Below are 288,358 nucleotides of genomic sequence, written 5' to 3'. Positions count from 1 at the left end.
GCGCGGAACAGTTCAGTAGTAGTCGGGTTATACCACTTTCGTAAATTTTGAAGCCAGGAAATGCGTCTTCTTCCCGGTCCTCTTTTACCATTTACCTTTCCTTGGAGAATAAGTTGGAGAAGGCTGTAACGTTCTTGATTTCTCATTACATGTCCTAAATATTCTAATTTTTTTTGTTTTGATGGTTATGAGAATTTCATACTCTTTCCCCATTCTACGCAGAACTTCCACATTAGTAATTCGGTCAACCCAGGATATACTTAAGATGCGCCTATAACACGACATTTCGAAAGCTTCGAGCCGATTCATAGATGCAACAGTTAGTGTCCACGCTTCCATTCCGTAGAGCAGAACTGTGAATATGTAGCATTTCAACAGACGGTATTTTGTTTTTAATGATATGTCTCGACTGTTGAAAATGAGTCTCATTTTAACGTATGCTGCTTTCGCTTTTATTATTCGCTGTTTAATTTCTGTTGAGTGGTCCCATTGGCTATTTAAATTCGTGCCCAGATATGTATATTGCTCAACTCTTTCGATATTCTGTTGGTTGATTGTAAGTTGAGCGTTTAGTATTGGTCATAATGTGTTTCAAAATTTTTCTTTGTTTGTTTCTATTACTTGTCTGATCATCATCATTCTCTTTGCCTTATCCCTATGCGGGGTCGGCTTCCCTAATTGCATTTCTCCACACAATTCTATCTTGGGTCATATCAATGTTAATCCCCTTTACCAACATGTCCTGCCTTATCGCCTCCCCCCAGGTCTTCTTTGGTCTTCCTCTCCTACTCCTTCCAGGAATCTGCACTTCAGCTATTCTTCGTATTGGGTGATTAACGTCTCGACGTTGAACATGACCAAACCATCTTAACCCAGGGCCGCCGCTAAAGTGTTGGCCGCCCGTGTGCAACATAAAATTTGCCGCCCCCCTTCCAACACTTTAGTCGTTTTAACATAGGTATTACTAGTATTTAAAGAAATGTGCAGGAGACCGTAACGCGTATACGAATAATAATTGCTCTGATCTCGACGTTACTTTTAGACCTGGATCCCGTGTATATAAAAAAAAGTTATTATTGTCAATAATATGTCAATAATAATTATACAGAAATGCGATCTTGCACTATTTAATACCTACATGTGTAAGTTTTGTTTACAAGACTACTTACAAGTAGGCCTGGATCCCGCGTACCAAAAAAAGTGATTAATAGCAAGCTGAAAATTTGTTAATAGCTTAAGGGTGTCTAGTCGGTCAAATTTTGATGTATGGGAACACTGTAACAGGGGAAGCTTTAATTGTGGAACCGGTTAAAAATTTGGAACGTCAGACTACGAAAACGTTCCATGTATTTTGTAGGACATAACTTTCAATTGATTTGTTACCAATTCATTAAACTCTCATGCAAAAATCAGACTGGTGTTTATCACCAACTGGGAATTGGGCATATTAATGAGTGGAACACGAAGAATATTTCAAATGACAGAAATCATGTTGGTTAGTAATAGCAGTCTGATTTTTGAATGAGAGTTTAATGAAAGGGTAACAAATCAATTGGAAGTTCTGACCGACAAAATACATGAGACGTTTTCGTAGTCTGACGTTCCAAATTTTTAACCTGTCCCACAATTAAAACTTCCCCTGTCTCAGTGTTCCCATACATCAAAGTTTGCTCGACTAGACACCGTTAAGCTATTAACAAATTTTCAGCTTGCTATTAATCAACTTTTTTTTTAGTACGCAGGATCCAGGCCTATTTGAAATACAGTAGTGTGCAAAATAAACGGGCACACTACTATAATTCATATTACGGTATATTACAAACAAAATCGTTTATCAAAAGCGTGTCTAAAATCATCAAATTCTCAACTTAGGCTGAACTATAACCCATCTATAAACATAGACCGATAAGCATAAAGGAACAATATTATAACAGAGCAACCATAGAGTAATAAAAAACATTGTTTTAAACCAGCGACTAATAAAAAATACTTTTTTATTACTCAATGAGAGCAACTAAACAAGCACTTATCTAAATTCTCGGAAAGTATACTATTGTCGTATCGTACTCTCTTAACAAATCATAAATGTTCAGAATTTGAAAAAAATCGCATATTATGGACCACGTAGATAAAAATATCTTAAGTCCGAAAGCCGCCAGCCACTTTGAATTAAAAAGCTTTCCCGGAACTACTTTATGACTGCAGCTGCAAAAGGGCAGTTCATATAATACATAACATTTTCTGGCATTTTTGTTTAGATTGTTTGGAATATTAGAGTTTATAGAAATATCTGACTCATTACTATTTAATTTTTTGAATTTATTTTCGTTTAAAAAAAAAAGAATTATTATCAGTAGCCTGCTTTTGGCCGCCCCTATAATCGGCCGCCCGTGTGCGATGCACACTTTGCACACATGGTAGCTGCGGCCCTGTCTTAACCTATGCTCTCTCAATTTGGCATCAATTGGTGCCACACCTAGACTTCCCCTAATATACTCATTTCTAATTTTATCCTTCTTTGTCACTCCACTCATCCATCTAAGCATTCTCATTTCCGTCACATGCATTCGTTGTTCCTCTTTCTTTTTCACTGCCCAACATTCAGTTCCGTACATCATAGCCGGTCTTATGGCTGTTTTATAGAATTTTCCCTTCAGCTTCATTGGAATTTTTCTGTCACACAACACACCACTCGCTTCTTTCCACTTCATCCATCCAGCCCTAATTCTACTGCATGCATCTCCATCTATTTCTCCATTACTCTGTAATACCGATCCTAGGTACTTAAAACTATTGCTTTTCACAATCATTTCACCATCCAAAGATACCATTTTATTTGTAGTAGCTCCATCTTTAAATGAACATTCCAGATACTCTGTTTTTGTCCTACTAAGTTTTAAACCTTTTTCCTCCAGAGCTTGTCTCCACTGTTCCAGTTTTTGTTCTAAGTCTCTTTCACTATTTCCTACTAACACGACATCATCAGCATACATTAAGTACCATGGAATGTTACCCTGTAGTTTCGCTGTTATCTGGTCCAAAACTAATGAGAATAAATACGGACTAAGCACAGAGCCTTGGTGCAATCCTACTTTCACATGAAATTTATCAGTCTCTCCCACACCTGTCCTAACACTAGTCGTTACTCCCTCATACATATCCCTCACAATATTTACATATTCACCAGGGACTCCTTTTTTATTGAGTGCCCACCACAGAATCTCTCGAGGAACTCTATCATGCTTTTATTACTTGTCTGATGATGAATGTATTATCTAGATGTTATCTAGCTCTCCGAAATCCTGCTTGTTCTTCGCCATAATGTCCCATGTTCTATTTTTTCTTTTATAACTATGGAAAATATTCTTGCTACTGAACGAATTAGATACACCGTTCCCTCTATGGTATGGAAAAAGGAGGACAAGCTATCATAGATTCCTCATCTGGAATCGTCCCTCCTGATTTGATTTTATTGAATAGCACTCGTATAAAGGATACTATCCTTGCGCCTCCATATTCCAGCAATCCCATTTTTATGTTCTCTGGTCCTGGTGCTTTGTTGTTTTTGGCTTTCTTTAGTGCTTTAGTTATACCCTCCTCTGCGATTTCGACTTCTCGTTATTATTGTCGCTTGCTCTATTGTGAGATAAACTCCGGTCTATTCTCCTGCAATAATTTTATGTAATGCTTTGTCTCCTTCTTTTATGTAAGTATCTATATTTTTACTTTGTTTATTACTTCTGACGTTTCTTATTTTTCCATGCTTCCGTCGATCTGTTATATTCTATCGTGTTTCTATGTCTCTTCACATTCTCTCCCAATATTTCTTCTTCTCAAGCCTTATTCTTTGTTTCACTTGTTGTCTGAGGGTAACATATTTTTCTCGTGTACCTGGGGTTCTGTCGTTTATCCATTTATGAAACGTACTTTTTTCCTTTCAATCTCCTCTTCTAGATCGTAATTTTATTTCTCCAAATATTTATTCTTGTGTTGTTCGGACATGCGCCAACTCGCAACTTTTAATGACAAGCATTTTCAAATCAAAATGTACACCGGCCAATTCGTAACTTTTCTGCTACCTGACCCTGTCAACTCGAAACTTTCTACAGGTGAGTTTGAAACCATTGATTAAATCTAATACCTCAGGTAGTTAGGTTAAAAGGTAAAAAATAAACTTGAACATTAACGGATTAAGATAACACGGGGCCTATAGCAAATGTGAGCGAATTGTTCTTGGTTTGCTTAAAACATGTAATATGTATATAAAAAATAACAAAAATTAAAATCTCAATAAAATAATTGAAACAATATTATAGTGTTCCATTAATATTTGTTATAAATATTATTTCCATCAAGTATAGTTCTACTAGGTTTATAACCAATGTGTTTTACCTGTACAAACTTATAGTGCAGAGACTTTAATACTGACGCAAAAATCCACAAATGAACTCACATAACGTTACACAACGAGCCATGGAACGTGCAGTGCTGAACGTGAGCCTTCGAGACCACCTTACCAAACCAACAAATCAGGCAAAGATCAGGAGTTCAAAGGACGCTTAAGTGGAACTGGGCAGGGCACTTAGCTAGAACACAAGATGGACAGTGGACACGACGAATCATGGAATGGAGGCCCAGAAGCTATAAAAAAACCCGAGGGCGACCACCGACTAGATGGACCGACGACATAAAAAGAGTAGCGGGAAACTGGCTAAAAGCGGCCCAGTGTAGAGAACACTGGAAAAAACCGAGGGAGGCCTATGTCCAGCAGTGGACGCGATTGGCTGATTGATGATGATGATAGCTCTACAAGAGCTAGGTTTTTATCAAGCAATTATAAGTTCAATATTTAGATATTTAGCAATGATAAATTTTATCTGATAAATTATCTGATAACTTACACCCACGTTCACTCATTACGAAATCTGTTCAAGAATTTCAGCCATTTTAACAAAATTTATCTGAATTTTCTCTAATAGTAACTCGTCCAGCCAAGAGACAATACATAAATGATGAATACCTTTTACACCACCTTTAGACAGAGTAATTTATACAGGTACATATCTGGAATACCGGTATTAGATTATCTACATTGTTAAGAATTACTTAAAAAATAAAAGTTAGGTACATATTCACCGGTAGTTCATGGGTTATCGTAAAATTACCTGAGGGCTAGAGTTGCCAATTGGACTGTAATTGGGATGGGGGATTAAAATAGTTACGAATTCACCGGGACCCTGTTGTTCAACACCCAGCATTTCGTTTGCCAGTTTGTTTATTTTTTCCTTTAGGTGTTGATTTGATGCGGTCCAGCATTCGTTCATCAGTAATATATTCTGATAGAGTGTTCGAATACTAAATTGTTGTATAAGTTCTATTTTATGCCTCGTATTTGCGATTTTTTGTGCAATCTTTTTTTATTTATTTTTTTTTATTTTTTATCTTTCTATATTTTGTTTAATATGTTTTAAGATGTATCTAATTAATATCATTTTTTGTTTATTTTAGTGCTAACGTCAAAGGGAGAGAGATTGTCAGTAAAGTACAAATTTCTAGCCGCGAATGGGGAATGGGTGTGGCTTCGTAGCAGCGCCTTCGCGTTCGTGAATCCATACACCGAGGATGTGGAATTTATAGTGTGTCTAAACAGCTCAACCGAGGCTCCAGACTCCTGAGAGTAAGTTAACTACCAACAACCTGGACTAGATTATAGTTTGCAAAAGCGCGATCCTATTTACTCCCACATGCTTCCCACTACATCATGATCATCATCATCATCATCATTTGGCTCTACAACTCTATGTGAAACTTGGCCGCGTCTACTATTTCCCTCCATTGTTGTCGGTCCTGAGCAGCTATTTCCCATTGCTGTACTCACATTTTGCTTAGATCACTGGCTACTGCGTCCTTCCATATCTTTCTTGGGCGACCAACTGACCTTTCACCATCGGGCCTTTCCCAGAATGTGGCGTTGAGAAGACTTTCGTCACTCGATCTTAGCTCGTGGTCCGCCCATCTTATTCGATTTGCTTTAATGTAGCGCACTATGTTTTCATCTTCATATACTGTCTGGAGTTCATCATTGTGTCTTCTTCTCCATGCTCCTGTTGTCTCTTCTCTGCAAGGCCCATAGATAGTCCGCAGTATCTTTCTTTCAAGTACCAGTAATTTTGTCGATTCCCGCTGGTTTAGAGTCCATGTCTCGCTTCCATACGTTATTGTGGAACGAATTATTGTCTTATATACTCTTATTTTTGCTGGTCTTGAGAGTATTTTTGATTTAAGTACGATCATTAATGAGTAATATACCCTGTTTCCTACAATGATCTTGGCTTCCACGTCCTTTTCATATTTATTTTCAGATGTTATGATCGCTCTCAGGTACTTGAATTCTTTGACGACTTCAAAGTTGTATTCATTAATTGTTATGTTTTGTCTAACCCTTGGTCTTGGGTTCTTCGTAACCACCATGTACTTGATCTTGTCCTCGTTGACCTTAAGACCAACTTCCTTGACTCCGTTCTCGAATAGGGTGAAAACTTCACATGCTTCCCACGACCCATATCCAAAATGAGTACCTGCCCACGTCAACCACAACGAGTCCAGATGATTCCAGATACCCAAGACTGCTTGCTGACCCCCAACAGGCTACTAGACCCAGTAGTGTGCAAAATGTTTACTCAACTTACGAACCTACTCCATCTCCCATAGCATACGGAATTTTTTTTTGTTGTACCCATTAAACATTGTAAAATTACCTATTCATGTACTCTACAACTTATGTCCAACTTATAAGCCTTTGCAGTCGAACGGCATGCCAAATTCATGTTTTTATACTACAATTTATTATTAAATTTTATAAGCATAAATATATTTTAAACGGAAACTTAAATTAAATTTAGGTTGAAATTTATTACAGACTAGTGTATATCGTGTTTGTAAAGGTAAAACTAACTAACTGCAATTTGAATGAAAACTTCATTATCAATAATGTTAACCGATCGTAAGTTAGCCAGAAGTAAATATCATTAAACATACTTTAGGTTTCCTCTAAACATTGTAGTAGAGGATCCGATATAAGGTCGATCTGCACCGATCAGTTTAATGGGTAGTAAAAGAATGTGTGTGTAATTTGTACGCACGTAAGAAGTTATACTTCTATTATATAATTTCAACGAAATCAATATACTTTAAACAGTTTATTTTATATTTTATTTAAATATTAAACTAATTTTAATACTTACTACTTTAAAAAAAATTATTAAAACAATACCAAAAATTAAAAAAATAAAAGAATAAAACACACGGAAACACATTGAAAAATGAAACAAAGAAATGATTTCTAAACAATAATAGGGATGTTCACTAATTTTTAAATATAGTTAAATTCAATAGATTACAAGGTATATAAAAACGTAACAATCATAAAACTGTTTAAAAATGTATATTTTTTAAGATAAATGAGTTCATAATGTTGATTTTCTTGGAGGCTAGAAAAACGGTACCCTGCAGCGAGGCTACGGTCTGTGACGTCAGCAGTCGTAACGACTTTGATCGACGACTAGTTTTGTATACTTATTTACGAAGTGTATTTGAATGTGAGCAGTTTTTTACGTATTTACTTATTAAAAATAAAGCCAAATAAGTGGTGTTTTGTTCCTGGGTGTGTAAATACATCAAAAAACAGTTCTGACAAGATTTTTATTACCGTTCCAGCCAATTTAAAACAGAAAAAGAAATGGTTTGTTGCAGCTAGAACTTAAAATAACTAACTTAAAGAACTAACTTAATAAAATAAACATTATAGAAGTTTTCCAGAGACTTTCGGCCCTTGGTAATAATGTAATTGTTCTTTCTGCATTTACATTTTTCAAAAATACTTATTAATTTTCTCAGGATTCGAAAAAATGAATGAATTTAAATAGCATTGGACCAAGATTTTGCACCTACCCCCTTAAAGAGTAAATGAAAAAGTTTCGGGACCTCAAATTTGTATTCCTTAAACTGGGATATTCCTAAAAACGGGATTCTAATAATACATACAGTAAAAGTAAACCTTGAAATAACTACATGTGGATGTAGGTATGACTTTATATTATATTAAAATCATTAATAATTTAGTGAAAAGATTGGTTGAAATGAAAATGTATAATACCCAAGTTCAAAAATATTTTTTACCTTGGAACAGTTGTCAACTCGAAATACGAAACAACCGAAATAAGATCTAGAGTTGAAAAGGACATAGCAACATTTAACAACATGCATGAGAAATATTTTCACCCATTGCGACATAATATCTCTCCCACTAAAAATGCGGCTGCTAAAATGTTATTATTTCCGGTCTTGCTATATGACGCAGAGGCCTGGACAATAATGGAAACATTAATGAAAAAGCTAGAGGCATTCGAGATGTGGGTGTACCCACGTATCCTCAAAATATCCTGGGCGACCCACACCAACGTACAGGTATTGTGTCGAATGGGAAAACAAAAAGAAACCTCTTTTACAATTAAGAAACAAAATCTTAAATATTTCGGTCATATCATGAGGCATGATAAATATCGTATACTCCAACTGATAACGCAAGGTAAAATAGAGAGCAAACGCGGACCCGGAAGAAAAGACACTTAAAAACTTACGCCAATGATTTGGACAAAAATCGATCGAGTTATTCAGAAACGCCTCAAATGAAATTAAAATTGCCATGATGATAGCCAACGTCCACAACGGACAAGGCACATGAAGAAGAATAAAAATATTTTTAATACACCTAACCAAGGTAAAGTAATAACCAGCCAATGTATGTATACAATATGCATGCGTACAATGCATGCATACAACTTTCTCTATTTTTTTGTGGAGTATTAAGCATTTATTTTTTTAGCTTAAAGAAGACATGGAAAATTATATGGAATATACACGCAGTAAAGCTGTGGTAGATTTATTTTTTTACAAGATGCCAATAAATCATACACCATTGTTACATCTACACTACAGTCGGTAGTTTATACGAATCGGCTTTCTGAAAACCTTCTTCCCTTTTATTTGTTTATTTTTGTAAAACCCAAAATATGTCCTTACAAACAGTCTATCCACTTTAAACTAAACAAATTCACTATAAAACTCCACTTTAACCCTGATAAAACAAGAAGAGAACAAAATAAAATTACCTGAAACGTCAAACAGGTAAACAGTAACACTATGAGAATGGCGCGCGCTTGGGGTATGCAACTAGTGACGTCAGGCCAATAGAGAAGCGTTCTTGAAATTTAAAATAATGCTAGATTTCTAATAAAGATTTTTTATAGAAAGGCTTTTTCAATTTTGTTGAAATTTTGGACAATTATTCCTAGGGTGTTTCTTTCGTTTTACATGTTTGAAATGACTTTTTAATTTTTAGTGAACATCCCTATTGTTGACAAAAATTTTAACTAAATACGTATTTTCTGAAAAAAATATAATAAATATACTTACAATCATAAAATGTATAGAAAAAATAAAAATAAATAAAAATTTGTATTGGGGATTGAACCTGCGTCTATCAGGTTGTTAGATTTTGAACTCACCGCACGCAGAATTTAGCTACCGAGACATATGAATGATGTGGGAAGATATAGCAACTAAACGTTTTAAACTTTTTTGACAGTTGCTTATTCTCTTAGTTTAATCAAATAAGTTTGATTCCTGTGGAATTAAAATATTAAAGTACAACAAAATATAGACTAAAAAAGCAATATATTAGATGAAGATTGGTAGAAATTTTGTTGGTAATCAAATTATGTAAATCAAAGCATTACCTACTAGCTAGTTAGGTACATTTTCCAAATAGATACGTAATTTTTTATTGCAATACTGAAACATTTACAATAATTTTACAATAATTTTACAATAATTTCTGGAAGAAAAAGCCAGAACAAAATTTGCTGAGCTAGAAGACCACCCAAACCGAATCTTGCAAGAGATATTAAGGTATGATGTGTACCATAGATGGAAACATAGGAGACCCAAACAACAAATATTAATAAATATATAATAAAGGCTAGATAATCGTAGCTCTATCAAAAGAAGACAACTTGCTCACCTTTGGCATCTCATTATATTTATTAATGTTGATTTTTATAATTTTCAGACATCCCTCAAAAAAAATATACAAAAAACTTCAAAACGGCATCTAAACAAATCAATAAAATATTAACAATAGGCGAAAGCCACAAAAAAATATTAGTAACAAAACCCAAAAAACGGGCATGAGGGGCCCACATCCTCGAGCGCCGAGTCGCCGAACTGGACATAGCCCAGAGCGGGGACTCGGCGCCCGAGTAAGTAAACAGATCGAAGATAAGTCACTAGAGATAGCGGGAATAGAGCGCCTCACGCTGGCCTGCATTGATCGGGGTAGGATTTCATATGGGAGTCCGTGTACCCAAGACTCCCATATGATAAGCACTTTGCTGATTGAGAGCCCCTATAGCGCATCAGAGTGCTATCGGGGGGTAAGTGGATGGTCTGGAGCATTGAAGCGGGGTGGAGTGATTCCTGCTTACGGGAGTTAATCCTCCTCGCCCCAATGAATTGTATCACCCGAATGTCATTCTCTAGGGGTGAGCAAGTCTCTCAGACTGGGTTAAATCACTATGCTTGCTTGCTTGCAATAATTACGTACCTGTTGCTTTTAAAAAATATTTAAAAAGTCACTACAATAATTATAAACTTGTTTTTTGTCTCTGTCCTCACAACAATAAAAACTAATATACACAAAATCTGTTTACCCATAACCATTGACGTATTAATAAAATAACCGACATATTGAACAATTGTTGACAGGTCATTGTAATTATTACCCAATCAGAGGACGTATACGTTTATGCTGCGCCCAGGACCAAGACTTTTGATGAATTCGCGCGCATATCAATTTACTCCCAAGGCGCCTAAAGAAGTATAACTTCAAAAATTTTTGGATATTATGTAATTTAGTATGTTAACAGTTATAAATAACACGGGTTGCCTGATTTAATTTTGTTCTGGCTATAATTAATTAATAACTAAAAAACGACTTTTTTTATAAATAAAACAAAAATTTCGACCCGGGCAGATATTATTTCAGATTTTTTTGATCATTGTAAACAAAAAAGCTATTTTGTAATTTTTCTCTTAAGCTGATCGTTTTTTACTTATAAACAATTTAAAATTAAAAAAGAACGAAAGATGACGATTTTCAAGGCTCAAAAACACAAGTAAAAATATTATTTTTTTTAATCACAAAGTACCTACATTTAAGTTCAAACCTCCCTCAATCATGTCCCGATAAAAATGTCTGCCACGTTTTATTCTAAAATATATTTTTTAATTGTTAATGATGAAGGTTCCTTATGGGAAGACGGGCATTAACAACTAAAAAACAATGTTTTAAAATCAAATAAATAAGTCCAAATAGTCCAGGGCGGATCTGTTTTGAGATGGACGTTGAGAGATGACTCATATTTTTTTGCAGAAATTGCTTGGAATTAACTCATATAATAATAATTGAGTTATCCTCCCACTCAAAAAGTTCCGGAACATTGTTTAAATAATCAAAATGCCAAAAAATCAGGGAAAAATTCGATTTTTTTCTTCGTTTTTTGATTATAACTTTAAAAGTATTCACTTCTGAAAAGTTGCGTAATTAAATTTCCTATAATATAGGTCAAAAATTTTAAAAGTTGTGACGCTTATTGCAAAATAGCAATAATTGCGAAAAAACCATAAAAAAACAAGTATTCGCATTTTACGGTTTTCAACCATGTATGCTACACTTAGGACCTTCATATTTTACTCAAAAAAACTTTATGACATAGTTAAATAATACTGTAAATTTCATTAAGATAGATTTCAATAGATTTTGCAAAATAAATTTTAAAATCCAGGTTTTGCAAAAAAAATTCATTTTTTCAAAATGTTGCAGGACTGAAAATAAAGCAGATAGCAACTTGAAATATTTTTTACATATAGAAGAATACAGTACCTTTCATTTGCAATTTGCAAAATTTAAATCGGTTAACTACCAGCGTCAGGATTTTTTTTAAATAAACATTAATTTTTGGTGCTACGCGCAGGAAAGCGGTGTTAGATTTCCACCAAAATTTCTTTAAATCTGTATCTAAAATATTATTTTCTTACTGTATATTTTGTTATATTTTAATATTTAAATTCGACAAAAATCAAACTAATTTGATTATTGTTTGTGAAATATTGTTTAAACAGTTGCAATGTTTAAAAATAATAAAGTTTTATTCTCTAAGTTAAAATATATGAACAAGGAAAGTTTTTGCTAAAAAAAGTGTAATTTCAAAGGATCGAGTATGTGTTTTTATTTTGCAATAAACAAATTTATTTATTTATATCGAAATGTACTAAAAATTAAAATTTATCAATTATTATCAAACGTCATTGGAATGCCCAATCAGAGCAAACGTATCCGCTGTTCTGCGCGTAGCACCAAAAATTATTGTTTATTTAAAAAAACTCCTGGACGATGTAGTAGTTAACCGATTTTTATTTTGCAAATTTCAAATGAAAGGCACCGTATTATTCTATATGTAAAAAAAATTCAACTTGCTGTCTGCTTTATTTTCAGTAATGCAACATTTTAAAAAAATTAATTCTTTTTGCGAAAGATGGATTGCAAAATTTATTTTGCAAAATTTGTTAAACCCAGGTTTTTGTGGGTAAAATATAAAGGTCCTAAGTGTAGCATAAATGGTCGAAAAAGGTAAAATGCAAATACTCTTTTTTTATGTTTTTTTCGCAATTATTACTATTTTGCAACAAGGGTGACAATTTTAAAAATTTTTAACTAATCCTATATTGTAGGAAATTTAATTACGCAACTTTTATGTCAATGCAACTTTTCTCGGAAATGAATACTTTTAAAGTTATAATCAAAACCCAAGAAAAAAATCGAATTTTTTTGTCATTTTTTGTTATTTTGATTATTTAAACAATGTTCCGGACCTTTTTGAGTGGGAGGATAACTCAAATATTATTATATGAGTTATTTTCAAGCAATTTCTGCAAAAAAATATGAGTCACCTCTCAACATCCAAATGTACTAATATTTTTACAGATGCGCCCTGGTCTAAAAATACTTATCAAGAACTGATAGAATTTAGATTTGAATGAAGGTTTGAACTTGAATTTAGATACTTCGTAATTTCAACAATGATATTTTTTACTTGTTTTTGAGCCTTGAAAATCGTCATCTTTCGTTCTTTTTTCAATTTTAAATTGTTTTTAACTCGAAGACGATCAACTTAAGAGAAAAATTACATAAGACCTTTTTTGTTTAAAATGATCTAAAAAATCTGAAATAATATCTGCCCGGGTCAAAAAATGTTTTTTAAATTTATAAAAAGAAGTAATTTTTTAATTATTAATTAATTATAGTCGGAACAAAGTTAGATCGGACACCCCTTGTTTTTTTTATTGTTACATTGTTTTAACATACTAAATTACATATCCAATAATTTTTATTCATTAAACAGATCGGTGCAGATTGACATTATATTGTATCTTAGACTATTGGTAAAACTCACTAAATGAAATAATGAATACGTTGTTCCCTTAACAGTTTCAACCCATAATAAACTCATTAAATGATATAATGAATCAGTTCTACTTATGTAGATAATCTTAGATTTAGCGTAATTTTACATTTATATTTATTAATTTTCTTTTCTGTACTGACTAATTCTATACAAATTCTGTTTGTTAAAAATAAATTACTAAATATACTAAACTTATTATTATTAGTTATCTCGTTACGAATTCCTTTTGCTGCAATTACTGGTATCAATAATGATAAATCAAAGACAAAATAACATTAAATTTCTGTGTGGTATAATATGTGTGTAATCTTGTTTTTTTATCGCAACTTAATGAGTTGTTGTCATGATCATGGTGACATCAAGAAAATTCGTCTATTTTTAATAGCGTTCTATTTTACTATTTCAAATTACTTAAAATGAGTCCAAATAAATTTAAATGCTCAATAATCTCAAAACTACAAAATATCACATAGTCACCTTTAGAACGACGATATATTCTTAATAAAATCAACAGAACTCCCGATAAACACTTTTTAATAATTGAACTAGAAGCCTCTGTAGCACGCGCAAGGTCAAACATAATTGCATTTAAAATTATTACCTGGATTTGCCGAAAACCCAAAATATGCGATTCTCAACCAAAATCTATCGAACGAACAATTCAAATATCTCGTTAAAATTTTTATATATTGAATAGTTAACAAGTTATATATAATATACAGCGTGTCTACTTAAGTTGGAAACATATGGGAAACTTTTCAACGAAAACTTTTCTTTTATAAATTTGCAAAAGTCTGTGTGTTATTGCGTTGCCGCTCCTGCAATACTTAGAGCAGATGTATCGATGGATTCTCATGTAGTTTTGTCTTCTGAATCCAAATCTGAAAACGGCATTTCGATATCTCTAACCGTCTTCGAGATAATCGACCTCAAAATCTAAAATGTGACGTCACAATCCGGTTATTTCCTACCACGCACTAAACGTCAGCTGAAATCTTTGATTAGGAAGTAGGCTACTTTTTTAATCTGAATTTGTTAAGCAAAGCAAATGTTATTATTTACATTTGAGTTTGACACTTCGTGAATGTCAAACTAAATTTTAAATTATTTAGCTATTAATAAAATATAAATGACATTTTATAGTGAATTTAATTATTATATAAAATAATATATGTAATAAATGTATAAAAATACAATTTGAGTATATTTTGAAAGCAATAATACATATTATACTATATTAATAATGAATCAGTAGAAACGATTATATTTAAATTTGGTAAATTATAACTCCACTGGACCAGCGCACGACCACTCGACCACACAACTCGAAACACAAGTACGCAAATACGGTTGCGTAAAGCGTGGCGCAAAGCCGTGGAATTTACGAGACTAGCTCGGTCTGTAGATCCAAGTAAAGTTCATCAGTAAAAAGTATCTTTATCATGTATGTATTATTTATTTATTATTTATTATATATTTATTTTACAATATTGGAAAATTGTTATTTAAAATGTGGTTTGGAATAAAAAAGTATGTTCTGATATATGAAATTACATCCTTCTAATGGAAAAAAATATTTGACGAATTTTCTCAAATTATGGATACCAACATCATTTTCATTTATAACTCTTGTATTTTTAATTTGACGAAGAAAAGTTATTCTTCATAAAAATCTCTTCTTGGTCTAAGATTTATGATGCAACCATCATGAATCAAATTTTATTAATTTTATACGAGGTATGTAAAAAAATATGAATTTCGAGTAAAGTATCTTTATAGTTCACAACATTTAAATTAGAATGATATACTTGCACATCAAAACATAATTTTTAATTCTAAACACCTTTTCGTAATAGCAATTTTCTATATTATGAATTTAAATACGTATATAAACAAAGTTTTCGTTATGATAATGCTCACATTTTCAGCTTGTTTATTATTAATTTTACGAAAAAAAGTTATTCTTTATAAAAAGTTCTGCATGTCCCAAAACCTAAGATTCAATCATCAGATATCAAATTTTCTCAATATTATACGAGGTATGTAAAAAAATATGAATTTCGGTCAAGGGTAAAGTACCTTTATTTCTCTCAATATCGAAAATTCTTATGATAAAAAGTTGTTTGGAATTAAAAACTAAGATCAATTATGCAATTACATGCTCCTAATTGAAAAAAAAAGTTCTCAAATTTATGGATACCCAACATCGTTTTTAATTATTACAAATATGATAACTCTTTTATTATTCATTTTACGAAAAAAAAATTCTTCATAAAAAGCTCTGCATGGTCTAAAATCTAAGACACAACCATGATATATCAACTTTTATTAATTTTGTACGAGGTGTGTCAAAAAATATGAAATTCGCTCAAGATTATAGTACCTTTATATTTCACAATATTACAATTAGAAGGATGTAATTGCATATTGAAACATAGTTTTTAATTCTAAACAACTTTTTTAATAACCATTTTCAATATTGTGAAAAATAAAGGTACTTTACTCGTGAGTGAAATTCCTATTTTTTGACATACCTCGTATAAAATTAATAAAATGTGATATCTGATGGTTGCATCTTCGGTCTTACGACATACAGAGCTTTTTAGAAAAAATACCTTTTTTTTCGTAAAAGTAATAATAAAAGAGTTATCGTATGTGTAATAAATAAAAACGAAGTTAAGTACCAATAAATTTGAGAAAAATTTGAAAAAATATTTTTTTCCAATTAGAAGCCTGTAATTGCATATTTGATTTTAGTTTTTATTTCCAAACAACTTTTCATAATAAGAATTTTCGATATTGAGAGAAATAAAGGTATTTTACTCTTGAACGAAGTTCATATTTTTTGACATACCTCGTATAATATTGACAAAATTTGATATATCATGATTGAAGTTTAGGTTTTAGAGCATGCAGAACTTTTTATAAAGAATAACTTTTTTTCGTAAAATGAATAACAAAAAAGTTTCCCATATGTTTCCAACTTAAGTAGACACGCTGTATATACTAAGAATTACCACAGTTTTCACTGAAGGCAGTTTCCTTCCTCCAGATTTCTTCTTTCCATTGATTCATCCACTTTATCTCTGAAAGATCTTCGGGGTCTGCCTCATTCTCATTCTTTTGTTATTCTCTATATTTTATTCTATCTCTTCTTGTTATTCTGCAGCTTCTCCTTAGGAATTCCATCTCTGTTGCTCTTATTTTATTTTTTTCTTATTTATTGTCCAATGTCAAATGATTTTTTAAAATTAACGGAACAAACATGCACATCCACATTTTGATGGTCTGTAATGCCAAGATGTTTTATTTTTAGAAAGTTAATTTTTTTATTAATAATAGATTAAGAATGTACTTTTTACTCCCAATTTATTTTTGTATTTAAAACTCCTCTGCAATCAGTATAAGCCCATAGAGTAAAATGTCACATTTCATTGTCATCCCCCCCCCCCCTACATGAGCGTCCTAGATGAAAAACTGTTCTTATGAGGTTCGCAACTGTTAAAATATTAAAATATTTTTTTAATCTCATAGAATCATTAAAATATAAGTTTATTTATTAATCATATTTATTTACTCTACGCCGCTGGATGCACGTGGTAAGTGCAGATACTTATGCTCTCTGGTGCAGAATTCAAATTGAACCAGCCAGTATTAACCTACCCCTGTAAGTTAGAAAGAGAAATCTTAAAATCGGTGAAAAAGCATTTTGCCTATCTAAAACAGTGAGGATTTGTGCAGTGCACCCAGAGACCAGTGGAGCGTTTCGGTTGACAGTTTGGAATTTTCTGTTGTGAGTTCTAGTTAAATGCGGTTAAATCTTAAATACAATATTAATAGTTTTATGATGGAGCCTGATTCAGTGGATTTTATAAAAGAAAATGCAAATAGTTTTGACTTCTTATAAAAAAGAATGGTCCACCTCGGCCGGAGATAAACTTGGTACAAGAATGTGCTATAAAAAAATAATGTGTGTGTACTTTGTACGCACGTAAGAAGATATTCTTCTATTATATAATAGGTAATTTAAACGAAGTAAATATACTTAACAGGTTATTTGTATTTTATTTAAAAATCAAACTAACTTTCTTATCTACCACTTTCAAAAAATTTTTATTAAAACAGCCAAAAAAAAAATGAATCGCCCAGGATTTGAACCCGCGTCATTCCAATCTCAGAGCTAACGCATTACCAACTACTCCAGCGAGGTCCTTGTAATTGACATGTAAGTTTCGGATATAATTAAACAACACGGCGACATATAGTGTAAAAATGTTATGCTTACATAATATTTTATTATTTTACTGCAGAGAAACACAAATCCAAAAACACAAGAATTATAATAAATAATACATTTCCTAAAAACACTAATATATTCTTTTAATGACTTATTTGCACGGTTACAGATACATACATACCTATCTTGAAAGATTAGCAATGAACTACATACTGTCTGTGTACATACTGTCTGCGCAGGCGCGCAGATTTATGTACAATTTTACCCTCAATCGAATCGCGCCTAAAGAAGAATATCTTCAAAAACAAAAAGTTTAAACGTTGCTTTAAAGTTGAACAATATAAAAAAACTTCGTCGTTGTGCGGGTGTGATAAACTACATTCTTTGTTTTGTGTTCCATGTATAGTATTTTCGAAAAATGAAACTATTTCTTCAGAGTGACAAAAACGGGCGTTCGGGATTTATCTCATTTATCAACAAAAATTAAAAAACACGGATCTTCCCAAATTCATTTAAAAAATGAATTGCAACTCTCAGATATTGGCAATATTGATGTTCTCCAATTATTAGATTCTGGGTATAGGAAATCAATAAAAAACTTTAATTTTTCGCCTGTGTCGCAATTGCCCGCGGCTTTTATTCACCATTTATATAATTACATTCCTTAATTGAACACCCATTTTAAATTAGCACGAGCCGCCACTGGGTGTATCCCTATAATGATTGGAGTATGCTTAACAATGTTCTTCCATTCTGCCCTGTCGGATACTTTCCTTCGCCACCAGAGCCGTGCGGTACATCTTTTCAATATGATGCAAGTCTTCGAAATGCCGCCCCCTAAATATTATTGAAACTTAATACTAGTATTTATTTTTATTAAACGAAATTACACAAAATGAACGAAAAAAATTTTTATTTTAAAAACAAAACATACTTTAAATTAAAAGAAAATTGGAATTAACATTAATACATATTTATGAAAATTACAATTTTATCCTTTTGATTTTAATTTTGGCAAACTCGTCAATCAGATTGGTGTAGTCTAAAGTAGCAGCTAGTGGGAACTCTATCCAAATAAGTGCTATTTTTTTAGTTTTGTTTGTCTTATGCAGCTTCGTAAATAGTTTTTAATCATTTTTAATTTTGAAAAACTTCTTTCCCCGAGCTACCGAGACAGAGAGTGTTAATACAATTCTTAGGGCCGCTACTTTCTGCACCTCGCATGATAAAATTCCTCTAACCGGGGTTTAATCGGGACAGATAATACCGGCTTTTAGTGATACGACTATATTTGGGTATAAAGAAATTAGGTTATTTTGGCACAAATTGTTCAAAACCTCTAAAGGTTTCATGGAGTATGGTATCATTTGGGATAAATCATGCAATATTTCTTCTAGAAAATCATTTGCCTCTATATCCGATTCTTTTTCTATGAAAAGTATTAAATGAAGATTTTCTAGTATTTTTGTAGTATTTTGTCATCCTTCCCTTTTCTTATATTTCCCTCAATTTAAAAATATCATATAAAAATTTAAAATTTTTATTATGAGTTTCTAAAAGCGAATATCGAACAATCAAAGAATTAAAGACAATGTTGATTATATAATGATAATGTAGATGAAAAAATTTACTTTAAATTTATCTTCCTCTTTTGAGAGCTGATACACAGATCAAATTGACGCGTTTTTCTCTTGCCTCAATATTCATTTTCAGCAGGAAATTCGGAACTTATTTACAAATTTTATGCAATTTCATTATCAGTAATTTTCATTTGGTCATAGCCAAATTTTCAGTAAATTTTGATTTTTTCCATAGTTTCTGACAAAATTTTTACACAATCTGACAAATTTATAGTTACATGTTGCAACATCTTCTAGACTGAATTTATATGAAATAAAATATCATGCCAAAGAACAACACGGCATATAAATTTATAATTGTTAATATTTTTTACTAAGCCTCATGCTTTAACTTTAGTTTCTGAATCATTGATGACGTCTTCTATTATTTCGAATAAGGCATTATATATTTCACAAAATTGAAATCTTAGAGGTTTCAATGCATCTATTCGACTTAACCATCTAGTAGTACTAAACGGTTTTAATGTTAGTTGTGAAACATGTTTTCTTCAGAACTTCCCAACGCTTTTTAAAACCAGAAAAACAGTGTATAGTTCTTGTATAATACAAAAAAAGGTTGTTGTTTCTGTAGAAGAAGACGCTGTGTAATTTATGACTAAGGTGGCATGCACAGGGCACGAAAAACGCCCTCGGATATTTTTCAAATATTCTGTTTTGCACACCCTTTCTTATTCCTTTCATTTTAACCCCGTTATCATAGCCTTGTCCTCTGAGCCGTTTTAAATCAAGAACAAATTTTTCCAAATTTGTCAAAATAAGTTCTGTTAAACCTTCACCAGTTAAATATTTTCGGTTGACACTTAGTCCCAGGCGCGGATACAGAGGGGGTCAACGGGTCCATGGACCCCCCTATTGTATTTTGTCTATAAGTATTTCTTTTATTATCAATTATTTTTTTGTCAACCAGAGCTCAATTCTTTTGATACCGTAGGTATCTGAGACGACTGAATTTTATCCTTAGAGTAAGTGTGAGTCGTATGGCTAAATCTGGACAATAAAATATTTGCGGTACGTCTGACCCCCTATTATTAATTTCTAGATCCGGGCCTGCTTGGTCCTATATATATTTTTAAATTCAAAAATGAATAACCATTTTCATTTTCGTTGCAAAATGAAAATACAGCCGCGCCATACACCAATATTTTTAATTATTGAATGGCTCAATTTATATTTTTATTTTACTGATTATGCCGCCCCCCTTGTGATGCCGCCTGATGCGGCTGCCTCACCGCATCATAGCACCGCACGGCCCTGTTCGCCACTGCCTGATGTTCATGGTTTTAAGATCCTCCTCTACGTCGTCTATCCATCTTTTATTACGGGGCCTTCCTCTTTTTCTATTTCCTTGATGCTTCCATCTCTGGATTACGTTTACAGCTCGACTATTTGGCATTCTTTCTAAATGACCAAGCCAGTTTAGTATTTGTGACTTTAAAAATCTAACAATATCTGCGCTCTGCATTAGTTCATTCAGCTCATTTTAATTCTCTACGAACCATCTCTGGAATGGGTTGGTCCAAATATCTTTCTTAGTATTTTTCGCTCAAATTTTCTCAGCTGATTTTCATCAGTGGTTGAGAGGGTCCACGTTTCACATCCATATGTGACCACTGGTCTAATTACTGTTTTGTAGATTCTAAGCTTAGATTCACGATTCAGTAACTTACTTTTCATTAAATCTTTGTATGCGTAAAAGCACTTATTACTGCTAAGAATCCGTGCTTGTATTTCTTGACTGCTGTTGTTGTTGTCCTTTATTATTGAGCCTAGGTAGGGAAAAGTGGAGGCATATTCGTAGGTATGTCTACCTTCAGATTCTCATGTTGATTTCACTTTGTACACTCCATATATTTTGTCTTACTTTCACATTTGTTAAATATTTGGTTTCTTTATGTGTAAAGAAACTACTGCATAATCTTAATGAATACTGGTCACATAGGTTAATCAGTCTCGTTCCATTCTCATTCAAGACATTTTCTTCATGTGGGCCTATTATTTTGTTACTATTCCTTCTTCCAGTTCTTGTATTAAGCTCCCCATCAATGTCCTCATCTTTCCGACTGTTTACATTTTCTAGTGTTTCTTTTCTTTTCTTCTCCTTTACTATCATCTGCAGGGGCATATGTATATCTTTTCCTTTTATTTTCATGTCTACACTGATAATTCTTTCATTTATGGCTGTTCAATCTGACATATTTATCAGATTTGTTTTATTGCTACAGACACTCCTTTTTGCTCTAATATTTATTTACTCCGCTGTAGTAATGAACATATTATTTTATTAGTTCATTTGATTCTTGATCCTTTTTTAATTTCAGTAAATACCGCTATGTCGAATTTTTTTTGTAGTTATGTAATAAAAGTTTCTTGGTAGTTATTGTTTATACTCTCTACATTCTAACATCTTATATTCATCGTCAATTTTCTGCAAACTGATGAGCTTGCTTCCGTCCAATAATCTTGTTTTTCTTCTTTTAAAAGGACTATGTCATGTTTCTTTTGTTACAGTCTCTGCTGTGATCCGGAGCTCCAGCTCTCGTACCATTAGTCCAGGGCGGATCTGTTTTGAGATGGACGTTGGGAGGTGACTCTAATTTTTTTGCAGAAATTGCTTGGAATTAATCCATATAATAATAATTGAGTTATCCTCTCACTCAAAAAGGTCCGGAACATTGTTTGAATAATTAAAAATGTCAAAAAATGAAGGAAAAATTCGATATTTTTCTTCGTTTTTTGATTATAACTTTAAAAGTATTCATTTCCGAGAAAAGTTGCATTGACATAAAAGTTGCGTAATTAAATTTCCTACAATATAGGATTAGTTAAAAATTTTAAAAATTGTCACCCTTGTTGAAAAATAGCAATAATTGCAAAAAAAAAACATAAAAACAAGTATTCGCATTTTACTTTTTCCAACCATTTCTGCTACACTTTGGACCTTCATATTTCACCCAGAAAAACTATATGATATGATAAAACAATACTGTAAATTTAGTTAAGATCTGTTCAATAGATTTTGAAAAATAAATTTTGCAATCCAGCTCTCGCAAAAAAAATTCATTTTTTCAAAATGTTGCAGGATTGAAAATAAAGCAGTTAGCAAGTTAAATTTTTTTTACAAATAGAAGAATACTTTACCTTTCATTTGCATTTTGCAAAATTAAAATCGGTTAACTACCACGGCGTCGGGAATTTTTTTAAATAAACATTAATTTTTGGTGCTACGCGCAGGACAGCGGTGTTCGATTCACACAAGTTGATTTCCACCAAAATTTCTTCCAATCTTTATCTAATATATTATTTTCTTACTCTATATTTTGTTGTATTTTAATATTTTAATTCCACAAACATCAAACTAATTTGACTATTGTTTGTGATATATTGTTTAAACAATTGCATATGTTTAAAAATAATAAACTTTTATTCTGTAAGTTAAAATATATGAACAAAGAAAGTTTTTGCTAAAAAAAGTGTTATTTCAAAGGACAGGATATGTGTTTTTCTTTTGCAACAAACAAATTTATTTATTTATATCGAAATGTACTAAAAACTAAAATTTATCAATCATTATCAAAGGTCATTGGAATGCCCAGTCAGAGCGAACGTATCCGCTGTCCTGCGCGTTGCACCAAAAATTAATGTTTATTTAAAAAAATTCCTGACGCCGTGGTAGTTAACCGATTTTAATTTTGCAAATTGCAAATGAAAGGTGCAGTATTTTTTTATATGCAAAAAAATTCAACTTGCTGTCTGCTTTATTTTCAGTGCTGCAACATTTTGAAAAAATGATTTTTTTTGCGAAAGCTTGATTGCAAAATCTATTAAACCGATCTTAATGAAATTTATAGAATGGTTTTATCATATCATAAAGTTTTTCTGGGTGAAATATGAAGGTCCTAAGTGTAGCATAAATGGTTGAAAAACGTAAAATGCGAATACTTGTTTTTTTTTATGGTTTTCTCGAAATTATTGCTATTTTGCAACAAGGACGACAATTTTTAAAATTTTCAGTTAACCATTTGTTGTAGGAAATTTAATTACGCAACTTTTATGTTAATTCAACTTTTCTCGAAAATGAATACTTTTAAAGTTATAATCAAAAAACCAAGAAAGAAATTGAATTTTTCCTTCATTTTTTGACATTTTGATTATTTAAACAATGTTCCGGACCTTTTTGAGTGTTAGGATAACTTAAATATTATTATATGAGTTTTTTTCAAGCAATTTCTGCAAAAAAATTGAGTTACCTCTCAACATCCAAATGTACTAATATTTTTACAGATGCGCCCTGGTCTACATCGTTTTTTGGGTCTTCCTATGGGTCGCTTGGTGTTGGGCTTCTGTGTCTTCGCCCATTTCGCCATACGTTCAGGGTCCATCCCATCTACGTGGTCTCTCCACATGCGTCGTCGTGCTCTTGTCTATCTCACTACGTCTTGAACGCCTAGCTCTCTCAATGTGACTTCGTTTCGTATTCTATCTCTAAGTGTGTTACCTCTTATGGATCTTAGGGTTTTCATCTCTGTTGTTCTCATTATTTGTTTGGTCTTTGTTGTCTCGGCCCTTGTCTCAGCTGCGTATGTATCAAACTGCGTATGTATACAGGGTGTCCCGAAAAGATTGGTCATAAATTATACCACACATTCTGGGGTCAAAAATAGTTCGATTAAACCTAACTTACCTTAGTATAAATGTGCTCATAAAAAAAGTTACAGCCCTTTGAAGTTACAAAATAAAAATCAATTTTTTTCAATATATCAAAAGCTATTAGAGATTTTTTATTGAAAATGGACATGTATCATTCTTATGGCAGGAACATCTTAAAACAGAATTATAGTGAAATTTGTCCACCACATAAAAATGTTATGGGGGTTTTGTTCCCTTAAACCCCCCCAAACTTTTGTGTACGTTCCAATTAATTCATTATTGTGGTACCATTAAGTTAAACAAAACGTTTTTAAACCTTTTTTGGCTCTTAGTATTTTTTCGATAAGCCAGTTTTTATCGAGATGCGGCTTCTTTTTTAATTTATTTACATAAAAATTTTATGGGGATTTTGTTCCTTTAAACCCCCCAAATGTTTGTGTACGTTCCAATTAAACTATTATTGTGCTACCATTAGTTAAACACAGTGCTTTTAAAACTTTTTTGCCTCTTAGTCTTTTTTGATAAGTCACCTTTTATCGAGATGCGGCTTCTTTTTCAAAATATACCTAAAAATGTAAATTATAAATAAATTTTCAGATTATTAACAGGTCTATAATAGTATTTAACCATATACAAAAATATGTGGGGATTCGACAAATAATCAAAATATCTCGATAAACACTGGCTTATCGAAAAAGTACTAGGTGACAAAAAAGTTTTAAAAACATTGTGTTTAACTAATGGTGCCACAATAACAATTTAATTGGAACGTACACAGAAGTTTGGGGGTGTTGAATAGAACAAAAACCCCATAAAATTTTTATGGGGTGCACAAATTTCACTTTAATTTTTTTTTAAGATGTTGCTGCCATAAGAATTCCACATGTCCATTTTCAATAAAAAATCTCTAAGAGTTTTCGATATATGAAAAAAATCGATTTTCATTTTGTAACTTCAAAGGGCTGTAACTTTTTTTGTGTGCACTTTTGTATATAGGTAAGTGAGGTTCAATCAATCTATTTTTGACCCCAGAATCTGTGGTATAATTTATGACCAATCTTTTCGGGACACCCTGTATATCCTTCAGAAAACCATATATTCTCGCTGCTTTCGTTGCCTGCTGTTTTGTTTCTTGTCACAGACAGATGCCTGTCGCTAGATGTTTCCACACCCAAGTATCTACAATCCATTACCTGTTTGATTATAATATGGTCGTCCACTACTAATTTACATCTAATTGGGTTCTTGGATATTATCATCGATTGGGTTTTCTCTGTTGATAGTGTCAGGTTATACTTTTCCGCGGTTATTTTAAATTTTTGTAGTAGGCGTTGTAAGTCATCTTCGTTTTTGGCTATTAAGATTGCATCATCTGCGTAGCAAAGTATTCTCATGGTTCGGTTACCCATTTTCTATCCCTGATTAATTTTGTTAACACCAGCTATAATTTCATCCATTATTAAATTAAATAGGTATGGAATGCGGCTGTCCCCTTGTCTGATGCCGACATTGCTTTGATTTCTTCCGTGAGCCCGTGTGTGGTTCTTATTCTTGTTTTGTTGGATCTATTGAGCTCTTTGGTTATGTTTCTATATTTCTGACTTATGTTTTTCTTTCCAAGGATAGTGAGCACGTCCTTCAATCGTACTCTGTCGAATGCCTGTTTCAGATCTACAAAGCATGTGAACATGGGCTTGTCGGATTCTATTGATTTCGCAACTAATTGTCGCATGATGAAGATAGCGTCTATTGTAGATCTGTTTGAGCGGAAAGCCTGTTGTTCTTCCGATACACCGACTTCTTGTATATTTTTTGGGATAAAAGTTTTGTCAATAGTTTTGATGTAGAATTGAGTAGTATAATTCCTCGGTAGTTCGTAGGATCTGTCTTTACGCCTTTCTTGTAGACGGGTATTGTTATACTCTCTCTCCATTCCTCTGGTACTGTCATGTTGTTTACAATTTTTTGGAATAATATTGTTATCTCTTCTATTATTTTTGTACCCCCGTAATTAATTAATTCATTTAGTATATTATCCGGACCTGTTGATTTTCTATTTTTTGATCTTTTGATTGCTTCGTGTACTTATTCTTGGGTGATGTTGCCATTCTCTGTTTCTTCTTGGTGAATGTTTTGTAAGCCATTTCTTTGTACTTCATTACTATCGTTTTCGTCTTTGTATAGATTCTCGAAATGAGTTACCCATTCTTCTGGTTTTATTGCGTTAATTTGTAATTCTTCGGTAACCGGCTTCTTCCTGTTCCTCAACATGTTTCATACCTTCCTTTGACCTCCTCGTAAATCATGTTCCATGTCATTTGATCATTTTTCCCAATATATTTGTTTTCGATATTTGATTCTGTTAGTTGTTCTATTTCTTTCTGATTTATATCTTTGATACTTTTCTGGGGTCCTATTGTTAATATATTTTAAGTATGCATCTTTCTTCTCTTTTGCTAAATCTTTAAGCCTTCTTGTGTGAACTATGGTTTTAACCAGCTTGACCCGGTTTTGAACCGGTTTGAACCGTCCAATATCCATTCTTTTTATTGGGATTGTTACCTTATATTTTGGTTTTCCAGGTGTCGGGTAGCTAACTTGACGACCTAACCCTCCCCCTTACTAACCGGGTTTGAGACAGGCTACGGCAGGTGGGGAATGTTAGATAGTCGAATATGTTCTAGTACTTAATTACTTATTCCTCTTCACTCCATGCGGAACATAGGGCATCAACTATCTGCCTCCATTCTGTCCTATCCGCTGCTATATTTGGGACCTCTCATTACATGTCCGAAATACTCCAACTTTCTCTGCTTGATGCTTTTTATGATCTCAGTAGTCTTGCTGAGACGTTCTAGTATTGTGGAGTTTCGAATCTTCTCCACCCAGGAAACTTTTAAAATTCTTCTATAGAACCACATTTCGAAAGCCTCAAGGCGATTTAGATCGATTTTATTCACAGTCCAGGACTCGACACCATAAAGTAAAACCGAGAACACGTAGCAGCGAAGTAGGCGGATCCTCAATGCCAATTTTAGGTCTCTGTTACATAACACCTTGGACATCCTTCTAAAAGCGGCTCTAGCCTGCTCTATCCTAGATCTAATTTCGCCGTAACTTTCTGTGTTACAATTTAGCTGCTGTCCAAGGTAAACGATTTTATCAACTTGCTCAAGTTTGGTATTATTTACATATATAGACGGGTTTATATGCTGCTGTTTACTTATTACGAGTATTTTGGTTTTCCGTATGTTCAGATCCAGACCTGCCTCCCTACAACTCTCAACGACACTATTAAGTAGTGTTTGCAGATCTTCTTGACTAGAAGCTAGGAGTACTGTATCGTCCGCATATCGCAAATTATTGATGACTTCACCGTTCACAAGTATTCCTTCTTGTTTTTCAGAAAGAGCTTTTCTGAAAATTCTTTCGGAGTAAACGTTGAAAAGCAGTGGTGACAAGAGGCATCCCTGCCGTACTCCTCTTTTAATATTAAGAGACTGTGATTCTACACCATCTACTAAAACTGATGTTGTTTGATTCCAATATAAATTTGCAATTATTCGAACATCTCTGCCGTCAAAGCCTATGTCTTTTAGAGTTTCGATCAATATAGAGTGCTTAACACGATCAAATGCCTTTTGGAAGTCAACAAAACAACAGTATATGTCTACAGATATATCTCGACATCTTTGAGCAAGTACGTTCATTCCAAACAATGCCTCTCTCGTTCCAGACCCGTTACGGAAACCAAACTGTGTGTCATCCAGGTATTTCTTGCATTTATTGTAGATACGACCATGTATTACCTTCAGAAAAATTTTCAATAAATGGTTTAACAAACTGATGGTTCTATAATCAGCACAGGTTTTTGCTGTTGTCTTCTTGGGTAGAGCTATAAACAGTGAATTAGACCAGCCATTAGGAAGTTGTCCGTTGGTATAAACGGTATTGAAAAACGAAGTTATAGCCTCTAAAACATTGCTATCATTTATTAGCTTGTATATTTCAATTGGAATTTCATCAGGACCAGTCGCTCTGTCATCTTTTGATGATTGTATGGCTTTTATTACCTCAGAGAGTGTTATTAGGGGTCCGTCGCAGTTAATAATATTGGGTGGTGAACTACTCCTATCGTCTTCGAATAGGTTCGTAACGTAATTTTCCCATTCTTTAAGTTTATCCTCTACCTCAAATATTACTTTACCATGTTCATCTTGTAGCAATGCAGTTTGTTTCTTATTGAAGATACCAGCCGCTTCTTTCACTTTTTTATACATGTTAAACGTGTCATATTTGTTTTCAAGTTTTTCAATGTCTTGGCACTGTTTGGCTAGATGTTGACTCTTTGCTTCTCGTATTTTACGTCGAATTTCTTTTTGTATGCTGTTATAAAATGTTTCGTTGTTTTTCGTTAATCGCCGTTGTTCCATCAAATCCAATATGTCTTGTGTCATCCAAGCCTGCTTTTTTAGCTTTGACCCGCCTTGTAAATTTCTCACACAGATTTCTTTTACTGTTGTTACGATTTTATTTAAGCCCTCATCGACATTCTCACCGATATTTTCCCAAATCAAATTTTCGTTCAGTTGTCTTTGAACTGATTCCTTAACTTTCTCGTCTTGTAATTGGGCTGTATCAATATTTTTGCTAGACTTCTTTTTGATCACCTTTTTTAATTTTAATTGGGTTACAGCTACTATGGGATTATGATCAGACCCAATGTCAGCACCTGGATAACTTTTAACTGATTTGATGCAGTTTCTAAATCGATTTTTTATTAGAATGAAGTCGATTTGGTTTCTAATAATTTTGTCCTCTGATTCTGCATTTGACTTCCAGGTGTAGAGTCTTCTGGGTGGTAGCTTAAAGTGAGTATTCGATATAATGAAATCGTGTTCTTGACAGAACTGAACAAGTCTATCTCCACGTTCGTTTCTGTTTCCCAAGCCATAATCCCCCGCAATGTTCAAACAGCGTCCTTTGCCGACTTAAGCGTTAAAATCTCCGAGGACTATGGTATTTTCTGCTGCTTTGACAAGATCTAGAGCATCAGTAAGATCTTTGTAAAATGCTTCTAATTTGTCTTCATCACTGGATGATGTTGGGGCATAGACCTGAATTACATTGGTAATGAACGGCTTTGAACTAAATTTTACTAGCATTACTCTGTCAGATATGGGGATATAAGTTAATACTGATTGAGCTAAGTGTTTTGCTACTACGATTGCAACTCCATTATAGTGATTGGCATCGATATTTCCGGCATGGTACACTTGGTATCCAACTCAACTCATGGTACCATCTACGTCACATATTCCTGATCCCGGCCACCGCATTTCACTTATTCCGAGGATGCTGATTTGCATTTTTTTCATTTCTTTTATGGCATTATATATTTTACCTGACTCAAACACGCTTCTGACGTTCCATGTGGATATTTTGCAAGGATTTCGCATATTAACGGCCTGAGAGGCCCTGCAGTCTTGAGATTGTCCTCTCTTGCCGGATCTTGGGTTCCGAGATCCATGATCATTAATGGTTTGACTTAAATTATTTACAGCCATGATAGTTAAAACTAGGAGTGCCAAAAGGCCTTTAATGCAGTATTTCTCCTTTGCTTTCTGCATCCTTATGCCGTTGACTAATTTATAGTTCTTCCGCCTTCGGAATCAATTTCTCAATTCCAGGACAAAAGAGTGCCCTACCACTTACCAACTCGTTCGCCCGAAGCCGTTGGTCAGTAAGTGGGGGGATTGCTTATACCGGCAATCACTCGGACGCCAGAGCCTCGTTTGTTGTCAAGCAGGATGCACCGGATAATCAGAATCAAGATCATCACACGGGCAGGTGAGGTTGACATTTTGATTGGAGAGGCTATATATTGCGCATCACAATCCCTTACATCCCGTTTCATATCCGTAGAGTAGAACAGACATGACATTTGACTGGAATATTCGGATATTTGTCTTTATAGTATACTGGCCAGACCTCCAAACAGGATTTAGCATACTAAATGCTTGTTGAGTTTGTCGTATCCTCATTCGAATATAATCTTCTGTACCTCCGCTTTCTACTATGACACTTCCAAGACACGTAAAATTTTCCACATTTTCAATCTACATGTTGTTAATAGTAAATACATATACAGGGTGGGGCATTAGTATGACAAAGTCCAATTACTCGTTTGCCGTAAGAGATACGAAAAAAAGTTATTTTCATAAAAGTTGGGGCACGGATAGGACCATAATTTAAAACTATTTTCAGATATACAGGGTCACCCATATTGACAGGATGACACAAACTTATGTTTTTTTTAAAAGGAACACCCTGTATATTTTTATATTTTTTAATTCTCCTCGACGTCTTCTTTCTCAAAATGTAGGGTTTTGTAATATTATAAAAATATTATTGTGGCACTGTAAAATTGTGCTGATTTGACATCAAAGTTTCTATTTATGGTCAAACGATTTTTAATATAGTCTACTGTTATTAAACATTAATAATATAGCGAAAAGATTAAGATTAATATACAGGATTGGTCAAAATTCGGAATGAGTATGTTCTGAGTTTTCTTAAATGGAACACCCTGTATTTTAGTATTCTAATGAAATAATATTTTATGTTACTTTTTTATTTCTTAAGCATTCCCTATACCTAAGTGCTTTCCAAGTGCTAAGTGCTTTAATTTTTGAGTTGTTCGTGATTCTTTAATTCAAACATTAATTGCAACAAAAATTACGTGAAATTTTATTAGGTGGCTGTGCAAATATTTAATCAAAAATAATTTTTCGAAAAAAACAGTAGATATTAATCTAGACCTAGACTGATCCTTAATTTATCAATTTTGGATGATATATCCAAATACCTACGTAGTTAAGATTGTTGGTGCGTACAAGATTCTACCTAGTTGGCTATGACAATAAATTTGCTAAAACTTTTGACATTATACTATCTTTATAGTTCCAGTTGCTTTGTTACCATTACTAATATGAATTTTTCTAATGAGTTACTGATGAGTAACTGATCAAAATGGTTTTTGTGCTAGGAGAGTATAACAAAAATGTGCTACTAGCAATAAGAATTTTTCATCAGCAATTCTCTGATAGACGAAAACCAAGAAGAGAAACTTTTGAAAGTACACTAAAACGATTTCAACAGTCTAGGTCTAGTTAGTTAGATTATAAGAACGTTCTTCCTAATATGCAGATCTTCAGTTACACTAAGGATTACATTTAATTCATTTTATTCATTTACAATAGTTTTTATTCGATCAGGTTTCTGGTAATTTAAATATCCAGTCCGTTGAAACCGTTTTAGTATACTTTCAAAAGTTTCTCTTCTTGGTTTTAGTTTATCAGGGAATTGTTAAAAAAATTCTTATTGCTAGTAGCACATTTTTGGTATACTCTCCTAGCACAAAAACCATTTTAATCAATTACTCATCAGTTACTTATTAAAAAAATTAATATTAGTAATGGTAACAAAGCAACCGGAACTATAAAAATAGTATAATGTCAAATGTTTTAGCAAATTTATTGTCATAGCCAACTAGGTAGAATCTTGTATGTTTTTATTCATATTTTACGCACCAACAATCTTAACTACGTAGGTATTTGGATATATCATCCAATATTAATAAATTAAGGATCAATCTAGATTGATATATACTTTTTTTTTAGAAATTATTTTTGATTGAATCTTTGATATTTGTATCTCTTATGACAAACGAGTAATTGGACTTTGTGACACTAATGCCCCACCCTGTATAGTATGTTGTTTCCTGCATTTATTCTCATGGATTTGGTTTTATCAATATTGATTTTTAAGCTATTTTATTGGCTTCAGTGGAAAGTGATTTGAAACTGGTGAAGCATACACACCTGTTTTATTCAGAATCGACAATGTTTTAACAACGGAGGTGAATTATGTTCAGTAGTGGGCAGTGCCGTTTTATCCATTGGGCGCTTGGGGCGGGCGCCCAGGGGCCCGGGCTGCGGAGGGGCCAGTAGGGACCTTTCCTTTTATTAATAACAAATTAAAGTCGGTAAATAATCGAGGACAATATTTTTTAAATAGAGAAAAAACTACGAAATACATGTGATTTCGATATGGTCTGATTTTAAAACTGATAAATAGACTGACAACTTTTAAACCAAAGAGGGATTCCTTAGAAAATTGTAAAAAAATGTATGAATATGGAGACAAAGCTTATTATAGAAGATTAAATGAAAGCAACTCTTATAGAGTAAAACCCAATGGAGGCAAAGAGAAGTGTTAAAGCTGTTTATTGTTACCCGTGCAAATTATTTTCAATTAAAAAAAATAATTTAACTGATTTTGGATATATTTTACCCACTGAAAATAATTGAATAATTTACTCAAATCTCACGAAGAAAGTAAATTTCATCTGAACTCTATGGTTACATTAATAACAAGATCATCAGTTGGAGTTAGATGGATCATCAGTTAAATTGCAGTTATAGACGCTGGCTTGAAAGAGCAAGTAGAACGCGAAGCTGACTATTGAGTAAAGGTCCTAAGAAGAGTTGTTGTCACCATTAAATTACTTGCTTCTCAAGGACTAGCTTTTCGTTGATCCCATGAGAATTTAACGAGTCGTCATAAAGGAAATTCTTTAAGTTGTCATGTATACTTTGCTTTTGACAACTTCTTAGCTCAGCATTTACAGCGGAATGCGAATAAAGAAAAAGGTTCAGCTAGCTATCTGTCTGACCAAGCTTGCAATGAATTCCTGGAAGCGATGAAAACAAGACATGTAGAAACTTTTGACGCTGTAAATGCTTTACTTAAAAACTACGTATCCATCAAACATATCGCTAACATATGAGGTCGCTAATATATGAGGTCGCTAACATTCTCGCAGATACATTTTCTAAAGTTTTTGCTATTGAACCGTCTCAAAATCAGTTTCCTATAATCAGTAATCCACGAGTTATTCCCAAAATTGATTATATCGATTTTTCACCTGAAATCATTCAGCGCCATATTAACAAGTTAAAAAACAAACTCATCTCCAGGGCCCGATAAAATCTACATTATTTTTGAAAAAATGTTCAGATGTCCTCTCTGTTCCACTATCACTAATGATGCGTTTATCTTTTAATGCACACTCTTTGCTTTCAATTTGGAAAAGTGCTTCGGTGACACCTATATTTAAAAAAGGAAATAAGTTAGATCCCAATAATTACAGACCAATAAGCCTTACACCTGTTATTTGTAAAGTTATGGAATCAATAATCACAGAGTGTCTTTCAGAATTTTTACTTCGAGAAAATATTATTCCTCTACAACAACATGGCTTTGTGAAAAGTAGATCAACCATGACTAATTTACTGTGGTGTGTTAATGAATGGACAGCAGCATTAGATAAAAAACGACCTGTGGATGTAATATATTTAGACTTTGCAAAAGCATTTGATCGAGTACCAAGAAGAAAATTGATGTATAAACTAGAACATTTTGGCATTCGCGGACAACTTCTTGAGTGGATTAATGATTTTTTAACAAGTAAAATTTAATAAAAAATTTTGGTCTTGGTAAAAGGTATATTATTTTAAAAAGCCCTATAGGGCTACAAACATCGAACAGAACGTTTTCGCTCTAAAAAGAGCATCATCAGTGTTGCAAGAACATGGTGAGCCAACCAAAAAAATACGAAGGTCAAAGCCTTTCAAAAATGGACTAAAAGTCACATCAAAATGCTAACATAGCAAATTCCAAAGGATGGATATAATCCCTAAGGATATGGCCCTAGGATAACATATGACTCCCACACGTTATAAGTGGGTCAAAGGTAACAAATTAGGTCATTATGTTACAAGAGCTGACAGGCAACTAAAAAGCTGTCTGTCAGCTCTTGTAACATAATGACCTAATTTGTTACCTTTGACCCACTTACAACGTGTGGGAGTCATATGTTATCCTAGGGCCATATCCTTAGGGATTATATCCATCCTTTGTAATTTGCTATGTTAGCATTTTGATGTGACTTTTAGTCCATTTTTGAAAGGCTTTGACCTTCGTATTTTTTTGGTTGGCTCACCATGTTCTTGCAACACTGATGATGCTCTTTTTAGAGCGAAAACGTTCTGTTCGATGTTTGTAGCCCTATAGGGCTTTTTAAAATAATATACCTTTTACCAAGACCAAAATTTTTTATTAAATTTTACTTGTAATTAATGGTATACAGCCAGCTACAGGAAATTCTTCCTAGTGGATTTTTTAACAAATCGGGAGTTTTGTGTTCGAGTTGGCAAGTCGCTGTCATCTAAAAAACCGGTTTTAAGTGGTGTTCCACAAGGATCTGTTTTGGGTCCACTACTATTTGTGTTGTATGCTAGTGATCTTGAATCTCATATCAAATCTAAGAAAGCTTTCTACGCAGACGATACAAAAATATTTGCTGACCCACTTTTCAATGGGCAAGACTTACCTACAAAGTGACTTAGATTCGATCTTCAAGTGGTGTTCGGATTGGATGTTACCTCTAAGTAGAGATAAGTGTGTGGTTTTACATTTGGGAAAAAATAACCCTCGTTTGTCTTACTCGATAGACGGGCATTTACTGGATACCGAGGAATCATATAGTGACCTTGGTGTAACAATTACTGAAAATTTGAGTTGGTCGGAGCATATTTCAAACGTTACTAAAAAAGCGAATAGTAAGTTATACCTACTTAGTAAGACTTTTACAAAAATATCATTTTCGGGTTCTATTCGTTTGTATAAAACTTATGTCCGACCCCTACTGGAGTACTGTGGAACGGTTTGGTGCCCAGAATTAGTGCGCGATAGAACTCGTCTCGAAAATATCCAAAAGAAGGCCACCAGACTATCTTTCAAACGAAGAAGGCCAGATTACCAACAAAGACTTTCTTTAGCAGGGTTACCAACTTTTGAAGCTCGTCGACTCCGTGGTGACTTAATTATCACCTTCCGAATTTTAAAGTATGGATATGGAGATTTGCAACACTTGTTTATTTTAGATGATCACAGCAGACTACGTGGACATAGTTTGAAAGTGAAGAAGGAACCCTTTTCATCGATAAGGCGCCAACATTTTCTGTGTAATCGTATTTTTAGTATATGGAACAGTCTCCCAACGGAAATTATAAATTCTCCATCTATAAATGTTTTCAAAAACCAACTAGGCAGTTATCTGTTTGTAAACTGATCAGTATTGTGCACAATCTATTAGTCTATAGTTTTTTAATTTTTGTAATGTAGGTACTATTTCATTTATCTTGTAAATGGGCTTATGGGTCTCCATGACCCCAGCCCTTATTTCTATGTAATAATAATAATAATAATATTTGGCCAGTTAAGCAATAATAGAGACAAAAAATCAGCAGTTAGAAGTGAAGCCAAGGCACTGCATAATAAAATGGATACCTTTGAGACAGGTTAACTTGGATCCTCTATTGTCACTGATTTGGGCAAGGATTTTAAAACTAGTGAATGCCACAAGCAAAACGTTAGAAACCATAGGCGTAACCAGGGGGGGTTTGGGGGGTTGTAACCCCCCATTGGGATGTACTTTGAGCTCTATACGCTTAACACCATAGCCCTTAGAGACCTTCCAGTAGTTGTAACCCCCCCCTTTCAGGTAGTTGTAACCCCCCCTTAGGATCATCCTGGTTACGCTTATGTTAGAAACTGTGGACTTAAACGTGTCAATTGGAGTAAAATTAATGATATTTGATCTTTGTTGTACAAATAAGAAATAAATTAAGCGAAATTGAACTAGAAGCCAAAAATATTTTTTGTGGAGGCAATAATCTCAAACATATTCTATAGAATTGGCCTTCAAAAAACAAAGAGAAAAACATTTTTCGATAAAGCAGTTGAAAGTGAAACAATTTTAAAGGGGCAAGATATATTCAGAATTGAAGTAGGTACCTACTTAATGTTATATGCCACAATATTTCTCAAGATGTTTTAAAGAGGATATAATAATGCTACAAAGATGTTACATCAGCTATTAGATTTTTTTTTTGCAATAAATAAAGAAGAAGTCAAAACGTGAATTAATATTTTATGCGAGGAATATAAAAAAGATGTTGATGAAACCAAAAGAGAACTTGAATAATGAAATTATTCATTTTATAACGTTATGCCAAAATTTGAATAACCATTTGAAAATTTGGTGTCCTCCAGGATGTAGGGCAGACCGGGGTTGGTTGTTACAGGGCAGGTTGTTACAGACGCTTTTATTATTTACGAATAGTCGTTGACTCCATAACAAGTCTGAAGAATTTCGCGCATGTCTGTTACCTATAATATATCTAAACGAAACAGCGCCAGTCCATCGTATAATCCCGTAGAGTGTGGTTATGTGTTTTCATGCCTCCGAATAAAATTTAATGTGCCGAAGTAAGTATTAATATCTTTGGTAATACATAATGATATTAAATATTCTTGTGACGTGTAAATGCATCAGTATATTATGTTTCTTTTTTATTATATAGTTGCTCAATAAATATATTTTTGTTAAAGTTATTCAGCATTTTTTACAAACCATGCTTTTGGGGTTGGTTGTAACAACAGCCCCATAACGGGGTTGGTTGTTACGTTTGTCGTCAGCATATATTTTACACTTTTTGTCTAACTCAATGGTGTTTAAGTTTTATTTCAGTTCTTTAATAAGTGAAAGAAGTGTTAAACTTTTGTTTGATTTATTTAAAATACATTTCTTAAAAATAGTTTTTGTTATATTATTCTTTTAGCCAAATCTGTAACAACCAACCCCGGTCTCCCCTAAAGGCAACTTTTGCCAATTTTTAACTTTACTGTAAGTTTATTTGACGATACCAATTTCTAATGTGTCAGGCGAGCGGTCTTTTTTGGGTTTAAAAAGAATATACTGTAGCGGAAGAGAAATCTTGGCCGATCCCCGTATAACAGTAAACACCTCGAGAATGACGTAATCGGATGTGCTAGGCCTCGCCGGAGAATTCTGGAAGGTACGTCACGTAGGCGGAACAAGCCGATAGCTCGAGATGGGAGTCGATTGTTCCAGAATAACAACTGGGTATAAATACGGGCATATTTTGTGAATAAGTTTAGTGTATAAGATAAATTCGTTTGTAACTTATATAAATAAAGTCGTATATAAATTACGAACCGCTAGTTTTATTGTAATTAGAAGTAATTACACTAATCACGCTACAGTTGGTGTCGGTGTTCGGTAAACTTAGTGCGATATAAATAAGTGAATTACAGAGAGACTTTAAAAGACTTTTGAACTTTATTCGTCGGGAATAACCGGAGTGCGTTAATTGTTCGGTATTCGGAAAGACTTTAAAAGACTTTTGGACTTTATTCGTCGGGAATAGTTAAAGTGCGTTGATTGTTCGGTATTCGGAAAGACTTTTAAAAGACATTTTGGAAAGTACGTGTGTGCCGACCAAAGATGTTGCTACGAGAACTTACAGTAAAACAGCTCCGTGAACAGCTAGAGGAACGGGATCTGGACAGCAGTGGGCTCAAGATAGTCCTACAAGCACGACTCGAGGAAGTCCTAACGAAGAACGGAGATGATCCAGAGACGTTCCACTTCCAGTCAGCAGAACAAGCAATCTTATCGAAATTAAAAACTGTTTCTGAAACGATCGATGAAACTTCTAGAAAAAGCGACGAGAAACTTGAAGAAGTTTGTAAACAGAACAACGAAAAACTTGAAGAAGTTAGTAAAAAAAACAATGAGAAATTCGAAACCATTTCTCAAAAGATCGATGAAACTTCTAGACAGAACAACGAGAAATTTGAAAGTGTTTCTCAAAAGATCGATGAAACTTCTAGACAGAACAACGAGAAATTTGAAAGTGTTTCTCAAAAGATCGATGAAACTTCTAGAAAAAGCGATGAGAAATTTGAAAGTGTTTCTCAAGTAATAAAAGACGTTTGTAGACAGACCGACGAGAAATTTGAAGAAGTTTCCAGAACATTCGATAAGATACAGAAAAGTGTAGACGACAATAAAGAAATGCTAGAAGAGAAGATCAAACAACTAGAGAGCATGATAACTGATACAAAAGTACAACCATCAGTTAATGCAGTAGCTTTAGATCTTGTAGTGAAGGATGAAACACCGAGAGACGAAACATCGCATCATATGAGATTTAAATTACCACCATTCGATGGGAAGTCCTCTTGGTCCATATACCTTAGACAATTCGAAGCTATTGCGACCGCCAACCATTGGACCGAACAAGAAAAGGCTGTTTCCTTGACTGCTGCTTTGCGAGGTGATGCTGCAGATATATTAAGATCAATTCCTAAGGGTCAAGAAAAATGTTACCAGACCTTGTTCACTCGTCTAGAAAAACGCTATGGAGATGCCCATCTACAACAAGTATACAAAGCACAACTGAGAAATAGAAGTCAACGAGCAAGTGAGAATCTGCAAGAATTTGAAGCAGATGTGGCTCGTGTGGTGCGGTTGGCTTATCCGGAGGTGCCAGACAGCGTTTTAGAAGAAATTGCGGTAGATACCTTTGTCAATGGGCTGAAAGATAGTGAACTACAGAAAGCTTTACGACTAGCAAGACCGAAAGTTTTAGATGAAGCACTTGCTATTGCATTGGAACACGAAACGGCTAGTCAAACTTCACGAAGCCATAGAGTAAGAACCATTGAAGAAAGTGACGAACACAACGATGAACGTCTGGAGGAAATGATACGGAGAGTATTGAGTAATCAGATGCCAAAGAGACGCGAGCCTAGATGTTGGAATTGCGGAGACGTAGGCCACATTCGACGTAATTGTAAGAAGATCGTACAGCCGTCGGAGAACTAGAGCGGGTCGACACCAAGGGGCAACTGCCGACCTCGAGAACTAGAGCCCCCATATTAACTGTCAACCTTACGTCCTCCGGTGGAATCCACAACTTATACATCGAAGGTCGTATCAATAATAGATGTAGATCATTTTTGGTGGATACAGGTGCAACGAGAACTATCGCACGTCCAGATGTAGTACGAGACCATAATAAATTATCACCTGCAACAGTAAAGCTTAGAACAGCAACTGGTGAGCTAATTAATACATATGGCGAGGCTAATATGTCAGTATCCATTGGCCAGACCACAGTTGAACATCAAGTATTAATTGCCGAGATCTCCGACGAGTTCATATTGGGGATGGACGTACTACGAAAAGTGGGGGCAATATTGGATGTTCAAAATGGAGTTCTCAGGATCAACGGTGAAGAGTTGCCCTTTCACGACGACAAAGAAGATGTCATCCGCTTACTAACTACATGCGACGTAACCATACCCGGTAATAGTGAGAAAATTCTGATAACCATGCTTGATGGACACTGCCGAGAGGGAAGTTTAAGGATGGTCGAAGATGTAGAAAATGTCGAGTTCCTAACGGCGAAAACTTTGGTAAAAGTTCGAGATGTCATCCCTGTAAGAGTTATGAATTTAAGGGAAACTGCTATTAAGTTAAGTAGAGGAGCTTTGATCGGACAGTGTGTTCCCGTGGCTTCAATTTGCTCTATGAATACCAATGAGAAGTCATCAAAGTCAAAGTATCCAAAAGACCTTGTCGAGATGATCATTGAAAGATGCCAAGACCTTGACTATGAACGAACGGAAAAAGTAAGGTCTATGCTGATAGAGTATCAAGATGTTTTTGCTATTGATAAGAAGGATAAGGGCAAAACAAGCATAGTAACGCATAAAATAAATACCGGAGACGCTCAGCCAATCAGACAACGGCCTAGACGACTTCCATTTGCGAAAAGAGATGAGGCCGAAGAGATTATCAAGGATATGGACAAACAATGAGTAATTGAACCATCTAACAGTCCATGGACATCACCAGTAGTTCTGGTAAAGAAGAAAGATGGTTCAACGCGTTTTTGTATCGACTACCGCCAGCTCAATGCGGTAACAAAAAAAGATAGTTATCCTTTGCCCAGAATAGACGATACATTGGATACTCTCTCCGGTTCTCGTTGGTTTTCCACACTCGATTTAAAAAGTGGATATTGGCAAGTAGACATGGAGCCAGCCGATCGGGAGAAAACCGCATTTTCGATAGGATCAGGGCTTTGGCAGTTCACGGCTATGCCGTTTGGTTTATGTAATGCCCCTGCCACATTTGAAAGATTAATGGAGGCCGTTTTAAGAGGTCTAACATGGAAAACATGCCTGGTTTACTTGGATGATGTAATTGTGGTTGGAAGGTCCTTTGATGAACATGCCAAGAATCTAATAGACGTCTTTCAACGATTGAGGGCAGCGAACTTGAAGTTAAGTCCGAAGAAATGTCACATGTTTCGACGAGAAGTTAAGTACTTAGGACATATTGTATCGAGTAATGGTGTAACAGCTGATCCTGAAAAGATTGATGCAATTAAAGATTGGCCAGTACCAAAAGATAAACATGAAATTAGAAGTTTCCTTGGCCTATGTACATATTACCGACGATTTGTCAAAGGATTTGCCAATATCTCCAAGCCCCTAACAAAGTTGACGGAGGAGGGCAAAGAATATACATGGAGTGAAGAGTGCCAAAAAGCTTTCGAACAACTACAAATGGCTCTGATCAGTGCACCGATATTAAGCTACCCGGGACAGGCAGGAAAATTTGTTTTGGATACCGATGCTAGCAACAGTGCTCTAGGAGCTGTTCTCTCCCAAATCCAGGACGGACAGGAAAAAGTCATCGCTTATTTCAGCAAAGTCCTGTCGAAACCGGAAAGAAACTATTGCGTTACCAGAAGAGAACTGCTGGGTGTAGTGAAGGCTTGCGAACATTTCCATAAATACTTGTATGGCAGAAAGTTCCTTCTTCGCACCGATCACGCTGCTCTAAAATGGCTCATACAATTCCGTAATCCAGAGGGCCAGATGGCAAGATGGTTAGAACGATTACAAGAATATGATTACGAGATAGAACACAGGGCCGGAAGAGTTCACTCAAATGCTGATGCCCTTTCGAGACGACCATGCAGTGCGAATTGTAATCACTGTGCCAAATTAGAGGAACGATTTTGCCCCGTGAGACGAACCACCGTAATTAATTAGCAATGGCAGCCCCAACAGTTACAAGACGCCCAAGAAGATGATCCATGTATAAAAAGAGTATTGGATTGGATGCGGCAAGGTGAGAGACCTAGTTGGCAGAACATTAGTGCATGTAGTCCAGAAGTCAAGGCCTACTGGAGCCAATGGAATTGCCTGGTACTAAAAGATGATCTTCTGTACAGAACCTTTGAGAACGATGATGGTACAGAATCTAAGCTTCAGTTAATTGTACCTAAAAGTAAAGTGTCAGAAGTATTGCGTCAGTTGCATGACGGTACATCAGGTGGACACTTTGGTATTACGAAGACTCTGCAAAAGGTTCGAGAACGGTTCTATTGGGTGAACTGTAAAGATGATGTAAGAAGATGGTGCCGAAAATGTGAACTGTGTGCATCCGGTAATGGTCCGGTTGGTAAAAAGAGAGCACCCATGAGACAGTACAATGTTGGAAGTCCTATGGAAAGAGTAGCTATCGACATTGCAGGTCCATTTCCAGAAACCGATGCTGGAAATAAATACATCCTGGTAGCCATGGATTATTTTACAAAATGGACTGAGGCCTATGCATTACCAAATCAAGAAGCTGCTACCGTTGCAGAGGTACTTGTTAAAGAATTCTTTAGCCGATTTGGTGTTCCCTTGGAGATCCACTCCGACCAAGGGCGAAACTTTGAGTCAGCTCTTTTCCAAAACGTTTGTAAATTGATTGGTGCCAATAAGACCAGAACAACACCCCTGCATCCTCAATCAGATGGGATGGTCGAGAGGATGAACCGAACGATGGGTAAACACTTGTCCAAAGTTGTATCTGAACATCAGCGAGATTGGGACCAACACATTCATTTATTCCTGATGGCCTACCGCTCGGCCGTAAATGAAACTACAGGTCAAACACCAACCTGCCTGATGTTGGGTCGTGAAGTTCGGTTGCCCTGCGACCTAGAGTTTGGCTGCGGACCTTCCGAGGAACATGTTGCAGGCGAAGACTACGTTGACCGCCTGAAATTACGAATGAACAACATTCATGAACTTGCCCAACAACACATCCAGATAGCCAGTGACAGAATGAAAGATCAATATGATTCTCGATGCAAGAATGAAAGCTTCGAAGTAGGTGATCTTGTCTGGCTTTATAATCCGCAACGTCGTCGAGGCTTATGTCCTAAACTGCAAAGACAATGGGAAGGTCCATATGAAGTTAAGAAGAAAATAAATGACGTAATATATAGAATTAAGAAGTTGCCAAACGGTAAACCAAAAGTTATTCACATAAATCGTCTTGCACCATATGCTGGCTCAAATGAAACAGAAGAAGCACGAGTCCTCCAACAGGAGATGAAAGATGTCGCACAGCCAAGTTTTAATCAATTTATGTCAAATTACGCAGCGAGAAAGAGTGCTAGATTCGGCGTGACCACAGAAGTTCAGCAAGATCTGTTTGGTGTTCCAGAAAACGTTTCTCTGGCCCACTGTGTTGCCCAAGACCTCGAGATGACTAAAGGAATATCGTCCGTATTCAATAGAAAGTTCGGCCGCCTGGACGAGTTAAGAAATCAGCAGCCTAAAATTGGAAGAGTACTGCGATTGGAAGATGGTCCTCGATCTTTGCTGTATATGGTGACCAGAAAGTCTTATACGGACACGCCAAGCTACGAGAACATATGGCGTGCTCTAACTAATTTGAAGAAAATCGTGTGTAATTATGACATCAAAAATTTGGCTTTACCAAAAATAGGCCATGCAGTAGAAAATCTGGATTGGAAGATTGTGAGAAGCATGCTTGAAGTGGTCTTCAGAGGAACTGGTGTACAAATCACTGTGTGTTGCATGAACCCGAAGATGTCGTACCCTTCAAAGACAGTAGACTGTTATTTCTTCTTGAAGGGTGTATGCAGAGCTGGAGAGTCGTGTAGATTCCGCCATCCTGGGCCTTCATTTAGAGTTGCTGATCGAGACGCTCAGATCTTAAGAGGGGAGCAGTGTAGCGGAAGAGAAATCTTGGCCGATCCCCGTATAACAGTAAACACCTCGAGAATGACGTAATCGGATGTGCTAGGCCTCGCCGGAGAATTCTGGAAGGTACGTCACGTAGGCGGAACAAGCCGATAGCTCGAGATGGGAGTCGATTGTTCCAGAATAACAACTGGGTATAAATACGGGCATATTTTGTGAATAAGTTTAGTGTATAAGATAAATTCGTTTGTAACTTATATAAATAAAGTCGTATATAAATTACGAACCGCTAGTTTTATTGTAATTAGAAGTAATTACACTAATCACGCTACAATACATATTATATTGAAGGTCAAAGGGTCAAGAAAACCTAGACGCATTATCACTATCGTATTATAAAAAATGAAGAAGTGGAGCAACTGAATTTTGATAGTATTAATACTTATGGCAGTTTGCTAATGCCTAGTCAAGGAAAAAAGTGAGCTAATTTTTGTCTTATATATTTTTTAGAATATGTTTTTTTTTGTTTGTCATATGTTGTTCTGTAGAACTTTCTGTTTTTTTTTCTATTTTTTAATGTATTTTTTGGAATATTTTTACGTTTAATATTTTTTTCGTTTGTTTTAAAGATCTTGTTTTTTATTTTTAAAGATGTATGGGTTTTACAATAAACGTTTAAGTAGGGGAGAGTTGGCAAAACCGGGTACCACTCCAAAAACCGTCTGTATCTTTTGCTATGTGAGAGTAGCAAATGTTTGCTACAGATTGAAATATTCTCAAATGACTTAAGTTTGATATGCCAATGTCAATTTTTAAAAATATTCTTAGATTTTTTATTTTTATGAAAATATTGCAAAATACCCAGTTTTGTCCAACCGGTATGATAAAACCGGGTAGTAACTTAATTACCATGTAAAAAGACTAATGGGCAGAAAATAAAATATTTATTAAAAGTATGTGAACAAAAATCGAAAATGTATGAACAGAAGTCACAAATAAAAACTTCATCTACATCATCATCGGTACTACAGGCGTCATAAGCCCATTTGGTGCCAAGACACACATTTTATCCAGCCTTCCTTCGCATTATAATTTGAAAATAGTTAATTGTAATATAGACACGCATCGTCATTATTATCTTCTTCCTCCAAACTCTCCAAAATTTTGTTTTTGGTGCAGCCCTTTTTACCACTTTTTTTTCTTTTTTTTTGTCCAGTTCATTTAGTTTTAATTTTTTTACGACTGGAGATTTTTTAATTTTTTCTTCTAGCTTTCTTACTAGCTTCTTAAACAGAAGAAGCCACATATATATGTTGTAGTTAACTAAAAGCAAAAAAACCACTGCAGCAACTGGAAGTAACATCTGGAAACTGGAAGTCTGATAAAATCGGGTACCCGGTTTCGTCGATTTTCGGACTACCCGGTTTTGTCAAACTCGCAAACAAGACATTAAATGTTATTTAAATTTTTAAGTTATGAAATAATATTCAAAATTTTTGGCCAAATTAAAGGTAATATACTAGGTTACATGTATTAAATTTTGAAATGGCCATTACTTATTCATTAGAGGAGAAAACAGCTATAAACTTACCTTAAAAATCGAGTCTCATGCATCAAAAAACAGGTGAGGTCGTACTGCTCCGGCACAGATTACTCATATCAGGTAGAAATTAATACACACGACTGTTGATGGTAAAGGGACACTAATTTTAACATTGTCTAATAGATAGCAGCAGACAGTTAGAAGAATTAAGGGGTACCCGGTTTTATCAACCTACCCGGTTTTGTCCAACTCTCCCCTATAGTTAATGCAGGTTAATGCATGTGTTTTTTTTGTTAAAAAAATTGACAACGAATAGCAATGAAGGGGCCCCTAATCTCTAGTGGCTAGGGCCCGAAGTTAGGTTAAACCGGCACATATTAGGTACTAGTATTGTGAGAATAATGTAAGGCTCTCAAACTTTTTGAGTCATGTACCACCTACTGTTCTTTTTATTATTTTTGGTACCACATATACATTGGTAAAAAAATACAGGTCATAAATTAAATCACATAATCTGGAACCAAAAATAGTTCGATTAAATCTACTTACTCTAGTACAAATATGCACACAAAAAAAGTTACAGCCCTTTGAAGTTACAAAATGAAAATCGATTTTTTCCGATATATCGAAAACTATTGGAGATTTTTTAATGAAAATGGACATGTGGCATTACTATGACAGGAACATCTTAAAAAGAAATTACAGTAGAGCGTCGATTATCCGAACGTCGATCAACCGAACGACCGGTTATACGAACTCCCGACTCCTGCGCCCCGCACTCGAGTACTGAGCAAGCGTTAGTAATTAACGCTTAAAATATCTTCAATTTTCTTCAATTTTGTATCCAAAAATATGTTGTTGCAAAGACTGCACTTTTTTGTTTAATTGTTATTTGTCATTATCAAGGTATAAACAAATATAGTTATATTATGGTTTTCATTCACTTGTCGATAAATATGTATGACAATCTCAATATAGTTCGATTATCCGAACAAATCGGTTTTCCGAAAGCCCATGTCCCCCAATTAGTTCGGATAATCGACGCTCTACTGTATAGTGAAATTTGTGCACTCTATAAAAATTTTATAGGGGTTTTGTTCCCTTAACCCCCAAACTTTTATGTACGTTCCAATTAAATTATTATTGCGGTACCGTTAGTTAAACACGATGCTTTTGAAACTTTTTTGCCTCTTAGTATTTTTTCGATAAACCAGTTTTAATCGAGATGCGGCTTCTTTTTTAATATGTTTACATAACAATTTTATGGAGGATTTGTGCTTTGACACCCACCAAAGTTTGTGTACGTTCCAATTAAACTATTATTGCAGTACCATTAGTTGAACAAAGTGTTTTTAAAACTTTTTTGCCTCTTACTATTTTTCCGATAAGGCACCTTTTATCGAGATGTGGCTTCTTTTTTAATATGGTTCAAAATATACTTATAAAATCTGTAATTTATAAATAAATTTTCATATTATTATGGGGTCTCTACAATCGTACTTAACAGTATACAAATATGTGGTGGATTTGACAAATATTCAAAATATCTCGATAAAAACTAGCTTTTCGAAAAATTGCTGAGGCAAAAAAGTTTTAAAAACATTGTGTTTAACCAATGGTGCCACAATGATAATTTAATTGGAGCGAGCGTACACAAAAGTTTGCGGGGTTTAAAAGAACAAAACCCCCACAAAATTTTTATGAGGTACACAAATTTCACTATATATTTTTTAAGATTTTCCTGTCATAATAATGCCACATGTCCGTTTTCAATAAGAAAACTCAAATAGTTTTCGATATATTGGAAAAAATCGATTTTTATTTTGTAACTTCAAAGGGCTGTAACTTTTTTTATGTGCCCATTTGTACTAAGGTAAGTTAGGTTCAATCGAACTATTTTTGGTCCCAGAATATGTGATTTAATTTATGAACTGTATTTTTGTTACACCCTGTATTTTTAGAGTGTATTATAAAGACTTACTAAGTACTACTATTTTAATTTTTTTTGTGTTTTGTGTACCACCGCAAGTAATTATATGTACCACCAGTGGTACATGTACCACAGATTGAGAATCGCTGATGTAGGGGAGATCTAAAACTATCTGTATACGCAAGGAAAAGTTATGCTAGAAAAATAACATTTTATTGTACAAAATATATTTCTAATTAATATGTCTTCTTTTTTGCAGATCAGGCGAATAATAAGACTGACAGCAGAAACTGTTTGTAGCAGCTGAAGAAATTATATACCTAATTAATTTTTAGAATGTATTAAATATAATTTTAAATAAATAAAAGTAAAAACTTGTTTATTTATTTATTCAACATTCCAAATGACGAATTAACATTATAATAAAATAAATAATGCTTTTAAAATATGGTAAAAATCCATCAGAAAAATTCGACAGCCCATGAAAAGATTTTCTTATTAAATTAATTTAATATTTAGTCTGACCGAGCGCCATTTATGTTATCCTAATATTAAATGTCGCAGACAGCCATTGGATTTTATAACAAGCGATTAGGTGATACTGGTTAGGTATAGTAAGTAGGTATTGGAACTGAACTACAATAATGAAGCAAGCTTTATATAAAATAGGGTTTTATTTAATAGAAAATAAACAATAATTATATACAATCCATTACAAAACGCCGTATTAACAGTATTTATCGAGAATTTACCATTTTTAATACTTCTTTTTAAAAATTCGCTCAAAATAAATTTTTAATATACTTACATATAGTCCAAATATATAGCCGAAATATAGCCCATGAAAATATTTTGGAATGAATAAATTTTTGTGTTGAAAAATCTCTGTTTTTTTGAGTTTATACCTACTTACGATTCGTCAAAGGAAAAGCAACTACGGAAACATGACAGTTCATAAAAAGTGACGTATTACCAGAATTTATCGAGAATTTACCATTTCTATTTAAATAACAGTTTATTTCTATTGTATTTAAACATTCAATTCATTACCCGTGTTGAGCTGCCCCCCCCCCCACTTAAAAAATTAAAAAACAAATAGCCCTCATTTATGAGCTATTTATGAGCTCTCATATTCCGCAAATTAAAAATTTTGCGCTCGTTCCTCTGAGCAGGAATTTAATATTTTGTAAACTTAAAAATAGGAATATTGAATCGATCCCCTTCACCCCCAAACAACCCTTTAATTGATTTAACTTAAGGGAAAAATGATGAGAAAACTTAAAATATATCGTATTGCGGATATAATTCCTATAGCTTATATATTCTAAGAATAAACTATTAAATCACGTGCATTTCGATTATTGAGCTAAAACCCCTTCGCAAGAAAACTACCCCATCTTCCCGGCTTAAGAGAGAGTTGTACTACATATCTCTTACCGACTACATATCATTTAATAATAATTTATGAGCTCCCAAATTACGCGCATTTAGATCAGTAAATTGCAATTTATTTTGTATAGTGCAGTCACTGAAGGTAAAAATCAACGATTACCTTCAATATCGGTGAACCTTCATCGATTTTCACGAAAATTGGTCAGTGGTTAGAGGATACCTCAAGAAACAAAGGTGACATGGTGCCACCTTGCGCCTTTACCCTGAGGGTGGATACCGCCCCTTCACGGGGGTGAAAATTATTTTATAAAAAATAACTGCACAAATCAAAAAAGGGCAAATAAATTATAAGCAACATTTGTTATATAAAGTTATTAAAATAAGTCAATACTTTTTAAGTTTTACATCTTCTAAGTCTACAACTACAGCTCTTGCAAATTTCGTCAGCTTAGTATTGGATGTTTTGGACAGACGAGAGAAGGCATGTGGTTTGTTTCTCGATTTGTCCAAGGCTTTTGATACTTTGGATCATAATTTGTTGCTAATAAAACTTGAGGGGATTGGTATTCGTGGTGTAGTTCTAAAATGGTTTACTTCGTACCTAGAAAATAGAAGACAAAAAGTAAAGATAACATTTAATGGACATGTAAACGAATCAAACACATTGGATACCCATTATGGTGTCCCTCAGGGTAGTGTATTGGGTCCTCTACTTTTTATAGTATATATTAATGATATAGCTTTGGTAAATAATTCACTGAGTGGAGTTAACATCATCAGTTATGCGGATGATACCAACATTCTAGTCACAGCAACATCCGATCAAAATTTGCAAAATAAAACTACACAGATACTATCCTCCATCAACAGTTATTTCTTATCCAACAAACTAGTTTTGAATGAAGAGAAATCAAAGTATGTATATGATTTTCACGTCAAATAATTTATTAAACCATCAAGCCACTATGCAAGCAGCAATAGATAAAACAGACTGAACGAAGTTGCTGGGGGTTCTGTTAGACAGTAATTTTAAATGGTCAAACCATATTTCTAATTTGAAATCCAGATTAAGTAGCGCATGTTATGCACTGAGAATTCTTTCACGTCTCTTTAATACATCAATATTAAAAACAGTATACTTTGCCCATTTTTACTCAATAGCCAAATATGGCATTGAAGTCTGGGGTTGTACCTCTGAATTAGAGCAGATATTTGTACTTCAGAAAAGAGCTCTTAGGATAATGTATAAAATGAAATTTAGAGATTCTTGTAGAGGCATCTTTAGACAAAACAATATTCTTACAATTCCTGGTATGTATATATTTTCGTGTATAATGTATTTACATTGCAATATTAATGAATTCAATAAATTTCAATTTAACCATGTTTATTCAACAAGATTCAGAGACAATCACTTTATGCTTCCACAACATCGTTCTGTTTTGTTGGAAGGTAGCACACATTATGCAGCCATAAGTTTCTTTAACAAATTGCCAATAGATATACGCATGAATTTACATCAGCCAAACTTTCGGAGGTGTGTACATCAATACATTTGTGAGCTAGAGCCATACTCTAAAAATAACTTTTAAGTATGTTGTATAAACTTTGACTTGTCTCATACATGTACTTTGTACAATGTCGCATGTGATGAATAAATTTGACTTGACTTGACTTGACTTAAGTTATTAAAGATCAAAGATTTTAATTATTCGTGAAAAAAATGCATGTTTTGAAGCGGTTCTTCGTAAATCACTGAAAAACTGTAAGTTTTTACAAAAAAGTTAATAGTATGTAGTTTAATTCGTATACATTATATTCCAAGAGAGAGTTGTACTTAATAGTTATTTATGATATAAGTGTTAAAAGTATAATTTTAAGTCACACATGTGAAAGCTTGCAGAATTCACATGAGTGCCTTAAAAATGTACTTTTTAACACGTATATCCAGGGCCGCCGAGAGGAACGAGCGGGCCCCGGTAAGAAGTGAAGACCGGGCCCTGACAAAAAGTGAAGAGCGAAAAAAAATTGTTTAATTTTTACAGAAACAAAATTATCAATAATAAAAAATAATACGAAACATTTCAAATATATATTTTATTAAATTTTAATTAGGTACATTTATAATAGTGAAAATATCTATAACGTAGGTGCTTTTCGAGTTTTCTGTTTGGCAAATATGTCTATAATTTTGGAAAAATCACATGATTTTAAACCATTCTCGATGGTTTTACCAAACTATCAACCATTTTAAACCATCGAGAATGGTTTTACCAAACCATTCTCGATGCACAAAGTCGCCAGGCCAGTTAACCGATCTTGTTTCATTGTCGATCTCATAGCATTTTTTATTCGAGAAAGACAACTTAAGGGCAGTGGTGTCATCGTGTGGGAACGCGTGGGAACGCCGTTCCCGCACTGGTTAAGAAAAGAAAAAAAATAATAAAGAATTTAGGTTTTGTAAACAAAAATTAGCAGTGCGTTCCGGCACTGCGTTCCCGCACTGCTAATTTTGCCATGACACCACTGCTTAAGGGCCAATTTCTCATATCGAGTTCAACTCCAGTTTAACCTGAACTTCTAGTAAACGTCAGTTTAAAGTCAAAATCGTCTTTCTCAATTCGCACGTTCAACCGATGGCAGTTTAAACTTGAAAGATGCTTGAACGGTGGAATTCGGCCGTTCAAAGATTTCAGAACTCAGTTCAGATGATTTCATGGACTACGCATGCGTTGTACTAACACGAAACGCTGTCATAATATAAATATATCCTATTTTATTATATTAAGCCTAACGATAAACGATAACATTATTTTTGTTTTTATAATATTTATTTATAATTATTAAAATTACTATTTGACTATAAATACTTAAATTTACCTTTATTCAAAAACAGTATAAAAAAGGTAGTTCAAAATGGCGACAGTTTTTTACCTTTTGCCATCTATTGGCATTTCTCGAAAGCTGCAGAACGAGCGCTGACATGAACGTGCAATGAGAAATGCATTCCGAACAAAACCGAAGATCAGCGGTGAACCTGGTTCAACTGAACCATAGATTACCGCAGGTATGAGAAATCGACCCTAAAAGATCGTTCCGCTTCCGCGACTGTCACCGGTAATGTGCAAAATATTCTTAATGCGATAATCACGTTAGGAAATAATGATTCCAATTTTAGATATTTAATTTTATTAAGCAAATCTATTGGAGAAAGTTGAGATTCACCAATATTATCTTTGTATATTGCTCTCAAATGAAAGATTTCATCCATTAATTCTTCACTGATGTCTTCTTTATAAAACTCGAGCAATATATAATTTTTTTTCTTAATATTGTCGTCATCTTCATCTCGGAATGTCCATAAAATGTTAAATAGCGAATGGATTTCATTCGCAGCATCAAACCTTCTGGTTAAATTACTTATTATACAATCTATGATGACAATATTAAATATTTCACAGCGAAATATTGCGTCGGGCTCAAAATTATCAGTCGCGTTACTACTAGGGCCAGGCAAATCATCAAAAAATCTCACAGGCTTCTTGCGCCGTTTTTCTTTATTTGATGCAAATTCTGGATTTATTCCATAATTGCTGGCAACTAATTTAGATTCTTGAACGATGGAAGACCATGAATTTCTGATTTTTTGTAAATCTTCTAGAAGCCCTGATATATTTTTAATCTCTATATCCATAGTTATCTAACTGCACTGTAGTATTTGACTCCTGTGATTTATTGCTGTTAAAATCTTAAACCAAATCGATGACATTAGTACACATTCAAATTTGTTAATGTATTTTTTTATTTGGTTTAAATTTGTTTTTACCTCTGCTGTTATATTTAAATTATACTTTCTATATGTAAAAAAAATTCAACTTGCTATCTGCTTTATTGTCAGTTGCAACATTTTGAAAAAAAAAAAAGAATGTGTGTGTACTTTGTACGCACGTAAGAAGTTATACTTCTATTATTAAACTAATTATTAAACTCATTTTAATAGGTAGGTAGAGGTACTTACTACTTTCCAAAAATTTTTATCAAAACAATACGAAAAATTAAAAAAATAAAAGAATAAAACACACGCAAACAAATTGAAAAATGAAACCAAAGAAATTATTTCTGAACAATTGTTGAGAAGATTTTAACTAAATACGTATTTTCTGAAAAAAAATATAATAAATATACTTACAATCATATAGATAGATAGATAGATACGTTTATTGACAATTTTTACATAGTAAACACTACATGTCATGTCACAATATACATAAGTCACTTTTGTATACATAGGAAATAACTAAGAAATAATACAAGAACACATAATATAACATATACAGTGAAAAATAGAAATATAAAAATACAAAAAAACAACAACAATTCAGTTAGGTGTACTTAATATAGTTTTCATAAAAACGACCACACTAGGAGCTCAAACAAACAAATTCCTCATCTATACTATAGAAACAGTGTTCCAGCAGAAAGTGTTTTGCTAATTTATAAAATTGTTTAGAAATCATTGCCTTAATATCAATATTTTTGTTTAGGTTTAAAGAACAATTATACAGATTATAATCTATTGTATTAAGTTGTGTAACAGACAATCTGGAAAATGGTATAATGATATGACTTTTGTTTCTTGTATTATACTGATGTTGATCAGCATGTGTTTTTACATCTTGTATATTATTATGAACAGTTATCAATGTTTCAAATATATATATTGAAGGTAAAGGAAGAATGCCATACTTTTTAAACAAGGGTTTACAGCTGGCGCGATATTCCGCTGAGTCAATAATTCGGATTGCTGCTTTTTGAAAAGTGAAAACTTTATATGCATAGGACGAGTTTCCCCAAAGAAGTATGAAGTATGTCAGGATACTATGAACCATTCCAAAATAAACTGACCTAAGAACATCTCGACTCACAGAAGTAGCCAACCTGCGCATAGCAAAAATCTGTGAGGCAAGCTTCTTACACAATGCTTCAATATGGTGCGACCAGTTCAACCTTGTATCCATAGTAACACCTAGTAACTTGACTGGTTCAGATGGTTTAACCCATCTATCAGAACTAAATACTATTGTCTGTGTTTTCTGCTCATTTAGCTTAAGTTTGTTACAGTTAAACCAGGATTTAGATTTTTCTAATATTTCCTGACTGTAATCAGTTTTACCTCTACATAATAAGGTTGTGTCATCTGCAAAAAGAATACAGTTGGTGTTATCCAACGCACTTGGTAAATCATTTATATATAACAAAAACAGCAGAGGTCCCAAGACTGATCCCTGTGGTACTCCAGTTGAAACTGGTAAAGGATTAGATTCTTGATTATTAAATGCAACAATCTGTGTTCTTCCTGTAAGATATGATTTTAAAAGTTCGTGTATGGTACCCCTTATTCCATAGTACTCCAATTTTATCAATAGTGTTTGAATGTCCACACAATCAAAAGCTTTTGTAAGGTCACACATTAAACCATTAGTAGGTTCACCTGCATCAAGACCGTGAACAATAGGTTCTATTACTTCTAATAAAGCTTTAGTTGTTGAGTATTTTTTTCTAAAACCAAATTGAGAGCCAGATATAATTGATTTGTTATCCAAATAATTTGCTATACGATCTTTAATTAAGATTTCAAAAATTTTACTTATTGTTGGTACTATGGTAATAGGTCTGTAATTGTCTGGAGCATTTTTATTTCCTTTTTTATGAAGTGGAATTACTTTTGATATTTTGAATACATCAGGCCAGTAACCCTCGTTAATACATTTGTTAAATATTATTGTGAGTGGTTCAATAATTGTATCTAGCGATTCCTTAATAATTTTACTGTTAAAACCATAGTAGTCAACACATGAGGAATTTTTTAATTTGTGTATGCATTCTTTCACATCAGATGCTACTATTGGAGACATAAAGAACGAACTCGATCTTCTAGGTAGCCTGCTAAGATAGTGGTTTATGTTATGCTCAGAGTTTCCTATTGATTTCGATATAATATCTGCTATATTTGTAAAGTATTGGTTAATCTCTTCTGGTGTTAAGTTCAGATTAGACGTAGTATTTTCCTTATAGGTTTCTTTTTTAACAATACTCCATATTGTCTTACTTTTGTTAGTGGATTTGTTAATTATGTTAGCATAAGCAGTACGTTTTTCAGCTTTTATTGCTTGCTTGTATTTCTTTCGCATTTGACAATATTTAATCCAATTGTCAATAGTAGGTACGTGTTTTTCTATAAGTTGCTTTACAATCGTAGAGTTGTTTTCTTAAATTTCGAAGTTCGCGATTAAACCAATGAATAACGCGTTTTCTGTTATTCACGTTTTTTAAAGGAAAACAAATGTTGTATTCTTCACACATATATTTCATAAACAACTCTGTCATGGTGGTTGAATTACAGTGAATATCGTCAAACACAGTCCAATCTTTGGATTTAATTTTTTCCACAAACTTCTTAATATTTTTTTCATTAATTAATCTTTTTTTAGTCTTTTCGATAATTGTAGACACATTTTTTAAACCACTTATAACAGCAAATATACCCAAATGATCAGATATTACAGGATCGTAGACACCTGTATTTAAATTTTGTTCATTAATATTGTAAATATATTATCAAGACAAGAGCTTGTAGTAAGTGAAACTCTTGTGGGCGCTTTTATGAAATGTTTTAAGCCGTACATGGTTAAGAAATTTCGTATTTCACAAACATGCCCTGTGTTTACTTCCATATTTATGTTAATGTCCCCAAGTATCACTATATTTTCATATTTTTTGTAGGCGAAATCAATTAAAGCATATAATTTAGCTTTGAAAACAGTAATATCTCCATTACAAGATCGATAAAGTGCAATTATCAGAAAACGATTATTTTTAATTTCAACACCACAGAATTCAGCATTCAATGGATCACAAAATGTATTTAAATCAACAGGCTCAAGTTGAATATGGTTAGAACCATAGATAGCTACACCTCCATGTAGTCTGCTTTCTCTACAATATGAAGTGACAAGTTGAAAATTGTCCAAGTTTATTCTTTGTAAATTATCAGAATTTAACCAGTGTTCCGAAACACAAAAAATGTCATACTTATTATCTTTAAAAAATGCATTTAATTCATCTACCTTATTAGTGATACTTTGTACATTTAAGTGAAACACAGAGCACGTTTCTGTAGTAATACTATAGTTATTATAGTTATTGTTTATGCATGAAGGAACGAAAAAATTCATTAATATATGAATAGAATATATGAACATAAAATGAAAAAAAAAAAAAAATTCCATTGGGAATTGAACCTGCGTCTATCACGTTTAAATTATTTTGAACTCACCTCACGCAGAATTTAACTACCGAGACATTGTGAATGATGTGGGAAGATATACCTACCTAGCAACTAAACGTTTTAAAATCTTTTTGACAGCTTGTTGATTATACTGTTAGCTTAATCAAATAAGTATGATTCTTGTGGAATTAAAATACGACAAAATATAGACTAAAAAAGCAATATATTAAATGGAGATCTTTGTTGGTAATCAAATTACTTATGTAAATCAAAGCATTACTTACTAGCTAAGTAGGTACATTTTCCAAATAGGTATTTACCTAATTTATAATTTTTTATTATAATACTGAAACATTTAAAATAAGGTACGTACCTACCTGTTGCTTTTAAAAACTATTTAAAAAGTCACTACAATAATAATTATAAACTTGCTTTTTGTCTCTGTCCTCACAACAATAAAAACTAGGTAATAAGTATACACAACATTTTGTTTATCCAGAATCTCCATTTGAACAATTATTGACATATGATTTTAACACCCAATCAGATCCCGTATAACGTTTCATACCATACTGTCAGTGTGCGCATGCGCCCAGTAAAAACAAAAAGTTACCCTCGTGCCTAAAGAAGTATAACTTCAAAAATTAATTTTTTTTGCAAAAGCTGGATTGCAAAATTTATTTTGCAAAATCTATTGAATCGATCTTAATGAAATTTACAGTATTGTTTTATTATATCATAAAGGTTTTCTGGTTAAAATATGAAGGACGTAAGTGTAGCATAAATGGTTGAAAAACGTAAAATACTAATACTTGTTTTTATGTTTTTTTCGCAATTACTGCTGTTCGAATAATTATTCGAACATGGAAAATATTTTGAAATATTTTCAATTCTAGCTCCATTTTTGATTGCAACACTGTCAACAGTGCCAATATGTACAAAGGACAAGTTTAGTGAATGTGTGCGCCTAAAAGACATGTGCCTTAAAATAACTTTCTATCCCGGTAGCGTATTTACGTTTCCGTGTTCATTTCAAGACCGGGTAGTTTTGAAATCGGCACGTAAACGGCGGAGCATATCTGCTTTCAAATACGTGTCCATTTCAAGACGTTTAATTTTGAAATGCGCACTGGTTTGTAAAAGAACTTCGCGCGTAAAATTATCACAAATACGTGTTAAGTTGTAACATTATTTTATTTTATTTGAACTGTTTATCACAAATAGCGCCTATCTGCCGAATAACAAATTATCATTCATTGGATTTGTGGAAATAAAACAATTTTGTTTTTTGTTACCAAAGTTACCTTCTTTTTTTCTTTATAAATGTTCAAAAAACTCAAAGTAGTGCCAAAATATCCTGTCAAAATAAACTATTACGATACGTATACATTTTGTAGTAGTGCACAACAATATAGGTAGGTACTAAAAGTGTTATATTAAAAACATATTTTAGTTTCAGCTAAACAATTATTGTTCGGCAAACATATATTTAGCTATTTTTAAAGCTATTTTTAATGAAGCAATATCAGAGAAAGAACAGGGTATATCAATAAACGGAAAAATCTTGAAAAACATAAGATTCGCAGACGACACCGCTATTTTTGCAGACAGTTTAAAAGCACTGCAACGATTAGTACCTAAATATATTACATCAAATCAGTATAAAATATGAACTACGAATGAACGTTAGAAAACCAAGTTCATGATTAATTCTAAGCAACATACAATAGGAAGGCTAGATATCGAGGGAAAAATCATAATTTTTTTATGTAAATATATCATTTTGCATAAAATTGGTATATAGGAGGTACCTATTGGTAGTAAGGAGTCGGTTTGTTATACCTAATGGTGTAAAAATGTTTGAAGTATGTAGTATGAAACACAAATATGTAGGTACATTTATTTGAAAGTAATTTTTTTTACAAACGTAGAATATAACAATAGTATTAAGAGGATCGGTACGTATTTTCGGCTGCAATGCTATTCAAATGGGGATTCATTTTTTTCGAATCCTGAGAAAACTAATAAGTATTTTTGAAAAATTTAAACGCAGAATAAAAGGTCACGTTATTGGCGAGGGTCGAAAGTCCCTGAGAACTTCTATAATGTTTATTTTAATAAGTTACAGGGGTGAAAAACTAAGAGACAATTTAGTGTGATTTTTAATTTCCAATATATCATTCAAAATAAACTTTTTATTTATTCTAAGGGACTTTCGGCCCTCGGTAATAATTTAGTCTTTCATTCTGCGTTTAAATTTTTCAAAAATATTTATTGGTTTTTTCAGGATTCGAAAAAAATAAACACAATGCCGTGGTAATATTTTCCAAATCTATCTTTGTCTTACAACGCACTCAGCCGAATATAATATTGTCAGCATATATTGTCAGTCAGACACTGACAATCAGTGACAATTTTAAATATTTGACATTGCATCGGGAATATGTTGAGTTATTGATTAAATATTATTGAAATATAGTGTATTTGATAAATAATTGATTTAAGACGTAAACTTAATAAAAAGTTATTTATTGTGTATTATTTGTGGAAGATCCAAGCAGAGAATATATCAGGATAATATATTCTGTGATCCAAGTATTTTGTTGTTAAAGATGTTCAAAATTGTAAGCGTTCCATAACAATATGTTATTAAAAAATCACTTTAACACTTTTCCTCTTTTCTCGATTGAGTATTAGTCTTTGTTGTACAAATAAATTATTACAATCACTGAATACATAGTTAGTGAAAAATTATCACATTTATTAACTGAATTAATAATTTCCAATTATAAAAATAACAGTTATCCAAGAACATTCAAAACCCATCTCTTTAAATTAATGATGACATTTTCAAGTAGAATGACATTCTAGTAATGTTTATATATCCATACTAGTGTGAATTTTACTAAGGTACCTGACCCAAATAAGGCCCGTCTTATTTAATTATTTTTAAATAAATATTAAATATTCGATTTAATTTCTCAAAGCAATGGAAAACGAATGGAAGGTTTATACTCTTTCATTTTACTATGGTACAGTTTATCAAATTTTAATACTTTTAAAGTTATAACGGTTTTTTCAAAATCAGTGTTGTGGGCCTCATTGGGTACAGTAGTTCCAAAAAAGGCCCACCAGTTAATCCAAATAAGGCCCACCTTTTTTTTAATTGTTATTTTATTTTGTTCATTAATTTGATACATGATTTTAGATGTTAATAAAATTAGATACTGTTAACTATTTTTTGGGGTGTTTTATTGCAAGATATCCATTAAATAAAGGCATTTATTAAATCAGAAACATACGTTTATTCACATTTACGAAATTTTATACAGTTTTGTAATAATCCGCAGTCTAGAAATCACACTTTGGACAAACAAATATAGGTGTTTTGTCTCTGCTTGTTAATCCTAAACATTCTTCGTGTACGTATTTAAGGCATTTGGTGCACAGCCTCATATCTGCTATTCTGTCCTCTTGACACAAGTAGCAAGACCAGTTCTCTTCTTTTTCTCATGAGTTTGAAACCTTAGACTGCAATCCACTTGGACCTGCTTCAAGAATATCTTTTAAGGAAGGTTGAATTTTTTCTTTATCTTTCTTTTTATTGAGGGATTTTAGTTTTATATTATGTTCTCCTTTTTTTGGTTTCGTCTGTTTCCCTTTATCACTAATAGGTTTTTGTCTTGATTTTGATACTTTTCAGTAAATAAAGCTTTACTTACTGTAACCGCTCTATAATTAAGTGACTTTGCTGGGGGCTGGACAATTTTCTTTTTTATTTCAGGTGTAGGAAGAATTTGCTGAAAGGAAGTCTCCAAAATACTTTCGTCATTACTGGAATCATCGTGAAAAGATAAGATGTCGGAAACTGAAGTTGTACTTGAATCTGGCGAAGAATAAATCTTTCTTTTCTGACACTTTTTCTTAGAGGGGTCTCGTTCTTGTATCATTGGTGCCTAGCTGTCATCGATCCTCGATTGTGTAAGCGATGGAGTATCTTCTTCATTTACGTTATCTTGCCTCGACAGTTCAGATGGAGCAAATGGAGAAACCATATGTACCCCTTTTGATCCTTTTTAAGCATAGACTGATTGTTATTTATGTAGAGAAAGTCGACAACCTTTCTCATCTATATTAAAGATCAAATGCGGTTTATCAAAAATGTTAAATTTAGACAGCACCTCTTTTAACTTGTTATAATAGTCGTTTAGTATAAACTAAGTTTGGCTGCTCTTCCAGGGTTCATGCTTTGTGTTTTTCTTTTTGCGACCTCTGGGTGACGTTTTAAAAACAGGCTTTAAATAAATAAACATTGCTGAAAATATACAGGCACCAAATAAGGCCCGCGGGCCTTGTTTAGAACTCTACCGGTGGGCCTTAATAGGGACAGCTTCTTTACCCGTGTCTTGTCCTGTATTTTTATGAAAAACTATAAACACTCAAACGTTACAGTAAGTTATTTTACATGTTGTCTATTATATACACAAATTATAAGCTATCAGATCATATACAGCGTGTCTACTTAAGTTGGAAACATATGGGAAACTTTTTTATTATTAATTTTACGAAAAAAAGTTATTCTTTATAAAAAGTTCTGCATGCCCCAAAACCTAAGATTCAATCATCAGATATAAAATTTTCTCAATATTATACTAGGTATGTCAAAAAATATGAATTTCGGTCAAGGGTAAAGTACCTTTATTTCTCTCAATATCGAAAATTCTTATGACAAAAAGTTGTTTTAAATTAAAAACTAAGATCAAATATGCAATTACATGCTTCTAATTGAAAAAAAAAATTTTTTTTCTCAAATTTATGGATACCCAACATCGTTTTTAATTATTACAAATATGATAACTCGTTTATTATTCATTTTACGAAAAAAAGTTATTCTTCATAAAAAGCTTTGCATGGTCTAAAATCTAAGACACAACCATGATATATCAACTTTTATTAATTTTATACGAGGTGTGTCAAAAAATATGAAATTCGCTCAAGATTATAGTAGTACCTTTATATTTCATAATATTTCAATTAGAAGGATTTTATTGCATATTAAAACATAGTTTTTAATTCTAAACAACTTTTTTAATATCCGTTTTCAATATTGTGAAAAATAAAGGTACTTTACTCTTGAGTGAAATTCATATTTTTTGACATACCTCATATAAAATTAATAAAATGTGATATCTGATAGTTGCATCTTCGGTCTTAGGACATACAGAGCTTTTTATAAAGAATACCTTCTTTTCGTAAAAGTAATAATAAAAGAGTTATCGTATGTGAAATAAATAAAAACGAAGTTAGTATCAATAAATTTGAGAAAAATTTGGAAAATATTTTTTTCCAATTATAGAAGCATGTAATTGCATATTTGATCTTAGTTTATATTTCCAAACACCTTTACATAATAAGAATTTTCAATATTGAGAGAAATAAAGGTACTTTACTCTTGAACGAAGTTCATATTTTTGACACACCTCGTATAATATTTAAAAAATTTGATATCTGATGATTAAATCTTAGGTTTTAGAGCATGCAGAACTTTTTATAAAGAATAACTTTTTTTCGTAAAATGCATAACAAAAAAGTTTCCCATATGTTTCCAACTTAAGTAGAGACGCTGTATAACACAATTATTTATCACTTTTATTTCAAAACTTATCAATAAATTCATAAATACCTGAAAATAGTAATTTGATGTGCGCCTAGCGTGTCTGGACCTTAGACAAGGAAAGAGAGAGGACGAGTAATCCTTGACCAAAAGTGAAGCCAAACTGACACCAGAGATTTTGATCATCGACGTATCTTTGGGGTATTGTTATGCATCGAGTATTTAAAATAAAAACATGAAATGTATTTAAAACGAAGAATTTGTGTACGGTAAATGTTTTATTAAGTTGCTCATATTACGTACATATGTTTCAATACATACATATGTTTTTATTACGAATTTTAGATGATGATTTACTTTATTTTTTATGAAATTTTAACCTTCAACGAACACCCACCACTGGCAACCCATTGTTATTTTTGACGTGACCGCCATGTTTCTGGTGACAAACAAACCAAAAACTGGCTTCACTTTTGGAACGTGTGTTTTAAATGAGTGTTACCCGTCCTCTCTTTTTTCCTTGTCTAAGGTCTGGACAAGCAACTGACATCAACATGGCGTAGTCACTCTTAACCTCGATTTAAGTTCAGATTTAGCCAATAGATGCCAGTAGCGTCCAGAGACAAACGTCACCTTGAGAAATATTCGATTTTTTTTAGTAAAAACAATCGACGGGCTTTATTTGGAACCGGGCCTTATTTGGGTCAGGTACCTTACGCGTAATTTGCCGTGTAAAGACAGAAAAAGTAGGGATACACGTAAAATATTTGCGAATTATGTACTCATAGCCTTAATGTTTCTTGCAACAGATTCATTGTTTTTAATATTTAATGAAATATTATGTTTTCTTTTTCGGAATTCTGCTTTTGTAGATCTGCCTGATTGAATTCTTCCACTACAAGATAAGCCTCTATCTTTGCGTCGAGCGATCGATGTAGGCTGTACATACACGCATTTTTTGATATCTTCTTATAATATTATTTTCACAAATAAATGATATAATATTCGATGGAGTTTTTAGTTGCGACAAATTAGACGGCATATGATAATAGACCTATTAGTTCTATGCACTTATTTGTAGAATTCCAACGCCACATTTCGGGGTTGGCGCTTTCAAATCAACACCTTTTTGGAACTAGATATGAATCACCGTTTCGGTGTCCGTTTCAAAACCGCAATGTCTTGAAATGGACACGTAAACGGAAATACGCATCCCGGTATTACCTCCCTCCCCTCCAAGTACCAAGAGGGTAACTCGACCGTTGAAGAAAAGGGCAGTGTGGTCTCAATCTAGATCAAGGCAACATCTCGTTGCCCCACTCAAGTGTATTAGTACGAGATCTGGGCAACACACCGTTGCCAGACTCGACGCTCAAAAGTGAATCCGTCAAGGATAAAGTCGGTTCTCAGTTCTCAACCAAGATTTGAGCAACAACCTGTTGCCACACTCTCTAAAAGGTGAAAAAGTGCGATTTGAGTGGAGATTCCAGCAACACTCCCGTTGCTGATAGCACTCAGAAGTATAAGACACGGACGATCAACCTCCCTGTTGCGTCCTCGCTGTTAGCCGGCGTCACCTCTAAAAGTCTACGATTAAAAGTGCAATCAATAAAAAGTATAGTGCCTTTTGTGTAACAAGGTGTTAGAAGCTCACTTCCTTGCTGGTATAACCCCATCTGTAAAATCCACCGTCGCCACATCGCATCGTCTCCAGACTGAATCGTGGAACAAGTGACTTTGGACAGTATAGTGCGTGTGCGTACACAGACTGAAAGAATCATTGGTAGCTCGTAAGTATTTTTTTTGTAGTTTTGTAGTAGGTATTTTGTTTTCTCTGGATCAACGCTAGTGTTGCATCCACGCATATATGTTTTATGTATGTTTGTTCTCTTTCTCTCCTAGGTTTTCTTACTCTATTTTGTATATATTTCCTCTTAATAAAATGTTAGTACTCATGGTAAAAGCTCCTTTAAACCTTAGTGTTTAAATATCCCTCTCCCACCCCCTTTATTACAGATACAGGTAGATAACCTCATACATTATATTTAGAACCAGCACCCCTTTCGTAGTACAAGTACAGTCTCTCTCTCTTTGTTAGGACGATCTTTATGACGCCCTATAGTCATGTTGTGATAGGTATTATCTCAACAACTGCTGTATTGCAACAAGTATGACACTTTTTAAAATTTTTAACCAATCCTATATTGTAGGAAATTTAATTACGCAACTTTGAAAGTGAATACTTTGAAAATCAAAAAACGAAAAAAAAAATCGAATTTTTTCTTCATTTTTTGACATTTTGATTATTTAAACAATGTTCCGGACCTTTTTGAGTGGAAGGAAAACTCAGTTAGGTATTATTTCCAAAGAATTTTCAAAATATCTATTAGACAAGTTCATTAAAAATTATCCATCATTCTTTAATCAAATAAAATAAGAAAATGGATTAACAGTTTTATATGCTGATCTAAATATTTTCGGAAGGTGGGACGAACTGTTCCCGAAATTAATAAATTATTGTGCTCAAATGTGGGCAAATTCTGCCTCAAATGAACGGGATTTCTCTTGTCTCAAAAGAGTCAAAACGTATTGTCGAAACACCATGAAACAAGAGAGAATGTCAAACTTGTCTCAAATGTCAATAGAAAAAAACTTTTAAAATCTCTCAAAAACAATAATAAATTTTACAATGACGTTATAACCCATTTTGCTACTTCGAAACAACATAGACTAGAGTTAATTTATTAACAGGTTTAGGTTCTAAATTTGTAGGAAAAAACAAAAAAAAACAAAAATCTTCTATGAAATTAAAGCTTTTTAATTAGATGACATACCTATCTGAGGAGACAAAACCTTGCCGACCCTGTCCCTAAAGCCACGAGCCGCCACTGATTTAGATACTAAACGCAACAGCAAGTCACTTATTACTGTCACTTGCTGTTGCGTTTAGTAAATTTCAATTTCCGACTTATCATCGACTTATTTCGTATGCTTTAAATGATGACGCACGGGTCAATTTTGAAGTCGTCAAAGAATTTCAGTACTTGGGAGCGATCATAACATCTGAAAATAACTATGAAAAGGACGTGGCAGCCAGGATTATTGCAGGAAACAGGGCATATTACTCGTTAAGGACCCTACTTAAATCAAAAATACTCTCAAGACCAGCAAAAATAAGAGTATATAAGACAATAATTCGTCCCACAATAACGTATGGAAGCGAAACCTGGACTCTGAATCAGCGGGAAACAACAAAATTACTGGTACTTGAAAGAAAGATACTGCGGACTATCTATGGGCCTTTCAGAGAAGAGACAACAGGAGAATGGAGAAGAAGACACAATGATGAACTCCAGACAATATACGGAGATGAAAACATAGTACGCTACATTAAATCAAACAGAATACGATGGGCGGGTCACGTACTAAGATCAAGTGACGAAAGACTTCTAAACGCCACATTCTGGGAAAGGCCCGATGGCAGAAGGTCAGTTGGTCGCCCAAGAAAGAAATGGCAGGACGCAGTAGCCAGTGATCTACCCAAAATGGGAGTACAGCAATGGAAAATAGCTGCTCAGGACCGACAACAATGGAGGGAAATAGTAAACGCGGCCAAGACTCACATAGAGTTGTAGAGCCAAATCATGATGATGATGATGATGCACGGGTAAAGATTCTGAAGGACTCAACTGCCTACCTACCTAGGTTCGCTTTCAAGATACAGTAGAAATAAACAAACCAAGACACGTTAAATGCCACTAGGAGCACAACCGAATAATTTACAATGTATAAGTATAAGTACATTGTAAATCCCAAATCATGATTTCCAAAGTTTATACATTGTAAATTAAGTATGATTCGGAAGTGCTCCTAGTATCTAGCATTTAACGTGTCTTGGTTTGTTTATTTCTACTGCATCTTGAAAGCGAACCTAGTGTAATATTTTGTGTACCTAAAAACATTGATTTTTAGGTACACAAACAAATTACTAACGTTAACCATTATCTAGCATTTTAGCGAAATATTTGTAACTGTACCTGTACAATTCTAATTAACAATATTTAAGTAAACTAATCATAACTAGATATTCTCGTATGCGAGATATAACAAGAACTTTCTCATGTCACTTGTCACTCACTCATTTCTTCCTAATTCAGTTAAAAACCAAATTTTCTTCTAAGAAATTTCTAAAACAAAATTTCAAATACAAATCAAATATTTTTTCGGAATTAGGCCGATGCCACATTATGCGTTTTGAACGGATGCGGTGAAAACGCATCCGTTTCCAACGCAACCGGACCGACCTGTCACACTATGCGTTTAGTCTGGTGCAGGTAGTAAGCGCGTACCGATGACTCAAAACGCATCCGCTTCCAACGCAACCGGACCGATCTGTCACACTATGCGTTTTCACCGGATGCGTCGGAAACGCATCCGGTCAAAACGCATAATGTGGCATCGGCCTTATACCTACCTATCTACATAATAGTAGATACATAATAGATTATATTTTTATTATCTACTTTTTACACTGTAAATCCACAAATATTTTTAAATTTTGACTCATTCATTTTTGTTTTATGAAATTTCTTAGAACTGAATTAGGAAGAAATGAGTGAGTGACATGAGAAAGTTCTTGTTATATCTTGCATACGAAAATATCTATGATTAGTTTACTTAAATATTGTTAATTAGAATTTTACAGTCTAAATATTTCGCTAAAATGCTAGATAATGGCTAACGTTAATTTACCTAGATACCTTAGTCCAGAGAAATAAAGGTTTTTATCGGGACACTTGAGCAGCCAGGTTGCAAATGGATTTTTGGGTACTATATACTATATACCTAATACAAATCGGACTGTCACAGTTCGGACGATAAACTTAGTTATTAACAAATAAGGGTCAAAAATGGCAGTTTTTTCGTTTAAATCGCTACAGGTAAAAATTGGGTAATTAAATATCTTATTTATAATATTCTTCTTTTTGTAGATGAGCCAAGGTTTAAAATGGCACTTTTTGAATTTTCGTCTGATCCTTTTTTGTTTGTCGCAAATTTTCAATTTTTTTTTTCAATTTGTTTATCGCAAAGAGCTTTTTTTTTCGCAATGTTATTGTTCAGAAAATAATAATGTCATAGCAATTCTGTGGAAACCACATGCAAGAATAATAGTTATATTTTTAAAGTATTTAAAAAAATCATTAAAAAGTAGTTTTTATCTCTCCGAAAAAAGTTTAGTAAAATAGAGTCATTTTTGGCTTCTAAACAATTTGAATAACTTTATTAATATTGACTATAGAGTAAATCTACTTTAGGATTTCAAAAGTTGGTATTTTTATCCGAATTCTCAGAAAAAAACTTTTTGCCTAGGTTAATTAGGTTCAAAGTTAGCCACTTTTATTATTTAATTCGCAGTTACTTCTATATACATCAAATTCTCCTGTAACAGTGTTAGTTACCATACTACTCCGAAACGGCTTAGCTGATTTTTATAAAATTTTACACGTTTATCCTGTAGGACGTTGAAGAGATTTTAATCTATTTTTTATACCCATAAGTTATAAGTGGGGTTGCCCCCCTGACATTTTTTTTATTTTTTTTTGACAAAATTATCTACCTTAATTTTATATGATGTAGAATTAAAAAATACATACAACCCTTAATTTTCACTCTTCTATCACCAACCCCTATTTGTTAATAGCCATCTATATATTTACATCTATAAAATTCTCCTGTCACAGTGTTAGTTTCCATTCTCCTCCGAGACCGCTTGACCGATTTTTATGAAATTATATATGTAGGACATATTCGGTAGGTCTTAGAATCGGTCGTAATCTATTTTTCATATCCCTGAGTGATAAGGGGAGTTCCCCCTAACATTTTGTAATGTTAGGTGGGGTTGTGTGTACATAACGTACTCTATAAGACTACGAGTACATACAAATTAAAAAAATATGATCAAAATCCATCAACAACTTCCAGCGATATTAATCGCAGCATATGTTTGCAGAATCAGTTTCATTTTTTGAGTGCACGTATTTTAGTAATTCCCCTCCACCGACCACGAATTAATTCCATTCGGACGCCATTTTTAAAGCTTTATTAACTACTCTGTTGAGGTTCAAAGTTTACTCAAACTTTTACACATAACCTATATATCTTCAACTTCAAAATGGCTCTAGTTAGGTTGCTTAATTGTTATAAACAAAGTAGCCGTCAATTAAATAAAAAAAGTGGCTAATTTTGACCGTAATTAACCTAGGCAAAAAGTTTTTCTTTGAAAATTCGTATAAAAATACCACTTTTTCAAATTCCATTGTAGTTTTAGCCTACAGTCAATATTAACAAAGTTATTCAAATTGTTTATAAGCCAAAAATGACTCTATTTTAGTAAAATGCCTTCTGAGTGATAAAAATTACTTTTTAATGATTTTTTTAAATGGGTTGAAAACATGACTATTCTTCTTTCATGTTGTTTTCACAGAATGGCTGTATCATTATTATTTTCTGAACATTGCGAAAAAAAGCTCTTTGGGATAAACAAATTGAATAAAATATAAACTAATTGACGCATCGTCTTAAATTTTTTTGTGCATTGTATGGACTGTTTGACTCAACTTTTCGTGCAATATGAAAGTCCTAAATTCATTTTCGCAAAAGTTATAGCAAATTTTTTATTTTCGAAATTTTAGTTTGATTTTGCAATATCCGAAGCAACAAATAGTCGGACCAAAATTTAAAAAACGCTATTTTAAACCTTAGCTTATCTACTAAAAGAAAAATATTATAAATAAAGACATTTAATTACCCTATTTTTACCTGTAGCGATTTAAACGAAAAACTCTCATTTTTGGCCCTTATTTGTTAATAACTAAATTTCTCGTCCAAACTGTGACGGGCATTTTTGTATTTATAATGTATTAGGTATACAGGGTGAGGCAAATAAAGGGCCTATTAGAAATATCTCGAGAACTAAAGGCAACAGAATCATGAAAATTGGAATAAAGGGGTTTTGAAGGATGATCTATTAAATGAAAATATTTTCATCTCTTTGTAACTTCCGGTTATACCGGAAGTTGCTTATAACTTCGTTTTTTTAAATGGGACACCCTGTATATTTTTACATTTTTGTATTCTCTTCGATGTCTTCTTTCTTAAAATATGAGGTTTTGTAATATTATACAGGGTATTTTAAAAGATAATTACGTTTTTTTATTAATTTCGTAGCAAAATTAACACCCTGTAGAATTGTAGTAGTTTGACATCTAAAACTCTACTTACGTTCAAATGATTTTTAATATACTCTACTATTGTTAAGAATCATTAGTATAGCTAAATTTTTAATTTTAGTATACAGGGTTGGTCGAAACTCGGAATGAGTATTTTCTGAGTTTTCTTAAATGGAACACCCTGTATTTTAGTATTGTAATGAAATGATATTTTATGGTACTTTTTTATTTCTTAAGCATTCCCTATACCTAACTGCTTTAATTTGTGCTTAATTGTTAATCGCACCAACAATCTTAACTAAGTAGGTATTTCGATAGCTAAACCATTATTGGTAATTTTAAGGACCAGTCTGGATTAATATGTATTTATTTCTAAAAAATTATCTGGGATTGAGTATTTTCACGGCCAACCTAATAATATTTTACGTATTTTTTGTTGCAATTAATGTTTAGCTTGAATCACCAATAACTCACAAATTAAAGCAGTTAGGTATAGGGAATGCTTAAGAAATAAAAAAGTACTATAAAATATCATTTCACTACAATACAAAAATACAGGGTGTTCCATTTAAGAAAACTCAGAAAATACTCATTCCCAGTTTCGACCAACCCTGTATACTAAAATTAAAAATTTAGTTATACTAATGATTCTTAACAATAGTAGAGTATATTAAAAATCATTTGAACGTAAGTAAAGTTTTAGATGTCAAACTACTACAATTTTACAGGGTGTGAATGTTGCTATGGAAATTAATAAAAAAACGTAATTATCTGTTAAAATACCCTGTATAATATTATAAAACTTTATATTTTAAGAAAGATGGCATCGAAGAGAATCCAAAAATGTATAAATATACAGGGTGTCCCATTTAAAAAAACGAAGTTATAAGCAACTTCCGGTATAACCGGAAGTTGCAAAGAGATGAAAATATTTTCATTTAATAGATCGTCCTTCAAAACCCCTTTATTTCAATTTTCATGATTCTGTTGCCTTTAGTTCTCGAGATATTTCTAATAGGCCAGTTATCTGCCTCACCCTATATAGTACCCCAAAAAAACCCATTTGCAACCTGGCTGCTCAAGTGTCCCGAACATGTATATTTTTGCCTTATTTCCCTGGTGTACCTTAAACAACAGCTAACAAAAGCACACAAGAACAGTTCGTGCAAAATTTAGTATCAGGATAGCAGAAACGCGAGGAGATCGTCCGATTCTCGCTCGGTTCTCGTCGTCAATCTGTATACAGCACTTTAGACACGCCCACAAAATGGTGGCCCGACAACATGGTAGGTATTAAAATTTAAAGACAATTTACAACTAGAAAAATTGTATAAACAAAAATATTATTATTTTATGAACATTAATATATTATGATTCTAACGTAATAAACAGCTAATTCATATTTTATTTAATTAAAAAAATAAATTATAGTATTAACTACCAGCACAATCTATCACTGAATGCTAAAAGTTTGACGGAAGTAACAAACTAAAAAGAAGGAAACTGTAGTACGGCGTAGAGCGGCCAGTAATGTACGAAAGTCTTCACAGTGTTGCCGATCTCACAACATTTTGTGGGCGTGTCCAAAGTTTATTGAATATCGACTGACGCTTAATACCAGGAGTAAATTCAACGACCTCCTCGCATTTCTGCTATCCTAATACTAAATCGTAGACCGTCGTTGGAAAGAATAAACTGCCGAGGATAGACGACGGCTAGACGTTTGTGTACTAAATAAGGTTTTATAGAGATAAAATAAACAATAATTTCAATACTTCCTGTTATTAGTGTTATTTATGTTATAGAAACGATACTTCTTGTTCTTCTGGTTGATATCCGTTTCAGATGTTGGAAATCATTATTGGCAATCATAACTTAACTAGCTGCGACTCGAAACAGTTCCGTTGAGGTTTTCTTAAACCATGTTCTCAAATTCCGCAGCCATGATATTCTCCTTATACCGGGTCCTCGCTTACCTTTGACTTTACCTTGCAATATGGATTGCAGCAGGGAGTAACGGTGTTGATTTCTCATAACGTGTCCCAGATACTGCAATTTTATGCGTTTGATGGTAAAACACAATCTCCGGTTCCTTCTTCATTCTTTGTAAAATTTCCTTGTTTGTGATCCTTTTGCTGTCCATGATATGATATAGCATTCTTCTATATAAAGCCACATCTCAAATGCTTCAAGTTTTTTAATAGCGGTGTCTGTAAGGGTCCAATCCTCCGCTCGTCCGCTCCGTACAATAACACAGAGAAAACATAACATCTCAAATGTCTCATTTTTGTATATAGGGATATGTTGTGGCTTTTGAAGATGGCGCTCATTTTGTTAAAGACCATTCTTGCTTTTCCTATGCTCCACTTTATTTCCTGTACATTGCTCCTTTGCTCATTTATCTAGGTATAATAGTTCCCAGGTAGCAATACTGTTTTACGCGCTCTATCTGCGTTCCATTAATGTATAGATGAGTCCCGTTTATATTCTCCTTGCTAATAATCATTTGTTTGATTTTTTGGGTTAAACATTAATATGTTTAGTCCGTACCTACTGTTGACTGTATACTCGTTGATTCTATCCATTAGCCTCTGAAGTCCCTCTAAGGCTCTAAACCAGTGATACTCAACCTTTTTCTTTCCTGGGCCACATAGTAGCTATTGCCACAGCTTGCGGGCCGTAATCAAGATGAAGTAAGTGTTTAGTAATACAGGGTGTTTCATTGGGAAACCGAAATACTTGAATAGAGGTTAATGAGGCGGTTCTAGACATAGGTACTAAATTTATTGCTCCACCGACTTTATAACCGAGATACAGGGTGTTTTATCGATTTTCCCAATTCTTTCTAGACTTATAACTTTAGAACCACCTTGCATATTTTTTTTGATATTTGGTACACATATATCACATTTAGAACCCAAACCACCCAACTACTAATCACAAGAAAAATCCAGGTCCAGATTAAACAAAATTATAAATCCATTGTGAACTTAAAACAACATCCTGTATATTGAAATTTTCAAAACCCGTTTGCACATTTGAAAAGAGCTTTAATGGAGCTTTCATTTTTTGCGCAGACAATTCAATAACTTTTTTTTTGAAATTATGCCGAAATTTTTAAGAACTCATACTTACTTTCAAAACAAAAATTTCGATATAATTATTTCAAAATTAATGTCATTAAATTATCTGCGCAAAAAATTGAAGCGAGAAATTAAATTTAGTTTTTATGCTCTTTTTAAATGTGCAGACGAATTTTGAAAATTTTAAGATACAGGGTGGTGTTTCAAGGTCACAATTATTTTAAAAAATTTTTTGTTAATCCGGATCTGAATTTTTCTTGTGATTACTGAATGGGTCGTTGCCATGTAGTTAATAAGTATTGATTATTTTTAAAATTAGTAGGTATGTGTTCATCAACTTTAATAATTTATTATTAAAAGTTAATAATACCTTGCTTTTTAATCCGAGTTCTTAAAAATTTCAATATAATTTAAAATTAAAGTCATTAAATTGTCTGCCTCACTCCCAAACACGCCTCAAATACATCGGCACACTATCAAATAACTAGATAAAACACGTAACATTTGACAAATAATTTGATCATAAGGCCCTTTAGTTAGCCTTCGGGCCGCATAAAAAACGCTAGAGGGCCGCAGGTTGAGTATCACTGCTCTAAACTATCTGCTATCACCATGGTGTCGTCGGTATATCTAATATTGTTTACTCTTTCTCCATTTAGAAGGATGCCTTCGTCTACTCCGTATAGAGTCTCTTTAAAAATTCTCTCTGAGTATATATTAAATATCAACGGCGATAGCATGCATCCCTGTCTAACTCCACGTAGCATTTTTATGTGATGTGTTTCTTCTCCGTTAATATTTATCTATATATCGCTCTTTTTTGATATACACGTACCACTGACTTTCATTGCCGTGGATATGCCGTGGCTCCCGAGCAGGGCCCCCGTAAGAACTACTGGCGCCTGTGTGCAAAAAATGATTTTGGCGCCCCTTAAGGAATTTTGATAATTTTTTTTATTTATTTTTTTTTTGAAGGTAGGTACACATAACACCATAGCAAATCTTAATTAAATAAAGTTTAAGGGGCTTTATTGAATCAATTCTGCTGGACCATCTTGTCACATATAGAGGGTTTAGACTTAACCCGAGAACATTTTTGCTCACCTCACAACATCCCACCTTTTTGTGGATGGCGAACCCAGAGTAACGCGATTTTCAAATTTTGTCCATTAAGGTACGTTTTTACTGCAGCGGCTGGCTCGTTAATCGCTGAAAGATCGTCGCTGAATCTGAGCATTGATTGCGGTATACTGCTTGTGTGATTTGTTGGCGGTGAGTGTTTCGGAGTTTTGTATGTATTTGAGAAATTTTTGAGAAGTGAAGCTTGTTTTTATAAGTATGTATCATTTCATAATTTCCTAATAAATGGTTGTTTATCACAATTTTGAAGTATCCTTCTTCTTGTCTTCTTTTAAATATTGCATGTTTTTCTAATCTTGTAGCATTGGACAATTCTTTCTTCATCCTCTATTTCCTCTGCTCGCATGTATTTTAACAAAACAATGTTTTCTTTGAATAATAATATTAATATTGTCCGTCTGTCGTCTGTCCGTCCGTCCGTAAACATAGCTCCTCATTATACCAGGTAGAATGAAAATGAGGTGTCCAATGAAAGCTTAGATCCAAGGATACTACTACAGGTGAGAAAATTTGACCTAAGACTTCCGCTTTTAGAAATGCAACCGCAAGTACTATTTTAAAGTCAATAGTACAAGCGATGTAATATTCGACGCGCTATAGCAAGATGAGAACAAATATATACCTACTTCTGGTTTCATGACTGTCTGCCCGTCTGTTTGTCGTCCATGAAAATAACTCCTCCGTCATTCCACTAGGTAGAATGACAGATGAGATGTCGAACGAAAGGTTATGATTCAAGGATGGTACTAAAGGTGAGAAACTTGAGTACTGTTTTAAATGTATACTTCCGGTTTTCTGACTATCTGTCCGTCTGTGAAAATAACTCCTTCGCCATGGCACTAGGTATAGTGGCAAATGAGATGTCGAATGAAAGCTTATAACCCAACGATGGTAATAAAAGTGAGAAATTTCACCTAGGACTTCCGGTTTTAGCAATTCGATCGAAAGTACTGTTTTAAAGTCGTCGGAATAGTACAAGTGATATATTATTCGACGCGGCTCAGCAATACGAGAACAAATATATATTTCCGGTTTCATGACTGTCTGTTTGTCTGGCCGTCAACGAAATACGCCACTATAACCGCCCAGTGTCTACGATTTTGTCTGCTCTCATACTCTCAGAGCAGTCACCAAAAATCGACACTTGCTGCCCCTGGGTACAAAGGTTATAGACGCTTCAGTCAAAACGGCTCCTACAATCCACACAACCACACGCACAATCAGATACACCGCATTCACTGTTCAGCTACAGAGTTGCCAGATGTGATTTTATAAATCTCCCACTTAGAAACTGAAATTCCCTCAAATTGAAGCTCAAATCTCCCAAATTTAAATTTTTGGCACATTTTAATGAAGTAGTAGTCATATGTAAAGAAGAGTAAACCAAAATTATACTACTTATTAACAGAGGTCCTGGAAATAATTCATAGGTCCTATCGTCTTCGATTATATGAGAGTATAATATACAGTTCTATGTACATTCGCAAATTTAATTCCCCTAGACGGTTTCAAATTACCAAAAAATTGTGGGAAAATACCCCAATCTGGCAACCCTGTTCAGCGACGATCTTTTAGCGATTAAACGAGCCAGCCGCGCCAGTAAAAACGTACCTTTAGACGGGACTTACCATAATACTTATAACAAATCCACAGGGTACCAGGCGGTGCCGTGGTCGAAAAATTGTTTAAACAATTTTTTTAAACAAATTCAGAAAAGAAAATTTTTCATTTTGAACAAATTTTTTTAGATAACTATGGTCATTCTGAGTAAAAATGGTTCCTTGTCATTTTTCTCTAAGATTGATACGAGACCTTTTTTGCTCAGAATAACCCAAATTATCTAAAAAAAATTGTTCGAAGTGAAAAAATTCTTTTTGTGAATTTGTTTAAAAATGTTGTTTAGACAATTTTTCGACCAAGGTACCGCCTGGAACCCTGTGGATTTGTTATAAAGACCTCTTTTTGAGTAAGTTTTTGCAAAAAAAAAACACCTTCGAAATAATTTCGCTAACGGGGGCAACGATAAAGCTTGGGCTATAGCGCTAATTGTTAATAATTAAAAACAACAGCTTTGTAATAAAATAATGACAAAAATTTCTTCAGGATCTTGAAGGAGGGGTTTTGAACTTTGACTTCGTCACTTTTTGACTCTCATATTAATAATTTATAATCGAGTTATTAAGCCTTAAAAATGGCCATTTTCGCATTTTTAAAGTTTAAATCACGTATAACTCGACAACAATCAATTTTAGTGAAAAATGACAAGAGACATTTTTTACTCAGAATGACCAAAGCGATCCAAAAAAATTTGTTCGAATGAAAAAAATTATTTTTGTGAATTTGTTTTAATAAGTTTTTGACCAAGGCACCGCCTGGCTCTCTGGATTTGTTATAAGGACCTCATTTTGAGTAATGTGCAAAAAAATCGAATCGAAATAATTTCGCTAACGGGGACGACGATACAGGCCGGTCTAATTAGTTATTTGATGCGTATGCGATTATCAAATATTGTCGATTCATCATTTGAGTGTGACACAATCGTTGGGTTATCCATGAGATAGAATTACCGCCCACACACTACTACTTACATGTTTAGAATTTTTCCACGAAATCAGGGCTTAGTTAGGTATTTCTTATCTACAGTTTTGTCTACGGAATGGGTGTTTGTTATTTTTATAGCAGGATTTTTTATTTTATATCTATAGAAAGACTAATAATGTCATCCAAACAAAGTAAAACTGATCTATTTAATTTCTCAACTTTTATTTTAAAATTAATTTTTCCTTTTTGATTTTTTTTGTAAATATTTTTGCAATTTTTGATCTTCAATTTTTGCGCCCCTAAAGGATGGCGCCCGTGTGCATTTCACACTTTGCACTTATGGTAGCGGGGGCCCTGCTCCCGAGAGTATGATCCCGATTAAGGCGTGGCACGCAATGTGTTAAGTAGGTATTGTTTAGACCCAATTTCGAAAAACTGTGAAAACGTTATAAATTTTCCACGTCCATCTAGCATCTGTCTGTCTGTCCGTAAACTAAACTCCTCCGTCACTATACCAGGTAGAATGACAAATGAGGTGTCCAATGAAAGCTTATTATCCAAGGACGGTACTAAAGGTGAGAAATTTGACCTAGTGTAACTGTGTAAATACTAAAAAAAAATTTAAAACAATAAAAAAATAGCGGAATCCGTTAATCTGTTCACGAAAAAAATCATCTATGAAAATGAGCATAATTTTCTATATTCTTAACTCCTAACATTTGACGAGCAGTTATTTTGCTTGTTCTAAAACCCATAAAAAGAAATCTTTATTTTTCTTTTTTAAAAAAGTTTCTAACTTGAAAAGTAAGTAAGTTACGATCAAAATAATGTTGGTCCCTTTTTTTGTTAGTAAAAAAAATCGTGAAAATCACCCTCTAATTAGGATGCGAAATGAAATTAATCGTTACCGCTTCACAGATTACTTTACTTATGTATTTTTATAAGATCTGTAAGATTCATTGGTCCATAGTGTTTATTTTTGAAAAGGCTGTACTTAAATGGGCTAAACGAGTGACTAATCACGAGTGTAGACAGATTTTGAATAGTCATACCTTAACCAATTTTTGTCTTCAGGAAAACAAAAAGTCCAAAATACAATAGCAAAACCTATATTTTTTTACTACTTGAGATTTTTGGTATCACCAATAATTTTTAAGTTATTTAAAAATTTTTTTTTCATAATTAAAACAACAATTTTTACTCGGTAACGAGTAACTTCAACTTGTGCAGCGGTAACGATTAGTTTCATTTGAGATGCTAATTAGGCAGAGGCGGCTCTAGCCCATGTAGCGCCCGTGTGCAGTCGATGCTTTGGCGCCCTTTGGTGGGCGCATAGTCAAAATGGAATAATCGAATAGGTACATACCTATCTAGTACTAGTACATGGGGTATTAGAGGCATTAGGTACGCTTATAATGTAAACAAAAATCCAGATGCAAATATTGCAATTTAGAGGTTGCAGAGCAGCCTACCCAAATCTGTTAAAAATATTTAATTAAAAATTAAATTTTTATCTCTGAGGTAAGGTTAAAAATTAGTTGATGAAATTTGATAGGTCTGAGTCCACGAGTAAATAGTACTTTTAGGAAGGAATTGGTTAAATGAATAAAAAAGAACAACGTTGTGATTATTAAAAAAATAATAATTTTTTCTACGGCCGTGTTAAAAGAGCCACTTTCACGCGCGCATTTCGTTTCCGAAAGTTGCACTTTCCCGCACGCATTCCGTTTCCGAAAGTTGCACTTTCCCGCACGCTGTGCGGGATATTAAAATACCTTGTAATATGACATTATAATATATTATAATACAAACAATAAACTAATATTTAGATATTATTTACCAAATTATTTCAAATTTATCTTATTGTGTTCAGGTTTTAATGAATTTAGCGCGATAATTCCATGAAATAAAATTACTTTGGCATAATATTTAAAAGTCATAATGGTTTTGAATCGTCGTCATGGAAACCAATATCGTCGTCGTGGTAACCCACTATATTGAAAGTTTGGTTTAGCAACCTTGTCAAAGAATTAATTTGTGTATTTTCACTTCTAAATAAAAATTGATATAGCTCTATTTTTTGTGGCTTTTTTCAAAACGTACGGCCCTAGAAAAAATATTGTTCCTAACTCATGCGGAAAGTGTCTTCCCCACACTCGACTGCTTGCCCGAACTCCGCGATCGCGTCGTTCGGGTGAACGGCAGTCGCGTGTGTGAAAGTATCACTTTCCGCACTAGTTAGGAAAATAACTATCTTAACGAATTATTACAGGACGCACATACTACATGTACTAACATATAATTATAAAAAATATACTTTTTGTGCTTTTGCATTAGCAAAATCTTGAATAATATCATTTACTTCAATTTTTATTTCATGTTCAATACTTACTACAGTTTATTTTTTAACCAGGAGGAGTAAACTAAAAAGACAGATTCACACCCAAGAAAGTCACTAGAATAATAACCAAATACATCTTCTTTTCTGGTTGATCTAGTCGGCCCGCAACGGTAATCCATAAATATTATATTAAATTAATACGTCGCTAAAGAGTTCCAAAAACAACTGCTTTTTATATAAAAGCGGACTAACATTCTAAAAATTAAAGGAATATCACAAAAAACACAAAAATCGTCGATATAACTTAATTAACCTATGACATGTCACTAGTGTCAAAATTTGATAAATGCCATTAGTGTCAAAATTTTATAACAGTGGAGTAAACTTGCCTGCGGTTGGACCAATTACAAACAAGCAATACATCGCGGTAAATTTGAATCACTCCTCTTGGTTAAAAAAACAAACCATAGTGATAAATTATTCAATCAACTTTGCGACAATATTGGCCTTAGATAATTTTTAATATGATCTTTCACTGTGCGCTACTGTCACTGGCAATGTGAGGTAAATTCTAAGAGCAGTGAACAAATTTGGGAACAGTGAACGTAATTTATTTGTATACAAGTAATTTAAAATATCCAAAGGTGTAGTAGAATCCAATGTAATATTTCATTAATCGTTTTAAAGCATAATTTATGTTGAAAAATAAAACAAAGGACCTGCTCTTTGGCGCTCGGCGCCCCCAACATCCCGGCGCCCGTGTGCACCGCACACCCTGCACAATAGGTAAAGCCGCCCCTGTAATTAGGTGGTGATTTTTACGATTTTTTTTACCAAGAAAAGAGACCAACTTTGTTTTGAGCTTACCTTGTTTACTTTTGATGCTAGAAACTTAAAATAAACAGAAATTCAGCTTTTTTAAACACTTTAAAAAAGGTGTGATGAGTTAAAATATTCGATTTGGAATTTCACGAATAAGAACCTACTTTTCATTACCTACAATTCTGCTCCTACTGGGTCTACACAGGACTTTTTGAGTTATTTCCGAAAAACCGTCTAAAAACGTAGTTATTTTGTTGAAAAATGAACATATTCACTCGCAAATAACTCAAAAATTATTGACTTATTGAAAACAATCTATGGAACTAAAGTTGCTTAGAATTAGTTAGCTTATCCAATTCCGGACGTTCTTGAACGTGTGTTTTTTCACCCCCGAGAAGGGGTGAAAGTCACCCCCGGATAAAATCACACATCGGCACAATATCACTTTTATCTTTGACATGTTAGCTATGTTTACGCCAAATTTCCTGTCAATCCAAACGGTTCTTTAAAATTTGGAGCAAAAACCGTGCTTGAGTCTTTATATAAAATGTATGATACATGATGATTTATATATTACGGTGACCATATTTACTTATTTAAGTAGGACAGTACTTATTTTTAAATATCGTCCTAATGTACTTTAAAACCTTTCTAAGGACACGCAAATGTACTTATTTTTTCTAAAAAATTAATATTTTTATCTTTTACTACTTTTAAAAAAATTTCTTTGTATACTATTCCAGGTATGTAGCTTTTGGTGTCTTTATGGTTTCCAATATTTCCGTTTTTTTTTGACTTTTCTCATGACTTCGTTGTTTGTTACAGGCTCGGTCCATGTTATCTTCAGGTACCTTCACCCACAGTTCAAATGTTTCCAACTTTTTAGTAGTCGACGCGTTAATTGAGTCGAGAAAATATAACACCTTGCCAGCCTAACTCTCAAGTCTTATTATTTCAGTTGTCTTGCACAAACTACCTTTCTCATTTTATTGAAGTTTGTTCTTGCATTCTCTATTCGAACTTTGATTTCTTTGGAGTAATCGTTTGTGTGATTAATTATTGTGCCAAATAGTTGTAGTTTTCAACTTGTTCTAAAGTTTTACCTTTAATTGTCAGGCTTTTATCATTATTTTGGGTTTTTGATATCCTCATAAATTTAGTTTTCTTGATGTTTACTGATAATCCATATTCTTCTCCATACTCAACTATCTTGTTCATTAGCTTTTGGAGGTCTTGGAGGTTGTCCGCTATTATGATAGTATCGTCCGCATATCTAATGTTGTTAATTGGCGTTCCATTTACCTTTATTCCTGCTGTTCCTACCTCAAGAGCTTTATTCATAGAGTTTACGGAATCCAAAGTGGGTTTCTGCAGTATCCATATCAAGTGTTTGGTAAATGCGTTTATAATTGATCTTTAAAAACATTTGCACAAGTGTGCATAAAACTTCACTGCACAAGTGAAACATTTTTACACAAAATGTGTAACCTACCTAGAAAACTGGAGTACAAATTTTCATGAGTTTAAACTATTCAAAAGGATAGATCTAAGAAGTGAAATAACATGGAACGATGTTTGTTATTCTCTCGAAGCTTTTAAATTGTATATCAAGGCAACCATGCTAAATGAAGATCAACTCTTTGACGAACTGGGAATTTTGAAAGACGTGGCTACAAGTGAAAAATTGCTGAGGAAGAAAAAACAGTCAGGATCGATAGCGTTTTTAAGTATGTAGATCAATTCAAACTTAAAAACTTACACATATTATTCGAATTTATTTTTTGTCTTCCGGGTACTGGTGCTGCTATCGAGCGTTTATTTTCCGTAATAAATAAGTATTGGACGTCGGAAAAGTCACAAATGTCCATATCCACTCTCAAAGCAGCGATGCTGGTGTACGCAAATTTTGATGAAACTTGTATGAAATTTACTTCGGTCGAAGCCGGATCATTTAAATTAATTTCAAGTTCAGAAAAATATGAATAATGCAGAAAACCTGAAGAAGATGAGACTATTCCAGTCCCTCATCTAAAAACTCTTAATTACAGGCTTGTAACTTTTTTTAAGTTAATATAATGTGTTATGTTTAGTTTAATTGATATAATTTTTTATGTTTATCCACATAGTTTATTTATTTTTAATGCCAAAAAGTCATATTTGTCCAATAACAAAATACATTTTGCGTTTTTAATACATTTTTGATTTTTGTACTTTTTTTTCTTTAAAAATATATGGTCACCGTTCAAAGTTTACTAAAATTTTGATACACAATGTGTGGTTTTATTGGGCAGGCGGACACGCATCCCAACTGGAACCAGAGCCCGCTGATCTATCAGTACACCACTGACAAGCAATGTGTTCTTCCAGTCATTACGTAGGTAGGGCCCCCGCTACCATATGTGCAAAGTGTGCAATGCACACGGGCGCAATCCCTTAGGGGCGCGAAAACCCAAGATAAAAAAATTGCAAAAGAAAACAAAAACCAGAAATTAATTTTAAAACAAAAGTTGAGAAATTAAATACATAGTTCAGTTTTACTTTTGTTTGGATGGCATTTTTAGTTTTTCAATTCTTGTTGCCACTGTCCAGAAAGCCACTGCGCATCCGCTAGGAAAATTATTCTAATTCAAATTTTTTGCACAATCTTACTCAAAAAGGACCCCTTTTAACAAATTTGCATGTTGCCAGGACCAAAAGTTGGTCAAAGATTATTTAAACGTTTTTTTTTTGTTTTTTTCCTAAAATTATTTTTTTGCATGGAACAAAGTTTTTTTTAGGGTCTTTGGGTCATTCCAAACAGAAAAGGTCTTTAGTGACTTTTCTCTAAAGTTGATAGTTTTTGACATATAAGCGATTAAAAATTGAAAAATTGCGAAATCGGTCATTTTTAACCCTCAAAAACTATATGAAAAACTAAAAATTTGAATGTTGCCAAGGCAGGTAGATATTCTTTAAACATTGATTGATGAAATCCCGAAGAGTTTTTTGCAATACAATATTCAAAACTCCTTTGTTTTTTAATTGCTAATCAAGCCTGCGCGACACTATTTTCCACCGTTGCATGTGTATAAAGTATGGTGTAAATGCAAGAAATAAATTCGTTATTTCGTAAACCGTCGACTTTAGGGAAAAATCCCGAAACAGGTCGATTTTTATTTTTAAGTTATGATATTGTGGCATATATGGCATACTAGTGACGTCATCCATCTGGGCGTGATGACGTAATCGATGATTTTTTTAAATGAGAATAGGGGTCGTTTGCTAGCTCATTTGAAAGGTTCTTCAATTCTCTATTCAATAATATAAACATTTACATAATTATTTTTACATTCTTCTTTTTTTGTCAAATAATTTAATTTAATAAAAATTTTTTGGACACCCTGTATAAATAATTATGTAAATGTTTATATTACTGGATAGAGAATTGAAGAACCTTTCAAATGAGCTAGCACACGACCCCTATTCTCATTTAAAAAAATCATCGATTGCGTCATCGAGGTCACGAGTATACCACATACGCCACAATATCATAACTATCATAAAAATAAAAATCGACCTGTTTTGGGATTTTTTCTTAAAGTCGACGGTTTACGAAATAACGAATTTATTCCTTGCATTTACACCATACTGTATACACATGCAACGGTGGAAAATAGTGTCGCGCAGGCTTGATTAGCAATTAAAAAACAAAGGAGTTTTGAATATTGTATTGCAAAAAACTCTTCGGAATTTCATCAATCGATGTTTAAAGTATATCCACCTACCTTGGCAACATTCAAATGTTCAGTTTTTCATATAGTTTTTGAGGGTTAAAAATGGCCGATTTCGCAATTTTTCAATTTTTAATCGCTTATATGTCAAAAACTGTCAACTTTAGAGAAAAGTCACTAAAGATCTTTTCTGTTTGGAATGATCCAAAAAACCTAAAAAAACTTTGCTCCATGCAAAAAAAAATAATTTTAGGAAAAAAACAAAAAAAAAAACGTTTAAAAAATTTTTGACCAACTTTTGGTCCTGGCAACATGGAAATTTGTTAAAAGGGGTCCTTTTTGAGTAAGATTGTGCAAAAAATCCGAATTAGAATAATTTTCCTAGCGGATGCGCAGTGGCTTTCTGGACTAGTTAGATATGTATAAAATGAAAAATCTCACTATAAAAATAACAAACACCCACTTCCTTGATTGTAGACAAAACTGTAGTTATACGTTATACCTAATACAAAGTAAATTGTAGCTATGTGCTGATATCCTGATTTCGTGCAAAAAGTCCAAACATACATTGGATGAGAAAGGGTGTGGGCGGTAATTCTATTGCATCGGATTGTGTTGGGCTAAAATGAGAAGTCAACAAGATTTTTGTAAATCGCCTATCAAATAACGAGTCGACAATATTTGAAAAATATCTGCAGGTTTCACTTAACTCAGGGTGGCCTAACGAGGTATTATTACTGTAATCCTATTAATTTCTACGTTTTAAGTTATTTGTATTTTGTCAAGTGTTGTGTCGTATATTTTGTTTACTACGTTTTTTCTAAAAAATTAAGTGCTGAATACCAAGTCCTGTTGACTGAAATTTCATGGGTTTGATTTTTTATAAAATGGTAAGTGTTTCATACCTACTTTATACTGTCAACATCGACCCTTTATTTATAGGATAGTGTTTATAATTAATGCAGCTCTTATATTTTAAAAATTAATTACTCAGTCATTTGACAACCGATTTTAAAAAGTTCTATATCGCTGGATAGGTGAATTAATGTTCTTTCAATTGACAAAAAAGTATACTGGGTGTTCCTTTAAAAAAATAGTCAACAACGATTTTTTCAAAAATTCTCAATTTTTTTTCGTAATTGAAAGCGATATAAAAAATTCAATCTATTCAAACAAAACTTTTACTAAAATAAAACATTTCAGCGAAAACCATAAATATATTATTTCTTTCTTGGGCCATTGAGAAGTTATAGGCAGTTAAAATGGGGGAAAATATAAGTGGACATCTGGTATATATGCTAACGTAAAAAGTTTTCCTCACATAGGTATTTGGAAGTTAATTGTTTATCAATTGTTTATAAGTTGTTTAAAAATTGTTTAAAACAATTGTTTTGTATACATAATTTTGAAAATATCAATGAAATCATCATTTTACTTTGATCAAAAATGTTTCTATTTCCTTTTTGATTATGCTGATGCCAAATCTGACATTTCAATTTGAAAATTCAAAAAAAATTGAGCTCTTATATAGTATATCTGCGTAACTATAAATCATATGGAAAAGTTTTTTATTAAAAATTTTACGAAAAAAAGTTATTCTTCATAAAATACTCTGCGTGGTCTAACATCTAAAACTCAACCATCAGATATCAAATTCTATCAATTTTATACGAGGTATGTCAAAAATATGAATTTCGTTCAAGAGCAAAGCACCTTTATATTTCAGAATATCAAAAATTTTTATTAAAAAAACTGTGATCTAACATGCAATTACATTCTTCTAATTAAAAAAAAAATCTGCAAAGTTTTCTCGAATTACGGATGCCCAACATCATTTTATAACAAGTATAATAAATATTGGCTAGAAAACTGGAGTATATGGCTAGAAAACTAATGGAAGAGTACAAAAAATGGGGCCTCGAAGTAAATGTCCAAAAAACACAATATCTTTGCGTAGGAGGAGAAAATAATCCAGATGACCTCGACTTAGAAGATGAAACTATTAAGAAATGTGACCAATGTACATATTTGGGGGTAAAACTGACAAAGACAGGACGAAGTGATGAAGCCATAAAAGACAGAATAACCAAAGGAAAACAAGTTATAGGTGCGTTGAATTCAGTATTATGGCAAAAAAATATAAGACCGGAAACGAAAAAACGAATATATAATACCATATTAAAACCAGTAATCGTCTATGGCTCAGAAGTGTGGCAGTTATCACAAAAACTTAAAGGTAACCTATTGGCAGTTGAAATGGATTTTTGGAGGAGAGCAGCGGGAAAGTCTAGATTAGAACATGTGAAAAATGAGGACATCAGGAGACAAATGAAAGTACAAAGATCAATTATAGAAGACATCGAAAAACAACAACTAATATGGTACGGACATGTTAGACGTATGGGGGAAGAAAGACTACCCAAAAAGATATTAGAATGGGTACCACCAGAGAAAAGAAAACGAGGACGACCACCAACAACATGGATCCAAGGAATCTCAAAAGCAATGTCAGCAAGAAATCTATCTGAAGAAGACTGGCAGAATAGACAGGCTTGGCGAACGGGAACCCAAAGGCGTATTACGCTGTGAACGGGATATATATATATATATATATATATATATATATATATATATATATAAAGTAATTAGGTAATATTGACTGATACTATGTAGATTATAGTTTTGTTTTGGGGTTGCAGTCATTTATTTTTTAGGGGCAGGATAAGTAAAACTCTGAAGAAGCAAATATATTTTGCGAAAGCTAGGTAATAACACAGAGTTTTACTTATCCTGCCCCTAAAAAATAAATGACTGCAACCCCAAAACAAAACTATAATCTAAATATATATATATATATATATATATATATATATATATATATATATATATATATATATATATATATATATAATAAATATTTTATTATCAATTTTACGAAAAAAAAAAGATATTCGTCATAAAATGCTCTTAGTCTAAAATCTGCGATACCATCAGATATAAATTTTTTTTTAAATTTATTACGAGGTATATAAAAAAATATGAATTTTGCTTAAGAGTTAAGTACATACGTTTATCATCATCATTCTCTTTGCCTTATCCCTATGCGGGGTCGGCTTCCCTAATTGCATTTCTCCACACACTTCTATCCTGAGTCATATCAATATTAATCCCCTTTACCAACATGTCCTGCCTAATCGTCTCCCCCCACGTGTTCTTTGGTCTTCCTCTCCTACTCCTTCCAGGAATCTGCACTTCAGCTACTCTTCGTATTGGATGATTAACGTCTCGACGTTGAACATGACCAAACCATCTCAACCTATGCTCTCTCATTTTGGCATCAATTGGTGCCACACCTAGACTTCCCCTAATATACTCATTTTTAATTTTATCCTTTCTTGTCACTCCACTCATCCATCTAAGCATTCTCATCTCCGCCACATGCATTCGTTGTTCCTCTTTTTTTTTCACTGCCCAACATTCAGTTCCGTACATCATAGCCGGTCTTATGGCTGTTTTATAGAATTTTACTTTCAGCTTCATTGGAACTTTTCTGTCACACAACACACCACTCGCTTCCTTCCACTTCATCCATCCAGCCCTAATTCTACTGCATGCATCTCCATCTATTTCTCCATTACTCTGTAATACCGATCCCAGCTACTTAAAACTATTGCTTTTTACTATCAGTTCACCATCCAAAGATACCATTTTATTTGTAGTAACTCCATCTTTAAATGAACATTCCAAATACTCTGTCTTTGTCCTACTAAGTTTTAAACCTTTTTCCTCCAGAGCTCGTGTCCACTGTTCCAGTTTTTGTTCTAAGTCTCTTTCACTATTTCCTACTAACACGACATCATCAGCATACATTAAGCACCATGGAATGTTACCCTGTAGTTTCGCTGTTATCTTGTCCAAAACCAATGAGAATAAATACGGACTAAGCACCGAGCCTTGGTGCAATCCTACTTTCACATGAAATTTATCAGTCTCTCCCACACCTGTCCTAACACTAGTCGTTACTCCCTCATACATATCCCTCACAATCTTTACATATACACCAGGGACTCCTTTCTTATTGAGTGCCCACCACAGAATCTCTCGAGGAACTCTATCATATGCTTTCTCAAGATCAATGAATACCATATGAGCGTTTGTTTCTTTATTCCTGTATTTTTCCATCAACTGCCTTATAATGAAAATTGCGTCTGTTGTTGATCTGCCCTGTATAAAGCCAAATTGATTCTCGGATATGTTGGTCTCTTCACGTATCCGTCTATCAATTACTCTCTCCCATATTTTCATGGTGTGGCTAAGCAGTTTTATAGCCCTGTAGTTTGTACACTGCTGTATATCTCCCTTGTTTTTGTAGACAGGTACTAGTATACAGTATACTGCTTCTCCATTCGTCTGGCATTTGTCCAACTTCCATAATTCTATTAAATAAACCTGCTAGCCACCTTATTCCTGTCTCTCCCAATGCTTTCCATACTTCCCCAGGAATATTAAGTACATACGTTTATAGTTCACAATATTTCAATTAGAAGGATGTAATTGAATATTGTTACATATTTTTTAATTACAAACAACTTTTCTTAATAACAATTTTTGATATTCTAAAATAAAAAGGTACTTTATTCTTTAGCGAAATTTATATTTTTTGACATATTACCTACCTCGTATATAATTTATAACATTTGATATCTGATGGTTGCCTCTTAATACGATGCAGAGCATTTTATGAAGAATAACTTTTTTTTTGTGTAAAATTAATAATAAGGATAGGTATAGACTCCAACGATTTCTTTAATGAAATTAAAGCAATCAGTTGTTTTCATTACCCGATAATACTGACCCCTTAAGTATTTTACAATATATATTTGAAACCAAAATTCAACCTCCACCCTTCCAAACATAAGCATTTCACTAAGAATTCTTTTGGCATTGCCTGGATCTGTAGCTTCTGGCGAGCGATCTTTTTCAAAGTTAAAATTATTTAATATCGACAATGCTTCAAGAAAGAATGTCTGAGCTAGCAATATTAGCAATTATTGAACAAGAAATTTTTGATGGTATAAATTTTAGCGATGTAATTAATGACTTTGCAACAGCAAAATCTCGGAAAATATCGCTACTACAATAAACAGCTATTTTTTATTTTTCTATTGTACGTGGCTATCACTGTTGATTTTATAACGAAGTTACCTATATAGGTATTTTTTATCAGAAGTATATATCTGCATATTTTTTTAAATATTTAAGTATCAGTAGCATGTAGTATGTACTTATATTTATGTATGTAGACATTTTCAGTTTTGGGTTATTTTCTAGTATTTTATAAAGAACGTGTCTCTACCCCATTAGCTAAGTAAATGCTTCAAAATTATTGTGTGAAACCTCATTTATTTGAATTTACTTTGTTATGATTTTATTATGTTTGTTTCATTTTGATATTTTACTTCTAAAGTTCAGTTTTTTGCTTTATTTCAAGCACCTACCTAACTTCAATAAAATAAATGTAAAAAACATGATCCAAAATGGCTTGGGACGTCAAAATCATTTTTGCACACAGGCGTCAGTAGCCCTTACGGGGACCCTGACCGCTCGCCTGACGCATTAGAAATTGGTATCGTCAAATAAACTTACAGTAAAGTTAAAAATTGGCAAAATTTGCCTTTAGGGGAGACCGGGGTTGGTTGTTACAGATTTGGCTAAAAGAATAATATACCTAACAAAAACTATTTTTAAGAAATGTATTTTAAATAAATCAAAAAGTTTAACACTTCTTTTACTTACCTATTAAAGAACTGAAATAAAACTTAAACACTATTGAGTTAGACAAAAAGTGTAAAATATATGCTGACGACAAACGTAACAACCAACCCCGTTATGGGGCTAGTTGTTACAACCAACCCCAAAAGCATGGTTTGTAAAAAATGCTGCGAATAACTTTAACAAAAATATATTTATTGAGCAACTATACAATAAAAAAGAAACATAATATACTGATGCATTTACACGTCTCAAGAATATTTAATATCATTATGTATTATCAAAGATATTAATACTTACTTCGGCACATTAAATTTTATTCGGAGGCATGAAAACACATAACCACACTCTACGGGATTATACGATGGACTGGCGCTGTCAGTGGCGCTGTGTCGTTTGGATTGGATATATTATAGGTAACAGACATGCGCGAAATTCTTCAGACTTGTTATGGAGTCAACAACTATTCGTAAGTAATAAAAGCGTCTGTAACAACCTGCCCCTGTAACACCATCCTGGGTGACACCAAATTTTCAAATGGCTATACAAATTTTGGCATAACGTTATAAAATGAATAATTTCATTATTCAAGTTGTCTTTGGTTTCATCAACATCTTTTTTATATTCCTCGCATAAAATATTAATTCACGTTTTGACTTCTTCTTTATTTATCGTAAAAAAACATCTAATAGCTGATGTAACATCTTTGCAGCATTATTATATCCTCTTTAAAACATCTTGAGAAATATTGTGGCATATAACATTAAATAGGTACCTACTTCAATTCTGAATATCTCTTGCCCCTTTAAAATTGTTTCACTGTCAACTGCTTCATCGAAAAATGTTTTTCTCTTTGTTGTTTGAAGGCCAATTCTATAGAATATGTTTGAGATTATTGCCTCCACAAAAAAATATTTTTGGCTTCTAGTTCAATTTCGCTTAATTTATTTCTTACTTGTACAATAAAGATCAATATCATTAATTTTACTCCAATTGACACGTTTCTAACGTTTTGCTTGTTGCATTTACTCGTTTTAAAATCCTTGCCCAAATCAGTGTCAATAGAGGATCCAAGTTAACCTGTCTCAAAGGTATCCATTTTATTCAGCTCCGTAGGTACGGAGCTAAAACACTAACATTAACCAAAGCAAGGGTGTCAAAGCTTAGAATAGCACAGCGGAAAATGAAAAGATTCATACAAGGAATAAGATTTGCGGATCGAGTGAGAAATTTAGAAATAAGGCAAAAAACGGATGTGCAAGAGATCATAGAAAGAATTATCAGATTAAAATGGAGTTTCGCCGGACATATAGCGAGACTGCAGGATGACAGGTGGACAAAAAGACTGTTAGAATGGATACCTCGCATGGACAAGAGAAGCAGAGGTCGACACGCTGGACAGACGACATAAAAAAGAATGTGTATGTACTTTGTACGCACGTAAGAAGTTATACTTCTATTATATGATTTCAACGAAATCAATATAACAGTTTATTTATATTTTATTTAAATATTAAACTAATTTTAATACTTACTGCTTTCCAAAAATTTTTATTAAAACAATACGAAAAAAAATATGAAAAAAAATTTTTAAGAAACGCTTTTCTTTAGTTACGAGTGACTAAAATTAAAAATATTATAAAAAAATCAACCAAAAAGCAAAAAATAAAAAAAAATTTAAAAAATCTAACACATCCGTCAAAGAAAAGCGTGGCGCGTGTTCATCTAATAAACGGTTTTCGCTCCACGCTTTTCTTTAACGAATGTGTTAGATTTTTTAAATTTTTTTTTATTTTTTGCTTTTTGGTTGATTTTTATATAATATTTTTAATTTTAGTCACTTTTAACTAAAGAAAAGCGTTTCTTAAAATTTTTTTTTCGTATTTTTTTATTTTTTACTTTTTAGTCTTACACTTTTCAAACATTAAAATATATCGTCATGTTTATTAAAATATGTATAAAACATAAATATGATGTATTTACTAACATGAAAAGTAGTCGGAATCGGCAAAAAATTTGAAACTTTATTGTTTATTAATGAACAATAACGTAAACAATTAACGTAAAAAGTGAAATTATATATTGTTCATATCATTAGCTATACAATCCGTAAAAGTTTCAAGTTTTTACATTGTAAAAAACAAGAGAATTTAAGCGTTTTCCATTAAAATCGTTTTTTTTATTTAAACAATTAATAAACATGAAAAAAAAATTTTATTGACTATTCGTGTATTGTTCCCGCGAATGCATATGTCTGCAAATTTTCATTCATTTGCATTGAAGAAAAGGCAGTCAAATTAACGTCTAAAGATTTGACGCAAACTATTGAACTAAATAAAAGCGTTTAATTAAATAAATAAAAGAATAAAACACACGCAAGCACATTGAAAAATGAAACCAAAGAAATTATTTCTGAACAATTGTTGAGAAAATTTTAACTAAATACGTATTTTCTGAAAAAAAAATATAATAAATATATGTACTTACAATCATAAAATGTATAAAAAAATAAAAATTTGCATTGGGAATTGAACCTGCGTCTATCAGGTTTAGATTATTTTGAACTCACCCCACGCAGAATTTAACTACCGAGACATGTGAATGAAGTGGAAAGATATATACCTAGCAACTAAACGTTTTAAAATTTTTTTGACAGTTGCTTATTCTGTTAGTTTAATCAAATAAGTTTGATTCTTGTGGAATTAAAATACGACAAAATATAGACTAAAAAAGCAATATATTTGATGGAGATTTTTGTTGGTAATCAAATTATGTACCTAAATCAAAGCAATACCTACTAGCTAGGTAGGTACATTTTCCAAATAGGTATTTACCTAATTTGTAATTTTTTATTACAATACTGAAACATTTACAATAAGGTACGTACCTGTTGCTTTTAAAAACTATTTAAAAAGTCACTACAATTATGAACTTGCTTTTTGTCACTGTTCTCACAACAATAAAAACTAATATACACAACATTTTATTTATCCAGAATCTCCATTTGAACAATTATTGACGGATGATTTTAACACCCAATCAGATCCCTCATAACGTTTCATACCATACTGTCGGTGTGCGCATGCGCCCAGCAAAATAAAAATTTACCTTCTTGCCTAAAGAAGTATAACTTCAAAAAGAATAGATGGATGCAATTAGCACATGATCGAGCTTCCTGAAGACGTGCTGAGGAGGCTTATGTCATGCAATGGACAAGAGAGGAAGCTGGATGATTATGATGATGAATTTATTATACAGGGTGTTTCACTAGGAAACAGAAATACTTTAATTGTGAATAGAGGTCACCGAGGCTGTTCTAGATATACTACATTTTTTGCCCTACCGACTTTTATAACCGAGTTACAGGGTGTTTTATCGATTTTCTTTCCTAAGCCATAACTTTGGAACCACCCTGTATATTTTTTTAATATTTGGTAAACATGTGTCTCATCCAAAACCCAAACGACCGACATACTAATCACTGTGACTAATTGTGACCCCAAAACAACACCCTGTATATTGAAATTCTGAAAATCTGTTTGCATATTTGAAAAGAGCACAAAAAACTAAGTCTAACCGTTTGCTTCAATTTTTCGGCCAGCGTGCAGTCCCGGATTGCAACGAACGAAATGGCATAGATGCCCTAGCGGCAACTGCTAACAACAAGACTAAATTTTCACTCTAATGGCATATAAAACAACATAATGCTATTCTACACCCCACCAGAATGAAAACAATGGGAACCTTCTCTGGTTACACCTCCGAGGCTTCTACAATTTGCAAGCCATACGGATGCTGAGACTAGGGAAGATGAGGGAATTCTACAATTTACAATTCACGTCCCATCTGCTCAGCGCGGTAAAGTTCCAACGAGAATGGTTCCCTTCATACTCCACACAGAGTAAATGTAAATCAAAAATGAATAACCATTTTCAATTTCGTTGCAAAACGAAAACACAGCCGAACCATATTCTAGTCCAATCAGAGAGTGCTGCAAGCACCCCTACCGGTTTCGAAACTTATTAGTCTCTCATCAGGAGGCACATATGCTGCTCTCCCTGATCCAACCAAAACAAACCCCAGCGTGCAGTCCCGGATTGCAACGAACGAAATGGCATAGATGCCCTAGCGGCAACTGCTAGCAACAAGACTAAGTTTTCACTCTAATGGCATATAAAACAACATAATGCTATTCTACACCCCACCAGAATGAAAACAATGGGAACCTTCTCTGGTTACACCTCCGAGGCTTCTACAATTTGCAAGCCATACGGATGCTGAGACTAAGGGAGATGAGGGAATTCTACAATTTACAATTCACGTCCCATCTGCTCAGCGCGGTAAAGTTCCAACGAGAATGGTTCCCTTCTTGGAATTATGTTGTTTTATATGCCATTAGAGTGAAAACTTAGTCTTAATGACTTTAATTTTGAAATTAAATATATTGATACTTTTAAGAACACTGAAATTAAAAAGCAGATTTTTAAAGCACTTTTAACAATAAATTATTAAAATTATTAAATAAATACCCATTTTAAAAATAATCGATACTTATTTACGACATTCGAACGACCCACTTACAAATCACAACAAAAATCCAGGTCCGGATTAACAAAACAATATAAAGTAATTGTAACCTTGAAACAACACCCTGTATATTGAAATTTTCAAAATTCGTTTGCACATAGGTATGAAAAGAGCACAAAAAACTAAGTTTAATCATTCGCTTCAATTTTTTGCCAGAAAATTTAATGAATTTAATTTTGAAATTACGTCGAAATTTTTAAGAACTCTGGGAACTCATAATAAAAATTTCGATATAATTTCAAAAGTAATGTCATTAAATTGTCTTCACACAAAATTAAAGCGGGACATCAAAACTTAGTTTTCGTGCTCTCTTCGGTGTTCAAACGTATTTTAAAAATTTCAATATACAGGGTGTTTTTCAAGGTCACAATTACTTTGTATTTCGTTGTTAATAGGACCTGGATTTTTCTTGTGATTAGTAAGTGAGTCCTTCTAACGCAGTAAATAATAACTGATTATTTTTAAAATTAGTATTTATTCATTAACTTGAATGAGTTATTATTAAAAGTGCTTTAAAAACCTTCTTATTAATTTCAGGGTTCTTAAAAATTTGAATATATTTAATTTCAAAATTAAAGTTAATACATTTTTGCACAAAAAATCAAAGTGAACCGATAACTCTGATTTTTGTGGTCTTTTCAAATGTGCAAAGAAATTTTGAAAATGTCAATACACAGGGTGTTGTTTCAAGGTCACAATTACTTTAGATTTTTTTGTTAATCCGGACCTGGATTTTTCTTGTGATTAATAATTGGGTCTTTCCAATGTGATAAATAAGTATTGATTCATTTTAAAATGAGTATTTATTCAATAACTTTAATAATTTATAATTAAAAGTTAATAATACCTGCCTTTTAATGGTGAGTTCTTAAAAAATTCAATATAATTTCCAAAATTAAAGTCAAGAAATTGGCTGGCCGAAAAATCGTAACCAACCATCAGACTTAGTTTTTTGTACTCTTTTCAAGTATGCAAACAGATTTTCAAAATTTCAATATACAGGGTGTTGTTTTAAGGTCACAATTACTTTATAATTTTTTGTTAATCCGGACCTGGATTTTTCTTGTGATTAGTATGTCGGTCGTTTGGGTTTGGAATGAGACATATGTGTACCAAATATTAAAAAAAAAAACAGAATGGTTCTAAAGTTACCTATGGCTTAGGAAAGAAATGAGCAAAATCGATAAAACACCCTGTAACTCGGATATAAAAGTCGGTAGGGCAAAAAATATAGTACACCTAGAACGGCCTCGGTGACCTCTATTCACCATTAAAGTACATATTTCCGTTTCCCAATGAAACACCCTGTATCATATAAATACTTATATGAGTATATTATATAAAATGAGTTTATAATATTCTAACATTTAGTGTGACTATCCACGCCATCTATGCAGTAATAACTAGGCGAATAAACCGCCGAAAAAGAAAACTGTGCTCATCGAGGTTCGGAGAATTTCGCTCTGAAGATACAGTGTTGCCGGTCTCACAAAATACTTTTAGTTTATAACCAAAATTAATTATCAACTTCATCAGCATTGATAAAACGTAGTGTAAAATAGATACTGCTAGTTTATTTTTGCTTCTTAACATAATTTTCTAATAAATAAATATCAACTGAAATTAATTTATTAACAAAGCTTAGGGCATATTTGCTTGAAAATATTAAAAAATATTATATACTTGGCAATAATGCGAAAGAAACTACAGCAAAACTAACAGGTGGCGCTAGTATTGACTGTAATAATTTTTTTTATTGAATTATAACAGATATAAACTGTTTCACATAATATGTTACCTAGTTATGTAATAATTATACAATAAAAATATTAGAATTGGTAGGTTTTTATGTTTTTCTCTAAAACACTTCTAATTTGAAATTTTCTTAATTATATTTACTATCATTATCCAACATTTTTTGTGCGGGTACAACGTAGAGACTAGTGTATTCGGAATACCTACCCTAATCCTCTTAAGTTTCTGTTATCTTGATACTAAGTCTTGAAAACCAAAGTTAAGTTGAAGGTTTGAAGTTGGTGGGTGAATGAAGAAAATTCAAAAATGCCAAATATAGATAGAAATTAAATGAATGTTCAATATTTGGTTGTTTCAGCAAATCTTTAGAACCTGAAAGACTTTTTTACAATGTAGAGAAAGAAATCAAAAATCAGCTACAATTTCCTGTTGTGTACTTATCGTAAGGAGATGATGTGGCCATTGGCTTCTTCTATTTTGTCTATCAGTGACGAATGTAAGCGATCATCATGACAATCTTTATCTTATCTATTATAAAAGGGGTTTGACACAGGGGTAATGAGGGTTCTGCGATCTAGTCACAATACCTTGTAGAGCACTCAGATATGGTTAAGCCAGGCATTTCGAATTGAATTTAATTTTTTCGATGACAAATATATTAGTACACAGATTGTGTAACTACATAAGTACACAGACTGTGTAACTACACAAACCAGCTTGTGTAATTACATAGACTCTGGGCTCTATCTTCAGCTGCTGAAGAGTTTCGCAGAATCAGTGGTCCGCTGAATACTGAAAAAAAAACAGATGGTGAAACAATGTTGACAAATCTAAAAAAATAAAAAGAAACAGGACAAATATTGGAAAAGATATTCAGTGAAAATTTTTATTCATTGTTCACCGTAAAAGGCACTCAGTCATACGTTTTCTTAAAATCATCATCATCATCATCATCAATGATGTTACAACTCTTCGTGAGTCTTTGCCGCGTTTACAGCGCCTTCCATGTTTGTCGGTCCTGTGCCACTATTTCCTATTGTCTCACTCCCATTTTCTCCAGATCTTCTCTTACTGGATCTTTCCACCTATAATGTTCCGTTGGTGTATGTTGACGGAAATAATTATTTGAAATAATAAAAATAAGTGTAACAAACGAACAGTAAAATATTTATTTATTTTGCTAACAAAAAAAGGTGTTTGCCTATATCTCGGAAGAGGGTCGGTTGTTAGCGAGAGTAAGGGCGTGTCTGCGTTGTTCGCAGGGTGTGAAGAGACTAACTAAAACTAAAACCACAACACTATTATATCGATGTTATGCGTTATGCCTTTCTACAATATGGCCCGAAGAGGGCAATAAATTATTTAGATCTGGCGTTTAAAAACAGAACACATCTGCAGTTTTAAGAAACGTCTCGAATGCATGTCCTTTGAGAGTTGTTGACACATATGGTCTGATATGGTAATTCATTTATGGGGAATTCATTTTGTTAAGCTGAACACACCAAAAACCATATGGTTAGGGATGCATTTCGTTTCGTAAAACTGTGTCTTTCTTAGCATCTGGTTTGTATATTAACTGTGACTTTTATATGACCCATATTATTTCGTTTTGAGAAAAATTATTAAAATTAAAATTAGCAAAAATAGTAATTAAAGCGTATCGCTATACACCTTTTTTTAGGTCTCGTAATATATGAAAAGGAATATTCACACTTTTGTCTATCCCGCCATTTCGAGACCGGTTTCACTGTTTATGGCTCGTCAGTCGAAATTTGCCGGACAGACGAAAGCAGAGAATATTCCTTCCATATATCGGTGGCCGGTGGCCGGTATACAGCCATGCAGTCATTCAAAGACTGGTGCAGCCTAGATTGTTTAGAAGCAACCTACCTGCTTGTTTTGGTATGAAACCTATATGTACTTCTATTTTGAGGGCACAAGATGGCGCCTGGTATTTATTACAAAATACCTAGGGCGTCAAACAAGAGGAAATAATTGCAACTTTCTATTTTAAACAAAGTATGAAAATAATGTGTAAATAATATACGAAAAGGAATATTCACACTTTCACACATATTCACACACTCTATATATGTATATATACATATTATATGTATATGTATATATACTGTTGTGATCTTATTTTTGAAATCTGATGCTGTTCTCAGATGTAATTTATTTTAATTAATTAATTAATGATTATCTCATTAATCAAACAGATCAAATACCAATATAGTGTCAATCTCAGGGCTAAATTATAATATCAATTACTTACTTTCGTGGCTTCAAAATATTTCTCAGTGGATTCCTAATCGGGATAGATAAAAGAGAGTAAAATAATACACACATATGAATTTCAATTAGAAATTATAAAATCGTTTATTTTATCTAAAAGGCATTCAATGCTTAATATTTCTTATATCTTATCTTTCTATCTTTATTTAATATAACATTTACAAACATGGGAATCTTATTTCTTTTTGTCTCCAAAGTTATTTTATTTAAATTGAACTATTATGATTTATCAGTAATAAATTGATTTAGGTTTGATGAAAAATTTTTAATAATGATTGTGTGCCTCAATTTTCAATGTGGTATTTAATACATAAACCATACATTCATGTCATAACAAAATAGACTGACCTTTACTGATGATTTGACAATGTCTTCACACAAAACACGTTTCCTCCTATCTTGGGTTGCGATCAAACGACTCGTACCAGCTTCCCAGTAAAGCATCTGCTCCTTTCTGAAAACTACGCCTCGTACCGCCCTCGTTCCTGCCTTCTCCTGATGCCGTGTTCTACCTTTTTCAAACACTTCAACAAAAACCGGGGTACTCTAGACTCAAGGAGTTATATCTTATCTTGACTCGACCTAACACTCGTTCCACGATATCTTACTTTTTAAATTTCAACAACAAACTAACTATACCGGCGTTTCACTTTTTTGTACACTCTTCTCGAACACTGGACTTCGCCTTTCGATCGCTCAAAACATTCTACCTTCACATTTGTCATCCATTCTCCTACTTCCAAATTACCCCTTCCAGCATTCAAAAATCAACCAATCCCAAGCAACTTTCAATTATCCGTATTCATCAATACAAAACTTTCCTTTTTCTAAATATCTTAATGGATTTCAAGAAAAAATAATATTCCCCATTTCAATTTTACTTTCTACATTAATACAACATTTACAAATTTAATGACCTATTATCTTATTCACTAGAGTATTAGTTAGCGGTGGTTAATGACAAATCCTTCCGCGAACACTTTCTTTATACACATCACTCTAATTGTTTACTTGGGTCGTATTGTTTCCGAGGTTCGTAAATCTCTTAAAAGGTCCGAATCACTCTCTTAAAATCTACCTATACATAATTTGTTTTATACAGGGTGTTCCAAATTTACATGCCCGTGGTCGAGAAAAATGAAAACCTTAATTTTAATTTGACTTTAATTTATAATTATAAACTTTTATTTCTTATATCAATTAGGAATATAACAATACATATTGTAACAAAAGAGAAAACTTGGCCGACCGCCGTATAACAGTAAACACCTCGAGAATGACGTCATCGAATGATCTAGGCCTCGGCGGAAAGGAGGAGGAACTTCTCGAACATACGACCTGTAGGCGGAACACGCTGATAGCTAGAGATGGGCGTCGATTGTTCCAGAATAACAACTGGGTATAAATACGGGCATATTTGTAAATACAGTTTAGTCTTAAGCCAAAGTTTGTAAAGTAAACTTGTATAAATAAATAATAAAGTCGTAAATAAATACGAACCGCTAGTTTTATTGTAATTATAAGTAATTACACTAATCACGCTACAGTTGGTGTCGGTGTTCGGTAAACTTAGTGCGATATAAATAAGTGAATTACAGAGAGACTTTAAAAGACTTTTGAACTTTATTCGTCGGGAATAACCGGAGTGCGTTAATTGTTCGGTATTCGGAAAGACTTTTAAAAGACATTTTGAAAAGTACGTGTGTGCCGACTAAAGATGTTGCTAGAAGAACTTTCGCTAAAACAGCTCCGTGAACAATTAGAAGAGTACGAGCAAGATGCCAGTGGGTCCAAGAAAGTCCTGAAAGCACGACTCGAGGAGGTCCTCAAGAAGAATGGAGATGACCCAAAGACGTTCCACTTCCAGTCAGCAGAACAAGCGATCTTATCGAAATTCGAAAGTGTTTCTCAAAAGATCGATGAAACTTCTAAGATAAGTCTAAGTCTTTCTCAAAAGATCGATGAAACTTCTAGAAAGAACAACGAAAAACTCGAAGAAGTTAGTAGACAGAACAACGAGAAACTTGAAGAAGTTAGTAGACAGAACAACGAGAAATTTGAAAGTGTTTCTCAAAAGATCGATGAAACTTCTAGAAAAAGCGACGAGAAATTTGAAAGTGTTTCTCAAGTAATTAAAGACGTTTGTAGACAGAATGACGAGAAATTTGAAGAAGTTTCTAGAACATTCGATAAGATGCAGAAAAGTGTAGAGACCGTAGAAGAAAAGATCAAACAACTAGAGAGCATGATAACCGATACAAAAGTACAACCATCAGTTAATGCAGCAGCGTTAGATCCTGTAGTGAAAGATGAACTACCGAGAGACGAAACGTCGCATAATATGAGATTCAAATTACCACCATTCGATGGAAAGTCCTCTTGGTCCATATATCTTAGACAATTTGAAGCTATTGCGACCGCCAATCATTGGACCGAACAGGAAAAGGCTGTTTCCTTGACTGCTGCTTTGCGAGGTGATGCTGCAGATATATTAAGATCAATTCCTAAGGGTCAAGAAAATTGTTACCAGACCTTGTTCACTCGTCTAGAAAAACGCTATGGAGATGCCCATCTACAACAAGTATACAAAGCACAACTGCGAAGTAGAAGTCAACGAGCAAGTGAGAATCTGCAAGAATTTGAAGCAGATGTGGCTCGTGTGGTGCGGTTGGCTTATCCAGAGGTGCCAGACAGCGTTTTAGAAGAAATTGCAGTAGATACCTTCGTCAATGGGCTGAAAGATAATGAACTACAGAAAGCTTTACGACTAGCAAGACCGAAAGTTTTAGATGAAGCACTTGCTATTGCCTTGGAACACGAAGCAGCTAGCCAAGCTTCACGAAACAATCGAGTAATAACCGTGGAAAAAGGCGATAAGAGAAAAGATGAACGTTTGGTGGAAATGGTACGGAGGGTGATTCGTGACACGATGCCGAAGAGACGCATGAAGAGGGCTGGAAGAGTTGGTTCAAATACAGATGCTTCCTCGATACGGCCATGCAGTGAAAGTTGTAATCACCGGCTTAAAATAGATGAACAGCTTTGCCCTGTGAGACGAACTACCGTCGTTAATGAGCAATGGCAGCCACAACAGTTACAAGAAGCCCAAGAAGACGATCCATGTATAAAAAGAGTATTGGATTGGATGCGGCAAGGTGAAAGACCTAGTTGGCAGAACATTAGTGCATGTAGTCCAGAAGTCAAGGCCTACTGGAGCCAATGGAATTGCCTGGTACTAAAAGATGATCTTCTGTACAGAACCTTTGAGAACGATGATGGTACAGAATCTAAGCTGCAGTTGATTGTACCTAAAAGTAAAGTGTCAGAAGTATTGTGTCAGTTGCATGACGGTACATCAGGTGGACACTTTGGTATTACGAAGACTCTGCAAAAGGTTCGAGAACGGTTCTATTGGGTGAACTGTAAAGATGATGTAAGAAGATGGTGCCGGAAATGTGAACTGTGTGCATCCGGTAATGGTCCAGTTGGTAAAAAGAGAGCACCCATGAGACAGTACAATGTTGGAAGTCCCATGGAAAGAGTAGCAATCGACATTGCAGGTCCATTTCCAGAAACCGATGCTGGAAATAAATACATTCTGGTAGCCATGGACTATTTTACGAAATGGACCGAGGCCTATGCATTACCGAATCAAGAAGCTGCTACCGTTGCAGAGGTACTTGTTAAAGAATTCTTCAGCCGATTTGGTGTTCCCTTGGAGATCCACTCCGACCAAGGGCGAAACTTTGAGTCAGCTCTTTTCCAAAACGTTTGTAAATTGATTGGTGCCAATAAGACCAGAACAACACCCCTGCATCCTCAATCAGATGGAATGGTCGAGAGGATGAACCGAACGATGGGTAAACACTTGTCCAAAGTTGTATCTGAACATCAGCGAGATTGGGATCAACACATTCATTTATTCCTGATGGCCTACCGCTCGGCCGTGAATGAAACTACAGGTCAAACACCAACCTGCCTGATGTTGGGTCGTGAAGTTCGTTTGCCCTGCGACCTAGAGTTTGGCTGCAGACCTTCCGAGGAATATGTTGCAGGCGAAGAATACGTAGACCGCCTGAAGTTACGAATGAACAACATTCATGAACTTGCCCAACAACACATCCAGATAGCCAGTGACAGAATGAAAGATCAATATGATTCTCGCTGCAAGAATGAAAGCTTCGAAGTAGGTGATCTTGTCTGGCTTTATAATCCACAACGTCGTCGAGGCCTGTGTCCTAAACTGCAAAGACAATGGGAAGGTCCGTATGAAGTTAAGAAGAAAATAAATGACGTAATATACAAAATTAAGAAGTTGCCAAACGGTAAACCAAAAGTTATTCACATAAATCGTCTTGCACCATATGCTGGCTCCAATGAAACAGAAGAAGCCCGAGTCCTCCAACAGGAAATGAAAGATGCCGCACAGCCAAGTTTTAAGGAATTTATGTCAAATTACGCAGAAAGAAAGAGTGCTAGATTCGGCGTGACCACAGAAGTTCAGCAAGATCTGTTTGGTGTTCCAGAAAACGTCTCTCTAGCCCACTGTGTTGCCCAAGACCTCGAGATGACTAAAGGAATCTCGTCCGTATTCAATAGAAAGTTCGGCCGCCTGAACGAGTTAAGGAATCAACAACCTAAAATTGGAAGAGTATTGCGATTGGAAGATGGTCCTCGATCTTTGCTATATATAGTGACCAGGAAGTCTTATACGGACACGCCAAGCTACGAGAACATATGGCGTGCTCTAACTAATTTGAAGAAAATCGTGTGTAATTATGACATCGAAGATTTGGCTATACCAAAAATAGGCCATGCAGTAGAAAATCTGGATTGGAAGATTGTGAGAAGCATGCTTGAAGTGATCTTCAGAGAAACTGGCGTACGAATTACTGTGTGTTGCATGAACCCGAAGATGTCATACCCTTCAAAGACAGTAGACTGCTATTTCTTCTTGAAGGGTGTATTCAGAGCTGGAGAGTCGTGTAGATTCCGCCATCCTGGGCCTTCATCTAGAGTTGCTGATCGGGACGCTCAGATCTTAAGAGGGGAGCAGTGTAACAAAAGAGAAAACTTGGCCGACTGCCGTATAACACTAAACACCTCGAGAATGACGTCATCGAATGATCTAGGCCTCGGCGGAAAGGAGGAGGAACTTCTCGAACATACGACCCGTAGGCGGAACACGCTGATAGCTAGAGGTGGGCGTCGATTGTTCCAGAATAACAACTGGGTATAAATACGGGCATATTTGTAAATACAGTTTAGTCTTAAGCCAAAGTTTGTAAAGTAAACTTGTATAAATAAATAATAAAGTCGTAAATAAATACGAACCGCTAGTTTTATTGTAATTATAAGTAATTACAATAGTCACGTTACAATATTATATGTATATATACATAATATCATCGGTAGGCAAAACGAGAAGCTTAATCGATAGCTCTATTAAGCCCTGATGTTCCTTTGAGATGTACTTAAAGATTACATCTTTTATAAGTCAGATATTAATTACAGTTGTCAAAAACAAACGTTTATGGAGGGTTTGGTTAAACGAAATTATCTTGATTGTGACTTTGTAGAGAACGTACAAAGAGCAAATAACATGGCTTTTTATATGCAGGCTAAATTACTGTGTCTGCTTGTGAGATAGGTTTTCACAAAAAAGAAATCAATCTTTATAAATAAGGAATTATAAGTATACCTTCTTGTTATGTTGATTTTGTAGTTTTTATTGTTAAAAGGCAAATATGACGAGAATATTATTATATAGATATATATTTTATATTATATATTGTTTTAATAGCCTCTTCTTCTGGACTAAATTGAAATCTACAACCTCTGTAACATGATCTAGCTTTTTGGAAGTAAGACAAAAAAGCTTAAGAGCAAGTAAAGCGGCGGGATCTCTTAATGACATAATCTGGAAGAACAAACACCTAAGACAAGACACAAAAGCAAGAATCTATAAAGCAACAATTAGATCTATATTGATATACACGGCGGAGACAAAACCTGACATATCTAAAACGAGACGACTACTAGAAACAACAGAGATGAAAATACTTCGACGAATATCAGGGAAAAGTCTGTTGATAGGGAGATAAGCGAAAACATAAGAAGAGCATGCAATGTAGAAGACATAAATGGATGGGTGACAAAACGGAAACAGGAGTGGAACCAACACATTAGTAGAATGGCAGAGGATAGGATAGTCCGAATATCACGAGATAAGTCACCAAATGGACGAAGAAGTGTTGGCAGACCAAGAAAAATATGGTGCGATAATTTAACAATTTAGGAGGGTATATATTGAAGAAGAAACAGACTTTAAAGCCTACATACAAGAAGGAAGAAGAAAAAAAGATTCTTGCTATTGAAGGCATTACACTGATCCCTTTATAGTTATTGGATGATCTTTTGCCACCTTTTTTAAAAATGGAAGATATGGACATCTGGAATCTCCCCTCTTTCTTCTTTTTTATTGGAATGGCATTGCAAATTGTCGACAATTAAAATTGATAGGATATTAATCAATAAGAAAAAATAGAGGTGTGAGACAGGGTGATACAATATCACCCAAACTTTTCAATCAGGCTCTGGAAGGATTAGAATGGCAAGAAAAAGGTATAAAAATCTGTGGACTACGTTTGAACCATTTAAGGTACGCTGATGACATCGTATTGATAATTGATAAAAAAGAAGAATTGTTTAAAATAATGAAAGAACTGAATGGAACAACGAGAAAGATGTAACGTTCAGTGGCTCAAAGACGGAAATGAAAGTACGGAAGAATATAAGACCAAGTTAAGAGAATTATATAGGTAATAAAACTTACAACACGGAAAATGCCGATAGAAGAGCTGTGGGATAAATGCAAGTATGTATATACACAAGCAGCAAAAGAAACGATAGGAATACAAAAAGAAGTAATAAACCATGGGTGTTGAGAAACACATGGGAAAAAATAAAAGAAAGGAAATTACTAAAATGTAAATTGCTAAAAAACGATCTAAGAGATAGGCAACAAATGAAGAGAGAATATAGAGAGAAAGATAAAGAAGTTAAAAAAGTACGAAAATCTACAAAAGGCAATATAACGAAGAAATGATAATAGAAGCAGAAACAGCAGCAAAAACAACGATATGCGAACTCTATATAAAACGACGAAAAATCTAAGCTCGCGCGGAAAAATGAATGTTGAGCATGTCAAAGACAAAAACGGGAAAATATTGAAGAATGAAAAAGAAATAGTTGAGAGATGGATCGAACATTTCAGAAAAGTATATGCCAACAGAATAATAGAACACGAAATGGAAAATGAAGAAATAAAGGAAGAACTAAGCTTCACCGAATCGGAATTCACAAAAAAGAAGTAAGTAAAGCAACACAACAGCTGAAAAGAGGGAAAGCAGCGGGAATAGATAACATTACTACAGAACTACTGATAAAGCAGATAGAGAGACATGGGAAGAAATTCTGTATGTACTAATAAACAAAATATGGCAGGAGGAGAGAATACCTAATGATTTGAAAAAAGGTATAATTGTAAATATACTCAAGAAGGGAGATCAAACGAATTGCAACAATTGGCGAGCAATAACACTACTCTCTACAGTGAGTGAAGTCATGATGAATGATAATACTTGAAAGGATGAAAGAAACTATAGACCATAGACCAGTTGTTAAGACCAAACCAAGCGGGTTTCAGAAGTAATAAAGCATGCACAGATCATATTAACACATTAAGAAACATTGTAGAACAAACAATAGAATGGCAGAGCTAAATCTATATAAATTTCATTGACTTTAGACCAGCCTTTGACCGGATTAACAGAGAAAAATGTGGGAAATATTAAGGAGATATGGAATTCCATTAAAATCATAAGAATTATCAAAATGTTCTATGAAAATTAAACCCCACAAATCATGCACAATGGGAAACTCACAGAACCAATCAACATAGACAGTGGAGTCAGACAAGGGTGTATTTTATCTCCAACCATATTTTTGATCTTAATCGACTGGGTCATGAAGAAAGCAACGAAAAATAAAACAGGAATTAGATGGACTACTTTTGGTCAGCCTGAAGATCTAGACTTTGCGGATGATATATGTCTGGTGTCCGAAAAAAGACAAAATATGCAGAAAAAAAAACACAAAAGGTGACAAAGAAGCAAGGAAAATAGGATTAGAAATTACCACAAGAAAACCAAACTTATGAAGATAAATACGGAAAGAGAAATGGGGATATTCATTAAAGGAGAAGAAGTAGAAAATGTACAGAAGTTTTGCTATCTGGAAAGAATAATTGACGCTAGCGGTGGAATAGAAGAAGAAATTAATGGAAGGATAACTAAAGCCCAGAACGCGTTCTATATGCCTAAGAAAACATAAATTAACAACCAAAACCAAAATCAGGATATTTAATACAAAAATGTAAAGAGCATTTTGCTATATGCAGCAGAAACTTTGAAATTAGAGAAAAAGATTATACAAAAGGTTCAAACATTTGTAAATAGATGCCTTAGACGAATATTGCAAATATATTGGCCAAATCGGATAAGTAATAAGGAACTTTGGAGAAAAACTAATCAAGAGCCGATATAGCTAAAACGATAAATAGACGCAAATGGAAGTTTATTGGACACACATTAAGGAAAAATGAAGATGATATAACCAAACAAGCCCTGGATTTGGATTACCAACCAACTGGAAAAAGAAAACAAGGCAGACCAATGACATCCTGGAAAAGAAATATTACCAGAAAGTTTAGAACGTGCTACCTGCTAGAAGAAAGCGGGTTAACATGGAAAGAGGTGAAAGCCCCGGCCAGAAACAGAGATCAATGGAGGGGGACTGTAGAAGCCCTATATTCCAAATGGAATCAAGAGGAGTAAAGTAAAGTAAGTATGTCCAAAGATCAACCGAAGAAGGCTAATTAGAGAGATAGATAGAGGATATTAATAATGATTTAACGAAAGAACTCATATCTTAAATATTAATGAACATTTCTTTTGAATTTGATGAACAAAAAATAGCTTTCGACAGTAGAATTTTATAAATATTTTTTCCAGTATCTTGGATATAAAAACTCAGACGTCTTTCCCATAGCGAGTAGTCGTCTGATGAGTAAAATTTCCTACCTGAACGATTTTAATTACAGTCTGATTAAACCGAAAAATTAATTGACGTTTTAGGGTTTGAAGATTAAAACCCTGAGGGGTTAGACTGTTGCCATTATTTGCGTCTAAATTTTGGGATAAATACAATTATCTTACTCATACTTACAAGCACAGTGTTATTTGTACAGACAGAAAATGGAAAAAGATATGACAGAACTATTTTCCTTACAACTTAAAAGAAAATTATAAGTTTAATAGCATTTATCGACTTCGAGAAACTTTAAAGTGAAACTAAAAAACATCAGAAGTAATAAACTATTTTTAATGGGAAATAAGATACAATTTTACCAAAAAAATGATTTTATTAACGTATGAACTATCTTTTAGTAAAGTCGTCCCAGGAACGCAACTCATAAATATTGGCGATATCATTTTAAAGTCTTCTACTTTAAAATGTATAATATACGTCAGAATTGCCAATATAAATGAGTCAGATCAAATAAATTATTAGAAGAATTTTTTACTTAGCAACAACATTTTTATTTATTTTAGTAGTATTTTGTATTTTGCCAACGAAACCCGATTTGGGCTTCGAAACGTTAATAAAATCATTTTTTTGGTAAAATTGTGGCTTATTTCCCATTAAAAATAGTTTATTATAAAAATGCCACAAGGAAATAGCTTCAGAACAACATCAGAAGTAATAAAAGAAGTAAAAATATGATACAGGTCTATTCAATAAAATCGAAGCAGAAGTATCTAGAGCTTCACTATATTCGATAAAAATATCGATATTGTATTGATATCGTATCGAAAATCAATACGATACCCATACCTTAGCAATATTAATGTCGATACGATACTCACTATCTGAAATCAATACAATATTATTGTTTTGTCGATATGCTTGTCTCGATATTATTGAAAATATCGATATCGAGAAAAAAAATAAAACGCTACAGTTGTTTGATTATATTTTGTGGAATAGGTATTAGATCATAAACTTACGATCTAAATACCTATGCTAATACATGTTCCTAATAAATATGATCTAAATTATTTACATAAAAGTGTAAGTGATCTGCAACCCAAGCATCAGCTATTATAATATTTTACACTCGAGAGCCTGAACTTGAAACTCTTGAGAGTGAGTAAATGACTGTAATAATTACACCACTGTTTATATCATGTGGCATTTGTGGCAATATTATGAAAGTGAGTGATGATGACGCAAAAATAATGTTTCAACAAATACTGAATTGCGATTTATTCCGAATATCCGGAGATTTCCCTATCTTTTCAAAAGTAGTTTTTAAACAATACAGAATTATAGTAAGTATTAGTCGACTGTCAAAGAAGCATTCAGCCATATTCAATTTTTATAAGAATCTATAAGTTATAAGAAATATTCGTAATATTTTTAGAATGTCCATTTTCCAAGCAAGCAAAAGTGGGCATGCTTGGCAAAATATTATATTTAACAATCCTTTTTATGTCGATATTTTATCGAGTATTGTATCGATATCGTATCGAAATCAATATCAATACGATATTTTTATAAGAAAGTATTGCCGATATCAATACTCGATACGATACTTCATTGGCATAACCAATACAATACTCAATACTTAAAAAGTATCGATATTGTATCGTATTGTGAAACTCTAAGCAGAAGAGGAGATTCCAGATGAGTTGAATCTATCATACATATGTTCTCCAATTTCAAAAAAGGTGACAAAATGTAAAATGTCACCAAATAACTATAGACGGATCAGTGTTATGTTAGTGACGGATCAGTGTTAGTGTCAGTGGCGGCTTTTGGGGGTAGGCAGGATAGGCCGGGCCTACCCAATAATTTTAACTGCTTTAAAATTGAAAAACATATATTCAAAAATTATGTTAATGCATGGAAATAACTTTTAAATGTACTAAATCACTCAATACATTAGCTTCCGTTAAAACAACTATGTTATATATTATCACAGAAAGCATTGAATCGTATCCAGGCATTTTAAATATTATCATTAATAGGCCCGTTCGGAGCCGGCCGACCCCGCTCACATAAGATCTCCGTACAAAAAGCGTTTGAAGTCGCTTGCCGGACAACGATTTATATGGTCGTATTATGCTTGCTGTTTAGGCACCAGACGATCGGGCCTTAGCCGACCATCGTTGCCACTTGTAACGTAATTATCGAATTGTAATATAAATTTTCTTTTCAATTATGATAAAAAAATATGTAACTGTAACATATATCTATAATTGTAACATACAGTACAACCTGCCATATCCGGACCTGTCATATCCGGACCTCCCCATATCCGGACGGTTCTGCGCCGTCCGGATCTACCGAAATCTACCGAGAAAGGCAGTCCTGCTGTTGAACAACGCACTAAAAGAAGAACTAATAGATGGCGAAATAATGTACATATTAAGTATAGAATATATAAAACGTGTCTATCGACGAATAGGCCATTAAAAGGTTACATTTTTTTAGGCCATACCTTGCATTTGTTAGAGGAGTCAATTTTATTTCTTTAATCTGTAGGAGGGATCAGTAGAAGTTTAAGTTTAAGTTTTTGGGGTCGCCACCCTTGTCCCCCGGCCGCCATCTTGGAAATGGGGTGCAAAAGGGTTTCGCGGTATATCTCGTAAACTATAAAACCTAAGGAAAATCTAATTAAACATAAAATGTAGCAAATTAAATTTTATACAATATTGTTTCTATTACTTTCTATCGTGAAGTGACCAACAAAAAAGATATAAGCAAAAATAAGTACAAATTTTTTAACAAGTTTCTTTTGGAGGTTATAACTTTTTTTCAGTTCATTTTAAAATAAAATAACAGTATATCAATTTTGTAGAGGGTTTTTCAGTGAACAATTTCCACTATAAGGTTGTTTAATTCTATTTATTTATATAGGTTTTACAGCGCTCCAAACTTGACCAGATGCTCGAATGCTCATAGGAATACAATAAAAACAAAACGTTAGGCTTACTTTTCTATCTATATATATATATATATGTAATAATGAAAACCTGGTATGTAAAAGTCTAAAAGGCTATTTATAAAGAAATAGAAGAATAATAAATATTCTGACACAAAATTGACATAAATCTTGTTCCGTCAATTTTAAAATCTAATTTAATATTTTCTTACATATTTGTTAATTTTTTTCGTTTAAACTTGTTAATGTATTATTTGTTATTGTTAATTTAAGGATTAGAATGTTAAAGACTTATAAAACCGATTTTCTTTAAGGTATGTAAATATTTTGTCATAATTGTATTCAAAATTAATAAATTTTGTTCTTTAAGGAGAAAAAACGGTGTTTAGTCTATATCCCGAGTTTCCAGAGTTTCTACATTATATATATTTCTTATTCATTCAATTTTTTATGATTTAACATTTCTATGCTATTATTAATCTATTTTTGACCCTTCTCCCCACTATAAAACTTATAACCCTAAGCATATATAGAAAAGGCCCAAGAAGTTGTTTGAGGACAAATTCGCCCGTCCAGAAGAAGAATGACGCAACCGCAAAATGCAAAATTCTTAAGAAGAGCGAGAAAACGATTTTTGATATCAAAGTCATAAAGTATGATCAAAATTAGCCATCCACCCACCGTGACCAGGATCTCGAGATATAAGCGTTTTTTGGGGTGTGCCGCTTGTCTATGAAGTAACATAACTTTTTTCCTATTATATATTTTGACTTAAAATTTTCCAAAAAACTTCTTCATGAATCATATTTTATTGTTGTTGGTTAAAATTATAAATTAAAAAGTTTGTCACTCAACTTTTTTAAGTAAACATGAAACTAACGGAATACGATGACAAAATGTTTAAAAATTAACAACTCCTTTTATAATGTGTTTAAACATTTTGGAGAAATTTCATTGTTATCTACATACTTCAACGATAACACAGTAAAATGTTCAAAATGAAATATTTCCAGCGACCAAAGATACAGCGAGGTAAATTTGAAAAATCATCAAAATTGATTTTTGTCATTTTTGTATAAAATTTGATTTTTGATCATGTTCCACCAACTTTAGATAAAAATAAACTTCATATTCGGATTCAGCGACCTCAAAAACATAAAAAATGGCAAAAATTAGTGATTTATCTTAAATTTGATTTTCGTGGTCGGCATAACGTAATTTTAATTAAAGTATTGTTTTTATTGTATTCCTATGAGAATTACAGAATCTGATGAAATTTGGAGCGCTGTAAAACCTAGATAATAAATGAAATTAAACAACTTTATAGTGAAAATTGTTCATTTAAAAATCCTCTACAGAATCGCTATGATGTTATTTTATTGTGAAATGAACGGAAAAAAAGTTATAACCTCCAAAAGGAAACTTCTTACAAAATTGTCTCTTATTTTTGTTTATAACTTTTTGTTGGTCACTTGACGATAAAAAGTAATAAACGTAAAATTGTAGAAAATTTAATTTGCTACATTTTATGTGCAATTAAATTTTCTGTAGGGTTGCTAGTTTAGGAGATACAGTGCGAAAGCCCTGTGCACCCCTTTTTCCAATATGGCGGCCGGGGGACAAGGGTGGCGACCCCAAAAACTTGAACTTAAGCTTCTACTGAACCCCCTACACATTAAAAAAAATAAAATTGACTCCTCTAAGAAATGCAAGGTAAATGTAACATTTCAATGGACTAGAAAGTTATTGACGGCGTTGATTACTGGAATGTATGAAGGAGACAACGTTTCAGAGACTGTAAAAGAAGTAGTGGTCTTGATATCCGGATTTTTTCATATCCGGATCGGTCTGTCGCCACATTGATCCGGATATGGCAGGTTTGACTGTATTTTTAAACAAACGGAATTTATTTCTGGAATTGGGCGATAATAAAAGATTGACACAGAATATGGCGCTAAATTCCCACAAAACGCTTTGGACTCATTGATGGATACATATGAACTACTTTTTAATAAATCCTTATTAAAAACTGAAATGGAAATGATCTTTTCTGCTATTCATCGTGAAAATTTTCACGATAAGAGTTTGTTAGAACTAATTAAAAGTATGTTTGACAACGAAACCAATGAAATTCTTCCTGAAAGCTACAAGTTATTTTGTTTACTTGCTACAATAGCTGCAACAAGCGCTTCAGTTGAAAGAACTTTCTCCACTTTAAAGCGAATAAAGCCATCTCTTCTCGGTGTCTCTTCGAAATACAATGACGCAAAGTCGGCTTTCATCACTGTCTACTGATTATAGAAAGAGAGATGATAGAAAGAAAGAGACAACAGGGGTAAACAAGAGCAATATAAGAGAGATAAAAAGAAAAGAACAGAAAAAGAGCGGCTGTGCGCGCAAGAGAACGGTCTGGAAAGACGTGCCACGCGCGTAAACCGAGAATGGGTTTAGTTGGTAGGCATTGTAACACGGATTCATCCGGGGGCAAGGCCCCCAGTGGGGGAACGGGAACTGCGTTCGGATGTACTCCGTTTACTCTGAATCCAACACACGCCAGGTACGATTCATCTGGTACGGTCTTTAGAAGATTCCCACTCTCACACAAAAAAAATATATATTACACACACTAGCAGCTATTTTTTGGGGGGGTCATGGATCTTGAGGGTGATTACTTCTCTCTGATGCAAGGTCACTTTTAGTCTTACCATCAATAGGATAAGTGGGTTTTCAAATATTTGGGTGGAGGTCATGACCCCGTGACCCCTCCCTCTGGATCCGCCACTGATTACAGATAGCTATATGTAATTTGCTGGCTTGGCCTGCCCAAAATTTTACCCCACCAGCCGCCACTGGTTAGTGTAATGCGTAAAGGGAGAATATGCAGATTTGAACTGAAGTTTAAAAGAAGAAACTATTAAGGGTTATAAGACTTGTAAGTATTTACGTTCAATGATAAGTCAAGAAGGTGCATGTATGAAAGATATAGAAATGAAAATAGCACGGGGAAACAAGTCATGAAAGCACTCCATGGAGTGACATGGAACAGCACTCTAACAAAAAAAAAAGGACCTTTCAGAGCATAGTGATGAATATTATCCTATATGGACCGGAAGTAAAGCCAGTCCCGGATTAAGAATCTTAAGGCCCCTAGGCAACCCAAGCTAGAAGGCCCCTTAAGAAACTTTTGTCTTTTCCCTCCAAAACCTCGGATAACTCCTCCATCTCCGAGGGGTTTTCCTTTGATATATTAGTGGATATTTTATAGATTTAATCTTAAATTTTTGGTTTCATTTTGTAAAACGTATTGGTTGAAGAAATAAAATTCGTCAAGAAACTGTTTATTTATATAATTTTGCTTAATTTTTGCAATAATTTTTTTTTGTTATAAGTAGTTATGAATAAACGAACGATTCCTTTTAAAGTATAATAATTTTTCTAATAATGAAAAAAAAAGGTCGTAGAAAAAGTAAGAGTATTCTACTCACATGTAATGGCTATTACTCACGCAGATGAGTAACGACACTCGCCTTCGGCTCGTGTCGCAAACTTCATCATCTTGAGTAATACCCATCATTACATGCTCATTGAATATTACTTATTACATAATAATGTAATAATAAATAATTATGAATTAACTTTAGTTAGACTTTTCAAAGCCTTATAATTATGATAAAGCAACTTTTCTGAGTTTTATAGAAACAAAACTACTTAAATATCTTTAACTTCCAAATTTTCGAGTACAATATTTTCAATAGCCATAATCGACGGAAATGCTAGTTCATTTTGTGCCACTGTCGAACGGTGACAGTTTTTAATAATTTTCATTTTTGAAAATGACCGTTCGCCCATAGGCGTAACCAGGGGTTTTGGGGTTATAACCACCCCCCCCCCCCATTGGGATGTACTTTGAGCTTTATACGTTTAACACCATACCCCTCAGAGACCTTCCAGTAGTTGTAACCCCCCCCCTTAGGATCATCTTGGTTATGCCTATGCGTTCGCCTGTTGCATTTGTAATCACTAGCGTAAGATAAATCTTACAAGCTACTGACAAGTTTCACAAGTTTCGAAACTTCGATTCGAATTTGTTCTTATAAATAACCCAAAAAGACTATGAAGCAGGAATAAATTGTTTTCGCTACAAGTCTTGAAGATGGACTATAAAATATTTGAACTGCAGTAGTTCATCTTAAATTAGTATAGTTTTTATTTAGTTTTGCACCACACTCCTTTATTTGGGTATCACTCAGTTTTGGAAAAAAAAACACAAAACGCCAGATATTAAGTTACTGACGGGTACGCTGTCAACTGACGACTCAGCTCAATAATTAGCTTATCCAAAATTGGTAGATTCGTTTCAACCTTTAACGTTTCTCTACCCTGTAGAAAACTTCATTGGAATTAGCATCGTTAAAATGTAGTTTTCTTGCACGCGTTTGTTTACTCTCGTCGATATATTCAGAGTATTGTAGATCGCAGACCTTCTGCTCTTAGTAAGCAAAATTATCTCCTTGGGATTTTAAGAGCTCAAAAAATCATTTTAGAAGCCGAACTGCAGTTTCAAATTCAATCTCTTCTCTCTGCAATGATTTACTGACAGCGTTGATGAGTTTCTAAAATTGTTGCCCAAAACTCATTAATTATGAATGTTTCTGTTTTAACATTTCCTTTAATAAATACTTAGCTCATCAACTGTTTCAGCTTTCTGACCAGGGTCTTCAACGAGAGTATGAAGAGCAGAGTTAAAAGCGTTGTAACCTTTAGACAAAGCTCTTGTTGCATCAGCTCTTGTAGTCCATCTAGTGCTGCTTGTTATTTTAATAACAAGGTTTAGATCATGGCGAATGGGATCGCTTGTTGAGTTGAGTTTCATTTAAGTATGTGGTCTTAGCTCCCCAACGGTGAGTTGAGGCTGAAAAAAGTTGTACACGGACTGAACAAATGCAAAATACGATATTGTTCCAACGGGTCCAAAGCAACTTTTAGCAGTAGGTACTTATGTATTTGCCTGACATGTAGCGAAAGGCATGGGTTGTGAAGGAGAGGGTAGCGAGGGGGCGCTGACTCATTTGTTGCTCTTGCTCTTACTATTTTTCTAATAAACCGTGCAGACTGATAGGCAATGCAGTACTGTTCCTTCTACCAAAGGCATTCATTGGCGACTTATTCTCACAACATAGGCTTTCTATGTGAACAAAAGTATGCATTGTAATTTTATACGTCCACCATCACTTTTATGGTATTGTGCGATATTTGAATTTTTCGACATAATATGATTTATAATTTTTATTTAAATCTAATTACTATTTTCTCATTTTGGGCCTGAGGCCCCTAGGCAACTGCCTATTTTGCCTATTGGTTAATCCGGCACTGAGTATAGCCAATGACAACAAGCAGGGCCCCTGTAAGAGGTACTGGCGCCTGTGTGCAAAAAAGGATTATGGCGCCCCTTAAGGCATTTTGGATCATGTTTTTTATTTATTTTTTGAAGGTAGGTAGGTGCTTGAAATAAACCAGAAAACTGAACTTTAGAATGTGAGTTTCACCCCTTCTCGGGGGTGAAAAAACATACGTTCAAAAAATACTTTTTAATACTCTGTCAATACTTTTCAAGTTATTTGCGAATAAATTTATGTTCATTTTTCAAAAAAAAAAACAAGTTTTTAGACGGATTTTCGCAAATAACTCAAAAAGTAAGTATTATATCAAAAAAAATATAGCTAATAAAAAAGTGAAAAAAAATGGTGTAAGTACCTACCTATGTATGAAGTCCTCAAACTCAGTAGAAACAGAGTTGTGGTTGATGAAAAGGAGGTTCTTATTTGTAAAATAACCAAAAAATCAAGCACTTGTCAGGGAAAACTAGTTACAAATTTTTTAAAGCGTTTAAAAGAAGCTATATTTTTTAACATCAAGTAAGTAGGTAAGTTAAAAATAATGTTGGTCCCTTTTTTTGTTAAAAAAATCAAGAAAACCACCCCCTAATTAGCATCCCAAATGAAATTAATCGTTACCGCTTCACCACAAGTTTCATCGGTTCAAAGTGCTTATTTTTGAAAAGGCTGTAGTTAAAAGGGCGAAAGGGCTGAACGAGTCACTAATCATGAGTGTATGCAAAATTTGAACAGCCATATTTTCCAATTTTTGTCTTACAGGAAAACAAAACATCCAAAATATTCAGAAAAGCAAAATCTACATTTTTTTACTGCTTGAGATTTTTGGCATCACTAATTAATTTTAAAGTTATTTGAAAAAGAAATTTTTTCAAGATTGAAAAAAATTACTTTAGAACCAAATTTTTTCAAAAATGAGCACTTTAAACCGATGAAACTTACAGATCCTATAAATAAAGCTTTTCTTAAACATTTTAAAGAAGTTGTAATGAGTTTTTCCCGAAAAGTGCTTAATTTTTTGGTTATTTCACGTTGAAATAGTCGATTTGGAATTTGACGAATAAGAACCTACTCTTCGTTAGCTACAACTCTGCTTTCTACTGGGTTTTACAGACTTCATATTATTATATAATTTATTTTTTTTTACTTTCTTGTAAGCTATATTTTTGCTAAGAGTATTTTTTCGATAAAATAGTTAGTTTTTAATTGCGAAAAACCGTCTAAAAACGGGTTTTTTTGTTGAAAAATGAAAATACTCACTCGCAAATAACTCGAAAAGAATTGACTTAGTGAAAATCTCTATACAACAAAAGTTGCTTAGAATTAGTCAGTTTATCCAATTCCGGACTTATTTTGGACGAATGTTTCTCACCCCCGAGAATACCCCAGGTATTCTCGGGCGTATTCCCCTGAGAATACCCCTTTTACCCCCAGAGTAAAAGCACACATCGGTAAAGTAGGTATCACTTTTTGTCTTGTTAGCTATGTGTATGACAAGTTTTATGTCAATATAAGCGGTTCTTTAAAATGTACAACAAAAACCGTGAGTAAATGGACTATTATTAGTAGGCTAAAATATCAAAATGAAACAAACAGAGCAAAAGCATAACAAAATAAATTAAAATGCCTGACTACCTGAATATACTAATAAAATTTCGTGTGTGTTTAAACTGAATCCTATTTAATTTCTGAACTTTTATTTTAAAATTAATTTTTGTTTTTTTGGTTTCTTTGCTTTTTTTGCAATTTTTGACCCCGGGATTTGGCGCCCCTAAAGGATGGCGCCCGTGTGCATTGCACACTTTGCACATATGGTAGCGGGGACCCTGACAACAAGAATACGAAATAAAATACGAACAGTTGAATTGGACTTTATGAAAAAATGTCTACAAATCACCAGAGAGAATAGAATAAGAACAGAGGAAATATGGAACAGAATGAAAGTAGAATCCTCAATTACAAAAAAATTGGGAAACAGAGCCCTGAAGTGGTACGGGCATGTCCAAAAGATGCCAGAGCACAGGTGTCCGAAAAGAATATTGGACTGGGACCCGCCGGGAAGAAGACGGAGTGGAAGACCCGTTACAAGATGGAAAACACATAAGAATTGCTATGATAGATAGAGACCTCAGAGAACGTGACTGGCAGAATAGAGTGCTGTGAAGGACGAAAACGACGAACTCATAAGGGGAAAAACCGAAGAAGAAGACTCCCTTTCTACCACTTCAACGAAAACCTCATTAAACTGAAGATATGTATTTAAGTGCAAAGTCCTATGGCCAAAAAAAGTATACAAAATGGGAGATACTTATTTAGAAATATTTTGAACAAGTACTTAACTTAAATACACACAACGCAAAAGTCTAGGGATATTTTTATAAATAGACGTATTTTGTTTATCTGTAATCAACTTAAAAAAAAGTAATACAAAATTTGTAGTTTAAATTATTGTTTAATATGTCAAAAACCATAAATTGCAAAAAATAAACAGAAAATTGGAGCAAAAAAAATATATTGCAAATCACCCATGATTCACATACCACTATAAAATGTCAAAAATACGAAATATAAACTTAAAATAAAGTTGGCCACCACGTTGGTTTATCACAGCTCTACATCTACTGTTCATGCTCCGAATCACATTGTTAATGTCTACTTGAGGTAGTTGTGTCCATTGTTCTCTCAGAAGCTCTTTTAATTGAAACTCATTGTAGATATTGCCCATATGTGGAGTAATTCTTCGTTGGAGCATGTCCCATACATGCTCAATGGGATTCAAGCAGCAAACGGGCGCACAACAGGTTCAAGAATAGTGTCCAAATATTGCTGACTTCTGAGAAAGCCACGTGGGAAAATGAGCTCAGTTCTTCCGTCAATCATGATTCCGCCCCATACCATGAATGTACCACCTCTGTATGCATACACTTCTTGAAGATGTCGTAATCGTTCTCCATTTCCGGGTCGTCTCCAAACTCTTGTCCGACGAGAATCTGGATGAAATCCATATCTAGACTCGTCACTAAACAAAACTATGGCCCAGTCATTGTCAGTCCAATTCTGAAACTCTTGACACCAGGTTAATCTTGCAGCGCGATTGCCTCTAAATGGAGGTGGACATCTCAGTGGTCGCCGACTACTAAGATTGGCTTCATGGAGACGATTCCTCACAGTACTGCGGCTAATTGTTACATTATCTGCAAGCTGTAATTCATTAATCAGCTCGGGTGCTGTGATTGTTGGCTACCTTCTGGCATTTAAAATTAAATATCGGTCTTGAGCGACGGTTGTAGAGCGGCCACGTCCTGGATGTTGCTCGGCTGGACTCCCAGTCTCTCTAAACCAATGCCACAAACGACTTACGACGCTTTGGGAGACAACCAGCTGGTCAGCAACTTGAGTTTGTCCCATACCAGCTTCAAGGAGGCCCACGGCTCTATTAATCTCGTCCAACGTTAAATATTGTCGTTGCATGGTAAAAAGACAATATCTTTAACTCACCTATTAAGCAAGCATGGTATAAAGTGACTAAAATTAAAAATAAACGAAACATAAAAATGTCGATTTTTTTGTCCCTTATAAAAAACATTCTAAAACACGTATTGCTATCAGTTTTACAATTTTTTTTTGATAAGAAGTGAGTGTCTGTATCAACAATTATAGTACAAGCAAATTTATATGGTCATTGGTATTGTCAAATTATTAAAATATCCTTAGACTTTTGCGTTGTGTGTAGATCTAATATAAAAATGTAAGTTTTTTGCATACATAAATTTAGAACTCTTTCTCTGTCTCTCAATACCAAATAAAGTGTAATAGATTTTTTTACTATTGAAAACATAAAAAAAATGGAAGAATACCTATATGGACAACTTACAGAACCTATAGACATAGGCAGCGGAGTAAGACTCATTGAGTCCTATGTTCTTCAATTTAATCTTGGATAACATCATCAAAAGCGTCAACAAAGGAAGAGGATACAGAATGGGAAACAAAGAATTGAAAACAATCTATTATGTTGACGACGCAAAATTGATAGCCCAAGATGAAGATAGTGTGCAAAGATTAGTCCACAGATTAATCATAAGAACCAAAGAATGCAATATGAAAATTTACTCTCAGAAAACTAAAACAATATTATTCATTGAAGAACCAATCAGAGGTAAAATAGAAATTGGTGGCATCAGTATCTATTGAACAAGTAATGGAAATAAAATACCTTGGAATTACACTGTCCAGCTACGGAAACCTGGACAAAGAAGTGAGAAATCAAGTAAAAAAAAGCAAATAGACTGGCAGCATGCCTTGCCTTAATAACACTCATGGCGAAACCGACATATTAACACTGAGATAAAGTCAAGAATTTATAAAGCCAGTATAAGATCAATTATGACATATGCGTCAGAAACAAGACCCGATACAGCCACAACACAAAGACTGCTGGAAACGGCGGAGATGAGACTACTGAGAATTACAGTAAATCTTCTTCATTCGTGCCCTATCAAGTCCCCTTGACGTTGGCGATTAACATGGCGAGACTGTCTCTGTCTCGAGCTATTCTAAATAGTTGTTCTGCTTTCTTTATTCCTGTCCACTCCCGGATATTCTTCAATCAAGAGGCCTGCTTTCTACAAATTCCTCTGCGTCCTTCGATTTTACCCATTATAATAAGTTGAAGAATATTATACCGGTCTCCCCTTACTACGTGTCCAAAATAGGCCATCTTTCTATATTTGATGTTATCAAGCAGCTCGCGGGCAGCATTTGCTCTCTTAAGGACTGCCACATTTGTCAGAATAGTCGTCCATTGTCTTTTCAGTGTACGTCTATGCAGCCACATTTCAAAGGCCTCCAAACGATTAATGGTGGATATTTTTAATGTCCATGCTTCGACACCATACAAGAGGACTGACCAAATGTAACATTCAAGTAATCATGCGCTTTCGAAGTTGAAGTTGCAAGTTATTATTACACAAGAATGACCTCATTTTTAAAAATGTCGTGCGGGCTATCTCGATTCTACATTTTATCTCTTTATCTGGATATAGTTGTTCAGTAATATGGCAATCAAGATATTTAAAACTGGTTACTCTTTGAATTATATGACCATCAACATATAACCGTGAATCTTGATGGGCCAAACGAATAAATACCATGTATTTTGTTTTTGAACAGTTTATGTTTAGGTCAAACTCTCTTCCCACTGTGTCAATGGCATATAAAAGGTGTTGTAATCCATTTATATCATCACTTAAAATAACTATATCGTCTGCATATCTGATTATTTTTATCAGAATTCCATTAACTTTCACACCCCATTCCAAATAATGCAGCGCTTCCTTAAATATTCTATCTGAATATAAATTGAATAACAGTGAGGACAGTATACAATCCTGTCTGACACCTCTTTGTATTTTGCACATTTCTGTTGATTTTCCATTTATGCAAGCTGTCGCTGTTTGACGCCAGTATAATTTTTCTATGATTCGTACATCTTGACTATCAACTCCTTTATCCTTTAATATTTTAATTAATTTGTGATGTTGTACTCGATCAAAGGCCTTCTCATAGTCAATTACAGCAAAGAAGTCTTTCCTTTGATCTCGGCATTTCTGCAATAATACATTTAGTGCAAAGAGTGCGTCCCGGGTTCCCAGTCCATTTCTGAAGCCAAATTGTGTTTCATCCTGGTCTTCTTCACATTTATCTCTGAATCTACTGTGGATGATACTTAGAAAGATTTTCAAAGTGTGGCTCATAAGGCTTGTCATTCTATAATCGCTACAGTTTTTCGGACGTTGGTCCGAATTGGGTTATGAATTCGGACTTTAACCAATCTTCAGGGATATCACCAGTCGAATAAACATCATTGAAAAGTTTGACTAGTATTCCAATGTTTTCCTCATTTATGAGCTTTAACATTTCTGTAGGTATGTTGTCAGGACCAACGGCTTTCTTGTTTTTTGCCAATTTTATAGCATGTAGTATTTCTGATTTTAGTATTTCTGGTCCTTCACCTTCATCCCAAGTCTCCAGTTCTTCGGGTCTATCATCATTATACAGTTCATTTATCTAATTATACAAGGTAGTTCGAATTTAGTGTTCGTCTATTATCATTTTTCCCGACGAATCGGTTATAGTATGTGGAGTTTCCTTATGATAAAGACCAGCTACTTCTCTAACTTTTTAAGTTAGTAAATACTCTGTGATATTCAAAAGAGGAGGGTGGAGTGTGAAAGAGGAGACCCGTGTGGTCAAAATAGCAAGAGATAAATCACCAATAGGCAGAAGAAGTATCTGATGACTGCGCAAGAGATGGAGTGATGACAACCTTCCATAGAGATATCAATCCGCCAATGAACAAGCAGAATTACTTATAAAGGAAAAGAAGAAACTTCACGCAAATAGATCTAGTATCTAAATAATATAAATGTTAAGCTTCTTGCATACATAAGGTATAGTATAACTCTCTCTCTCTCTCTCGCTAACAAATAAAGTGTAATAGACTGTGTTCTATTTCAATTAAATTTTTTAGCTGCTCCTCGTATAATAGTAATACGATTTTAATAAAGGCCACAGACGAAATAGTGAAAGTGGTATTAGATCAGCATGACCAAACTGCCTGTAAGAAGTACTGCTATTATCAAACCATATTCGATACTTTCTACAATCTTTATATTCATAATTCGGTTAGATTACGAGAATGGTTTATCTTCGATAAACACCGCTTATCCGCTAATATTGAAACATTCACAATTATTAAGGTAGTGATTATTCACCACTCTGCTCCGGCAGAAAAGTCGATTTCTACAGTTTTAGTTTCATTGAACAAAAATAAAACTTATCTTACAGTTGTCTGCCTCTTATCAGCTATGAGTAGTGAAGGTACAGATTCTCCAAAGATTTAAATAAATTACTTCTTTATGATAAGTGTTATGGGTAACTTGAAGTCCCAGTGAGTTTGTGTTTTACGTGTACCTAATGTTTGTCACGCTAGAGGTGGAGCTATTATTGTGAAATGGTAAGTGTTATTTTTCTCCAAAAACGTTTGTTTATAGAGTAAAGCTTAACAGGCATGGACGCCCATACCCATGGGCAGGGGGTCCGAGGCCCCCTAGCTTTTCGGGTAGTTTAAACTATATATTGTTAACCAAAGCATACAAAATGTAATGTGCAACTGTGCAACATATTCACTTCTGCCCCCCCCCCCATACATTTTTATATCCAGGCCCTAAAAGTTTTGGTGCTATTTATATTTAACTTTTGATTAATACCTATAATTTCATTTTATACTTATCCATGCAATTCTTCACTACTTCTTTCTATTTTGCTCTGTCCAATGTCTTTTTTAAATTATTATTTATCTTAATTCTATGCATATCCTAGTATATATTATACTCTAACCATTATTTTGCGGTCTGTCTTTACGTCTCTTCTGTATTGGTTTACGGAAGGGTATTCTTATTTCCTTTTTAACCTATCTACACTTCTCCAAGAAAACGCGCTACTTTAAAAAATTGGTCATTTTTAATGTCTCGAATATCCTAAATCTGTTGTCCGATTTAAGTGATTTTTTTAATATGTCATAGCCTTATTCTTTAACAATATCGCTGTAATAATATTGTTCCTAGACATGTAAATTGTAATTGTATACCGGGTGTACCAATCAAACTGTGATTTTTTCTCAAAATTCGCGTCACCCTGTGGAATATTCTAGTAGGCATTTATAAAATACTGAAATTAAAACCCAACTATAGCCTGATGTTTTCTTAACATTATGTTTTTTTATTTATTCGCTCATGTTGGATAATAAAACAGTTAGGTACTTTAACAACTAACCTTGTTTTTCGTCAATACAGGGTATTTTTAAATAAGTATGGCAAACTTTAAGGGGTAATTCTGCATGAACAAATAATGACAGTTTGCTTTATAAACGTGTGTCCGCAAATGCTTCGTTTCCGAGATAGGGGGTGTTGAAATTTTTCTTCAAACTGACGATTTGTTTATTACTGGTCGAGACATGCAAATGAAATTTGGTGGGTTTTAAGAGGTAGTTATTGTGCATTTTTGACATACAATTAAGAATTTTATGTTCAGCATTGGCGCACACAAGGGTCATATTGCCCGCATGCGCACCAATGGTGAATATTAAATTCCTACTTGTATATAAAAAAATGCGCAATAACTATCTCTTAAAACCAAATGTCATTTGTATATCTTAACCGGTTTTAGAGCAATAAATAAAACCTCAGTTTGTACGAAAAATTTTAACATCCTCTATCTCGGAAACGAAGCATTTGCAGAAATACGTTTATAAAGCAAATTGTCATTATTTTTTCATGCAGAATTATCCTCCATCTGGATTCTACCTCCATCTTTAATATGTAAAAGTACCCCAGTACCGGCAATCAATTTTTATCTGTTTGTCCTTTGTCTAGTGCAGAGGTTTTCAATGTTTTTGAGTCATGTACCACAAAATTTTTTAAAATTATTCTTGGTACCACCTAACTGAAATACCTATCGATCTAGGTAATCTAATTAACTACGAATATGCTGGATTTTGGCTGTGTTTTTGTATTTTGTGTACCACCCCAAATAATGAAATGTACCACCATTGGTACATATACCTACCACAGATTGAGAACCCCTGGTCTAGTGTATGTTAAGTATATGTTATATGTTAAGTATATGTTATATGTTAAGTTAATTTGCCACCCTCATTCAAACAAATGTTAATGACATTCGATGATACCTTCCATTTTTGACGAAATGCCCCTGAAGATGCTCTAGGAGCGAAAGTATACTTTGACAAGATTTAATAAAACTCGATATCTGCCTTTTATTTCCGTAAATTTTATCATAAATACCCACCTGCAATCATAGCAATCATTTCAGTATGTTTTGCTCGATCAAAGGCCTTCTAAAATGCAATAAAACATATATAAACCGGATGTCCGACATCTCTGCATCTCTGCATAAGTATATGTACAAATATCAATTTTTAAATGACTTTTTTTTGCGAAATTGGTATCTAAACTATTTCAAGTAGGACTCACTTAAATGATATCATCAGTGATAATTGATAACACAAAGTATGGAATATTTATTCAGCGGTTTTGTTAATACTCAGTCAATGTATTTAATCAATCAACTCCAACTCGTGCATTTTCACACGCGCAAATTTGTGTTTTGATTATGTTTTAAACGCAGCATATATCGCATTATTTGTATATTTAACATAGGATAGTCATATTTGGTCTTGCGTGGTCTGACTTGCTAGTGCCATTAATGAACCAAATGTTCATTAAGTTAATGAACCAAAGTATTAGTAATACACAGATGTGGTTTAGAAAAGGACTAGGTATGTACTCTTCGGTTTGAATGTTCTTATACAAAGATGCCTAGACGTTAATCAAGAAGTACATGCATGTTTTATCGATTTTGAAAAAGCGTTTGACAGAGTGCGCCACAATAAGCTAAGAGACATTCTTGAAAGAAAAAACATAGATAATAAAGATCTGAGAATAATTCTCAATTTATATTGGAATCAGAAAGCTAACATCAAAATAGAAAATGAGACATCACAAGCGATAGAAATACGTAGAGGAGTACGACAGGGATGCATTTTGTCACCATGCTATTTAATGTAGGCATATAGTGAGAAGTGATTAGAAAAGTTGAATGAAAAACATGATACGTTTAATATGTTTAAAAAAGTTAGAGAAGTAGCTGGTCTTTATTATAAGAAAACTCCACATACTATAACCGATTCGTCGGGAAAAATGATAATAGACGAACACGAAATCCGAACTACCTGGTATAATTATATAAATGAACTGTATAATGATGATAGACCCGAAGAACTGGACACTTTAGATGAAGGTGAAGGACCAGAAATACTAAAATCAGAAATACAACATGCTATAAAATTGGCAAAAAACAAGAAAGCCGTTGGTCCCGACAACATACCTACAGAAATGTTGAAGCTCATAAATGAGGAAAACATTGGAATACTAGTTAAACTTTTCAATGATGTTTATTCGACTGGTGATATCCCTGAAGATTGGTTAAAGTCCGAATTCATAACCCTACCAAAAAAACAACGTCCGAAAAACTGTAGCGACTATAGAATGATAAGCCTTATGAGCCACACCTTGAAAATCTTTCTACGTATCATCCACAGTAGAATCAGAGATAAATGTGAAGAAGACCAGGATGAAACACAATTTGGCTTCAGAAATGGACTGGGAACCCGGGACGCACTCTTTGCACTAAATGTGTTATTGCAGAAATGCCGAGATCAAAGGAAAGACGTCTTTGCTGTATTTATTGACTATGAGAAGGCCTTTGATCGAGTACAACATCACAAATTAATTAAAATACTAAAGGATAAAGGAGTTGATAGTCAAGATGTACGAATCATAGAAAAATTATACTGGCGTCAAACAGCGACAGCTTGCATAAATGGAAAATCAACAGAAATATGCAAAATACAAAGAGGCGTCAGACAGGGTTGTATACTGTCCCCACTGTTGTTCAATTTGTATTCAGATAGAATATTTAAGGAAGCGCTGCATAATTTGGAATGGGGTGAGAAGGTTAATGGAATTCTGATAAATACAATCAGATATGCAGACGATACAGTTATTTTAAGTGATGATATGAATGGATTACAACACCTTTTAAATGCCATTGACAGAGTGGGAAGAGAGTTTGGCCTAAATATAAACTGTTCAAAAACAAAGTACATGGTATTTAGCCGTTTGGCCCATCAAGATTCACGGTTATATGTTGATGGTCATATGATTCAAAGAGTACCCAGTTTTAAATATCTTGGTTGCCATATTACTGAACAACTAGATCCAGATAAAGAGATAAAATGTAGAATCGAGATAGCCCGCACGACATTTTTAAAAATGAGGTCATTCTTCTGTAATGATACCTTGCAACTTCAACTTCGAAAGCGCATGATTAAATGCTACATTTGGTCAGTCCTCTTGTATGGTGTCGAAGCATGGACATTAAAAATATCCACCATTAACCGTTTGGAGGCCTTTGAAATGTGACTGCACAGACGTATTCTAAAAATACCATGGACGGCTATGCTGACAAATGTGGCAGTCCTTAAGAGAGCAAATGCTACCCGCGAGCTGGTTGATAACATCAAATATAGAAAGATGGCCTATTTTGGACACGTAGTAAGGGGAGACCGGTATAATATTCTTCAACTTATTATGATGGGTAAAATCGAAGGACGCAGAGGAATTGGTAGAAAGCAGGCCTCTTGGTTGAAGAATATCCGGGAGTGGACAGGAATAAAGAAAGCAGAACACCTATTTAGAATAGCTCGAGACAGAGACAGTTTCGCCATGTTAATCGCCAACGTCAAGGGGACTTGATAGGGCACGTTAAAAAGGAGATATAGTGAGAGCATCTGTCAGGAAGCCCTTTTGCAAGCAAACGAAGGAATCGTAATCAATGGAGAGGTTGTAAATAATATTCGATACGCGGATGCCACTGTACTAGTTGCAAGAACAGTAGAAGAATTACGACGATTACTTACAAAGATAAATATTGCTTGCAACAATTATGGCATAAACATCAATATCAAAAAACCAAGTATATGGTCTTCAGTAAAAACATGACACAACCAGCACATATTAGTATAAACGGCATTCAAATTGAAAACGTATCAAGTTACAAATACTTGGGAACTTTAATAAACGCAACTGGAGACCAAAACAATAAAATAAAAAGACGTATCGAAATTTCCAGGGCCACCTTCATAAAGATGAAAAAATTCTTCTGCAACAGAGATATAAGCATCCCTCTACGATTAAGAATGCGAAGAGGCAACGTATTTAACACACTATTATACGGTGTAGAGGCCTGAACTCTCAAAAAGAACAACATAAAAAATATTGAAAGTTTCGAGATGTGGTGCTACCGTCGAATGCTGAAGATAAGTTGGGTTGAAAGAGTCACAAACCTTGAAGTATTACGAAGGATAGGAAAAGACCCAGAAATTTTGTTAACGATAAAATGAAGAAAACTCGAATATCTGGGTCACCTGATGACAGGACATAAGTAGAATTACTTCAAAATATAATGCAAGGAAAAATATAAGGAAAACGCAATCCAGGCCATAGAAGAATGTCATGGTTGCGGAATTTGAGAGAGTGGTTTGGCGGCACCACTAATGAACTTTTTAGGCCAGCTGTAAACAAGGTCAGGATAGCCGTGATGATTTCCAATTTCCGATGGGAGTGACACATATTTACTCTTTAATCTTTTGATTTATTTCTAATCCATAGTTGCTGGCTTAGACCAAGAAAAAAGGACAAGGAATAGTAAAAATGAAAAATAATCATGCCTTAATATATTTGTAGTGGAGTATTCGAAGAAAGAGCCATGACCTTACCCTAGAAACAAAATTAAGGCTCCTTAAATGTCACGTGTACTCAGTGCTTCTGGAGTAGAAACGTGAACATTGAAGGTGGAATCTCTATCAAAACTTCAGGCTTTTGAGCTATGGTTGTACAGAAGGATCCTGAAGATACCATGGACAGACAAGGTCACCAATAAAGACGTGCTACGGAGGATAAACACAACCTCAGATTTGGTCAACATCGTAAAGGGCCGTAAGCTGCAGTACTTGGGACATATAATGACAAATCAAGGCAGATACGAGCAACTCCAAATCATTTTGTAAGATAAAATTGAAGGAAAATGGGCCCCAGTACATAGAAGAATACCCTGGCTTGCTAAACTGAGAGCATGGTATAGAAAGACCTCAACACAACTATTCCGTATAGCAACCAACAAAATCATCATAGCCAGAATGATCGCCAACGTTCGGAACGGACAGGCACCCTAAGAAGAAGATCAGCAAAAAGCTTTCGACAAAATACAACACAGAAGGCTTGCAGACATTACGGAACACAGAAATAGATGATCAGGATGGGAGAATCATTACAAATTTATACCGATATCAGAAAGTGATAATTCGAGTAGACCAACAAAAATCCAACTACAAGTACAAGCCAACCCCGTCAATATAAATATTATCCAAGTTTATGCTCCCACTGCAGACAAAGAAGAGGAAGAAGCTATTGAGTTTTATGAGAATATTAACAGAATTATACAGAAAATTCCACGACAGGAAGTTCTTATCATTGTGGGAGACTTTAATGCCAAGATTGGAGCTGGAGATAAGACGCAGTACATCGGCGCACATGGACTTGGAGTCAGAAACGACAGAGGAGACCTCCTAGAAAAATTCGCAGAAGACTCAGAACTCGTTGTCACTAACATATTTTTCCAATTACCATCTCTAAAGCTGTACACATGGAAATCCCCTTAAGACAAACCCGGGAGAATTATTAGAAATCAAATAGATTACATTTTAGTAAACAAAAGATTCCGAAACAGCTTTATATCTGTCAAGACTTATCCTGGAGCAGACTTAGAGACGGACCACGTTCCACTGGTACTGACACGAAAATGAGGGTCCAAGCCACGTTAAACGAGCAAGTGACTGCAATTAGAGACGCATCGAACGAAGAACAAATGATCAAACATATGACCGAACTAGTTCAAAATATAAAGGATAGACACTTAAAGGCAGATAAATTAACCAAGAAGAAATCATGTATGACAGATGAGATCCTGAAACTAATGGACGAAAGAAGAAATGCCAAAAATGACCCCGACACATACAAAACAATCAATATATCAATAAGAAGGAAAATTAGAGAAGCGAAAGAAAAAGAAGCAATGGAGAGATGCCAAGAAATTGAGATTCTACAATCAAAGTACGATAGTCACAATGTACATAGGAAAGTTAAAGAACTCACAGGTGGACTAAGACGGAGACAGGGAGGAAATCTAACTGATTCTGACGGAAACATCATCTTAGATAAACAGAGTAAAATTAGAACGTGGAAAGAATATCTAGAAAAACTGTTTGAAGACCAAAGAGATAACACCTTTGAGTTAGAAGAAGAGGTAAATGATGGACCAAGAATATTACAGCAGGAAGTTTATTCTGCCATAACACAGCTAAAGGATGGCAAAGCAGCAGGTCCCGATAATATACAAGCAGGACTACTCAAACTGATGGGCAACGAATCAATAGCAATAATCACAAAGATATTCAACAACATATACAACTCTGGACAAATACCAACAGAATGGCTGAAGTCTGAGTTTATTGCACTTCCAAAAAAACCAGGAGCCAAAAAGTGCGAAGAATACCGTACGATAAGCCTGATGAGTCATCTCCTAAAATTGTTCCTAAAGGTAATCCATACGAGAATTTACAAGCTATGTGAAAGTCAAATTTCGCCCAACCAGTTCGGGTTCATAAATGATGTTGGTACGAGAGAGGCTTTGTTTTCAATACAAGTCTTATTCCAGAGATGCAGAGACGTAAACTGCGACGTATACGCATGTCTGGTTGATTACGAGAAGGCGTTGGATCGAGTACAACACGCCAAGATGATGCAATTACTAAAAGAAGCAGGAATTAACAACCAAGATCTGAAAATAATTAGAAACCTTTACTGGAATCAGACTGCAAACCTCAGAGTTGACGGTGAACTCACCGAATATGTCAAAATCATGCGTGAAGTGAGGCAAGGCTGCATTTTGTCCCCCCTAATTTTCAATCTTTACTCTGAAAGAATATTTATCGAAGCTTTGCACGAAACTGAAAAAGGTATTCTGCTAAACGGGTACCGGCTAAATAATATCAGGTATGCAGATGACACCATAGTATTTGCGGACAACCTAGAAGACCTACAAGTCCTCATGGACAAAATCACGTATTACAGTCAGCAATATGGACTCAATATAAACGTAAAGAAAACAAAGCTTATGATCGTCAGCAAGAAAAAGATAACAGAAGGTCAACTCTATATCAACCAAACCCCTGTAGAAAGAGTGAGGCACTACAACTACCTCGGCACCATAATAAATGAAGAGTGGACCAATAACCAAGAAATAAGAGCGCGCATCGGAAAAGCTAGATCAATCTTCAACCGTATAGGGGCGTTTTTCAAGAGCCACAACCTTTCTCTTGGTATAAAAGTAAGAATGCTGAGATGTTACGTCTTCTCTGTCCTTTTTTATGGTGTTGAATCATGGACCTTGAACGAGGATATGTGCCGAAAATTGGAAGCATTTGAGATGTGGCTATATCGGAGAATTCTTAAAATCCCATGGACTGATCGGGTCACAAATGAGGAGGTTCTTAGAAGAATGGGGAAGAACTGAGAAGTACTAACCACCATCAAACACATCGAGAAGAAGAACAAAAATCTAAAGAGATTCCAATAAGAAGAGGAGTACGACAAAGATGTGTACTATCCCCTCTACTTTTTAATATGTGCTCAGCAGAAATGTGTAAAGAGGTACTAGAAGACATCAATGAAGGCATATCAATTAACGGAACACTAGTGAATAATCTAGAGTCTCTATTCGGAAAAGAAAACCTAGTCAGATATATAAAGGCTAATAGACTCAGATGGGCAGGGCATGTGATACGCAGTAACGACAATCGCCTTATAAACAATGCGTTATGGGAAAGGCCAGATGGAAGAAGGTCTGTAGGGCGGCCTAGAAAAAGGTGGAAAGATGCAGTCAAAGAAGATCTAGAGAAACTGGGAGTGCGACAATGGGAATTAGTGGCACAGGACCGACGGACATGGAAGGCAATAGTAAACGCGGCAAAGACTCACGAAGAGTTGTAGCGCCATTGATGATGATGATAGTGAATAATCTCAAATATGCAGACGATACAATACTCCTTGCGGACAGCAGAGAAGCAAATAGAAATCTCGGAATGAGTATTTGCTAACCATTTGGTGCTAATTGCAAAAACCGAAAAATAACTTCGGAATAATTTGGAAATATGGAATGAAGTACTCACTGAAACGGAATGAAGATAAATATTAATAAAATAAAAGTTATGCAGATACGGACAAATCACTAAGTGGTCAAAGAAGTATTGGTATTTTTCTTATTTATCTGAGTTCTTTAATCATCGTTTTTAACAATCATCATCATTAAAATACAACTTTGCAAAAAAAAACTATTTGGAATATATAATGAACACTACAAGTATTCCTTTTTAATTTGTAACTGATATTCCTCACAAATATTATTCAAAAAACATTTTTAACATTTTAACATATTAACTAACTTTTTCCTATCTCTCATACTCCCATAGGTTATCGCTACCAAGAAGTTCATCGAGAAGGTGTAGCCTATTAGAAAATTTCATCTCATTCGAGAACATTTTTTTATCTTTTAACACCCAGGCACGTTTTATTTACTCATTAAACTAAATTTATAATTAAAAATGACTGCGTGGATAAAAATAATTGATATATCGACATTAGAATATTTTTTGATTGATGTATACGATGTAGAGTGGAAAATGTATTATCCAATGGGGGCTGTATAGCTAGTAAGCTTTTATTTTCTTCTTAGTCCAAGTTAAGCTCCTCTCAATGAGCCTTGGGTTCCCTTAAAAGAGACCTCCAGCCTCCAGCTTACCCTATTTAAGTAGAGTCTTGTCCATGCTCATATTTCCAGTAGGTACCTGTACCTGTAGATCTGCTTCGACATCATCCATTTTTTTGGACTTTCAACATTGTATCTTCAATATTATTCTTAAGAAATGCCTTACGGCCTTACCCATCCCAATAATCTTCTTCTTCTTGTTGGACATGGTCCTGTATATTCTATAATTCCAGCTCTTGTAATTAGTGTTGCCCAAATGCAAGACCAAGACGAGACTTAGACAGTCTTGGTCTTGGTCTTGCAACAGTACACCTGATCTTGGTCTTGGTATTGCGCTCCAGGTCTTGGTCTTGGTCTTGGTCGTGCAGCAAGAGTCTTGCAAGTCTCGAAGTTACCCATTAGCCGATTACATATCTTAGAACAACGTAACAGAGTAGATAAATTTTAAGCTTGAAATATTTATTCGTTAACAATATCGCTGTCATAATATTGTTTCTAAAAGGTAAATTGTCGTTGTATAGGTACCGGATACCGTACCGGTACCAATAAGTGTACCAATCAAACTGTATATTTTTCTCAAAGTTCTCATCATCCTGTGGAATATTCTAGCATTTAAAAAATACTGAAATTTAAACCCTACTACAATCTGTTATTTTCTTAACATACTGTTTTTTTATTCATTCGCTTATGTTAGATAACAACAAAGTTAGGTATTTTAACAACTAGCCATGTTTTTCATCAATATAGACTGTTTTGAAATAAGTATGGCAAATTTTAAGGGGTAATTCTAAACAAACGAGTTACCCGTATGCGCGACATTGGTGAAAATTAAAATCTTAATTTTTATGTCAAAAATGCGTAATAATTACCTACCTCTTAACACCTACCAAATTTTACCAGTTTGTAAGAACAATTTTAAAATCCCCTATTTCGGAAACGAAGCATTTGCGAACATTTTCGTGCAGAGTAATTACCTCTCAAAGTTTGCCATATTTATTTAAAAACACCCTGTATTGATGAAAAACATGGCTAGCTCAAAAAGTACCTAGCTCTTTATTATCCAACAAAAGCGAATGAATAAAAAACAAAATGTTAAAAAATATGATGCTATAGTTGGGTTTTAATTTAAATATTTTATAAGCTAGAATATTCCAAGAATATTCCATAGGGTGATGCGAACTTTGAGAGAAAAAAACACAGTTTGATTGGTACACCCGGTATAATAAGTAACCCGGTAATAAGGCTATAACATATTAAAAAAATCACTATCGGACAACAGGTTTAGGAAATTGAAGACATCAAAAATGACCCGGTTTTAAAGTGGTGTGTTAATTTTTTGGAGTAGTGTATATCACCAAACACAAAGAGTAACAAAAGAACAGTCGATTGATAAAACAAATGACTACTTTAATTTAACTACAGAAAATACTGCTATAAATAATGTGCTTTTGTTTTCCATAATATATTTTACTGTAAATACCTATTTCTTTGTTTAGTGCCTCGGTAGACAGTATATGGTTATTAAATATTTCGTTATTTTGTTTACACGGTATGTATTGCCGGCATTATCTGCATTATGTGTCTCGTTATTAATACTTTTAAAGTATGTATTAGCCGCATTCTTTCAGCAAATTTTGTCTACAGAATGAGGTCATTGCACAGTCAACAGAAAAAATATACATAATAGTCTTAGTATTCTATATGTATACCGATAAGATTTTTGATTTTTATATTCCTAGAAATTAATAAGGAAAAAAATTTATTACTTATTAGGTATATTTTTTATCAGTAGGTGACAGATTTTTATCGACATTACTGTCGGCATCGCAAGGTCGCAATGCAAGAATATTAATTTATGATTAAAGGGCGGCTATTCTCAAAACCTGGACAATTAATTTCAGAGCGAAGAAGTCGTATTCTGGGAAAGAATGTACAAAATATTTTATTTTTGCATTGTAATAATGATCTCTGAGTACGTGTCAAGTGTTCTTAGATATTTTGATTAGCTATGTGTTTATGGTATTGTTCGTAATGCGCATAGTCCAATTTTCCACATTTTTGTTAAAACATTTTTTGTTTCTAATAGAGAGTATCTAAGAATATACCCGAATTAATATACTCCCTAAAACGACCCTCAGTTCTAACTGCAAGACGCAAGAGTCTTGCAGGCTTAGTCTTGTTCTTGCTCAAGTCTTGCACGGTAAGTCTTGGTCTTGGTCTTGCTAAAGTTAGGCGGTTTTGCTCTAGGCCTTGGTCTTGCAAAAACGCAAGAACAAGACCAAGACTGCAAGACCAAGACTGCAAGACCAAGACTGATTTTGGGCAACACTACTTGTAATATTGATGTTTAGCTGTCATAACGATGTCCTAAAAGTTTTGAAACAAAATTCATTAACTTTAATTTTAACAAAAACAAAATAATGACAAGTTGCCTTTGGAAACAAAAACTTGTTTACATTGTCTACTGTGAGTTAAGATTTATTTATTTTGAAGCTGTCGCTTTAAGATATAGTAGGGGAGACCGGAGTTTGTTGTCATACGGGGTACGTTGACATTGTGCATTTAAATTACGCGTCGTTCATAGTAAAACATAGCGTGTCGACCTGTGCATACACAAACCGTCGGCGCTTGTGTTACAATACATTCAATCGAAGTTGTAACGTTATCCAGTGAATATAGTGCTGATTTGTGATTTTACATTTGGTGAGTAATTTTTCGTTGTCGTCCACTTTTTTTAATATAATCTAGTACAAACATTTAAGTTATTTTCTACGATGATGGTGTGAAAGTATATTGACAGCTCTTTAATCTGACGTAAACAAATTTATAGTTTATGAATTCGTAAACACGTGTTAGCCATTTTAGTTGAAAAACCGTCATCGGGGTTGGTTGGCATTTTATGAATGGGGCAGGTTATCACGTTGTGCTAACCTGCCCCATATATCACTATGAAATCGATTGATTTTAACAAAAGTAGGTATTATCTAATTATATTATCTAATTATTTGCAGACGTAACCATGCGAACCTATAAAAGAAAATCAGAGCGAGGAAAAACACCTGCTGACGTTATGAAACGAGCTGTAGGTACGTGCTCATATTTCCAGCAAAAATTTATTGATAAGCTTAAGACGATTTCCTAAAGCTGGCGACAGAAAAACAAATAATAAAGGAGGAAGAAAAAGACGTTCCACTGCAATTCTCACAGACACACCAATCAAAAAAGCGTTAGAAGAGGAAAAAACAGCACAGGAGAAGAAGGCAGCAGTTATTGCTAGAAAAGAGAAAAGAATAAAAAAAACTCTGCTTCCACTTCAAACAAAACGACGGTTGATAATGCCAAAAAAGATTTATTCAAGAGAAAAATAAAGAAGAAGCGTCCATTAACAGTATCTTCAGATGAAGACTCAGACCAGAATAATGCTTTATGTCTAGTTTGCATGGAACCACATTCCAATAGTCACCCTGGAGAACAGTGGATCGAATGCATTGAATGCAACTTTTCAGCACATTTCAAATGAACTGATGGCAATATTGTGCCATATAGGTGTCAAAACTGCCATTGAGATGAATACTAACAGTATTTTTAAATACAGATTTCTAATTATTTTATTATTATTAAAAAAAATTAAGTTGTTTGAATTCATACGTTCTTATTAAATACATTTACCTATATTTTCAAATCAAGATGTTTTGATGAAGATGGGGAAGGAATGCCAAATCATAAAAACCATAAAAACGAGTAAACTGGAATATCTAGGCCAGATAATGAGAGGCGAAAAGTACTCCCTGCTAAGGCTTATAATCCAAGGAAAAATCTCGAAAAAAAGAAATGTGGGACGTAGAAGGATTTCCTGGTTGCGAAATTTAAGGGAGTGGTACGGGTGCAGTTCAATACAGTTGTTCAGAGCTGCAGTCAACAAAGTTAAAATTACTGTGATGGTAGCCAACCTCCGATAGGAGACGGTACTGCAAGAAGAAGAAGCAATATTTTTTCGGCTTCTATTATTTTGTATACCTACTTATTATTGATAACCCTTCCTTTGTATCTTTTTCAAGTGTAGTTATGTTTTATACCTATATGCCAACCTACCCCAAGGGCTATGACAATTTGCCCCAATCACGGGGTAGATTGACATAGGTTGTAGATTGTAGAGCTACTCTTATTATTTTATATGAGTATGTTGGAATACATCTAGAGATCTAGAAAAAAGGGACTATTAAAGTAATGTTCACTTTATGTTACGGTAATCCGCACTTTTCAAAACAAGTAATACTAATCTCAAAAAAAATGTAATAGGCGAATCTATGACAACCAACACCGGTCTCCCCTATCAATAAAAAATAATATCTACAAGTTGGTTGGGCGGGTACTCAAAGCTGAAATCTGTCGAATTAGACCAGGGCATTTAGCACTAAAAACACCCGAATAAATAAATTTTTAAATACAGCACCTAGAGACTTGCAGTTTCTTGCATTATGTTCAAAATGAAGTCAGGAAAAAAGTCTACTATTCAAAAATGGGTGGAATTGCATAACTGCACTGTAAAGTGCATAAAATGCATCCAAAATTGCATAAATATAAAAATAAAGTCAAAATCAGTATACTAAGGAACAAAATTTATTATTTGGGGGGTTTTTGGGGTCACTGAATACGATTACGCCACCAGAACTGATCCCCGGATCACCTGGTGCCCAAGGTCACGGCAACAGACGTCATCTTCTGGAGTTTCGAGGGTTTCGGTATCAAATTGAAGCAAACGGATTACTTACGGGTTTTTGAGGTCGCTAAACACGAATATGCCTTCAACACCGACACCCTGTGCACCTGAAGCCCAAGCTCACTGCAAGGGGCGTCCTCTTCTGGAGTTTGAGAGATTTCGGCATTAAATTGAAAATAATGGATTACTCGGGGGTTTTTGAGTCGTTAAACACGAATATGCCATCAAAACAGACCTCTCGATCACCTGGTGCCAAAGGTCACTGCAAGGGACATCATCTTCTGGAGTTTCGAGGGCTTTCGGTATTACATTGATGCAAACGGATTACTTACGTATTTTTGGGATTGCTAAACACGAATATGATATCAGAATTGAACTCCGGAGTATCTGGTGACCAGGATCGCTACGAGGGCACGTCATCTTCTGGAGTTTCGAGGGTTTCGGTATCAAATTGAAGCAAACGGATTACTTACGGGTTTTTGAGGTCGCTAAACACGAATATGCCTTCAACACCGACACCCTGTGCACCTGAAGCACAAGCTCACTGCAAGGGGCGTCCTCTTCTGGAGTTTGAGAGATTTCGGCATTAAATTGAAAAAAATGGATTACTCGGAGAGTTTTTGAGGTCGCTAAACACGAATATGCCATTAGAACAGACCCATGGAGCACCTGGTGCCCAGGGTCACTGCAAGGGACTTCATCTTCTGGAGTTTTGAGAAATTTCGGCATTAAATTGATGCAAATGGATTACTGAGGGGTTCTTGCGGTCGCTAAATACGAATACGTCATTAGAACCGAATCCCGGAGAACCTGGTGCCCAAGGTTATTGCTAGGGCTGTCATCTTCTGGAGCTTTGAGAGTCTTCGGTACTAAATTGATGCAAACGGATTACTCATAGGTTTTTGGGCTTACTGAATGCGAATACGCCATCAGATCTCACCCTCCGAGCACCTGGTGCCTAATGCAGGTCATCTTCTGTAGTTCCGAGGGTTTCCGGCATTCAATTGATGCAAACGGATTACTTACTAATCCGATTTTGGGGTTGTTGAACACGATTGCGTCATCATAATAGACACCAGAGCACCTGGTAGCTAGGGCACGTCATCTTCTGGAGTTTCGAGGGTTTTCGGTACTTAGTTGATGCAAATGGATTACTAATGCGTTTTTGGGGTTTCTGAACATAAATACGCCACCACAACAGACACCGGAGCACCCGGTGCCTAAGGCACGTTATCTTCTGTAGTTTCGATAATTTTCGGTACTAAATTAGTGCAAACGGATTACTCTTGAGTTTTTGGGGTTGTTGAATATGAATATGCCATCATACCCAACCCACGCAGCATCTGGTGCTTAAGGAAGGTCATCTTCTGGAGTTTTGTGTGTTTTCGGTACTAAATTGATACGGATTACTCATGGGTTTCTCAGGTACCTGAATATGAAATCGCCATCAGAACAGACATCGAAGCACCTGGTGCCTAAAGCACATTATCTTTTGGAGTTTCGAGAGTTTTCGGTACTAAATTGATAAAAAATGGATTACTTTTTGGTTTTGGGGTTGTTGAACACGAATATGGCTTACATGAGGAATTCTGGAGTATCTAGTGATTACGGTAATCACTAATAATGTCAACGCATAATAAAACTCATGTAAGAAAATTAAATTGATCAACATAGTAGAGTTTGTATTCCGTAAACCCAAAAACCCATGAGCAATTCATTTACATCAATTTAGTACCAAAATTTTTCTAAACTCCATAAGATGACATACCATAGGCACCAGGTGCTCCGGTGTTTGTTCTGACGGCGTATTTGTCTTCAGCAACCCCAAAAACCCATGAGTAATCCGTTTGAATCTATTCAATGCCGAAAATTCCTTAAAACTTCAGAAGATGACGTACCTTGTAGTCACCTTGGGCACCAGGTGCACAGGGGTTGTTTGTGATGGCATATTCGTGTTTAGCGACCTCAAAAACTCTCCAGTAATCCATTTGCATCAATTAAATGCCGAAAGCCCTCGAAACCCCAGAAGGTGACATGCCCTAGTAGCGACCCTGCGGGCACCAGATATTCCGAAATTCAATTATGATGGCATATTCGTGTTTAGCGACCCCAAAAACCCGTAAGTAATCCGTTTGCATCAATTTAATACCGAAAACACTCAAAACTCCAGAAGATGACGTCCCTTGCTGTGACCTTGGGCACCAGGTAATCCGGTGGTCTATTCTGATGGCATATTCGTGTTTGGCGACCTCAAAACCCCCCCGAGTAATCCGTTTGCACCAATTTAATACCGAAAGTCCAGAAGATGACGTCCCTTGCAGTGACCTTGGGCACCAGGTGATTCTGAGGTCTGTTCTGATAGCATATTCGTATTTAACCATCTCAAAAACCCCCGAATAGTCCAGTTGCATCAATTTAGTGCCGTAATCCCTCGAAACTCCAGAAGATGATGTGCCTTAGTAGCGACCCTGGGCACCAGGTACTCCGTAGGTCAATTCTGATGGCATACACGCTAGCATATTAGTACTTAGTGACCCCTAAAACCCGTAAGTAATCCGTTTGCATCGATTTAATGCCGAAAACCATCGAAACTCCAGAAGATGACGTCTCTTGCACTGACCTTGAGCACCAGGTGATCCGGGGTCAGTTCTGATTGCGTAATCGTATTCAGTGATCCCAAAAACTCCCAAATAATAAATTTTGTTCCTTAGTATACTGATTTTGACTTTATTTTTATATGTATGCAATTTTGGAAGCATTTTATGCACTTTACAGTGCAATTATGCATTTCCACCCATTTTTGAATAGTAGACTTTTTTCCTGACGTCATCCTGAACAAAATGCAAAAAACTGCAAGTCTCTATGTGCTGCATTTAAAAATTTATTTATTTTGTGCTAAATGCCCTCGTCTAAATATTTTAGAATGAAAACAATTCACACAGAACCATTTATAGAACAATAACGGAGTGGGAGGAGGGAATACCATGGCTGAATCTACCAAAATGTGGACGATCACGTGCATTTACTGCACAGAAGTCAGAGAGATTGGTGAGAAGAGCAAAAAACTAGCTTGGAATGGAAACTAGAAGATTGGTTCGTCAATACAGAACTTCTAAGAGTAGATATCGATATACGCCAAATACTCTTAAGCTTAACTCCTTCACACCTACCTACTATTAGTCAAGAGATACCCAAAACTGGGTTTTACAACACCAAATACCAAAAAACGATAATCCCCCAAACTTGCTGCAGGCTCGCCCAGTTGAGAATTTTTGGGTTTTACTGTCTAGGAAAGTTTATCATGGAGGCTGGGAAGCCCAAGATGAAGAACAATAATTAAGACGGCGAATTAACGAACACCTAGAGAAATTTATCTGAATTCCGGCCAGGACCTCATGAAAGATATTCTAAGAAACTTGTGAGAAGAACGGACAACTCGACATAATTTGACAGTATAGTTTCATCAAGCATTGAGTTGTAATTTATGATAACTAGTTAGTGTTTAAATAAATTTCTTCATTAACAAAAAAAAAATCGATCAATAATTTGTGCCAAAACTTTTTGGACATACCACCACTTCGAGAGTCTTCGAGAGAGATTTTTGTATTTGATTTATTGTTTGACCATTTCTCGATTCTCTTTGGATCTTCCTAGTTCTTGATATAATTGATTAGCTTTATTTACCCTTTTGTATATGTCTACTTCTTGTCTGTCAGTGTCTTCAATTGTCACTCCTAAGTATTTAAATCTTTCACCTGTTTAATTTCTGTTCCTTTAATCTGAACTGAACAGTTTGTTATCAACGAATAGAATAGTGGTAGAAGGAGACCAACTAAGAAACATTGAAAGAGAATACGACTCTTGACAGAAGGGTACCGAATAGAACATGAATTGATCGACTCAACATCGCTTTCACCATGTTTAGTTCTTTGTGAATAATTCCTGTTTCTAAACTTAAATAAAGGAAAAATGAATAACCATTTTCAATTTCGTTGCAACACGAAACCACAGCCGGGCCATATCCCAGTCCAATCAGAGAGTGCCACAAGCACCTCTACCGGTTTCGAAAACTTAGTCTCTCATCAGGAGGCACATATGCTGCTCTCTCTGACCCAACAAGGACAAACCCCCCGACGTGCAGTCATGAATTGCAACGAACGAAATGGTAGGGATGCCCCAGTGGCAACTGCTAGCAAAAGACTAAGTTTTCAATCTAACAGCATACAAAACAACACCAAAAATGTTGCTCTACATCCTACCACATTGAAAACAATGGGAACCTTCTCTGGTTACACCTCCGAGGCTTCTAAAATTTGCAAGCCATAACGGATGCTGAGACTAAGGAAGATGTGGGAATTTTACAATTTATAATTCACGTTCCATCTGTTCAGCGCGGTAAATTTCCAACGAGAATGGTTCCCTTCGCACTCCAATCAGAGTAAACATGTAAATCAAAAATGAATAGCCAATTTCAATTTCGTTGCAACACGAAACCACAGCCGCGCCATATCCCAGTCCAATCAGAGAGTGCCGCAAGCACCTCAACCGGTTTCGAAACTTCTTAGTCTCTCATTAGTCTTTTTAAATAAAGGACTTTTAGGGCAGCGTTCTGCAATTGAGGATAAACGAAATGTCACATTAAAATTAAAGAGGAATGAGAAGTCCCAGATCAAAACAATAAATCTGAAACTAATGGAACCACTTTCTGGTAACATCCTTAATCTCTGCCTTTTACCATTTATAAGGCAACGAGACGACGAATAAAGAAGACGAAAGGGACTCTACAATATGCAGTCACATTCCATTTATTCGTCTAAGAAAAATTCCAACGAAAGTTGATTCCTTGTATTCAAAATATGAGTAAAAATGGAAAATTAAGAAACAGCTTATGTTTCAATTCGGTTCAAAGGTGATGCACTATCCCCATACGTACGTCTCTGTCTCTCCAGACGTTTTCTGTGGGGCTACATGAACAGTGTTCATGTAGCCCCACAGAAAACGTCCAATATAGTCTAGTCGCAACGTAGGGAGTCCCGTGGACACTTTTAGTTCGCCGCGATTTGATGGTGGTGTTATAGGTTTTTTGGGTCGCTGAATCCAATAGAAGTGGTCTGGAAGCCCAAACGTGGTGCGTTTAATTGTTATTAACAAATTATGGTAAAATTAGGTGTTTTTCAGGAATTATTAGAAGCCCTGTAGGGGAAGGGGGTATGATGGGGTATCTAAGGAAAATAACAAAAATACAACATAATTACTACGTTTATTACTATTACTAATTGATGGCGCGTTACGTCATTAATCTAACTATGATTTGGTACAATCTTTGGAAAATCAACCTATCACATTTTTCAACAATTAGCCATTAATAAGAACCTTATGAAAAACCATCTTGCCCCATACTATGGGGTATGATGGGGTAATGGAATTGGGGTATGATGGTGATGCTAATTAATTCTCACAAAACAAACAAAAATTTGTATTTGCTCCAGATCTTCATTGTCCACCCCAGCACAGGCATTGTGAGCTCAACATCCATAGATCTGGCAGCCTACCCAGGGTTCTGACGATGTCACTTTATCTATGGCTGTTTTCATAGCATCTCTCAACCACTCTCCTCTTTTTGTTTTTTTCTTGTAAGTACGTACCATGGTATTATCTAAAACAATAATCCAATGTTATTTATTAAGAAATTTAAATTAACCCAGACTTACCACCAATTTCCCATTATACCCCGCACCCAATACCCCATCTTGCCTCAAAAGGTAACTTTGAACAAAAAAAAAACTTCACTAATTCAATGTTTAACGTATTTACACAAACAATATGCCATTATCAAAATAAGAATACTAGTAAACAACGATAAAAAAGACATTAATGAGGTGATCATAATTACCTTAAAATAACGATGGTTGTCCTTGCACAAAATTAGATCAACGGAGCGCTAAAACAGTTTTCCATTTGTAAACAAAAAACGCGTGCACTCTTATTCACGGTTTCTCTTGCAGTGATCGTTAGTCGAATGACTCTTCCTATTGAGTTATTGCATGCTATTCACCAACGTGTAGTTTCTTGTTTGTGTGCGGTACCCCGTCTTACCTCGCGACCCCGTCATGGCCCCATTCCCCTAAATGTACATAAAGTTAGCGAATCACTTCTCGCAAATATTATGGCAAGCACAATGGGAATTTGCCGCTTATTTGCCTTTAATTAGTTGTGAAAAAATTAATTTTGCCGCTCTTTTATTTTTCTTAATATTCGATGTTTCGCTAACTTCATATAAAGTTAGCGAATCACAACAGCAAAAAATGTTTCAAATTCAAATCGAGTTGGTGCTGAATTTGCCGCTTTTTTGCCGTTAATTAGTTGTGAAAAAAGTTAATTTTGCCGCTCTTTTATTTTTCTTAATATTCGATGTTTCGCTAATTTCATAAAGGGTGAGGAATTAGTGTGAAGAAATCCAATTACTCGTTTATCGTAGGAAATACGAAAAAAAGTTATTTAGTTAAAAGTTGGTGCCTAGACAGGAGCATAATCTGAAAATATTTTCAAATATACAGGGCTATCCGTATTGACAGGGTGACACAAACTTATGTTTTTTTAAATAGAACACCCTATATATTTTTACATTTTTGGATTCTCCTGTACGTCTACTTTCCTAAAATATAGGCTTTTGTAGTAATATACGAAGTAGTTTAAAAGATAATTACGTTTTTTTTAATTTCGTAGCAATATTCACACCCGGTAGAATTGTAGTAACTTGACAAAAAAATTTCTATTTATATTGAAAATATTTTTCATATAGTCTACTACTGTTAAACATTATTAATGTAGAGAAACGTTTAGTTTTAGTATACAAGGTTGGTCAAAACTTGGAATGAGTATTTTTTGAGCTTTCTTAAATGGATTTTAGATTTTAGTATAGTATTTTGGTACTGTGAACCAACAAATTTGTGATAATTATAGAGGAATAACACTACTAAGCACAACATATAAAATATTGACTTCAATAATAAGAAAAATATTGTCGAAGATCACGAAGAAGAGAGTGGGACAGTACCAATGTGGAGTCACAGAAGGAAGATATATGGAGGAAGGAAGAATAATGGAAAAAGCAAATGAATACAAACTGGAATTAGAAATGCTATTCATCGACTTCAAACAGGCATTTGATTCGATTAAGAGAAAACAACTAACGATTGCCCTGGAAAAATTAAAAATCCCACATAAACTCAGAAAATTAATAAATATGACAATGAGAACTACCAAAATTAGCATAAAAACGCAAAGAGGCGAGACAGATCAAATCATTATAAATAAAGGAGTGAAACAAGGGGATGCCTTATCCACAGTTTAATCTAACTTTAGAATATGTACTACGAAATATAAACAAAGGAAACCTAAGAACAAGAGGTGGACAAATAATCGCCTACGCAGACGACATTGTTATTATTGCAAAGAATAGAAACATAATGAAAGAAATGCTAAAAGAAATAAAAGAGAAAGGGGAGACAATGGGACTCAGATTAAATGAAGAAAAGACAAAAATATTAAGACTAGGGAAAACAGCAATAAAAGGAAAAACCAAAATAGGAAATTCAGAGTTTGAAGATGTAGAACACTTCAAATACCTAGGAGTGACAATAAGCAAAACGGGTGAAAGAATACAGAAATAAAAGAAAAAATATTGGCAGCGAATAAAGCTTATTTTGCAAATAAAACACTACTTAAAAGCAAAATACTGTCTATTAAAACCAAGATAAGAATGTATAACACCATAATTAGACCAATATTATTATACGCAGCGAAAAGAATGACGATGACTAAAAAAGATGAAGAAAACTTAAGAGTAGTGGAGAGAAAGATCATGAGGACCATACTGGGAGAAATCAGAACAGAGCAAAATGAATATAGAAGCCGAACAAATGCAGAGATTAAGAAAGTACTAAAAGAAGATATCGTGACCAAAATAAAGCAATGCAGAGTTAGATAGTTAGGTCACATCTGGCGGGCAGGAGATGAAGCGGTGACATATACTATGATAGAATGGGATCCAGTAGGAAGAAAGAAGAGAGGAAGACCACGATCAAAATGTATGCAAGAAGTTGAAGAAGACTTTTGCCGCTCTTTTGTTTTTTTTTTAATATTCGATGTTTCGCTAACTTCATATGAAGTTAGCGAATCACAACAGCGAATAATGTTTCAGATTCCAATCGAGTTGGTGCTGAATTTGCCGCTTTTGCCGCTCATTAGTTGCGAAAAAAATAAATTTTGCCGCTTTTTTAATTTTTTAATATTCGACGTTTCAATAACTTCATAAATAAGAACTTGGTGAATTACAACAGCGAATAATCTCTCAAATTGAAATCGAGCTTGTGCTGAATGCTGAATGGTACCACTTTTTTACGATATTGTAACATATTTTTCTTCTTTTATAATTCTGATAACGCTGCACGATAATTTCGTAGGATACGTCTGGTAGACTTGCATCTCCGCACAACTCTTTTGGGTCCTGATTGACGCTTCTAGTGGTACGCGGTACGAATAGATTATTATTAATTTATGGATATCCTACTTAAAACATAATATAATTTCACCTAACATAGTATCCTCAATGTATAAAATACTCGAAATAAAATATAAAAGGAGGGGATAAATATATGAATTTATATTTTATAATATTATTAATAGTATATTGAATTTATTCCAACTCAAACGTCCTTACTGTATAAAATAATTGAAATAAAATATAAAAGGAGGGGGTAAATATATGAATTTATATTTTATAATATTATTATAAGGTTTCCAGAATTTGTAGAATAATCTTTTTTGAGAACGATTTCCGGAGTGTAAATCGAAACGACAAACATACACCAATAATTATTGTCGCTCTCTCCCATTAACCGTTAAAATGTCAACATCTGTACTTCTTTGTTTCCCTGTGTATATTTAAATTATACAAAAACATAGATGCAATAAAATTATTGTGACTAACTACTAAACAATAGTTCTACTGTTTTAGTAGAACAGTAGGAAACACAATGAATAAAAAGGTTCTTTATTTGAAAATTCAATTCAGCCGGTATTTATAATACAACACATAAAGAATGTCTCGCGTTGTTATCTTTAATGCTAATCTATTAGACAATTTTTTTAATAAAGTATGTCCTTCATTTGCTCAAAATTCACCTACACGACCTACACAATGTCATCATTCAAATAATCACTTCTTGTTAAAACCATTGTCTGAAATTGAATTAGATTTTGCCCTTAAAAACCGCATAAATACTTCTCCTGGTATCGATCACATAAAATACCCTATGTTAACCAACCTACCAGATATTGCTAAAAAACTTCTTTTAAATATCTTCAATGATATTATCCAAAAAAATATAGTTATCGATTCTTTCAAAAACATCTTAGTTGTTCCTATCCTTTAACCCGGAAAAGACCCAAACATCGTAAGTTCATATAGGCCAATATCCTTACTGTCTTGTATATTTAACACTTTAGAAAGGCTTATAAAATTTAGATTTGATTGGTGATTACAAAAAGAGAATTTACTTCCAGTAAACCAGTTTGGTTACAAAAGAGGTTTTGGAACTCTAGAAAAGTCTTCTTCAACTTCTTGCAACCATTTTGATCTTGGTCTTCCTCTTTTCTTTCTTCCTACTGGATTCCATTCTATCATAGTATACCTATATCACTGCTTCATCTCCTGCCCGCCAGACATAGGCGTAACCAGGATGATCCTAAGGGGGGGGTTACAACTACCTGAAAGGGGGGGGTTACAACTACTGGAAGGTCTCTGAGGGCTATGGTGTTAAGCGTATAGAGCTCAAAGTACATCCCAATGGGGGGGTTACAACCCCCAAAACCCCCCCTTGGTTACGCCTATGCCGCCAGATGTGACCTAACTATCTAACTCTACATTGCTTTATTTTGGTCACGATATCTTCTTTTAGTACTTTCTAATCTTTGCATTTGTTCGGCTTCTATATTCATTTTGCTCTGTTCTGATTGGTCCCAGTATGGTTCTCATGATCTTTCTCTCCACTATTCTTAAGTTTTCTTCATCTTTTTTAGTCATCGTCATTGTTTCCGCTGCGTATAATAATATTGGTCTAATTATGGTGTTATACATTCTTATCTTGGTTTTAATAGACAGTATTTTGCTTTTAAGTAGTGTTTTATTTGCAAAATAAGCTTTATTCGCTGCCAATATTTTTTCTTTTATTTCTGTATTCTTTCACCCGTTTTGCTTATTGTCACTCCTAGGTATTTGAAATGTTTTACATCTTCAAACTCTGAATTTCCTATTTTGGTTTTTCCTTTTACTGCTGTTTTCCCTAGTCTTAATATTTTTGTCTCTTCTTCATTTAATCTGAGTCCCATTGTCTCCCCTTTCTCTTTTATTTCTTTTAGCATTTCTTTCATTATGTTTTTATTCTTTGCAATAATAACAATGTCGTCTTCGTAGGCGATTATTTATCCACCTCTTGTTCTTTGGTTTCCTTTGTTTATATTTCGTAGTACATATTCTAAAGTTAGATTAAATAGTGGATAAGGCATCCCCTTGTTTCACTCCTTTATTTATAATGAATTCATCTGTCTCGCCTCTTTGCGTTTTTATGCTAATTTTGGTAGTTCTCATTGTTATATTTAATAATTTTCTGAGCTTATGTGGGATTTTTAATTTTTCCAGAGCAATCGTTAATTGTTTTCTCTTAATCGAATCAAATGCCTATTTGAAGTCGATGAATAGCATTTCTAATTCCAGTTTGTATTCATTTGCTTTTTCCATTATTCTTCCTTCCTCCATAAATCTTCCTTCTGTGACTCCACATTGGTACTGTCCCACTCTCTTCTTCGTGATCTTTGACAATCTTTTTCCTATTATTGAAGTTAATATTTTATATGTTGTGCTTAGTGGTGTTATTCCTCTATAATTATCACAAATTTGTTGGTTCACAATACCAAAATACTATACTAAAATCCATTTAAGAAAGCTCAAAAAATACTCTATCCAAGTTTTGACCAACCTTGTATACTAAAACTAAACGTTTCTCTATATTAATAATGTTTAACAATAGTAGACTATATTAAAAATATTTTCAATATAAATAGAAATTTTTATGTGAAGTTACTACAATTCTACAGGGTGTGAAAATTGCTACGAAATTAAAAAAAACGTAATTATCTTTTAAACTACTTTGTATATTACTACAAAAGCCTATATTTTAGGAAAGTAGACGTACAGGAGAATCCAAAAATGTAAAAATATATAGGGTGTTCTATTTAAAAAAACATAAGTTTGTGTCACCCTGTCAATACGGATAGCCTTGTATATTTGAAATAATTTTCAGATTATGGTCCTGTCTAGGCACCAACTTTTAACTAAATAACTTTTTTTCGTATCTCCTACGATAAACAAGTAATTGGACTTCTTCACACTAATTTCCCATCTTTTATAAAATTAGCGAAACATCGAATATTAAGAAAAATAAAAGAGCGGCAAAATGAATTTTTTCACAACTAATTAACGACAAAAAAGCGGCAAATTCAGCACCAACTCGATTTGAATTTGAAACATTTTTTGCTGTTGTGATTCGCTAACTTCATATGAAGTTAGCGAAACATCGAATATTAAGAAAAATAAAAGAGCGGCAAAATTAATTTTTTCACAACTAATTAACGGCAAAAAAACGGCAAATTCAGCACCAAGTCAATTTGAATTTGAAACATTTTTTGCTGTTGTGATTCGCTAACTTCATATGAAGTTAGCGAAACATCGAATAATAAGAAAAATAAAAGAGCGGCAAAATTAATTTTTTTCACAACTAATTAACGACAAAAAGCGGCAAATTCAGCACCAACTCGATGTGAATTTGAAACATTTTTTGCTGTTGTGATTCGCTAACTTCATATGAAGTTAGCGAAACATCGAATATAAAGAAAAATAAAAGAGCGGCAAAATTAATTTTTTCACAACTAATTAACGGCAAAAAAGCGGCAAATTCAGCATTAACTCGATTTGAATTTGAAACATTTTTTGCTGTTGTGATTCGCTAACTTCATATGAAGTTAGTGAAACATCGAATATTAAGAAAAATAAAAGAGCAGCAAAATTAATTTTTTCACAACTAATTAACGGCAAAAAAGCGGCAAATTCAGCACCAACTCGATTTGAATTTGAAACATTTTTTGCTGTTGTGATTCGCTAACTTCATATGAAGTTAGCGAAACATCGAATATTGAGAAAAATAAAAGAGCGGCAAAATTAATTTTTTCACAACTAATTAACGGCAAAAAAGCGGCAAATTCAGCACCAACTCGATTTGAATTTGAAACATTTTTTGCTGTTGTGATTCGCTAACTTCATATGAAGTTAGCGAAACATCGAATATTAAGAAAAATAAAAGAGCGGCAAAATTAATTTTTTCACAACTAATTAACGGCAAAAAAGCGGCAAATTCCCATTGTGCTTGCCATAATATTTGCGAGAAGTGATTCGCTAACTTTATGTACATGCCCTGTAAATAAATTGCTAGTATTAAGGTCTTCTCTGGTGTATTTTTGGTCCCTGAATCGAGTGCGACTAGTCGCGATTACTCAAAATATGTTCTTATTTTGTTCATAACAAAATAATAGTTTATTCGCCGAAAAGCTCGAAATGCGCTATCTACAGCAAGTTTGTAGTCTTTTTCATAGTATTTTTATACGCTAAATCGATCGTCGCTAGTCGTGATAACTTAAACCACGTTCCGACTTTGTTATTAATAAATTATTGCAAAAATAACGGTTTATAGTACGTTCACTCACGGTTTTTGCTCTAAATAAAAAAAAAAACCACATGGATTGACATGAAATTTGGCATACACGTAGCTAACATGTCAAACAAAACAAGTGATATTGTGCCGATGTCTGCTTTTATCCTGGGGGTGAGTTTCACCCCTTTTCTAAGGTGAAAAAAGAAACCTTTAAAATAAGTCCGGAAGTGGATAAACTGATTAATTCTAAGCAATTTTTGTTCTATACAGTTTTTTCACTAAGTTAATACTTTTCGAGCTATTTGGTTCTTTTGTTAAAAATGAACATATTCACTCACAAATAACTCGAAAAGTATTGACTTAGTGAGAAAACTGTCTAGAACAAAAGTTGCTTAGAATTAATCAGTTTATCCACTTCCTGACTTATTTTAAAGGTTTCTTTTTTCACCCCCGAACGGGGTGAAAGTCACCCCCAGGGTAAAAGCACACATCGGCACAATATCGCTAGTTTTGTTTGACATGTTAGCTACGTGCATGCCAAATTTCATGTGATTCCAAGTGATTTTTTAAAATTTAGAGCAAAAACCGTGAGTAAACGTACTATAAACCGTTATTTTTGCAATAATTTATTAACAACAAAGCGGAACGTGGTTTAAGCTATCACGACTAGTGACAATCGATTTAGCGTATAAAAATACTATGAAAAAGACTATAAACAAACTTACTGTAGATAAAGCATTTCGAGCTTTTCGGCGAATAAACAATTATTTTGTTATTAACAAAATAAGAACACATTTTGAGTAATAGCGACTAGTCGCATTCGATTTATCGACCAAAAATACACCAGAGAACATCTTAACACTATCAATTTATTTACAGGGCTTCTAATAATTCCTGAAAAACCCCTAATTTTACCATAATTTGTTAATAACAATTAAACGCACCACATTTGGACTTCCAGACCACTTCCATTGGATTCAGTGACCCAAAAAACCTATAATACCACCATCAACCCCCTATGTTTCGACTGGGTCGCGGACGTTTCCCCAACTGTCATCAATACGACTAAGTTTACGCGTAACTTTGATACGAGAATTATAAAAAAAATATGCATTGAAATCCAGATCCCGTAATTCGTTAAGCGTGATAAAGTGAGTACAAAGATATCCATATTTGGATCCATACTGGACTGCGCTCCGTATTCTAATTGAAAAATAAGATTGTTTTGCCTTCGCATTGCAACTGAATAAAAATGGAATTTTTATTTTATTTTTATATTGGTCGTTAGGGAGATAACTCACTTCATATCATTAGAAATCAGATATAGTATTTTTACTACAAAAACGTTATTACGTAAGTCAAAATTTTTGACGTAAGAGAACTGTCAAAACATTAGAATGTGACTTTTCATTATTGCCATGTTTATTATAAACATGGCAATAATGAAAAGTCACATTCTAATGTTTTGACAGTTCTCTTACGTCAAAAATTTTGACCTACGTAATAACGTTTTTGTAGTAAAAATACTATAGATTATATTCTAGTAAACAAGAGATTTAAGAATGGTGTCAAGAGATCAACGACATATCCTGGTGCAGATATCGGTTCAGACCATAACCCTCTAATTGCTGACATCCAAGTGAAGCTCAAAAAAGTCGAAGAAAGCCCCAAAACACCAAAATTACATATATGAGCATCCAACAAAACGCTAATAGAAAATGACCTGAATAATCAGCTAAAGAATTCAACAAATGAAAACAATACAGAATTATGGAACACGTTTAAAGATCTTACCTGGAAAGTAATGGAAAAATATACAACAACGATGCAGAGGCACAAAAACAACAATGGATGACTGATGAAATCCTGGAATTGATGGAGCAGAGAAGAAAACTGAAAGATAACAAAACAGAATACAAAGAAAAACAGAAACTAATTAAACAAGAAATAAAGGTAGCTAAAGAAAAATGGATGGAGGATAAATGCAAGGAATTAGAAAAGTTGAATGAAAAACATGATACGTTTAATATGTTTAAAAAAGTTAGAGAAGTAGCTGGTCTTTATTATAAGAAAACTCCACATACTATAACCGATTCGTCGGGAAAAATGATAATAGACGAACACGAAATTCGAACTACCTGGTATAATTATATAAATGAACTGTATAATGATGATAGACCCGAAGAACTGGACACTTTAGATGAAGGTGAAGGACCAGAAATACTAAAATCAGAAATACAACATGCTATAAAATTGGCAAAAAACAATAAAGCCGTTGGTCCCGACAACATACCTACAGAAATGTTAAAGCTCATAAATGAGGAAAACATTGGAATACTAGTCAAACTTTTCAATGATGTTTATTCGACTGGTGATATCCCTGAAGATTGGTTAAAGTCCGAATTCATAACCCTACCAAAAAAACAACGTCCGAAAAACTGTAGCGACTATAGAATGATAAGCCTTATGAGCCACACCTTGAAAATCTTTCTACGTATCATCCACAGTAGAATCAGAGATAAATGTGAAGAAGACCAGGATGAAACACAATTTGGCTTCAGAAATGGACTGGGAACCCGGGACGCACTCTTTGCACTAAATGTGTTATTGCAGAAATGCCGAGATCAAAGGAAAGACGTCTTTGCTGTATTTATTGACTATGAGAAGGCCTTTGATCGAGTACAACATTACAAATTAATTAAAATATTAAAGGATAAAGGAGTTGATAGTCAAGATGTGCCAATCATAGAAAAATTATACTGGCGTCAAACAGCGACAGCTTGCATAAATGGAAAATCAACAGAAATATGCAAAATACAAAGAGGTGTCAGACAGGGTTGTATACTGTCCCCACTGTTGTTCAATTTGTATTCAGATAGAATATTTAAGGAAGCGCTGCATAATTTGGAATGGGGTGTGAAGGTTAATGGAATTCTGATAAATACAATCAGATATGCAGACGATACAGTTATTTTAAGTGATGATATGAATGGATTACAACACCTTTTAAATGCCATTGACACAGTGGGAAGAGAGTTTGGCCTAAATATAAACTGTTCAAAAACAAAATACATGGTATTTAGCCGTTTGGCCCATCAAGATTCACGTTTATATGTTGATGATCATATAATTCAAAGAGTACCCAGTTTTAAATATCTTGGTTGCCATATTATTGAACAACTAGATCCAGATAAAGAGATAAAATGTAGAATCGAGATAGCCCGCACGACATTTTTAAAAAGGAGGTCATTCTTCTGTAATGATACCTTGCAACTTCAACTTCGAAAGCGCATGATTAAATGCTACATTTGGTCAGTCCTCTTGTATGGTGTCGAAGCATGGACATTAAAAATATCCACCATTAACCGTTTGGAGGCCTTTGAAATGTGGCTGCACAGACGTATTCTGAAAATACCATGGACGGCTATGCTGACAAATGTGGCAGTCCTTAAGAGAGCAAATGCTACCCGCGAGCTGCTTGATAACATCAAATATAGAAAGATGGCCTATTTTGGACACGTAGTAAGGGGAGACCGGTATAATATTCTTCAACTTATTATGATGGGTAAAATCGAAGGACGCAGAGGAATTGGTAGAAAGCAGGCCTCTTGTTTGAAGAATATCCGGGAGTGGACAGGAATAAAGAAAGCAGAACACCTATTTAGAATAGCTCGAGACAGAGACAGTTTCGCCATGTTAATCGCCAACGTCAAGGGGACTTGATAGGGCACGTTAAGAAGAAGATTGGTCGTTACTTCTTTGAGTAACTAGGTCCATTTTTTGTTGGAATTTACCAGCTGAACAGACGGGGTCGTGAGTTGTAAGTTTTTGAATCCCCTCTTGTCTTATTCGCTTCAGCATCCATCTGGCTTGCAAATTTTAGAAGCCATGGAGGTGTTACCAAGGAAATGGACCAATAAGTTTTCAATTTAAAAATCTTTTAGTAATATTTTAATATTTTAAAATATTATTAATTATTGCTATTAGGATTGAAAACTACTTCATCTTTCAATTGCCAAATGATGCTAATCACCTAGTCCATTCACGTCAGTTGCGGTGTGGGGGATAAACTCTCGGTGTTGGTCAATTAGAGTATGGGGTAGCAGGCCTACGTTCTCTCCGATGAGACTCCAACAAGAGTCGAAAATCGTCGATTCAGAGGGCTGGACTGCGCTCCGTATTCTAATTGAAAAATAAGATTGTTTTGCCTTCGCATTGCAACTGAATAAAAATGGAATTTTTATTTTATTTTTACATCCATATTTCTTTCTTTGTAATTTTACAGCTTCAATTTACCGTACACTTCTCGTAGATTCTGCTGATAAGGTAGGGTAGGGTAATGTTAGGGAAAAGTCGTGCGCCTATTGCGACTAATATAACCAAGACTATAATATACTAATGTAACCAAGCTAACTATTCTGTCTATTTAATCAGAACTATGAAAATAGTTCTGCGTATCGGACGCTCGGAAGCGACATCTCAAGGGCGGATCCAGGACCGATTTTCGGGAGGGGCCATAAACTTTTTTTTATTAGGGAGGAGTACCAGAAGTACGGGGGTAATTTTTAAAAATTAGGGTTACAATGGTGAGTTTTAAGTCACTTTTCACACACTTTGAGAAGTGCCTTAAAACTCACCATTTCTGCCATAGTACCGATTCCTACACATTTCTTCGGATCCAAGTGCAGTTCTTTCAACAAGTTTAATACCATTTTTTCCAATGCTTCTCCTGCCAGGCCTTGTTCTTTCCCTCTTTCTTGATTTTCACTAATTATTTTTAGGTTCTCATAAGCGTCAATGAATTTGACAAAGTCTTTACGAATGTTGTTATTGCGTATGTATCCCAAATTTAGAGAAAACTGTTCCACGTGGTATACGTCAGTCGTTTCGTCAAATATTATTTGTTCAATTATTTCTTCACCACATGTTATTAATTGATTTTGACTGCTGCTACTAATGCATGTTGCTCAGGAAGATGCTATGGATAGGTGTTATTTAAGAGTCTTATCTCCTGATGCGATTTTAAACCTTAACACTGTGGTGCTAAGGCAAAACCCGATATGTCAAAAAACGTGATTTTGCAGCAGATGAGTTTAAAAGTTCGCGGTGTTGTTGTAATAGTGGACATATCGGAAACAGTTTTATTATCTACTGGTTACATGGATGCGTTTACCCATGTAGGGTTTTGTCATCACATTCTTCATCGCTCAATGTACATATTGGTATTAAAAACGAAAAATAGATAATTTTTGACATATCGGGATTTGCCTTAGTGCCACAGCAATTCCCCTCATTCCTAGGTCCAGCATCTTCGTCCAGAAGCATAAGACCATCATCACGATGGTCTCTTAGAGGAATATTTTGTCGACCTAAGAACACTATAGACCCTACTATTGGTCGTAGTCTTTCTTTATTTTTTGTTTCTGTTTAGACCTCTGAGAGTATATCTGGTTAATGACTGACATTTGAGGGTTGCGATAACTTTTTAGAAAATCCAGCTCAACCTGAACGCACTCCTTATGACTCCGTATTTGCTCATGAGTTTGGCGAAAGATGTTAAAGGTTTCGTGACAAGGCTTTGGGCGGTCATACCGTTATTGTGACCATATTTGAAGAGTACAGGAGAAAAACAAGGAATGTCACTTTTTCATGAATTTTGGCTTTTCTCGCCAAGTGGTAGCAAAAACTGAGTACTATCGACTGGGCTATCGATTCAAGACAATAAACATAAAGATCAGTCTATATAAATTTTTTAAGAATTTGTATCCAGTCGAAGGAACAAGATTGTCCGCACGCCACTGGACAAAAATAAGGATTGTTAGCAGTTTATTTGTGCATTATTAAATTAATAAGTTAATATAGATTAATACTATATTAAGATTATAGACTAACAATTGCTAGAATTCCGCTAAGAATCTCTTAAGTAGTTTTTAGATATCATAAGAATTAAACCTTTATTGGTGTTTATCTCAATATGTATAAAATGTGACATTCCCTGTTTCTCCCCTGTACTCTTCATTTTTTATTAGAAAAATGAAACGCAATATTTGTAAAACAACAATTCCTTTTGACTGTGCGAAAATACCAACCAACTCCTTTGTTCTAAGTGCTAGTTAGCGACCCAAGTAACGCTTCACTTCGTTTTTATTCTTTGTGTGTATAGAATATGGAAATTTAAACGATTTTGATGGCTGTCAAGATCGTTCTAACAATTGGCACTCTGTAAAATTATCAACATTTTGATTTATAAAAAACTCAGAAGTCATTCTTGAAGCTTCTCCGTTACTTCAGTTCTAGTCCAGAAAACGTATTTATCCCCTGTTTAGTACATATATATGTGTTTGAAATTAAAAACATTTGAACTGCAAAAATTTAAATTTATAATATTCTAAATTCTCGGAGGGGGCCATGGCCCCCCATGGCCCCCTCCCTGGATCCGCCCTTGCGACATCTATTAAAGAGAAATGAGAAATGTCAAAATATTTTGAGCCAAATGACTGTTTTGAAGAGGTAAAATAGTGTCTTATGAAGTCCTAAAAGAAACAAAGATAACTGATATATTTTGACAAAGATTTTTTGTACAATCTCTAAACTTATTTGCTTGTTTCCAAACAGCCGTGAAGTAATTTTTTCCTTATGTTGTCACAAACAAGCATTCACTAGTTCAAATCGTTGTTTTGCTCAGACTCTGAAAACAAAAGATAATATTGTATTTAATACTAACGTTGCATTTAAATTCATACATCCTTGAAGGTCATCATTAATCATATAATTATGTTATAATTATGTTTTGATTATGTTTTTTATAATTAAAACTACAATAACGGTTATGTTTAAATGTTGGCTCCATAATGTCATGAACATTGCTTCACTATAGATATTTTCATTTCATGTCATTGATGGTTATAGCTCTAAGTGTTATATATATTTTGTAGGAAAACGATAAGTGATTTTTTAATCATTGATTAATTTCTATCCATTTGGTCGAAAAAAGTAGAAAATATTGATAAAAAAAAACAATATGTGTGTACTTTGTACGCACGGGAGAAGTTATACTTCTATTATATGATTTCAACGAAATAAAATACTTTAAACAGTTTATTTTTATTTTATTTAAATATTAAACTAATTGTAATACTTACCACTTTCTAAAAAGTAAAAAAAAGACAGCAATTGTCAGCATTTGAACCCGGGACCTTTCGATCCGTAGTCGAATGATCTACCAATACACTAAGACGGTATTGTTACTCGGACATTATGACAATTCACGGTAACAAATAGAGGAAGTGAAATATAAAACATAAAAATGTTTTAATAATACGTATTATCTTACTCCTGAGGAAGACAAATCCAAAGACACAAAAATTATAATAAATATATTTACTAAAAACACTAATATATTCTTTCCATACCTTTTTTGGACTGATACATACATAACTTACAAGATTTAGCAACGAAGTCCATACTGTCTATGTGCGCATGCGCGCATAATAATAAAAATTCACTCCCAATCGCGCCTAAAGCAGTATAACTTCAAAAAAGTCTTATTGCTTACCAATTTTTCACATTTTAAGATTCAGTATATTTTGCGACACAAAGATACCATTAAACTAAAAGGCACATTGTCTAAGACTACCATAACACTAAAGTGCTGAATCAATAAATTGAGACAGTTGATTGAAATCAAAATTGGTTACAAAATGGGAAACTTTGAGATTTGAGTATCCTCTTCTATACGGATGATTCAATAATCATGGCAGAAAATGAAGACGACCTATAGCGACTATTTTACATATTTAATTTAACAGCACACAAGTTAAATATGTCAATATCCCACGAAAAAACCTACTCAATGTGGATATACACGTTCAGATTGAAGGATTGAAGAAATTGGTAGACAATAGCAAGCAAGTATACCAAGAAATAGGAAGAATGATCATCAACAAGAAAAAAATAACGACACAAACTAAAACAAATGTTTTTAATGCTGTATATGTATAGACCAAATCTTAGTGTCTCTAATAGTGTTGCCCAAATGCAAGACCAAGACGAGACTTAGACAGTCTTGGTCTTGGTCTTGCGCCAGTACACCTGGTATTGGTCTTGGTCTTGGTATTGCGCTCCCGGTCTTGGTCTTGGTCTTGGTCTTGCAGCAAGCGTCTTGCAAGTCTCGCAGTTGCCCATTAGCCTATTGCATATCTTAGAACAACGTAACAGAGAGGTACATTTTAAGCTTGAATATCATAGCCATAGTAAAGACTAGCCAAAATATCATAGCCATAGTAAAAACTAGCCAAATTAATAAATATCTAAACAACTGACACCGGGTGGGGTTTGAGACCACGATCGCTGTCCATGTTCTAACTAACTAAAGTTAAAACTACCTCCTAAAACCCACAAAATTTCATTTGCATATCTCAACCGATTTTAGAGCAATAAATAAATCGTCAGTTTGTAAGAAAAATTTCAACCCCTCCCTATTTGGTAAACAAAGCATTTATAAAGTAAGAAAAAACACAGTTTGATTGGTACACCCGGTATACACTGACAATAATTGACCTGTCTACCAACAATATATATTATTACTGCGATATTTATAAAGAATAGAATAAGACCAAATATTAAAACAAATCACTTAAATTTAAATAACAACAGGTTTGGGAAATTTGAGACATTAAAAATGCCCCGTTTTTAAGGTGGTATGGTGCCATGGACGTATAATAAAGATGGGTGGTGCGTTAATTTCTTGGAGAAATATAAGTGCTAAGGTGACATATTTTTAAAAAGTTTGGATACGATATTCGATATTACTGTAGGCGTCGCAACGCAGGAATGTTGTGTTATATGAATATGATTAGAAGACGACTATTCTCAAAACCAGGACAATTAATAATTTCAGAGCAAAGAAGTCGGCTGCTGAGCAAAGGCGTAGCTACCGCCGCGCGGTATAAATTATACGGGGCCCCGGCGCTGCATGTCGAAACAAAACTTCCATTTAAAAAATTGAACAAAATATTCTACAATTTCCCTAATAAAACGCTTTGAAACAGTGTATTGTTTGGATGTCGACCTTTTCGTGTAATGGATTCTTTATCTATAATATTTGCCGCCGTATTCCATAACAACAAAGTAGCTTTGTTTTTGGTTTCAAGTTACTTTTCATTGTTCATTCACTGTTGGCGGTGACACACTATAAAATGGCCAAATTGCAATTTTTGTTATCGCTTAATCTTTGACGATTTGGAAAAGTGTGTATATTGTTTTGGATATATTTTCGTGTACTTAATCTATTTATTGTTTAGCCCATTTTTTCATTGTTCAGTCACCCTTGGCTTATATAATATAACAAGAACAAGTGTTGTTGAAAAAACTGAATCTGTTTTTTGAGTTTGGTTTATTAGAGTTTACTAGGTTTATTAGGTTCAATTTGTGCAGTCGATTCAGAAAGTTTAAATTTTAAATTCTGAAAATATTGTGAAGTGAAAAAATGAGTGAAAGAAAAAGAGAGTAGCTGAGTGGAGCGATGAAAAGAAAAATGAAACAAAAAAAGGAAGAAGTTCTGAAGAAGATGCCCAAAATTTCTTCATTTTTCCATCAACCAGATTCTCAAAGTGATTTAGATTGCAATGGTAAGTAGGTACTAGATCTCTATCTACTAATGAAACAATAATTCTTATCTAATTGTCGTCTGTAACAGGGGTGGCCAAGGTCCTTGATATTCTTTGATAGAAATTTGAATTTTTTTAGAAGCCGTCATTAAATGCGTATTAAAAAGTTATGCAAAAAAGAGGTGTTGAAAAATTTTTTACAGAGCTTTTTTACTTCTTTTAATAATTCTTTAAATCGTAATGAATAAATGGTGACACTTCTTAGTAATTCTTTCAGATGCTGGTTAGTTCGTACTGATGAGTATTTGAATTTCAGGAATTTTAAAGTGAAATAAAATTATTCACACATGTCTTCTTCTTCATGTGTCGTGCTCGATTATCGAGTGTTGGCTATCAAAATTGGCTATAGTAATTTTGTTGGCGGCAGCTCGGAAAATGAAAGCTGGAGTTTCTCAAACCACTCTCTTAGGTTTCTAAGCCATGACGTTTTTCTTCGACCTGGCCCTTTTCTTCCGTCTCCTTTGTTTTTTTTAATATTAAATGGAGTATATTATAACTCTCTGGGTGGCGCATTCTTCTCTAGGTGCCGTCTCCGCTTCGAAGGTTGGCAATCATCAAAGCGATTTTTACTTTTGAGAGTGCGGCTCTAAATAATTCGTTGTTACTACATCCAAACCATGCCCTAAGATTCTTCAGTCATGAGTTAAATCAGCTATCAGCTTCCTATAAATATTTTTCCTGGATTTTCCTTACATAATGAACTGGAGTATTAGATATTTATCTCCTGCCATCACATGTCCCATATATCTCAGTTTTCTTCTCTTAATTGTTAGAATTACTTCTCTTTCCTTATGAATACGTCTGTCTGATTACCTCTACGTTGGTTATTCTATTTACCCATGAGATCTTCAGCACTCTTCGGTACATCCATATCTCGAATGTCTCCGGTCTTCTCACGCGTCAATTTTCTTCAGTGTCCATGCTTCCATCCCATAGTATAATACGGATAGCACATAGCACCTCATAACATGGCCAAAAAAATATTCAAGTTTGCGAGTTTTTACTGCTCTGATGACTTCCCGTAATTTTTCCCCTCCGATGTATAACAACTTCGTTACGAACTCTATCCACCCAACTTATTCGTAGGATCCTCCGATACACCAAGGTTTCAAAGGCTTCCAGCTTTTTGAGAAGGGTATCCGTTAAAGTCTAACCTTCGACACCATACAAAAGAGTACACATTCACATAAGTACGGTGTTCCATTGAACATTTTCTAGCACTACCTTATATCAGTTCTTGAAAAGGGCCCCGCGAAAATCTTTGATACGGGGCCCCTGTGGGGCTAGCTACGCCACTGCTGCTGAGAAAGAATGTATAACTAAAAAATTTTATTTTAACATTATAATAATGACCTCTCAGTATATGTCAAATGTGTCGAGTGTTCTTTTAATGGATATTTTGATTCGCTATGTATGTTTATGGTATTGTTCGTAATGCGCATAAGTCCAATTTTCTAAAATTTTCCAGTATCTAAGAATATAGCCGAACTTATATACTCCCTAAAACGACCCTCAGTTCTAACTGCAAGACGCAAGAGTCTCGCAGGCTTAGTCTTGTTCTTGCTCAAGTCTTGCAGGGTAAGTTTTGGTCTTGGTCTTGCTAAAATTAGGCGGTCTTGGTCTTGGTCTTGCGAAAACGCAAGAACAAGACCAAGACTGCAAGACCAAGACCGATTTTGGGCAACACTAGTCTCTAATATGGGTGCCGGGTTATGAACTTGTGCATGGGAATGATTGAGCAGATATGTTGGCAAAACAAGGCTCGAGAGAGAAACCTTTGAAGGCTCAGAACCTTTCCGTTGCATGACTTAGGATGCTACGAAAAACGAGGTTCAGAAATGGCTGATCAGGAATCATCAAAAGAAATGGAGAGCCACTCAAGAGCAACTCTAGACTAAAAAAATAATCAATAATATTGATAAAAACCTCTAGAACAATTTGATGAACGTCAATAAACGAGAGATCAAAACGGTTACTGAAATGGTCACTGGACATTGTCATTCTTTGTGGTATTCATTTATTGGCGATATCCAATTCTGTGCTATGTGCTATTCATTTGTTTTATCATCTTTTAAGCATAATGATCTTTTAAGCCATTTATGTAAGGCAAGTACCTGTGATATTATTTACCAACGGTATAAATATACCTATATTCTTTTCGTATATCGGTGGTCGGTATACAGCCATGCAATCATTCAAAGACTGGTGCACTCTAGTAGATTGTTTAGAAGCAACCTACCGGCTTATGTTGGCATAAAATCTATCTGTCCCTCTACTTTGAGGGCACTAGATGGCGCCTGGTATTTATTACAAAATATCTAAGACGTCAAACATGAAGAAATAATTGCAACTTTCTACTTTAAACAAAGTATGAAAATAATGTGTAAATAATATACGAAATATACAGGGTGTCCCAGACTAATTTATCCAGGCTATATCTCTTAAAGGAATAGTGATTTTCGAATGGGACAAAAACTGATCTATTCCATTTGTAATACACTTTAATATTCCGTAGAAAAAATCATCCCCTAAATATTCATTTCTTAGTTACAACCCCTAACTTCGATTTTTTTAATAGCACCCTGTACATTTTTTATAGTTTTGGATGTGGTCTTCTGTCGTCTATTCAATATATTTTTTAAAAATAAAATCGGTTCGTAAGTAAGCAAGAAAATATCAGTTTATTTTTGTCAATTATGGGTCCCAGACTAATTTATCCAGGCTATATTTCTTAAACGAATAGATATTTTCGAATGGGACAAAAACTGATCTATTCCATTTGTAATACACTTTAATATGGCGTAGAAAAAACATCCCATCCCCTAAATATTCATCCCTTAGTTACAACCCGTAACTTTAATTTTATTAATAGCACCCTGTACATTTATTTATAGTTTTGTAAAACGAAACCACTTTATTTTTTAAAAAATCTGTTAAATAGACGATAGAAGACCACATACAACTTATAAAAGTTGGGGGTTCTAACTAAGGGATGAATATTTAGGGGATGGGATGATTTTTTCTACGCCATATTAAAGTGTATTACAAATGGAATAGATCAGTTTTTGTCCCATTCGAAAATCCCTATTTGTTTAAGAAATAGAGCCTGGATAAATTAGTATGGGACACATAATTAACAAAAATAAACTGATATTATCTTGATTACTTACTAACCGATTTTATTTTTAAAAATCTGTTAAATAGACGATAGAAGACCACATCCAAAACTATAAAAAATGTACAGGCTGCTATTAAAAAAATTAAAGTTAGCGGTTGTAACTAAGGGATGAAAATTTAGGGGATGATTTTTTCTACGCCATAATAAAGTGTATTACAAATTAAATTGATCAGTTTTTGTCCCATTCGAAAATCTCATTAGTTTAAGAGATATAGCCTGGACAAATTAGTCTGGGACACCCTGTATATATATACTATAATAAATTTACAATCAAGGTGCAGTAGAAATAAACAAAACCAATACACGTTAAATGCTACTAGGAGCACTCCCGAATCATAATTTACAATGTATATACATTGTAAGTCCCAAATCATGATTTCCAAAGTTTATACATTGTAAATTATGATTCTGGAGTGCTCCTAGTAGCATTTAACGTGTCTTGGTTTGTTTATTTCTACTGCATCGTGATTGTAAATTTAGTATAGCTTTATATATTAAACCTACATAGAGTTAAATTGCATTGACAAATGATTTTTGTATCGAAAAAATACCATTAGTTATATTCCATAGATTATCAGTATGTACATAAATATAGTTTCTTGACAGTAACAAATTAGTATTTGTATAAAGACGCATTTAAAAACCGCACATGACCAACTGTTGTTAGAATGCTATAAGAAAGTACAAAAGTTTTTAGTTTTCCGATGAACATTCAAGTATCACAAACGATAAAAGGTTCAGCGAACCTTATTTGCAATGTCCCTTATCAAAATAATATAAAATACAGTACCACAAGTGAGAGTGTTTGGAGCAATCATTATTAACCTGTGCGTTGAAGAGAGCGAAGCTTAAACATGCTCACTGTGGATAGCAGCAGAACAAGTACACCGAAGAATAGCAGAAGAAGCAGGAGAGAAAGAACTAAGAGGAGAGAACGGTATCGTTCTCCAATCGAAAAGAACCACAGTGTCTTTTGTGATGATAGTGGCAGTGGGTCTCGTGTATTAACGTCTTCGAATGAGTCTAATCAATGTGGTAATCACAACAACAATGTCGTATGGTCTAAGTTTAAACAGAAGACAACAAAAATGGTACAGTTTTTATCTCTAATATTGCTTTACATAAATAAATATTGATAATTATTGGTGACCTTAGATATTATGTTGCATATACTGACTGCAATGGCTGCTAGTCGCCATTACTTCATATCTCTATTTTTAATCATAGCGTAGTAAACTATAAGAATAAAGTAATGTAAAAAGTTTATTTATTATCTAATTGTTTTGTAAACAGTAGTTGTTTTGCCCTTAAAAGATTTGACTGTTTAATTTAACCGATATGATAACGGTTTACAGAAGTTGCTATATTATTTGTGTAACAATACTCCATTCTAAACAGATTTTCATGACACTTTAAATAGCGTCGTTTACATCTCTTACATCTCTACGTATATATACTAAGGATTTCCACAGTTTTCATTGTATTCCTTCATTCAACCGTTCTGTACAGTTCTTTCTGTTTTGTCAGTCCCCTTCTTGCAGATTTCTTCTTTCCATTGCTTCGCTAACTTCATCTCTGAAAAATCTTCGGGGTCTGCCTCTATTCCTTCTTCCTATCGGGCTCCACTCTATTATTCTGTTTATTCAACGTTTTTGGTCTGCTCTCGTGACATGTCCGTACCAAGTTAATCTCTTCTGTCCTATGTAGTTTATCTTTTACATTAAGTTAGGATTTTAATAGAAAATACACTGCTAGTTATACTGTGCTACTTTGATCCATTTTGTTTCAGTATTATCGGATACCTAATCACTAAGGGCGTTACAGCCCTTCGTGAGTTTTGACCTGCCTTAAAACATCCTTCCATTCTTCATTATTGCATACCTACATTCCCCATACCCTCACTCCAATCTCTCCCACATCTTCGTCCGTATCGTCCTGATATTATTAAAAGATGTAAAATTTACAAGTCTGGTTCCATTGTCATTATTTGTTCTTGTCATGACTTAGCGTTCATGTACCAAATAGTCATCTTAGGACAAGGGCTCATTCTGAGAGGTGACACTCTAAATATTGTTAGCTTGCTGTCTCGATTGGCCGCGATCCTGTGCCAGATGGACCCCTTCATGTAGGAATTTTCCCACCAAAGTCTTCATTTGGTCTACCCATCGTATTGGAGCTCTTCTTCTTGGTCTTCGACCTTCTACCTTTCCTTCCACTACCAATAGTTCCATTGTTCCCGATCTTCTATCGCCGAAGTAATTTAGGTACGATCGGTTTACTGATTAATAGTTTTTAACTTTTAATTGCTTTTTCTTCTTCTTTCTTCTTGTTCTTTTATATGCAGCTCTTTCAGAATTGACAGATTGGTTCTGTGTTCTGTCCAGGACACACGCGAAGAATTCTTCTGTAGACCCACATGTCGAAGGCTTCGATCTTACTTCTATAGATTTTTTTGAGTGTCCATGTTTCAGCTGCGTATGTAGCAATGGGAAAAATAACGGCAGGGCCGTGCCGTGCTAAGATGCGGTGAGGCAGTCGCATCAGGCGGCATCACAAGGGAGCGGCATAATCAGTAAAATCAATATGCAAATTGAACCATTTAATAATTAAAAAAATATATAGGACCAAGTGTCAGCCGAAGGTATAATTATTATATGCATGCAACGCTTATCTTTTTCTATAAGTTCTTTGTTATTCCGACATTGAGGTATACGATTTATGAATTTATGTTTTTACAGCAATGTTTTGTCTAACCAAAAAAATAAAAAGTTACAGACAATCTGGCTACGACCAAATGAAAATTACTGCAAATGAAATTGCAGAAAATATTGATAGGTATAAGTTGATATCTTAATATAAGTTGATTACGAAAAGTCTGTGGATGAGCTCTTAATAATGGAAAATAAATAAATATATTTTTCATCTATATTTTAGACATTGTCATTAATGTTTTGATTGATCGATTTTCGCTTCTAGAAACTCTAAAAATTTTAAATTTTTATATGAAAGTTTTAAATTGAGGGAATAGAACACTAGAAAAATATTGTATAAATCTTCATACTTTCAATAGAAAAAGATAAAGAATCGGATATAGAGGCTAAATAGGCGGATATATTTTTTAGAAGTATTTCGTGATATATCCCAAATGATACAAACTCCATGAAATCTTTAAGGGTTTTGAACTATTTGTGCCAAAATAACCTAATTTCTTCATACCTAAATGTAGTTATATCACTAAGAATTTTATTAACACTCTCTGTCTCGGTAGCTAATGGGGAAAGAAGTTTTTCAAAATTAAAAATTATTAAAAACTATTTACGAAGCTCCAAAGACAAACACAAGTAAAAAAATTTAGCACTCATTTCAATAGAGTCTACTCACTAGCTGCTACTTTAGACTACACCAATCTGATTGACGAATTTGGTAAAATTAAAGTCAGAAGAGTAAAATTGTAATTTTTGTAAATGTTATTTAAGGCTATCGATACATAATTCGCAAATATTTTACGGCTATCCCTACTTGTCTGTCTTTACATGGCAAATTACGTGTAGTAAAATTCACACTGGTATGGATATGTAAACATTACTAGAATGTCATTCTACTTGAAAATGTCATCATTAACTTAAAGAGCTGGCTTTTGAATGTCCTTGGGGGTCTAGGACGTTTCATCGTCGCCAGTTCATCGCCGCCGTTTCGATGCCGCCAGTTCATCGCCGGCCGATTCATCGCCGGCCGTTTCGATGCCGCCGGTTCATCGCCAGTCAGTTAATCGCTAACTGATATATTTCCGAATTTTCGACCAATTTTCGACGGTTACATTTATTATTTATTTTTATAATTAATTAGGAATTCTAGGAAATGCGAGATATGACCATTCCCGTTGCCATACTTAATCTTTTAATAGACTTTTAAACTTTAATAATATAAAATATAATTTAACACTACAAATTTAATACAGTTTAGTATCAAATTTAGGGGAAGTAGAAATAGAACAGTAAATTAATATAATAATATTTTTATCTATTTATTTGTCATAAGTTTTGAACTGAATTTAACGTCGTGTCGGGTCATCTCCCATAATACAAGATCAACTGACTAACTGGCGATGAAACGGCCGGCGATGAAACGGCCGGCGATGAAATGGACTGGCGATGAACCGGCGGCATCGAAACGGCGGCGATGAAACGTCCCATTCCGGTCCTTGGATAACTGTTATTTGTATAATTGCAAATTATTAATTCAGTTAATAAATGTGATAATTTTTTCACTAATTATGTATTCAGTGATTGTAATAAAAACTAATAGATACTCAATCGAGAAAAGAGGAAAAGTGCTAAAGTGATTTTTTAATAATATATTGTTACTATGGAACGCTTACAATTTTTGAACATCGTTAACAACAAAATACTTGGATCACAGAATATATTATCCTGATGTATTCTCTGCTTGGATCTTCCACAAATAATACACAATAAATAACCTTTTATTAGGTTCACGTCTTAAATCAATTATTTATCAAATACACTATATATCAATATTATTTAATCGACAACTCAAAATATTCCCGATGCCATGTCAAATATTTAAAATTGTCACTGATTGTGTGACTGACAATATTCTATTCGACTGAGTGCGTTGTAAGACAAAGATAGATTTGGAAAATATTACCACGGACATTGTGTTCATTTTTGTCGAATCCTGAAAAAACCAATAAATATCTTTGAAAAATTTAAACGCAGAATGAAAGACTAAATTATTACCGAGGACTGAAAGTCCCTTAAAATAAATAAAAAGTTTATTTTGAATGAGATATTTGAAATTAAAAATCACACTAAGTTTTCTCTTAGTTTTTCACCCCTGTAACTTATTAAAATAAACATTATAGAAGTTCTCAGGGACTTTCGGCCCTCGCTAATGACGTAATTTTTCATTCCGCGTTTAAATTTTTCAAAAATACTTATTAGTTTTCTCAGGATTCGAAAAAAATGAATCCCCATTTGAATAGCATTGCAGCCGAAAATACGTACCCATCCCCTTAAGGTTAATACATAAATATATTTCATTTAATTTAAAGTATGCTTTGTTTTTATTTTTTAAAATAAGGTTTCGTTCATTTTGTGTAGTTTCATTTAGTAAAAATAAAAGTTAAGTTTTAATAATATTTAATGGCGTAGTCGCAACATTTCGGCTCCAATGCTTTTTGAATGCATTAATTTTTTTTGAATTCTGAAAAAACTAAAAATATTTTTGAAAAATTTAAACGCAGAATGAAAAATTACATTATTACCGAGGGCCGAAGGCCGAAGGTACCTTGGAATAAACAAAAAGTTTTTTTTAAATGAGATACATATTTGAAAATAAAAATCACACTAAATTTTCACTTTTTTTTCATCACTGTAACTTATTAAAATAAACATTATAGAAGTTTTCAGGAACTTTCAGCCCTCGGTAATACCTTAATCTTTCAATCTGTGTTTAAAATTTTCAAAAATATTTATTAGTGTTCTTATAATTCGAAAAAATGAATACATTTAAAAAGCACTGGAGGCGAAATTTTGCGCCTACCCCCTTAAGTAAGGGGCGGCATTCCGAAGACTTGCATCATATTGAAAAGATGTACCGCACGTCTCTGAATAAGGGTATTGATCAATCGGAGCTTAGTATTCCTTATGGCTCCGTATGGGTCCTTTTATGGGATTTTCTTCAAGATGTTTTCTATCTGGTTCTAAATGTCGTCCATGTCTTCATCTGGACCATCTGTTGTGGTCATATATACCTGAATGACTTGAAAAATATATTCAAGATATTATTTTTCCCTTGATATGTCTGACTATCTTCATAACACAAGTTTCCATAGTTATATCCTTATTATATCTTAAAGAGAGCATAATATATTCAGATTCAGTACACTGTTCTGAATTAGAAAACATGAAGTGGCTATTTTTTAAGTAGTTCATAATTAATTCACAATTATATATATTACTTGAGCTAGTAAAAGATATTCAAGGGTCTCGTTTCACTTCACTGTAAGATCCGGTTACATCAGAAGCCACAGAAAATAGTGTCAACGCACCTATAGCGGCTGGTTTTGAAACCTTATAGTACGTTTTCAAACCTTTTACTGTGGCAATCTGCGATTCTTATTGGCAAACTATTATTCATATTTTCACTATATATATTAAAAGCTGACGTACAGTAATTAGGTCACCACAAGTATTCTGTATAAACTATTTTATTCGCACAAACTTTGCTTTTTGTTTTAATAATTTATATATCTATATGATTTCATTATTTTTGTTGCCATTCTTTTAAAATTACTTTTTTTCTTATGAGACTAAGGCCTTGTACTTACATATATTTAAATTCAGTAAGTAGCAATAATGACAATATACCCAAAGATCTTCCTTGGGATTTTCCTTCCCAAACACGTAATCGCTCTTCGTTTGCCTTTGTTATCGTCCACGTTTCGCTACCATACATCACTACAGGTCGTATGCTTGTCTTATATAGTTGTATCTTTGTATATCTTCCAGGTTTTTAGTATTTTCTTGTCATCAGTAGTAAGCTGTCCCCTGGCGTTTTGAAGGAAGTTTCCTATTCTTGCTTGTTTGCCGGCCGCATCCAAACATTCCGTATATGTATTTGGAACCTAGGAGTTTTCTATTGGTTCGTTGCAGCACGCGGTAATATTTTAACCAATAGGCGGCGAGGTTCCAAACGCATATACGGAATGTTATTCGGTCCCAAATTCATATACGGAATGTTAAATATTCGTACACCGAAAAAGATAAGTTTTTATTAGAGTCTGTTAAAAGAGGATTGATTTTAAAATATTTGTTACTGTATTATTAAATAAAAATAAAACAATTATAGTATTTGGAATGTTATTTGGTGCGAAATTCATATACGGTATGTTAAATATTCGTAGAACAAAAAGACGATTTTTATTAAAGCCAGTTAAAATGAGACTGGTTTTTAATAGTATATTATGCAACGAGCATTTAATGATGGTCATTATGAAGCGAGTTTCGTATAGAGTACGAGTGTCATAATGATAATTAAATGCAAGTTGTATACACGATTTTTTCTAGTTCATAATGATACAGGAAGTGACATCATAATTGATATATTATAGTATGAGAATAGAAAAATTGTTGTTAATGTATTATTAAAGATCCACAAGGAATAAGGTTTTCCTGTAGTTGGCTGTATACCATATAATACAAAAAAAAAAACGAATAAAGGCCTTTATAAAAGGTCTATATTTAAAATCCCTGAAAAGGGCTACATCACAGAACTAGTTTTCAATTGTTTGACCAATCATTCTCAGTGCTTTCCGAAAATGAATATAACCTTATAAAATGGTGCAAAGGCTTTAAAATTTTGACTAAAGTCAAAAAAGGTTGTAGGTTATACTCACGTCATCTTACATGCTAACCACGAAAATATTTGTAATTATGTAATATATGTAAATAAAATTTGCAATATTATATTTCGGTGGTTAGCATGGTAAGGTCACGTGAGTATAACCTACAACTTTTTTTAACCGTAGTCAAAATTTTAACATCTTTGCATCATTTTATCAGGTTATATTCATTTTAGGAAAGCACTGGTTCTGTGATGTAGCCCTTTTTAGGGATTTTAAACATATAACTTTTATAAAGGACTATTCGTTTTTTGTATTATATGGTATACAGCCAACTACAGGAAAACTTTTTCCTTGTGGATCTTTAATAATACATTACCAATAATTTTTCTACTCTCATACTATAATATATCAATTATGATGTCACTACCTGTATTATAATGAACTTCATTATGATAGAGATTTTCATTAAGACACAGATTTTTAACCAATATAATCGCGATATGTCATTCGCGATAAAGGTGGCACACGCGCAGTAACTAATGGCGAGTCAAATACATACGCTTTGACAGTTCTCAATATGTAAACAAACTGTCAGACTGACAAACTACTTAATTTGTTTGCGTTACAAAATTAATAAATTTTAATATATTTTTTTGTGAATGATCATAGAAAAAATCGTGCATACAACTTGCATTTAATTCTCAATCTGAATCTCGTACTCTATACGAAACTCGCCGCTAGGCGGCTCGTTTCGTATCCCTTATACTCGCTTCATAACGACCATTATTAATTGCTAGTTAAATAATATACTATTAAAAACCAGTCTCATTTTAACTGGCTTTAATAAAAATCGTCTTTTTGTTCTACGAATATTTAACACACCGTATATGAATTTCGCACCAAATATCATTCCAAATACTATAATTGTTTTATTTTTATTTAATAATACAATAACAAGTATTTTAAAATCAATTCCCTTTTAACAGACCCCAATAAAAACTTATCTTTTTCGGTGTACGAATATTTAACATTCCGTATATGAATTTGGGACCGAATAACATTCCGTATATGCGTTTGGAACCTCGCCGCCTATTGGTTAAAATATTACCGCGTGCTGCAACGAACCAATAGAAAACTCCTAGGTTCCAAATACATATACGGAATGTTTAGATGCTACCCGGCCTTGATCTCTGAAACTCCTTTAAAGAATTTTCTGACTCGGTTGTTGTTCCGATTTTCTTCTACATCTCTGATTATTTATTCCTGATACTCCTTCTTCTGTTGTTGTCCGAGGGATTTTGTAGCATCTTCCTTCTAGCCATATTTCTTTCTTTTATGGATTTTAGTCAATCGTTCTCGAAGCATTTTTTGTTATTCGCTTTTTGTATCCTAGTATTTCATCTGATACGCTTGTCAAAGTTAATTTTATATTTGTCCACGCAGAGTCTATATTGTTATAAATCCTCTGTCTGTGTTAGCGCAATTTGTGTAGCCTTTTGAAATTTCTGCTCTGTCTCATTACCCCGCAGAACTTATATAGGGCAGGGTGTCAAGTTAAAAAGTTGCCACCTCCTATAATTTGGTCCCTATAGAAAATCTAAAAATATACAAAAACACGTCAAATTATTTGTGAGGGAGACGTTTTGTACAGCAGTTTTCAACTAAATTACATTAACCCTCTAGCGGGGTCGGACACAACCCCCAAAATCTTTAATGGAAAGGGGGGTTGAGTGATACCTCATTTTAAAGATCGTTCGATTACCTTTTCGAAAATACCGCATACATTATATTTCTTTTCAGTACTTTTGGAAAAATCAGGTGAAACCGTACAGATATTAAGTATCGAGTTCAGAACTCTAAAACTTTTTTTGGAGTATTGAACTCCAAATTGAATTTTTTTTTGGGTATTGGAGTATTTAGAGTATTTTTTTGAAGTATTTTTGTAAAAATCAAGTAAAACCGTTAGGCAAGCCGCACACCAACGAAACATGAAACGAAAAACATGAAACATGAAACGTAAAACACGTTTCATGAAAATTAAACAAGGCTAAACAAATCTTGAAGTCCGCCTACCAATGAAACGAGTGTGATTCATGCTCATAACATATTTTTATTTTTGGAAAGTTTCATAAATGGCCGGACGTCTATTTGTTTAGCAGTGTTTTATTTCCATGAAACGTGATTTACGTTTCATGTTTCTTTGATGTGCGGGCAGTATTGAGTTCAGAACTCCAAAATTTTTTAGAGCATTGAGTCCAAGATTTTTCCAAAAGTACTAAAAAGAAATATAAGGTAAGTGGTATTTTTGAAAAAGTAATTGAATGACCTTCAAAATAAGGTATCACTCAACCCCCCTTTCCATTAAAGATTTTGGGCGTTGTGTCCGCCACCGCTAGAGGGTTGATGTAATTTCGTTGAAAACTGGTCTACAAAATGTCCCCCTCACAAATAAATTTGACGTGTTTTTCCATATTTTTAGATTTTTTTATAGGGACCAAATTATATGGGGTGGCAACTTTTCAAATTGACACACTGTATACACCACGCGGTATAATGTTGTCTTGTAAATTTTTTGGGACGCTAATCTTGTTCTTACTTTCGTTTTTACATATAACATTATACACAGAGCCGGATTTAAGGCAGTGGGGGCCCCTGGGCAGAATTGGAGTGGGGGCCCTACCTCCTACCATTAAAAAAAATGTTGATCTACTTTTATAAATATATTTTTAAATAATAAAAAATACAAGAGCTGTACCTGGCTACAGTAAAATATTAAAAATAATAGTAAGATGTATGGTTAAAGTCCGGGAACTTTTCGAGATATTTTAATTGAAATTTTCTTGATTATGTGGGACATATCTAGTTGCATTAAGACATCGTGGTCAATGCTCATTATAGACAGATGATTCAAACACTCTTGGCCTATCGTAGACCGAAGTCGATTTTTAATTAACTTAAATTTTGAGAATGATCTCTATCCACTGCAGTTAGTTAGTATCAGAACTAAATATAAACAAAGTGTCACCTCAACATTTGGAAAAGCATCATTCATATTCTTTTCTTTTAGCAGTTGGTACATTTGAAGTTCTTTGCTTATATTTGATGAACTGATTCCCTCTTTAAATGAATTGAAGAATCTTACAAACTGTACCAGATGGACACACAAGTTTTCATCTAAATGATTGCTATAAATGTTGGCAAGCTTTAGTGAGTGAGCTTCAATTTCATTGAGAGTTAAATTTTCCAATTTTCCAAAATGATGTAAAAATCCAAAACTGGAATGAGTAGACAGCCTCTGACATAAATAGGTAATGAAGTGATCTATTATAGCGATAAAATTTTGAGTTCTAAACTTCTCTGATGTTCTCATATCTTTCGAAATTGTCACGTCTTGACTGTATAATTTATTTAAGTGAAGTATTTAAGTGCTGCCACTCCTGAATTAAGGTCAATATTTGGATCTTGAAGAATACGACTTATGCTGTTTGTTCTCCCTAATATTATCTCTGTTTCCAGTAAACACATTCGATTATAGGTACAAACCATTTGCAATGCTACGAGTATTAAATTGTTGCTCATAGTCTTTCCGAACTTTAACTAGTTCTTTTGCGGCATCACCTCCATGATCATCTAGTAGTATTTGTTCTTTTAGTAACAATAATATTTTTGCCACGGTCTGCGTTGCTGTTGCTTAAAGACGCAGCTTTTAAACATTCTGTTAACAAGCTGTATACCTATAGATATATGTAGAAGACGTGAAAAATACATATAGTTAGTTCTTCTAAGTTGCAGTTGCAGCTTTTGAAACTAAATTTAGAGAGTGGGCGACACAAGGAATCCACAACTCCAAGATATTAAGTTACGTATCCATACGTAGGTGCTCCGTGCTCGGTGTAGAAGCTTCACATAGTGGATACGTTGGTGCTCGCCCCACGGCTCACCCTCTTTTATTCAACCGGTTTGAGGGTTATATGTAGGGGAGCGCATGCCGTATCCATTTGAGCAGCTACTCCAAGCACGGAGCACCCACGTATGGATATGTACCTTTTTGTTCTATAATTTTAGCTTGAACACCATTGTATTTTCCACTGATAACTGACGCATTAACGTAGGACGGTCTCCTACAGTTTTTCAAATCGATATCATGTTCTTACAAAAATGTCATTAGAGAATTAAATATATCTTCTGCTTTATGACCGCGATTTGGCAAAAATATGGTAAACCTTTCAAGAGGAGTGAAACCTTCTATGTAACGAAATATCACAGTTAATTGATTGGTATGAACTGAATAATATCTTGACTTATTATTCCTTGAAACTATTTCATTTAATATCTACGTTTTGACCCATCGGATGTACAATTTCCTCACATATGGTTGATGAACGATAGTTGACATGTCCGCTTCCAGGATTTGAATATTTATTAATATGGTGCTTCAAAAATTGATCATATTCAGCTAATAACTGGAGTATTCCCAAATAATTTTCATTTTGTAGTGATGAACTCGACAACTCATTTTCGCTGCGAAATGCTAAATCTCGTTCATAAATAAACTTTATAACACTAAAATTAGTCTTTGAGTATTTTCCAATAATTCTTCATTGCTTCTGCCTGTTTTGCTATTTCAGTATCAATACAATACGCCCAATTCTTTCGTGTGCTTTAGACACTTCGTGATCCATCAGCCTACTATCTGCATGTTTCCAATCATTTCTCTGTGGCTAAAATGTGTACGAACACTAGATAAGAATTTACAAACGAAGCAATACACTCACTCGGTGGAAGGTGAAAAACATAACCGTGAACAATTTATTATATTCACCTATTCTCCTTCATTTTATACTTGAGATTCATTGTCGATGTCGAGTTCCTATATCTCCTGTCAATATCTGTTTAAATGAACCTCTTATGTTTTGCTTTGTTGGGGCCCCCGAAATGTGGGGGCCCCGGGCAGCTGCCCAGCCTGTCCCCCTTAAATCCGGCCCTGATTATACACATCAATGTATGTATGTATATTATTAAATCAAAACAGTTTAACAAATTCTTACGAGCATGGTTAGAGTTATTTCAGGAAAACGATCACTCTACACTGACGTGAAAACAACTATAGACATAGAACTTTTTTAACCAGAGGGGGTTTTGGTGTTTTGGGGGTTATAACCCCACCCAATTGGATGTACTTTGAGCTCTATACGCTTAACAACATTACTATTCCATACCCCCTAGAGACAATCAAGTAGTTGTAATCCCTCCCCCCCTTAGGATCATAGGATGATCCTGGTTACACCTCTGACTTTTTTAGTAGACCGTTTATTTTAAGGCGGGTTGACACGATCCAAGTGTTCTTCATCCAAGTCCACCCTAGTCTAGTTGGACGCTGCGCGCGCAACGCTTGGAAGCTCCTTTGATCGTGTCACCAAGTCACCACCCTCGTCCAAGTATATTTCTATCAACATGTTCTCATGGGTTCTATCCAAGTCGACTAGGACGGTGGCCAACTTTTTTCCAAGTAGCGTCAAAGTATAGTTACAATGGTGTGGCAGTCGGAAAATATAAAACGGGATATAAGTACAAATAGAAGAATATATATAGTTAAATACAGCACCTAGAGACTTGCAGTTTTTTGCATTATGTTCAGGATGACGTCAGGAAAAAATCTACTATTCAAAAATGGGTGTAAATGCATAACTGCATTGTAAAGTGCATAAAATACATCCAAAATTGCATAAATATAAAAATAAAGTCAAAATCAGTATACTAAGGAACAAAATTTATTATTTGGGGGGTTTTTGGAGTCACTGAATACGATTACTCCATCAGAACTGATCCCCGGATCAGCCCAAGGTCAGTGCAAAAGACGTCATCTTCTGGAGTTTCGATGGTTTTCGGCATTAAATCGATGCAAACGAATTTCTCACGAGTTTTAGGGGTCACTAAGTACTAATATGCCATCAGAATTGACCTCCGGAGTAACTGGTGCCCAGGGTCGCTACTAGGGCACGTGATCTTCTAGAATTTCGTGGGATTTCGGCATTAAATTGATGTAACTGGACTTTTCGGGGGTTTTTGAGGTGGTTAAATACGAATATGCCATCAGAACAGACTTCTGGATCACCTGCTGCTTAAGGTCCCTGCAAGGGACGTCATCTTAGGGCTTTCGGTATTAAATTGGTGCAAACGGATTACTTGGGGGTTTTTGAGGTCGCCAAACACGAATATGCAGTGTATCAGAGTAGACCACCGGATTACTTGGTACCCAAGATCACTGCAAGGGACGTCATCTTCTGGAGTTTCGAGTGCTTTCGGTATTTAATTGATACAAACGGATTACTTACGGGTTTTTGGGGTCGCTAAACAAGAATATGCCATCAGAACCTACCCCTGGTGCACCTGGTGAAAAGGGTCACTACAAGGGGCGTCATCTTCTGGAGTTTCGAGTGTCTTTGGGCAAATTTGATTACTCATACGTTTTTAGGGTTGCTGAATACGAATACCCCATCAGAACAGACACCCGTGTAGCTGGTACCTAAAGCACGTCATCTTCTGGAGTTTCTAGAGTTTTCGGTACTAAATTGATGCAAACGGGTTACTCTTATGTTTTTGGAGTTGCTGAATACGAATATGACTTAGATAAAAGACTTTGGAGTATCTAGTGACCACGAAGGATCACCCTATCAAAATAAAATATAGTAAATCGATCTTGACATAAATGAAGTAGAAACACTGTCAAATATAAATTGAGTTTATATTTATAAACAATTAAAAAAATTGTATAGCACAACATAGTTATTTTAACAAACAGTTATTTAAGTAGCATAGCAAAAGAAAATGTTACCAATTTGAACGTTTTCTTTGAACGGCAACTCAGAAAACTCCGAGTACTCGGTGTGTACCAATTTAGTGTCGGAATGCCTCAAAATTCTAAAACATGACGTGCATAGCAGCTAATCTGGCCACTAGGAACTCAGGGGTCGGTTCTGATTTGATATTCGTGTTCAGCAAACCCAAAAACCTATGAGCAATTTGTTTGCATCAATTTAGCACTGAAATTTCTCAAAATTCTATAAGATGATATGCCTTAGCCACCAGGTGGTCTGGTGTCTGTTCTGATGGTGTATTCGTATTCAGCAACCCCAAAACCCATGAGTAATCCGTTTGCATCAATTTGATACCGAAAGCCTTCGAAACTCCAGAAGATGACGTCCCTTGCATTGACCTTTTGCACCAGGTGATCCAGATGTCTGTTCTGATGGCATATTCGTGTTTAACCACCTCAAAAACCCCACGAATAGTCAAGTTGCATCAATTTAGTGCCGAAATCCATCGAAACTCCAGAAGATGACGTGCCTTAGTAGCAACCCTGGGTACCAGGTACTCCGGAGGTCAATTCTGATGGCATATTCGTATTTAGCGACCCCTAAAACCCAAGAGTAATCCGTTTGCATCCCGTGAGTAATGCCGAAAACCATCGAAACTCCAGAAGATGACGTTTCTTGCCGTGACCTTGGGCACCGGGTGATCCGGGGGTCAGTTCTGATAGCGTAATCGTATTCAGTGACCCCAAAAATCCCCCAAATAATAAATTTTGTTCCTTAGTATACTGATTTTGACTTTATTTTTATATTTATGCAATTTTGGATGCATTTTATGCACTTTACAGTGCAATTATGCATTTCCACCTATTTCTGAATAGTAGACTTTTTTTCTGACGTTATCTTGAACATAATGCAAAAACTGCAAGTCTCTAGACTCTAGACTCTAGGTGCTTTATTTAAAAATCTATTTATTCGGGTGTTTTTAGTGCTAAATGCCCTGGTCTATTTATACTTTAGGTATTGTTATGTATGTTCAAATATCCGTTACTTGACGTTACATTACATGAGTTACACTACGACATGATAATTTAATGATTTATGCACATGTTCATACATTTTTTTTTATATTCGTATCAACTTTTTAAATTTTTGGATTGGCCATTTGCAATAGTTGTTCAAATTATTCGGTAGTTATTTTTAAATGGTTTTTAAATGTACCTATCTTAACCTTCATTTTTACTACTTCACTTAGAAAATTAGACGAAGCTCCAAACGCCTCACGTATCCAATTAAGAGTCCAAATTTTCCCTTTATTCTTTTTTATTTCTTTTTCCTGGATCTCATGTATTAACATATCAGCAGTCAGCAACCACTTGAATACCCTCCATAATCACTTTCGCCATCTTTGCAATGGTTATTTTATTTGACGTCCAGGTATAAGTAATTTACACGATCAAAGTAGCTTCCAAGTAGCGCGCGCAGCGTCCAAGTTGAGTTGGACTAAGTACACTTGGATGCAGCTTGTATCTGTATCGTGTCAACCAGCTTTTATTGATCCGTGGAAAGTTGAAACCAGCATCACGTAAACCTTGGAGTACGAATTAAATGATTATCACCGTGTTACAGTATTTCTTTAGTTACATCAATAATTTATTTTTGTATATACAGGGTGTCCAGAAACTCTACCGACAAACGAAGACAAGAGATTCCTCAGATAATTTTAAGACAATTTAACCCAATTCACCTAGTCCGAAAATGCTTCCTAAGGGAGCTAGAGCTCTTTGAAGATGGCGCCATGTAATTAGTTTTTCTTAAATACCTCCAGAACGCTTCTATTTAGAAAAACGAAAATTTGTATACTTATTTACTTTTTTGAAATGAATCGATTCCATCCATTGCGAATTTCTAGTACCGGCCATAGGCGTCCGTTTTGGGTAGGGCAACGGTTATTTTATCGCATAACTTTTTTGTCTTCAACTTTTAAGCATTTTTGATACTGGATTATTAAATTGTGAGGTATTCTAGTACTAAAAGGTACTCTCACTTTAAGTCGGTAGGATACACCGTTTTCTAGAAAAATCGATTTGAAAGTTTTTAGTTTTGGGAATTTGAAAAAAAAGTTAAAAAAAATTAAAAAAAAAAGATGTATTTTACTAACTTAAAGCAAGAGTTACTTTTAGTACTCTAATATTTCATAATTGAATAATCTAATGTCAAAAATACTTAAAAATTAAAGACAATAAAGTTATGCTATAAAATAACTGTTGACCTACCCAAAACGGACGCCTATGACCGGTACTTGAAATTCGCCATTAATGAAATCGATTAATCTCTGGAACATAAATAAATATACCAGTTTTCATCTTTCTAAATAGTTTTTTTTTAAACTTTTTTTTTTAATTCAAGGAACGAAAAATTTTCAAATCGTTTTTTCTAGAAAACGGTGTATCCTATCGACTTAAACTAAGAGTACCTTTTAGTACTAGAATAACTCACAATTTAATAATTCAGAGTCAAAAATGCTTAAAAATTAAAGACAAAAAAGTTAGGCGATAAAATAACCCTTGCCCTACCCAAAACGGACGCCTATGACCTGTACTAGAAATTCGCAATGGATGGAATCGATTCATTTCTGGAAAGTAAATATGTATACCAATTTTCGTTTTTCTAATTAGAAGCGTTCTGGAGGTATTTAAGAAAAACTAATTACATGACGCCATCTTCAAAGAGCTCTAGCTCCCTTAGGAAGCATTTTCGGACTAGGTAAATTGGGTTAAATTGTCTTAAAATTATCTGAGGAATCTCCTGTCTTCGTTTGTCGGTAGAGTTTCTGGACACCCTGTATAAATATAGGTATGTATCTGCTTAACTGTTCCACATTGTATATTGTAGTCGGTATTTAAAAAAAATATATTTTTTTAATGTTTTATAATCAATTTGTTATTTTAGTTGTGACAATAAATAATAAAATGTCTATATAGATTACTTGGATTATTAATGCATATCATAAAAATAATTATTGATAATTTGTGTATATGTATATAATATCGAACATTGCTCTAATATATACGACTTTATTAATTTAATTTGAGGATTCAAGGTTTGCGTTTGGTATTCTAGAATTTGATTAATATTTAGAATTTACTGTTTGTTATAATATACAGAGTGGGCCAAATAAAAGGAGCCACCCCGATATTTGGCAGTACTTATTAGATTTTAAGAAAATAAAAAAACAGGTCAATTTTTGATCTAAGGGGGACACATTTTTACGGTACAAACATCTGTCATTTGTCAACTCCCTCCCTTCCACTTCCCCCACCCCTTATTTTTAAATAGGGAATAAGGGTCGTGTGCTAGCTAATTTGAAAGGTTATTCAATTCTCTATTCAGTAATATCAACATTAACATAAAAATTTATACAGGGTGTCCAAAAACAATTATTTTAAATTAAATTAATTGACACAAAAAGAAGAATGTATGTAATTTATTTAACTCAGAATACATTCTACTGCTGATAAAAAAAAAACAGAAAACAATGTTTATTTGATAAATAAACACTGTTTGTTGCTTAAATTCAATATTCAACCTACCAAGAGGCAGATGGGTGGAAGTTTGAACATTGAAATTAAGCAAAAAGCAGTGTCTATTTATCAAAAAACATTTTTTTCTGTTTTCTGTCAGCAGTAGAATGTGTTCTGAGTTAAATAAATTACATACATTCTTCTTTTTGTTTCAATTAATTTAATTCAAAATAATTTTTCTTGGACACCCTGTATACATTTTCAAGTCAGTGTTGATATTACTGAATAGAGAATTGAATAACCTTTCAAATGAGCTAGCACACGACCTCTATTCCCTATTTAAAAATAAGGGATGGGGGAAGTGGAAGGGAGGGAGTTGACAAATGACATATGTTTGTATCGTAAAAATGTGTCCCCCTTAGATTAAAAATTGACCTGTTTTTTTATTTTCTTAAAATCTAATAAATACTGCCAAATATCGGGGTGGCTCCTTTTATTTGGCCCACTCTGTATATAGGGTGAGGCAGATAAAGGGCCTATTAGAAATATCTCGAGAACTAAAGTAAAGAAAATTATGAAAATTGGAATATAGGGGTTTTGAGGTGTGAACTATTTAATGAAAATATTTTGGTCTCTTTGCTACTTCCGGTTATACCGGAAGTTGATTGTAACTTCGTTTTTTTAAATGGGACACCCTATATATTTTTACGTTTTTGGATTCTCCTCGATTTCTTATTTCTTAAAATATAAGGTTGTAATATTATACAGGGTAGATTAAAATTTCGTAGCAAAATTCACACCCTGTAGAATTGTAGTAGTTTTACATCAAAATCCCTTTATATGTTCAAATGATTTTGAATATGGTCTACTATTGTTACCAATTATTAGTATAGCTAAATTTTGAATTTTAGTATACAGGGTGGGTCGAAACTCGGAATGTGTATTTTCTGAGTTTTCTTAGATGGAACACACTATATTTTAGTATTGTAATGAAATGGTATTTTATGGTACTTTTTAATTTCTTAAGCATTCCCTATACCTACCTGCTTTAATTTGTGCTTAATTGTTAATCGCACCAACAATCTTAACTACGTAGATATTTTGATAGCTCAACCATTATGGGCAATTTTAAGTATCAGTCTCGATTAGTATGTATTTATTTCCGAAAAATTATTTGTGATTGAATATTTTTACGGCCAACCTAATAAAATTTCAGGTATTTTGTGTTGCAATTAATGTTTGGCTTGAATCACCAATAACTCACAAATTGAAGCAGTTAGGTATAAGGATTGCTTAAGAAATTAAAAAGTATCCTAAAATAACATTTCATTACAATACTAAAATACAAGGTGTTCCATTTAAGAAAACTCAGAAAATACTCATTCTGAGTTTCGACCAACCCTGTATACAAAAAAGGAAAAATTTAACTGTATTGATAATTCTTAACATAGTAGGCTATATTAAACATAATTTGAATATAAACAGAGTTTATTATGTCAAACTACTACAATTCTACAGGGTGTGAATTTTGCTACGAAATTAATAAAAAAAACGTAATTATCTTTTAACCTACCCTGTATAATATTACAAAAACTTAAATTTTAAGAAAGAAGAAATCAAGGAGAATCCAAAAATGTAAAATTATACAGGGTGTCCCATTTAAAAAAACGAAGTTACAACCAACTTCCGGTGTAACCGGAAGTAGCAAAGAGACCAAAATATTTTCATTAAATAGCTCACACCTTAAAACCCCTGTATTCCGATTTTCATAATTTTCTTACCTTGAGTTCTTGAGATATTTCTAATAGGCCCTTTATCTGCCTCACCCTGTATATTTCGTGTTACTTGCATCCTTCTATATTATTTGTACTGAGAGACACATTGAGAGAGCTAGGCGTTCAAGACGTAGTGAGACGGACAAGAGCACGACGACGCATGTAGAGAGACCACGTAGATCGGATGGACCCTGAACGTATGGCGCAATGGGCGAAGACACAGAAGCCCAACACCAAGCGACCCATAGGGAGACCCAAAAAACGATGGTACGAGAGCTGGAGCTCCGGATTTCAGTAGAGACTGCAACAGAAGAAACAGGACATAGTCCTATTACAAGAAGAAGAAGAAGAAGAAAGAGATTTTGTAAATATTTGAACCATTTTATATTTTTATCGCAACTACAAATTCGGACCGATTGAAAGGAGCCCGTAATTTTTAATTACTTATCTTGTGACGAATTCGGGGAATTCCTTTTCTTTGAATGATAATATTTTGTAGCGACTGGCAACAACGTCTATACTGACTTGTGGGAACAAGGGAACAATTTACAAACAAGGGAACTTGACATAAGATTGTGCGCTCAGAAAGTAAATGCTTTGCATATGATACTGACAGAGAAAAGAGAGGAATGGGCAAATGGAGCTATAGGTTATGCAAAAAATATGTGTGAAGAACTTGGAATTTCCATAAAACCACGGAGGGGTATAACAAGAAAGCATATTTTTGATGACGAAACTAGAGATGCTAACTTGTCTTGTGAAAATGACTTGAGACGAAAACTGTTTTCTTCGTTAGATAGAGTTAGCTATTGTAGAAATTCGTGAGCGTTTTCAACAGCTACAGAATTTAACAGATATGTCAGTTTGCTTATCTAACGCCGGCTATATTATTAGGACCAGACAACACTGAATGACTACGCATCTGATGAAATTGACAAGCAGGATTTCAAGCTGAAAAGAATTCGACTGCTGACTTTCGTTGCTGCTACAGGTAACGAAAATAAATTCATTAATGCAGATTAACTTGAATTATTAGTTAAATGTATTGTTGAATCCAAGCTGGAAGATACTCTGCCCAATATTTTAATAATGTTCCAAATATTTTTCACAGTTGTTATAAACAATGTCAGCTGCGAGAGAAGTTTTTCAAAATTGAAATTGATTAAAAATTATTTAAGATCGACAATGAGTACTCTACGACTAGCTAATTTGGCTATTTTGTCTATTGAGCAAGGGGTATGTGATGCGATAGAGATTGACGGTGCAATAAAAGACTTTTGCTCTTAAAAAAAGTGGACCTATAAATTTTTGAATTGAAGACGGAAGTTTTGTTTTTAATTATAACAAATACTATTATTACTTTTTAATAAAAATATAACATTATATTATCGTTCTAGTTCTAATAAAAATTTATTTTATTTAATGTTGTCGATCGTCAAGGTGTACCTAATCTTAAGTAATAGGTATCTAAGTTATATCAATGTATTTAATTGGTTAAAGTAAAAGAATTTTTGTATAGGGCTTTTCATCGATTGTCATTTGTTTCGAGCTTCTGTCATATGTTGTATAGTCTGTGTATAATATTAATATACACAGATTATACGACATTTGACAGAAGCTCGAAACAAATGACTGTGAATGAAAAGCCCTATTAATAAACGTGATTGTAAAACTTAGATAAACTTTTTTATTTAAAATTTAACCTGTTATTTCTGGATCCCGCGTATGAAAAAAAGTTGATTAATAGCAAGCTGAAAATTTGTTAATAGCTTAAGGGTGTCTAGTCGGACAAACTTTGATATATAGGAACACTGGAACAGGGGAAGTTTTAATTGTGGAATAGGTTAAAAATTTGGAACGTCAGACCACGAAAACGTCCCATGTATTTTGTCGGACAGAACTTCCAATTGATTTGTTACCCTTTCATTAAACTCTCATACAAAAACCAGACTGCTATTTGTCACCTGTCATAATTCCTGTCATTTGACATGTTCTACGTGTTCCACTCATTAAAATGCCCAGTTGGTGATAAACAGCAGTCTGATTTTTTCAGGACAGTTTAATGAAAGGGTAACAAATTAATTGGAAGTTCTGTCCGACAAAATACATGGGACGTCTTCGTAGTCTGACGTTCCAAATTTTTAACCTGTTCCACAATTAAAATTTCCACTGTTCTAGTGTTCCCATACATCAAAGTTTGTCCGACTAGAAACCCTTAAGCTATTAAAAAATTTTCAGCTTGCTATTATACAACTTTTTTTTCATACGCCGGGATCCAGACCTAGGTATAATGCAAAATATTGATGACTGTTCTCGTCGAAAAATTCTCTATAATTTAATGTATTTAATGTATAGTATGTATACTAGGGTGGCCCTTAAAAATGAAATTTAACGATTTTTACCTCTCACCCCCTAAAATTGTTCCAATTATGGAGAAACTTAAAAATATAAATTTTTATTGAAATCTGAAAATATTTAAAGGTGGCCCCGGGCCCCTGAGACCCCATGCAATTGAAATTAGTGGTGTACTACGAATTTTTGCTAATAATGTAAAAGATATTAATAATTAATCGCCTATCAGTTACAATTAAGCACAGGAATAAAGAATATTAAAATTGGTGAACAATGATGATGCTAACGTTGGTGCGGTTGTGACTTCTGAAGGTGAAACCTTACCTAAAAGAGCATGAATCAAAATCATGACTTCTGAACTTTCGTCTTCCCTCGATAAAACCCAGGTATCGTACAAGACAGCCACATTTATTATTAGTGGTGTAGTATCCAGTCTTGGTCATGATGTAAGCTCGTTAGTCATCAATAGCAACTGTATTCAGCGCGAGAGAGAGATATCTCGATTCAAGATTGCAACAAAATTTAAAAAAAAAGACTTTTTAATTTCTGGACCTGATATTGTTCATTTGGACGGTAAGCTAATGGAGGACTTAACTTCCAAGAAACATGTAGATCGCCTTTCTGTTGTTGTGTCAAATGTCAATCGTGGATATGAACAGCTGCTGGGTGTTCCAAAATTACACAATGGAACGGGAATTGCCCAGGCAAATGCCATTTTGGAATGTTTGTAGGAATGGGGTATTGTTCGTGAAGTCACAGCTCTATGTTTAGATACTACTGCATGCGACTCAGGGCCGAAGTCTGGAACATGCACCATTCTTCAGCATAACTCCAGAAAGGACTTACTTTTTTTAGCTTGCCGCCACCACATTTCGGAACTTATAGTTGGATCTGTATTTGATGAGGTAATGAGTAGTAAATCATCTAACCTCCAAATAAGTATTTTCGAAAGATTCAAGACAGCTGGGCAATTATAGACAAAAGTACTTTTGAACGGGCTTCCAATTTATTTTCTATTATTATTTCTATTATTCTGGAGCCATACAGAGGCGAGATGGATATGGATGTCTAAAGTTATCTATGCTATAAAGATGTGGTTGTTTCACAGCCAATTAATTTTCACAGCTTCGGAGCTGAAGGGAATTGTAAATCAGCGCTCTTCGCAGTCAGCGCATACTTGAGGGACTAGATACAAGCACCATTAGCTATTGAAGCGTCATTCAATGATTTCGACTTAGGAAACAGCTCCTTAACTACCCGCACCAAAGAAGTGCCATCGTAACGAGCCAAAAACTTCAAAAACACTTATGATATCTATCTGAACATCTCTTTCCGATGAGTCTTTTTGATTCCAGGATACTTCCAGAATCCAAAAGATTAATGGTTGCAGCTATGGAGAATCAAGCTGCTGAACACCCTCTGAAACGTCCTACTGATATGAAACCTTGGGCATTTTTAGAGAGCAAAGGTCTGGAGAAGTTTTTACTGTAAACTCCAAACAATTCTTCAACATGCTTGTACTTCTTGATGACTTTTTAAAAAGAGATCCGGTTTTTCAGAATGGAAAGATGATGAAAGTTTTAAGGCAGCTTAAAAGATAATGAAGAATTTCGTGACGACAAATGATAGGACAGAAAGAGGAGTTGCACTAATTGAAGATCTTAACAAAAACTCACTAATAAGGAAGAACAGTTACAATACCTCTTGCAAGTAGTCGCGGAGCATCGAAAAATTTTTCCGGCCTCTATTAAAAGCGAAATCTTGAAAAAAAAACAGCATAAGAAGTAATTACAGTGGAACCTCGATAAGTCGGATTAATCGGGACCGCAGCCGATCCGGGTTATCGAAAATCCGGGTTAGCCGGAGAATATGGTAAAAATTAAAAAACACTGTATACTTACAGGTAAACTCCATTGTAATTGCGAAAACATGAAATACATATGAACAATACAACTAAATTGCGTACAGTTGTATACAGTATTGTTCATTTCTAGGTAAGAAACTCAGTCAAACTGAAAAAGTGTTTGTTTTGTCTGATGAAAATCGGTCCGGGTTAGCCGGACTTCAGGGTTATCGGAGGCCGACTTCTCGGGGTACCACTGTACTGTAGTGAATCTTTCTTATAGGTGTTAAAGATCATAGAAATGATTTATTTTTATTAATAAATTAATAAAATTATTTTATATATCCCATTATTTTATAATGGCAATATACTAACATGAATAACGAATATACGAAACTTTCAGACCCGGGGCCACCTCTAAATATTCACCGATTTTCATGAAATTTCGCACGTTTAAGTTTGATGTATAATGGAACACTTTTGGGGGGTGAGAGGGTGAAATTTCAAAATTTAAATTTTCTCACATATGTTAAGGGCCACCCTAATGTATACATTAAATTATTTTACCTAAATAAGAGGGCGGCAAAATTGTCTTCCGCCCCGGGCAGCCGACACTCACGCTACGCCACTGTGTCGGATACTGATTTATCTTGTTAAAGCGCGGAGAATTTGACGAAGGCTTCCCCTAGGAGCCACAGTGTTGGGTACTCATCAGCACTGGAACGCACAAAATCGTTAGAGTCAAGAAAAACTATCCTTACAGACGAACCATACTATCAATGCTTGTGGAAAATAGGAGGGGTAGGCCAATACTTCTTAATAATACATCAACTACTTAATATTCCCAATACGGATGTGAATCTTGGAACATAAGGCAAGCGGAAACAAAAAAGATAAATGTCACTGAAATGTTCTATTGGAGAAGAATGTTACGAAATCTCTGGACCAACCACAGGACAAATAATTCAATTTTAAATGATCTAAAGATCCTGTAGACGGCAATACGCGATATCGCGATGACCACTATACAGTCGCTCCAGTGGGTCAGGACCAGGACTGAAGAGAGAGAGGCCAAGACTGAGGTGGAGATGTGGTGTAGATATGAAGGCGTGGCAAATATTTGACGCTCAACTAGGGCTGTAGTACCACTAGATCATTTATATATTCTTACACCAGGGAAATAAGGCAAAAATATACCATGTTCGGGACACTTGAGCAGCCAGGTTACAAATGGGTTTTTTGGGTACTATAGACCTAATACATTATAAATACAAAAATGCCCGTCACAGTTTGGACGAGAAATTTAGTTATTAACAAATAAGTGTCAAAAATGGCAGTTTTTTCATTTAAATCGCCACAGGTAAAAATAGGGTTATTAAATAACTTATTTATAGTATCTTTCTTTTAGTAAAAGAGCAAAGGTTTAAAATGGCAGTTTTTGAATTTTGGTCCCATCATTTGTTGCTTCGGAAATTTCAAAATAAAACTAAAATTTCGAAAATAAAAAATTTTGCTGTAACTTTTGCGAAAATGACCTTAAGACTTTCAAATTGCACGAAAAGTTGAATACAACAGTCCATATAATGCACAAAAAATTTTAAGATGATTCGTCAGTTAGTTTAAATTTTATTCAATTTGTTTATCCCAAAGAGCTTTTGCAATGTTATTGTTTGACCATTTTATTGAACCTTTTTTTGCAATGTTATTGTTCAGAAAATTATAATGATATAGCAATTCTGTAGAAACCACATGAAAGAAAAATGGTTATATTTTCAACGTATGTATTTAAAAAAATCATTAAAAAATCATTTTAGTCATACCGAAAATATTTTACTAAAGAAGATTCATTTTTGATCTCAATAACTTTGTTAATATTGACTGTAGACTAAAACTGCTTTGAGATTTGAAAAGCTGGTATTTTTACATGAATTTTCAAAAAAACTTTTTGCCTAGGTTAATTACGGTCAAAGTTATCCACTTTTTTTATTTAATTCACAGCTACTTTGTTTATAACAATTAAGCAACCTAACTAGCACCATTTTGAAGTTAAAGATAGATAGTTTATGTGTACAAGTTTGAGTAAACTTTGATCTTCAACAGAGTGGTCAATAAAGCTTTAAAAATGACGTCCTAACGAAATCGATTCGTGGTCGGTGGAGGAGAAATATTAAAATCCGTGCACTAAAAAAATGAAATTGATTCTTCAAACATATGCTGCGATTAATATCTCCGGAAGTTGTTGATGGATTTTGATCATAATTTTTTTAATTTGCATGTACTCGTACTCCTTTAGAGTACGTTATGTATACATACCCCTACCAAACATTACAAAATGTTAGGGGGAACCCCCCTTATTACTCGGGGATATGAAAAATCGATTACGACCGATTCTAAGACCTACCGAATATACATATATATAATTTCATAAAAATCGGTCAAGCAGTCACGGAGGAGTATGGCAACTAACACTGCGACAGGAGAATTTTAAATATGTAAATATATATAGATGCTATTAAAAAATAGTGGTTGGGGATAGAAGAGTAAAAATTAAGGCTTGCATGTATTTTTTAATGCTACATAATACAAAATTAAGATAGAAAATTTTGTCCAAAAAAATAAAAAATAAATATCAGGGGGCAACCCCCCTTACAACTTATGGGCATGAAAAATAGGTTAAAACCTATTCTCGGTCTTACAGGATATATGTGTAACATTTCATAAAAATCGGTCAAGCCGTTTCGGAGGAGTATGATAACTAGCACTGTTACAGGAGAATTTTATGTACACAGAAGTAACTGTGGATTCAATAATAAAAATGGCTAATTTTGACCGTAATACTAGCTTTTGAAATTCCAAAGTAGATTTACTCTGAAGTCAATATTAACAAAGCTATTCAAATTGTTTAGAAGCCAAAAATGACCCTACTACAGTAAAATGTTTTCGGAATGATAAAAATGACTTCTTATTGATTTTTTTAAACATTTTGAAAATATAAGTATTCTTCTTTCAAGAGGTTTCCACAGAATTGCTGTATCATTATTATATTCTGAACAATAACATTACAAAAGAAAATCTCTTTGGTATAAACAAATTGAATAAAATTTAAACTAATCGCTGAATAAGCTTGAAATTTTTAGGGCATTATATGTACTGGCTGAATCAACTTTTCGTGCAATATCAATAATAGTTCATTTTCGCAAAAGTTATAGCAAATTTGTTATTTTCGAAATTTTATTCTTTTTTTTTGCAATTAGCGAAGCAACAAATGATCAGACCAAAATTCAAAAACTGCCATTTTACACCTTTGCTCATCTACTAAAAGAAGAATACTCCAAATAAGATATTTAATGACCCTATTTTTACCTGAAGCGATTTAAACGGAAAAACTGCCATTTTTGACCCTTATTTGTTAATAACTAAAATTCTCGTCCAAACTGTGACGGGAATTTTTGTATTTATAATGTATTAGGTATATAGTACCCAAAAAACCCATTTGCAACCTGGCTGCTCAAGTGTCCCGACAAAAACCTTATTTCTCTGGACTATCTCTTATCTCTTTGCCTTAATTTACTTCTGAACTTTTAATATCTCATTTTAATTAAACACCCCGTATATATACACGATTACCGTGAATATATTAATTACATATTTGATCCCAATTTGGTTATCTGTACAATTAAATTACAAAATATATGAAACAGTTGTTGTTTATTTATTTTATTAATGTTTGATTTAAAAGACTTTTTTAGCGATAACAAATTCATGAATTTTAAATTAAAAATGTTAGTTTCCGCAAATTGCCTCAACCGTTTTGTTTTGGTTATAACATTTTCGAGAATCTCCTTGTATACCTATTATAATATATCAAGTTAACAGTTCCTGGGAAATATCAATTCACCCGGTGTGAAGTAGGAATAGGACAAAAATTCCCCACCTTCACGTGTTTCCTCCCCGCCATTATTTGTAGGTAATTAATCCTCATGAAAGCAAACCTTTCAGTCTCTTTGCGACACTTGACGGTCATTATCGTTAGGTATGTCTCGAGTTAATAACGGCTACCAGTTAAAATGAAAAGTGACACCGAAAACGAGAGCACACAAAACAGAGGCAAAGAAGAGAGAAGCAAGCGATCGAAAAAAATACCGATACCCCTGTCACCCAGAGTGAAACAGCGGATGCTGATCCTCACTAAGAGGCTTAGATCTTCGAGAAACAAGATTACTACCAGGAGGGAAATCAGGGAGCTAGCCAAGGTGCCTCTTCCAAGTACTTCGTCCGACGAACGGCACACGCCAGATAGGGACAATTTTCTATTGACACGATCTGTGTCAGATACTGATTTATCTTGGCAAAGCGCGGAGAATTTGACGAAGGCTTCCGCTAGGAGTCACAGTGTTGGGTACTCGTCAGCATTGGAACGCACAAAATCGCTAGAGGACTTTTCGGACATGACTGCTTATGGTGAACTTATCATGGACCAGCCTCCAAACACGGTAACCCATATCTACTTTTTATCTTAAATTTTTATTTTTTTAAATACCATTTAACGACTTTATAAAAAGTAGTTTTTCGTTAATTATATTATGCTGAGGCTACTCAGACCAGTGGCAAAACAGAAATCCATTTGGAACATAAAGTTTCAAAATTATTATCAAATTAAGCCTCTGTGTACTTTTCTTGTCGTTTTTATTTGATCGGGACGATAATAATTTATGAAGTCATTTGCAAAACAATCCAGACGAGTGAGTTGAAGTGTTTAATTAGTTCTACATAGAATTATTAGTTCTTTATAAGTGTTGTGAGTGGTTTTTATTATTTGCTGTTTTTATACTTGTTTTGGAGCTAACACAACAGTGATTTGAATATTTTCAACGTCAAAAATCCACGTGGAATTTTTAAAATGTAGTATTTCTTTTATATTTATATTGACTTTTAGAATATTTGTGCTTTTTATTATTTTAAATCAGTTTTATAGCGTTCTACGCCTTTCCGTTCCTAATCGCCACTCCTTTCCATTGTGGCAGTCCTCATCTCTTAATTTCTTTCCAACATCGCCTTGAATTATCCATTTGGTTGCCGGTCTTCGTCATTTTCGTTTTTTTGTGGGGCTCCATTCTAACACTGTTTTGGGCATTCTTTCTTCTGTTCGTCTTATGTGCCCGTACCATACTAGCTGTTCTTTTTCGATGTCATCTATGATTTTTCTTTCTATTCCAATTTGTTGTCTAATGTCGTCGTTTCTTATGTGATCTTCTTTCTGACCTCCTGAAAAAATCTGTCTTGGTTGCTATTAATTTAGCGTTGTACTTTTTGTCGTGTAAATTCGTTTTTTATTTTGTGTTCTTATATTTTGCTCTCCTATTTCTTACCAAATCCTTGATATTCTCTTTCTTGAGTCTCCGTCATATATCTGTACTTCTAGCTGTGGCCCATAGTATCTTACCATTGATTTTTCAAACGGTTTTCATCTCTGCTGTTTCTAGCATTATTTTTGTCCTCTGTGTTGGGTCGTGTTTCTGCCGCGTATGTCATTATTGGTTTGATGACTGTTTTGTAAAATCTGTTTTTCAGTTCTTTTCTAATACATATTTTTATTTCCCCATATTGTGTCATTCAGGCAACCTGCGGCTCTGTTTGCTCTATTCACTTGATCTTCCACTTCTGTTTCGAGCTTTCTGTAGCTAGATAGTGTGATTTTGGGGGTGAAATTAACATATTAAATTTTCTGGCGGTTATATTAAATTGGTGCAGCATACGTTGTAAATCATCTTCACTTTCAGAGATTAATATTGCGTCGTCTGCATAGCAGATTAGTTTAAGTTGTTTTTCTCCCATTTGATAACCTTTTTTAGTTATGTCCCTTTACCAACTTAGATCAGTTAGTCCTTCCTCTTCTTTTACTTCTACTGTGTTGTTCTGGTAGATATTTTCGATCGTTTTGATTCTTCCTAGAGGTATGTCTCTTGCGTACAGTAAGTAGATAACGTTCTTTAATCTGGCTCTGTCAAACTCCTTCTTAAGGTCTACGAAACATAAGTATTCCGGTTTGTTATATTCTAATTATTTCTCTTTCACTTGCCTGATTATAAATATAGCGTCGATACATGATCTTCGCTTGTTCTTCTTCTGCTATTATTTTTTGGATTATGTAGTTTTAATATTAATTTGTTTGGTTAGATCTAGTCCTCCGTACTTTAGGAGTCCATTCGGTATTCTGTCATCTCCTGGTGATTTTCTATTTTTTAATTTCCTTAATGATTCTTTTTTCCTTTTCCTCCTCAATATTTATTTTTTTCGTTTGTCGTCACTTGCGGTGTTGTTGGTTTATTTAGCAAATAGGGATCGAAAGAAGTTTGCCTATCTTTCCATCTGGATATGTTTCATTTTTATTAGTTTGTTCATGTCTTTTCCTTGTCCTCTGATCATTCTCCATATTTCTTTTTGTGTTCCGTAGAAGTCATGTTCCATCTGTTTTGAGAAGCTCTGCCAGTGTTCCCTTTTTATTTGTCTCACTAAAGTATTCGTTTCGTTTCTGATTCGTTTGTAATGGTTGTATGCCTGTTGTGATTGGTATTTTCTGTATTGTAAAAATGCTTTCTTCTTTTCTTCACATTTTATCGTCACTTCCTCTCTAAAATGTAAAGTTTTCTCTTTTGATGTGTTAGTGTTCGTTTCTTTCCTCTTCCTAAATGATTCTCTTGCTGGGTTAATTACTTATACAGGGTGAGTCATGAGGAACTGTACATACTCCTACCTCGTATAGAGGCTCCTATGGGGAATAACAAATGACCATTAAAAAGTGTCTGCTCCCATTGTTTAATAATATACAGGGCGAGTTTCGCATTTTTACAGAAATTTGTATTCGTCATAATTTTTGAACGGTCAGATCGATGTGGCTCTTATTTTGGCCAATCGCTACACTATTACCACCTAATTAACTAATTTATTCAAACTAGAAAACAATCAGGTCCGGCTTTAAAAAAGTTAGTTCGTTTGTGTCTTAGAAAAAATTTCACCCTGTATACGCTTTTTGAAAACTCTAATATGAATTTTACAAATTAGACAAATAGGCAATTAAAATGGCATATTTATTTTTTTCCGCACACGATTACTTAATTTTTTATAAAAAAATCAAATTTCACTATGAATTAAAAGTTTGGTAAAGTGAACCATAGATTTAAAAAAAATAACTTTTATTACAAAAATTAATTTTTTTTGCACAAATGAGTAATTTATGTTACCATCCAATCAACTGATTTATTCAAACTAGAGAAAAATCAGGTCCGGATTTAAAAAATTAGTTCGTTATGGTCTTAGAAAAAATTTCACCCTGTATACGCTTTTTGAAAACTCTAATATGAATTTTACAAATAAGACAAATAGGAAATTAAAATGACATATTTATTTTTTCCCCACACGATTACTTAATTTTTTATTAAAAAATCAAATTTGTCAAGATCGGAATTTTAACCTAAAAATGAAAAAACAATGAACTCACGGTTTAACTCGCTACAACTCTGTTCCATTTTAATATTTTTTTTCTGAAATTTTTACAGCACATACCTCTTACCATTGTGAAGACTATGAAAATTGTTGTAGACTTTCAGTCTTCTTCTTTTAAAAGTTGCAAACTTGTAAATCGCAAAAATTAGGTGGAAAAATTTAAAATTTATCAATTTGATCACGTCTATGTTAAACTATAGAGTCCAAAAGAAGTGTTATGGGAAGTTTTAAATCTAGACGTGTTATAAAAAAAAAAATGGTAAAACTTTTAATTTTAAGAAAAACGTTGTTTTTGTAAATTAATTTTTGTAAAAAAAGTTAATTTTTTTAAATCTATGCAAAAACTTTGCCAAACTTTTTATGCATAGTCAAATTTGATTTTTTTAATAAAAAAAATAAGTAATCGTGTGGGGAAAAAATAAATATGCCATTTTAATTGCCTATTTGTCTAATTTGTAAAATTCATATTAGAGTTTTCAAAAAACGTATACAAGGTGAAATTTTTTCTAAGACCCAAACAAACTAATTTTTTAAATCCGGGCCTGATTTTTTTTTAGTTTGAATAAATCAGTTGATTGGGTGATAACATAAATTAAATATTTGTTCAAAAAAAATTCATTTTTGTAATAAAAGTTATTTTTTTTAAATCTATGGTTCACTTTACCAAACTTTTAATTATTCATAGTCAAATTTGATTTTTTTTATAAAAAATTAAGTAATCGTGTGGGGAAAAAAATAAATATGCCATTTTAATTGCCTATTTGTCTAATTTGTAAAAATCATATTAGAGTTTTCAAAAAGCATATACAGGGTGAAATTTTTTCTAAGACCAAAACGAACTTATTTTTTAAATCCGGACCTGATTTTTTTCTTGTTTGAATAAATCAGTTGACTGGTGGTAACATAAATTAAATATTTGTTAAAAAAAATTAATTTTGGTAATAAAAGTTAATTTTGTTAAATCTATGGTTCACTTTACCAAACTTTTAATTCATAATCAAATTTGATTTTTTTATAAAAAATTAAGCAATCGTGTGCGGAAAAAAATAAATGTGTTATTTTAATTGCCTATTTGTCTAATTTGTAAAATTCATATTAGAGTTTTCAAAAAGCTTATACAGGGTGAAATTTTTTCTAAGACCCAAACGAACTAATTTTTTTAAAGCCGGACCTGATTTTTTTCTAGTTTGAATAAATCAGTTGATTAGGTGGCAATAGTGTAACGATTGACCAAAATAAGAGACACATCGATCTGACCGTTCAAAAATTATGACGAATACAAATTTCAGTCAAAATGTGAAACTCGCCCTGTATATTATTAAACAATGGGAGCAGACACTTTTTAATGGTCATTTGTTATTCCCCATAGGGGCCTCTATACGAGGTAGGAGTATGTACAGTTCCTCATGACTCACCCTGTATGTATTATTTTTGAGGTTTTTACCTTTCCGCGATATTATCGTTTTCTAATATTTCATTCTCAGCAATCTTCCCTGATATTCCTTTTCTGTGTAAATATTCCGTGGATTCCGTATATCTAACATCGCGTCAACATATATTTAACACCAAGACTCATTTTTCGCACTCAATCAACATCTAATAACAATATTTATCCTGTTTGTTTCATCTGTGGAAAATACCATTTATAGAAATTTCCTTCGAAAAACTTGAATGTATTTCTAGAACAGACATTATAAATAACAGATAAAGATTCTGGAGAGGCCATCAGATATAATTTTCAACAATTTCAAACGAGTATTAGATCCTGCAATAAAAACTGCAACTTATTTCAGCGTTTTGATATTTTCATCATCAGTTTTCAAGAGGTCTAAACTAGAAATTTGATGGAGGCTCTTTTAAAATTTAAAACTTTAAAACTTAGAGTAAGTATTACTAAAAATGGTATTTACATAATATATAATAAGAAACTAATATTTAATGTTCAAATGCCAATTTTTTTAAGCTCCTTACAATTCACGATCTTACAATCCCTTTATGTACTTCTTTTATTTCCCATTTTTTACTATAATACTATTCTTGTATTCCTCTATCCCATGTATCACTCCTAGGCACGGTGTCACGGTATTTCCAAGACTTTTTGATACAGGTTTACTGAAAAAGCATATAAAATCCTATAAAATGAGATACTGTAAAGTTATAATGTTATTTTGTTCCTTAATTATTGCAAAAATAACTTCAAAAGTAGATTTTTTGAAAATTATTAGTAACGTTGTAAAAATGTGTTAAAACAGTTTAAAATAAATATTTAGTTTCCACAATTTTACTTTTCTCTGATAATTATTATTAGTAGAAAAGGTTATGAAATGATAAGCAACTTAAATATTTATTTATTATATTTATATATAATATCTTTTAACAATAAAATTAACGTTTAATTTGAAAATCAAATCTATCTCTGAGTTATTTTAAATATTTATAGTTTAAAATCACAGTACTTTTGTAAAGCTATTTTACAATATTTATCATCAACTTTTTAATCATTAAATTAATTATTTATTTTGATAAACTATGTGTGCATAGTTCTCTTTAGTGTCTCACTTTTAGGGTTTTGATATCTCTTATGACCTGGTCCTCTCATCTATCTCTGGGTCTTCCTATTGGTCTTTCAGTTTCTGGCTTCCATCCGGTGATCTTCTTAATCAGTTCTTAATCAATCTTTCCTTCTCTCTATCTCTCTATATGTCCCAGCCATCTCAGTCTCTGCGCTTTAATCAGTGGCGTACCGATAGATCAGCGGGCCCTGGTTCCAGTTGGGATGCGGGCCCACCCGCCCAATAAAGTCTAACATTGTATAACATGAGTGTCGAGCATCTAGCCTATTGTATTGGAATCATTTTTATGACCCATCGTATAAAACTTGCATTGAATATCTCAGTTTCCGAATTTCTGTAACTTTGTAGTTTACCTACAACTTATTCATGGATCGTGCTAATATAAAAAAATAAAAGTGTTTGAGATAGTACGTGTAAGCAGGCACCGGCGCACAATGGGGCAAGAGACAACATAAGTTGGCATTAAATCATTGTCGATAATATTATGGCCAAATTTTTGTTTTAATATTATAAGTTGTGTGTACATATACAAAAACGATGTTTTTTCCAATGTTTTCTTCTTCTTCTTGATGTACCTATCCGTGACGAATGTTGGCGATCATCATGGTAATCTTTATTATTTATATCTGCAGCAGCGCGGAAAAGCTGCACAGATGTTGTGTTGAAGCAGATTCTGAGGTTATTTAATCAGGATATTCTTCTTCTTCCTGGAGCTCGCTTTCCAAATAGTTTTCCTTGAGAGATGGCTTGTTCAAAAAATGTTTTGCTCAAACTTAATTTTCAAAGCTGAATGTCCGTAGTTACTACCGATATTGATTTAAATGATAGTTGAAATTTAATCATTTTAATTAAAAATAAATCTACAGTCTAATTTACTTGTTTTTATGTACATTTATTAATATTATTTATATCTCAAAACAATTGTGTTACCAATATTTTTGAAAAATTACCTAACCAAATTGTTCTTTAAAACCATTTACCGCATATTTATAAGAATAACATACAATTTTGTAGCTAACATATTGAAAAACATACATTACAGATCATCATCAAAATCATCAGATGTGACATCAACATCAGATGATGCACATTCGGAAATTTCAACATATGCACTAATATGCAGTGCTTCCACTGGCAGGTGTTCTAATTTTTTTCTTTTTATGTTTCTTTTGCTTGTGATCAGTGGATCGCTACTAATCAACAAAAAGTGGAATACATCTTAATTTGTTTTGGATCTACTACACTTTCTTGAATTATTATGCTTGAAGTATGCAAATAACGAAAAATTGGAATAGAGTGTTATTCAATTTAATTATGTTAACATAACCTCACAAAAAATAAAATTGTGAAAAAAGGAGCAAATATGAGCAAAAAGTTAAAGTGACTTTTTAAAGAATAGTACACAAGCTTTCAAAATTAAACAAAATTAAAGTCGGATCATTCTTGGAACACTAACAAATCACTTGCTCTTTTTGAAAAATGCATATTTTGATATTTTATACGGATAATTTTAAACAACATAATATTATAAGAAACTATATTTACTTAATTAATACATCACATTTGTAATGATATTATCACTAATCTGAACATCAAATATGCGTAGCCAATTTTACTAGTAAATTAATTTTTTACTTGAAATAAGTGGATCAAACGTAAGTCAAATCACGCTATCACGGCTTACGCATTAGTAACACCGGACTATGTGCACTTTGCGACGCGTCGCAACGGGTGGAGGGGGATTTAATGGGGAAACAATGATGATAAATTATACGTAGGATTGTGTACTATTGAATTAAAATGAAAACGACAGAAAATATTGTATTTAATATTTTTATTTTATGACAACTTTTTAGCTCTCCTGCCCGACTGTGCGGCGATTAGTCTTTAAACAAGGATTTCGGTAAGCAGGTAAAACGAGCAAGGAATCTTACAAAAGTGTTCCCTGTGTTTCTTAATAAATTTTGATTTTAAATTTTTTGATGAATAGTTATTCTTCGTTTTTATTAATAAGTACTTCCACAAAAATTAAAATTTATTAAGCAGTCACATTTCGTAGTGTGTACTTATGTAGTTCAAAATATCCCCATCAAATTAGAAACAAAAGAAGCAAAAAGCGCTTTAGAGAGGGCCCCTGCAGGGCCCCGGCCCTGGTTCTGAGGAACCCTCAGAACCATGCTCAGTACGCCACTGGCTTTAATAAATCTAACCATATCTTCTCCCTTCATTATGTCTCTTAGTTCATGGTTCCTTTCTTCTTTTCATTTCTCCGTTTTCCATTCTTATCGGGCCCATAATGCTTCTGAAGCATTATGGGCCCGATAAGAGCCCAGATCTATTCATGAAGAAAGAAAAGAAGAGCCTTTAATCAATGTGTCCTGCCTGTTCTTACATATGGCGCAGAGACACTTACCCTAACAAGGACATCTGCACGAAAACTACAAGTGACGCAACGTAGAATGGAAAGATCATTGTTGGGCATACCGTTAAGAGATAGGGTAAGAAACGAAGAAATTCGTAGAAGAAGTGGTGTAGAAGACATAATAAAACACATAGCCAAAATTAAATGGAAGTGGGCAGGACACGTCGCTAGAATGAAAGATGATAGGTGGACCAAAAAAATCTTGGAGTGGAGACCGAGAGCGGATAGACGAAACCCTAGAAGACCACCCACAAGATGGACTGACGACATAAAGAGGATTTGTACCAATTGGATTGCAGCAGCGCAGGATGGATCTGAATGGAAGTTTTTCGAGGAGGCCTATGTTCAGCAGTGGACGACTGTGGGCTGATGATGATGAATGCTTCTGAGGATTTTCCTTTCGAATATTCTTAATTTTCTTCATCTTTTTCTGTGGGGCACATTGTTTCAGCTGCCTATGTACCTAACTACTGGTCTGATTGCAACTCTGTATATTTTCAGTTTTGTATTTCTGGATAAGTTCTTATCAGGAGCGTCATTTGAAATTTTGATAGGGGGGGCAAGCATTATATATACAATACATTTATATGCAAACATAATACAAAATTGATCTATTTTTTCTAAATTTCAGTTATTTTCAGGGTCAGGGGGGGGGCAAATGCCCCCCCTGCCCCCTATCAAATGACGCCCCTGGTTCTTATCCCTCATTAGCCTATGATATCTGCAGTACGTTTTGTTGCCTGCTAGTATTCGCTCCGTTACTTCCTCACTTCTCTTATTTTTGCCATTTACAATTATGTACTCCCAAATATTTAAATTGTTGAACTCTTTCAAAAGTGTGGTTTTCTATCTTGATTTTTCTCATCCTGTTATCTTCTCTTCTAGAGCAGAGTAGATATTTTAATTTTACTTCGTTAATTTCTAGACCTGTTTTCCGTACTTCATTTGTCAGGGTTGTTATTGTTTCTTTTAATATTTCTTTGTCTCTTCTCATCAGAATGATGTCAGCTGCATATGCAACTATTTGTGTTGAGGAGTGGGCTATAGTTCCATTAATTTCTCTGGCCTTAATTGTTCCTTCTACTGCTATGTTGAATAGTGTGGTTGACAGAGAATCCCTTGTCGCACTCCTGTTTCTATTTCAATTGATTTTGTGCTATCTTTTTCTTTCATTACTCTAGCTCGAGCTCTATTTATAGTCATTTTTGTTAATCTGGTTAGCTTTGTTGGTATATCTTCATTTTTCATTTCAATAAATAATTTATTTCTTCCAATACTGTCAAGGTCTTGTCTGAATTATACCTATATTGTTTATGAGTAAAAAATTACGTTTAATCTTTAGAATATTTATTTTATTTTATGTATAAATTTTTATCTTCAAATTGATCAAAAGCAGTTGTTATACTATAATCACAACAAAGATGCACTAAAAATAAACAAACCAAGACACGTTGAATGTTACGAGGAGCACTCCCGAATCATGATTTACAATATATAAACTTTGTAAACCATGATTTGGGATTTACAATGTATATGTTACAGTTCAAGTTGATTATCCAGTTGGAGTTGACTCCAACTAGTTGGAGTCGACTCTAACGGCTGGTTTCAGTAAAAGTTGATTATAAATATAAAATGAAGATTTATATTCAACATTTACTAGTAAAAGTAGACTCCAACTAGGAAAAGTATACTCTTCCCAATGCCATTTAGTAAAAGTTGATTCTGATTCACACAAACAGCCGATTCTAGAAATTAAATGTTACTGAATATGTTCAAATTAGTCTAGCCTGTATCGTCGCCCCCGTAAGGTAAATTATTCCAGTTCGATTTTGTTTGCACAAACTTACTAAAAAAGAGGTCCTCTTCGACCAAATAACGAATCCACAGGGTGTCAGATGGTACTGTGGTCGAAAAATTGTTTAAACAATTTTTTTAAACAAACTCACAAACAAAATTTATTTAGGACAATTTTCTTTACATCATTTGGGTCATTCGGAGCAAAAGAGGTCTTTTGTGATTTTTCTGTAAAATTTTGTTGTTCTTGAGTTATACGCGATTTAAAATTTGCAAAATACGAAAATGACCATTTTCAAGGCTTAATAACTCAGTTAAAAATTATTATTATGAAAGTCCGAAAGTCACCAAATAAAATTTTAACAACCCCCCTACAAGATAGTGAAGAATTTTTTGTTATTATTTTATTACTAAGCGGTTATTTTTAATTATTAACAATGAGCGCTAGGAGCGTATTGACGCAGCTATCAATGTGAGTGCGAGTGAGATGCACCATTGCACCATTTTGACATTTAAAAATTCAAACTTCTGTCAAACCAAAACCTGTCAAAACTTTTTTTGTAATTTATAGCTCACATGTCATCATCATGACAAGTCGAAAGTTTTTCTTCTTGTGGTGCTTTCTCCTTTAGTGGAGGTTAGCGACTACACTGGCAAATCTGTCTCTGTCCAATGCGGCTCTAAACAAAGATGTTGAACCAAGGCCGGTCCAGTTTCTGATATTTCTAAACCATGAAATCTGGCGCCTACCGGGACCCCGTTTTCCTTCAATCTTACCCTGGATGATCAGTTGCGTGAGGCGTTACTTTTTTTTTCTCATTATGTGTCCCAGGTAGCTAACTTTTCTGACTTTAATGATTTTTAGCAGTTCCCTATCTGTACCTATTCTCCTCAGAACATATTCGTTGGTGGTGTGGATTGTCCAAGGTATTTTCAAGTCTCTTCTATAAAGCCAGAGTTCAAAGGTGTCCAACTTGTTCATCAGTGTTGTGTTGTGTCCAGGCCTCCGTTCCATACAAAAGTATTGACCACACATAGCAATGCAGACAATGACATCTAAGGCTGATATTAATGCGACTGTTAAAAAATAAGCTTTTCATTTTGATAAACCCCTGTCGGGCTACCTCTATTCTCGCTCTTGACTTCTTGTTTTTAATCAAGTTGATTGTTAAACCAGCAACCAAGATATTTGTACTGGCTTACGTATTCAAGCTGTTGGTGTTTCACATATTTATTGGAAGAGGTAAATTTTTGTTCCTTGATATTCTTATAACTTTGGTTTTCGCAGTATTGATCTTCATCCCCATTTTTTCACAACTCTCAGTAACCCTATCCAACAGTATCTGCAGACTATGGTCCGAATCAGTCATTAATACTGTGTCATCTGCATAGCGGATGTTATTTACTCTCTGACCGTTTATCCTGATTCCTTCTGAATGGTGCGATAAAGAGTTCGCAAATATTACCTCAGAATAGACGTTAAAAGTATGGGTGATAGCACACAACCCTGTCTAACACCTCGTTGTATTTCAATTGGCCTTGACGTATTACCATTGGTCTTTATGATTGCTGTCTGATTCCAATAAATAGCCTCTATAATTTTAGAATCTCTTTTGTCGACTCCGATGTCATTCAATCTTTCTATCAAGGTCTTGTGCTTCACCCTTTCGAACGCTTTCTCAAAATCTATGAAACAGATAAAAGGGTCTGCTTGCTGATCTTTGTATCTTTGTGCCAGAGTTTGAAGACAAAATATTGCTTCTCGTGTCCCCATACCTTTCCTGAAGCCAAATTGTTCTTGACCGGTGACCTCATCACATTTTTTATAATATATTCTGTTCTGTATGATACGCAAGAAAAGCTTCAGAATGTTATTTAATAGACTTTTAAGGCGGAAGTCCTGGCATAATTTGGCGTTCTTCTTTTTAGGCAGTGGTATGAAGACTGATTCAAGCCATATTTTAGGGATAGTCCCTGTATTGTAAACATTATTAAATAGTCCAAGAAGAAGGTCTAAGTTTTCCTCGTTGATTAACTTCAATAGCTCAGCTGGTATTTCATCTTTTCCTACAGATTTGTTGTTTTTTAGTTGACGTACAGCATATTCCAGTTCGGACTTTAGTATTGGAAGACCTTCGTCGTTTTCGGTATTTAATGTAGGAGGTTCTCTGATGCCATAGAAGAGTTCCTTTATATAGTCTTCCCACATGTTTATTTGTTCTTCAGGGCTTGAAATCAGTTTGCCTTCTGCGTTGATTAGATTATTTGGTCCTTGTGAGTATCTCGTGCCTGTGAATTCCTTGAGTTTCTTATACAGATGGAGGTCATCATGTTTTTTATATAAATTTTCGATTTCTTCACATTGTTCTGTTATCCATTTTTCTTTTGCAATTTTTATTTTTTGTTTAATGGTTCTATTTAAGGCTTTGTACATTGCTTTGTGCTGTTTGCATTTTCTTCTTTCATCCATTAAATCCAATATTTCCTCTGTCATCCATCTTTGCTTCCGTGGTCGCTGTTTTGTGAGCATTTCAGTTGCCGTTGTAAGGGCGTGTCTGATTTCCTCCCGAAGGCGAAAGTTAAGGATGTTTAATTATATGAAAGTGTGCTAAAAACAGTGCGAAAAAGTAAAACCCATTTAAAATACATTGTTACTTCAGACACACTTTAAACTCTTCATGTACTGCTATCTATATTTACAATTTTCACACAATAAAACCTTTACATTTTTACATAATATGAGATAGAGTAGATAAAAATTATTTTTGTGAATTTGGTTAACAAAAATTGGTTAAACAATTTTTCAACCGCGGTACCGCGTGACACCCTGTGTATTTGTTATAAGGATTGTTATACGGATGTATTTCTTTGAGTAAGTTTGTGCAAAAAATTGAATCAGAATAATTTACCTAACGGGGGCGACGTTACAGACTATACTAATAAGTAGTTGAAACGGTCAAAACAAAGAAACGCACACTCATCAAAAATGCACTTGAGATTCTCGTATAATCAACATTTACTGAATCGATCCAGGAAGAGTCAACTTCAACTAGTAAAAGTTGATTTAAATTTTTAAAATCAACTTTTACTGCTCGTTTCAGTTGGAGTTGACTCCAACTAGTTGGAGTCAACTCTAACTGAGAATCAACTTGAACTGTAACATATATACTTTATCAATCATGATTTGGGAGTGCTCCTTGTAACATTCAACGTGCCTTGGTTTGTTTATTTCTAGTGCATCTTTATTGTGATTTTAGTATAGATACCTGGATTAAAAAGTGTCACGAAAACGATTTTTTGCTAATTTTTCTGCTCTATCTACTTTTTGCTGCAACTAGTTTTTTATTTATTCACCATCAGAGTTTTGTTATTATATATTTCACCTGCTCATATTTTATACACAACTTTCATTAAAACAATGAAAATTGTTGATTGAAGCGTATTATGGACACATATTTTAAACATAGACCTCTATATTTACTTGTAAAAAACTTTTATCCGATATTAAAATATGTACCTTATATTATGCATCTAATACTTCACCGCTGTATTGGAATCGTGTCCAGTGTAAACTCATTACTCCGCAAAATTCCAAAACTTCATACACTCATTTACATACATGTAGACAGGACTGGGTTTAATCTCCTAAACCCCATAAGCTCTACTTCAAAACAGAGTTTTTTAATATCAAGCGAACAACTTAAGCGCCCATCCTTTAACATGCACCACAAAAAATTAATTCTTTTGAATACTCCAGCGTCGAGCTAGCCCTTTGAGTATACTTTTACGAAATCTACTTTATTTATTATTATTTTAACATGTACATTTAAATAAAATCACTTAATTTATATTCTTTTAATTACTTCTTCTTCTTGTTATGCAATCCACTAATGGATGTTCGCGATCACGTTTGACTATTTTTCCCTATGCTTTGCAGTATGCATTAGGTCTCCTATGTTTCTTAGCTCTGTCCATTGTTTGACATTACGGAGCCATGACATTTTCTTCCTGCCCACTCCCCTTCTTCCTTCGATCTTTCCTTCAATTAAGGTTTGCAGAAACTGGTATCTTTCGTTTCTAATTAGGTGCCCCAGGTATGCCGTTTTTCTCTGTTTAATTGTGCATAGCAGTTTTTGTTCTGTACCAATTCTTCTCATTTGTTATTCGTGTGGTCCAGTGAACTTTAAGGATTCGTCGATAAATCCACATCTCAAATGCCTCTAGCTTATTCATTGTGTTTATTTTTAAAGTCCATCCTTCCATGCCATATAGGAGCACCGACCATATATAGCATTTCGTGAATCTTAGTCTTAGGTTTAGGTCAAAGTCAGAGTTTGTAAAGACGTTTCTGAATTTCATGAATGCACTTCTGGCCCTTTCTATCCGACATTTAATTTCGATATCCGACATCCACTCTTCACATAGCCAGGTTCCCAGGTACTTAAATTTTCTTACGCGCTCTACATCTTGATTTTTAAACGCTTTTATTTAGTTCAATAGTTTGCATCAAATCTTTAGACGTTAATTTGACTGCCTTTTCTTCAATGCAAATTAATGAAAATTTGCAGACATATGTATTCGCGGGAGCAATAAACGAATAGTCAATAAAAATTTTTGAAGTTATACTTCTTTACGCGCGATATGAGGGTGAATTTTTATATGTTAAAACCCACGATCCCGGCGCATGCGCATTATAACTTTGTTCTGATTTGATGTTCAAATGACATGTCAAAAATTATCCAATATGGCAGCTGTAGCGCAGCTGTGGTTTGGACGGTTGACGGTTTGGTTATGTATGGTTGTTGCCTTTTAAAATTTGTGGGAAGAGAAACAACAAAGGTTAGTTAATAGTTATACTGCCTTTTTAAATAGTTTTCATATTATATTTTTGAAGTTATACTTCAAATAGTTTTAATTTATGTATGTATCAGTCCAGAAAAGGTGTGGAAAGAATATATTAGTGTTCTTAAATATATTTTTCTACAAACGTGTTAAAAATGCAATTTTTAGGACTCCATAGGAGCGTTAAAAATGCTACTTTAAGGCACTAGTGCTTTAAAAATTTTAAGGCACTGCAGTTAAAAGTGAATTGTCAAATTGTGAAACGTCAAAATATTTATATTTCATTTATTAACATTAATATTAATAATACAACTTGCGCAATTTGAAAAAAGTGGTTTAAAAGGTTTTTTTATTATAATTTTGTGTCTTTGGATTTGTCTTCCTTGGGCGTAAAATAATAAAACATCTATTTTTATATTTCACTTGTCACCGTGATGTATAATTATGTATATCTGAAAGGTAACTAGCATGCGGCTTGATGGCCTTGTTGGTAGACCATTGGACCAGAGATCAAAAAATCGCGAGATTGCGGGTTCAAATCCCGGACGATTCATATTTTTTTCTTTTTTTTTTTAATATTTGGCATTGTTAAGTTTTGGTTCATTTTTGGTAATTATTGTTAATTTTTTGTATTGTAACTTAAGTAGTTATATTTATTTCGTTGAAATTATATTATAATAGAAGTATAACTTCTTACGTGCGTACAAAGTACACACACATTCTTTTTTATGTTTATTAGTTGTTTAAATAAAAAAAAACGATTTTAATGGAAAATGCTTAAATTCTCTTGTTTTTTACAATGTAGAAACTTGAAACTTTTACCTTTTGTAGCTAATGATATGAACTATACATAATTGCCACCTTTTACGCTTCATAGATAAACAATGAAGTTTCAAACTTCGAACGCTCATATTTGTTTATATAAAAATCGGCGCTTATCGCCCAAGCGGGGGTTTTTGCAGTTACTTGAGCGCGTCAGATTATCATATGGGGAGAAACCTGGTACCCTGCAGATGTACCTCTGCCATGTATTGGCTCTTAACACAATGAAGTTCTTTATGGGGGGCCCGAAAAAAAATCTATCCTTAAAAATACTCGAAATTGTCAGATTAAGATAAGGTAAGTTAAGTACATGCAAAAGAGTGTATATTTCAAAAATCTGACGATTTGAGCGGGGCGTAAGGAAATGCGTGAATCATAAAGTTTCACAAAAAAGCGAATATTTCGCGAAATGAACGTCAAATCGAAAAACTAAAAAATATGGTCTTCAATATTTTTCAAAAATCGATTGAATGGTACCAAACATGGGGGGTAAATTTAAAATTTTAAATTCAAACCCGCGATATTTCGCAAAATAAACATCAGATCGAAAAACTGCAAAATATAATTTCATTATGTTTTTGAAAAATCTATCGAATGGTATCAAACATGACCTCCCACGGAGGTGGGGTTGGAGGTTACTTTAAAATGTTAAATGGAAGCCCCAAATTTTCATTGCAGATTTGGATTCTTTACGTAAAAATAGGCAACTTTTATTCGAGACATTTTTCAAGCTATGGATAGATGGCGCTATAATCGGAAAAAACGATTGTTGGAAATGGAAAATTAAATTAAAAAGTGGAAAGTTCCCACTAAAATGGAAAATTTTACTTAACTTTTTTTGGTTTTAGGACCTAATAATCACAACCCAATAGGTCTCCATAACGCTCGAGTGACTGCAAATTTAGCACACTTTGCTCCTCTATTATTCGTGTCAAATTTCAATATGATACGAAACAAAACGATAGCTTTGTGTGAAAACCTCGTACATCATTTCACAGAAAATTTTACAGGCGAGACTTTAAACTTAATTTCTGCATACTATAACTTAAAACAAAAAACTATGTTTACATATTTTTGATTCTGAGTATGTTTAGATCATTACACATACATTTTTCATATATATTTTGGGTTAGATTATGCAGAAATTCAGTTTAAAGTCACTCATGTAAAATTTTCTGTACAATGAGATACGAGGTTTTCACACTAAGCCATCGTTCAACCAAACCTCGAATTAAAAAAATTCCTGTTTTTATCGTAGTCTTAGAAAAACCACCGGTAGAGAGGTTTTGTGCTACAATTAACATTAACGCATTCGTTTTGGCATATTAATTAAAGGCTTTTCTTTAGTTCAATCGTTTGGGTCAAATCTTTGGACGTTAATTTGACTACTTTTTGCTCAATGCAAATGACTAAAAATTTGCAGACATATGCATTCGCGGAAACAATACACGAATAATCAATAAAAAAAATTTTATGTTTATTAATTGTCTAAATAAAAAATCGATTTTAACGGAAAATGATTAAAATCTCTTGTTTTTTACAATGAAGAAAATTGAAACTTTTAAAGATTGTAGCTAGTTATATGAACTATACATAATTTCACTTTCTACGTTAATTGTTTACGTTATGCAATAAAGTTTCAAGTTTTTTGCCGATTCCGACTACTTTTCATGTTTGTACCTACATCATATGTTTTATACATATTTTAATAAACATGACGATATATTTTAATGTTTGAAAAGTGTAAGACTAAAAAGTAAAAAATAAAAAAATATGAAAAAAATATTTTTAAGAAACTCTTTTCTTTAGTTAAGAGTGCCTAAAATTAAAATATTATAAAAAAATCAACTAAAAAGCAAAAAATAACAAAAATTGAAAAAATCTAACACATTCGTTAAAGAAAAGCGTGGGGCGAAAACCGTTTATTCGATGAAGACGCGTCACGCTTTTCTTTAACGAATGTGTTAGATTTGTTCAATTTTTGTTATTTTTTGCTTTTTAGTTGATTTTTATAATTTTTAATTTTAGGCACTCGTAACTAAAGAAAAGCGTTTCCTAAAATTTTTTTTTCATATTTTTTTATTATATGGTAGTCTTGCATTTTGATGTTGACATAATTGACGGCAGATTATAAGGAACTTCGGCTTTTTTATGTTGATGCTAAGTCCCATGTTCTCGCTATGTTCTTCAATTTTATTAAGAAGGTTTTGAAGGTCTCCTATATTGTCTACTATTAAGACCGAGTCATACGCATATCGTATATTATTGACCCAGGTACCATTTACTTTGATGCCGCTTTCTTATTCCTCAAGAGCTTCCTGGAAGATACTTTCTGAATATAAATTGAACAGTAGTGGGGAGAGAATGCATCCCTGTCTTACACCTCTGAGAATTTTTTGAGCTTGCGTTGTTTCATTATCCACCTTGACGACAGCTGTTTGATTCCAGTAAAGAGCTTCTATGCAACGAATGTCTTTTTGATCTATGTCGAGTTGTTTTAGTATATGTACGAGTTTATGATATTGTACTCGATCGAAGGCTTTTTCATAATCATAAAGCTTTAATTACACACACTTGTAATTTAATTCATTTAATATCTACAGTAATTTATATCACACTAACACACATATAAAAACTAACACATAACAATTACAATAATTTATTTTGCCACGACGCGTACATTCAAACTCAATTTACATTCCGAGAGTCAAAATTACAACTTAACCTTGTTCATAAAAGTACACCAGTACGCCTATGCTGGAGAACCCTAGAACATTCATTCTGGATCTTTTTGGTTCTGGTTTATTCTGACGTGCAGAGCCTATTTTACTTGAAATCAGGCCCGAGGCACTACATAATTTTCGGGCCCCTAACAAAAATTTAATAGTAATAAATAATAATAATAACTTTTTTACATGTATTAATTATTTAATAGAACTATAGTTGCACCAGAAATTTAAATTTTTATTAACAATAAATAAAATTCATATTTAAATAATTAAATATTGTTTAATTGTTTAAAGTGCAAAAACTACTGTGGAATTTTTCTACTATGTACAGCATATAAAGTCCTCACCTAAGTATATTATAAACAAGAGGCTCCAACCACTAGCAGAAAGTATTATTGCAGAGTACCTACCAGACGGGTTTCAGACGGAGAAGATCAAGAATGAATCAAATATTTACAGTCAAGCAGGTCTTGAGCAAATCATGGGAACACAACATTGATGCTCACAACATGTTTGTAGACTTGATACAGTCATACGACTCAGTCAAAAGGAACAGACTAAGTATACTATATATGGGCTGAATTGATATTATTGGCAATACCACACAAGCTAATTAGACTCATTAAAGCCTCAATGGATGAAACTCAGGCATGTATACCAGTACCTACAAAGCCACCGGACAGACTTTTTCAAAATCTTGCAGGGATTGAAGTAGGGAGATAAGTTGGCCGTAATTGTTTAACTTGGCACTGGAGTATGCTGTTAGGCAAATGCCAACTGGACGAGGAAACCTACTGACCAAGAGAACTGTTCAATTGGCCGCTTATGCCGATGATACAAATATTATGAGTAGAACATCAACAGGAGCATAGGAAACATACGTAGAGTTAATAATTCAAACGAAAAGGCTAGGTCTGGAAATTAATATTATGGGTCCTGAAAGAAACATCCAAAAACAAACTCGACACATTCGAAAAGAAAGTACTGAGAATACTAGGACCTGTGAGGGAGAACGGAATCTTCAGAATTCGATACAATAACGAACTTTATCAACTTTCTAAGGAAACACCCCTGTCAGACTTTATTAGAATACTAAGATTGCAATGGGCCGCATATGTTATAAGAATGGGAGAGGACGGGCTACCAAAAAGGGCACTGAACGCTAAGATGCAGGGAAAGAGACTGGTTGGAAAGCCAAGAAAGCGCTGGGAAACACAGTAAGCAGCGATGGACAAGCATTTTAAGGAGTCCGTGTATGGAGAATAGCAGCGACCGATAAACAAGGGTGGAGGAACAAAATAAAGGAGGCTAAGGTTCAATTGGGGCTGTAGTGCCGTAGAAGAAGAAGAAGAACAGGATGGGAGGACGAACTTCTTTTTTGCGCAGTGTTGTGGGGTATAAAATATGATAATATTGGATTATTTTGTGCCTGCCGTCTCTGTTCTCTTAATTTTTGCTTTTTTCGTTTTTCAATGCCACTTAAATGTTTATAACTCATGATAATAACTAAACGGTTACTTAGTTAAGACAAATAAGTGTTTAAAGAAATTTAATAAAACGACTAATGATTAATACATAGATCAGTTGAACTAACTTAAAAAGCACAGGACTGAAAACTAATACAAGCAAGCGATACCTTATCTTTGTTGAAAACGGCATCAAACTAAGGGTCGATTTCTCATACCTGCGTTAATCTATGGTTCAGTTGAACCAGGTTCACCGGTGAGCTGTGGTTTTGTTTGGAATGCGTTTCTCATTGCACGTTCATGTCAGCGCTCGTTCTACCGCTTTCGAGAAATACCAATAGATGGCAAAAGGTAATAAACTGTCGCCATTTTGAACTACCTTTTTTATGCTCTTCTTGAATAAAGTTAAATTAAAATATTTATAGTCAAATAGTCATTTTAATAATTATAAATAAATATTATAAAAACAAAAATAATGTTATCGTTTATCGTTAGGCTTAATATAATAAAATAGGATATATTTATATTATGACAGCGTTTCGTGTTAATACAACGCATGCGTAGTCCATGAAATCATCTGAACTGAGTTCAGGAAATCTTTGAACGGCCGAATTCCACCGTTCAAGCATCGTTCAAGTTTAAACTGCTATCGGTTGAACGTGCGAATTGAGAAAGACGATTTTGACTTTAAACTGACGTTTACTAGAAGTTCAGGTTAAACTGGAGTTGAACTCGATATGAGAAATTGGCCCTAAATATTACATTTAAAAGTGCATTTTGAATAAATTATGACAATACCTCTTGTTAATCCTACCTCTTGTTAATCCTTTGGAGTGGCGTCTAAATTTTGCTTATTTTTATTGACGCAGACAAGGCAATCTACCTTCTCTTATTTCGGTTTTATGATAAGAACGGTTTTATGGTTTTTGAATATAACTCTAATCTAATTTGTTATCATTTTATCATTGCCTATTCGTAAAATGAAATAATTTTGAAAATTTATTTTGTTTTCTTAATAAAAATTTTCTTTTTGTGATCTTTTCGGGCCCCATTAAAATGCGGGCCCGAGGCAGGTGCCTCATGGGCCTAGTGGTAAAATAGGCCCTGCTGACGTGGCGTCTCAATCGGCAAATCGCCTTGGAGATGCCCTTTATCCATGTAGTTGCTGGTCTTCCTCGTTTTCGTTTTTCTGTGGGGCAATTCTAACACTTTTTTCTGGATTTTCCTTTCCTCCATTCGTCTTACGTGTCCGTATCATACTAGCTATTTTCTTTCGATGTAATCTATGATTGTTCTTTCTACTTCCATTTGTTGGCTAATGTCGTCGTTTCTTATGTGTTCTAGTCTAGATCGTCTTGCTGACCTTCTCCAAAAATCCATCTCAGTGGCTAGTAAGATTGTACTTTTTGGTTAATTGCCAGACTTCAGCTCCATAGGTTAACACTGCTTTTAATATGGTGTTGTGAATTCGTTTTTATTTTCTGTTCTTAAATTTTATGCCAGTACCGAAATCAGGGCTCCTATCACCTGTTTTTCCTTTACTATCCTTTCTTTAATATTTTCTTCGTTTCTTCCTGTACTTCTGTTTCGTTAGTTTTATTCCCAGATATATGTATTCATTGCAGCTTGCAATTGTCTCCTGTTCCAGGTTCAGGTTCTCCGTTTCTTCTCTTCCTACGCATAGATATTATGGTTTTTTGGTATTCACCTCCAGACCCCATTTTCTATATTCCTCAAGCAAGCAAGCAAGCAATTTGATTTAACCCGGCCTGTGAGAATTGCCTCATTTTCATTTCTATTGTAGTTGCTTCCATGTTTACCAGTCGTGAAGTTGTGAATCTTGTATGTTTAATTCCCTTCTTAATCAGGATGGCCGTTCCTCCTGATCTTCTTGTGAGGTCGTTCCTATATACATCGTACTCAGGAAACTTTAGGTTGAAATTGTTGGTATGTTTTGTTTCCTGTATTGCTACGATGTCCATCTCGTATCTATTGGCGAGCTCGTCCATGATGTTTTGATTTGTTGCTATACCACCCGGATTCCAGGAGCCTATCATCAAGTATCCCCTGTCTGCCTCCATTACTTCCGCGGTAGCCTGGTGCCTTGGATCACCTCTTGGACTACCTTAGTCACTATGTTAGTTACTAGCCTGACTAGGCCATCTTTGTCTTGGGGGATCGCTGTGGTGTTCTCTGTTTGTTGGACTTGCGTGGCTTGGGTGTAGGATACCCCGGTTGCCTGCTGTAGTCTGTTGGTCTGTTGTCTTTGTTGTTGTGGCCTCTGTTGTGGTGGTCTTCCCCAGGTTGGGCATCTTGGGCATCCTCGGTAGTTTGCGGGGTGACTGCCCTTGCAGTTTGCACATGTTGCCTTTTCTGCTCTTGGTCTTTTGCATTCTTTCGTGGAGTGATCCTCGCCGCATTTCACGCACCTCGGGTCCTTGTGGCACCCGTTCTGAGCATGGTGGTAACCCTGGAAGTTGAAGCACTGCGTTGGCCCTGTCGCTTTGCGTAGGTCCTCTACCACGACCTTCATGTGACACAAATTAGAGATCTGCTTAGCCTTTACCACATCCTCGCGATCCAAAGTCAGGATGTCTGGGGCCTGCTCTGGATGTCATATTCACTGCTGAGTGATAGACTATTTGATGTTCTTCTAACATCTCTTCTTGGATTGCCTTTTGGGTGGTATTCGTGGGCAATCCTCTTAAAACCACTCTGGGTTTTATGTCTTCTTCAAGTGGGAAGGCTATCCATTGTAGTCTTTTCTCTTTATACGTCTTTGCGTATTCTTCTATTATTCTGGTCATCTTTCTATAATCATCCGGGCTTTTCGCCTGAATGAGTGTCTCTCTCTCGCTTCTTGATATCCTGTTTACTGTGTAAACGTGTTGTTTTTGGGCCATGGCTAGGATAGCCCCTGTTTCACTCACGCTCTGTAATTTAATTACAGGCGGCTTCCGGTGTGGTGTTGCCTGTTGTTCAGGCAACACGGTGTTCTCTTCGCTTTGGTTTGTTTCCATGTCCTCTGTCTCTGTTTCACTTGGCTGTGGCAAGGCAAGCGCACCCTCATTTGTGTTTGTTACTGGGGGGACTAGATCTTCTCTTTTTCTTTCGTCGGTTTGTGGATCGGTTGTGCTGGTCCTTGTGGCAGGAAGAGCATGTCCGTTATTGGGGGAGAGTGGGCCCTCATGGCGTCTTCTGCCTTCTTTTCCCACGATGTTGCCTCGCCTTTAGGCAGTGGTTGGAAGTATTTCTTCTTTTTCTTGGGCTGTGGTGGTTTTTCGGTCCTTTTTTCTACCGCTGTCTTTTTTATCTCGGTTTGTGGCTTCGGAGGTTTCGATATGGGAGCCTTTGCTTGTTGTTGGCTTTTGTTGTCGGCTGGGCTTGGCTTTTGTGATTTGGTCGTCGTGTTCTGGGCTTCCATCAGCTCGTTGAACCGGTCGTCTATACGGTCCACCACCTGCTTGTGAGACTTGACCATCGTGTCCTTCAGCTCCGCTATTTCGGGCCTCAGACGGGCTATCTCTTCGTCTTTTTTCTTCAGCCTTTCTTCATATTGTGCCTCTCTTTTTTGTGTAGCAAGATGTAGCTCTTGTAGCAACTCTTTTAGGGCTGCTACTTCTTCCTCTTTTGATGCGCTTTTTTAGTCATCACTTGCGGCAGTTATGACTCTAGCCCTTTTCGTCGTTCCTCTGTCCGCCTCGTCGGGGACTTCTTCTTCCATGGTCTCTACTTTCGGGTTGTCCTTGTCCGTTGTCTCGGCTTTGCCTTTTTCTTCTGGTTTTTTCTTCACCTTCTCTTTCTTCTTCCTGCCTTGCCTAGGGAGTTTAAATTCCCCTTCGTCTTTCTCTCTTCTTTCCTTGTTTTCTGGTACCGTCTGCTCATCTACCGACGAGTAACCGTCAGTATCCTCACTCTGCACGTGGTTACGATCCACTTTGCATGATCTTGATGTTCTTGTCCTACTGACCCAGGGGCCGGAGCTGCACGTTGTAGATTCCAAAAAACTACACCTTGCAGTGTCGATACCCTAACGGTGATACAGTAGGAACCCCTAACGGGCTCGCGAGGAGGAGCCCGTTTTGCTTCTTCCGCTAACTAATCCCTAGTTGTAGCGTCTCAGAGAATTCAATAAAAATAAAATTTCCTAAGCTCGCAACATCCAAAAGATTTACTTTTGCCTCTCCTTCTTGCCTGAAGAGATAGAAGCGCTCGACTCGCCCCCGTGCTTACATTCACGGGCGAACTGAAAAGTTCTGCTAATCGAGCTACCTCCCTCTCCGTCGGCTACTCGCTGCTGCTCCACTGCGCTCGCACGTCTGCTTCCTCCGGTGACTGGCACCGGACTACTTACTTCCATATATTCCTCTATTAGTGTCCTTGCCATATATTCAAGATCTTACTTGTCCTGTACAATTTGGTCATCTGCATAGTGCAATGTGTAGAGTATAGTATCTCCTATCGGTAGTCCCATGTCATTGCACCTCTTCCATTGTCTAAGGGTTTCATCAATATAATATATTTATATATATTTATTCAAATATTCATATATTTATATGAATAAATATAATATATTTATTCAATATATTATATTGAATAATACTTTCGATATACAGCATCCTTACCTTAGCCCTTTAGTGACCGGGACCGTTTGATATTTTATTTCCGCTTGTAATTTTGGATGTCGAATTTCTATATAGTTCTTTGAGTGCCTGAATAATAGATACATTTCTTTCAGCCTTTTCTAGTACTTCCCATAGTCTATTAATGGGGACTGTGTCATATGCCTTCGTTAGATCTACCATGAGTAAATGCAACTCTTGGGCTCTTGACAGCCTTTTTTCTATCACTTGAGTTATACAGAAAATGTTGTCTATTGTGGATCTACCTGCCCTAAAGCCGCTTTGTTCCTCTGATTCGTATTCTTCATATATGTATATTAGGTCTTTTAGAATTCTTCCGTACAGTCGACTTAGTGTGCTAGTTACGTTAATGTATAGATGTATAGATGTTATCCATAGTTAATGTATAGATGTTATCCATTTAAAAAGCTATTATATTGTTATTATTCTAGCTAATTTGTCATTACCATTTTTAAGTAGTTCTGCAGGTATTCCTTCCGGCCCTGGAGCGCGACCCCGCGACCGTTTTTCAATAAGGATATTTCTTTTTTGGTCTTTTCTTCGTTACAGTTATTTTTTCTCATAGTACTTTCTCATAGCTCTGTAACAAAGTGGTGAGTAGTTTAGGAGAGATAGTATCTCTTTGCCTAATACCCTTTTTCATGGTAAATATGTTTGTGTCGCCATTATACAGGGTGTAACAAAAATACAGGTCATAAATTAAATCACATATTCTGGGACCAAAAATAGTTCGAATAAATCTAACTTACCTTAGTACAAATGTGCTCATAAAAAAAGTTACAGCCCTTTGAAGTTACAAAATGAAAATCGATTTTTTCGAATATATCGAAAACTATTAGAGATTTTTTTATTGAAAATGGACATGTAGCATTGCTTGTGTACGTGCCAATTAAACTATTACTGCGATACCATTAGTTAAACACAGTGTTTTTAAAACTTTTTGCTCCCCCCCCCCCCAAATGCTTGTGTACGTTCCAATTAAACTATTACTGCGATACCATTAGTTAAACACAGTGTTTTTAAAACTTTTTTGCCTCTTTGTATTTTTTCGATAAGGCACCTTTTATTGAGATGTGGCTTCTTTTTTAATATGGTTCAAAATATGCCTAAAAATGTAAATTATAAATAAATTTTTATATTATTACCAAGTTTCCATAATAATCGTACTTAACCATATACAAATATGTGGTGAATTTGACAAATATTCAAAATATCTCGATAAAAACTGACTTTTCGAAAAAGTACTAAAAGATAAAAAGTTTTTAAAACATTGTGTTTAACTAACGGCGCTACAATAATAATTAAATTGGAACGTACACAAATGTTTGGGGGGTTTAAAGGAACCAAACCCCCATAAAATTTTTAAGGGGTGTCCAAATTTCATTATAATTTTTTCTTAAAATACTACTACCATAAGAATGCCACATGCCCATTTTCAATAAAACATCTGTAATCGTTTTGGATATATTGGAAAAAAAGATTTTCATTTTGTAACTTCAAAGGGCTGTAACTTTTTTTGCGTGCACATTTGTACTAAGGTAAGTTAGGTTCAATCGAACTATTTTTGGTCCCAGAATATGTGATTAAATTTATGACCCGTATTTTGTTACACCCTGTATATTGTGTATCTATGATAAATACTGCACTCTGTAAGAGTTCTCACCATGTAGCTATGTTGGACTAAGTCAAATGCTTTCTCAAAGTCTAGAAATATTAATATCAATGGTTTGTTGTATTCTATAAATTCGTCGATCAAGGATTTTATTACTTGTAGGTGGTTGATTACTTGAGTTCCAAAGCCACTCCAAAATTCGGCTTGCTTTAGTGGTTGGTGAAAATCTAGCTTTGGTCCCAGTCTGTTTGTAATTATTATCATAAAGAGCTTATATAAATGAGATAACAAGCTGATAGGTCTGTAGTTTTCAATTTCTGTTACATCTCCTTTTTTATGCGATAATATCATAATGCCACTATTCCATTTTTATGGTGTAACTCCTTCAAAGAGGCAGGTATCATAAAATGCTCACCATTCTCGTGTTCCATAGCTGTCGTGTAAAAATCAGTATTGTATAAATTTTTACGGATAATACCTACATATATGAGGAATGAGGATACCTATATCAGGAGTTAGATAAAACTCATTTCAACTTCTACTTCATTTCTAAATTGACACAACTTTAAATGCACTGCAGGAATATTAATCAGGTTTTTGAAACTAAATTAACTCGATTCAGCAGATGCTTTTTTCATAAAGTTGTGGAACTGAACTTTAGGAAAATAACATCTAAATAATATAGTTTGGATCAACTGCATAACACATACAATACACGAAACTAAAAAGTGCACGTAGAAAATTATTTCTTTCTTAATTGTTTTCTTGATATATTTAGCCATATTTTTCTAAGTGAAAGTTGTATGTACAGTTAAGGCATGTACATAATTATTTGAAATTATTAAAGTAATTTCAGAGTTTTAGGACTGTATTATAGGTGTGGTTCAAATGATTTAGGCGAGGTAATTAAATATACAGACAATAGCATTATCTACTACTACTATCGGTTTACAGTGTTCTCCGACGCCTTCCGACTCCTAACCGCTATTCTTCTCTGTTTAACCATAGACCTGGAGGGATTTCTCTTTCCTCTAGGCCTTTTTCAATTCCCTGCCTCCAGCTGCTTCTCGGCCTTCATTTTTTCTTTTCTCCCTTGTGATGTCCACGCCAAAATCTGTTTAGGGATCCTGTCATCTGGCATTTTCTATATATGGCCGTACCATATTAGTTGTTTTGTTTTTATGTCATCAATTATTGTATGTGTGACTCCCATCATTTCTCGTATTCTCTCATTTGGTATCCGATCTCTTCTTGATTTGCCTGCTGCTCTTCTCCAGAAGTCCATTCCCAGATAACACAAAGACATCTTAGGCAGGCCGCACATCAAAGAAACATGAAACGTAAATCACGTTTCATGGAAGTAAAACACTGCTAAACAAATAGACGTCTGGCCATTTATGAAACTCTCCGAAAATAAAAATGTTTTATGAGCATGAATCACACTCGTTTCATTGGTAGGCGGATTTAAAGATTTGTTTACCTGTGTTTTATTTTCATGAAACATGTTTTACGTTTCATGTTCCATGTTTTACGTTTCATGTTTCTTTGGTGTGCGGCTTGCCTTAAAGAAATCTAAAAGATAACTTACTAAAGATGTTTTAGACGTCTTAAAAATGTCTGGTATTTCCGGAAAGATATCTTTACGACGTCTTAAAGATGTACGGATGTTACAAATCCTTACATCTTAAAGATGTCTTTTTTGTCTATTATTAAGGTGTTTAGGATAGCTTTCTTTTTAATTTTTTATGAGATATTTTAAATGAACTTTTAATAAAAATAATTAGGTTCTAAAAATACGTTTATTGCTATTCAAATTTTACATGTACATACTTAAAATATTAAAAACTAATTTTTATGTTAATTTTTTTATTGATTTTATAGCTGTTTCTGTCAAATGCTCTTCTTAACCATAACTGAATAGCTGATTGTGCTTCTTTTGTTGTTTTTACTAAATTTGCTGTTTTTAATGCCTCTAAAAAGGTACGAACATTATAAAATTTATAAAATGTAGAATAAGCTTTACCAGGGCCGCCGCTACCATGTGTGCAAAGTGTGCATCGCACACGGGCGGCCGATTGTAGGGGCGGCCAAAAGCAGCCCACTGATGATAATACTTTTTTTTTTGAAACGAAAATAAAAAAAAATTAAATAGTAATGCTTCAGATATCTCTATAAACTCTAGTATTCCAAACAATCTAAAAAAAATGCCAGAAATGTTATTTATTATATGAACTGCCCTTTTGCAGCTGTTGTCCGGGAAGTAGTTCCGGTAATGCTTTTTAATTCAAAGTGCCTGGCGGTTTTCGGACTTGTGTAAGATATTTTTATCTACGTAGTCCATTTGCGATTTTTTCAAATTCTGAACATATAGATTTGTTTAGAGAGTACCATACGACAATAGGATACTTTCCGTGAATTTAGATAAGTGCTTGTTAAGTTGCTCCCAGTGAGTAATAAAAAAGTCTTTTTTATTACTCGATGGTTTAAGAAAATCTTTTTTATTACTCGATGGTTGCTCTGTTATAATATTGTTCCTATATGCTTATGTACCTATATAGATGGGTTATAGTTCAGTCTAAGTTGAAAATTTGATGATTTCAGATACGCCTGTTTCTTTTGCACACTACTGTATTTCAAATAGGCTTGGATCCCGTGTACCAAAAAAAGTTGATTAATAGCAAGCTGAAAATTTGTTAATAGCTTAACGGTGTCTAGTCGGGTAAACTTTAATGTACGGGAACACTGGAACAGGGGAACTTTTAATTGTGGAACAGTTTAAAAATTTGGAACGTCAGCTTACGAAAACGTCCCATGTATTTTGTCGGACAGAACATTCAATTGTTTTGTTACCCTTTCATTAAACTCTCATGCAACAATCAGACTGCTATTACTAACCAACATGATTCCTGTCATTTGACATGTTCTTCGTGTTCCACTCATTAAAATGCCCAGTTGGTGTTAAACACCAGTCTGATTTTTGCATGAGAGTTTAATGAAATGGTAACAAATCAATTGGAAGTTATCTCCAACAAAATACATGGAAGGTTTTCGTAGACTGACGTTCCAAATTTTTAAACTTTTCCACAATTAAAACTTACCCTGTTCCAGTGTTCCCATACATCAACGTTTGTCCGACTAGACACCGTTAAGCTATTAACAAATTTTCAGTTTGCTATTAATCAACTTTTTTTGGTACGGCTGATCCAGGCCTATAATTTAAATATATGTATTATTAAACAATTAAGCATACCGAATGTTGTAAGTAATCTTCTAAACAAAACTTACACATGTAGGTATTAGTGCGAGATTGCATTTCTGTATATTATTATTATTGACATTGAGATAATAATAATAACTTTTTTTGGTACGCGGGATCCAGGTCTAAAAGTAACGTCGAGATCAGAGCAATTATTATTCATATATGCATTACGGTCTCCTGCACATTTCTATAAATACTAGTACACAATGTTGAAACGACTAAAGTGTTGGAAGGGGGCGGCAAATATTAAGTTGCACACAGGCGGCCAACACTTTAGCGGCGGCCCTGAGCTTTACCAATTATCAGATTTGCAATTCTGGTATCACAAAACTCACTTAAACTGTACTTTAAAGCTTGCTCATTGCTAATAATTAATTTTCCAACTCTTGTTAAAAAAATGTCTTAAAGATGATGTTTAAAAGATATCTTAAATTTGGCGTTTTAAAGATATCTTTTAAGAGTCTCAAGACCTTAAGACCATATTTGGTTGTAAATTAGATATCTTAAAGATGACCTGTGCTGTATGGGTTTCTGTTACTAGTAATATTTTCCCTGTTCTTTGTTTCAGTGGCCAAACTTCACCGCCATATGTGATTATATTTTTAAGTACATGGTATTGTATATGAGCTGTTTGTTCGCTTTAGATATTGTTTGGTCCCACAGAATGCCGTTCATCATGGATATGGCTTTTCTACCCTGTATGTATCTGTCTTTTATAGCAGCATCGAGTGTTCCATCTTGAGTTATCTTCATGTCCAGGTACTTGTATTCATCATAGCGTTTAATTTCTACCCCATCGTCTAATGCAGGGGTGTCAAACTCAATTTTGCAGAGGGCCATAAATATATTAAATTCAGAATGTGTCGGCGGGCCAGATTCAAATAAAAAAAAAATGTACTGAAGTATTATAACATTTTATTTAATAGTATACTTATAATATACGGTTGTTAAAAATCATATCAAAGTTATAAAAGAGGGTAATTATTTTGAGCTCGAGGATCCAGATACCTGACTTCTCTTGTTTTTGACAAGCTCATTGATGTCAGGTATCATATTCGTTGTATTTATTTTAAGAATTGATTGGAGATGTTCATTTGTAAGTCTTGTGCGATGTTTGTTCTTATTTATTTTCATGACGGAAAACATCTGCTCACATAAATAGGTGCTACCAAACATGCACAGAATGCGTGCTGCATGCTTTTTTAATTCCGGGTAGTTATCCAAACTCTTGAAATATTGTGTATAAAATGTAAGTGCGTTAACCTCTTTAAATTTTTCTTTCAAAATACTGTCCGATTGAAGATCTATCAACTCCATTTGCAAATGAACTGGTGCCTGTGAAGCTTCAAAATTGAATGGATTGTTGAAAATTGGGAATTCCATTTCATTCATTTTGTGGAAGTCTTCAAAACGATTGTTGAATTCCGTGATAAGATTTTGCAGAAGTTGAGAATATTGATCCAATTTTTTTTGATCCACTGTGCCAAATGATTTTAAATGAGGGAAATGATCCAAAGTTTGATTTTTTACCTGATTTTCCCACAGCCTCAACTTTGTTTCAAAGGCTTGAATACATGAGTACATTTGAGTGACAATCAGATTTTTACCCTGTAACTTTACATTCAGATCAGTCAAGTGTTTATTCATATCTACCAAAAAGGCACAATCAACCCACCAGTCATTGTCATAATCAATTGGGTTGCCTTTTTCTAACATGAAAGCTTGAATAGGGTCACGTAATGCAAAAAATCTTTCTAAAACTACTCCTCGACTGAGCCAACGAACTTCGGTGAAATAAGGGACATCAGAAAACTTTTCGTCCAAATCTTGTAAAAACTGCCTGAACTGTCGGTGATTTAGTCCTCTGCTCCTTATAAAATTTACTATTTTAATTATAGGTTGCATGACATGGTCCATTTTTAAATGTTTGGATGCCAATGATTCCTGGTGAATTATACAGTGAAATCCCACAAAATTTCCTGATGTTTTCTGTTTTAATTTAGTTACAACGCCCGAATGTTGGCCAACCATGGCAGGGCATCTTCGCTCTCAGTATTAGCTTTAGTAAACATCGATTGTTGACCTTGAAGTTTAGATTTTAAAGATGACAATCTGTCCATTCTTATTTTTTCAGTGTAACAATCGAATTTTGATTTATGATTCGTATCATAGTGTCTCTTCAAGTTAAACTCCTTACAAACAGCAACTGTTTGATTGCAAATCAAACACAGTGGTTTACCTTTCCATTCTATGAAAAAATATGCATTTTCCCATTTAGACTGAAAAACTCTACGTTCACTATCAACTTTACGTTTTTGTGACATTATGCCGAAATCGTAACAAATATGGAACTCGACACAATTATGGATATCGCACACGCACGACACAAACAAATGTACAATACCTTCTCAACCACTACTTCGCAACTGACTCACGTGACACGTCGACGCACTTCTTTTATATCGATAAGGAAGGTTCTAGTCTAGACTCGAAGCGCATGGAAGATTCTATTGTTCTCAACAAAAATAATAGGGTGTTTCCGCTAAGAGATGGTGTTACTGTCTATCTCTCTCGCTTGTCTAGGCACGCGCTGCCTTTGAAATGACTTATAAATGTAGTGTAGTGTACGCATTTTAAAACTTCCGTAGAGCAATCGAGTGAAGTCTAAAAGCTCTAAAAAACATGATTCTTCTTTCTGTGACACATTGCGATCGCGGGCCGTATCTTTGACATGACTGGTCTAATGTGATAGACTGCTTTGTCCCTCCAATACACATGGCTTCAGTTTTCTTAATTTTGACTTCGAGACCCCATTTGTTATATTCTTCTATAAACTTTCGCGTTATATTGTTATATTAGCGAAAACTTAAAGTGTATAGTGTTGTCTCGTCATTGAGAGGGATTCCCATGCCATTACATTTTCTTTTCCACAACTTGAGTGCTTGTTCCAGATAAATTTTGAAAAGGGTAGGCGAAATACAGCAAGCCTGCTTCAATTCTTTCTTGACCTTAAATCCCTTAGACATCCTTGATTCAGTTTTAATTTTTACAGTTGTTCTATACAGGGTGAGCCATGAGGAACTGTACATACTCCTACCTCGTATAGAGGCTCCTATGGGGAATAACAAATGACCATTAAAAAGTGTCTGCTCCCATTGTTTAATAATATACAGGGCGAGTTTCGCATTTTGACAGAAATTTGTATTCGTCATAATTTTTGAACGGTCAGATCGATGTGTCTCTTATTTTGGTCAATCGTTACACTATTACCACCCAATCAACTGATTTAGTCAAACTAGAAAAAAATCAGGTCCGGCTTTAAAAAATTAGTTCGTTTGGGTCTTAGAAAAAATTTCACCCTGTATACGGTTTTTGAAAACTCTAATATAAATTTTTCAAATTAGACAAATAGGCAATTAAAATGCCGCATTTATTTTTTCCCCACATGATAACTTAATTTTTTATAAAAAAATCAAATTTGACTATGAATAATAATTATTAAAAGTTTCTTAAAGTGAACCATAGATTTAAAAAAATTAACTTTTATTACAAAAATTAATTTTTTTTGAACAACTATTTAATTTATGTTACCATCCAATCAACTGATTTATTCAAACTAGAAAAAAAATCAGGCCTGGCTTTAAAAAATTAGTTCGTTTCCGTCTTAGAAAAAATTTCACCCTGTATAAGCTTTTTAAAAATTATAATCTGAATTTTACAAATTAGACAAATAGACAATTAAAATGGCAAATCTATTTTTTTCCCACACGATTACTTAATTTTTTATTAAAAAATCAAATTTGTCAAAATCGGAATTTTAACCTAAAAATGAAAAAAAAAAAAAATGAAATCACGGTAACTCGCTACAACTCTGTTCCATTTTAATATTTTTTTCTGAAATTTCTACAGCACATATCTCTTACCATTGTGAAGACTATGAAAATTGTTGTAGACTTTCAGTCTTCTTCTCGTAAAAGTTATGAATTTTTAAACATAAAAGGTGCAGATTCGTGAATTGCAAAGTTAAATCGCAAACATTAAGTGAAAAAATTTAAAATTTATCTATTTGATCACGTCTATGTTAAACTATAGAGTCCAAAGAGAAGTGTATGGGGAGTTTTAGATCTAGACTTGTTATAAAAAAAATGGTGAAACTTTTAATTTTAAGAAAAACGTTGTTAATTTTTTTTTATTTTTATGGTAAAATTGCGATTTTGACAAATTTGATTTTTTAATAAAAAATTAAATAATCGTGTGGGGAAAAAATAAATATGCCATTTTAATTGTCTATTTGTCTAATTTGTAAAATTGATATTAGAGTTTTCAAAAAGCGTATAAAGGGTGAAATTTTTTCTAAGACCCAAACGAACTAATTTTTTAAAGCCGGACCTGATTTTTTTTCTAGTTTAAATAAATCAGTTGATTGAGTGGTAACATAAATTAAATATTTGTTTAAAAAAATTATTTTTTGTAATAAAAGTTAATTTTTTTAAATCTATGGTTCACTTTACCAAACTTTTAATTCATAGTCAAATTTGATTTTTTTATAAAAAATTAAGTAATCGTGTGGGGAAAAAATAAATATGCCATTTTAATTGCCTATTTGTCTAATTTGTAAAATTCATATTAGAGTTTTCAATAAGCGTATACAGGGTGAAATTTTTTCTAAGACCAAAACGAATTAATTTTTTAAAGTCGGACCTGATTTTTTCTAGTTTGACTAAATCAGTTGATTAGGTGGTAATAGTGTAACGATTGACCAAAATAAGAGACACATCGATCTGACCGTTCAAAAATTATGACGAATACAAATTTCTGTCAAAATTCGAAACTCGCCCTGTATATTATTAAACAATGGGAGCAGATACCTTTTAATGGTCATTTGTTATTCCCCATAAGGGCCTCTATACGAGGTAGGAGTATGTACAGTTTCTCATGACTCACCCTGTATTATACAGACTTTGAACTGCTTTGATAATACCATGTTTAATGTTGGTTTGCTGTAGGGCTGCTGATTGCTGAGGGGCACACTGTCATCAGATTTTTGTAAGTCTACGTACACCAGGTGAACTTCTTTGTTGATGGCTGTTTTTTCTCAATAACTTGCGTAATAGAGTACAGATAGTATACTATGGACCGCCCAGGAGCAGTAGCATCATCAAGTTTATAAAAAAGTTTACCCTTACCAACATAACAGTTATTTCACTCGCGCATCGATAATCGTCACATATGCAGGTTTCACACGTGGTGGTTTATCGCGAATGAAACCGGGATGTCTTGTATGGTTGTCTTTCGTGGATACACGTGTACACGTCACTGTTTGCATTTGAAACTAGTTCACAAGAAGAAAAAGCGTTTGTTTGTTACGAGAGGTAGCAGCAGAGAGAGTTATTTTCGTTTTCATTGTTCAAAAATGTCTGTATTTCCAAAAGGGTGGGGTAGGATGAGAAGTAGGAAGTAGAAAAACTCGGGGCTGGCTTAAATAACAATTTAAAAATAAATATTATCGAAATTATACAGCAATAAATATAAGATTGTTTTTCGCATGTGAAAATTTGATGTTTAGAACTGAAAAACACATTTTTTGAATTAATATACTATTTACTCTCAAATCAAATTGCTAAAATAAATTTGTTTTATTACAGTCCAATGCAAATCAGTCCACCAGCAAACCAAAGGACCACTTATACAAAATCTTGGTAATAGGAGACCTTGGTACAGGAAAAACTTCAATAATAAAACGCTACGTTCATCGATTTTTCACGCAGCATTACAGAGCTACCATCGGAGTAGATTTCGCGTTAAAAGTACTCAACTGGGATGAAAATACTCTCATAAGGCTTCAATTATGGGATATAGCAGGTATAAATTGCTTATATTTGATTAAATTTAAGTTTAGGCTCAGTCTCCTACCTCAGACACTACACTGTTCACTAGTAAATGCACTACTGCTGCTGGGGACGGTGAACGGTTCATTTAAGGCCTATTTCATACTTTACGACTTCGGTCGTCACGACAAACGGTCGTAACGACAGTGTGTCGTACATTCCATTAGTCCAATACAGCAATGTACGGAGCCTTTCACATAGAACCACCACGACTATCTGTCGTGCCGTTGCTCTTCGGCTGTCGTCCAATGTCACTGCAATGGACGACGGTCGTGTCGTGCCGTGCTATCAGTGAACCACGGGCATAAATCAGTGCTTCCATACTTAACGACAGTTAGTCGTGTAGTACCAGTGAATCCAGTGGCACGTACCTACATAATGGCAGACAATATAGATGGGGAATTTTTACCTACATAGATACAATACATAGGTAAGCATCTGGTTGGTATTACCTTATTGTGAGGACAAAAATTTCAGCATTAACAATGTTTATGACTTTTTCAAAGTGCCGAGGAATAGACTCTATTATAAAATGCATTATTATCAATGTACCCTATTATAAAAATTAAATCATAAATGTTTCATCGGGAATATCTAAAATTTCTTGTTAATATTTTAAAGATTCTTTTATAGCACAGTTTAGTGTCCAGTGACATAAACGTAGATATATATTCGTGTTTTATTAATGATTATTTAAATATGTCTGTATAGATATTAATATAATCGGTATATTAAATAATCTAAAATCAGTTTCTTAGACGGATCTTTTAAATATTGAAAGATGAAAATTGAGCCCTACAACAATAATTATTGTTCACTAATTGTATTGTATTTATTAACAAAATAGGTACATATTTTTTATACAACATATTGCTACTGAACAGGGACAACAAAAATGGGACAACAATCCTTAAAGCCAACAACAATCCATTTAATTTAATAAGCTGGGATTACCAAAGATGATCAGGGCGAACAAAAACAAAATTTATGTAATTTAATGTTTTGTATTTTAATAACTTGTGTGAAGAAAAATTTGGAAGTACACCGCAAGAAAGGCTGAGAAAAATAAATTACATGGGGGAACAATTAAGAGAGATTTCAAGAGAAGAACTGGTAGAAGCGATACGAAAATTAAAGGTAGGTAAAGCTCCAGGGGAGGATGAAATTGCACCATAAATGATCAAATACTTAAGAGAGAAAGGGAAAGACTGTCTGTGGACAATATGCAAAGATGCATGGTAGGAGAAAAGGATCCCAAAAGTTTGGGAAAGCAATTTAATACTACCAATATATAAGAAGGGCGAGGAAACTCTTTGTCACTGATATGCGGAAATAATTAAAAAATTTATTTTGGTCATTTCTTAAATCTCCAAAAAGTGTATTATATAAACCTACTTCTTCTCTTCTTCCATTGATTGGATGCACCCAATGTAGGCGATGACGTCTCTGCTTTTTTTTACGGCGATAAATTAACCATAAAGCCAAAATTTTTGCCCGATTCATTCTACGCCTTGTGCTCTCTACGACAATAAGATGAATACTGTCGTAAAGTGTGAAAGTCCGATGAGCACGACAACGACCGTTTGTCGTGACGATTAAAATCGTAAGGTATGAAAGAGGCGTAAGGCTGATTTATATTACACCGGGACGTGAACGGGATGGCGCTCAGAACAATAGAAATCGCACGTCCTCGGGCACTTCCCGGTCTCGCCCTGTTCCGTCGTAAGATAAATCAGCCAATGCTTTTCATACCGGACGATCCTTCAACGTGCCCCGTCCCGTCCACGTCCCCGTTGTAATCATCATCTCATTGTTTGATTTGCGTGTATAGAATAATTGCTATGTGGAAATGCTATCAATGAGTGTCCCCGTTTAGGATTTTGTCCTCTTCAGGGTTTGTAGTGAATGTATCGAGTTGAACAACGAAAAAGTGGCCGCAAAAGCAAACAGTCCGAAAAACACACTGGGGCATGTGTCGTGTCCTGGTGTTTCTGGTGTTCCTGGGTTATGCCGGACGGTGGTGTCCAGAAGGCTAAAAAGACAACAGAGAAGAAAGTTTGATGGAGTTGTTGTTGGTTCCATAGACATTTACGTGTACTGTCCGTGCTTTGCCTTCGACCACCCCTCTAGAAACCATTGTACGCCAACTGGTAGAACCAGCGGCCCTCGTCGGCGGTCAAGAGGTGGTTTTGAGCGCAGCGTGGACAGTGAGCGTTCGAGTGGAGAAAATAGTTGCGGCTATTTTCTTGGGATGAACAGGTATAATTGTGCAATGAAGTTGGGAAACCGCAAAAAACCAACTTCTCCCTGTTCGGGGTAGGAAAGAGGATGAGTTATAGGTGGGTGCGGTAGGCTAACGGGATAGCCTCGAGGATGTTTTCGTATTCTACCGGGAGTTCGTCAATGCATGTTTGCATTAGAGCAGACGGTGGATGAATCTTTTTGCGCTTGGGCTTTGCGCGGTAGAATACGTGCCAGAAGATGAACAGGAACATTTGAGAGATTCTTGTGTGTCGGAGGGGGGACCGTTGATTACTTTGGTTGTGAAGTTCCTGTTCAGAGAGTTTATTCTCTCACTGATTTTGGGGATGTTTGAGATGTTATGGATTTCGTTTGAGGGATATCTCCAGTGCTCGTAGTTGCATCTACGCAAGATTCTTCGTTCCACCCGCAGCAACCTCTCTTTTTGTGCTCTAGCGCAAAGAGAGTAGAGGCAAGATTTGTACTCAATGACGGGTCGAATATAGGTCTTGTAAGTGTGTAAGAGAGTCTTCTTGTGTGTCTTGCCAATTCGTCCAGAGAGAGGGTTGAGAAGTCTGGCCCTGTTCCTTACCCTATCTAAAGTTGCCTTTAGATCTGCGTCCCAGTTAAGAGTCCTGGTGAACAGTGCTCCCAGGTAGGTCGCAGTCGGGCTAAGAACAAGCCTTTCTCCCAACAATCTCAGTGGATATTGGTCGTCTTCATTTCTTATGATTCTTTGTGACACAGAAGGGGCGCGAAACACAATTGTTGTTGTTTTGTTCGCGTTCAGCGTGACTCTCCACTTACAACACCAATCCCCGACCCCGTCCAACAGAGCCTGGGCTCTTCTGTGGATGAGTAATGGGTTGTATCGAGAGGTTTTCGTGAGTAGAGCCGTGTCGTCTGCATAGAGAAACAGCCGAGTGCCTGGGATATTTTGGTTGGTGATATCGCTGTTGTAGATGATGTACAACAGTGGTGCTAGGACTGAACCCTGGGGAACTCCAGCTTGTGGAGTGAAGGGGGTAGACTTTTGATCGCCTATTTTCACTCTGACAGTTCGGTTGTGGAGGTATGAGTGTACAATTTTGGTAAATTGTAATGGTAGCCCGATGTCCAGAAGCTTCCGAACAAGTCCGTCGTGCCAGACCTGATCGAAAGCCTTCTGCACATCCAGGAATGTGGCTATGGCGAATGAACCATCGTTGATGGTTTGAGTAACTTTAGTTGTGAAATCTATTAATGCATGTTTAGTAGATTTACCAGACTGGAATCCGTATTGGAATTTTGGGATGATGTCCCCGTTGTAACATAAATCCGGCTTTATATACCGTCGATGACGTGGTTCACTGAAATGGCGCTTGGGTGGGGTTGGCGCCGAGATTCCTGACGGTGGGATTTTGATTGGTAGGTGGAGCGAGCGATGTTTTCTTTAGGAGAGATCTTCATGTCGAAGGTAACCAGGTGCCATCATCTCTTTTATTGAGATAATTCGGCCGTTTTTCAATTTCTATGGCTTCTCGGATAATTCTTAATTTATAGAAGCGGATGGAGGGTGTGGTTCTGGAGTTTTCTAAATACTTTTGTGACCTGTATGAAAATGGTGTTAACCTAGAGCTTAAATTGAATCTGTTGTTTAAAATCTGAATGTTAATAAATACTGTTTGGGATTCTGCGATTGGTTTCGCTTATGAAAATCGGGGAAAGTCTGCACAAGGAATTTCATGCACCCCGCGTTATTCATTTGGAATATTGTCTTGATTGATCGGACAAGAGATGAAAGTTTTTGTTGTGGAGTAAATATTCTCTTTATTCCTCTTGATTTGAGGATTTTGTCGATTTTATCAGTGACACCTTTGATGTAAGGAATGAAAGCTTTCGTATGATCAGGGTCTGAGTCTTTGGGTTGAGATTCACCGGAAGACTGCAGCCTATGGATGCTCCTATCGATGTGATTTTCGTGGTAACCTAAAAATGTAGGTAAGGTCAAATGACGAATGTATCATCAACATATAGTAGCGAACATATGGGTTTGAGCATTGATGTGGATAGTGCTCCAGTCTCGAAATCCTCCATAAAGATATTGGGAATTACTGGAGAGAGTGAGGATCCCGTTGGGGCACCACTTATTTGTCTGTAGAATTGATTTTTGAAGATTAAATAAGTGTTGGACATGCAATGTTTAATGAGAGACAAGTGGTCTTGCTGATTGCATATGTCACATGCTTTCTCAAGATCAACAATTGCGTTATCAATCAATGAATCATAATTCCCTAATTAGCTATTATTTCTAGGCCAGGAACGTTATGGAAACATGACAAGAGTATATTACAAAGAAGCTGTAGGAGCTTTCATAGTTTTTGATGTGACACGTAAGCCCACTTTTGAATCTGTAGCAAATTGGAAGGCAGATCTCGACAGCAAAGTCCAGTTACCTGATGGATCAAAGATTCCCTGCGTTCTTTTAGCAAATAAGGTAAGTGTACAACATGCAAAATTTATATTAGGTGACATCTTTAAGGTATATGTTAGACTGATTATGACTTAAAAGCTGATGGAATACTCTAAGGCCATAATAAATAAAACACAGGTAAGAAACACTTCAGTTTTACTGAGAGATGTAGCCAGGTATTTATGCAGCTCTTCTCGAGATTTAGGATCTATTGAAAAGGTCCGAAAAACCCCTTTGTCTGAAGGTTTGCTACGCCAGACTGTCCATAGATGTGTCCTGAGCCCATGGTTACTTATCCTTAGTCTTTTAAGAATCTTTTTGGACTCAAAACGTTCCCCATCTTCAGCCTGTACGAAGACAATGCATGAGTGCAGTTTGGTTATATCTTCTCTGTCCAAAGCCATAAGAGATGCTTGGTTATATCTTCTCTGTCCAAAGCCTAGGGATTGAATCACCTCTTTTAGCCACCTCACCCTTACATCTATCATCCGCACACTTAGGTTCTAGGAAACCCGGCCTCTGGGTATTCTTCTGGAAACAAACCTGAGGTCTTGCTTCCGGAATTTCTTCATAAGCCTTCAAGGAGATGACCTTTTGGACTGACTTAAGCTTATCTACATACATCTAGTCTTCTGAGAATCCAAAATACGTTCCTTTTTTCTTCTTTACTTTGTCATTTAAATTGATTTGCTGCGTTAAAGGAACAATTTGTGGATCATTGCTACTCTTCACTCAGCAAAATATTTGAAATTCCTGCAAGAAGTAGTGGATGGGAAGAGCAAAAGAGATGAGGACAGATGGTGGATTTTGGTCCAAGATAGAGTAGGAGTAAAAATAGTGTAATAAGGGTACATTATCTAGTTATTTCGTCCATTATATTTCCTTGTCTAATAATTCGAGAGTCCCAGATTACTACGAATGGTACTATCTTTAACAAATCAGTACAAATTGTCGGATACGCAGATGACATAGACATCATAGGTAGGTCCACAGAATCTCTGACTGAAGCATTTTGGTCTTTAAGAGCATCTGCACAGAGAATGGGACTAAATATAAATGTTCAAAAGACCAAAGATATATGTGTTGCACCAGGTCAAGCAACCCGACACCTACAAGGATAATCATTGATGACCTAGAACTGGAAGGTATCGACACCTTCATATACTTAGGATCGCTTCTAACTAAAGATAACAATGTCAGTAAAGAAATTAAAAGAAGAATAGTACTCGCCAATAAGTGCTACTATGGCTTAAGAAGACATATTATGGCCTCAAAAATACCTAGAAAAATTAAATTGACTGTATACAAAACACTAATAAGACCAGTGCTAACATATGGTTCAGAAACTTGGTCACTTACACAGAATGACCAAGAACTGTTCAAACTTTTTGAGCGAAAAAAAAATCACGACGAATATATGGAGACATAAAAGAACAAGGTTTTTGGCGCAGCCGTTACAACTTTGAGTTGTATAGAAGTTTTGGAGAACCTGACGTTGTAAAATTCATTAAGGTAGCACGCCTTAGATGGATAGGTCATGTAGTCAGACGAGAGGAAGATACCATATTCAGAAAAGTTTTTGACCAAAGAGGGCCGATAGGACAACGAGCAAGAGGAAGACCGAGACTTAGGTACCAAGAAAACATAGAAAATGATTTGAAATCTATTGGAATTAGAGCATGGGAAAGAGTTGCCAGAGACAGGAGCGAATAGAGGATTGTTCTGAAGAAGGCTTTAGCTCATAAAGAGCTGTAACACCACTGATGATGATATTTCCTTGTCTGTTTCATCGATACATTTTGTTAGGTTATTTTACATTACTAACAATTAGGCAATCCATCGACCTGTCAAAGATAAACCACGTGATCTTTGGTTGGCACACAAAACTGTTCTTAACCTAAACTCAATGTAATTATTGATTTTTCTTATTTGTTTTTTGTCGTGATTTTCAGGTAGTATAGTATTTAAAGACATTCATTAGATTAATTATTTTATAAACTTTACGTTTTTGGTGATTTTGAGTGCTGACAACATGCCTGTGACTTGTATAGTAGTGAACTGTGGAAGTCCAACTGATCGGGATAATGTTAATTTTAATTTGTTTTTTGTCCTGATTTTGTGCTAATATAGTATTTAAAGATATTCATTAGATTAATTATTTTATAAACTTTACGTTTTTAGTGATTTTGAGTGCTGACAACATGCCTGTCACTTGTATAATAGTGAACTGTGCAAGTCCAACTGATCAGAATAATGTTAATTTTAATTTGTTTTTTGTCGTGATTTTGAGCTTAATATAGTATTTAAAGACATTCATTAGATTAATTATTTTATAAACTTTACGTTTTTGGTGATTTTGAGTGCTGACAACATGCCTGTGACTTGTATAGTAGTGAACTGTGGAAGTCCAACTGATCAGAATAATGTTAATTTTAATTTGTTTTTTGTCGTGATTTTGAGCTTAATATAGTATTTAAAGACATTTATTAGATTGATTATTTTATAAACTTTTCGTTTTTGGTGATTCTAAGTGCTGAAAACATGCCTGTAACTTGTATAGTAGTGAACTGTGGAAGTCGAGCTGATCGGATGTTAATTTTTTTCGTGTTCCCTCTATAGGGCTTTTCATTCACAGTCATTTGTTTTGAGCTTCTGTCATATGTCGTATAATCCGTGTATAGTAATATTATATACGGATTATACAACATCTAACAGAAGCTCGAAACAAATGACAATCGATGAAAAGCCCTATTAGAAACTCATTTATGTTTCCTCACCTAACTAAATTATCAAAAAACAGGACGCACTCATGCTAGGAATTATGGTTTTTATTAATATTATTACAATTATTTATATGTGACACTAACGTAACTAGTGACATTAATTTTTAGGCCAATGTGACAAACTTTATTAATACTAAATTTTAACATTTATCCCCTATTTCGTTAAAACAATATTATTTTGTTTTTCATTCTATTCAAAATAAATGCAGTTTTGACAGGGAATTTGTTTTGTTATTTATTTATTCCATATAGACCTGGATCCCGCGTACCAAAAAAAAGTTGATTAATAGCAAGCTGAAAATTTATTAATAGCTTAACGGTGTCTAGTCCGACAAACTTTGATGTACGGGAACACTGGAAGTTTTAACTGTGGAACAGGTTAAAAATTTGGAACGTCAAACTACGAAAATGTTTATGTAATTTGTCAGATAAAACTTCCAATTGATTTGCTACCACTTCATTAAACTCTCATGCAAAAACCAGACTGGTGAAAAAATCACCAACTCGGCATTTTAATGAGTAGAACACGAAGACCATGTCAAACTACAGGAATCACTACAGGAATCAGAATTTAATGAAAGGATAACAGATCAATTGGATGTTCTGTCCGACAAAATATATGGGATGTTTTTGTAATCTGATGTTCCAAATCTGAGTTTCCAAACTGTTTCACAATTAAAACTACCCCTGTTCCAGTGTCACAATACATCAAAGTTTGTCCAACTGGACACCGTTAAGCTATTAACAAATTTTTAGCTTGCTATTAATCAATTTTTTTGGTACACGGGATCCAGACCTAATAGGTTTGTTCGTAGTACGACACAAACGATTAGCAACTGCTGCTAACCATCAGATGCATGAGCAGTTAACAGTTAGCGTTGTGCAGTTAATAGTTAGCGTTCATAGACTACGAATGCGCATGTGTCTGATGGTTGGCAAGAGTTGCTGATCGTTCTACGAACAAACCTATCAGTAAGCACAATTTGTGATATCCATGGGTAGTTACTAACAGAAAGAGGCACGATTCGATTTCTAAAACATTATTTTAGAGTCAAAACATAGTGATACCTTAAACGATAAATGTATATTATCATTACAAGTTGATACTAATTACAAAAATAAATACACATTTAAAAGACCGATACATAATTACTCATGATGAAAAAAAATGAATAACCATTTTCATATCGCTGCAACCCAATGCCAAAGCCATCTTATATTTCAGTTCGTTTAGTGAGCGCAACAAGCACTCTGACCGAACAGTTTCAAAACTCATTAGTTTTTCATCAGAGAATGCATATGTTGCTAATTTCAAACCATGTAGCTGTAACATATGTACATGCATTGGGTTCTTCTTCGTCTGTCTTGCCCTGGGCATACTCAGCTAAAAATAGGATTGCTGCAATATGGCTGCAGACTTCACTATTACCGGCCATACGCATACAATGTGCATTTGCTATGTCATCAGAACTGGCTATCACCCCACCCAAGCATTTAGTCGTTTAGCATTAGATTTTTGGAAATGCTTCACCTAAAAAAATATTTTATTTTTTTGGAAATTCTTGAACTACAAAAATTTATTTTTATTAGAGTATTTGCGTTCTTTACAATGATTGAGAATATTTTATTTAAAATCAGACATTCATATAATATAATTTTAGAACAATCATGACAGTAATTCAAATAGATGGCAGTAATAAATCATTTTCAGAGAATTATGGAGTTCGCAGTTTACAGATTAGGATGACGATATGTCTGGTTTCATACAGATATATAAACGTAAATAAATCTAATATTTAGAACCAATTTATCCAAAAGACACTAATACTGTTATCCATATATTTCTTAATGGTGAATAAATAAAATAAAGGCATACCTTTCCAACAATAATATGGAAATCAGGAAATCATTAACAATTTTTACTCCATTCCAAACAAATCCAGCTGTAAAATATTTATGTGCCTAAAGGCTTTTGTATGCTTTCATTTGCTGCTTAGAGTAGCAACTGTGAGACTCCACCAGATATGTATAAATATCTATAATAGTAACTTGATGGACTGCACTTCACTGTAAAATCCAATTCTGACTGAATTGCGTATGGATCTAAATCCCCAATTATGTTCAGCTTCATTAAATATCTAAAACAATAAAAGAAATAATGTTATTGCTTGCAAAATTCATCATTATTGATAAATATCGGGGCAAAATGAACAGTAAATAAAAATTGTTTCGCCTACCTTTCTCGCAACATCTGGAGTTTCCAATAATAATTTCTTTAAATAATCAGTTTGCATTGTGGTAAAGTTTATAAAGTTCACAAAAACAGGAAACGAAATCCAAATGAATCCAAAATAGACAAAATACGACGATAAACAATGAAAAATCATTGAAAAATAGATACAAACATAACCTCTTTGTTAGTTTGTGTGCCAACCAGAGGTCACGTGGTTTGGATTGCCTAATAAGAGGTATATACTTGGAAGCTCATATCTTTTAGTCATACTACCATTATGAAAACAAAGAAGTAAAATTGTTGAGCTTCCTGTGTTGACCATGCTGGTAGCTAAAAACATGGCTTTTTGAAAACACGTCCACGTTCAAAAATTTAATTATCTAGTGCCATGTTTTCCAAAAGCAGAGTCGTGCTTTGTGCTGTAAAATGAAAAAATCCTGGCGATTTTTACAATTTACTTTTTGAACTCAACTATGAGGGTGATTCTGGAAGTTCTAGCAACATACCATGCGTTCGTATAATTCATTCTGAAAATATAAGGAATGTTCAACCTAAATTAATATTAGACTGTAAGAAATGTACAATATATACAACAGGGTGACAAGACAAAAACGAAACAGAGGCATTATCAGGAACTCGGCAACATTTTGAAAAACCCAGCGGCATGTCAATTTTTGATTAAAGGGGGACATATTTTATTTTATTTATTTAAAGAAAATGTATATAAATATAATATAATAAGCGAGTTCTCCACAGCTGGCACCGTTTCTCGTATCCTAATTTCCAGCATTTTCTGTCGAGTAATCTTCAGTTTTTTAATGTCTGACGGTTATTGCGTCTTCGACATCTTCTCCTCAAGATGGTCTTGTTCTACCTTATTTTCTTGTCAATCTATTGTGTAATCAATTGTGTCTATTATGTCTAGATCAAATTCCATTTATCTCCTAATAACTGTGTTTCTCTCCCTATCAAGTCTAGTGATCTGGAAACGTCGTCTCCAATAACTTATTTCTATGGCCTCAATTTTTAATTTGTTTCCATGATTTATTTCCTAGAAGTACAATACAATACTTTCTATTATTGCTTTATAAATTCTTCTTTTATTTTCTTTTTGTTATTTTATTTTTCCACAACAGTTCGTGTAGCTGTCTAGTTGGTGATCTTGCTTGGCTAATCCTGGAATGTATTTCTTCATTACTCCCTGTTTTTGATGTAATTTGGACTCCCAATTATTTGAAGGTTTCAGTTGGTTTTATAATTACCATTTTAATTTGTAGGCTTTCTGATTTTTCTCCTGCACTAAGTACTCGGTTTTTTGTATATTAATTGTGAGGTCCCAGTTAGTTTATTCCTCTTTGAGTTTTATAAGCATAGTGTATCTATATCACTCTCATCTTTAGCTAGAATGGCTTGGTCGTCAGCGAAGTGTATTGTGTACAATCTCTTGTCTTCGATTGGGATGCCCATATTGCAACACTCTCTTCTCCACACTGAGACCGCCTCATTCAGACATATTTTGAAGAGTGTATGTGCTATGCAGCTGCCTTGCTTTAAAATCTTACTAATAGGAATTTCTCTAGTTAATTTGTTTCCAGTTTTAAAGTTTACCGTCATATTTTTGTAGAGCTGTGCTTTTTTATTTTTTTTTGCTTATTCCTTGTTTTTTCATTGCTACCCAGAGCATTGAAAGTAGTATGTACACTATCGTATGCCTTGGTATAAAGAATACATGCTTTGAAAGGTTGTGGGCTAATCTGTTCCAAATAATTATGCTTTGGAGAAATTATGCTGTGTTCATACAGAATCTACCTGCACGAAAGCCATTTTGTTCTTCTACATCTGTCATCTCTTTTTCAATTTTATTTTTTATTATTTTTCCATAGAGTATTGAGAGTGACTTTATGACCCTTAACCCCCTGTAGTTTGAACAATTCTGTCTATCTCCTTTTTTTCTAGGTGTCGGTAATATGTGCTTTTGTCTTTAGTAAGAAATGTAGTTTAGTAATGTCGTTTAGTAAGAAAATTTATTACTTTAAAAAACCAGGAATCTTGTACCACCTGACCTTTTAGGTAGTTTCCCTTTTGGTTTAATTATTTTGCACATCAACCAGCCCCTCAAATTTTTCAACCATGACACTCTCATTCTTCCTATACTCCTTTCTCCTCTTATCTTTCCCTGTATTATTAATCAGGCCCCCCGCTACCATATGTGCAAAGTGTGCAATGCACACGGGCGCCATCCTTTAGGGGCGCCAAAACCCGGGGTCAAAAATTGCAAAAAAAGCAAAGAAACAAAAAACAAAAATTAATTTTAAAATAAAAGTTGAGAAATTAAATAGGATTCAGTTTAAACACACACGAAATTTTATTAGTATATTCAGGTAATCAGGCATTTTAATTTATTTTGTTATGCTTTGATTCTGTTTGTTTCATTTTGATATTTTAGCCTACTAATAACAGTCCATTTACTCACGGATTTTGTTGTAAATTTTAAAGAACCGCTTATATTGACATGAAACTTGTCATACACATAGCTAACAAGACAAGAAGTGATACCTACTGTACCGATGTGTGCTTTTACTCTGGGGGTAAAAGGGGTATTCTCAGGGGAATACGCCTGAGAAAATCTGGTGGTATTCTCGAGGGTGAGAAAAAATTCGTTCAAAATAAGTCCGGAATTGGATAAACTGACTAATTCTAAGCAACTTTTGTTGTATAGAGATTTTCACTAAGTCAATTCTTTTCGAGTTATTTGTGAGTATGTTCATTTTTCAACAAAAAAAACCGTTTTTAGACGGTTTTTCGCAATTAAAAAACTAATTATTTTATCGAAAAAATACTCTTAGCAAAAATATAGCTTACAAGAAAGTGAAAAAAATAATTTATATAATAATATGAAGTCTGCAAAACCCAGTAGAAAGCAGAGTTGTAGCTAATGAAAAGTAGGTTCTTATTCGTCAAATTCGAAATCGAATATTTCAACGTGAAATAACCAAAAAATTACGCAGTTTTCGGGGAAAACTCATTACAACTTCTTTAAAATTTTTAAGAAAAACTTTATTTATATGATCTGCAACTTTCATCGGTTTAAAGTGCTCATTTTTGAAAAAATTTGGTTTTAAAGTAATTTTTTTCAATCTTGAAATAATTTCTTTTTCCAAATAACTTTAAAATTAATTAGTGATACCAAAAATCTCAAGCAGTAAAAAAATGTAGATTTTGCTTTTCTGGATATTTTGGATGTTTTGTTTTTCTGTAAGACAAAAATTGGAAGATATGGCTGTTCAAATTTTGCATACACTCATAATTAGTGACTCGTTCAGCCCTTTCGCTCTTTTAACTACAGCCTTTTCAAAAATAAACCCTTTGAACCGATGAAACTTGTGGTGAAGCGGTAACGATTAATTTCATTTGGGATGCTAAATAGGGGGTCGTTTTCATGATTTTTTTACCAAAAAAAAGGGACCAACATTATTTTTAACTTACCTACTTACTTTTGATCTTAAAAAAATATGGCTTCTTTTAAACACTTTAAAAAAGTTGTAACGAGTTTTCCCTGATAAGTGCTTGATTTTTTGGTAATTTTACGTTGAAATATTTGATTTGTAATTTGATGAATAAGAACCTCCTTTTCATCAGCTACAACTCTGCTTCTACTGGATTTGCAGACTTCATACATAGGTACTTACACCATTTTTTTTCACTTTTTTATAAGCTATATTTTTTTTGATATAATACTTACCTTTTGAGTTATTTGCGAAAATCCGTCTAAAATCTTGTTTTTTTTTTGTTGAAAAATGAATATAAATTTACTCACAAATAACTTGAAAAGTATTGACAGAGTATTGAAAAGTATTTTTTTAACGTATGTTTTTTCATCCCCCGAGAACGGGTGAAACTCACATTCTAAAGTTCAGTTTTCTGGTTTATTTCAAGCACCTACCTACCTTCAAAAAATAAATAAAAAACATGATCCAAAATGCCTTAAAGGGCGCCAAAATCCTTTTTTGCATACAGGCGCGTGTACCTCTTACGGGGGCCCTGTTATCAATCTTAGCATTTCATAGCTTATTTATGTGTACATAAATAAGAATAATATTAGGATGCTTGATCTCCATTCTTGTGGTATTCTGTTTTGTTTTATTATTATTCAATAATACTTCAGCATACAGCTTTCAAGTCCATATTGTAGTATCGAAAACACGTAACATCTCAGAGCTCTTACTCTCAGTTCCAATCTTCTTCTTCTTCTTCTTCTTCTTCTTCTTCTTTTTGTATAGACATGACTCTGTCTGTTTTTTCAACGTGCCTCTAGTAAGTTGTCGTTCCATCGTTTTCGTGGTCTTCCCACTGATCATCTTTCTATTGGGGAACCGTCTCTCGCCGTCATTACTACTCTATTTGTTGTCATTCGGCTTACGTGGTCATTCCATTCTATTCTTCTGTGTCGGATCGTGTTTCTGCCTTTCATTTCTTTTCCGATATTTTTATTTCTCCATATTGTGTCATTCGGACAACCTGTGGCTCTGTTTGCTCTATTCACTTGATCTTCCACTTCTGTTTCGAGCCTTCCGTAGCTAGATAGTGTGATGCCTAGGTATTTAAACTCCACCAATTGCTCTATTATCTGACCTTCCAGCTCCAATTTACATCTTATTGGATGTGCTGTTATAACCATGCATTTTGTCTTTTGTGAGGAAATTAACATGTTAAATTTTCTGGCGATTATGTTGAATTGGTGCAGCATACGTTGTAAATCATCTTCACTTTGAGAGATTAGTATTGCATCGTCCGCATAGCAGATTATTTTAAGTTGTTTTTCTCCCATTTGGTATCCTTCTTTAGTTCTTACTTTCTTATTATTTCGTCCATGATCAGGTTGAACAATAAAGGACTCAAGGAATCCCCCTGTTTTATCCCATTGCCGGCTTCAATTGGGTCAGTTAATTCATCGTCCACTTTTATTTTTATTGTGTTGTTCTGGTAGATGTTTTCGATCGTTTTAATTATTCCTAGAGGTACCTCTCCCGAGTATAACAAATGGATAACGTCCTTTAAGGTGACCCTGTCAAATGCTTTCTTAAGGTCCACGAAACATAAATATGCCGGTTTGTTGTATTCCTACGATTTCTCTTGAACTTGCCTCATTATAAATATAGCGTCAGTCAAAAACCTTGTTGTTCTTCTGCTAATGTTATCATTTCATTCAATTTGTTTGTTATCAGTTTGGTTGTTAATTTTAATGTTGTGTTTATTAAGTTAATTCCTCTGTAATTCTCCGGGTCCGACTAGTCTCCTTTTTTGAAGAGAGGTATTAGGATGCTTGATCTCCATTCTTGTGGTATTCTGTTTTGTTCTATTATTTTTTGTATTAGTTTTAATAGTTGTTTAGTTAGATCTTGTCCTCCGTACTTTAGGAGTTCGTTCGATATTCTGTCCTCTCCTGGAGATTTTCTATTTTTTAATTTTCTTAATGCTTCCTTTACCTCTCCCTCCTCGATGTTTATTTCTTCGTTTGTTGTAACTTCAGGTGTTGGTGGTTCATTATCGTCGCCTTTAGCAAATTTTTCTGCATATGTTTCCTTCTGAATGTGCTTCGCTTTTATTAATTCGTTCATCTCCTTTGTTTACCCTCTGATCATTCTCCATACTTCTTTTGGTGTTCCGTAGAAGTCATGTTCCATCTGTTTTGAGAAACTCTGCCAGTGCTCCCTTTTTATTTGTCTCACTAAAGTATTCGTTTCGTTTCTGATTCGTTTGTAATGGTTGTATGCCTGTTGTGTTTGTTTCATTCTGTATTGTAAAAAGGCTTTCTTCTTTTCTTCACATTTTATCTTAACTTCCTCTCTAAACCACGGGGTTTTCTTCTTTAATATATGAGTATCGTGATTCCGCTGCAGCGTTGATTATGTTATCTTTGAGTTTTTGTCAGCTTTCATCGATGTTATCGTTTTATAATATTCCATTCTCAGCAATCTTCTCTGATATTCTTTTCCTGTATAAGTATTCCGTGGATTCCGTATGTAGTCCTTCGACTTTGATTTTTGTTTGTTCCAATCTAAGGTGTTTATTGCAGAGAATTGTTTTTATTTTACAAACAAATTTCTTGCTATTTCTATCCTGGCCTTTATTTCTGTTGTTTGATCAATATTTTCTGAAATCCAGGTTCCCAAGTATTTGTATTTTTCAACCTTTTCTATCAGTATATCCCCCAAATGTATGTTTTGTTTGTATATTTGTTTTCTTTGTTACTACCATATGTATATTTAGACATTGAATAAATCCGTAGTAACCTATAGACTAAGAGCCGCTATAGGTGAAAATTCTTAATCATTTTAGGCACGACGGGACCCTATAACTTAAATAGTAAAATCTAAAAGAAAACGTTTGAGCACTGTGCCGTCACTTTTCAGTGGCACATGCGTCTATAGTGGCGCATCAAACTTTCCACTTATGGACGGGATACATAAATTAAAAAATACCCTCCCTAATTACCACAATTTAATTTTTTTCATTTTTTCAAGTTTTATGTGATTAAGACATAAGATTGATCGTAATTTTAACCCACCACCCCCTTCTCCCTGCCCCCACCATCAAAAACTTTATTTTTCGATTTTATTTTTTTTTGGTGGGATGAAATCAATTTTAAAATTTTAAAAAATTTACACGCATAGTTAAGGCTTTTATAAAACACGTCTATTTTTTATAGACATGTAGGTTGAGTGTACATAACCTCAAAAAAAATTAAAAATTTTTTTTTTGAAAAAAAGTATATAACTTTTTGTTGGGGATAGCTGCAGATCTAATTTTTTCTTAGTCTTGTGTATTTTATCAAACACTATATTTCTAATTTTTTTCAGATTTTTCTGTAACGTTGGTCACCTTCAAAAATCCAAAAAACTGTTTTTTAAGGGGGTTTTGGGGGGTTTGAACGTGTTTTTCTGATTTTTAAATATTCTAAAGAACTCAGTTACTTCAAGTTACATAAAACCTATAAAAACAAAATTGATTTGATATATTATGAAGTCTATAAAACAGGGAAAATCCCCCAAAACCCCCCAAAAAACAGGTTTTCGGATTTTTGAAGGTGGGGAGACTTAAGGAAAAATCTGAAAAAAATTAAAAATATAGTGTTGCATAAAACACACAAGGTTAAGAAAAAATTAGACCTGCAGCTATTCCTAAAAAAAAGTTATACGCTTTTTTGAAAAAAAAATTCTTTTAATTTTTTGAGGTTATGTACACTCTACCTATGGGTCTATAAAAATAGGCATGTTTTATAAAAGCCTCAACTATGCGTGTGAATTTTTTGAAATTTTAAAATTGATTGCATCCCACCAAAAAATAAAAACGAAAAATGAAATTTTTGATGGTGGGGGCAGGGGGAAGGGGGGTGGTGGGTTAAACTCACGATGAATCCTATGTATTAATCACATAGAACTTAAAAAAATAAAAAAATTTAATTCTGTTAGTAAGTTCTGTTAACTTTTAATTTATTTATCCCGTCCATAAGTGGAAAGTTTGATGCGCCACTGTCGACGCATGTGCCACTGAAAAGTGACGGCACAGTGTTCAAACGTTTTCTTTTAGGTTCTACTATTTAAGTTATAGAGTCCCATCGTGCCTAAAATGATTAAGAAATTTCACCTATAGCGGCTCTTAGTCTACTATGATTATAACCTTGGCAATGACAAAAAGAGATGAAGCCCAACTCAGGACATTCGAGAGAAATATACCGAGAAAAGTATATGGCCCGGTGCAAGAGGAAGACGGCCACATAACGACGAGGTTAATGAATTGAAAGAAAACATGTCATGGTTGGGACATGTCCAGAGTCAAGAGGATGCAAAAACAATAAAGGAAATATTACAATGGAAGCCGATAGGAAGGCGAAAAAAGGAATGCCCAGAATGAGATGGCTAGATCACGTGGAAGGCGACCTGAAAACCATAAACATAGACAATGGAGGAGAAGGACACAAGAGAGATCTGAATGGAAGGACGTAGCCAGACAGGCATAGAGTCATCCAGGGTTATGATGCCAAAAGAAGAAGAAGAAAAGGAGTTTGTCACAGAAAATGAAACGGAGGCACCCAAAATACTAAAACACAGTAATAACTGAAATACTGAAAGAAATTGAAGTATGAAAAGCGATTGCCACTTTCTGTATCTCCCTCGTACATGAGATTTTTTACAGTCAAGTTATCCTATAAATTCCAGCTATCGATTGGCAGGTAGCATCCTTTTATTCTGTTTCCAAATGTGATTGAATATGAAAATTATGAATATTTTGCGTTTATTGTCCCTATACAGAGCCGTACTCCGAATAAAATTAATATATTTATATAAGTGTCTCATTAATTAGTTAAATATCTGCCAATCTCAATTACAGCCATTGTATTATTAATTATCTTTTATTTCGGCCATTTATATTCACACTCAAATAAATTATTATAATTAAAGTGTTAATAATTTAAAATTAAATGTTTAATCTGATACCTAAAAACTTTTGGTAATTAACTATTAATAAATCACTTTTTTGATGAATGCCGTTACAAATTTAGGATTACAAATTAGTTTTTATACTGAGTACTACTGTCTTTCCGAATTTTTATAAAATATAATCTAAATTAAGGAAATTAAATTAGGGATACTGTATTATGGTAATAATAGACGAGTACAGCACCTAGAGACTTGAAACTTTTTGTATTGTGTTCAGGATGACGTCAGGAAAAAGTCTACTAGATAAAAGCGGGTGGAAATGCATAGTTGTATTTTAAAGTGCATAAAATGCATCCAAAAGTGCATAGGCATGCAAGAATAAGCGTATTAAGGGCCATATTTTGTTAGTCTTTTGGGTTTTTTTTGGGTCTCTGAAGCTGACCCTACGCCAGTAGCGTACGTTCCGCGGAACGGGCCCGCTTTAATGCGCTTTTTGCTTCTTTTGTTTCTAATTTGATGGGGACATTTTGAACTACACAAGTACACACATAGGCCATGTAACTGCTTAATAGATTTTAATTTTTGTGTAGCTACTTATAAATAAAAAACGAAGAATACCTATTCCTCAAATATGTAATTTGAAAACTAAATTTATTGAAATACAGGGAACTCTGTTGTAAGGTTCCTTACACTTTTTACCTGCTTTCCAAAGCCCATGTTTCAACATTTGTAAAGACTAACCAACAGGGCCTGCCTACACGTGATAACTCAAACACTTGTACATTACCAAGATTCATGAATAAGATGTAGGTAAACTACAAAGTTGTAAATATGCATTGCAAGTTTTATACGGCCATAAAAATAATTCCAATGCAATAGGCTCGATACTCGTGTTTATTGAACCGTTTTCATTCAGCCTGTACCTACTTTTATAATAGAGGTAAGAAATTCTTAAACATTGAAATTAAATTCTAAATATATAGACAATAATAGTGGTAAGGATAACAAGACAATATATAGACACTAATTTTTTTTTAAGAAAATCTCTTCGTTTGATAAAAAGATATCAACCCCACCGTTACCCAGGAGTTTTTTTGATATATTTTATATTTTAAGCGTTTTATCTCCCTAGAGTCTAGAGGTTTGTATGTAATTATTTAACTTATTTATAAATAATGTATCATAATATAATGTATCATATTATGCAATTTCAGAAACTATTTTGTTGATATAAATTTTATTCCAATGTTCATTTTTTAAAAGCTAGTTTTCCGAGATTAATGAGGTTTTTAATCATAAGGTTTTTAATTATGACTGGAATTTTAGATGTAGAAAATTTTTTAGTTTCATTATTTATAAAAACGGCTGGCGTAAAGTGATCAATCATATGAGTATGAAAAAGGATAGGATAAATATTAATTTACTGTTTTAATAGTCCATTGTTTTTTTTAAGTATCTAACATCAAAAGTAAGTAAATTTCGATCAAAATAATGTTATTCTCTTTTTTTTTGGTTGGTAAAAAAGTCGTGAAAATCACTTTCTAATTAGCATCAGAAATGATATTACCGCTTCACAAATTACTTTACTTATTGTTTATAAGATATGTAAGAATCGTTGGTTCAAAGTGCCTATTTTTGACAAGGCTGTAGTCAAATGGGCTTAAACGAGTCACTAATCACGAGTGTGCAAAATTTTAACAGACATCTTATAACCAATTTTTGTCTTCAGGAAAACAAAAAGTCCAAAATATTCACAATAGCAAAACCTGTATTTTTTTATACTAGTTAAGATTTTTGATATCACCAATAATTAATAAAGTTATTTTGAAAAAACAAAATTTTTTCACAATTATAAATTTTTTTAAATTTAAAACCAAATTGTTTTCAAAAATGAGCACTTTGAAGCGGTAAAACTTACAGATCATATTATAAGCAATACATAAGTCAAGTAACTTGTGAAGCGGTAACGATTAATTTCATTTGGGATGCTAATTAGGGGGTGATTTTTACGATTTGTTTACCAAAAAAGTGTCCAACTTTATTTTTAGCGTTACATAGTTAATATTGATGCTAGAAACTAAAAAATGACAAAAATATATTCAAAAGTTGTGATGACTTTTTCTCATTGAAAATTGATTCATTTTTAGTTATTTCACGTTGAAATATTCGATTTGGAATTTGACGAATAAGAACCTATATTTCATGACCTATTGAGATTAAAGACTTCGTATATACACCATATTTTTCACTTTTTTATAAGCTATATTTTTACTAAGAATATTTTTTTCGATAACATACTTACTTTTTGAGGGTATTTGCGAAAAACCGTCTCAAAACGTGTTTTTTTTTAAATGAACATATTCACTCACAAATAATTCGAAAAGTATTGACTTAGTGAAAAAACTCTATAGAACTTAAGGGTTGCTTAGAATTAGTCAGTTTATCCAATTCCGGACTTATCTTAAACGTATGTTTTTCACCCGAGAAGGGGTAAAGGTAAAACATACCTAGGGCAGAAGCGCACATCGGCACAATATGTATCACTTTCTTTGTTTGACATGTTAGCTATGTGTATGCCAAATTTCATCTCAATCCGCGCAGTTCTTTAAAATGTACAGCAAAAACCGTGAGTAAAAGGACCATAAATTAGCTTGAGTTTTTATGATATATTTAATGATATATGATGATTTATACTTAACATGGCGGGGGCCCGCATCCCAACTGGAACCAGGGCCCGCTGATCTATCAGTACGCTACTGCCCTACGCCATCAGAATCGACCAAGGGAGCCCCTAGTGCCCAGGTTCACTGCTAAGGCACGTCGTCTGAGGTTTCAAGGAATTTCGGCACTAAATTGATGCAAACAGATTACTCGAGGGGTTTTAGGGTCGCTGAACAAGAAAACGCCATCAGAACTGACCCCCGGTGCGCTTGGTGCCCAAAAACCCTCCAAACTCCAGAAGATAACATGCCTAAGCAGTGACCTTGGGTACCAGGTGGTCCGGGGTCGGTTCTGATAGCGTATTCGTATTCAGCGATCCCAAAAACCGCCTAGTAATCTAATTGCATGCATTCAATCGAAAACCTTCGAAACTCCAGAAGATGACGTGCCTTAGCAGTGCCCGTGGGCACCAGGTGCTCCAGGGGTCAGTTCTGATGGCGCGGTCATGTTCAGTAATTCCAAAAACCCCTCGTGTAATATGTTTGTATCAATTTAGTGCAGAAATCCCTGGAATCTTCAGAATATGACGTGACCCTAAACACCAGGTATTCCGGATGTCGGTTATGACGGCGTAAAAACCGCCCGAGTAATCTATTTGCATCAATTTAATGCCGAAAACCCTCGAAAGTCCTGAAGATGACGTGCCTTAGCAGTGACACTGGGCACCAGGTACTCTGGGGGTCGGTTCTTATGACATATCCGTGTTCAGTGACTCCAAAACTCTCTCGGTTGCATGAATTTGGTGCCGATAAACCTGGAACCTCCAGATGAGGTGCCTTAACAGTGAACCTGGGCACCAGGTGTTCCAGTGGCCGGTTCTGATAGCGTAGTCGTGTTCAGCGACCCCAAAAACCCCCGAGTAACAAAATCTGTCGAGAGTAAACATCTAACCAAACAGTGTCATGACTAAAGCTCGGATTTATAGGCAACAAAAATTGAAGAAAAAGGCGCCTACATAGGAAAATATTTTTATTAAAAAAGGCAGGAATATTAACATTTAGGCAAAATATAGGCAATAAAGGAATATAACTTATTATTTATTGTACAAAGTGAATTAACGTAATATTAACTTAAGGCAGGTATATTTACACATCATAATCATAACATTAGTATAAATAAACTAGTAACTAAATAACTGTTAATTAATAATTAAACATTGTAACCACTTAAAATTTTATCATTAATAGAAACAACTAAATGTTTTTCAATATTTTCTTATTGTCTATATTGTCTTAAAACTATGTCTTCGATCACTTAAAATTAATTTGTACATTGAAAACGAACGTTCGACATCGACAGATGTAATTGGAGCATATTTCAGAGCGGATAATAAATCTGGCATAATTTGTAATTCCTCGGAAAATGTCCCATTCAAAACTTTAGCAACATTAGATAAAAACGAAAAACCTTCATTCTTGTCGAAAACATATTTCATTTTTTTTTAAATTAATTGACCGTTACTTCCAGGTGCCGATTTAATTTTCGTCTTTAAATTATCTATTAATTTTACTGACTCACATAAATTTATCTCTTGTTTTTTTAATAAGGTAATTGTGGTAACTATTAATTTATAATTGTCATTGATATAAGCGAGTTCCTGTTTCAATTTGGGATTTTTTAATATTTTTTTTTGCTTCTCGAATGGCTTCGGAAATATCATCATTAAATTCTGATATAACTAATTCTATTTCATTGCAGTGTTCAAAGTAAAAAAAAACTGTTTCGAGCCAGGTTCCCCACCTTGTAATTACTGGTTTAGGTGGCAAGGGGACACCGGCAAGTCTTTCTTTATATATTTGCACCCTCAACGGAGCCTTTACAAAAACTTTTTTCATAAAATTTATAAAATTATTTACCAACGGAAACAGATTTCTTATTTCTTCAGCAATTCTATTTACCCCGTGGGCTACACAAGTGCAATAAATTAAATTAGGATAAAAAATCTTTAAATTAACAGCAGCTTTTAACATATATGCCGCAGCATCTGAAAGCATTAAAACTATTTTATTCACTGGTATAGGGTTGGGTAAAAAGAGGTTTGTTAAACTATCTTGTATAAATCGACTTATTGTTAAATTGTTTGTTTTTTCCAATTCTTTAACGGCAACTAAATAAGGTTTTCTCGCAAAGTTTTCGTTCAAAGTTCCAATCATTAAATTAGCTATATACCTGCCGCATACATCTGTCGTTTCATCCACGATAATATACAAAAAATTGCCCTCTAACTCCCGCTTAATTTTTGAAATACATTCCACATAACATTTTTCCACAGTATGTTTTCTCAATGTACTCTCGTCCGGTAAGGGTTTATTAAAATATTTTTCGAAAAAGCATCTAAAACTAGGGTTATTAACTTTATATAGAGGAATGTTGGATGCAATCATCATCTGGCATAAATCAAATTTAAATGCGTCTTCCTCCTTTTTTTTTTAACTGCTTAAACTATCCCGCAGAGATATTTGGGCTAACTTAGAGGAATTTAATTTTTCCAAATTACGTTTATGAAGTGGGGTTCCACAATGCTGGTCAATAAAGTACTTTTTTCTACTTGAAATCTGAGAATTTAAAAAAAATAAATAGAATTCTAAAACCGCTTTAGAATTTAGTTATGTTGTGGGACGAGAAAAAAAGAAAAAAAATAAAACTTACCGATTTGCCGCATGGTTTACAAAATGCTCCATCTCCTTCTAGAGAAAGTTCCGAATAAGGTGCGATCCATAGCCTTAATTTAGATGTCATCTTTTCACACAAATGTCTAAAACGTTTTAAAACGTGTTCTTTGCTTTTCGGTATACGCAACAAAACTAAACTAGGATATAGCAATTTGTGACTAAACTCTGATACAGTAACCGACTGTACAACTGATAATAAACTAATAAAGCTTAGGGATTTCCAAATAGTTAACCCTCAAGTCTCGATCAGGTACATTTGCCTAGAAATCTGTTATATAAACAAACCATTGATATTTTATTATTGACCCAAAATGTTATTATAGAATGGTTTAGTAATAGAATAATATCATGGGTAGTACCATGAAATTTTAAAAAAGGCACAAATAGGCGGAATTTACGAAAAAAGGCAAAAAGTGCAAAAAACAATTATAATAGGCAAAAAAAGGCATTTTGCCTATAATCCGAGCTTTAGTCATGACATTGAAGAACTTGAAAACAGATACGACACGTTTAACATGTACAAAAAAGTGAAAGAAGCGGCTGGTATCTTCAATAAGAAATAAATTGCGTTGCTACAGGATGAACATGGTAAAGTAATATTTGAAGTAGAGAACAAACTTAAAAAATGGGAAAATTACGTTACGAACCTATTCGAAGACGATAGGAGTAGTTCACCTCCCGATATTACTAACTGCGACGGACCCCTAATAACACGCTCTGAGGTTATAAAAGCCATACAATCATCAAAAGATGGCAGAGCGACTGGTCCTGATGAAATTCCAACTGAAATATACAAGCTTATAAATGATTGCAATGTTTTAGAGGCTATAACTTCGTTTTTCAATACCATTTATACCAGCGGAGAACTACCTAATGGTTGGTCTAATTCACTGTTTATAGCTCAACCTAAAAAGACAACAGCAAAAACCTGTGCTGATTATAGAACCATCAGTTTGTTAAACTATTTATTGAAAATTTTTATGAAGGTAATACATGGTCGTATCTAGAATAAATGCGAGGAATACCTGGGTGACACAAAGTTTGGTTTCCGTAACGGGTTTGGGACGAGAGAGGCACTGTTTGGAATGAACGAACTTGCTCAAAGATGTCGAGATATATCTGTAGATATATACTGTTGTTTTATTGACTTCCAAAAGGCACTCTATATTGATCGAAGCTCTAAAAGACATTGGCTTGGACGGCAGAGATGTTCGAATAATTGCAAATTCATATTGGAATCAAACAACATCAGTTTTAGTAGATGGTGTGGAATCACAGGCTCTTAATATTAAAAGAGGAGTACGGCAGAGATGCCTCTTGTCACCCCTGCTTTTCAACGTTTACTCCCAAAGAATTTTCAGAAAAGCACTTTCTGAAAAACAAGAAGGAATATTTGTGAACGGTGAAATCATCAATAATTTGCGATATGCGGACGATACAGTACTCCTAGCTTCTACTCAAGAAGATCTGCAAACACTACTTGATAGTGTCGTTGAGAGTTGTAGGGAGGCAGGTCTGGATCTGAACATACGAAAAACCAAAATACTCGTAATAAGTAAACAACAGCATATAACACCGTCTATATATTATGTAAATAATACCAAACTTGAGCAAGTTGATAAAATCGTTTACCTTGGACATCAATTAAATTGTAACGCAGAAAGTTACGGCGAAATTAGATCTAGGATAGAGCAGGCTAGAGCCGCTTTTAGAAGGATGTCCAAGGTGTTATGTAACAGAGACCTAAAATTGGCATTGAGGATGATCCGCCTACTTCGCTGCTACGCGTTCTCGGTCTTACTTTACGGTGTCGAGTCCTGGACTGTGAATAAAATCGATCTAAACCGCCTGGAGGCTTTCGAAATGTGGTGCTATAGAAGAATTTTAAAAGTTTCCTGGGTGGAGAAGTTTCGAAACTCCACAATACTAGAACGTCTCAGCAAGACTACTGAGATCATAACAAGCATCAAGCAGAGAAAGCTGGAGTATTTCGGACATGTAATGAGAGGTCCCAAATATAGGTTGCTACAAAATATCATGCAAGGAAAAATAGCAGGCAAACGTAGTCCAGGACGAAGAAGAACCTCATGGTTGAAGAACTTGCGAGATTGGTATGGTGTTGATACAAACATGTTATTTAGGGTGGCAGTGAATAAAATTAAGATAGCTATGATGGTAACCAACTTTCTGAAAGGACATGGTACATGAAGAAGAAGAACAAAATCTGCCCCTCAATATGCTTATTTTGCCATGTTTATGCACTTTTAGATGCATTTTATGCATTTTAAAATGCAATTATGCATTTCCATCCATTTGTATATACAGTGGAACCTCAATAACTCGGATTAATCGGGACCGCGGCCGATCCGGGTTATCGAAAATCCGAGATAGCCGGAGAATATGGTAAACATTAATAAAATACGGTATACTTACAGATAAACTCCGTTAGAATTGAAATAACATGAAATATATGTATAAATATACACAGTACCTACACATCAAAATTACTAAAAAAAACACCAAACACAAACGTAAGCAAACGGAAGCGAACGATACAAGACACACAATACAATCACAACGATGTAATGTTATTTAAGAACAGTGAAAACTAAAGACCATTGTTTATAAAAGAATTCTTTAAATAGTCTTTCCTAAACAATGCTAAGACAGTTTGAAATAAAAAGAAATAGGTACTACAGACAGGTGCCTGTTGTTTCTGCGGCGTGTGCTATGAGTCATTTTTACTATCGATGGTTCAAATTACACACATACACATTATCTCTCAAATATTACATTACATACATTTTTATTGTTAAAAGGTTTGTCTGATAATTAACTATTTTGATGGGAAATAAGCCACAATTAAATTGAACAATAATTTTATTAACGTTTCGACGCCCAAATCGGGTCGTTGTCAAAATACAAAATATTGAAAATGTAAATGTTTATCTGATGAAAATCGGTCCGGGTTAGCCGGACTTCCGGGTTATCGGGGGCCGACTTATCGGGGTTCCACTGTAGTAGACTTTTTTCTTGATATACAAAAAGTTGCAACTCTCTAGGTGCTGTATTTAAAAATCGATTTATTCCGGTGTTTTCAGTGCTAAATGGCCTAGTCTATAAATGAGTTAGTAATACATGATGTGCCTTTTGGGCTTCGTTCGTAAAGAAGTTTATAGTAAAATTAGATACACTGCTTTTCAGATAAAACTATTCACCTTAAATAACTTTTGAACCACTGATTCTTAGACCAAAGGCAAAAACAAGTCAAATAATACTTGAAGGGGGAGACATTATGCCATAATTAAGCTTGCCGGGAAAGGCACCCTCTCACCCCCCCGTATCATCCTTTATTTTTTTTTAAATTACTTCCACCTCTTTTTATTTTATATTTGGATTCTCCTCGTTGTACTGATTTCAAAAATGTGTAATACATGATGCTTAAAGTAATTAGTTTATGAGAAAAATAAATACAAAAGCAAGAAAACTGGATTGAGAAAAATATTTTTTTGACAAAAAAAATATTTTTCTAGGTAGAAATATAAAAGTATAGTATAGAAGTATGTACCTATATTAGACTTTTTAAAGGAGAGGACTTTAGAATGATTTTGTCAGTATTTTTGAGGCATTCCTCGGACGACTTTATTGGATGACATGTATTTTTTATTTCACCCGTCTTGAGCTGCCCCCCCCCCCCACTTGCAAAAATCAAAAAACAAGTAGCCCTGATTTATGAGCTATTTATGAGCTTTCATATTCCGCAAACTAAAAATTTTGAGCTCGTTCCACTGAGCAGGAATTTACTACTTTAGTGGGGGAGGGGCTGAGTCAGCCCCCCCCCACTACTTAAAAATAGGAATATTGAATCGGTTTTTGCGGCAGAATTACGAGCTATTTATGAGCTCTTGAAATTATATAGTTTCGATTTTTGACCTCATCCCCTTCACCCCAAACAACCCTTTAATTGATTTAACTTAAGAGAAAAATGCTGAGAAAACTTAAAATATATCGTATTGCGGATATAATTCCTATAGATTATATACTCTAAGAATAAACTATTAAATCACGTGCATTTCGATTATTGAGCTACAACCCCTTCGCAAGAAAACCACCCTATCTTCCCGGCTTAAGAGAAAGTTGTACTTAAAATGCATTTAATTAATTATTTGGCGACTACATATCATTTAATAATTTATAAGCTTCCAAATTACGCACATTTAGATCAGCAAATTGCAATTTATTTTGTATAGTGCAGTCACTGAAGGTAAAAATCAACGATTACCCTCAATTTCGGTGAACTTTTATCGATTTTCTCGAAAATTGGTCAGTGGTTAGAGAATACGTCAAGAAACAAAGGTGAAATGGTACCACCTTGCGCCTTTACCCTGAGGGTGGAAACCCCCCCCCTTCTCGGGGGTGAAAATTATTTTATAAAAAATAACTGCACAGATCAATAAAAGAACAAATTAAAAGCAAAATTTATTATATAAAGTTATTAAAATAAGTCAATACTTTTTAAGTTATTAAAGATCAAAGATTTTAATTATTCGTGAAAAAAATGCATGTTTTGAAGCGGTTTTTCGTAAATCACTGAAAAACTGTAGGTTTTTACAAAAAAGTTAATAGTAGTTTAATTCGTATAGCTTATATTCTAAGAATAAACTCTTAAATCATGCGCCTTTCGATTTTAGAGCTACAACCCCTTCGCAAGAAAAACATCCCATATTCCCGGCTTAAGAGAGAGTTGTACTTAAAATAATTTAAATTAATTATCTGGCGACTACATATCGTTTAATAATTTATGAGCTCGCAAAATATACGCATTTCAATTATTGAATTTCCATTTTCTTTCTATAGTGCAGTCACTGAAGGTAAAAATCAACTATAACCTTCGATTTCGGTAAATCTCCATTCATTTTCACGAATTGATAATAACAACTTGCGGTTTTAGCCTGGGGTATATGTCACCCCTTCTCGGGGGTGAAAATTACTTTATTAAAAATAACCCCACAAATCGAGAGAGGGACAAATTGTAAGCAAAATTTTTTATATAATGTTATTAATAAATCAATACTTTTTGAGTTATTAAAGATCAAATATTTTAATTTTTGTGAAAGAAAATGCATGCTTTAAAGCGATTTTTCATAAATAACTCAAAAACTGTAAGTTTTTACAAAAACGTTTTCATCACTAAAATTGAAGCTAATAAAAAATATAATAAATTGCTTACTTGAAAAACCCTTTAATGTTAATTTAAAGTAAGTTATTGGTAATTAAATGTATATTTTTTTCTGCGACTGTTCAAATCTAAGGATTCAAGCTTAAATAACGGGAAAGAGATGCATTTTATAACACTTAGGTACTAAATACTTGTCGAAGTACTTAGAAATACCTATCAAAAATGAGCTCCAGAAAAAGTTGATAGCATCAAAATCCGCTGACCAATTTTCGTGAAAATGAATGGAGATTTACCGAAATTGAAGGTCATAGTTGATTTTTACCTTCAGTGACTGCACTATAGAAAGAAACTGGCAATTCAATAATTGAGATGCGTATATTTTGCGAGCTCATAAATTATTAAACGATATCTAGTCGCCAAATAATTAATTTAAATTATTTTAAGTACAACTCTCTCTTAAGTCGGGAATATGGGATGGTTTTCTTGCGAAGGGGTTGTAGCTCAATAATCGAAAGGCGCGTGATTTAAGAGTTTATTCTTAGAATATAAGCTATACGAATTAAACTACTATTTACTTTTTTGTAAAAACTTACAGTTTTTCAGTGATTTACGAAAAACCGCTTCAAAATATGCATTTTTTTCACGAATAATTAAAATTTTTGATCTTTAATAACTTAAAAAGTATTGACTTATTTTAGTAACTTTATTTAATAAATTTTGCTAATAATTTGTTCTTTTATAGATTTGTGCAGTTAATTTTTATAAAATAATTTTCACCCCCGAGAAGGGGCGGTATCCACCCCCAGGGTAAAGGTATATAAAGGCGGTACCATTTCACATTTGTTTCTTGAGGTATCCTCTAACCACTGACCAATTTTCGTGAAAATCGATGAAGGTTCACCGAAATTGAAGGTAATCGTTGATTTTTACCTTCAGTGACTGCACTATACAAAATAAATTGCAATTTACTGATCTAAATGTGCGTAATTTGGAAGTTTATAAATTATTAAATGATATGTAGTCACCAAAATAATTAATTTAATGCATTTAAGTACAACTTTCTCGTAAGCCGGGAAGATAGGGTGGTTTTCTTGCGAAGGGGTTGTAGCTCAATAATCGAAATGCACGTGGTTTAATAGTTTATTCTTAGAGTATATAAGCTATACGAATTATATCCGCAATACGATATATTTTAAGTTTTCGCAGCATTTTTCTCTTAAGCTAAATCAATTAAAGGGTTGTTTGGGGGTGAAGGGGATGAGCTCAAAAATCGAAACTATATAATTTCAAGAGCTCATAAATAGCTCGTAATTCTGCCGCAAAAACCGATTCAATATTCCTATTTTTAAGTAGTGGGAGGAGGGCTTTATTTCTATTATACACACATCAAAATAATCTAGGGGACACCTATATTAACAGCTTTAAAGCAATGTTAGCTGCAAATACAAAAATAAATTTATGATTTTAATATTTTTTGTTGTTTTTTCGATTATTGTACCAACTTGGAGGGTAATGCTGACAAGAATGGCTATAAAAAATAAAACAAAACTTCAGTATGCGTTTTTGTCTGTAAGATAAGAAGTAATATTTCTTTAATTGATACTTGATTTTCGATGTCTATGTGGATTTTTATTTAGTTTTGCAAGTGCCAATAATGAAGAGACACCATTTAAATCGCTAAATGCAGTGGCGTGCTATCGGGATGCTTAGACCTGACAGAAGTCAAAGAGACGTTGCTGAGGTCCTCCACACGAACAGTACTGTCATTAATTGTTTGTGGTTAAGGTTTCATGAAACTAGTGACGTTGCTGAACGTCATACAGGCCGTTCAAGGATATCCAACCAGTTAAAGACCGTTTTCTTAGGTTGCAGGCTTTGCGAGTTCTCACTTTAACTGCATCACAATTACAAATAAGGCTGCAAAAGACCCATCAGGTGTTTGTAAGTTGCCAAACTATTAGAAATAAACTGCATGACGTAGGTTTAGATATACCTAGAGCTGTGACAGTGCCTGTGTTATCCAGAGGAAATCGCGCTCATCGACTTCAGTGAGCACAAGAACATGCAAATTGAGTTAGATGTTAGTGAGCCTCTACTTTATTCAGGAATAAGTCTCGATTTGGATTTGCAACAGATACGAGACGAACAAGAATTTGGAGACGATCTGGCAATGCTGAACGATTGGTCGCCGTGCAGGAGGTTCATAGTCAGCAAGGCGGCAGAATAATGGTATGGGGTGGCATCACTCTTAGTGGAATAACCAATCTCGTTTGTCTGGAAGGGTTTATAAATGCATCAGACTACCGCAATATTATTCTCGAACCTATTGTTGTACCCTTTGCATAACAAGCTGGTTCCCAATTTCAATTAATGCACGAAAATGCGCACGCACATAATGCCAGGGTCTTGCGAACATTCCTTGAAGATAATGAAATTGAGGTTTCTCATGGCCTGCACAATCGCCAGATTTAAACCCAATTGAGCATGTATGGGCCATATTGGTCAGATGCATTTTACAGCAAAATATTGCGTTCAATACAAGACAGCAACTGTTTGAGGGTCTTTCAGTGGTGTGGAGCAGAATACCGTAGAAAGACACTGACCATCTGATCATAAGTTAGACTAACAGATGTAGGGCAGTAATCAACAACCGTTGAGGTCATACACTATACTACCTTAACCTAAAGACAACTTTGTTGGGAGTTGAGGGGCAACAAAATAGTGTTTTATTTTTTATGTTAGCATTTTTTGACTTATGGAGTTCTCTCTTAATTTTTTTAAGAGCTATTGCGATAATTCTAAGAAAAAATGTTTATTTTATATTCGAGACACTTGTTTATAACTTCTTTTTTAAATATTTCAAATAAATTATTTGAAATCCTTCTGTAATCTCGCATTTTGTTTTTGTCCCCTAGATTATTTTAATGTGTGTATAAGTTCGTTATTATGTTGCTGTTGTGGATAATAAAATATCTAAATTATTTTATAGTGTGAACAGCCAAAGGAAGGAATTGCTAGCAGTCCAACCAAGATGGAGGAATATTGCAGAGAAAATGGTTTCCATGCTTGGTTCGAGACTTCAGCTAAAGATAATATTAATATAGATGAAGCAGCTAGCTGTCTTGTAGAAAAAGTATGTATCTTATTTATATAGACCACCTAGATTCTATAAGACCATGTAAGACCACACATAACATTTCAGTTCTTTCGTATATGCATAGACAGGTTTCTTTCGCATAAAACTGGTTTTCACTTTCAGATCATAAAAGCCTTACGTGACATTTCTTCTTCTTCTTCTTCTTTTTCGAAACTCCTTATGCCCCTCAGGGGCGTCGGAGATTTTATTCATCCTCTATCCAAATCTTCCATTTCTTGCGGTCCTTTGCTAACTCTTTCACTTGTTGAAGTGTTTTTCCTTTTTCCTGTCCAATTTCTATAATCTGATCGATCCATCTCTTTCTTGGCCTCCTTTTCCTTCTTTTACCATAGCTTTTTGATTCCATCACCTGCTTTGGTAGTCTTCCTTGGTCCATTCTGTTAATGTGTCCATACCATTTGAATTTTCTTTTTTAGATCTTGGTTATTATCGATTCCTGTTTCAGTCTTTGTCTAATATCTTCATTTCTTATTCTGTCCAATTTCGTTTTTCCTGCTATTTTTCTCAGCTGCTTCATCTCCGCTGCGTTTATTGTACTGTCTATTTTTGCATTGTTTACCCGTATCTCACTTGCATATATTTAAAGTTGGTACAGATATTGCATTGTATACCTTTAGTTTTATTTCTTTATCTATTTCTTCCTTTCCAAATATTGTTTTATTTAGTGCATAGTAGATCTTATTTGCTTTTTTCGCCCTGTATGAGATTTCTTGATCTAGCTTTCCATCCTCTGATATTGTTACTCCCAGGTATTCAAACGTTGAGACTGTTTCTATTATTTCGTTTTTGCACCTAAATATCGTTTGGTTTATTTTTTTCCTTTTCTTTTGGGCTACTATCATGGTCGTCGTTTTCTTTACATTTACCTCCACTTTAAAATTTTCTATTTCTTCCACCCAGATATCGATTAATTTTTGCATTTTCTCTTTATTGTCTGCCATTATTACTAGGTCATCTGCATATAGTAATCCCTCCATTCTCACTGGTACTAAATTCCTGTACCCTATTGTTGACTGTAATTGCCTTGACTTTCTTTTAGCGCTCTTCATTACTCTATCCATTACTAATATAAACAAAACTGGGCTGGGCTCCTTAGGTTTATTATTGGTGATCTTTCTCCGTTTATTTGTACTTTAGCAAGTACGTTTCTATATGTACTTTTTACCACACTTACTATCTTTTGCGGGATTTGCAGGTCTTCCATTACTGACCATATTACTTCTCTATTTATAGAATCAAAAGCAGCTTTAATATCTATAAACGTAATATATAAGTCTTCTCCTATTTCGTTTTTCCTTTCAATTATATTACTCAGTATGTATATATTATCTGTTGTTCCTCTTTCCTTCCTAAAAGCAGCTTGTTCTTCTTCTAGTTTTCCTTCCAGTTCTTTCCTGAGCTTCCTTTCTCTTATCCCGGTGTAGACTTTATATGCCACTGATGATAAGCATATAGCCCTATAGTTATCACATTCCGCTTCATCTCCTTTCTTGTGTATTGGTATCAATAAATTTTCTTTCCAATCTTTCGGTATCTTTTCTGTTCTTCATGTTTCCCTCATTATTTCCAGTAGCCAAAACTTGCCTCGTTCTCCCACGTACTTTATCATCTCCGGATCAATGTCATCTGCACCTCCCGCTTTTCCAATCTTTATTCTTGGCAATCCTTCTTCAATATCTTTGATATAAATTTCGTCTACTCGATTGTCCCTATCCTCTTCTGTTTCCTGCTGTCCTCTCTCCTCATTTTGTTGGTTGCTTGCCTCGAATTTTTCTTTATAATGCTTATTCCATATGGTTAGTATGTCCTGTATGTTTGTTTTCAATTCATTTGGCTCATTTCTAATTCCTCTTATTTGTTTCATTTTTGTTCCTTTCATGCTTCTTATTTTATTCCAAAACGGTTTATTGTTATTCCCAAAACCTTCGTTCAATTCTTCACCGAATTCCTTCCAGCTTTTCTTTTTCGCATCTTTTACTAGTTCTTTCACTATATTTCTCTGTTTTCTGTATTTGTCTCTGTCTTGCTCTTCATTTGTGTTTATGTATCGCTTCCACATTTCTTTCTTCTTTTTTACTGCTTGCTGTATTTCCTTATTCCACCATCCAGTTCTTTTATTATTCTTCCGATTCTTTCTTATTCCACATACTTGTTTTGCAGTGTTCCATAAAGTGTCTCAATTTTTTCAATCTCTCTTCCATATTCCATATTTCCTCATTGTTTTCATGCTGTTCCAGTATTTTATCTGTCTCTCTTTGGTATAACTTCCTCACTTCCATATTTTTTATCTTATGTATGGCTATTCTTGTATATTGAGGACTCTCTATTATTTCCATTAGTTTCATGTTTACCTCTGCTGTCACTAGTCTGTGTTGGGTACCGAGGTCGACTTCGTTCTCTGTTTTTATATTTTGTATCGTTAGGTCTGCGTCTCGAGGATATACTATGTAGTCAATTATGCTTCTCGCATTTCTTTCTTCTGCTACGTATGTATATTTTTCGTTTCTCGGTTGATATCAGAAAGAATGACCTATTAACAAGTCATTTATTTTACTTGACATTTCGATCCTAGTTATTATCTCTTCATCACAGTCACAATGTACATTTCACCAGCTTCCAAGTTATTTAAAATGGTTTACAGGTTATATTTCCTCTCCATTAAGGGAAACCAACATTAATCTATATTAATCTTCCCAACTGCCATCCACTTTGTCTTTGAAATGTTAAGGCCTCTCCGATAACTTGTTTCACTGACTAGATTTACTAATGTCTGGGTTAGATTAGATAGAAGAATCTCTTAGATTAGATAGAATAATTCGACTAGACGCTCACATTTTTGATTTCTCTATTATATTATTATTTCATGTCTCTTTGCTATTTTTAGCACTTCTCTTTAACGGTAGAATTCTTCAATGTTCTGCTCATCTGCGGCAGAAGTGGGAGCATAAACTTGGATTATATCTGTACTAAAATGACTCGGTCTCTCTGACATATTTATTAAGTGAGAGCTCTATATTTCTGTATACCTTCTCCATTTTTCTAATGTTTGTCCTAACAATAGTTTTAACAGTGTGGGTGATAAGCTGCAACCTTGCTTGAGACTTTTTGTTGCTCTGAATCCTTTGCTCACCTTATTTCCCTGTTTAGTGTCCATTAAAGCGTCATGGTACATAGTTTTGACAGCTTTTATTAGTTCTTTCTATGTTTATCAATCGCTTCCCATAGTTTAGTCAGGGGTACACTATCATAGGATTTCTTTATTATTCCTTAGTTTTGTGTCCTTTCTTACATATAGTTGTTAGGTAGCTTTCTTTCCATTCAAATGGTATTTGTCTCGTGTTGAAATCATCATCATCATCAACAGCTATTCCATCTATCGTCGAATGTAAGCCTCCCTTAGGTGCGTTCATTCATATCTGCTTGCTGTTTTTGCATCCAATCGTGGTCAGCCATTCGCTTGATGTCATCAGTCTATCTTGTTTGAGGTCTGCTTCTACTTCTTTTGCTTGCCCTTGGTCGCCACTCGAGAATTCGCTTTGTCCAACGGTTGTCTTTCATTCTTCTTATGTGTCCTCTCTGTTATGGTACATCGGGGCAGGGCCCACTTGTGAGCCCTTCAGACACCTAGACCTCCTACGGCGGATCCATTGTATCACCCCTATCTTACGGACCAGGTCCATGAGAACCTGGTCTTCGGCGTTTATGGGGCCCAGGCTGTACCGAGCTCCCATGCTAGTCCGCCAGAAACCTTATGGCCTCACATAAAGCCACAAGTCTCTTAAAAGACAGCTCCCTCATCTGGCTCGGCTGCATAGATGCCGATCCCAGGATCTGCCACCTCCGATAGGCCAATGCCGGGCACTCCCAGAGGACATGTGAGGAGGTTTCCTCCTCCTCATTACATAGACGGCACCGTGAGACATCCGCCAGTCCAAGCAGGTGAAGGTGCCGTCGGAGTCTACAGTGGCGGTGAGCATACTTGACCAGGGAACATCTTCTATGATCCAGAAGAAGCAGTTGGGCTGTAAGACTTTTGGATGGCCCCACTATGTGGTGCCTGGCCTGTCTCATACCTCCACAACTGGCCCAGGAATCCTGGAACCTCCGCAGAGGAAGCTCCCTGAGACTACCTCGACCAGCACTGAAGGGCACTCCAATCACTGGTTCGGGTCCCACAGGCAGAGCGGATGAGCCCCGCCTTGTCAGGGCGTCAGCTCGTTCGTTACCTTCCACCTTCGTGTGTATCCTGGTACCCATACCAACCTAACCCTGTTGGTTATAGCAACGTCATCCAGAGCTCTCTTGCATTCAAGAACCAGCTTAGAGTTGATCTGGGGCGCTTCCAAAGCCCTTAGCGCTGCCTGGCTGTCAGAGCAGATAGAGATGGTCCTGCCTGAGCAAGCCCTATCTGTAATCTTTTGAGCACATGCCAGGATTGCAAATATCTCGGCCTGATAGACTGATGCATGAGAGCCGAGAGCCCGGCTAGACTCAAATCCGACTCCACCACCGTACACTCCAGCACCTGCCCGCTCGTCTGCTCTACACCCATCTGTGAACCAGGTGAGCCCACTCCGACAGATTAGTGTAGGTTCTCGTTCTACCCATTCATCCCAGTCAGGAAATTGAACCAAGAAAGAGGATGAGAACTCAAATTGAGGGGACATGCTGTCCTGTACCATAGAAAGCACAGGACAACACTCGATAGCCTGTCTCCAAATGTCACAATGGCTCATCCGCTCACTCGTTCCCAACCAGTATCCAGAGCAGTTGAGACGATAGGCTGCCATCATGGCTTCGTGCTCTACAATGAGATGTAGAGGAGGTAAATCCAGCAGAACCTCAAGAGCTGCTGTGGGAGTGGTCCTTATGGCTCCTGAGATGCCAACGCATGCCAACCGCTGTAGATGAGTCAACTGGACCTTGACTGAAGACAGTCTAGCCCGGGGCCACCACACGATGTGTCCTCTCAGTTCCATTTTAACATGGCAATCTTTTGGATCACATCTGTTACTTTTGATCATTTTCCTCTCAGTCACTTGAAGTTTGTGGACTACACTGTTGCCAAAACTCCAAGTTTCAGTTCCGTATGTCAGAACTGGCAACACGAACTGATTGAACGTTTTTGCCTTTAAAGTGTTTGGCAAGTTTGATTTAAATACTGTTTGTAATCGACCAAATTCTGCCCACGCTAAGGAACATCTATTTAAATGAGTCTTTAGGTTAAACTTTGACAGTTCTAGTTGTTGTTGAGATATTCATCTTAAATATTCTTTCAGAGATTGTTGAATAAAAGCAAAATATACAGGGTGTCCAGAAAATCTACCGACAAACGAAGACAGGAGATTTCTCAGATAAATTTAAGACATTTTAACCTAATTCTTCTAGTCCGAAAATGCTTCCTAGGGAGATAGAGCTCTTTGAAGATGGCGTCTTGTAATTAGTTTTTCTTAAATAACTCCAGAACGCTTTTATTTAGAAAAATGAAAATTGGTACACGTATTTATCTTCCAGAGATAAATCGACTACATTTATTGTGAATTTCTAGTACCGTTCATAGGCGTCCGTTTTGGGTAGGGCAACGGTTATTTTATCGCATAACTTTTAAGTCTTTAACTTTTAACCATCTTTAATACTGGATTATTAAATTATGAGGCATGCTAGTACTAAAAGGTACTCTTGCTTTAAGTCGGTAAAACACACCGTTTTCTAGAAAAATCGATTTGAAAATTTTTCTTTTATGAATTTTCAAAAAAAAAAATTCAAAAAAAAACATTTAGAAAAACGAAAACTGGTACGTATATTTTTATTCCAGAGACGAATCGATTTCATTAATTGCGAATTTCTAGTACCGGTCATATGCGTCCGTTTTGGGTAGGCCAAGGGTTATTTTATCGCATAACTTTTTTGTACTTAATTTTTAAGAATTTTTGACTTTAGATTATTAAATTGTGAGGTATTCTAGTACTAAAAGTTACTCCTGCTATAAGTTGGTAAAATACACCGTTTTTTTTTGAAAAAATTTTTCAATTTTTTTTTCAAATTTAAAAAAACGAAAAATGTTCAAATCGATTTTTCTAGAAAACAGTGTGTCCTACCGACTTAAATCAAGAGTACCTTTTAGTACTAGAATATCTCATAATATAATAATCCATTATCAAAAATGCTTGTAAGTTCAAAACAACAAGAATGTGTGTGTACTTTGTACGCACGTAAGAAGTTATCCTTCTACTACATATTATGTGATTTTTAAGACAATAACAAAAATTTAAAAAAATAAAAGAATAAAACGCACACAAACACATTGAAAAATGCCACAAAGAAAAAATGATTTCTGAACGATAATAATTGTTGGCAAAAATTTTAAATACGCATTTTCTGAAAAAAAAATTATATAACAAATATACTTACAATCATAACATGCATAAAAAAATAAAAAAAATAAAACTTGCATCGGGAATTGAACCCTTGAATTTCGTGCCGCTTTGACTCGTAATCGAAGCGTAGACTCACTCGTCCAATCCCACATTATTTATCATGTGGAAAAATACGGTAACTGGACGTTTTACTGTTTGACAGTTGTTTTGAAAATTAAATTATTTAGTTTAAATTTATTGGAAGAAAATATAAAAATATAACAAAACAGTGAGAAAACAATATATTAGATGAAGATTGGTAGAACTTTTGTTGGTAATCAAATTAAGTATGTAAATCAAAGCATTACATACCTACTAGATAAATAAATCTACGCCAAAAAATCATAATTTAAAAATAAAAATCGAACCTAATTTGGGATTTCTCTCTAAAATCCGCATTCTTGAGAAAATAAATGTATGTATTTCAACCTAATCCAAATGTATAATTACAATATGATTATAATAAAAACTACTTACCAAATTAGAATGAGTTTTCCTTGTCCAAAATAGGCCAAAAGTCCAAAAATATAGGTATATGAAAACTATTTAAAAAGGCAGTATAACTGTTAACTAACTTTTGTTTGTTGTTTCTTTTCACACAAATTTTAAAACGCAACAACCATAAATAATCTAACTACAGCTGTGCCACAGCCGCCATATTGAATAATTTTTGACATGTCATTTGAACATCCAATCAGAACAAAGTTATAATGCGCATGCGCCCGGTCGCTAGGTTTTCCCATGTAAAAATTTACCCTCTATCGCCGGTAAAGAAGTATAACTTCAAAAAAGTTATGCGATAAAATAACCGTTGCCCTACCCAAAACGGACGCCTATGACCGGTACTAGAAATTCGCAATGGATGAAATCGATTTATCTCTGGAAGATAAATATGTGTACCAATTTTTGTTTTTCTAAATAGAAACGTTCTGGAGGTATTTAAGAAAAACTAATTACAAGACGCCATCTTCAAAGAGCTCTAGCTCCCTTAGGAAGCATTTTCGGACTAGATGAACTGGGTTAAAATGTCTTAAAATTATATGAGGATTCTCCTGTCTTCGTTTGTCGGTAGAGTTTCTGGACTCCCTGTATATTAGGTAATGCTGGAAACATAGTGATAAAAAAGAAAAAGAAAGTAATGGTTAAGGAAAAGAAAGATAATGATTTTTTCATAATAAATTACTTATTTCTATGATTGCAGATATTAGCCTATGATTCAGTCATAAACAGTGACTCAAAGCGTTCCTCAGATCAATTTTCTTTAAGACGAGATAGTGATGGAAACTCATCATCCAGAAGAAGTTGTTCCTGCTAAAAAAAGAGCTAAACCACATTGTGTAATATTACTTTATTTTTAATAGCAAATACTATTGTTCAATTCACTTCTTAAACAGATCTTCTCATATGTAAATAGTACCCACTAATCGCAAAACAAGTACTGTTACACCTATCTCATAATGGAACCAACATAATTCTTAGAAAGTTCAAGAATTGTCTAAACCTATACCGCACACATCTTATGGAGAATATAATGTCAATCAAATGCAATAAAATTTACATGAATAGATTCGTCTCGAAATCACAATCATTTCATATCGTTGCGTCAACTCTGAATTATGATTAATAACATAATATAAATTGTAATTAAAGTTTATGGGAATAGCATTTTTGAAGTCTATAAAACTGTCATTCATAAATTATAAGTCGATTAGAGGAACTATAAACTTTTGTACAACTGATCAAATTATACACACTATGAGATAAGGGTAAGCCTATGTCTTAATACCTGAAGAAAGATTTATGAACTGGTGATTTACAAAATCTTTTTTCTCTCTTTGACACACGTACATTCAAATTTGATTTTAGATTTATTTATATCAATTTACGCCATTATTAATCAAAATTCAGAGTTGGCGTAATGATATGAAATGATTGTAATTTCCAGACGAATTTATTCGTGTAAATTTTAAATTTTAAATTTTAAAAATAAAAATTTGAATTGTAGAGAAACACTCATTGATATTTTTCTTACCACAAGTTATAAACAGTAAGTTTGTTTAATAATTAAACATTTTTTTCGAATTTTCTTGCCAAGTTTTTGGTTTTTAAACCTTTCCGAATGTATTGCATTTGACGATTATTATCAAAAACACAGAGTCTTAGTTGATATGGATACGGTTTTAGTATATTTGGAATATTTGGCATATAGCAGGTCTGCAAAATCTACCATCGTCTTAAAAACTGTATTCTTCTGGAATATTTTTAGAATTGATTGTTGTGGAGGCTTTCCTCTACAGTTTAACATTAAAATGTATTTATTCATGAGATAAATTGTTCCTATTAGATCTTTTAAATGAGATAATTATTGTTTTATTGCCTTAAGTGACCTAGTAATACAACCTGAATACTCCAGGCTTCTCCAGCCAATATACAAATACAACCACAACTGAAATAACTTGTAAATGTACTTGTTTTGCATGTGGTGTAAGAAAAAGTTAGTATGTACTTAAATATACTTTTTTCAAGTTTTGGAACCTGGTCTTTTAGATAAGATTGTAGACAGTTTTCTTTGTATTCACTAATAGATAAGTACTCTACGTAGATATATCGTTCATTATATTTTTTATCACTATTTTAATAGTAAAGAAATGTTTTTAAAAACGTGTTTTTAATGTAACTCGTGTCATGTAATATCGACGATAAAGACTTAAGGATCATTTCATACCTCTACCAAGAACAAAAGGCTAAAAATCAGAATAAAAAGTGAAACACCTGGAAAAAACAATATCGAGAAGAAAGTAAGACAGGGATGTGTCCTGTCACCTTTGCTGTTCAACGTTACTCTGAGAAGATATTTAAAAAAGCAGCTTAGGAAGGCACCTCGGATGGTATAATTATAAACGGGCAATGTATAAATAACCTGCGATACGATGATGACACGAACATTCAAGGCATAGAGCGCTTCACGCTGGCCTAGTTTTTGCATTCGATTAGGGCACCACATGGAATCTTATTACCCAGGATTCCATTGTGAAGAGCATTTGGCTACGATAGTTGTGCCCAAACTCAAAATAGTGCAGAAAAAGAAATCACAATCATACGACCTACGTATGCTAAAAGACCCTGACACGAAAATGAGGGTCCAAGCCACGTTAAACGAGCAAGTGACTGCAATTACAGACGCATCGAACGAAGAACAAATGATCAAACAGATGACCGAAATAGTTCAAAATGTAAAGGATAGACACTTAAAGGCAGATAAATTAACCAAGAAGAAATCATGGATGACAGATGAGATCCTGAAACTAATGGACGAAAGAAGAAATGCCAAAAATGACCCCGACACATACAAAACAATCAATATATCAATAAGAAGGAGAATTAGAGAAGCGAAAGAAAAAGAAGCAATGGAGAGATGCCAAGAAATTGAGATTCTACAATCAAAGTACGATAGTCACAATGTACATAGGAAAGTTAAAGAACTCACAGGTGGACTAAGACGGAGACAGGGAGGAAATCTAACTGATTCTGACGGAAACATCATCTTAGATAAACAGAGTAAAATTAGAACGTGGAAAGAATATCTAGAAAAACTGTTTGAAGACCAAAGAGATAACACCTTTGAGCTAGAAGAAGAGGTAAATGATGGACCAAGAATATTACAGCAGGAAGTTTATTCTGCCATAACACAGCTAAAGGATGGCAAAGCAGCAGGTCCCGATAATATACAAGCAGAACTACTCAAACTGATGGACAAAGAATCAATAGCAATAATCACAAAGATATTCAACAACATATACAACTCTGGACAAATACCAACAGAATGGCTGAAGTCTGAGTTTATTGCACTTCCAAAAAAACCAGGAGCCAAAAAGTGCGAAGAATACCGTACGATAAGCCTGATGAGTCATCTCCTAAAATTGTTCCTAAAGGTAATCCATACGAGAATTTACAAGCTATGGGAAAGTCAAATTTCGCCCAACCAGTTCGGGTTCATAAATGCTGTTGGTACAAGAGAGGCTTTGTTTTCAATACAAGTCTTATTCCAGAGATGCAGAGACGTAAACTGCGACATATACGCATGTCTGGTTGATTACGAGAAAGCGTTTGATCGAGTACAACACGCCAAGATGATGCAAATACTAAAAGAAGCAGGAATTAACAACCAAGATCTGAAAATAATTAGAAACCTTTACTGGAATCAGACTGCAAACCTCAGAGTTGACGGTGAACTCACCGAATATGTCAAAATCATGCGTGGAGTGAGGCAAGGCTGCATTTTGTCCCCCCTAATTTTCAATCTTTACTCTGAAAGAATATTTATCGAAGCTTTGCACGAAACTGAAAAAGGTATTCTACTAAACGGGTACCGGCTAAATAATATCAGGTATGCAGATGACACCATAGTATTTGCGGACAACCTAGAAGACCTACAAGTACTCATGGACAAAATCACCTATTACAGTCAGCAATATGGACTCGATATAAACGTAAAGAAAACAAAGCTTATGATCGTCAGCAAGAAAAAGATAACAGAAGGTCAACTCTATATCAACCAAACCCCTGTAGAAAGAGTGAGGCACTACAACTACCTCGGCACCATAATAAATGAAGAATGGACCAATAACCAAGAAATAAGAGCGCGCATCGGAAAAGCTAGATCAATCTTCAACCGTATGGGGGCGTTTTTCAAGAGCCACAACCTTTCTCTTGGTATAAAAGTAAGAATGCTGAGATGTTACGTCTTCTCTGTCCTTTTTTATGGTGTTGAATCATGGACCTTGAACGAGGATATGTGCCGAAAGTTGGAAGCATTTGAGATGTGGCTATATCGGAGAATTCATAAAATCCCATGGACTGATAGGGTCACAAATGAGGAGGTTCTTAGAAGAATGGGGAAGAACCGAGAAATACTAACCACCATCAAATCTCGAAAGTTGGAATACTTTGGACACATTATGCGAAATGAATCCAGATATGCCCTCCTACAAGCCATCCTGCAAGGAAAAATATTTGGAAATCGAGGTCCAGGAAGAAGAAGAACATCCTGGTTAAAAAACCTCAGAACCTGGTTCAACACAACATCTGTGCAGCTTTTCCGCGTTGCTGCAGAGAAGGTGAAGATTGCCTTGATGATCGCCAACATTCGTCACGGATAGGCACATGAAGAAGAAGAAGAAGAAGTTGTGCCCTCATCGCGCATCAGCGTGCTATGGGGGGAAAGGGATGGCCTGGGGCATTGGAGCGAGGTGGGGTGATCTCTGTTTTAGACTCGGGTCAAAACACTTCGCCTAAATGAATTGTTACACCCGAATGTACTTTTTCGATAGGGTGGACATCTCCCACAGGTCGGGTTGATTCAAATTGCTTGCTTGCATGACACGAACATTCTGGCAGATAATGCTGAAGCACTGCAACGCCTAATGGACCGAGTAACGACAGCCTGTAGAGAATTTGGAATGAAATTGAATACAAAGAAGACAAAAACGATGGTCATCAGCAAGCACCAAAACAGAGGAGTGAAGGTCAATGTCGACGGAACAGATCTGGAAAGAGTAACAAGGATAACGTACCTTGAAAGTAATCTTGATGAAACTTGGGACCACTTACTAGATATAAGAGCACGTCTGGAGAAGGCACGTAGAGTCATGTGTGCAACAATGAACCACACGTACACAATGAACCAATCAATATTTCGTTAGTAATACGCATTTTAGAAAAGCACCGGCACCACTTTACAAATGTACTAGATAACCTAAAACTAAATCCCAGTTGTTTTGCCACCACGAAACGTGCACGTGTTATAACGGATTGTAAGAATTTGAAGGCATGGAGTAAAATTTTCAAGGTAAGCATTTTCGTTTTTATTTCTTACATGCGTGAATTATTTTAATTTGTTTTCTGTGGTACGGTACATTGGTACATTAGTTAGTACTCTAAAATACACTGTTGTAGATAATGAAGTATTGGTTTTTGATTGTTACAAGGTGCGGTACGTACACAATGAACCAAACTATGTTGGGACACAATGAACCACGGTTCACTGTGTACCCTTCCAATGTTTTATTAGATTTATTTTTATTTTCAGGATGGGTCGCGTTAAGAAAATAGAAAGAAAGAAAGGCGCACATACTGTTGATCAAATGAGGGTAGCATTGGACTTAGTAACCAGGGGTATGAGTATTCGAAAAGCAGCAGTAGAAAGTAATTTAGCATATCCTACATTAAGGCGATACGTTGAAAAAATAAAGTGTTAATCGATTTTTTTGACAACTTATATGCTGTAATAAATCGGAATGCCGCATTTTCTGACTGAACAAGAATTTACAACTTGGATGAAACTGCAACCACAACTGTGCAAAAAACTCAGAAAATATTGGCACCAAAAGGGAAAAAGTTTTTGGGTAAATTTACCATCGGTGAGAAAGGGACACTAGTAACAACGTGCTGTTTTATATGTGCCGGTGGTTATGTTTTACCTCCAGCAATAATTTTTCTGCGAAAAAATTATAAGGATTTCATGTTAACCTTCCGATGACCAACCTTTTTTTATTACACGGATGACCAAGGGGGGGAAAATGACCCAGGTCAAAAATGTCAAAAATGAAAATTAACAAAAAAATAAAGTTTTTTTTTTATTTTTTTTTTATTTTTTTTGGCATGGACTTTATATCATTCAGCCACTCACAACATGAGTATTAGTGTTATGTGTAGTGTGTATGTTGAGTAAGTGTCTTGTTACTTTGCAAAGTCGACGTCATTATCGTAAAACTACTTGGAATTACACATAATAGACGGTATTTTACTAAACATTCAACTTCAGAATATATTTCTTATTCGTAAAATATAGCGATTTTTTTTTATTTCAAAATATGAGGATATCTAGAATGATATTAAAGTCAAATAAAAAAATAATGAGTTAAAAATTGAAAATACTTTTGAATTTATTAAAGAAAAACGTACGCTGAGGTCACAATTTCCCCCGCTTGGTCATCCGAAGGTTAAAAGGTGCCCCCACTGGCTCCTTAGGCCTTGCTACGCCGCCGCCGACAGGAAGGATGAATTCTGAGTTGTTTGTAGAGGTAATGAAACATTTCATTAAACATAGCAGACGCTCTCCTGATAATCCATCAATTTTAATATTCGATAATCATGAATCTCACTTATCCATCGAAGCCTTAGAGTTGGCAAAAGCTGCAGGGGTTAATATTGTAACTTTGCATCCCCACACATCGACTAAATTACAGCCACTTGACGTTGGTTTATATGCGCCATTCAAGACGTATTATAACAGTGCCATAGAGTCGTGGCCTCTAAGAAATCCTGGTAGGACGATATCTATTTATGACTTAGCTGAATGTATTTTAAATAGCACACAGTCGTTCCATGACTCCTACAAACATAGCCAATGCCTTTAAAAAATGCGGTATCCCTTTAAAAAATCCCTTTGATCGGGATATCTTTACAGATGACGATTTTTTGCCAAGTGAGGTAACAAACAGACCATGCCCAAATGGTGAAAGTTCTAATAATACAAGAGACTTTCAAGGAGGTGAACATAAGGATGAAATCACTGTGCCAAATTAAAATGACAGTTCTGCGACTAATAACATGCAATCAGAAAACCCCGAACATACAGAAAGTCGAGCAGGACCATCATTTATTCCACCACAACAATTTATGCCTGCATTGAAAGCCCAACCTCGACAAAATAATAGAAAGAACAGAAAAAGTAACAGATACACCGGAAAAAACATTATTGAAGAAGAAATGCTGGAAGCTAAAAGAAAGAAGCTAATAAATGGAAATAGGCAAGCTAAGAAGAGAGTGCAATTTGTCAATGACGATAATACCGATTCAGAGGAGGATGAAATAGATATTTTTCTTGAGGCTGACAGTGATAGTGAAGAGTATGAACAAGATCTTCCAGTTTTAAATCCAAATTTGTTTAGTACCCAACCTAGAAGATTATGTCCTGGTAGAATTTCATCCACCAAGGTCAATAGTATATTTTGTGGGGAAAATATTACAGATAGAACAAGATGGGGAATGTTGCATATCATTTTTAAGACTTAAGGATAAATATAGTGAACAGTTTGTTATGCCCAATGTTCCTGATATAGCTTCCGTCAACAAGAAAGATGTGAAATATATTTTGCCGAGACCAAAACTATGTGGCTGCACAAAACGACAACAATCTTATTTTTCGTTTGCAGTGTCTTTTTCTTTATTGTGTCTTTTATTAAATATCAGATGAATATCTTGAATTTTATTGTTCTTTTCATCTATTATTTTGCTTTTAAACAATAAAACTTTGAAATCTTACTGGAGTTTCTGTAAACCTAATTTTTATTAGGTATATTTAAAATAAACTAGTTTGGTTCACTGCGTACGCAGCACTATAGTTCATTGTGTACCACCCGTGGGGCACAATGAACCAACGACACTTAAAGGAAAAAAACAATATTAACTCAAAAACATTAATCTTTATTGATAACCAAATTATGTGTAATATATCACTAATATGTGTTTCTTACACTCGTACAATTTCGTGCTTCTAGGTTAAAAGGGGGCTGATATAGACAATTTTAAATTTTGAGTGGTCCATTGTTGAACACATGACCCTATAGTGTTTTACAAAATGCAAAAAGTTCTATGCAACCGCCAGCTGGGTATCTCTAGTGAATTAGAATATTTACGTGCTATGTTTTCCACCTTGCTCTATGCTGTTGAAGCCTAGACAATGACAGAAGCAACACAAAAAAGAATACAAGCATTCGAACTCTGGTGTTACCGTAAAATGCTCAGAATCTCGTACATGAGCTATACGACAAATGCGGAAGTCTTGCGCAAGATGAACAAGGAAAGAGAGCTTATGCGTATAATAAAAGAACGGAAAAAACAACATTTTGGTCACATCAATCAAAAGTATGAACTGTTCCAACTTATAATCGAAGGCAAAATCAATAGTAAAAGTGGACCAGGAAGAAGACGCAACTCTTGGCTTAAAAACCTAGGACAATGGACGAACATGACTTCCATAGAAATAGGATTAAATGGGCAAATGTAATGGCCAACATCCTTAAGGATAAGGCACCGTAAGAATAAGAAGAAGAGTGTAACTCGAAGGTTTCTGTAACTCATATTTTCCTTTTTACTGTCTATGGAGCATGAGAAACATAACAAAATTCAAATCATATAAACTCATCAGATTTTACAAATTGTGCACAAAATACTCGAGAAACAACGTTCATCATAGAAAATCAAGCACTAGAGGTAGAAAACCAAGCACTGGTAGAAAATCAAGCACTGGAGGATGAAAAGTACTGCTCTGATGAGTTTTTAAACATTGCTCAGGCATTTTATTACGATATGATGGTAGTTTACTAAATATAATGAGAAAATTCCTACCATTTATCTATTTTCCTATCCTCGTCTTTTAAGTAGGTAAACTATCAACACGAATATACAACTCTGCTTTCTATAAACACCTGGTATGGTATAATACAAGGAGTAGTATTAATAATAGGAAAATGGAAAACCAAGGCGAAGGAAAAGAAGGAATGGCAGTTGATTCTAGAATAGGTCAAACCCACCATGGGTTTAGAGCCAATGATGATGATGATAATATAAGGAATATTTGGGGACATTGTTTCTCCTCTGTGTACAGTTGATCTTCTTAGTAATGACAATGAGTTATCTGCATCATATTATTATGTAGATGGTATTCTTTTTCAGTTATCCACCAAAAACCGGTAGGTACAGTTGATTCCTAAAAAACTGATACGACTCTTAGTAAGATTTGATCATTTTGAGCAGTGTATTAAATACCCACCAATCAAATTTTGACTGGTCTGACATTATATTATATTTATTATGACAGACAAATAATAAAATAAACAAACAAACAACAAACAGCTGATTACATCTTCAGGAGGCCTAATTTTTTATTACAAGGTCTAAATTTTGATATTATTTTGAATTCCTGCATTTTATAAAGAGTATATAAATGATAGTTTTTACATAAAATAGGGTTGTTGTTATTATTTTTAATATTATTAAGGAATAAAACAAACGACTTAACAATATATTAACGTAAGAATTGTTTTAAAACTGTTGTTCTGCTTATGTTAAAATGGTTCGCTATGGCAGATAGTGACCAAACATCTTCTAATTTCGTTACAATTCTTGCTTTTAGTTCTTTTGCTAGCATGTTGAGCCATTTTTTGAGGTTGAATAGAATAAGTTATCTGACAAATTTTAAGATTTGGCGGTGACAGTGACAGTATGTAAATAACAAATTTTATCCTTCAAAATACACTGCTCAATTTTCTACAATATACGCTTTAAGAGTCGTATCAGTTTTTTTAGGAACCAGCTGTACACTGTTTCTCGCAATTGCAACTTAACCTTGATGCATTTAAAATGTGGCGAATACAGAAAAATATATTCGTTAATTGATAAATTATAGATGAGGAGACTGTCAAATGCCAATGGCGTTTTAAGAAAAGATAAATGAAAACATAAAACATTAACTTAGGAATTCTCTCTAAATTCCACATGGATGAATTGTAATGTGGGTTGCCTACTTCGGGCGTTCAGTGAAGCATTTTTACTACAAAAATAAGGCTACAAATGTAATTTAAAACATCAACTTGTAAATATTTATTTTTTTATTACCAAATCAGTAATTTCTTTATTCAAATTAATAAATCATCATGAATAAAAACAACATAAACATTTTTAGCATAACCACTTTTGTATTAATTTTATTCTTTAAAACATTTGTCAATGCAATGCAGGCCAGCAGTTTCTGTGAAAAACATGGACAGAAAATGAATATAAAAAATACTAAATACATGATAATAACAAAGAAAACAAATATACAAATAAGGAAATAAGCATACATTTGGGAGATGTACCGATAGAAAGGAAATACAATTAAGTAGGTACCTAGGTACCTGGAAGTGGAAATCTAGATTTCAGAAAATAATGATCAAATAACAGAAATAAGGGCCATGATAGAAATAGTAAGAAATGCGTTTGTAAAAATGAAAACAATTCTCTGCAATAAAGACCTTAGATTAGAACTGAGAAAAAAAGTTCTGAGATGTTACGTGTTTTCGATAGTACAATATGAACTTGAAAACTGGACACTGAAGCAAGAACACATTAATAAGCTATAGTCATTTGAAATGTGGTTCACAGAAGAAGACTTAGAATAGCATGGACACAGAAGAAAACGAACACGGAAGTATTACGAGATATAAGCAAAGAATGCGAAATAATAAACACAATAAAAATAAGAACGTTAAAATATGTGGGACACGTAATGAGGGGACAGCGACATGAAATGGTAATAATGATAATATTGATAATACAGGGAAATATAAGAGGCGGAAGGAGTAGGTATAGGAAGAAGAAGAGTGTCATGTTGAAAATTTTAAGGGATTGGGTTAAATACAATTATTTTTAAATCCGTCTCTTTTGGACTATCACTACTAGTGGAGTATTGGGCGCATCTGACTTTCTTGGCCGGTGGTGTAAAACAGCTGGTGGCAAGCTCAGCGCATCTTCTTTGTGTTTAATCTCTGGTAAATCTGCGCACCAGTTCCTTTCATTCTCCTGTGTTTCCTGCTTTGTTTTTCACTTCCTAAATAAGTGACTTTCTCTACCTCTTCCATTTCTTTACCTTTTACTTTTATTTTATTAATTTCCCAGGCAACCAAATAACGTTTACAAAACGTTGAAAAACCGTCATAATTATCACCAAACGACGTTAGTTTATCACGTTTTTTCGACGTCGAAAATCACGTGAATATGTCCCACCATAATTCACGTAATTTTTATCATGTTTTAAATATGTGATATGAAAAACGTAGTTTTCTTAGAAGCAATCTTAGAAGGCTAAAAATTAATTTAATTATACTCAATAACACATAATTAATTACTTCATTAATAGTAACTAATAATCAAAAACAAATAAACATAACCTCAAATAGTTCTCAAGAAGAATTACTTCTTCTTCTTCTTCCTTTTTTTTTGGTTTCGATTTTTTAATCATTTACCCAGTACATGTTATTGGTTATGCGCGTCTTGCTCAAGGCAATGCACAACCAGGTGTCCTGTCAACTTCAGATTTTTTTTCTTTGGTCCTTATTTCCTTATTTGTGGTGTGGTCCTTGTCTTGTTCTTGTCCTTCTTGTGTTCCTGTAGATAGAGGGGGAAAAGTGTTACATACATTTAAGGTGAACTTAAGACTTTTCTCGTTTGGGGGTAGCTTCCAAACATTTTCACATAGGTTTAGGGCTGGCTACCTTCGGTTAGGATTAAGGATACAAATATAATTTTTGACATGTTAGGAGATTCCCTGTATTTTCTGAAAGTATTTATTTATTATTTTTTTTTTGAAAATTCTATAGATCTATTTGAAAAAATTTGATAAATTTATTGATTATTTTAATAACTTTATTCGAGGGTTTATATAAAATACTCTGTAAAGATATTGGACTGTCTATTCCAGCTTTTATTAGTTCTAGATACAAATCCATATCTTTATGTTTATTTATGGGCACTCAAAAATGATGTGTACCAATGTTCCCATAGTACCGCATTCGAATATCGGTGTTTCCGTTTTGCCTATTTTGTGGAGATAACAAGGAGTTTTGCAATGTCCACTTCGTAAACGATTAATGTTAGTAATATTGTTCCTACCCAATATCCACATTTGTTATACCAAGGTTTTATAGGGAAACTACTCTGCAGTCCATAATAGTGCGGATATTTATCTTTAATTTGGGAATACCAGTTATTGTAAAATTGAGTCAAGATGTTCTTTTTTGTAACACAAAAGATATATGAGCTGATGTTTTTTACATCATATGGTACTCTTAATTTTCTCCCAATATTGGCCAAGCTATCTGCCACCTCGTTGCCTTTAATCCCCTGACGTCCCGGTACCCATTCTAATCCTATCGAAAATCCCATATTATTTGCATCTACCAATAGTTTTTTTGCCATTATAGTTACATAATCCATTCTTTGGTCCCATTTGTGACTAGATATTTTGGATAAGGCACTTTTTGAATCTACAAAGATCACTGCTTTCATGATTTCCTTTTCAATACATACTGAGATGGCTTTGTATACCGGTATTATTTCAGTTGTGCAGATTTGTGTGTAGTTATGGAGTCTTGACGAATATTTATAATTGATGCCTGGAATGTAAATTCCAAATCCCGATTGATTTGTTTGTGGGTCTATTGATCCATCTGTATATACGTGAGTATGATTATTATATATTCCACCATATTTAGCTATGAACCTTTCGTTCGATTCAATTTCATATTTTTCAAATTCTAGACTTTTAATTGTAATGGGATATAGAAGAGTTTTCTTTATACCTCATATATAGGATTGATTTTATATCTAATTATGTTTTTTGTTTTTTTAAGTATATTTGTATATGCTAGTGAGTAATCTGGTATGACTTTGTTCCTCCAGAATCTATTGTTTGCGTTTATTGCTTCGTTTAGCTTATTTAGACTTTTTACTATGATATTGTTTTTTTCAGGCATTTGTTTGAGTATATATTTATGTGCTAGTATCTCCCTTCTAACCTTTAATGTTGTTACTGAACATTCTACTTGCAATATTAAGATTTGTGTAGAACGTAGACAACCCGTAAGAAGAATATTACTGTAACAAACTGTCGGTATACAAGACGAAGCAACGAAGCACTAAAAAGCCCAAAACCTAGGAATTTTGTGCAGTAAGATGAATCGTCATGGAACTTTTTGCATTCGATTAGAGAGAGTGTCAGGCAACTTTGTGAACTAAATTCATCTAGGGCAAAAAATTTTGTGCATAAGAAAATGCATTTTAAAAGTGCATCTCGAAGAGGTGAAAATGAAAAATTTAGAACTTGGGAAATATTGACGGAAATGAGTTGAATTTTTATACTCGGGGGTTTTGGGGATCGCTGAGCACGAATTTCCTATCGGCGATAGTCTCCAAAATACCTGGTGCCCACGGTGGAACTCGTCGCCTAGAGTTTTACGTTATAATCATTAAAAATCAGTCAATATCCATTACTCGGGGGGTTTTTGGGGTCGCCGGCCAGGAATTTAATGTTGGCTATGGCATCCAAGATACCTGGTGCCCAGGGTGAAACTGTTCACCTAGAGTTTTTAGTTATAATTATCCTAAATCAGCCAAAAACTATTACCCTTGGGGTTTTGGGGGTCGCTGAGTACGAATTTCATGTCGGCGATGGTCTCCAAGGTACCTGGTGCCCAGTGTGGAACTCGTCGCCTGGAGTTTTATGATATAATAATTAAAAATCAGTCAATATCCAGTACACAGCGGTTTTTGGGGTCGCTGACCACGATTTTAATGTCGGCGATGGTCTCCAAGATACCTGGTGCCTAAAGTGGAACTCGTCGCCAGGAGTTTTAGTTATAATTATTCAAAATTAGTCAAAAACTATTACCCTGGTGGTTTTGAGGGTCCCTGAGTACGAATTTCATGTCGGCGATGGTGCCCAAGGTACCTGGTGCCAAGGGTTGGAACTCGTTGCCTAGCGTTTAATGTTATAACCATTCAGAATCAGTCAATAACCATTACTTGGGGGGTTTCTGGAGTCGCTAAACACAATTTAATGTTGGCGGTGGTCTTCAAGGTACCTGGTTCCCAGAGTGTAACTCGTCGCCTGGAGTTTTATGTTGTAACCATTCAAAACCAGTCAATAACCGTTACTCGGGGGGGTTTTTGGGGTCTCTGAGTACGAATTTCATGTCGGCGATGGTCTCCAAAGTACCTGGTGCCTAGGGTAGAACTCGTCGCCTGCAGTTTTGTTATGTTCATTCAAAATCAGTCAATATCCATTACTTCGGTGTTTGGGGGGTCGCTAAATATATTTTTCATTAATAATTTTTCTTAAAACACTTTTATATTATATCCTAAAAAATTACCTATTTAAAAATTATTTTAAAATTTTGTCGCTTTTAAAGCAGTTGTCGTTAAATTTTGACACTAATGACATTTATGAAATTTTGACATAATTGGCATTTCAAGGGTAATTAAATTATATCAGCGATTTTTTGTGTTTTCTGCGGTATTATTTTAATTTTTAGATTTCTAGTCTGCTTTTATATACAAAAAACAGTGGTTTCTAGAACTCTTTAGCGACGTATTAGTATAATATAATGTTGATGGATTACCGTCGAAGGCCGATATGATCAACCAAAAAAGAAGATGTATATGGTGATTTTTCTATTGACTTTCTTGGGTGTGAATCTGTCTTTTTATTTTACTGCTCCTGGTTTAAAAACAAAGCATAGTATATATGTGAATAACTCCAAGCTACACTTAAATATAGTTCTGTTCTTTTAAAAATTTTTAATTAATTATAAAGAAACATCTAAAAAGTGATACCGTATTTAAAGCAAAGTAAGTTTTTAATGTTGGTGTTTTGAAAAAGTCATATATTTTATACTTATTGGTTTTGTTAATTACAGAAAAAATAATAATATTATAATATCAAACCGTTTAAGATTGGTATTAAAGGAATTTTCATTATCTACAGTCTATAGCTGCGCTGTTTTATAATTTTGGTTTTCGAAATTGCAGAAGAGAGAAATTTGTGTAACTTTAAGTAAGCAAATATATTTTTTTATTTTATTTTAAAAATGAATAACCATTTTCAATTTCGTTGCAAAACGAAAATACAGCCGAACCATATTCCAGTCCAATCAGAGAGTGCTGCAAGCACCTCTACCGGTTTCGAAACTCATTAGTCTCTCATCAGGAGGCACATATGCTGCTCTCCCTGATCCAACCAAAACAAACCCCAGCGTGCAGTCCCGAATTGCAACGAACGAAATGGCATAGATGCCCTAGCGGCAACTGCTAGCAAAAGACTAAGTTTTCACTCTAATGGCATATAACATATCCCACCAGAATGAAAACAATGGGAACCTTCTCTGGTTACACCTCCGAGGCTTCTACAATTTGCAAGCCATACGGATGCTGAGACTAAGGAAGATGAGGGAATTCTACAATTTACAATTCACGTCACATCTGCTCAGCGCGGTAAAGTTCCAACGAGACTGGTTCCCTTCATACTCCACACAGAGTAAATGTAAATCAAAAATGAATAACCATTTTCAATTTCGTTGCAAAACGAAAATACAGCCGAACCATATTCCAGTCCAATCAGAGAGTGCTGCAAGCACCTCTACCGGTTTCGAAACTCATTAGTCTCTCATCAGGAGGCACATATGCTGCTCTCCCTGATCCAACCAAAACAAACCCCAGCGTGCAGTCCCGAATTGCAACGAACGAAATGGCATAGATGCCCTAGCGGCAACTGCTAGCAAAAGACTAAGTTTTCACTCTAATGGCATACAACATATCCCACCAGAATGAAAACAATGGGAACCTTCTCTGGTTACACCTCCGAGGCTTCTACAATTTGCAAGCCATACGGATGCTGAGACTAAGGAAGATGAGGGAATTCTACAATTTACAATTCACGTCACATCTGCTCAGCGCGGTAAAGTTCCAACGAGACTGGTTCCCTTCATACTCCACACAGAGTAAATGTAAATCAAAAATGAATAACCATTTTCAATTTCGTTGCAAAACGAAAATACAGCCGAACCATATTCCAGTCCAATCAGAGAGTGCTGCAAGCACCTCTACCGGTTTCGAAACTCATTAGTCTCTCATCAGGAGGCACATATGCTGCTCTCCCTGATCCAACCAAAACAAACCCCAGCGTGCAGTCCCGAATTGCAACGAACGAAATGGCATAGATGCCCTAGCGGCAACTGCTAGCAAAAGACTAAGTTTTCACTCTAATGGCATATAACATATCCCACCAGAATGAAAACAATGGGAACCTTCTCTGGTTACACCTCCGAGGCTTCTACAATTTGCAAGCCATACGGATGCTGAGACTAAGGAAGATGAGGGAATTCTACAATTTACAATTCACGTCACATCTGCTCAGCGCGGTAAAGTTCCAACGAGACTGGTTCCCTTCATACTCCACACAGAGTAAATGTAAATCAAAAATGAATAACCATTTTCAATTTCGTTGCAAAACGAAAATACAGCCGAACCATATTCCAGTCCAATCAGAGAAGGTTCCCATTGTTTTCATTCTGGTGGGATATGTTATATGCCATTAGAGTGAAAACTTATTCTTATTTTATTTTACTTTTTTATTTATTTTTTCATTATATAATACAAACAAATTGATTATGAATACGTGCACTAACATTTAACTTAACACGTATTTTTTAGATTATTGTATACTTACCTACCTTGACGACCATCGCCAACATGAAACTGGTGCCCAGCGACCCCTAAAACCTTCATAGTAATGGTTATTGACTGATTTTGTATTATTATACCATAAAACTCCAGGCACGAGTTCCACTTTGGGCACCAGGTACCTTGGAGACCATCCAACACATGAAATTATTGTTCAGCGACCGCCAAAATCCTCAGAGTAATGGTTATTGACTGATTTTGAATGATTATAACATAAAACTCCAGGCGACGAGTTCCACCCTGGGCGCCAGGTACACAGGAGATCATCGCCGTCATGAAATTCGTGCTCAGCTACCCCCAAAACCCCCTGCGTAATGGTTTTAAATGATTTGGAATAATTATAACATAATACTCCAGACGACGAGCTTCACCCTGGGCACCAGGTATCTTGGAGACCATCGACCACATGAAACTCTTGTTCAGCGACCCCCAAAACCCTCAGAGTAATGGTTATTGACTGATTGTGAATGAATATAACATAAAACTCCAGGCGACGAGTTCCACCCTGGGCACCAGGTATCTTGGAGACCATCGCCAACACTAAATTCGTGACCGGTGACCCCAAAAACCCCCCGAGTAATGGATATTGACTGATTTTTAATGATTATAACGTAAAACTCTAGGCGACGAGTTCCACCGTGGGTACCAGGTACCTTGGAGACCATCGCCGATATGAAATTCAGGTTCAGCGATCCCCAAAACCCCTGATTATAAAAATTCAACTCATTTCCATCAATATTGCCCGAGTTATAAATTTTTCATTTTCACCTCTTCGAGATGCACTTTTAAAATGCATTTTCTTATGCACAAAAATTTTTGCCCTAGATGAATTTAGTTCACAAAGTTGCCTGACACTCTCTCTAATCGAATGCAAAAAGTTGCATGACGATTCATCTTACTGCACAAAATTCCTAGGTTTAATGCTTCGTTGCTTCGTCTATACTCAAAATGGTCTGAACCTATGTGATACAGCAGCAAAATCCAACCTATCCATAATGAGATTATAATCTAGTGTTACGCTCTATAGGGCTTTTGATCGATTGCCATTTGTTTCGAGCTTCTGTCATGTATCACATAATATTAATATATCTACGTCATACGTCTTTGGTTTGTATCATTGTTATATACCAATAACGTACGACATAGATATATTAATATTATGTGACACGTGACGGGAGCTCGAAACAAATGACTGTGAACGAAAAGCCCTATAACAGACGCCCTATGGTTTGTGTCAAACATGTCATGTTTTTTCCATACTAGAGGTCCAGTCATTGGACTGACCTAAAGTCAACTTTTTTACTTCGAGCCTCATAGTTGCTTATTGTTAGAATGTTTATAAATAATATATTGCTAAATAAAAGTTTCAAAAAAAATTACTCATACATACTTTAAAAGATACAAATACATAGGCATATCTTTATTATTGTTATACGTTGATAGTAATTAACACAATAAATACACACTTAAAAGACTAATACATAAATACTCATTATGAAGAAGTACATTATAATTAAAAATGAATAACCATTTTCATGTCTATGCAACACAACGCCAAAACCGTCTTATATTTCAGTTCGTTTAGAGAGCGCAACAGGCACTCTGACAGAACAGTTTCAAAACTCATTAGTTTTTCATCAGAGAATGCATATGTTGCTATCTCCAAACCATGTACCTACATAGCTGTAACATCTGTACATGCATTGGGTTCTTCTTCTATCTTGCTGTGGGCATACTCAGCTGCAAATAATATTGCTGCAATATGGCTGCAGACTTCACTATTACCGGCCATACACATACAATGTGCATTTGCTATGCCATCAGAACTGGCTATCACTCAAGCATCTAGTGGTTTAGCATTAGCTTTTTGGGAATGCTTCACCTAAAAAAATATTTTATCTTTGTGGGAATGCTTCAACTACAAAAATTTATTTTATTAGAGTATTTGAAGTAGCGTACTGATAGATCAGCGGGCCCTGGTTCCAGTTGGAATGCGGGCCCCCTCCCAATAAAAACACACATTGTATATCAAAAGTTTTTAATAAACATTAAATATAAATCAGCATATAAAAACTCAAGCTAATTTAAAACAGTAAAATAATATTAATCCTATCGTTTTTCATATACTGACATGACTGATCACTTTACTCCAGCCGTTTTTTATACCTAAATAATGAAACTTAAAAATTTTCTACATCTAAGGCCTGGATCCCGCGTACAAAAAATTTTATTAACAGGAAGCTGAAAATTTGTTAATAGTTTAACGGTGTCTATTCGGACAAACTTTGATGTATGGGGAACACTGAAACAGGGGAAGTTTTAATTATTGTGGAACGTGATTTTACTTGTGGAACTTGTCATCCTGACACGTTAATGATTGTGAAAACTAGCAGGTTGTTTTTGAGTCCATTCAATAGCAAAATTTATACAATATATGAAAAAATGTTTGTCCGACAAAAATATGTTAGGCCTCTTAATAAGTCAGACACGTAGAACATGTCAAATGACAGGAATTATGTTGGTGATAGATAGGAAGATTGTAGTCTGATTTTTGCATGAGAGTTTAATGAAAGGGTAACAAATCAATTGGAAGTTCTGTCCGACAAAATACAGGGAATTGTTTGGCCTACCTTACTCTAACATCTGGAGTTTCCAATAATAATTTCCTTAAATAATCACTTTGCATTGTGGTAAGTTTATAAAGTTCACAAATGACAAACAAAAGTTTTAAATAATACACAAAAAAACAGCAAACAAAATCCAAATGAATCGAAAATAGGCAAAATACGAGGATACAAACATAAACATAAAACTATAAAACATAACCTTTTTTTTGTAACTTTTAAGCTCCTCCCAATTTTGTGACGTCAGACTTAGGTTGTCTGAAATGAAAACGTTTTTTAAACGTATTTTAACGTCATTAATCTTACGTATTTAAAATCACCTACAAAAGACGTCTATATGACGTAATGTTCAACCACGTGTGTATATTCAACCAAAAACTGACGTTTCCTCGACGTTATATGACGTATCTTGGTTGCCTGGGTTGCGGGTTAACGTTTTTAAGATTTTTGTCTTATCTGCATTTATATGGAGACTATCATGTCGGACTAGTGTGTTACCTTATCCATTTTTGTTTACATGTGAGTTCGGTGTTCTGTTAACAGGCAGATGTCGTCAGCAAATTCAAGATCTTCAAGCTGATTAAAGAGGTTCCATCTAATGCCTGTCCGATCATGTTACTTTCCTTAAAATTTTGTCTACCAACAATCTCTAAAGTAGGAGACAAGATAAAACCTTGTTTAGCACCGCTTTCAATAGCTATTTCTTCTGTGATCACTCCCTCGTGTTCTAGTCTAGCTTTGTACCCTTCATAAAACAGTTTAATAAGGTTAATAACTTTTGTTGGTAGTCCATACTGTCTTAAAATTGTCCACATATGTGTTGTGTTGTTGTTGTTCCACATTTATTTAGAAAAACAAAGTGAGGAATAATGTCAGAAAAATGGTAAATCTGGCAACAATGCAAACATCAAATTTGAAATTTCCATATCGCAAAATAGGCGTATCTTGGATTTTGTACAATTCAGACCATGTTTTTAAGTGATAATTAGACGTTTTCAGATTTTTGGTCCATTATGGCATTATGATCAATGAGAAAATAAAAGAATACGGCACACAATATGGACACAACGTAAAACAGAAAGTATAAAGATCGAGCAACTAAACAAATACTTAATACAAACCGAAAGGAAGAAGAACAGGATTCCTGTAAAATTAAGGTAAAAAAGATTTATAATAACTGCGCGTCATAGAAAACGGGCACCCTAAAAAATGGGTAATTTTTGAGGTTGCGTATCTCCTAAACTTGTCGTCCGATTTAAGTGATTTTTTGAATATCTTATAGCCTTATTCTTTGTCAATATTTCTGTAATAATATTTTTGCTAAACAGGTAAATTTTCATTGTATACCGGGTGTACGAATCAAACTGTGTTTTTTTCTCAAAGTTCACAACACCCTGTGGAATATCCTAGCATTTATAAAATACTGAAATTAAAACCCAACTATAGCCTCAGGTTTTCTCAACATTTTGGTTTTGGATTCATTCGCTTATGTTGGATAATACAAAAGTTAGGTTTTTTAACAATTAGCCACGTTCTTTTTCAGTACAGGGTGTTTCTAAATAAGTGCGACAAACTTTAAGGGGTAATTCTGCATTAAAAAATAATGACAGTTTGTTTTATAATCGTATATCCGCAAATGCTTCGTTTGCGAGATACGGGATGTTGAATTTTTTTCTTACAAACTGTTTATTTATTTATTGCTTTAAAACCGGTTGAGATATGCAAATGAAATTTGGTGGGTTTTAAGACGTAGTTATTGTACATTTTTTGATATACAATTAAGAATTTTATATTCACCATTGGCGTGCATACGGGTAATATGATCGGTCATATTACCGGTATGCACGCCAATGGTGAATATAAAATTCTTGATTTCAAGTCAAAAAATTCGCAATAACTACCTCTTAGAACCTACCAAATTTCATTTGCATATCTCAACCGGTTTTAGGGCAATAAAATAAATCGTCAGTTTGTAAAAAAAATTCAACATCCCGTATCTCGTAAACGAAGCATTTGCAGACATACGATTATAAAGCAAACTGTCATTATTTTTTAATGCAGAATTGCCCCTTAAAGTTTGTCGCACTTGTTTAGAAAGACCCTGTACTGAAAAAGAACATGACTAACAATTATTTTAACTATTTAGAATGGGAAATAAGCCACAATATTTAAAAAATGATTTTTATTAAAGTACCTAACTTTTGTATTATCCAACATAAGCGAATGAATCAAAAATGATGGTATTAGTTAAAATTAAGTCACATTTTAATTTTTTTTACTTTTGAGTTCTCGCAATTCACATTTCAAAATTCAAATTCAAAAATTTACCCGAAAATCATTTTGCCGAAAATTCCAAGTATACTACTAAATTTAGTTTTCGTCCTCTTTTCAAATGCCAAATCATTAAAAAAAAAATTAATGCACAGGGTGTTTTTTGGGTCGGAACATTTTTCCAATATTTTTTAATCCGGCCCTGGATTTTTTATAATTTTAAATAAATTAAATGACTGGACACCTTAAAGAATATTCGGTGTTAAATATAAAATAAATATACAGTGTGATTAACAAGTTGTAAGTCGTATTTCAATTTTTTTCTACTTCAAGCTTTCGCAATTCACATAATTTCAGAATTCAAATTCAAAATTGACCAGAAAAATCATTTTGCCGAAAATTCAAAGTATACCACTAATTTCAGTTTTTCATCCTCTCATCAAATGCAAAATCTATTTTAAAAAAATTTAATGTACAGGGTGTTGTTTTTGGGTCGGAATATTTTTCCAATATTTTTTAATCCGGACCTGGATTTTTTACAATTTTAAATAAATTAGTTGATTGTACACCTTTACTAATATTTGCGTGCCAAATATAAAATAAATATACAATGTGGTTAAAAAGTTATGAACCAAATAAGAAAATGGCAAAATATATAAATCACCCAGTCAGGCCCGGCCCCAGGGGTGGGCGAACTGGGCGGCTGCCCAGGGCGGCAAATTCAGGGGCGGCAAATTTTAGAGGACAGTCAATTTTTGAAATTGAAGAAATAATAACTTATGTTTTTAATATTATAAAAAAATCAATATTATGAACAAGAGCGGCAAAAATGAAACTTTAAAAACGAGAATTAAGTAAGTGAAACAATAAGAATTGCAAGGTTCGGAATTTCGACGGAAAATCGACAACACCGCCTTATTCTTCATCGCATAAGAATAGTAGGATCAGAACTAAACTAAATTCACTGAAATTCACTTAAAATTAACTTTACTGAAAATGGATATAATAATTAGAAACATATGACTGAAGCTTTGTCCAGCCACGCTAAGTCTCCAACTCATCTACAGTCACAACGACAGTGGGTAGAACTAGCAATTAGACTAGAATCGGACAAAATCATAGATGGAGAAACACAAAAAGTTCTAAATTCAGAAACTGGTCATTGGAAAAATGTAATACAACGACTTATATCAATAATACAGTTCTTAGGACATCAGTGTCATCCAATGAGGGGCGATTCTGATAAACATATTCAACAAAACAATGGTAATTTTTTTAAGTTTTTTGAGCTCTTTAAAAATTTTGATTCTGTGTTACAAGAGCACATTAGGATAATAACTAATGGAAGTAACAAGCAGCATCACTACTTGGGAAAACGTATTCAAAACGAAATTATTCAGCTTCTCCATGACCAAATCAAAAATAAAATTTTAAAGTTTTTGAAATCAGCAAAGTATTATAGCATAATTTTAGATTGTATATCTGATATTGCTGGGGTGGAACAGATGACTATTGTTGTACATTTTGTCGATTTAGGTTCTAGTTCACAAAGTGTTAAAATTGAAGAACATTTTCTTGGATTTGTGCCTGTAGTAGAAACCACTGGCTTGGGAGTTAAAGAGTCCCAGAATAAACTGAGAAAATACCTTTGGAAGATATGAGAGGACAAGGGTATGATAATGGGGCAAGCATGGAGGAGAAGAACTTGGGAGTTCAAAACAGAATTTTGAAAATGAATCCTAGAGCATTGTTTGTCCCATATTCTAGCCATTTACTTAACTTAGTCGTGAACGATGCTGCTAAAGTCTTACAGTTTGCAGGTTCTTTCTTTTTCTTAGTGACAAAATTTACAACTTTTTCTCAGCATCTATTCATCGTTGGACTATGCTGAAAAATCATATTTCTAGCCTAACATTGAAACCTTTATCCGAAACTTTATGGGAAAGTAGAATAATTGATGCAATTACTCCATTAGAGACCAAATTGAAGAAATTTACGATGCTCTTGTAGAAATCACTGTGAATAAAAACAACGATAAAATGGTTGCTCATGAGGCAAGCTGTTTGGCAAAACAAATCCGTGATTTTATTTTCATTGCTCTGTGGTAATATAGCATGGCGTAGTCGCATATGCAGAGTATTGATCTGTGAGCGGATCAAGCTATCAGTTTATTAGAAAAATCAGAAATTCATTTTAAGTCTCTCGGAAGTGATTTAAAACTCCAGGGCTATTTGACAGACGCAAAAAGCTCATCAAAGTTAGAAATTGAGAATCTGAAAAGGAGGCTGAAGATGTTATGGGACCCACATCCAAAGACACGATATAAAGTTGACTTCTATTTAAAAATTATAGACACAACCGTTAATGCATTAAGCGATAGATTTCAGCAAATTAAGAGCCATGGTGAAAATTTGGAGTTTGTGGGTATACCAGAGCCTCCCTTGGGGGGCGGCGGTCGCTGATCTTGCCCAGGGCGGCAAAATTCCTAGGACCGGGCCTGCACCCAGTATCTTTGTTATTAATGAAGTAAGACCCATTAAGTATGATATTTTTGAGACCGCCCCAGTATCCTCTTTCTACAGTTAACGTATGTTACTTTCCCAATGAAACACCCTGTATATAAAGATTCGAAAAGCAAAATGTTAAAAAAACCTGAGGCTATGCCGCTATAGTTAGGTTTTAATTTCAGTATTTTATAAATGCTAGAATATTCCACAGGGTGTGGCAAACTTTGAGAAAAAAACACAGTCTGATTGGTACACCCGGTATACAATGACAATTTACGTATCTAGTAACATTATTATTGCAGCGATATTGTTAAAGAATAGGGCTATAACCTATTAAAAAAATCACTTCAATCGGACAACAGTTTTAGGTAATTCTTGATATCAACAATGTCTTATTTTTAAGGCGGTGCATTAATTTTGCTGCTTAGTGTCTATTTAAACACAATTAACGATATGTGTAAGGATTAAACGGAAGAGTTTTTGTGTTTGGATTATGTAATTATATGAAATTGTATATTTTTTTAAATGAAAAATGAAGAGAGCGAAGCACGTAGCACTGGCATATAAAAAAGTGAAAAACGGAATAATTGAACCCATTTTTGGTATATAAAAGGAAAACGAATCGGTGAGCTCCAATTCAGGCTGTCAATTTACCCGCAAAAATATACATACCTACCCATCGGAGTATTTGTATATGAAAAAAAGACTGGTAGCCGGGTAGATGGTAGATGGTAAGATGCATAAGAATTTTTTAACCAGTTCTGGCCATCATACAGCGGCAACATCAGGTAACGTGAAACGAAACGGTAGAAGCATCCAGAGAGAAGATTTTTGCGATCAAGTTTGTGCATAATATGACATAAATCCTTTTGTTTAGGGCGTTTTTAAGGAATCTTGCATATAAAATGGATTCGGCTGATTTATTTAAATTGATTAAACGATTAATGTCTTGGCCTTCCGACGTTGCTTGTCTGCGGACAAAGAATCAATCTGTTTGAATCATTATACCATTGTAATCATGACCATGTATGTTGATTTGCAACTACAGATATCCATGTTACATTATAACGATGTCTCGTCTCTTGTTATTCGCCGTTTTTACTTTTAAAACAGAAAGATGCGTGAAGGACCTGATACTAACTGTTCGTTATTTACTCCAGTACCGAACTCGCCCTTCTGATGTACTCAGAAATAAAAAATCTTCGTAGTCCCTCGAGGTTCCTTATAAACGCCTCGATTAACGCTTAAAACTAATAGACCAGGGCGCATCTGTAAAAATATTAGTACATTTGGACGTTGAGAGGTGACTCAAATTTTTTTGCAGAAATTTCTTGAAAACAACTCAAATAATAATATTTGAGTTATCCTCCCTCTCAAAAAGGTCCGGAACATTGTTTAAATAATCAAAATTTCAAAAAATGAAGGAAAAATTCGATTATTTTCTTGGTTTTTTGATTATAACTTTAAGAGTATTCATTTCCGAGAAAAGTTGTATTGACATAAAAGTTGTGTAATTAAATTTCCTACAATATAAAGTTGGTTAAAAATTTAAAAAATAGTCACCTTTGTTGCAAAATAGCAATAATTGGGAAAAAACTATACAAAAA

The 288,358-nt window shown here is 34.3% G+C and overlaps 1 protein-coding gene across 3 annotated transcripts; it reads left to right on the top strand.

The window, feature by feature from the left end:
* The first annotated feature begins 161,285 nt into the window (after positions 1-161,285).
* Positions 161,286-264,670, top strand: LOC126893412 (ras-related protein Rab-38). 3 transcript variants are annotated; one of them, XM_050663561.1, is made up of 5 exons: positions 161,286-161,577; positions 223,472-223,688; positions 228,250-228,431; positions 255,426-255,569; positions 263,211-264,670. In XM_050663561.1, exons 1-5 carry the CDS (start codon positions 161,341-161,343, stop codon positions 263,322-263,324), a joined length of 894 nt encoding a protein of 297 aa, XP_050519518.1. In that variant the 5' UTR covers positions 161,286-161,340; the 3' UTR covers positions 263,325-264,670. The 3 variants fall into 3 exon arrangements, with proteins under 3 accessions (XP_050519518.1, XP_050519517.1, XP_050519519.1); XM_050663560.1 differs by lacking the exon at positions 161,286-161,577 and adding an exon at positions 188,191-188,654; XM_050663562.1 differs by lacking the exon at positions 161,286-161,577 and adding an exon at positions 193,494-193,547.
* The last annotated feature ends 23,688 nt before the right edge of the window (positions 264,671-288,358 follow it).

The sequence above is a fragment of the Diabrotica virgifera genome, chromosome 10 (assembly GCF_917563875.1).
Source record: "Diabrotica virgifera virgifera chromosome 10, PGI_DIABVI_V3a".
In the NCBI taxonomy this organism is placed as follows: domain Eukaryota; kingdom Metazoa; phylum Arthropoda; class Insecta; order Coleoptera; family Chrysomelidae; genus Diabrotica; species Diabrotica virgifera.
Note: the sequence above shows the minus strand (reverse complement) of the source record. Positions and strands in the feature narration are given on the sequence as shown.

Bases quoted from the DNA above. Each gene is read 5' to 3' on its own strand.
- LOC126893412 (XM_050663560.1), top strand. From the start codon at position 188,229: ATGAAAAGTGACACCGAAAACGAGAGCACACAAAACAGAGGCAAAGAA. The intron at 188,655-223,471 runs GTAACCCATATC...GTTTTATTACAG, and splicing joins TGGACCAGCCTCCAAACACG to TCCAATGCAAATCAGTCCAC. The intron at 223,689-228,249 runs GTATAAATTGCT...TATTATTTCTAG, and splicing joins TCAATTATGGGATATAGCAG to GCCAGGAACGTTATGGAAAC.